General features: G+C 33.8%; 17 protein-coding genes and 2 non-coding genes across 37 annotated transcripts; 11 read left to right on the forward strand and 8 right to left on the reverse strand.

Moving 5' to 3' along the window:
* The first annotated feature begins 39,629 nt into the window (after window positions 1–39,629).
* Window positions 39,630–75,177, forward strand: LOC123710569 (runt-related transcription factor 3-like). The gene is made up of 6 exons (XM_045662553.1): window positions 39,630–40,502; window positions 45,352–45,591; window positions 51,011–51,124; window positions 55,660–55,827; window positions 72,980–73,111; window positions 74,522–75,177. The coding sequence occupies exons 1-6, from the start codon at window positions 40,391–40,393 to the stop codon at window positions 75,022–75,024; spliced, it is 1,269 nt and encodes a 422-aa protein (XP_045518509.1). The 5' UTR covers window positions 39,630–40,390; the 3' UTR covers window positions 75,025–75,177.
* A 910-nt stretch (window positions 75,178–76,087) lies between these two features.
* Window positions 76,088–80,701, forward strand: LOC123713872 (pre-mRNA-splicing regulator female-lethal(2)D). The gene is made up of 5 exons (XM_045667776.1): window positions 76,088–76,244; window positions 76,363–76,590; window positions 78,263–78,387; window positions 79,204–79,531; window positions 79,988–80,701. Exons 2-5 carry the CDS (start codon window positions 76,398–76,400, stop codon window positions 80,245–80,247), a joined length of 906 nt encoding a protein of 301 aa, XP_045523732.1. The 5' UTR covers window positions 76,088–76,244; window positions 76,363–76,397; the 3' UTR covers window positions 80,248–80,701.
* Window positions 80,702–81,166: 465 nt separating this feature from the next.
* On the reverse strand, window positions 81,167–92,151 carry LOC123711233 (centrosomal protein of 162 kDa). The gene is made up of 5 exons (XM_045663724.1): window positions 91,535–92,151; window positions 85,144–85,699; window positions 84,053–84,568; window positions 83,616–83,830; window positions 81,167–82,741 (listed from the first exon to the last, which is right to left on the reverse strand). The coding sequence occupies exons 1-5, from the start codon at window positions 91,901–91,903 to the stop codon at window positions 82,529–82,531; spliced, it is 1,869 nt and encodes a 622-aa protein (XP_045519680.1). The 5' UTR covers window positions 91,904–92,151; the 3' UTR covers window positions 81,167–82,528.
* Window positions 86,679–91,518, forward strand: LOC123711239 (carboxypeptidase B-like). The gene is made up of 9 exons (XM_045663734.1): window positions 86,679–86,878; window positions 87,903–88,319; window positions 88,631–88,822; window positions 89,556–89,689; window positions 89,764–89,924; window positions 90,142–90,270; window positions 90,438–90,534; window positions 90,927–91,073; window positions 91,198–91,518. Exons 1-9 carry the CDS (start codon window positions 86,788–86,790, stop codon window positions 91,435–91,437), a joined length of 1,608 nt encoding a protein of 535 aa, XP_045519690.1. The 5' UTR covers window positions 86,679–86,787; the 3' UTR covers window positions 91,438–91,518.
* A 981-nt stretch (window positions 92,152–93,132) lies between the features above and the next one.
* On the forward strand, window positions 93,133–106,735 carry LOC123711756 (pre-mRNA-processing factor 6). Its single transcript, XM_045664507.1, has 17 exons — window positions 93,133–93,370; window positions 93,571–93,630; window positions 93,896–94,019; window positions 94,352–94,482; window positions 94,966–95,225; window positions 95,843–96,103; window positions 96,467–96,660; window positions 97,520–97,790; window positions 99,379–99,515; window positions 99,686–99,763; window positions 100,115–100,331; window positions 100,784–100,947; window positions 101,749–101,925; window positions 103,917–104,050; window positions 105,166–105,316; window positions 105,849–105,959; window positions 106,478–106,735. Exons 1-17 carry the CDS (start codon window positions 93,276–93,278, stop codon window positions 106,700–106,702), a joined length of 2,790 nt encoding a protein of 929 aa, XP_045520463.1. The 5' UTR covers window positions 93,133–93,275; the 3' UTR covers window positions 106,703–106,735.
* Window positions 106,736–108,050: 1,315 nt separating this feature from the next.
* LOC123714868 lies at window positions 108,051–109,880 on the forward strand. The gene is made up of 2 exons (XM_045669493.1): window positions 108,051–109,380; window positions 109,587–109,880. The coding sequence occupies exons 1-2, from the start codon at window positions 108,152–108,154 to the stop codon at window positions 109,822–109,824; spliced, it is 1,467 nt and encodes a 488-aa protein (XP_045525449.1). The 5' UTR covers window positions 108,051–108,151; the 3' UTR covers window positions 109,825–109,880.
* Window positions 109,881–110,661: 781 nt separating this feature from the next.
* LOC123709599 (early boundary activity protein 2-like) lies at window positions 110,662–115,156 on the reverse strand. Of its 3 annotated transcripts, none has more exons than XM_045661050.1 (7): window positions 115,114–115,156; window positions 113,821–114,117; window positions 113,094–113,233; window positions 112,113–112,616; window positions 111,685–111,797; window positions 111,466–111,609; window positions 110,662–110,981 (listed from the first exon to the last, which is right to left on the reverse strand). In XM_045661050.1, the coding sequence occupies exons 2-7, from the start codon at window positions 113,966–113,968 to the stop codon at window positions 110,831–110,833; spliced, it is 1,200 nt and encodes a 399-aa protein (XP_045517006.1). In that variant the 5' UTR covers window positions 113,969–114,117; window positions 115,114–115,156; the 3' UTR covers window positions 110,662–110,830. The 3 variants fall into 3 exon arrangements, with proteins under 3 accessions (XP_045517006.1, XP_045516989.1, XP_045516998.1); XM_045661033.1 differs by lacking the exon at window positions 115,114–115,156 and adding an exon at window positions 114,665–114,725 and having other exon boundaries at window positions 113,821–114,114; XM_045661042.1 differs by lacking the exon at window positions 115,114–115,156 and adding an exon at window positions 114,665–114,719.
* A 9,482-nt stretch (window positions 115,157–124,638) lies between these two features.
* On the forward strand, window positions 124,639–126,694 carry LOC123713627. The gene is made up of 4 exons (XM_045667425.1): window positions 124,639–124,970; window positions 125,253–125,355; window positions 125,597–125,740; window positions 126,106–126,694. The coding sequence occupies exons 2-4, from the start codon at window positions 125,255–125,257 to the stop codon at window positions 126,692–126,694; spliced, it is 834 nt and encodes a 277-aa protein (XP_045523381.1). The 5' UTR covers window positions 124,639–124,970; window positions 125,253–125,254.
* Window positions 126,683–141,707, reverse strand: LOC123713341 (probable ribonuclease ZC3H12B). Of its 5 annotated transcripts, none has more exons than XM_045667065.1 (5): window positions 141,495–141,707; window positions 141,344–141,350; window positions 132,234–132,410; window positions 130,703–130,935; window positions 126,683–128,845 (listed from the first exon to the last, which is right to left on the reverse strand). In XM_045667065.1, the coding sequence occupies exons 1-5, from the start codon at window positions 141,566–141,568 to the stop codon at window positions 127,750–127,752; spliced, it is 1,587 nt and encodes a 528-aa protein (XP_045523021.1). In that variant the 5' UTR covers window positions 141,569–141,707; the 3' UTR covers window positions 126,683–127,749. The 5 variants fall into 5 exon arrangements, with proteins under 5 accessions (XP_045523021.1, XP_045523182.1, XP_045523258.1 ...); XM_045667226.1 differs by lacking the exon at window positions 141,495–141,707 and adding an exon at window positions 134,237–134,348 and having other exon boundaries at window positions 141,344–141,470; XM_045667302.1 differs by lacking the exons at window positions 141,344–141,350; window positions 141,495–141,707 and adding exons at window positions 134,237–134,348; window positions 140,185–140,444.
* Window positions 141,708–144,999: 3,292 nt separating this feature from the next.
* LOC123707310 (elongation factor 1-beta') lies at window positions 145,000–146,208 on the reverse strand. The gene is made up of 3 exons (XM_045657239.1): window positions 146,048–146,208; window positions 145,651–145,891; window positions 145,000–145,398 (listed from the first exon to the last, which is right to left on the reverse strand). Exons 1-3 carry the CDS (start codon window positions 146,125–146,127, stop codon window positions 145,054–145,056), a joined length of 666 nt encoding a protein of 221 aa, XP_045513195.1. The 5' UTR covers window positions 146,128–146,208; the 3' UTR covers window positions 145,000–145,053.
* LOC123707277 (NADH-ubiquinone oxidoreductase 75 kDa subunit, mitochondrial) lies at window positions 145,832–154,197 on the forward strand. Of its 6 annotated transcripts, none has more exons than XM_045657187.1 (14): window positions 145,832–145,912; window positions 146,853–147,023; window positions 147,150–147,481; window positions 147,899–148,040; window positions 148,199–148,324; window positions 148,572–148,667; window positions 148,899–149,072; window positions 149,301–149,466; window positions 149,645–149,796; window positions 150,491–150,697; window positions 151,252–151,426; window positions 152,058–152,220; window positions 152,523–152,670; window positions 153,507–154,197. In XM_045657187.1, exons 1-14 carry the CDS (start codon window positions 145,910–145,912, stop codon window positions 153,651–153,653), a joined length of 2,202 nt encoding a protein of 733 aa, XP_045513143.1. In that variant the 5' UTR covers window positions 145,832–145,909; the 3' UTR covers window positions 153,654–154,197. The 6 variants fall into 6 exon arrangements, with proteins under 6 accessions (XP_045513143.1, XP_045513151.1, XP_045513186.1 ...); XM_045657195.1 differs by lacking the exon at window positions 145,832–145,912 and adding an exon at window positions 146,453–146,534; XM_045657230.1 differs by lacking the exon at window positions 145,832–145,912 and adding an exon at window positions 146,479–146,496.
* Window positions 154,198–164,707: 10,510 nt separating this feature from the next.
* On the forward strand, window positions 164,708–199,066 carry LOC123710272 (reversion-inducing cysteine-rich protein with Kazal motifs). Of its 2 annotated transcripts, XM_045662073.1 has the most exons (18): window positions 164,708–164,856; window positions 166,469–166,567; window positions 169,990–170,045; window positions 186,935–187,018; window positions 187,633–187,669; window positions 188,296–188,478; window positions 189,349–189,528; window positions 189,930–190,156; window positions 191,061–191,193; window positions 192,076–192,217; window positions 192,383–192,494; window positions 192,941–193,100; window positions 193,631–193,783; window positions 194,362–194,541; window positions 195,659–195,833; window positions 196,539–196,684; window positions 196,878–197,017; window positions 197,890–199,066. In XM_045662073.1, exons 2-18 carry the CDS (start codon window positions 166,492–166,494, stop codon window positions 198,520–198,522), a joined length of 2,817 nt encoding a protein of 938 aa, XP_045518029.1. In that variant the 5' UTR covers window positions 164,708–164,856; window positions 166,469–166,491; the 3' UTR covers window positions 198,523–199,066. The 2 variants fall into 2 exon arrangements, with proteins under 2 accessions (XP_045518029.1, XP_045518038.1); XM_045662082.1 differs by lacking the exon at window positions 196,878–197,017 and having other exon boundaries at window positions 197,890–198,065.
* Window positions 199,067–199,841: 775 nt separating this feature from the next.
* LOC123707254 (brefeldin A-inhibited guanine nucleotide-exchange protein 3) lies at window positions 199,842–223,615 on the reverse strand. 4 transcript variants are annotated; one of them, XM_045657166.1, is made up of 25 exons: window positions 223,565–223,615; window positions 222,931–223,059; window positions 222,349–222,482; window positions 220,087–220,206; window positions 219,659–219,836; window positions 216,296–216,425; window positions 215,336–215,515; window positions 214,476–214,574; window positions 213,937–214,155; window positions 213,333–213,569; window positions 212,769–212,821; window positions 211,973–212,129; window positions 211,327–211,441; window positions 209,859–210,026; window positions 209,135–209,306; window positions 208,435–208,558; window positions 207,618–207,792; window positions 207,205–207,346; window positions 206,172–206,382; window positions 205,368–205,464; window positions 204,335–204,487; window positions 203,642–203,836; window positions 203,119–203,292; window positions 200,390–202,918; window positions 199,842–200,136 (listed from the first exon to the last, which is right to left on the reverse strand). In XM_045657166.1, the coding sequence occupies exons 2-25, from the start codon at window positions 223,013–223,015 to the stop codon at window positions 199,936–199,938; spliced, it is 6,048 nt and encodes a 2,015-aa protein (XP_045513122.1). In that variant the 5' UTR covers window positions 223,016–223,059; window positions 223,565–223,615; the 3' UTR covers window positions 199,842–199,935. The 4 variants fall into 4 exon arrangements, with proteins under 4 accessions (XP_045513122.1, XP_045513114.1, XP_045513105.1 ...); XM_045657158.1 differs by having other exon boundaries at window positions 223,504–223,603; XM_045657149.1 differs by having other exon boundaries at window positions 223,409–223,603.
* Window positions 223,616–224,779: 1,164 nt separating this feature from the next.
* On the forward strand, window positions 224,780–226,346 carry LOC123708074 (NADH dehydrogenase [ubiquinone] 1 beta subcomplex subunit 5, mitochondrial). Its single transcript, XM_045658567.1, has 3 exons — window positions 224,780–224,958; window positions 225,064–225,274; window positions 226,059–226,346. Exons 1-3 carry the CDS (start codon window positions 224,804–224,806, stop codon window positions 226,263–226,265), a joined length of 573 nt encoding a protein of 190 aa, XP_045514523.1. The 5' UTR covers window positions 224,780–224,803; the 3' UTR covers window positions 226,266–226,346.
* A 525-nt stretch (window positions 226,347–226,871) lies between these two features.
* LOC123708054 (ensconsin) lies at window positions 226,872–265,689 on the reverse strand. 2 transcript variants are annotated; one of them, XM_045658522.1, is made up of 8 exons: window positions 265,492–265,689; window positions 253,427–253,746; window positions 232,531–232,593; window positions 230,276–230,473; window positions 229,831–229,957; window positions 229,393–229,571; window positions 228,346–228,497; window positions 226,872–228,204 (listed from the first exon to the last, which is right to left on the reverse strand). In XM_045658522.1, the coding sequence occupies exons 2-8, from the start codon at window positions 253,592–253,594 to the stop codon at window positions 227,739–227,741; spliced, it is 1,353 nt and encodes a 450-aa protein (XP_045514478.1). In that variant the 5' UTR covers window positions 253,595–253,746; window positions 265,492–265,689; the 3' UTR covers window positions 226,872–227,738. The 2 variants fall into 2 exon arrangements, with proteins under 2 accessions (XP_045514478.1, XP_045514488.1); XM_045658532.1 differs by lacking the exons at window positions 232,531–232,593; window positions 253,427–253,746; window positions 265,492–265,689 and adding an exon at window positions 231,148–231,510.
* LOC123708062 (endothelial lipase) lies at window positions 234,019–242,614 on the forward strand. 2 transcript variants are annotated; one of them, XM_045658546.1, is made up of 8 exons: window positions 234,019–234,302; window positions 235,600–235,699; window positions 236,863–237,011; window positions 237,938–238,004; window positions 238,362–238,549; window positions 238,864–239,082; window positions 241,729–241,882; window positions 242,348–242,614. In XM_045658546.1, the coding sequence occupies exons 1-8, from the start codon at window positions 234,260–234,262 to the stop codon at window positions 242,409–242,411; spliced, it is 984 nt and encodes a 327-aa protein (XP_045514502.1). In that variant the 5' UTR covers window positions 234,019–234,259; the 3' UTR covers window positions 242,412–242,614. The 2 variants fall into 2 exon arrangements, with proteins under 2 accessions (XP_045514502.1, XP_045514512.1); XM_045658556.1 differs by having other exon boundaries at window positions 238,864–239,078.
* LOC123708042 (malate dehydrogenase-like) lies at window positions 242,681–250,559 on the reverse strand. 2 transcript variants are annotated; one of them, XM_045658502.1, is made up of 7 exons: window positions 250,249–250,559; window positions 249,229–249,430; window positions 247,876–248,020; window positions 244,722–244,907; window positions 244,096–244,296; window positions 243,666–243,877; window positions 242,681–243,011 (listed from the first exon to the last, which is right to left on the reverse strand). In XM_045658502.1, exons 1-7 carry the CDS (start codon window positions 250,490–250,492, stop codon window positions 242,750–242,752), a joined length of 1,452 nt encoding a protein of 483 aa, XP_045514458.1. In that variant the 5' UTR covers window positions 250,493–250,559; the 3' UTR covers window positions 242,681–242,749. The 2 variants fall into 2 exon arrangements, with proteins under 2 accessions (XP_045514458.1, XP_045514466.1); XM_045658510.1 differs by lacking the exon at window positions 242,681–243,011 and adding an exon at window positions 243,155–243,468.
* A 4,187-nt stretch (window positions 265,690–269,876) lies between the features above and the next one.
* Trnay-gua lies at window positions 269,877–269,965 on the forward strand. Its single transcript is given in 2 exon segments — window positions 269,877–269,913; window positions 269,930–269,965. It is a non-coding gene; the product is annotated as a tRNA-Tyr (tRNA).
* A 294-nt stretch (window positions 269,966–270,259) lies between these two features.
* Trnas-uga lies at window positions 270,260–270,341 on the reverse strand. The gene has a single exon. It is a non-coding gene; the product is annotated as a tRNA-Ser (tRNA).
* Window positions 270,342–288,358: the final 18,017 nt, after the last annotated feature.

A 288,358-nucleotide genomic window follows, 5' to 3' on the forward strand; every position in this document is an offset into this window, starting at 1 on the left:
TGTAGGTAGGTAATCCAGACACCACATTATAAGAGTCCCCAATGGGAAGTTACAACACCTCAAATACAAGGACTGTATAAGTCAATATTGATCAAGACTTTGAGACGTCACGACAGGCTGCAAACACTGGTAATCTGAGCTAATCGCCGTCAAACTGTAACTGTAATTAATGTCTTAATTGTTTATTTATAGCTTTATAGCATATATAGCAGAGATCGAATCACCAAAAATAATTAAATAAACTTTTTGCAGAGCACCTTTCAATCGTGATTTTATAAACACGAATGAATTACATTAGTCAACGAATGGCACAGGTTTTATTGGTTATGAATTCTTGTTGATTTAATAAACTTTGTTTTTTTAATAAATAAAATAAAGAGATAACTCTTCATCCGCCATAAAAGTTTATTACTTGAAAAAGCTTTATTTACTCTACACATTAACATACATAATTTATCAACCAACAACTAGCAGTCTCGATTATTTAGTTAGCAAACAAAATCAGTTAAGATAAAATCTAGAATTAGATAAGGTATGGCAAAGTCTATACGAAGCAGTACTTTTGTAAAACCCTTTCGAATGTCACGTGTACCGTTTGCCTGAGATTCGTCACGGGCAACAAGGAACAAGAGTACGGAGAAAGTATATTGTGCTTTCTTCTCAATGCCGACTAACGCTACCCTTTGTATAACTGTTACCAATACGGTGCTTTGTGTAATTACAGATTGAAAGGGTTGTACGAAAATGGTTCAGCCCGTTATATTTATTGGAATAACGGGTGACCAGTGACGTAGTTACCGTTAATTTATTTGTTTATAACTGTTTAACTTGAGCAATGAAAGTTGGCTTTTGTTTTGAACGCTGCGCGGTACAGTTATTTCGATTCTGTATTAGATATTTTTGTACGGGATTCTAGCTTTTAATTCAAGTTAATTTTTATTGAGATGGGTTTTGAGAAGGTAGTAAACAATTGTTCTAGAAAATTTTATCTCGCTTTTACACAATTAAAGAAAATCCTTTTTTCTGGAGATATTTAAAATAATGTAAATATAAGTTTATAATAATACATAGCTTCAATCCGGTAAAAAAGTGTTTTCTTTAAATTTTGTCTTGCTCAATAATTGCATAAAATTCTTGGGCTCGAATAGAGGCATCAGTCAATATATATTTAGCTACTTTAGAGAAGGAGAAGGAATATATCTTTATAATTCCTAGTATTGAAGCAGAGTCATAAATATTGAAACAGCTACTGGTGTTAGTCTTTTGTTTTATTAGTAATATTTTGCAACCATAAACCTTTATGTTCGTAGAATAGTGGTTTTTACTACAGAAAATGAAATTATTTTTAAAATAGGTAACCTTCAAGTTATATTTATACTTTGTTTGGCGACAAATTTCAGAGAGAAAGCTGCTATCACTGCGCTACTGCTGCGATCACCTACTTGTCTATGAAATAAAAATAATATATATGTAATCTGTAATACACAATCGGTAATCTGAGGCCAAGACCCTAACCTAACCCAACATATAGGGTTGTAGCGCCACTGGATTATCATTTATTTTTAGTTTTAATAAACTCAAGTTCAAAATTACTTTATTTGTATAGATAACCAAATACAGTGTACACTTATGAACCTCAACCAGTTTGCAAGGTAAGGGCGTAAGCAGGGCAAGAAAACCCACTTTTTAAAATTAAAATTTTAATAATATTCTGTAATAATAATTTTTAAGTTCTCTCGTCTTTCAGGTTACATAACTAATAGTGATACATAAAGTTTGGTATGCTTTAACAAAGTAATATGCATTATTACTTTTCTATCATGGTTATTATATCGTTAACTTGGAATATGAGCTTTCAAAGCACGTGTAATTAATACATTCATTATAGCTCGACACACCTCAGTCGTATTGACAGGTTCCTGCCGTTTCTAATAAACGAACCAATTCTATACAACGAAAACAAGCGTAGCAGCGTGAAATCGCACACAAAACGAACAAAAACGCATACAATAGAATTAACTACATTTAACTTCCTAACAATTATACAAAGAGACAAATAGTAAAAACAATAGCTCATTTCAAATGTGACAAAGAAACGATTCTTTGACCATTCTTAGTATGAGTGTTACAATGAGATTCCTGTGAGTGACGTGTTGGTGGCATTGTGGCACTATTGCACCCACGCGACATCAAAATGAAATTAGTTCCACTGTTTTGCGACTAGTTTTTTCAAATTACGGTTCTACGAAGTTGGTGAAAATTTAACAGATTGTAAGTGAAAAAAATGTGGACGCGTGCCTCGAATGGTTTGACTACTGAACGTGATTTTTTCAGGCTCACCCAAGCATTGAATATTCGTGTGACTCATTTAGTTTCCAAGTAAACAGAAATCTAATAATTTTGTATATAAATAACAGTGCAGTGTAAATACAGTAAGTATTTATTCCTAGCTATAAAATACAGTACTTATACAAAATACCTATTAAACTCTTTGAACACTTTTACAATTTTGTGCTGTAGAATGTTGACAGCAGTGTTGGCCTAGTGACTTCAACGGGTGATTTTAATCCTAGACAATAGATTCAATCCCAGATTGTGCACCGATGAACTAACGTACGGTGAAGGATAACATCGTAAGGTAACCAGCTTACCTTAGATGAAAAAAGTCAATGGTATTTGCTAGTCATACAAGGCTGATCGCCTACTTGCCTATTAAATAAAAACAAATGATAACATAGCTTGTATCGTCGTGGTATATTATACTAATATTAGTGAAGCCCTGTCATGTGTACTCTTTAAATTGGTCGGATTAAACTAAACCTGTTCACTTAAGTGGGTTTTTTTCACCTAAAAGAGGTCATTTCGCCTGCAAAGTGATAGATTTTGAGTACACTCGTAGTTAAAATATTACGTTTGTAAATCTCGCAACACTATCATTATTTATTTGCACAGCATCCTTCCTGACCATCGAGCCAAGCATATATGTATAACAGTACTGAATCACATTCGCGGCTAATAAAGTTTCATATCTATAATTTAAATAGGATACTTAGAAAAGTAGATCGAACATCGAACAGGAATTCGGTAGCGATTGCAATGTAAACCCCAGTGAATGTTTGGCGGGTGAGGACGACGCATGTCGAAAATACTTAGCGAGGGCGCGCCTCATTATAATCTACATCCCTCTCTGGCCTCTGCCGACCGATGTATTAACACGATATTCTATATTATATGGATATGATTTTAAACATAATCTTTATTAGTAATCATAACAATTACAAAAACAATATTTACAATTTTCTTAACCTACATAGTAATACTAAAAATAATTAAAAATTAATAGAAAGAAAATTAAAACAAATTAAAGTTTGGCCCTTGAGTAGTACCTTTAACGCTGGCAGCATTTCCTCGCTGTATTGCGATACTTATTCGTTGAGCTAGGAAAGCATCAGCTCTGGGGTCACAGCTACTATCTACCAGGTGCCAATACTTGATTTTAAACTAAATATGTATAAAAATTTGAAATAAGAATATTTAAACATTTTAAAAATTAACTAAGATTGTCTGTGGTACAAGACTACATGTTTTGGAGGGCAGCGTGCTTATCGCTAACAAAATCTCTTACAGGCCCAGTTGGGCGCAAGAAGTGCGAAAATTATGTAAACATTAAACAATATGATATGATAACTTATACAAGGAAATAAACTAATAACAATTTTGGTAAAAGAATTAACATGTGCCATAATATTTCATCTTTAACCACTTAATTAAAACGAAAATTATCACTAACATTTTAAAACTCACTTTACATGTATATATCTTGTCAACCTGTCCTATACTGATAATAAAAATATTCTTTCTGTACAAAAATAGCTTAATTATAAATATGTAGAATTCATAAAGTGAAATACAGTTTACCTACATGTCAAAAGGAAGAGACTCGCACACACACTTGGGGGGGGGGGCAGTGCACTTTATTTTACCTAAATATCCTGCTTTGGTGAATAATGAATTATTTTATTTATTTATTTCATTAAATATTGGAAACTTTTATATTTAAACAGACATGTGTAATACTTGATTCGCGCAACTCTCACCAGCAGCAAACTATAGAAAATTCATCGTGACGTATCCACAATGAATTTCCGAAATCAGTGAGTGTTAAGAGGGTTGCAGAGCGGTGTGCCATTGTTATAATTTTCAATAAGGGGCGCGATCGAGGGGCACTTATTGATCCGCGTTCTGAGATGCATCATCTCGATGCATCCAACATTGATCATAAGTCGAAAGATTACAAATAATATTAACTGTAATAAATGTAAAATGTCATTTATAAGAATCACACTAATTAATCGATGTTATAAACGACGATGATCGTAACTTTTTATTCCTTTGACATTTTTAAAACTTACATGTTCTGCTGTTACATAAAAACTTTACAGTAGTTTTAAATTAATATCGAGGATGTACTTTATACCAAAGCTTTCATTAATTCTATCTTTGATTTAAAACAAAACAAAATAACCAGAAGAGCTTTTCAGTATCTATTTTAAATCCTCACTATAGTGATTATAATCCGTCATTAAAAATTTATATTTTAATGTTCTCTCAAGTATTCGAAGCTCAGAAGCAATTCCAGGCACATGGTGTATCACATGCTCCCTACGGCGAGCAGGGCGCTCAATTCTATTAAACTCCAAACAATGCCAACCCCAACTAATATCTGGACTAAATCCCTAATAAGTATGCCATTGTGTGAGAGGGACGTGGCCAGCGACAAAGAACACGTTATACCGAACTGTTGGATTTATAAAAACGCTGCGCGAAAATGAGCTCAGTTTCAATAATATTAATACGCACAATTGCGTGTAACATTTGCGTATTTTAGGCCGTTAATTTGTTCGGTTTAAGGGCACCGTACACGAGTGTGGTGAGAGTCTGGCCATGGAGGCTCACCGAACTTGCCGCACTCCCCTTGCAAACTAGATTTGCAGCCCGGTTATTATACGGCGGCCATTCATTATGCTTCCGTTTGATAGTTTCAGCTTTAATTGTTTTTTACAGCTGCGTATGTATGACAACTTGACGTTTGAATTGTGGTGAACTATATAACCGGTTTGTTACTCAACTATTTGGCTGTTTATTGTGTTGCACTAACGTAGCTAACAAATGTCAAGAGACGCATTTGTCATACATTTACAGTAATGATATAGTATTGTTATAATTCCAGCTTCTGGTATATCACTCGTACAAAAGTGAACCTAATTTCCTTCTAAATCAAGCTCATTTGCATAACGTAATTAGTAATCAAGCATATTTATAACAAGTAGAAATAACCCAACACTTTTTGAAATAAGAACTCAAGCACCATTAAAAAGAGCGCCAAAAGTGACGTAATTACGCTAAATGCATAAATTGCAAGAGAAACAATTAAGAACGTCAATGATTGCTCGAAAGTGTCCCGTTCGGGTGAATCTGAAGTAGAATCAGCGGTAGAGTGTAGTGTCAACAGGGCTAAGTGTTTTCCGTGTTTCTCGTCTTTGTAGGGTTGGGGACACGCCCCTGTATATCGGTAGTTTTATTATTTCTGTCAAAATAACTTTGCATAAGAGATTCACTGTCATATTTTTGCTGACATATTAATGGTTATGTTTTATTTTATTACATGTTTGTATTAATACATAATGATTACAAAATAACTCGAAAAAAACGTTATTTGCGTTTGAAAAACTTTGTCATATATAATGACATTAAAGTACAGTTTTTACGCATATATGTTTGGCAGCCTCCCTGTGAATTGCGCGCAGGCAACACTCAAAAGTATCTTATATAGAAGGAACTGACAAGAAAAATGATATAAACACATACTACAGCTCCGTTGCCCCACAATAGACACTTGACTAATAAAATAATCTATACTTTCACAATAAATTATTTACTGTAAAATTCGAATAAAAAATTGGCCTCCAGACCTCTTTATTCTTGGATTTACCACTGTTTATTTACTAGAAAAATATGATTAATGCTAACAACATAAGTATGAAAGACAACATAAGTGAAAACGATGGTGACAATATATTTTATTAAAAATAATAAACGTACAGTGTTTTATCGGTTGTCTATCGTGCAGCGTGGGGCTGAGACAATAGCGGCTAACTACCCCTTTCTTGTACCCGGGAAGGGGTGCGGGCTTAACCAAGCATACACTGCGTTTTGGGTACCCACTGTGGGGACAATCGCGATCAAAAGTGCCTTTAAATTATAATCATTATTAATGCGTAGATAGAAATTGTAGATACCACGATTTTCTTATTAAATTGCGATGATTTTTAGAAACATAATTGATTCAATTTTCATAGATTGAATTTAGATTTGACACAATGCACGCTAAACGGGTATTAATAACAAATTTACCCCTGACATCGTAGGTTCGGCCCCCGGCTGTACAGCAATGGACTTTCCATCTTTGTGCAGATTTAACATTCGCTTGTACGATGAAGGAAACCATCACAAAATCATCACAAAAAAGGTAAAAACAAATAATCACGAAACTGATGCAGAAATCTGAGGCATAAAATAAATATATAATTTGTTGCCGACTGTACATCAAAACTACTAGGATTCGGGATCTGAGATCAACAAAGCGCATTGAAAAAGGGTCGTAACCGGATCGCCAAATTGAAATGTTTTATTTTGCCCCCTAACATTCACATAATACCGACTTTTAAATTGATAACCAACTCAAAGCATGCGCCTGACAAATCTTTTTTATCCTAATATTTGGTTAAAATTTAACCGGGCCTTTTAGGGCCTCATTTGCATAGTCTGGTTCATTTGCATGTATTCGGGTTGTTTGTTTGTGCTACCGACTTACTCAGAAAAGATTGATTGGAGCTTAAACGATACGCTTCACACTTATATTAAACCTGTATTTAAATTGTGTGAAAAATCTATTCTGAATCGTTGTCTGGTTTACGAAGACTTGGAGAATTGGTCAATACAATCCAATTGCTGTTGTTGCTAAAACTCAAGAACGGTTGGACCGATTTGGCTAATTATGATCATGAAGTATTTGTGGAAGTTCCGATAAGGTTTAAACAGTGAGAAACCTGAATAATAAGTAAAGAAAAATACTAAAACCCACATTTTTTTCCAATAAAAACTATTCCTATCTGGGAAATATTTAATGACTTTTGTCTTTTAAAAAAAAATCTTGGTTCTCATATTCAGAAATTTGTGTTTTGGTATGCTTTAAAAAAGGTTGTATATGTAGGTGATACGAAGTTCGCCGGGACTTCTAGTAAATAAATGTAACACAACCTGTATTAGACCGTTTTAAGATATGTTCTTTAAAACTCAAATTTTTATATCATATATACTAAATTATAAATTTCAAATTTTTATTTAAGGCATCGGATAAACAGACTGTTAAACTCAAGTTTTAGTTTAACAGTTATAGAAGAGCATTTTTAATTACTATAAAATAAAAATTCGTTACACTATTGACACCACAATGGACCACAGATTAAACAAAAATTTCTGTGTCATAATATGACACTATTTCATTTTTATATGGTTTCATATAGGTACCTATCAAAGAATAAATTTTATACGTGTATCTAAGAATATATTGGAAGAATCCTTAATAAAAAGAGCGCCACCTTGAATACATTTTATGTATGATTAAGGTTTTTTGTAATTTTTATGTATATTTGTGTGTTAATTCAATTGAACTGAAGTTCAGGATTCTGAGCTTCTTTGGATATATAGCACGCAGATGTCCCGATAACCTGGAGAAGTTTGTGGTTGTTGGTGGAGTGGAAGGAATCCCCGAGGCTGATCTTACACGTGCTGCAACGACCAAATTATGGTCTTTACACGCCTTGTAGGTTCCTGTATAGACGCTGAAGCTTGCCAAAGACAGGTAGGAATGGAGGTAGATATTCAACCTCAACTTGACCTTTAGTAATGAAAAACGCGAGTAAAGAAAAAAGAATTCAACTATATTTCTTTGTATATGGATGTTGTTGTTTTTTAAAGTTAGTAACTTATACAGTCTTTTCCAGGTTGACCGGTGTGTCGGCCATATTTCGCTTTTCGTCACGGAACCGCGCGTCGCGCTGCCCTATTATCGCAATGATATCGCGATCAATCGATTGGGGGGATAGTGGGGGGAGGGAGGCGCAAATAAATGTATCTGCCGGGCGGCGGGCGGATAAATACGCAAATAATACGAAACTACAAAAATCAAAACCCATCCGCCACTCGGGTGTAAAGCAGACGGTCTGAATGATGCTCTATCTAGAGCCAGGCTATTTCTTTCTGTGATGTTTCTGCAGAAATCACCAACATTTAATACAATATATGACTCATAGTATTATTATATGACCTTATTATTTATTTAATTCTCTGACATTTTTATTACGTTCAATGGTAGCTTAATGCTAAGAGACATTATGTTGTGGAAAATACCAAATGTTCCACTACTCTCCTATTCTGAGAATAAAATGGTAATAAATCAGCAAGGCAGCAAGGTATCACGTTATATAAAATTAATAATGTATTATATTGGAGTATGCAAAGTAGAGCATACTCCAATATCCAATCATGATCCGCGAGGCCATTATCAAGCCTATAGCTATTTGCCCCGAAAAACAAACTCTCGCGGGATGTGAGGGGCGGGGGGATCACAATGCAGCCAACTGCGCGTTCACCCCCCACATTTGCATTTGCGTTGGGCAGCTGCAAACGCTACCATTTTGATTTGACTACTGATGATAACATATTTTGTTTGGCCATAATTCGTACAAAACGAATCTACAATTGTATGAACTCCTATGCAACGGACACACGAGTTTCTGCAATATTTTCCCCAAAATACGTCATAATTAAGACGTGAAATTTTTGTACGTACGTAATTGCGTACATAGTACATTAATTTAAAGGCGTGCTTCCAAATATTCGTTAATTATTTATATTTTATTCTCCATAACATCTTTACGTAACTGAATTCATAGCAAATGAAATACGATTTTTTCGCAACAATATTGTAGCAATTTCAAGGCATACGAAAAAATAGTGTTATTCGATACAAATTATTGAAAACGCTTTCGCGTACAAACTCAATTGTCGCGTGTCAATTAATACCAGTTGGGCACTAGTCGTTTTATTTATTCACATCGATGCTTGCCTATTATTAGCATTGGTTTAAAAAAATTCAATGTTACTATTTAAGCCTCGATATTGCTTTTCATTACAAAATAAATCTCTACTGTAGTAGCATTACTGCAAATAAAAAAAATCATGATTCATATGTCCTTTAACCCATTGTTTTAACATCTTTATGTTTTAGTTAGCTTAGTGATGCGTGCGAGTCTCATACGAGGCCTTAGGCTTGATCTCCGGCTGTGCACCAATAGACTTGGACACTTGAATGTTAAAAGAAATGATCCAAAATGTCGACGGCGAATGGCAAGCACTGTTAATGCCGATCACCTACTTGCCTATAAAATTGACAAATGATCATGAAACAGATCCAGAAATCTGACCTAAAAGAGGTCGTAGCGCCATTGTTTTTTTTTTGCTTTTAGTTATTGTATATATTTTATGTTATTTAGTCTTGCACTTCTTGCGCTTAAGATTTTTTAATTATAATCTGTAAAGATTTTTTCAACGAAGTGTTAAAATTGTTATATTTACTTACATATATATGTATAAATATATAGTCTTAGGCGTGCAAGGGGGCACCCCTTAAAAGCGATTTGGCATAGCCAACTAGTTTTCTATAAGCTTTAAAAACTTCAGACGAATATTTTTGATAATATGTAATAATATTAGAATATTTTTAAATAATACACAGTTTTATATCACACAATAAAACGAGTGAAACGGACGGTATCTTACGAGACTAAAATTAAGTTTTTTGGTTGGGTAAGACATTCAAAAGATGTTACCAATTATTCATATTAAAAATTGTGTCAATATTATTGTAAACTATGATTAATTCATACGCATTTAAAATCACGTGAACATAAAATTATTAAGTTATTTATCTTTGATGATGTACTCTTATTATATATATATATATATATATATATATATATATATATATATATGTATAAATATATAGTCTTAGGCGTGCAAGGGGGCACCCCTTAAAAGCGATTTGGCATAGCCAACTAGTTTTCTATAAGCTTTAAAAACTTCAGACGAATATTTTTGATAATATGTAATAATATTAGAATATTTTTAAATAATACACAGTTTTATATCACACAATAAAACGAGTGAAACGGACGGTATCTTACGAGACTAAAATTAAGTTTTTTGGTTGGGTAAGACATTCAAAAGATGTTACCAATTATTCATATTAAAAATTGTGTCAATATTATTGTAAACTATGATTAATTCATACGCATTTAAAATCACGTGAACATAAAATTATTAAGTTATTTATCTTTGATGATGTACTCTTATTCGATTAAGGCTTTGACAAACGACTCAGGAAGTGTGACAGTTTTACATTATCTTAAAAATTGGAATACATGTTGATGGACAGCTATCAAAAACATTACCTTTGCATTAATAAAAAGATATTGCAATAAGTATATATTTCAATCACCAAAGTGGTTGTTCAATAATATCAAGTTAATTCTAACACAAATCTTTATGATAGTAATATAATCCACCTACAAAGATAGCATATTTTTTTTTAAACAGACAGAAACAGAGACAAAAACTTTATCTTGAAAACTTCTAATTGCAATAACTCCTGACAACATATACAGCAGTCTCATTTCGCATACAAATCTTAATAATCCAAAATTTACCTAAATTCATTATAAAAGTCCCGCATCAAAAAAACTACCAAATATATCAGCAATTTTTAATAACAAAGGATATTCACAGTACCGCGGCCATATAAAATGTCACGTTAAAAATTTATCTGTCACAAGTTTGGGCGGTCATAGGCGGTTCAGTTATGGGAATAAAAAATAAAAAAAGTTATTGCAGCGTAGCGATATCACGGATCAGGCCATATGCCATCGCGTCTCTTGTTTGAGCAAACAATGTTTTTGCATTTTCATTATTTGGCTATTTTTTATATTTTAAACAACAGATAGCATGTTGTATAGATATGAAAGTATTGGTTTTGGAACTAAGGCTACGTATTAGAGTATTTAAATGTCCGCAAAAGGCCAATTTGTATTATGAAAATATTACAAAATGTTATACTTATTACGATATAAAGATATTCCGCAGCTTTATAAGTACTTTTCGCTATAAAAAGTCACTTTTGATAAATTGCAAGATTGTAATTAGAGAACGTACTTAATAATAAACTTAATTTAATATTTCTTTCAATCACACATTTATTGTGTATGTATTTGACGCTTTTATTTCATAATGAATTCTATAAAGATTAAAATGTTTGATCAAATTATAATAATTCTGGGCCCTTTATGCATCTTGGGCTCTAATGCATCCATTCATTATTCATTTCATTGATAATTTCATAGACAAGTTGATCAGCCTACTGATACATGTCATCGATTTCTTCACTACACTCATAGTACCTGACACCAATACCAATGGACTGGCTGGCTGGCATGGCTGTACCAATGGACATATACACATGTCCATTGGTACCTTAAAGCATAAACACTGCTTCTTTCAAACTACAACTTATTGCAAATTTTGCATACAGCGTTTGCATGCTCTACGGTTTGCGGGTTTAATTTAAAAAGATATATAATACAGATAATGAAATACAAATCGTTATTGGCATATGTGATTTTTACGCTACATGTGAAAACAAAGAGACCGTAAACCCGTGTCCCTCTCCGCAGTATTCAATAAACCGATGTGCAAACAAACATAAATCTGGCGGGTTTATGTCGGGCCCAAATTATGCCATCAAATGACACCTTCGGGCCAAACACCCGTTGAGTGAAACGTTTATGAAATTTCCATACAAATCGCTTCGTCACGGTGTACGTAGTCACACTTCATAAATTTTCATTTTAATATTTGCGCACCCCTTGTTTGCACATCTTCCAATTTTGGGACATGTCTAAATTATATTAGAGAGATAGCTCCCACTTCAGGTTATAATAATTAAAATATCGCTCTTATTCTTAATATTATTAAGGAAAATTGGTTCCATTCCAATCATAAACATCAAATCTATCTTTATAGTATTATATACGATGATTTTTAGGGTGCTTATTGTAAAATAACTAGATTTTCACTCAAGATCAAGAGAGATACACAGAGAATGTTATGGCTTTATCCGCTTCTATTAAGATAAATCAAGCGAGACTGTTTAAGACACTTTATTTCCGTGACACCCCAGTTCATTTTCTTTCCGACCATAAGCCGCGTGCACACAGGCAATAACAGAGATAAGGTTCGAAGACGACGCTATCTCCGCCTTATTGCTATGTAAATAACCTCCATTGAGCCGCCAGATTGTGCCGATATGCCGCCACTGTGGCAGCGGCTTTATGGCATTCTCATTATTGTCAGCCTCTGCGTATACAACATCCATTTACATAGCAAACACGATGATTTTTATGCCCAGAGGATATCCTGATTACGAAGTAACTTACTTGATACTAAACTTGCAAAGTTCTTTTATTAATGTCTTCTTTTCGGGTGTTTTATTAATATGTTCGCTGAAAGGCTCATGCAAGTCCGAGATGGTAACAGATAAAACCGTATCATTAGTTTAAAGAGCCCCATGAGTTACAACAATAACCCGGAATAGTGCGGGAAAAAACTGTACAATACTCCCGTGTTTTTACCATCCGCATTATGGGATGATCCGTCATTGTGCCGACAGATGGCGCTGATAAGCCGGTTCATCGTTTTATTAAAATATTACAGCCAGCCTACGCTGAGCCCTTGATATAAAATAAACGTGAGGAGCTTAAACAAATGTATAGGGCAGGTGAGGTCTAAGTATTTTGGCGTGATCAAACATAACTATCAGACGTAGCAATCTGGAGTTCATTGAGATACGCTGGTGTGCACTGATTCGAGATATTTAATACCTTCCCACGAGGGTTTGGTGAGGAGCCACGCGCCGCACTGTACGTGGGAAACCTATTTTCAATCATTAACCCATATTAACCTAGGATCCGAATTGCATCCGTAATGAATATTTGCATATACGTTTTTAAACTCATTCAACGGCAATCACTTGATTATTTATTTTAATCGAAAAATCATTTAATTAAGCTGGTTTTACTGTAACTTTTTTGCGGCATTGTACAGAACATTCAGAGGACTACATCGAAAAAAACATACAAGAACATCGGGAACCTTTAGAGTAGAAACGCAGTTAATTAAAAACAATTTACGGATTTAGCCCTTAGAATGTTAATATTACAAGTGGTTTTAACCAGTCTTAGATCGTATAACTCTGTAACCAAATTCTAAAATTTAAATTAATCTTTACGTGAAATTAATCAGGGCCGAAAATAGACATTGACATAATCGCAAATTAATTATAATGACGAACTGAATTTCGTAAAATGACTTTTAATCCAGTCCCCATATAATGTATAAAATGTAAGCGCACTTCGAACATTTATTAAAAGTTACAGGGGTTGGGAAGCCGCATAAGCCCTAATTAAGCCTCTTTTTGCAAAAAGGCAGAGACTTTTTAACCCTTCCGACTCCTTAATGAGCTGTTGTCGGCCGTGTACCTAGTGTGAACCTCTAAGTCTACGTTATTGGAAAAAAAGATCGTGTCACAACGTTAATTATGTTAAACTGGCGCTTTTAAAGGATGCCAAAATGAGGAAGCATATAGAAAACGTTACCCTGAACTCTTTTGTTTTATGCTAAATTGTGCGCTGTACGAAACTTCATTACTTAGTTGATTTTTATAATAACTGAACATACCAAAAACAGAATAGATATTGAAATAAAACTACGCATCACAGTTATAATGAGAAACTAATTAAATAAAATTACGACAAGTAGGTAAGTTCAAGGTAGTTCTTATTAATTAAAGTAGACCAAATCATATAAACTGCTTTTTATACCGGATAAGTTACAATTTATCTATTCTAAAGTACATGACAATTACGGGCACAGAAATACACAAATACAGATTTATACATTTAAAAAAAATTACAGTTTCAACTGAAAATTTTAGTTTTTACTAGTAATTTCCTGCTTTAAAAATACATATTCATCTAATACTTAATCGCATAACAATAAACGATTTTATTATAATTGATCAGCCCACTACCATATATTAAGCTTTGAATAGGTAGCGTGATTGAAAAATATGTGAGTTGCCAATGAAGATAGTAAAATATGAACTTTTCTTATGTATAAGATTTGAATTGTTAGAAAATGTGCATTAGTTCCCATTTTCATATTAAAGCAGCAATGAAACACAATTCCACTATATAACAAATTTAAAATTCGAATTGTGGGTGTCGGAGAAATCAGGAGGTGGGGGCTGAAACGTCTTGCACCGTGAATGTGGCCAAATTGGAGAAACGGAAGCCGAGCGCCGCCCGCGACTTGACCGGAACTTTGAACCCGCCTACCGCTGGACGGTACTACTGTTTTCCATTGTCATACGATTCGAGATTTCATTTTTATTCGATGATTTTTGTACTGAAAATCTTGTTTGTGCATGTTTGTATTACCGTTTTAACGTTTAAACCATTTCTTTGACGGCGCTTTATAACATGTATAAAATAACAATGGTTCTATAACCTTTTAGGTCTGGAACTCATATTTCGGTAACTGTTTCGTGATCAATTGTTTTCCTCTAGTAGGTGAACAGCCTTTGGTTAGGTTTTTTAGATATATCATCCTCTCACGATGTTTTCCGTAACGGTAGGAGTGATTATAAAATGCGCTCATAGACATAGTCATTGGTGCACAGCTGGGATCGAACCTTTGACCTCAGGGATGAGAGTCACTTAAGTCAGTTGGCCAATTGCTTACACATATATTAAAATTAATATCAAATATAAATTACGTAGTGCAATAACACTAATTTTAAGAGGGCCCAATATGGGCCTTGTCGCTTGGAGTTTTTAAGTTGTAATAAAATCACAAGCCTTAATAAGAAAGAAAGTCGTACATATCTAAATGACATTATGATTTATAAATTATTTAAGATACTTATCACCTTATTAGATGCGTCAAAGCAAATATCGTGTACAGTGGAAATAGGCCCTGCACAATTTACATATCCTTTATTCAGTAAAATAGCCTAGTTTATATTTGATTTGGAATCTTATGCCCATTGAAGCATTTCTAGTAATATGATCAATATACGCTTTTGGCGACAGCGTAAATATTGAATGTATTCAAAAGTATTCGTGAAAATTATTATTAGAATAAGAACAAATGGCTTAAGTTTACAAATCACTCAAAACGTCACGATTAAGTGAAATTAATTAAAACGGTTTCATTGATTTTCCATATTTCCATTAAAATTTAAGAATATTCATAAGCCGAATATTTGAGCAGCTTCCGTGTGTTCTAATTCCATTTTCGAGTCATATAAAACCTAATTTTTATGATCCAATATACCTTCATAGACTATATTCAATAGACAATGCCAAACGACGTGATTTATATTCGAATATCGAACAAAAACACAGATCAAAGACAAAGGCGAGCCATAGATCGAGTTAAGAGCCGTCAAATCCTCGTATGCATTGCTTGGCGCACGATCCGAGGCAGATGTATGACCGCCGTGCTCCTAATGGCCAGTATTGTGCCCAAACCATATCTGTAGTGCTATTGACCGTTTGACGAGGGCTCTTAAATGAGTTTGGATTATGTATGAGGTCATTTGTGTTACATAGGTTGATGAAGCTAATAAAACAGAATATAAAAAATTGTATCAGCCAGTACATTTCTAATCATTAACTTATTTTAAATTTGCTTTAAATAATTGTTCTTATTCGATATTTAAAAACATACCTTTGGTGTACTATTAAAATAAATAGTAATAGTTACGTAAACAAAAGACAATTAGTTTAAGCGCAATTTAAACTTTTTTAAATATGGCAACATTTCCTCACCTACTACCCTTTATACAACAAATCCTATACGACGTACAATTCAGATTTCTCACAACATAGACAAGGAATTTAAAAAACAAATTCCAGAGGCGTAACGAAAACATAATTTAGTCGTCAATATCGTCTATAGGCGATAAAAATATGCAAAGCTGAATACGTTGCGCATCCGAAAACCCTTTTAACGGCAACGATGGACACAAAAGAGGCTCATCAAACGTCCATCTCCTCTGCGTCTTCGTTTTGTACGGACGCTAGTGGCAAAAAGAGCTAGACTATGTGCTGACCCGATCATTAAATAGATTGATGGCACCTGGGCGCAAGGCTGGAGCGATAAATAGTGGCGATTCGGGTAATCCGGGTAGCGGCCTGTGCCGGCCGATGGCTGGCATCCATTCTCTTTATTGCACCGTGCTTTATGCCCAGCCTCTCCTTGATGCCTACGACGCTACTGCCTAACGTATGGCTGCGTTACGATCGGGAATCACCATCTATTCTCTGTCTTACTGCAATCGTTTTGCGATAATTTATATACGTAATTTACAGACTGAGACAAATATTATTATAATTGTTAAGTAGACATTTTCGCTTCGTATTCGTTATGTAAAATTAATAATGTTTATTTAAAACTTCTGTAACGTTATAACATTATTAAATTAACCCTGCTAACCACTACTTATAGCAGTAGTAACAACAAAGTCAAGTAATAAAAATGCTTGAAATATAATATACTTAAATTATATACCTAAAGGATTACCAATAGACGGATCATATGACATATATATCACGGTAGAAAAGTCCGTCATGTGTGGGCCCATATCTGGGAGAATGTGGCTCTATTTAACCTAATATATTGTAATAAAATATTTTAAAAATGTATAACCCTATATTCTATGAATGTGCTGGAATATTTGTGTAATATATTTTGGGATATTATTAATTACACTACCAAAATTCACATGAACTGTAAGATTGTAAACGTTTTATAATCAATTAATGACATTCTAGCACAAAATCCTTATCTATTTTATGGTTTTTAGCAAAAAAAGGTGGCGTCAGCGGCCAAAACAATGGCAAATTAGCGATGACGGGTAAAAATGACGTTCGGATTGGTTGTGAAGGTAATAAATGTTGAAGGCTGTGTATGGCGACGCATTGGCGGCCCTTGTAACCTTTAATATACCGACACATTTTTATTTAATTTTAAAAAATTCCTGCCACCTATTAATATTGATTTGTAAAATTATTTACATTGTAATGTACGGAATTTCTTATTCAACGTGTAATATCTTATAAGTATGTATAATATAGAAGAAAGTGTTTTAGACTAGTATTTATATTTAAACATGTAAAAATAGTTGATCGAAAGTTTTACTTAATGTTAACTAACACGCACTACTAAAGCTTTTCAGCTACTAAGACTAGTGTAGTGAATATAAGTGCATGTGCTGTATCTCGGACATACGAACATAGTGTGAAAACATAGAACACTAATACTGTTAATGAACATTACCTTAGTTTTAGGTATTTACAAGTATTGTAGAAAGAGTCATTATATTAGAACATAGGTATTACTTTATTGTAATTCATGTAAAGTCGCTCTCTATTTAGTGACTTTATTGTAAGACTTTTTTTTAAAATTCGGCACAACAACGACTATCATTGCGTGCGTCGGTGAGCAAACAAACTCATTTTGTGAAATATGCTTGCGCAGTTTCGTGGTCTTCGAAGAGTAATTCAGAGTTCAATTTAGCAGATGCAACCTTTAAAGGCTAAATAAATAAATTATTAGTATTATTTTTACAAAAAAATAATTAAAAGTGACATCGATGGCGCTACTAAAACATCATATAAATACACTTTCAATGTATCCCTTTGTAACAAAAATCGGACGTAAGTGGCAAACTCAAAGATATCCCATTGTTTTTTACCTGAACTTGGTGACAATATGGTTGGTGTCAAGCTCCACATCCTGGTAACTTAATTAATGACCATGGATAATGGCATGTATTTTTTATTTTCTTCACAACCCACAGATAACGAAATGCAGACATCAAGATTGCACTATTTTTATGTGCACAATTTGACATCTGTCAGCTCCCGTGTCGTTCTTCCTTTGTTTTAATTTTAATCCCTTATTTATTATAGGTGCAGTGATAAATGATTATTAATAAATAAATAAATCAGTTTCACAACAACCTTTATAGGCCTGTGCCTCAGATTTCTGTATCTGTTTCCAGATCAGTCTCCTATGCCTGACACACGCCGTCGACATTTTGGATTACCGTTACAGCAAATGTTAAATGCGCACATATAATGAAAGTCCATTAGTGCACACCTAGGGATCGAACCTACGACCTCAGGGATGAGAGTAGCACACTAAAGCCACTAGAACAACACTGCACTGATATTTTTTTTATTACCAACGTTTATTTATTATTATAAAATAAACTATAACAGAACGACGTGACATATTGTTAGCTCAGAATAAGGAAGCTCATAGTGTCACATAAGTATACGTAATAATAAGAAAGTACAATTCTTATTTGTACTTTAATGTTTTTTATTAATATGTAAGTAAGTAATGAATAAAACATGATAAAGAGGGTAACAAGGTGGAAAGAGAAACCAGAGTAAAGAAAGAGAGGTCTCTTATAGTCTGGAGAAGATTGGGAGAAAAATACTTAAATTAGAGAGAGATGGAGCCAGTTGTGGGAGGCCTATACTCTACTCTAAAAGAGGTTCTTTAATTTTTGTTTAAAGTTTTAAGTGTGTGTATCTTTTGTAAAGATGGATGAAACATAATCGATGAAGCTTTCAACTTTCGTTAATAATATTCTTGGGCCGCGCTATCCAATCTCTGAAATACTCATTTCTATCTATTCGCAAATCACAAAATGAATTTTTAACTATACAATTCGGTGAAACAGGAATACGCGGCTAACAATAGTCCTATAAAACTTTTTTTCCTTTCATGTCTATGAAAAATCCCGATCGTGGTCAAAACAGTAGATAGTGCAGGTTTCGAAAGCCAGGAGATACATATTTAATAAGTTCGCTTCGATTGTTCGGACGCGGTTTTGGCTTTTTCGTCTATCGTCATACGAATCGGCACATGAATTTTTCCTTTTCCATTATATCGGTGTGTTTTATCGGCCAAACACGTATTGGATGTTAATAACGAAGTTGACATAGTCAAGACGATTAGATATTTCATGAAGAGGTCCCTCAACGCAATTTTATATACGCAGATTATCATGTTTGAGCTTTATAAACAGGATAAAGCGCGTGTAAATTATGTTGATCCCCGCCGGAGGTTAAAAAACCAAAACCTAAAAACCACATTAATGAAAATGAAACTGAAGATACTTACTTTAGTTGTATCTATATTATAAATAACTCATGCTAAAGTATCCCACGGTCTTCATCACGCCGAGTATGCACAATTTGACATCGTGGAACCACTAGTATTTAGTATTACTAGGGCAACACATAACTTGTGCATAAATATTCACGAACACCTCTAATGCAAAGACTAAATACAGTAAGGCTTTCCTTAAAGGTCTCCACGGAAAAGTATTTAGTCACCCAGAACACAAGAATGTCTCTAATGAGGCTAGCGTCTGTGAAAGTAACAACGTTATTACTCTTTTTTATAAATATACGGTATCTACAATATTCTTTACCTATGTAGTAATAAACTTTATAAATAATATTTTCAGAGTCCAGCTTTTTAGATTTTATTTTTTATAAGTGTTGAATTAAAAAATTAAGCAATTGATAAATGAACTCTTAAGGTGCTCATAGACTTATTCTCTAATAGCAACTTAATAAAAAACGGAATTTTACACGTCAATTTAAAATTTATCACCAACTCGAAAGTCATGAGAACGAATGATAGTACAAAGTACGTGGAATAAAAAATGGTATTGAATATCGATGGCAAGATATCGCCCGGGGCACCGATCCGGCATCACCGGAAGCTCTTCCTTCTCACGGAATGCATTCACAATGCACCTCAGTTTCATGACAAATTCGATCCGGGCCATTGTACCACGTATCAATAACCATTGTCCGCGCATCGTTTAATAAAATTTATTAACACATTTCTTATCGTCAGTTTTTACGAGTGTTTACTTTAGGTAGCGCAAGACTAAATCCAGCTTTTGTTCGTTGTAATATTAAAAGCACGTGTGGCCAAACAAAGGTTGCGTTATGCGGGGGATTATTTGCCAATTTATACCGCTTTTTGTGAATTCCGTTGAAAGCTCGCGCCGGAAATTTGGCTCCATTTCAACAAATGATCTTTTAACTATAAATATGGTTAATATATTCGCGTGACAAAAAGTACTCGTGGACACTACCGACTCGCTCGTGGGAGCGTTAAATGTACCTACACATAACAAAAACGAGGCGTTGCTACTCCACAGAGGCATTAGTGAGTGAACATTACTTAGCATTAGCATTATTAAAACCATTACTCATCAATGAATTGGTTAATGTACGTTAGCAACTGTCAATAAAATACATTACAATTGTGGAAAAAATATATAAAATAATAATATATATAATATATAATAACTTTATACATTGATATATAAAATAATAATATTAATGTTTATATCTAAGTAAACATATTTAATAAACGTACTTACGTACTATAGAGCGTACTCTGTAAAATAAATTCTATCCCGAATTTGTTCTAGCCATTAAGCCGCCCCCAATGGGTCAAACGATTGTCCAAAGGTGGTCTATGACTATTTGTAATTTCTATATTATAATCATTAGGTTAGGGGCCGGTGTCACACAAATCAGCGCGGGTGCCCATTATACGTGATAAAACTTTACGACTCTACGCCACTTCTAAATGCCGCGCGTATGTCATGCACCTAATTCTCTATTTTATGGGGCTACATGGCGCTGTTCTAGGCGTTGTACAAATTAATATAACTTGTATTTATGCGAATATAAGGCATAATAGAAAAAAATCAAATAAGACCTATTTACATTATTAAAATGTGGTAATAAGAAATATTGACTTCTAATATCATAAACGTCAATTTGATACAAAAACATACATAAATTATTAAACGTGGTGTACCGTTTTTCTTGGAGTAATTAAGATATTAATGTAAATTCTTATGAATTAGATAACTGTGTTCACAAAAATTTTGCTTTATTTTATAGAACAAACGGCTTATATGCCAGAGAGCTCGCAAATGCGTTGGCGGCCTTTTTAGAATTGGTGCGCTCTTTTCTTGAAGGACCCTAACTCGAATTGATTCGGAAATACTTCAGTGAGCAGCTGATATATAGTGGTGGGCGGCAGAAACAATGCTCAGTTGTGGAACGGCATACGTCGAGGTGATACGGATGAAATCTTGTATTCTGCCTCGACGTCCAATGATGAAACTCAGCTGCAGGTATTAATTCGAACTACTCCTCTGAACACTCTCCGTGGTAAATGCGGTAGAAGTTGCAGTCCCTACATTTCTACGCAACACCAACTTGCTTAGAAAAGGTATAGCAAACATGAATAATAATCGAACGTACAATAACATATACATTTATTGCATTATATCTTTATATTATATATGGTATTTATGATATTTTACACCACGTTATATAAAATAATAAATCTTTCTGTCATCATCATTAAAACGTTGCATCATGTAACCCACCCTTACATTTCGTCACACTAATTTTGGACTGCATTTAGCCGACTTTAGAAATGGTCTAAGCTATTCACTTAATTACCCTTCTTGTTTACTCCATACATTTAAAAGTATTGGTTCCAAAATAGATATTAAGGGAGTCTTTCGATACATATACAGGGTGAAACATATGAATAATACTGCAAATTTCGAACGGATTTTGTCTTCAACTCACTTCACACCGCTCTGGCACAAGCCGCGGACGTGTATTTAACCAATCGATAAGTTCCAGTAAAAACAATTTCAGTTTCTTACTGTTCCAAATCAAAAACTTCGTTCTGTTAAATATATTTGATAATCCAAAATGAATAGTATATTAGTTACTTTTAGTCAAATAAAATGATTTTTATTTATTTATTTAATCGAGAATTTTATTCAAAAATGCAGAAATTCATGTGACGGTGTAACACAAATTGTTTATTCTTCAGTCAGATATAAAAAATAGCTTAAACTTTAATAAGAATGAAAGCATTCTTCGTAGACATACGTAGTACCCGTAAATATTTGTTCCACTAGGAAACGAACTGATTAACTATGGAGATTTAACCTATTATATAATTTATAGGAACAATAACAAACCCTTCTAACGAATATTGTGAATTAAATAAACTATATATATAATGTATACTATGTTTGTTATGCCCGTTGCATCCCTTATGAATTATGTTTTTTTTTAATTTTTTTAGACAAGAAAATTTAGAAAAACTTATCTTAACTGGCAGTTGAGCGCCAGACATTGAGGCCGTTTCCCTACCAGCTGGTCCGATGAAGTAAAGCCCTTACAGGACCTACCCAGGCGCATGGGCTTGCCGAAGACGGGTTGGAGTGAAGACAGTTGTACGGTGCCACTATCACGACTTTCAGAAATGAAGAGCGCGGCTGAAGAAGAATGTATATAAACCTTCTTAACTGATAGATAACAGTTCGAGTTTTAATATTGTGTTTTTAATCATTTCCCTTAGAATTATCTCTAATATTCGAGTGTTTAAAACACCCGGTATACGGTCATTAGGACTTGCTAATTTGTGACCATTCAAATTTATTGTTATTACGTTTAATAAGACGATATAAAAATCAATGAGCTTTATAAATATTAAACGTTTTAAAGGAAGTGAGTTTGTAATTTTATCTAGAAATAAAATATGTCATACATGCATATGTCTACGTTTGGCTAAGAGATATATATAAGCGTGCATGAGCTGTCTGGCTTAGTTTTTGCAACATCCGAGTTATACTAAGACATGTAGTAAGACATCTGTAAGATAAATAGTTATATTGGGAATTGATCTGTTATTACGTTTGTTAATCTAATAGGATATAGTTTAGTGGTTGACAAGAAAAAAAAACATTTTGGAAGTAGCCAATTTTATTGTATTCTTATGTTTTATAATATGTATTTTATCATAGATTGTAAATAAGTAATAAAGTGCAATTTTAAAGCTTAATAACGAATTTTTAAATAAAATGGGGTATCCATCTGATAAAACAGAGACTTTTAAGTAAAATGTAAGTATAATTACACTTGTCACTTAACCATTGTTGCGTAACGACCGCAAAATCTAAAAAAAAGTCACCTACATAATTTTTATTTCGAGCTTGCAACTATTTGTGAAACGTTTCAATCGACAGCTTACTAGGAAAAAGAAAAAAAAACCCTTCAGTCGCACGAACCCCCGCTGAAAAGCCTTTGCGGTCGCAAAATGTATCAATCTATAAATGCCGTCAACAAAAAATTGTACCGAGTACCTGCTGGGACGATAAATTTATCGACACTAACTTTGACGACTCAATTAGATAAAGGAAATCTCTACAATCTAATATTGTATCTGTTATCGATTTATTGTGATATTGCCGAGCTACTTCCGCGTCTTTAACGGATATAAACTATACTGATATATAGCAGCATTTGGTCTAGTAGCTTGATCGTGTGACCATCAAACCTAAGATCGTAGGTTCGAACCCAGGATGAGCGCCAATTTAATTTTCACGAAATGGATACTTACAGACATATGGGGACAAGATCAAAGGTTGTTGGTTTTGTTTAACGGAGTTAAACCCTGATTGGTCGAAATATATTATTTAGTTAGTAATAACACATTCTTTATGGCATAAATAATTTTAAAAATTCATTTAATTTTTCAGACACGCGGTATCAATGTACCATTCTTATACGTAAATAGAGAAACATTTTTTTTTCTTTAACTCGTATGTAATAAAATTTGCTATGTTATTCGCTAAGTCTTAGCTTGAGTATACTGCAATTAGACAAAACAAATAGAGGTAATATTCTCAGAAATCAGAGAATTTGACAACCCGTTTGTATTGCGAAATTGAAAGAAACGCAAATAGCTTTTTTATAAAGACAAAACCTCATTTTGCGCAAGTTTTTATCGTTTCTTTAGACTATAATGTCGGGTGAAAGAAAGTTGGCAATAAAAGTAAACCTTTGGGCAAACGCGCCGCCACCGAAGGGTTACCATTTATTTCTATTATCCAACCTTTTATGTTACGACACATTTCATTTGGTCTCTCGTAAAATCTAGGACCTCTGAAATTGGTGGGGTTATTTGCAATTGTAGAGAAAAAATTGCAAACTTTTAAAAGGCCAATAAAGTAATTTGCAAAAATTTTGCAAAGGGGTGAAATATTGTTTGAAAAGTTTTATCACAAAGTATACCCGTTAACTTCATAAAACATTGCGTAGTTACCGTTACACGTATTGTTCGTAACTCTTTAATTTGCAAACTAAATGACTACTAAAAACGCCGTTTGGTGCAAAAAAGTTAACCATTGTAACTTGCTTGGAATTGTCTCTTTAAACGAATTGTTGAGGCACGTTTACAAATTCGGTTTATTTTGCACGATAGTATGTGTATCACTCCAAAAATATATAGTTAGCATAATACATTTTATCATATCTATGATATATATAATCGTCTTTTCAATACTTGTTAACTGTACTAACATATGGATATCAATCTTGGGCGTACACTAAAGCAGCATAATAAACTACAGGTGTATCAAACAACGAATACATTATTAGGAAGAATAAATAAGATAGTGAATCACAGTGAAAATTAATAAATGTAAGTGGAATAGAAGGTGAGAGTGGAACAGTTCAGACAGGAGTTGTGTGATATGAAGGAGACCTTTGCCAAAAAAGGGCTCACACATACCTAGGAATTATTGAGATGATAGAAATATTGTAATAAAAAAATCCTTTTAGGTTAGGTTGAGGTTAGGCTTTTATTTAAATACATTTCTATTATTTCTATCAATTATATATAAATATAATTATAAAAATAAAAGGCTTTTCTTATTATTATTCTATCATATATTAACTTAAATGTCTATAAACTTAAATTTAACTATATGCATTAACATTAATAATTGAAATTCCTAATAAGGCAAATCTAACATCAAAATCCGAGTGAAAATCGAAATATATGTCTGATTCAAATAAACATTTTAATCTCTGTGTAATTTTATTGTATCTATTATAGGTATGAATGGGTAATTAGAATTTAAGTCGACATAAGTAAACCGTTTTATAACTTTCTCAACCCCACGTAAATCCGACCATAAAACTCATAGAAAGATCGGATTGGCGATATGAGGCGGAAATAAATCGCCATTTAAAATCAATTTGTGTAAAGGCTGTTCCTGAAAGTAGCCGGTCAATCGGCCGTCCCTTGGCGGCGATTTTCCTAACTATTTTCTAAGTAAGATCGAAGCCTTTACGATAACCAGTCCATACTGGATCGAATCAGAAATCTAAATGTTATTTTAACCATTTGTGACTAAACTTCAAGTTAATTTATAAAATAAACTACATAATGTTAGACTTTAGTCTTCGCAGATGAAGGTTTCAGTTTCATAGAGAGGGTTTAAGCATATTTAAGCTTAGATAAGACGGGTAAAACTTGCTGAGTTTCGTAACCATTCTTCTCAGAACAAGGCCTCCTGGTAGTTTTCCGAACGGATGGTGTAGTCTTGCTCTTTCGCGAATTTTGTAAACGTTTTTGACATTCATAAGGATGCGCTAAGACGTATCTAAACTGGATAAACATATTGTTACGAGCTAGGGGATCGGATAGAAAATGCCGTGGATTTCTTCAAGGGTTTATTTATTGGTAAATCATCCTCATTTGATTTATGGGCACAAATTAATAGCAGAAATGCACTTATAGCACACAAAAACAATCACTTATTACTTCACTTATGCACACTTCACACAGTACTTTATCACTTATATTCACTTATATTCACTTTTATCGCTTCGGTGTTTCGCTCTTGTAATCGCATTCAAAACTAAGTGACTAGTCGCGTTTCGGCTCGCTTATATATCCCTGGGAATAATTCTAAACAATATTCGAGAACTTTCTAGGCGGGCTTGCTACTGAGTAGCGATTGCACAATTCTAGAACGTTCGCACTCTTTGTCTCTTTCGCACGTTGCTCCGTCCTTGTCGTACGGCGTTCTAGAGTGCTCGTCTAGTTTCGAGAAAGTTCTGATCTTCTCTCTCTCTCTCTCGTATCATTTCGTCCTTGTCTCACACCTAGAAAGTTCGGTCTAGAATATTCCTTCACCAAAGGGGTATAACTAGGCCTGAAAACGCCTGAAAACGGGTCTCCTGAAAACTGCACTACTCGACTACACATGTTCTGAAACCGACTGAAAAAAGGTTTCAGCTTCCTGAAAATTAGGGTAACATTATGAAAATTACAATTTTATAATATGTGATTGACCCTCTCCTGAAACGGTCAGAAATCATATTACAGCTTGCTGAAAAGTTCTCTAACTAGTGGAAAAATCTAGAAACATTGCAGTCGACCCGTCTTCGTAACACTACCCCTTCCTTAGACATGCTCGTCCCGAGCATCATTACATCCTTTATAGGGAGCCAATCGATTTATGTGAACGACTTTCGGTTTGCTCCTTAAACCACCCACTTTCTTTATGGGATAGGTAACGTCATTTATCTTCGTGACTATCGTGTATGGACCGCCCCAGTCAGCTTGAAGCTTTGGTGATTTGCCTTTTCGTTTTGTTGGGTTATGGAGCCATACTTGCGAGCCTTCTTTAAATTCTATATGATTCGTCTTTCTGTCATACCTAATCTTCGCAGTCTCACTTATTTTGCTTTGTGATGCTCGTACGTGTTCATGGATTTCATCCAGTTTATTACGCAGATCCGCAGCATATTCTGTAACACTCTCCGGTGTGTTAGGTGGTCGCCCAGTTACAATATCCGCTGGTAATCTAAGTTGTCTCCCAAACATGGCTAAAGCAGGAGTAACATTCGTGGTTTCATGAACCGCAGACCGGTATGACATTAAAAATAATGGAATATACTTGTCCCAGTCTTTTTGATGATTGTCCACCAGTTTTGCCAAGTGCCTTTCCAAAGTTTGATTGAAGCGTTCCACCATTCCATCTGACTGTGGGTGATATGGAGTAGTCCGCGTCTTATGAATTCCCATTAATCGGCACAATTCTTGAAATAGTAGAGACTCAAAATTTCTTCCCTGATCACTGTGCATTTCCAAGGGTACTCCAAATCTAGAGAATACGTCATTTACAAGTATCTCAGCTACTGTAACTGCCTCTTGATTGGGAATAGGGAATACTTCGGGCCACTTCGTAAAATAGTCCATAACAACCATGATGTACTTATTTCCTTTTTCTGTTAACGGAAATGGTCCAGCTATGTCAACTGCTATCCTCTCCCATGGAGCTCCGACATTGTATTTCTTCATACTCGCTCTAGTTCTCGACTGTGGGCCTTTAACAGCTGCACAAGCTTTACATTTTCGAATCCAGTCTTCTACATCTTCGCGGCAATGTATCCAATAAAATCTCTCTTTAATTTTCAAAAGAGTCCTTTTTACACCTAAGTGTCCGCCTGATGAGCCGTCATGAAACATTTGCAATATGTTGCGAATCTTGGATCTTGGCACAACTAACTGTAGATGAGATGCATCCCCACGAGCGTTTTCCCATTTGCGACATAACACCCCATTATGGAGAACTAAGCTATCCCATTGAGCCCAGTAACTCTTGGTCGTGGTGCTAGTAGATGCAACATCATCCCATCGCGGCTTTATAGCTGAAGATTTCATCCAGTCCAGAATTGGTTTAATGTCAGAGTCTTGTTGTTGCTCTTCCTGAATTAATTTACCACACCAATCTGGACTAATGGTATCCGTTCTGAGTATCCTCACATTGGCAACCTCTCTACCTTCGTGTCTTGTACAATGTTTACAGTCTTCCTCACATGGCCTACGAGACAATGCATCTGCGTTCCCGTGCGCTCTACCCTTGCGATGTTCAGTAGCAAAGTCATACTCTTGCAATTGTTCGATCCATCGAGCCACTTGTCCTTCTGGGTTCTTGAACTGAAGTAGCCATTTTAATGCAGCATGATCTGTTCTAAGACGGAACTTGCGACCTAGTAAGTATTTACTGAAATGCTGCAGCGTCTTCACAACAGCCAGTAGTTCCCTCCGAGTGACACAGTAGTTTCGTTCTGGTTTCGATAACGACTTGCTGAAGTAGGCTATTACTTCCTCGCGCTCACCTTTTACCTGTGATAGTACACCTCCGATGCCAATTCCACTGGCATCTGTATCTACCACATATTCGCCATCATGGTCCGGGTAGCCTAGTATCGGAGTCTCACATAGTCGGTTCTTGAGCTCATTAAATGCAACTTCACACTCTCCATCCCATGTGAATTTTCTCTTCTCTTCGGTGAGTCTGTGAAGAGGTTTTGCAATATCCGCGAAATTTTTCACGAATCTTCGGTAGTAAGAACATAAGCCTAAGAAAGCACGGACTTCAGTTTTATCTATAGGTACTGGCCATTCCTTCACCGCAACTATCTTCTCGGGATCTATTCGAACTCCGTCCTGCGATATAATGTGACCCAAGTAGCTCACTTCTCTTTTAAAAAATAAACATTTCTTTGGACTTAATTTCAGGTTGGCTTTATGGAGTCTGGTGAGCACCCGTTGCAGATTCCGTATATGATCTTCAAAATTTCTCCCAATGATGACTACATCATCCAAGTACACTAAGCAGGCTTGTCCTATCAGTCCTGACAGTACTTTCTCCATTAGTCTTTCAAAGGTAGCAGGCGCATTGAAAAGCCCAAACGGCATAACTTTAAACTGCCATAGTCCTTTTCCAGTTGAGAACGCTGTCTTCTCTTTATGACTTGGGTCTATCTCCACCTGCCAGTACCCACTTTTCAAGTCTAAAGTTGTAAACCATTTTGCCCCACTTAAGGTATCCAAGGTGTCATCTATTCTAGGTAAGGGATAACTGTCCTTCTTTGTGATATCGTTAAGACGACGGTAGTCGACGCAGAACCTTAAACTGTTATCCTTTTTCTTGACTAAAACTACTGGAGAGCACCAAGGGCTGGAAGATGATTCAATGACATTATGATTTGACATTTCCGCAATCATCTTGTCTATATTCTTTTCATATGCGACAGGTACTCGTCGCGGTCGCAAACGTATCGGTGCTTCGGTTCCAGTCTCAATTCGATGTTTAACTACACCTGTCCTGCCTAGATCTCCATCGTGTGTAGCAAACATGTCTGAAAATGACTTCAATAGTTCCTTTGCTTTCAACATTTCTTCTTTTGACAAGGTTACCTTACAGTCCTTTAATACTTCTTGAACTATATCTCGTTGTTTACTGACTGTACTATTTTCAGTGATGGATCTATAGACGTCATACCCACCCTTCAATGTATTACCTTTTAGAGAAACTACCTCATCTCTACACTTGAACGTGCCGTTCTTCAAGTCAATCTTACAGTTGTAATGCTTCATGAAGTCTAAACCGATAATACAGTCATCCACGATGTCAGCAATAACCACCTTATGTCTGTATGATCTTCCCCCAATCTTGAAGGTAGCGATACCTTCCCCTCGAACGGTTATGTGCTGACCAGTAGCTGTAAGGAGCTGTACATTTCCACCAGAAAGGCTTTTGTAAAATGACTTCAGAAGTTGGTATCTAATTACTGTCCGGGAAGCTCCAGTATCAAGGGTTAACTCACACCTACATCCGTTTACTTCTCCGTCGATAACAATGGTATTACCATCCTGAGTTTGAGTGATCATAACTTTTGGGGCCTTCCTTACAGAACCGGCCAGCACCCGCCCCGTGGTCCTGGCTTCTACTCGTTTCCCTGCCGCTGTTCAGCGGCAGTCATACCCGCTGCTTCCGGTTCCCCACGTCTAGTCTTTATTTCGCCTCTGAGATCTTTTTTAGGGCATGAAAACCTCATATGCCCTATTTCCCCACAGAGGTAACAGGTGGGTCCACGTTGGGAACTTGGTTTTTCCGTGACAGCCCTAATGCGGTTAGGTCGATGATCCTTGCAAAATGCTTCCACCTCCAACGCATGGGCAAGAGCATCCTTAAGGTCCTTATGGTGACCAAGGTTCACAGCCATTCGAATTTCACGGTCTCGAATACCGTCAACAAAAGCTTGAACCAACATCTGGTGAGGATGCGTAGGCCTTCCTTACCAGCTTCTCTATTTCAAGTCCCCATTTTTGCAAACTTTCATTTGTCTGCTGTATTCTATCCTTCAATTGAGCCCTGTAAACGTGCTCTAAATGTGCGTCTCCATACCGTGATTCCAGGGCATCTAGCAGTTGCTTCAACGTCACCTTACCTTTCTTGGTATCTAATATGGAGAGGGCTTCGTCTCGCAGTCCCAGAATAAGGGCGGTAACAGCTTGATCGTCAGTCCATCCGTTTGACTCTGCTACAGTCTCAAACTGCAGTTTGTACGCGCCCCAAGAAGATGTACCATCAAAGGGAGGCACTTTCAGATATCCAGGTGGTGCAACAGTCGTGACAACACCAGTGGTCTTCAGGCATTGGATTTCATTTTCTATTCCAAGGATACGTTTATCCTGTTTGGATAGCTTACAATCCATATCAGATTCCAAATTCTCGATTTTTTTATCTACCTGTACTTTCAGGTCACAAAGTTTTTCTCCGATACGGCGAGCCTGTTCCTCCATCATCTGATGAGCCTGCTCCTCTTGACGTCGTGCCTGCTCCTCTATCATGCGACGTGTCTGAGCCTGTTCTTCCATCACTTGGCGTGTATGTTCTTCTTGACGGCGTGCCTGGTCTTCCATTATTTGTCGTGCCTGTTCTTCTTGACGGCGTGCCTGTTCTTCTTGACGGCGTGCCTGTTCTTCTTGCCGGCGTGTCTGTCCTTCAATCATTTGGCGTGTCTGTTCTTCTTGACGGCGTGCCTGTTCTTCCATCTTTTGTCTTGTCTGTTCTTCCTGACGGCGTGCCTGTTCTTCCTGACGGCGTGCCTGTTCTTCCTGACGGCGTGCCTGTTTTTCCTGACGGCGTGCCTGTTCTTCCATCATTTGCTGCAGAGCAAGGAGGATGTTGCCATCGTTACTTTCACCCATCCCGCGGTTTGCATCCAAACTTTGTCGCCGGGCGGCGTCGCGTCCTGATTGCGCCCTTGTCTGCACTCCCTCCGCAGCTGGAGACTCTGCCACAGACTCCTCTTGATTCTCCCTTGGAGTAATTGGCATGCTTCTATCCCACTTCTGACACCAAAATATTACGAGCTAGGGGATCGGATAGAAAATGCCGTGGATTTCATCAAGGGTTTATTTATTGGTAAATCAAATGAGGAATTTATGGGCACAAATTAATAGCAGAAATGCACTTATAGCACACAAAAACAATCACTTATTACTTCACTTATGCACACTTCACACAGTACTTTATCACTTATATTCACTTATATTCACTTTTATCGCTTCGGTGTTTCGCTCTTGTAATCGCATTCAAAACTAAGTGACTAGTCGCGTTTCGGCTCGCTTATATATCCCTGGGAATAATTCTAAACAATATTCGAGAACTTTCTAGGCGGGCTTGCTACTGAGTAGCGATTGCACAATTCTAGAACGTTCGCACTCTTTGTCTCTTTCGCACGTTGCTCCGTCCTTGTCGTACGGCGTTCTAGAGTGCTCGTCTAGTTTCGAGAAAGTTCTGATCTTCTCTCTCTCTCTCTCGTATCATTTCGTCCTTGTCTCACACCTAGAAAGTTCGGTCTAGAATATTCCTTCACCAAAGGGGTATAACTAGGCCTGAAAACGCCTGAAAACGGGTCTCCTGAAAACTGCACTACTCGACTACACATGTTCTGAAACCGACTGAAAAAAGGTTTCAGCTTCCTGAAAACTAGGGTAACATTATGAAAATTACAATTTTATAATATGTGATTGACCCTCTCCTGAAACGGTCAGAAATCATATTACAGCTTGCTGAAAAGTTCTCTAACTAGTGGAAAAATCTAGAAACATTGCAGTCGACCCGTCTTCGTAACAATATTTTGATATAAAATAGGTATCCATTGTATCATGTATAAAATAATTTTATTACATTAATCACATATAATCAGTACACTTTATTACCATACCGTATTAATAGACTAATATTATTGGTTTGGTAACTAATTAACTTTAATGCTCACGTATAATTTACAAAATGTAAGTTTTTACTGAAAAATTCGAGCTTACTTGTACACACAAAATCAAATTTAAAATAATTTATTCATTTAGGTAACACAATGTACATTATAAACGTCAATAAAGAAATATTAAATGATTGTAATTGTACATTTACTGGTTCTCTTAACATTAGGGAAACCACTTACTTGTACTACAGGTACCGGAGACCATGTCACACTCTGTCACGGCCCATGAAATCCGATGTATATACAAAAATCCACGCTAATAAACGATATCAACGAAGAAAAAAGTGGAAACGTCGTTTATACGGCGTATCCCGTTCGGAAGGTGAACTTAAGGGGGTTAAGGGCTTAACCAAGCCAGCCAGCGTATTGGGGCTTACCGTGATTTACTCGTTACGTCGCCTCGCGGCCCGCGCAATCCTCTCCTTTTTTGTTTACTTAACGGATCAGGGGTTACCCTTTATTGGGTAAAGTCGGGAAACTGATATCACGCGGTATAAACTTGCACGCGGCTTTTGGATGTCACATTTGTACTGGGATGTCTGAGAAAGTTTCTCTTCGGACTCATTCCCTATCAGTAGTTTTATGTTATCTAATTGTAATACCCATTTTCTATGAGATCGAGTAGAGATTCTGTCTTATGTGTGATTCACGCAACAAAAAAGCTGTGTGTGTGAAATGTTTTTAGGTAATATTTGTCTGTATTATTGAGTTTATCAAGTCACCATTTCAAAAATTCATACATTACTTAGAAAGATGACTACACATTCACATACATTAATCACTATTCGACTACGAATGGCATAAATGGCCACAATTTACAATAAATCTTTGAAATTACTGTGAAATTATTTTCAAACATTTATATTATCACTTTATCGAGTACAATAAGCGAATTGGAACTTTATTTTTATTAAACTACAAGCGAAAGTTTCGAGAATGAAAACTGTTTCGCATAAATCAAATCTTAACAAGATATTTATGTCCGCGAAGGCGATAAAAGGCTTTTGTGGAGGTTTCTAAAGGCCTCAGTGTGGCCAAAGACCTTTAGCTGACATTCTATTCACAGTTTACACTAATGACTGCCTATATGGATTATAGGTTTGCTCTAAATAAATATGCTTGTGTGTGACTAAAATACTTTTAATTTCTTGCTATTTCAATTAGAGAGTTAAGTTTTTAATTGCGTTTAAAATGTTTGCTAAAAGTATGAAATTTAGTATTAATAGATGTGATTTAATTAAAAGAATCAAGTATTTTATTCTATAAATGCATTATACAGTTTGTACTAATTTACACATAAAGAATAAAATTATAAATAGTTATGTCAGTGGTTAAAACTAGCACTATCTATAGCAGAATGAATATTTAACTGACGGATTTAAACAGACACATTCATACACATTACACTTACTCATTCACTCACATTCACCTACTGTACGCGTGGGGTAATGCTGTAAAAAATAAAGATAATAAATGGTTGTAAAAAGTTTTAAACGATTTTAAATTGTATAAAAAATACTAAGTTATAGAATCAATCATTAAGTTTGTTATGGAATATCTGGCGGACACAAGTATTTTTAATAAATAAATACTTAAAAAAAAGCAAATGAAAGGTGTAGTTAATAAGAATTCCGGCTATAGGATTCGTTGTTTTGATAGCAAACGGACCGTGTCGCGTGTCTGTGATTGGTATTGCTGTCTACCAATGACAATAAAACGAAATATGCCTCGATATTGTCTTTTGTTTTTCTTCCCAAGCCTCAGCTTACTAAGACTGACGCTAACGCCATCTGTCGGGTACAACCTAAATCATATCCCCCTCAAATCACTGTTTGCACACGTAAAGTATCCCGCGGCGATATTTTTTTTAATTCAATGAACCATGCTCTGTATTTTGACAAAAAGCGACGACATGCCTCTAAGTGGATTATACTTCTACATTCAAGAGATTTCACGTCACATTTATCCCACCATTGTCTCATTTACAATACCTTGTTACGTAGGTGTTTGTTCAAAAACTTTTTATCTGTAAAGCTTAAAAAATAAGATAAAATTCCGGCATCTGTCGTATCTTTTTGAATCTGCGATCGAATGCGAATGAACCTGTGCTTTTTTTAGTATATTCTGAACTTTTTATATTTAATCTGATTAAGCAACATATTTATTCATTTTACCATAGGAAAAAAAGTTAAGCAAGAATAATATTCATTGTAAAATTATTATATAATAATTTTAATTGTTTTATCAATATTTGTATTATCTCTTCGTGTATGTCATGTTTGACATATGTTTGACAGATAAGTGTAGCCTATAAGTGTTTGTCACATTAAAAATTGTACATTGTTGTACTTTTTCATGATATACAGATTCTTAAGTTTGAAGTCAACATTTCGGCCAATCTTAAATTGCTGCGACGGTTATTTGAGGATCCCCAGGGTAGTCCTTTTTTTGGTCTATAACATGCGTTAGATGGCTCACAATAACTCATGGATTTCCAGGCGAAGAATTATCTTCGTATATATTATATATAAACGTACTTTACTGTTAAAATAAAATTTATTATTATTTATTTTAACGATAATATTTATTTTATTCTATTCAGAGTTCCTAACCATGGGAAAACTAAAGTAAGCTCAAACATTTTCTTAGATATCAATTGTTGATTTATATCATTGGGCCTACCTCAACAGGAGGCGTTGCTTTGAAAACACGTGCGAAATAAACACATTCGCGGCCAACTCACTATAAATCAAGCATTTTTATAAATAGGCATATTCGAGTACTGTATTGTCGCTTTATGGATGTTATGCCATTCATTACAGGCCATTAAACGTATTATAATAGGTTCACTAGTATAACATGAGCTCCCGCTCCCTACTCTTCATTCGAATGTTTAAGCACAAAAGTACATGGTGATGCGAAAGCATAGCTCGCGCTAAAATGGTTGAAGAACCTCAGGAAGCTTTGTTTGGACCCGATGCGACAAGCCATTCAGATATCAGATAATAAATGGTGAGTGTTGATAGAAAACCGAACAATACGGTTTTCTGAATGTAACGTCTACGCCGCCTATTGAAGAGTTAAATGATCTTGAGGTCTATCTGGGGCGAACGTTTTATAAGATATTGTTTTCAATGTTCTGTGCATTGCTGTACATATCTTATTGCTTATGTATCTATGCTTTGTATTTTCAAAATATTCTTATACGAACTATTTTCCATTTTCAAAGTAGTCTGTGCAACTCATTCCAAATATAAAGAGAGCCCTCTGGTTTTTGGTGATGTTGAGTCTGTATGTATGAAGAAATGTTGTGGGATTTGAAGACACTAAAGTGAGAAATTTGTTATGCTTACAACACTATCATTACGTTTGCCAGTAATACTTGATAATATGATAAAATTGAAGTAAAATATTATTTGTAAATACTTAGCTCGCATAACTACCACTACAGGTTTTTATTATTTGGTTAATCTGTGCGACATTTGATATAGTCATCAACCACTAAAATATACAAAGACATTAATATCGCGATATTATGAAAATCGAACTACATAATACATTTTTACAACCAGGCATCATTGTGATAAAAATTATAAAGTGTAAAGTAAGACATTCCACAATTCCACGAACATATGTCTATTCATTGATAAAGATTAATAGTTTTTATTCATTCATTTTTAGAAAAGTTTATGGCGCGGAATGAACAATTTGCTGAAGCAACCTCTTTATTGTGTCCTGCAAAGGGCGTGACCGCGCGGACACAGAATTGTGCTTAAAAATATTATGAGGTGCATATCCAAATATTTACTTGGAAGAAATCTTTTATTCAGTAGAATACAATAAATGTTTGTTTAAAATTTGTTTGCTGAGATGGTATTGTGTTACTTTTATATATTGTATCTAGGTATAAACTAAAGAAATTGCCATTAAATAAAAACTTATTTAAAAAACTATGAGATTACAAAAATAATAATCATTATCCTTTAAATGTATTATGCTATTGATTAGTGCTCATAGTGACAACTCATAACATATATTATTTTGTCATCTCTGTACAGTACAAGTCGACTTTTCTAATAAGTTTACATCGGTCCCGCTGTCAAAAAATTGCTACTCATAAACTAATGACGCCAGATATGTTAGATTAATAGAACAATCAGTCAAAACTTAGCGCGAACTATGACTCCAGACTATGTTAAATAACACATTTGTATGACATACCGATTACTCAAAATTACCCTAAAAACAGAAAGTTATATGGGAATAAAATTGGCCCTGCCATGAGTATGAACAAAGTATACATCTGCAGAAACAATTACTGTCTATCCATTATTTTTAGATATATGTATTTTACGCAACAGTATTTAATTCGCTTTCAAACTCATCGAACATATATACGAGTTATATATTCCGGTTTTCTCGATACCATTTATATTATATTAGAGAACATTAAAAAGATTACGCCCGCTAAGTTTTGACTGTTTCACAATGTATGGATAAAGTCTCAAATAGCTATGCAACACATACATTATTTGGAAGATAAAAGTTCCGAATAAGAAACTTCGTGTTTCACCGGACTCATAACTTATGATTGACTTTATGTGACGAGCAGCGCTATCTGACAGTCGTAAAACGCAAGAATAGTGTTTATCCTACCAATAAGTAACACATACTTGGAACAAATGTAGAACTTATCCGTACATTGTGAACCAGACCCTAAATATAAATATCTAGAATTATCAGGTAATCATACACAGAGGAATCAATGAGTCCTTTGTTGCATGAAGCGTAATATATTTTATACTAATTTAAGTAATGTTTTAACTCTTAAATGAATTCTGAACTATTATTTGAATGACTTAAGCATAAAACCTTCCACAGTATTATACTGGGTTTTATTTTATTAACTTTCTTAATAAAACTTTTAGCGACATCTATACATTGCAATAGTATTATATTATTTGTATCAGCGCCATCTATTGTCAAGATACACAGTCAGTTAAACTAGAATCTCGTACACAGTAAGTGTTCCTTTGTTTCACTTGTTACAAACAGTATTAACTAGGTGTCGCAGTTAACAACTTTATTTCTTAAATAATACGTATCATATTCATACATGTCATTAGTATCTACATCGGTCCATCTATTTTTTTTTTAATTGTAATACTGGAATAAATAATTTAAATCAAAATTTTGAAAAGTTTTTATTTTTTTTAGTTTAGGTCGAAGTAACTAAGAAACATCTTCCCATCAAGGCAACGCCATCTATCCATATCTCATAGTAACGCATATAGAACGAGGCGCGCTTTTTCAAAATCTGTTGCTTTGAATATATGTACTAGTAAGTTATATGTACCAACTGAGCACTTAAAAAATCTTACTTTCTTTATTAACTTAACATTCACAGGGTTTCAAGTGCTATTTTAAAATAAATGTTTTCATATGATTTTCATCTGTATATTTAAAACCAGAATTACGTATTGAAAAAATACAATCATACTTGATTTACATGATTGTTTGATGGTGTGAGCCTGGGCCTGTATCCCAAATTCACTCTTCCCTTGCTGGAATATTTTGCCATCACTGACAGCAGGGGGATTAAGAATGCCAAACGAAAGATGAGCCGTTGAGTCCGGGTGTGAGTGGCCAAAAGGAATAATATCACAGATATCTATGTAACTAAGTAAACTCGATCTGTTGTAACAAAAATGCGGTTATATTATAGCAAAAATAACTATGTGCGTGCGCTAAGTCTTACTGCCAATGCCAATATTGAGCGTAAGCCACCTAGATATAAAGTATGGTAATGAATGTTAATGTCCAACTGACAGTTGACATTAACAGCGATGTAGCGAGAGAGACAAGAAGAAAAGTTATAAATTATAATGTTTCATTTTTATCTATTATAAAGAAATTATGTCAAGTAGGTAATATTAAAAGCAGCGTTAACGACTAGGGGTCTAGTCGTGCGTTCAAAGTCCAGCTATACAATAATGGTTTTTTTTTCCATGTGCTCTACTACAATGAAACTCAACAACGTTAACTGGCGTACTCTAGGCCAATTTTCAGATATGACATTTAGCGCTAAGTGTGATTCATGACTAATTTTGACAAACAGGGGTCATAGTTCTGATTAGTCTTGTCTATATTTGTCTTTAAAAATTATCAAAGAAGCAGATAAAACAACTTGCCCGGCACTTTTTTATCGTATTTATTTTATTTGGTATTATTCTATTTGCCCTCATAAAAACAAATCGGCAAAATCTAGGTGAATTTTTAGTATGAATGATTAGTATTAATAAGTTGTAGTATTTTTCAGCTTCAACTTCAGAGTCCTGATGTAAATTACAATATAATTGTGGCAGACTCAATACAAATTTATCTGTATGGGTACTGTATAATGATTCAAGGTTCACGGTTTATATACATTATAGAAAATAATTTACATTTAATACAATTACAGGATAAGAAGAGACAAGTGGCTAGTAATACATTTTAAATGGAAGGCGTAGCGTAATGGAATATTTTATTTGACGGCTGCTATAGGACTATTATGTAATATTATATTAGTTACTGTAAAATATCGGTGTTCTTCTAATTATTGTCTGTGACACGTGTCCCGTAACCCGGCAACCGTAGAAGCAACAAGTTGCCCGTAGCAGCTCCACTCGTACTATCAATGATCGTAGCATTTTTCCCGCGCTCTGTCTTACGGAGGCGTGGCGCCCCGCCCAGCCAAGCACACGCCCCCACGTCTTGAGATCTTGTCTAACAAACCACATATTCACAAACATGTCAAAACAGACTAAAAATAATTATAACATGAAATATAATTTGCATCACAATAGTTATCTGTTTTAATTAACCGGTCGGTATTTTCCTTAATTTTGTGTTAATTACGTATTATCAAATGTCCCATTAGTGTTCATTCGCTAATTCGAAAAACCATTAATCATGAATGTGGTTAATATCTTTAGTATAATTAATAATGTGGTATTTCTTGCACAACTTAGTTAAAAACTATCGTATTAGATAGAAAGATAAATGTAGAAAGTCGCTCTTTGGTCGTAGATTCTCGCTATCAAAATGAAAAAGCTCATTATTTCAAGAATGAAACTAAAAAATTTAATGGTACAAAACTTTCACGCGTCCCTCTCGCACGTGTATTCATTGTATTTGGGTAAGCGAGAAGGCGAGTCATTTTGCCGGCAAATGAAGCGTGGCCAGACCACAGATTGACCGCAGAGAATGGAGGCAACGAGTGACAGAATGGCGTCGATTCAGTAGTATAGAGTCGCGCGGGCAGTGAACACGTGCAGCCTCCGAACACGCGCTGACTCATCAAACAACACGCGACGCGGTAAATACCTGTGGCACACTACGCAAGTCTACATTTTTTAGAACAGCTATAAGAATTATTATAAGCGGCGCTGACGCATGGGGAAATATCTGTCTCAATAATCAGCTGATATTGACAGAGCGCGAAAACACGTGAGATCCGCTTAGTATGATCAACTTTACTTACAAAAATTAAATTCGTGACTGATTATAAAATGACGAAAGTTAAACTAAAACAAGAGATATTCGTATTACGATAATAGACTTTTAAAAGTGATAAAATCCATTGTAAATTTATAGACTAGTAGGAAAATGTTACTATGATCTCTCGAAAAGTGATTCAAAAGTTTGTTGTTTAAGTGTAGAACAATATACAGGAAAAATTGTTGGATCAGAGCCAAACGTGAGGCTGGTTTTTGTATTGAAAACAATAAATTAGTCATCGGATAAAGGACATAGAAAGTAATCCTATATAAAAGTGAAAATACAATTCATTATTTAAAGACAAAAATTACTGAAGATAAAAAACAGGCGAAACATCAGACCATTTATTGTTCCGTTTGATGGTAGTATCGTATAATACCGTCCTGGTAATAAAAGAGGCCACCACAGAGTACCACATAAAATACCTTCCTACCTAGATCTGACATCAGACAATACTTCTGGAAAGTATAAGTGTCTGAAGGCAATAGATTACCACTAGCCAAATTGTGGAGGGCAAATGCGGGTGTAAGATGCACCTACCATACGAGTCGCGGGGTCGGCGCCGGCGCGAAATGGCTGAAAGTGAGCCCTGGTGGCTGCAGTCCATCATTGATGAGACCCTTGGAGAGCACCCTGATCTTGGTGAGCGCTGTGCTGTCTTTTTCGTTATGTCTAGTTTCTTGGTCTATTCTTTGAACCATAATAAATAATAACGAATGTTACTTAGCGATATTTGTAGGTTTAGAACCACCTCTTTGACAGTGTAGTGTAGACAATGACTGTTCAGACTTGAATGCATAGATGTCACATATATAGTACATAATGAAATAATGTTCCTACCGTGCATTCCAAAGGAGAAAACCTTTAACATCCAAACTTTATTGATTGTTACAAAAGTTGTTTTCCAAATACATCATACCTTTAATATGTATCTATACATAAAGTTAATGTTAGATAGGAACGAAACACTAACACAAATTATGAAGCTTTGGAATCTTTCTCAAACATTCAAGAAATTTGAGTAAAACGTTCCTGAAATTAATTGTAATAATATTAATTTGTTTTATTATGTTACTTAAAAATCGCGCAAATATAAAATATAGGTATATATTATTTATAACTAATTATAAATAATCTTATAAAATTATATTTTAAAATATATTTATTAAACTTAAACAAAAATTTAACTTATATTAGAAAAACAATAACGAAAATTGTTCTTATTTTTCCTGATTTACTTCTACGTAAGAGCAGTGATGGCGGAGTGGCTAGGCCCTCGTCTCTCAACCTTGAGGTTGTGTGTACAAACCTGTTGAACGGTTGGCCTGCATCAATGAGTTTTACTGTTTATGGGGTTAACTACACGTAACACTTGCCCGCACGTTAAAATTTAATTAGGTACCTACACCGATTTTTGGGTCTATTGGACCCAATATTGGGCGGTCTGTCCCTGTTCCATACAGGAATTTGAGACCATAACCAAGTATTAAGAACCATTCTTTTATTATCCTACAAAGACCCATATAGGGTCTTGGTACATCGCAACCATTTCTTCGAAAAAAAATATTTTATAGACAGGTTCAGTAGTGTTCAACTTTCTGTGTCACTTGTAAAATTTTGGTGTTAAGACATGCCGGTTTCCTCGTATTATTTGTCTTCACCGTAAGAGCAAGTGCTTATAGCGAATATAGTCAGAAAATTCCATGTACGTGATTCGAACGCAAGACTTCACTTGGCTGACACTGCTCTCACTAACAGTGTAGTACTTAATTGTTGTAAACTAGTTGTCTGTTTATTTCCATATGAGCAGTATAAATTTCTTCGATCTCTCTACCCATAAATCAATTGTAATTTAAAGACTCTGGTATGGTTCCGGCTTCATTAGTAAAAACATAATTATAAGTTGCCGATAACATGTTAACGAAATATCCGTGTTAATGAACTTATATATGTAATTATAGTTTTACAGTAACATATTATTTTGTTTACGATTTGATTAGAATACAAACCATACATGTTAGCTGTAATGTTTATACAACAGAGTATATACAAATTTGTATTCTCAGCAGTTATGTATTAAGACTAGTTTGCGTTTAATTGTCTATTCGAGTGTCCATTCTATTTGAATTTGAAATTGTCAGTGTTAAGCTGTATAATTCATTAGCGCGATCGTCAATTTTTTTCTTTTGCAAAACACGGATGTGCTATGTTGTTACCCGGATACAATTAACTCGTCACTTATTGGCACTGTCTCCACAGATAAACCAAAAGTTAATATGTTTTTTATTCATATTCACAAAAAGCACATCCTTATGTCATTCATTAATTTTTTTTGGTTGCCGACGCTTAGGCAAGTGTTGTTATCATTTCGGACTAACATTAGTAACAAATTAAGTAATATATTTTATACTTTTTTATGAGATCTCAGAAGTTATATTATGTAGGTACATACTAATCAGTTATATGTAACTTCTTTGTATGTAATGTTTAGTTAAACAGATAAACTATTACCTTGCTAGACTATAAAATAACACTATCTCTTTAAGATATCCTTTGTTCTGTGATGTGTTACATACGTAAAGTCGAATTTATGTACGAAAAATCTCTTACACTAATAGATTTTCACTTCACACTTCAAATTTACTGTATGTTAATTTAAATTAGACCCTCTTTGTAATCGTTACAGAAATTATATTATAATAAGCGTTTCCGAACATTATTAACCCAATCTGATGACACTTTCTCCTTTATCTCAAGTTAAAGAATGCGTATATAAAAGACATCAACGCATTCTTTATAAAGCTTGATTTTAAATGGTTTATAAACGTGGCTGGCTTGTTGACAAGGCCTATAACAATTAGCGCAACTGCGAGTAACCTGTGACTGAGGTGCACTTAGGGGAATGAGTATGTCCCGCCTAATGGTAAGCAAAATTTTCAGGACATTTCATTTACATTTAACTTCGTAGAGCCGTGCATACAACGAGAATTTGTAAACTTTCGTCTAGAGTAGTCAAAATTTTGATTATAGAACCATGGTATATGTAATAGCAGTTTATATTATTGTCTAGTTGTTGTATCTACATCAATTCCGTCGTAGCATGATCATATAGTCACTCCTTTATTAATGTAACCCCAATACAAAAATTTGGACAAAACATATTAGGACTTGTGTTCTTGTATATTATGAATTCTCTTACAAATTGTTATGCTGCTGAATTTGACGATAATTCAAATAGCTACTTACGATCTTTGATTTTCTTATTTAGTTATTACGTCAACAGTTATAATTTACTTTTTTACCCACACATTGTCTATGCTTGAAAACGAAATGCATTTTAGAGGATTCCTACAAAAAGCTTACTGGACAAGAGGAGGGGAGGAGGTATAAATTGTAGTAAATCTGATTACATAATACTTGAAAGGCTCCTAGGAGGCTGATCACTTACTTGCCTTTTAGATTGACGAATGATGTTGCGCCAATATTTAGTAACACAATAAATAAAAAATAATCTAAATTTGTATACGACTATATTTTTTCCAAGATTTTGATCCTGAATATTAATTAGCGTCATTATACTAGCAGCACAGTAGCTATTTTTTATAGGACAATACCATTTAGTTGTTTCATATGAAAAGTGCTTTTCTCTTTATTGAAATGCGAAATTTAATTTAATGAATAATAAGATGCAACTTTCAAGCAGACAATATAAATGAAATACCTGAAGCGTAACATTGGCTTTCTAATGAAATCTAATAAGGGCTCATCATACCGCACTTCTCACCTAAACGGTAATTTATACATGTTTCCGTTAATATAAATACCGCATAATATAAATTTTTCATTATTACATACCGTGATTTACATGAAAGCGTTAATCCGATACTTATGACCTTTTGATTTTCAATATAATGACACAATTACTTTGTTAAATTGACGTTTTACGTAAACATAGTTTAACGATGTAGCTGGTGTTGGTTCCGGGTTCTATACTCGAGGAAACAATATTTATTTTGGAAATAAAGACCAAGTAACTAAACTCTGTACTCCATGCTTCTGATAATTGAATAAATTCAGATATTTTTCATTTTAGGTGTTAATTATTATTTATATAATTTCAATCAAGAAGTATAATAGATTACTATACTAATACTATTATATAAACTATACCAAAAGAACCCAGTAGCGCCACAACCTTCTCAGGTCTTGGACTCAGATTTCTGTATCTGTTTTATGATCGCTAATCTAATGGGCAAGGAGGTGATCAGCCTCCTGTGCCTGACATACTTGTACATGTTTGAGTCTAGGGCTAGCCAGTATCCTCACGATGTTTTCCTTCACCGTACGAGCGATATGCCTACTTAGAATAAAAGTCCATTGCTGCCGGGGATAGAACCTACGACCTCAGTGATGTAAGCTCGATGAAGCCACTAGGCCAACACTACTCAACATATATTATATATTCAGAAACAACAAACAACACATTGTAATTCAAATTTTTAAATAAAAAGATTTTTAAAAAATATTCAATATCATAAAACACGTCCCTAAACCTAATTAAAATTTTCCTTATTGAATCCTGTTTATCAGCAATTAATTGCAGCTATGCATTTGATTATATAATTCATTCCTTATCCGCCTTATGTATTTAAATAGGACGCTGCGACCTATTTACTATCAAATACTATTAGATTGTTATGGATTTTCCTTAAACTAACAATTATTACAAACTAGCTGCTCTCCGCCGACACTTTGCTCGTGTAAAATTTAACACACGACAAGTACTTGGCAATTATTTTGTATAATGGAGCAGTGCTGGCCTTGCTTTAGTGTTTCTCATCCCTGAGGTCGTAGGTTCGAATCCCATACGCTTTTAACATACGAGTGAAAATAAACATAGTGAATATGGCATGCAGAATTAGATCCAAGAATTCGAAGGCTCAGGAGACTGACTGACTGTCTGTCTGTCTGCCTGTTATGGCAAATAAGTGATCACAAAACAGTAATTTAAGGCTGAGACCGAAAATAATTGTACCGTCATTAGTTTTTTTTACTAGCATCAAAAACATTAAGAACGGTGGCAGAGAGTCTATTGCCAGTTCTTCTTGTCCCTACTAATTGAATTGAGAACTGGCAATAAATGTAAACTAGGAGTAATTTTATTTAATAATGAATAATATTTTTACTATAACTATTACGTATTCAAAATTACGAAGGAAACATTCAGTTGGTAGAATTAGCAGTTCGAATCCTGCCTGTGCCCTATTGAATTTTTAATCAATCAATCTGAATAAATATCTTAGCCACAATATTGTATACAAATATTTGAAGTCGTTGCTCTCATCATTCAACGAAGCGTATTTTTATTAATCCACTAACTGTGGTATTTAAAAACTTTTAAGTTGTACAATTCTATGAATGTGTTGTATTATCTGTGACCACAAATATATGCGAAATATTTTTTTATTCAAATAAGACATCTTGTCAACAGTACGTACCGGCAGTCCGGACTACATGTGTTCCATGTTACCCCAGCATTGGCGCTCCAACAAGACCTTGCCTGGAGGCTTCAAGGTCGTCGCTCTTGGGGATATCTTGGATGGCACCCAAGTCACAGTCAGAGCTGGCAACGATGAAAACTGTTCTGCAGAGTTGAGAAATAACACGGCGGTCATGAAGAATAGAGTTGCAAAGTTCAATGACCTAAGGTTCGTCGGGAGGAGTGGAAGAGGTAAATTTTCTCTTGTTTAATAATAAACTTCCCATTTCAAAATGCGTTAAATTAATTAAAAAAAATAATTAATATATATAACCTTTTTTATTTTACAAAAACTGCCTGTGTTCTAATTTTAAAAATACCGCTTTTAAGACGCATCTTATATCTATTACGACTGGCCTCTGTATTTATGATGGCCATTGGAATTATTCTGATGTCATTACGTATTTTAAAAAAAATAGGACTAATCACCTATTTTTATATATAGAAATGGAGGTCACAAAAGCTTACAATTGTAAACAGTATATACATTACATATTTTTAACTTAAAATCCCACTCAACGTTACTACGAAACAAACATAAGCTCTCATAGTTCAGTTGCGTAGTATCGTACGTCTAAATTCAATTACCATGTAGGCATAGTGGGTAAGTTAGAATCGGATAATAATTGGTTAATCTGGCGTGGACAGCAGTGGATTGCAACCAACGCGTAATAACTGTTATGATTTTAGTTCTAAACTCATATCAGATTAGTGATTAAATTAATATAAGGTATATTTCAAGGAATAATTGTTAATACATATTAAGTGATTTTATTATAGTGTTAAGAATAAGGATTATAGGGTGATATACGGAAACGAGCAGTGTTGGTCTGGTGACTAATACTCCCATCTCTGAGGTCCGAGGTTCAAATCTCGGCTGTGCACCAATGGACTTGCTGTCTATATGCGCGTTAAACATTCGTACGAAGGAGAACAGCGTAAGGAAAACGACATGCCTGAAGGCATGTGTCAGGCTCAGAGAAGGCTCACCTACTTGCTGATTAATAAAAACAAATGATCCCGAAATAGAAATAGAAATCTGAGGCCTAGATCGAAAAGCTTGTAGCGCCTCTGATATATTTTAAACAAAAACGAGACTTTAAGCGTAAAAGTGTTTATTTATTTCAGTAATTTATCAATTTAGTCATTTAATTTAGGTCAATCGTCATTACGTTTTCGTTACCTTCGAAAGTTGATCTATAAACTTGGCATTATATATAATATTAAAATAAATCATATTCTTAAAATCGAACCCTATCAACTTTCTCTTCAAAGATCAAGGCGAGACGGATTTTAATTTCCAAACCACAGACAGTAAACGACGTTCGCACTTTACTGTTCCATTGTATGCGCTGACGCAGTCACCGCCATTATCGACCCCTATGTACTCTCGAGGCAGTAAAATCTCGTATTGCGCCTGCGACTGGCTATCTGCATATTACAAAGGCCGGTAAATAATCTCCTATTGCATACCTATACAATTTTAATGTTAACCTACTAGAAGATAATGTAAGTAGAAAATTCAATGGGTTTGTGTCGGCATAATTTTATTATAATTAAGTAGTTATTTTTTTATTAAAATATTTTTTTAAAAGAATTTGAAAGTATTATCATATTGTAGTAATAAAAGCGTAAGATTTAATGTAATCTTAAATAAATGCATCTCATAAATTTACATAATCTATATCCATTGAAGCAATCTTCGTTACCGACTCAAAGAATTAATCAAAACTTATTTTAGTAAATATTTTTTATTCGAACAGTAAATATTATTATAACGAAATAATTTTAAGTTTAACACAAAAGATTTAACAAGTTAAAATGTTTTGCACAATTTCGAATATCAAATTAATTTGTCATTATGATTTCATCAATGTCACTTAGATGGCTTCAATGTAATTAATACGGGCAGGCTTGACGGCATTATTCTTACAAATTGAGTAATAATAATAACTAGGTGTTGTGTTACTCAAAAACCTGTTAAACTGATTTAAGTGCACTTAATAATGTTTAAATTGCCGTACTCAGAGTCAATCATTAAAAGTGAACTGCTACTAAGTCATTTAGTGAAGATTTTAATTTATTATAATAAGTTCACAATAGTATTGTCTTTTGTGAACATAGCTTGTACATATTTAAAGAAAACACTTTTTTACCGGATTGAAGCTATGTATTATTGGCATCTTTTAGTCGATATCAACTCCGGGGAAATAAATACAGATATATATACAACTTTTTACAGCTGTGATATTTTTTGACATTCAACACCTTTTATCTTCAGTCACCGTTACCCCACGCACGCTGTAAAGCACGCGAAACGTCGGGAAAAAAATTAGGTAAAATAATTTTAAGTTTATAATAATACATAGCATCAATCCGGTAAAAAAGTGTTTTCTTTAATAGTTCACAATAGATCCAATAGAAAGTTTTTTTTATGGAAATTAAATTCGTTAATAAGTGAAAATTTATTACGTTCTTAACGTAACATTGCATTACACGTTTTGCTTTCCAGCAAACGTGGTCTCTCTCTCTCTTATAAATTCGTATTTATTTCTAGATCATATTAATATGTGTTAGACTGGATGTAGAACATAGACTACACACTAAACATGACATTATTTAGGGAAGATTACAGTTTACATCATAAAAACTCATGTATAAAAAACAGTAGTTGATACAGCCGAGTTGTGACGTGACTACTCACACCAACGAATCTAATTCAAATTGTATTTGACAAGTGGAAGGGTTCAGTCCGGGAATCGGTATTAAAATAAAACGATTCTAAAAGGATGTTATGATATTAATTTAGATAGACATTCAAAATTTCGGGATCAGGTGTGGCTTATTTTGAATTCGGTTGAGTAATTATGAGAGCAGTGTTGGCCTAGTGGCTTCAGCATGTGACTCTCATCCCTGAGGTCGTAGTTTCGATCCCCGGCTATGCACCAATGGACATTCTTTCATTATGCGCGTTTAACATCCGCTCGAACGGTGAAGGAAAACATCGTGAGGAAACCGGCTTGCTAGTCCCAAAATGTCGACAGCGTGTATCAGGCACAAGAGGCTGATCACCTTCTTATATTGACAAATAAGCTTGAAACAGATGCAGGAATCTGAGGCCCAGACCTAAAAAGGGTGTAGCGCCACTAATTTCGTTTTTTATGAGTAAATTAATATTTTTGAACTGTTACATATGAATTTTGTGTTTTCGTGGGAGGAACAAAAAGTATTTTTTTTAATAGAATATTTATTAATCAAAGTAGCTATGTACAATTGCTATACGAGTATGTGCACTTTTTCCATCTCATCGGTAGTTTTTTGAACCCTTTACTAAAAAAAATATTCGGACGGGAGTCAATAAAATCTTTGAAGGCGGTTTCGACTGCCTCATCAGAGTTGAATTGCAATCTTGCAAGAAGTTAACCCAATTTCGAAAAAAAAACGGTTATCTGTTGGAGCAAGGTCCGAGGAGTACGGTGGATGTCTTAGACATTCCAATTGAAGCTCTTCTAATTTGGTATCAGTCTGTTGTGCAGTAGCATTGTCGTGAAGCAGCAGTGGCCTAGAGCGATTGACCAACCAGATTGGTTGTTTAGCAGCTAAGTTTTTATCATAGTTTGCAGTTCCTGACAATAGACATCTGCCGTAATCGTCTAACCAGATTTAAAAATTATAGTGTCCGCCAAACGCCCACAAGTAACTTTTTCGGAGTAAATTTTAGCTTGCAAAATTAAATGATTCGTCTATCGAAAACAGCGCATTGATCATGCAACGCCAATACTCGAACATTTCCACCGCAAACGCACTGAAAAACGTGTAATAGCGATGTAATTCACAAATGTCACTTAGGATTTACGTTCGCTCATAAATCAAGATGGCGGCCGTGCCCTCTGCCCACCTGCGCCCGCGTCATAATTGAATATTTCACGCGCCCATCTCAACACCTCCAAAGCTATTTGGATACAATGTTATTTTACAACTTTACGCATTGTGTTAGCTCCTAAACTTGATGAGTGATCATGTAAAATGCATTAAGTTTAATAGCGATTTTAAATGCAATATTTCACATCGTTCACGACACGCCTTTGAGTTTAGCGACCAATGTTTTATGATGATTTGTTTCCGTATTGAAATGTATACGATAGTCATTCGGTCTAATGCCGCTTTGTGACGAGCGACAACAATATTGAGACCTCACGGTGTAACACTATTATATTATTTTATAGCTGAAATCGTGTATACACTTGATAAGAACATGACTCGGGTTTATATTTGAGTCGAGGTATGAGGGCTTATTCAAGCAGTCTAGTTAGAATGCGCAAATAACAAAAGCCAGACACGAATTAGGAAGACGAATTATTTATTCATTATTAAGACATAACAAGACCTTACGAGTACGTAAAGATACTGCACTGAATTCTGACCTTTAGAAAAGACGGCTTTTAGATGTTCTTCATAGAGTCATAATATTAACTACTAAAACATTATCGAATTTCTCTATATATTGTTATTCTAAAAATTAATTAAACAAAAAAACTTAACAACTACAAATTAATTTATCCTCCAGATAAATAGTTTATTTATAATATTGACAAGTCTTAACACGTTTCAGGAAACGAGTATCACTATCAATGTGAACCACAGACATTTCACAGCTTCGCTTAACTGCGCCCACGCATCACAAGTAAAAACTGAAACTAGAAAAACCCAGTTGTAAAAATATTATCACGTATTGAATATAAATTTTCCTGTAATCAAATATTCACATTAATCTGCCATCCCCAATGAACAATGATTTTTGTACAGTCACGTTAGTTTCACGGAGCCAATATACGTAGGTACATACAACAAATATTTTCTGATTCTTTTTAATACTTGCTAAATATTGATATTGCTTAAATAGGATCTGATAAGGCATTAAAAAAAATCTTAATTTTAAATACGAATTTTCATTTACTCAAAACAGCAGAATCGCCCCGTACTCCGCTAACAAAACTAATTCGAAATAGACAGAAATCAATCATTTATTGCCACTAAATCGAGTGCGCACTACACACGAATTATCTGCATTAGACATGTTAATCCACTCATTTTAACTGTAATTTTATTCCGTATTTATCGGTGCATTCATTACTGTCGACCGCAAATCGGCTTCCAAAAAGCTCGCTTATTTCCATACGCGGCTATGTATGGGAATTTTGCGCGGAAACGTCATTCAACAATATTCAACATTAACGTGACCGAGGTCTCTAATGTATTTTACAATCGGGATAATTTATGACTAGACTAACAATATAAAATTTGTAATTTTATATAAAACTTACGCTTAAGAAAGTAGATGGCAAACAAAAAGTACAACTTCGTTTTTCAGCAAACTAAAATCAAAATCAAGATACATGATAATATTGTGTTAATATACGAATCAAAATTCGATTTAAAGTATACATACCATAGAAAATAACAATCATCAACTTATATCAAGAACTTCTCGAAAACAAAAGAATCATAAGGAGAGAAACTAGGATTAAAAGATGTTTTTGTATATTTGGTTGTATTAATTTATAAACCTCATGTAATTGTTACGGTATAGATTATTTTATCATGATTCCAGGGAAAAGCTTCTCCTTAACAATTATGGTGTCAACATCGCCACCACAAGTAGCAACATACCAAAAAGCCATCAAAGTTACAGTGGATGGACCTCGGGAACCCCGCTCTAAAACTAGTAAGTAAAATAGTAACTAGTAACATTTCATTTATCTAATTTTTATATGTGACATATTTCAACATCTAATGTTAAGATGCAGTGGCGTCATTACATATCAAATGTAATTAATATTTGTATCAAAAAGAATACCCTATTTCGTATAAGTAAATCTTAAACGCATTAAACAAACAAATATGCGAGCTGGATCCAAATTATATTACTAATTTTCTAATTATATTACTCCAACGAATACATAAAACTAAATTAAACAAAATTGATTGAACAGATCAATGGTCTGGGGACAATTTGTTATTATTCCATGCTCTGTTCAAAAACCGCACGAGCGACGTAAACAATTAAAATATCAATTCTATAAATGTAAAATTTTCATACGTAATACTTTATCTACATACAAATGTTAGAACATTAAAAATATTTAACGTGCGTGGATTACAATCAAAAACAACGTCGACGAGTAAAAGAGTAATGGAGGCACAGCTAACCTACTGCAAGTACGATATATATAGATAATGACGGGCCCTTTTCAAGATTATTCCTATTCACGGCTGCTGTTTGCAAAACACGTAAGTTTCATAATTCAGTATCCAAAATTTCATAAGTACCAAAGCTACGCAGACAATGTAAGTTTTAAATTAAAGACAAAGTTTTAAATGATGGACAGAAAATATATAATTTCTACTAATCTATTTTGTGAAATTCTAGAATTTTATGGGATATACGAAGACATATAAATATCTTATCGTGGAAAATATCTTTATTCGCCTTCGACACAACGCATAATAAACTTACTGACTATAACACGCTATTTGTGGCATTTAACATCGCTCTAGAAGTCTGAAAGTCCGAGTTCGAAATGTTCTTAAAGATCGTCAAAGGGTTTGAGTCAATAATTTTTAACTTACTATATAGAATCCAAGTAATATAATAAAAGTAACACAAATCGCGCTATTTATAACCAAACTACTGTTTGAAACAATCTATCTATGTGCGTATGTAGCGCGGTTACTATCATAAATGATAACGTTTTCTTCCCACGGGACTTCGTTGATATGATGGCCAAGCAGCGAAGGCCGGTACAGCGATAGTGATAAATTAATAATATTGGAAAATGGGCAAAGTAGATAATTTATATTAGGTCAAATTAAAATTTTAATTAGACAATTAAAAATGTCGTTAACTAAATTTTTTATTAAGTTTGAAAAATTATATATTTTATTTTTTCTATAATCTCACTGCCGTAGGTACTGTAACAGTATATAATATCTATATATTAGCAATTCTCTTTTCCTTGGCTTACTTACCAAGTTATACACTATTTTTTCTATAACCGTTAACACTAATAATTTATTTTTGTTGCAAAATAAACCTTATCACAAGGCATTAAAATACTATACACGAGTCTTCAAAGTTATATATTATAATGTCTAACGGGGCTGGCACTTCAAAAACACTTGTCTCTGAGTAAACCGATTAGAATGAGCAAACTACTCTTAATTAATTTATTTTCTATCGTGACATAACTTTAATACAATTTATTCTAGAACTCTGTGTACTAAACTAAATGAACTGACTTCAACCAGCAAACAAGCTTTATAATTTATCCTTATAATTTAAGATTTTCTTTTAGTAATTCATAATACCTTATTAAAATTTCTTAATATTGCCTTTACATCCGGAGAACCTTCAAAAGATATCGAAATTGCTTGAAACGTTACGCCATATGGAGTGAAGCCGGCGGCAAACAATAGCGGAATTATATCTGTAATAAGTTGAACTCACGCACTCCGCAACTGCCGTATCAGCTTTGAGCTGAATGACACTTACAGACCTTAAGTATGGACAGTTTTAGGGGGCAAAGGGACAGCTCACCTGCCATTGAATCAAGAAATAACGTATGTTATATATTACGTAGAAATAATGTGTGAAATGTTTAGGTACCAAATACAGTACAATGTTAAATAACTATTTTTTTAATGACTTACGTTATCGACAAATTAAAAATGGTTTTAAAACGATATGTTTGACCAGTCAGCTAGTTTGAATGAGTTTCCGTAATGAGGAATGGGACAGACATTTCTGCGTAACTTTTGACTGTCTGAAACTAATATAAGTTATGGTTATAAAAACGTACGTACGTATAAGTTATTGATTTGGTGTATAAATTTTGATCAAAATATGATTTTCGCATAATAAATGATGATTTAGTAGCCTAAAACCTTTTAGGTCTGCACCTCAGAGTTCTGTGATTATTTGTTTTTTTTTAAATAGGAAAGTAGGTGATCAGCCTTCTGAGCCTGGCATCACATATTTTTCTTTTCTTTCTTTCATACGAGTGATCGTTAAATTCACACATAGAACGAGCCGAGACCCGCTACTATATCCATACTAGTTCTAGTTCTTGTCAATTATAACGCACGTAATTATTAGTATTCGTTTTCTTATAGTATTTTAAAATCTAGCATTAATTGTGAAGATTAAGAAACTTTTAGTATTTATTTTATATTTTCGTTTAGTAATTTTATAATGCCCGTTGCCTCGTCTGTTTTATTTGTACCCTTAATGCAAATTGTTTATAAATTTGACGAATATTCAATTGATCCTAATCCTTGGGATTGATTTGCTCCAGTTTAAGCAATTTGTATGACTCAAAACTTAGCGATTAAAAAATACGGAAAGTTTCTGGCCAGTTCTTCTCGCCCGCTCTACGCCCTTGACATGCGAACTGGTAGTAAATATAAATTTAGAATTAATTTAACTTATTTTCTGACGTTCATAAGTGTACTTGTTTGACTATATGAATAAAGTTATTTTTAGTTTGAGTTAATAATTAAATATAAGTTACAAAGTGTCTGCAATATTTTACCCTTTTAATTATCTGATATACTTAAGATTTGAGGGCCATTATCAAAATTATTACGTAAATGAGAGTAGTATTTATATCCACAAACAAACGCGTGACGCGTGCCAGCACGACTAATCAGAATAAACAAAAGCGAATCCCGCTTACATAGATATCCCAAAACAAAGAGTGTAGGGGACAAAAAGCGTACTTAAATCATAAGCTTCAAACTCCAGAGGACAAGAAAGGAATCGCGTGCACAAGGGACTTAAAAGTTTGACTTAATAGACTTAATTTGTAGGTGCCCCAGTGTAAGCCGCTTCACAGCGACCCTTGTTAGTGAGGTACCTACTCATCAATATCGATAAAGTAATATGTTAAATGAAGCTTCTTTATTCTATTAGTTACACATAAGGATAATAACAATAATGTGTTTAAGTAACTAAAATACGTAGGATTTCCGGTTAAATCCCACGATAAAAGGTTACTCATCTTAATAATTAGACAACGGAAATAATAACATGAATCACTCCAACATATTCCTTAAAAATGTAGTTTTTTATAATTAAGTATAGTATACATATAAACAGTGGCTACAGTGCCCGACTCTCATGCCTGAGGTCGTAGGTTCGATCCCCGGCTGTGCTTCAATGGACATTCTTTCTACGTGCGTATGTAATATTCGCTCGAAAGGCGAAGTAAAACGTCAGTGAAAATGGCTTGCCTTAGACCCAAAAAGACGACGGCGTCTGTTAAACAAAGTATCACCTACTTGACTATGAGATTGACAAATGATCATGAAACAGATACAGCAATCTGAGGCCCAGACCTATAAAAAGGTAGCACGTACTTTTAATTATTTATATTCATAACTTTAATCATTTTCTGAAAACTGTATGCGTTAAACTGCCTCGTATACGTAACATATCCAATCCCAAAGAAATTATCGATAATAATACCCTTCCCTAATCCACGACATAACAACGATTATCTGCATTTGTTTGTGTCGATTTCACAAGATAATTGCATCGATACATTTTGTATTATATAAACTCATAAACTAATTATCTGCATTTTTTTTCGCAAAGAAATTATGTCGGCGTGTCTCAAACAGGCGGCTCGCCCTATTATTTCTAACCAAAAAAATATTACCTCTAATAAGGTGATTGACACAGGGCTATTTATTTTGGATCAGGAAATGCAATTTGGACTATTCTTCCTTTAGTCACGGAAGTCCACACGCAATGGGTTTCTATTTTCAAAAAAATATTTTGTTTTAAAAACTACTATGTTTCAAGAAGGCACCTACTTTAATGTTAGAAAAAAACGATCACGAAAATCAGAGGCGAATACCTAAAAGGTTGTAGTGCCGCTGGTAATTATTATCTACTGTCTAAAAACTCATTTTTTATAGATAATTCTGACGCGAAAATATCTCTGCATTTTAAATGTTTAATAATTTTTAGATAGTTAGCAGACGAGAGGTCGATCTGGCACATGTAATTTTTTGATTTGATACACGCCGGTTTCCTCGCCATGATTTCCTTCACCTTATGCCAATGTTAGATGCGCATAGACAGGAAGTTCATTGGTGCACGACGGGATCGAACCTACGACCTCAACGATGATAGTAGCCACTCGGCCGACATTACTATTATACTAAAATATTCTTTCATAACTCTATTTGTTTTAGGTACAAATGCATCACCTCACCAAATAAGAGCGATAGGGTTCCAACGGCCGTTCATAGCAAGCACATCAATGTCACTACGAGATATAGATTACAAGACATCACCACGGCTGCGGTCCCTGTCGCATGAGGAAAGAGAATATAAGACTAACGCCAATTTACCACCTGAAGGTATGTTATTGACTGAATTTTAAACACGCGATACAAAATCCTAAAGCCCAATTCAACTGTGAACTGTATACTCAAACCAACTCATTCTTCGAATGATATATTTGCGTGATTTATTTATTTCGTACTCCTGGTAACTTAAATAACAATAACAATTTTACTACAGACAGAATTCATAATATATATATATACAAAGAATATTAAAAATATTAAATACTCTTAACTAAATAATAGCTAATTCGGCTGTGTGTCTTGAGGGATGGTGTGAAAGTGAGAGCGTTTTTAAGACAGTTTTTGCACCACTTTGTGGAACCAGCTGCCCACTGAAGTATTGCCGAACCAATTTGACTTAGGTTCCTACAATTAAAGATCGTTTTCCCAATTATTAAAGGGCTGGCAAAGCCCTTGCGATCCCTCTAACATTGAGAGTGTCCATGAGCGGCGGTATCACTTAAAATGGTGAGCCTCCTTCCCGTTTTCCGGCTATAAAAATGTACGTGCGGGTATTGATGTGGGGTGTGCTTATGGTGTAGCTGCATATTAAGCTTATTCCACGACAGCCTAGTCGATTCCACGATAGAAACAAGTCGAGTCTTAAATAGTGGTCGTTGTAGGTCCGGGCTGCTCAATAGAAAACCGATTTTTTTGCTGAGATATTTATCGTAATAGAATGTTTGCCAAATTTCAAAGATATGTGTACTTAAATCTGTAAATAAACATTGACCCTACGATATTATTTAATCATTTCAATTATACAAAAGTTAATACAAAAAATTCACGAGAAATTTCGGGGCACATGGAGTACCATTCACACAGTCATTTCGTTTCCTATTCTTTTACATAGGAATGTTAATATAAATATTATCGTTTAGTTTCAATTTCTACTGCATATAAAAAATTATTTATTTGACAACAATTCATTATAATGTGGATGATTTGCAAACCCTTTTACGTAAAAAAATACCTGTATCAGCTCTTCCCTAACAAACTTAATTGTGAATTACATAATTTAACTACATATTTTTTTAATTATTTTGTTTGTTTTTTTTTAATTATTTTCAACACACCTCAGTGCATGAGTGAGTGTGTGGGCTTTTACTGTCCGCTCCCCATATGTATACGAGTATATACAATATGTTAGTAAGAACTGAGCGTGTGATTACATTTGATGTAACGTGTCGTAAAATTATAAAAATGTGGGTTCATTTCCTAATCTACCAGTCATGGACACTATGGGGATAGTCGCTTGTCTATATGAATTCCTAAATATTTATTTTATAATCATTTAATTATGCTACATACGTAAGTACGTATAATTTTCATAACCTACAAAGTAATAATAAAAATTATTGAAACGAAAATTAAAACAATTTTAAAAGGTTTGGTCCCTGTGATCGTGTCCCTTTAATGCTGGCAGTATTTCACTGTATTGTAATACTTGAGCCAGGAAAGCGCCAACTCTTGTGCCACCAGTACTATATCTACCAGCCAACTTAAATCTTTGACATGTGCACTTGAATCCCACTGCGCAAGAGTCTTTACTTCCAAGGGAACAAAATCGAAGTTGGATGTATAATAATAATAATAAATAAATAAAAATTACTTTATTTGACTCAAAAAACATTAAATTTTGTACTTACATTCTAAAGGTTGTAAACATACAATAGGCAACGAAACGTTGAGATCAATATTTATTTTGGTTAACCTTATACATAAATATACTTCTATGAGCACTAGCGTTTAAACTAGGCCTAGCCTGTATCTTAAACACTAGATAAGTGTAGTGATCTTCCAGTGTCAATAAGAAATTGGTTAAGTTGTTTGTCATTAGATGTTTATTAATTTTATTGTTTATTAAACTAAATGAGGGTAGAATCGATTTAAGTTGTTGCAATGGGTTAGACCATAGTAAGTGTGAACTTCGATAAAGATTTTTAAGTCTTGTGGATGAGAAATTTGAATACGAGATTAGTGTTTATTTAGGTAAGTATGGAAACTAATATTTATTGTAAAGTTTTTTTATTTAAATTAAATATTAAACAATAGACTGAAGTTAGAAATGTTCAATTTTATTATTTTATATTACCAAACAAGGTTTCAATTTCATTATATTTTTGAGTTTAATAATATATATAATAATTTGTTATATTTGTACCTTAACATTGATTTTAACCTTCACAATCATTACTAATGAGCTTCTGTCGGGACTAATGATAATGCACTGTTACACTCTTGTGTAGTATTAACGACATATAATAGTATACTTTTTTGTAAATATTATAAACCGCGACGATACCTTTTTAACGCCATCTAGTAACGTTATGCCGTAACATATTTCCTAATAAGCTATGCAATTAGATCTAAAATTGTGAATGCTCTAACAAGTAAGCTAAATGCATTAGTGTTCACACTCATTATCATTACTTCATTCACAATCACGATCTAACCGACTACGTACCATCTTATTTGTGAACTTACCGTAGTATTAATAAACTATAGAGAGGTTGATTTCTATCATTTAAATTCATTTGTGCCAAATAATTTATTTTAGTTCAAGAATATTTATATTGTTAATTTTCAAGAGTATGAATGTTTATAAAACGAATAGTATAGGCCTGTACAGATTCATCATTGCGTGAATACAATTTGTGTTGGACAAATGAAGAGATAAAATATCGTAATTAGAGTAATTTAAAAGCATTTTGTAGCCACAATTTTACATTCCTTAACATTGTCTCGACGCTTGTTCTACAATTGTTTTTTTTTTTTTGTTAATGTTTATTTAATATTATCATAATGTCTAAATTTAAACAGTTTTCAAAATTCCAAATAATTAAAAAAAACTAAATTCCTGAGTAAATTTTTGTGCCTTCTCTATTTATTCGTAAGGCTAAAGTTCATAAGCTTTGGGGCGTTTAAAGCAATCCCGGCAGCGACTTTCATCAGCACGACGCGGCAATCTGCGCGCGCGCCTAATGACGCACATTACTTGTGTTATTAGGCCTCCTGAGTTATGACAACTCTGATTACCAAATCATTTTTTTTACATGTTATAGGTAACGTTTTATCTTAACTAATCTATGACATAACTAGTGAGCAGTGTTGGCCTAGTAGCTTCAGCGTGCGAATCTCATGCTAGAGGTCGTAGGTTCGATGCCCGACTCTGCACCAATGGACTTTATTTCTATGAGCGCATTTACCATTCGCTCCAACGGTGTAGAAAAACCGGCTACCTTATTTATTAATCTATGACATATACCGTTTCTTTCAAATTTGTATCTATATAACGTATAATCTATATAACAACCCTCCAATACATTCCCATACTGCGTCATTAAACAACCAACAACAATGCTACAAATTTTTGTTAGTAGTCAATCATTCGAAATATTTACATACATATTACCCTACTAAGTTTGAAAATTGCATGCTAGTGTATATATTTACATTCGATTTACGTATTATCCTATATGTATACAGGAAAGTCAGTCGCATTACAAACACAAGATTGTACAATGCCTACAGAATTGCCTACTCAAATACGTGTAAACGGGGATGCCGTGGGCGCAATCGGAACAAGTCCATTATAGATGAATGATGAACACCTTGCACCCCAACAATCATCGTACGATATAATAGGCATTCTGATTATTTGTATCGATTTGTTTGAAAACTGAACTGATTTGTCTCTTATATTGCATTGAGTAATTATAATTGTCTCTAACGCGCGTCGGAAACGTAAATCAAACAATTAATTAAAAACATAAGCAAGGTACTTTTGTTTTAAATTGAAGACTACAGTTTCTAAACGTAATATTACTTTGTTGCGTATTTTCTGCTCTTTTTATGTTACTGTTATTTTAATGTTATGGTATTTTAATGTTACCCTTTTCTACCTATATCCATGGGCGGTACATGGGAGTCCTTATATTCTGTCTATAATGCTCTTAAAATTAACCTATATTATAACCTAATACAGTTGTGTAATTAGGTTTGCGGAAAAGCCCTCTTAGGAAAATAATCGACAATGGTATTCCTAATTTATTTGGAATAAGGAAAATTTCAATTCGTAATTTGAATATTTCCACCATACAACATGATTTCTGTTCATAACGACTAGTCAACGACCTCAAGTCTACGAGAAAATAACAATAACATCAAACACGATCACGAGAAAAAACCGACGACTGCGCAGCCGACAGTGTCATTACGACGGACGGTTATGAGTTACAAATATTTATATTTCGTTTCTTGATCATTTATTATTATTTAGGATCAGAAAAGTCTTGGACTCGATATCTGATGGTACAATATAATAGAGAAAATTATAAATCAAACAAACGCGTTCATAAATTTTACGTTAAAATAATAGTGTAAAATCTATGCAATGAATATCAAATTAAAACAAATACCTACTTATTAATATTTATCTCAATAATTATTTATTTACACAGTTTCAGTTACGTCTCTCTGTATTTTATATAATATATTTACAGAATTTTGTAACTAATATTTACTGCCATTAATTCTAAAACTCAAATTAAACAGGAATATTGCTAACACTAATGACACGTCATTATGAAACAGTTGATTACTAAGCGAATGATTGAATTTACGAATTTCACACCTATTAAAACTCGTTGAATGAACTAAACCGAAAGAGTCGAATTGAATGAACCCAATATTACATAGCACCTTATTTCCGGCGTATTTTCGATTTGATTGATCAATTTCGATGATCAACTCGGGGGCCGTGATTGGCTACCGAGGGAATATTATCTCTAGATAAAAATAAAGCATTATAAAGTAGAGCAGGTTCGGTTTGTGGTTACACTTATTCAAATAAAGTCAATCTTGGTGCCGGCCGTGTGAAAATTTGATAACGAAACTATAGATCGATGGGGCTGCAGAAATCGAGGGGTTATGGCTGCGGTTACAATACGCTTCTGTGGGAAGCAATAACGTGTATGGATTAGCAGACTAAGCCGTGATCTCTCGCCAAATCATTTGACTGATAAATGCTGGTGACTACACTTGCTCTTTGGCTTTTAATTGTAAACAAAAGACTGCTATGTACGTGTCTTCAGAGACTATTCTGTTTCGCTGTAAGTAAGCTATGCATTATCTTATTTAATTCGTGTTTAATTTTGTATACCTAAACTGGATCTGGTAAGCGCTGCGCTTTCTTAATAAACAATTTATTGTCCTCATTTTAACATGTGTGATGTTTAGGAGCGTAAATAAAATAAATGGGTCGAGAAATCTTTATTCAATCGAAATATTTATTCAACTCCATAAATAAACTATGTTTTTCTGTTACTAATGGCTTGTATTTGATGTTTTTACTTAATGTTTGTAGACTTCTCTCCACCTGTCGCGCACGTGCAATCGCGCAGACTTACAAACGTTAATAATTCAATCAAAAACAGGTGAAAAATAACATTAAAGTGTTAAATTTATCCATCAAATGTCTTCATCCCAAAACTACTATTAAACTGTAATAAAGGATATAAAAAGATTTTCAAGGGCACTAAAACTATTAAAACGTATGGTAGGCGGGACCGTGTGGGCTGCAATAAGCTTCCTAGCCGCAAACCACAGCTCCTGGTTCATCGGGACAGTTATCTTCGGCTTATTTTCTATTATCATTCACATTTAATAGATAACCTTTTACTGTCAACAAATATTAATTAGCTCGAAATTGTAGGTGTCATACTTTGCAATGTCTGCTTTATTTTTCTTAGTAGTATTATTTCAGTAATTAATAAACTGTTAATAGCTTTATATTTCTTTGTTTTATACGGTGTATGAAGCGAATCATAAAATGCGCAATTGTTTTCAAACTGAAGAGTGATTAATAATAACAACTTTGTTATAAATATTATGTTAAAGTTTGAAGTTTCTTATAATACTCGTTAATATATTATACCTTTATACAACTAAAGAACATTAAAAATACATTTCAGTATCCTCTTAAACCAAAACTTTACGTAAATATAATTTTATTAGTCAATGGTACTTTAGGAGCATTCTTCATACAATATAATATTCAAGCGTCTATTAAGACATTCCTCTATATAAAAAATTGTTACCATGGTAACAAACCGTCTTAAGTCCACATTTCATAAAAAAGTAAAATAAAATATGTTTATTATGGAATATAAGATACAGGTATCATTTATTCCACGTCATTAAATTTGAATAGCTGAAAAGCCTGGCGTAAGAAAACTACTTTTGTTTTCAGTAATTACTGCAATCGGACTGCAGTGTAATTAGTAAAGCCATCTTTTATTCATCTAATCCCGACCTCCCCCTATCGCGAGGACTATTTTCTATTCGCGTTTTATCGCAAATGCAATTTTGTTAGCGCGGTCAATCACTGACCACAGAGAAAAGATCACGGTCGTTGGACACTTCTAATACGGTGAAATAAAATCAATGACGGTACGCGGTAAAGCTTTAGCAGATAATTTTGGAAAACCTTTAACTTAATCTGTGACATATTTGCAAAAATTCATAATATTAGCACGTTTAAACGTTTTTCTTTCTTTTTTCAAAAGAGCATTAAATATACATATATCAGAATGAGCCTAGACTGAAGTTGGGACGGCTAATGCCGACGTGTATCTCGTTCGTAAATTTCTCATGTAAATAAAAATATATTGAGAAATAAAGTTCTTTAAAAATTATATTTAAGCATTTTTGTGTTACAGTTTTAATAGCTTTATATCGAGCAAGAGATCCTTAATTTACCCAAGGAACCTCATTCATGTACAACATGTATTATTCTATATACATTTATTACATTTCCAAGTAAATTGTGATATTCACTTGAAGCTTCTCCACAAAAGGTGTTTTCCGGTTTTGGCATAGACAACAATGTTTATTTTGCATTGTACTTGGACCATCGTTTATGATCAAACTGTAATTTCCATATCGATTTTGCACAATGCGAGCACGTTTCTTAAATGGTTGTATTCTTCTTGACTTCAGGTGGCCTAATGTCCCGTATTTGTGGTCGGCGGCAGGATACGCTTGTACCGTAATGAGCAGCACATAACGAAACCTTACAAATAATTCAACCCATTAAAAAACAACCGAATCACGTACTATCCTCCAGAGGAAAACGAGTATCGGATAGCACAAACTCCTTTCTCTTTCGATAACCCTACGTGCGAAGGAGAAGCAATATTAATATTCGATGTTTTCTGATACAATTCGAAGTGTGCATCGGGCTCAATACAATCAATTATTTTACTACGTGCAGCACGGCTACCTTCTGTCGGTAATGTGCTTATGAAAAAAGTTTGAATTACACAGCGTAATTCAAGTTTCGTATCAAATCATGCTTGTAGAACAAAAGCAATTTACGAGAGGTATAATTTGTGAGACAAAAAGACACTTGAAGTTAAGTCCACCATAGGTTCGCTGTGTTTTGTGATGCGCGACTAATTTAATTATCCCTGTGAAAGAACATGAACGCTGCTCTTACAAACGAAGTAGCTTGTTTGGTTACCTCAAAGCGAGGAAAACTCTCAAAATTAACGAACTATTTAGCCTAAAAGAGGCTGTATGACACTTCAATGGCTTCCTTTTTTTCAAATATCATATTTGGTAGATAACTACATTTAGGTATAGGAATTATTTTTACATTATCCCATATAGAAAACATATTTACAAGATATTACGCTTGCTTCTTCTCGTACATGTACTACAAATAATTTGCATTAAATAACTTAGTACTTACATTATTAATTCAAGTATAAGCAAGTATCCATAGCCAATGATACAGTATCCCCGTAGAGCAGTAGGTATGCCGAGATGTGATAGGTAACACTAGCCTGCATATCGCGTGTTCGACGTATAAAATTACGCGAGCGGCCGGCTGTATCAACGATCGTCAATCGGTCGGATTCATTCCGTGTAACAATACCTCTGTAGGGCCATTCAAGAAGCGTTTGAGAGCTAAGCGATTTGGAGCGATCAGCGATTGAAAAATTCTACGGTTGCGTTCTAGAAACTTCTTTTGTACAACGGAACAGAGACGGAATGCATCTTTTCTAATACAAATTAGTACTATACTTAAATTTCAAAATATAAGAGCTGAAAAAAGTAGATTAATCTGTTTACTAAAGCACTGATCTGTTTCCTTCGTCATTACGATTTGACATTAAGAGATGAATAAGACCGATATTCAACCATGTAGGTATCAGCACTTGTTGATAAACAAATTTTATTTAATTATAATTTAATATATTTTGTCACGAGACTATAAAATAAACAAAATATATCAAATTTTCACGAAGGGACTTTATCATATGTTCAAAACCATATTGATATGGTTTTAAATGTAAACAGACCACAGTTCCTTCCGATAAAATTTGTGGTTGCTTCTGATAAAGTGTTGTGGTTTTTGATTGTCACAAACCTCAGAATTGGCTTATGAATAGAAATTAAGTTGAATAGAACCACCGTATGTATGACCGCTTTTACATAATAATAACGACTTAATCACTTAATTAATTAAATCGCGGATAATAGATCTATCAAATACCTGTGTTAGATGAAATCGCACGTGTTATGGCCTACTTCTAATCTCCACAACTTACATTATCCACAGTGGACGTGTCTTAAGAGTCAGGCGCACTCAACCGAACCAATTTACCCTCACCACTTCGTACAAATATTGATTTGTTTTCTATCATTCATATTTACTGCAAAGCTGTCTTGATTCATCATAGTATATGTTTCGTTTGATTGTCATATGCATATGAATTTAAGAATTACGAATATGTAAAATGTATGACCGACTATTATGTCCAAAGGAACTTCTGCAAGACTTAGGATATACGGGAAGGGTCAATGCTAGAATAAATATTAATATATATATTTTTTAATTTTATAGCCATTCACTGATAAAATTTTAGTATAAAAACTCATTTATAACCTAGTAATCTGTGACATAGTGAATGTTCACGTAAAACAACCCACACCTTGTCTGCACTTTTGAGAATTCTATCAGGGTCAGAAACATGACTGCCTTGAACTCAAAATCTCAGATGATTAATTATTACTTAGAATACTTTGTAACTAACAAAATGTTACGTTTTATATACTTTTCAATTCAAATTTAATAACGAACTGGTGTGCTAACATAGAAATATAATTTATCTTATTTTTTGCCCGTAAATTCCAAAACTTTATACTATCTGCTATAGCGTGTAATAATGGGTAAGCAATTTGCTTTAAGTTGTATTTAGATGGAGAGTCTTTGATTATTCTAGGATTCCACCACAATGTGGAACCACCTGCCTACCGATGTATTTCCGAACTGATTCGACTTGTCCTTCAAGAAAAGAGCGTACCAATTCTTAAAAGGCCGACAACGCACTTGCGTAAGTAACTTTGTCGACTGACGATGTCTATGGGCGGTGTCACTTAACATCAGGTGAGCCTTCTTTCCGTGTGCCCCTGTTAAAAAATCGACCTTAATAAACATTAGCAGGACTTGGCAAGCTTAGTTGCTCAAGGAACCACGCCAAAATCTTGAAAAGTTATGTATTCCTAGACGGTATTGTATAGTAGATGAATGCGTTTTTTTTTGGTTAAACAATATTTTTTTATATTAAAAATGTTTTAGGTCTTATCAATCTTAAACAGAAATAGTTCTGATTATAACTTCATTTATAACATCGCCCGGAGTTTGTTGGCCAATATTTAGTATCCAATTAAATGCTTACAATATTTAAGGCTTTTTACACTGCCACTGTCCAGCCTTGGTAAACTTAAGTAGGTTTTAGTGCACTCGATAGCGACTACAAGCTTCCAAAACTTTAGTGAAATGAAAATTATAAAATATTGGAAAGCTGTACGTCCCCTCGTCCAGGCTTCGGCCGTCAAGCGCAGGATGTATCAAATTACGCCGAGTTACAGTGTAAGTGATCAGCAACAAAAACCGTACAAAACAACGATCTTGAAGGGTGAGAATATTATGGGAGCTGAGATTTATACAGCTTCGGGAAAATATGCAGCGGGAGAAATTGACCTGCTTTTATTTCATATTTATATCGATGGTATAATCGTAACGTTTTGATGTCTATACAGATATATGTAGACATCCTTCAATAGCAAACTCGACAAACTGTAAGTCAAACAGTGAAACTAAACATAAGATAAAAGCTAGTGGTCAATGCAGGAATCTCCCAAATTCTTAATCCAAAATGTATATTTCAATGAGAGTTTATATAATCAACCGACTTCTTTATTAGCGGTCTCTAGTATGCAACTCAACTAAAAATCGACGCTTTATTAGATAAACTAAAACAAGCCAAAGGGTTTCTATGCGAAATATCTGAAATAAGTTGGTTCACAATTTCAATGTCCAGTGCAGGAATCTTCCAAATTCTCAAACAAAAATGTATATTACATAGGTATTTATAATCTCCGTACAACCTACTTCTTTATAAGTGGTCCCTTGTAGATGACTCATATCCACAAAAAATCTGAAATTTTGCGAAAGTTTACATTTTAGTTTTCAAAATGCTTGATGAACGTGTGCATTGTAACAGCCGCCTATCTCTTATCAGTAAACCACTAATGTTGGCACCGCAAAGTTTGCGCCAACGTGTGAACAAGACCGAGCGTGATCAAAGGAAGCTAATTACCTCCCCTAATCAACGCCCTTGATTGGTGGCGCCGTATTTGTATTCGACATTCGCTTGACGAGCTATTGTGCATGCATGCCGGAAAAACTATCATTACTTAATTAAAATGTATATTGATTTCAAGGGTTATTCGAAATATTTGAATGTGATCCAATGATTTGTGGAAGTTGAAATGTATCCGTATGAATTTACTCAACATCGTACTTTTTTGTAGTGCAGTGTAATACTTGTAAAAGCCGGTCCAATACGGCTCTCAAATGTACGTATCTGTTTCGGGATCATATATTTTTTTCTCATAGGCATGTATGATAGCCTTCTATGCTTGTCATATGCCATCTCCTTAAGGGTTCCTCATGATGTTTTCTCGTACGAGTTAAAAGCGCTCCTTTGGTAGGGCGTGAGTCGCGCTTACGTTCTTAAGAATGACAGTCGCAAGATAGTGCCACTAGGCCGGCACTGTTCCTGACTATACTTAACATTCCACTAGAAACAGGATTATGATAATGTCACGAATTTAAATGAGATTTTCAAATTAGCTAGTTACCCCATAGTTCAAGCATTAAATATTCTAAAGTCATACAAAATTGTTCTGTTGTTTTACAACTGATTTTTCACTTTTCATTTGTTTTCATCTCAGGATGTTTTGACAGTTGTTTACGCGGGTCGAGGGTGTTAATGTGACATTACCTCTAGGCGGGAGGCTGCGCGGGGAGGGGGGTGGTAATTATCCCACGTCAGCAGCAGGCCTAGGCTTGTCCGTGTCTATGACTGCGTACTACGATGAGTTGAGCGAACCATAATAAATTTATTTTTACCTCAATCCTCTTTAGTAGGAAAATGGTGGCAATTTTAACTATTTTCTTTAATCAACATTTGCATGATGATTTTTGAGCCTTTGTGCAACTAAACTGTTTTCTTGACATTTAAAAAAAAATATATAGTTTTCGTCGTAACAAATAACTGAACTATATTATAAAAATATTACATTTTTTATATGGGATAACGAATGATGTTTTTAATTTCATTAATAATTTAAAAATATTAATGAAATAAAATCAAAATAAATCAGTGGCGCTACTACCTTGTTAGGTGTAGACCTCAAATTTCTGTATCGGTTTAATGATCATTTGTCAATCTAATAGTCAAGAAGTTGTGTTAAGCATAGGAGGCTGATCATCTGACCACCTTGACAAGGTGCCGGAGAGTTTTTGGTCTAAGGTTTTCCGGACACCGTTCGAGCGAATGTTAAGTATGCACATAGAAAGAAAGTCCATTGTTGGACAACCGGGGATCGAACTTCCGATCTCAGGGATGAAGGTCGCACGCTGACCAACATAGCGCTTATAAGTAATAATAATAAAACCTATACATGTTCGCAATTATCATTTGTTTGTTGAGTGAATCCATCCGTACAGAAGGAAACCAAACGTCTTGGACACTAAAATCACCGAATATCAGAATATAATAGATGTATAATTAAAAATTAATTGTAGCTCTCACTAGATATTAGAAAAAACCCTCCGTGATATTCCAATTACGAGTTAAACATAATGTTTCATTATAATATAATACCTATATAATGTTAATATTTACAACAAACATGGTCAATAATATTCGTTGTTATTAGATAACATCGCATGAAGCCGCGGTTTTTCCGCCATTCTATCGTGAGCATTATTTTACATTACATTTTGTCAGGAACCGCAACCCCAATGCACCAAGCGCTTTTATTTAGACACCTAATTAAATATTTATTAAGTGCATATCTCATTTATACATTAACCCGATTTTAATTTCATGTACCAGCGCACAAAATTAGGAACAGTAATGGTCGGACCGCAAAATGAAGTGGGCTCGTGTTCTGCTACTAGTTGAGTACTCGATGCACTTCACCAAATTATTATCGAAATGAAGTTTTCAATGCGACTAATGCGAATCGATTTCTCGCTTCTAAATGTTGCCAGTTTCTAATTATTATCGAATTGCAAAAAATTAGGAAATAATGAGTCCATAAAACCCTGAGATGATCGATATTCATTTAGTTATTTACCGATTATATTATAAACACAGATTAAATTTTTAAATGTTGCCAGTAGCTAATTATTTTCTAGTGGTAACTTTTAGGAAATCCTAAGGAAATCTCTTATATTTGCTAAATTATTTCCAGACATTTAATTTTTAGACAAGTGTTCCAAAATTTTTCGTGTAATATTAGTTCTGTGGTCCTAATCTGAACCTTGAATTCTGTAACCTAAATATATATAGTTTAGTTACTTTATCTACTTCTAAGGGATCTTAACTAGTTGTTACGATTACTATTTCGTATAGTCAGAAATATTACAAGTAAAATTATGATATTGATTTAAGACCTACTTAATAAAAAACAGCGGAATGCTGTAGAGCGGAAATAAAAAGTCGATTAAAGGTTGTGATACATTTGACTAGCAACGCGTCATGCTTAATTTACACGATATAAAATAAATTAATAATCATTAAAACAATATTTGAATGTCAGCTTTATACATTAATCGCTTAATTCACTGAAAACTGTATTTATTATAAATAAAAGATAGCCATAATTTTCTTTATACATTAATAGTGATATATTCTAACACTCATTACTGCGTTCCCCATATAATAATAAATTATCATTAAAAGAGAGTGTTTGGTCTTATATATTTATTTACAAATGATAGGGACAAAACATTGACTTTTAGCGTTTAAATCAGACTATATTTAGGTATTTGAACCATATGTCAAAATGACCTTATAATCAATTTAAAATAGTCGTTCGAAGGCATTTTGATACATACTCCCAGTATTTAAATTATGCATAAGATTTCTCGTGTTTTAAGCTTTTAAATCGAATAATGATGACTGATTTACAAATAATAGCATGAGTGAATTCATAGTAAATAAACGTTAAACATGACGCATTCCGCGTTCAAGACGTATCTATACTCGTACCAAATAGTGTTTACGCCATCACATATCTGAAACGATATTATTAACAGAGTCGAGCCTTGCGCACTGTGACCCGTCTAATTCCTGTAAATTTGTGTTGTACGGGCGTCAAAGAACTCCAGTAACATATCCTATTGTAGTTTTACTCGTCATAACTAAATGTTATAGAGACCGTGTAGACCTAGTACATTTATTTAAATTTATATTGATTTAAAAAAGAACAATGAAAACTTACATCTTAAAATCTAATTGTACAGCCTTTAACAGGCAAACACAGCATGCTTTATACTTAATAAATATTTCTATTACAATTCTTACAAACCATATTTATATCATCTAAAAGCGAAATATATAAATGATAAGTTATTGCAAAATTTTGAAAATAAAGCGAAGCTGTGAGTGAAAGACGCGATTATATTATGCGATGATATCTGTTAATTAAAGAAAAACATCCACAAAATAATAAATAACGAGGTACTAATTACCGTCGAATAACAAGAATCATATCGATAACTTCGATATGATTCTTGTTATCCAAATAAAGATATTAGATTATAAGAGATAAATCAAAATCTACTTGGGATATAATATAGTAAAAACTGTACAAAAGGGATTCTCCACCAATAGTTTACTAGTTTTATAATTTTAAAAATACCAGTCTTATTACATTATTTTTATGTATATGTTATAATTGTAATACTAAACAATTTTAATTGAGATGACCGAGTGGCGCAATGTTATAAAGTAAAAAGTAAGTAATGTAAGTAAAAAAGATTGTAACCATGGTAACAAAAACTTTATAATAATGCGGTGTTTACATAATTGCTATATTTTCGGCGTTTGTAACGTTGACATCACTTCCGGGCAGAGGTGAAGGCCTTTTTCCCGAAGCAATAAGTAAGATCTCAATCTATTTATGGATTTTTCCTCGCGTACTGTATTAATATATATATAAATCGTAATCAGCACGACGCGTTTAATTTTACTAGAATAAAGGAATTTAATGTGGGAATTACCAGTGCGTCACAATAAAACAGGTAAATTATAATTTCAAAATTATTAATTTACAATTCCAATTATAATTGTATAGACTATATAAGTACCAATTGTAAAATGTAAATACATTTATTATAATCTAACATGTGTAACACACAAACTTAAATTCAATATTAGTTTTGAAATAAAATAGTATGAAATGTGCGCATTAAAAAAGGGAAAATTATAATTTCAAGAACGTCACGTCGGGCGGAGATATTTCTAGAACCTACTTACGAGAGTAATTCGTTCAAATACGGAAACTTGTGTTTCTATGCTCGATCAAAATTTTATTAGATGTATATATACATCGATACATGCCGTATTTTGTTTGATTTTGGTTCACTTTGTTTTCCTTTACCGTATGAGCGATTATATTTATGCACGCACAGTTCACTGCCGAGCTTAAATCCAAAATCTTAGTTGAAGGTTAGTGCCCCTAACTAGGCTAACACTTCTTATATAATATATAATATTGAGAGTTAAAGAGCCTATTTTTTCTTTTAAGCATTTAAATGACAAAGTTTTGAATAATTTTAATACCAAAACCCTACGTGTCAAAAGGCTCGTATACACGACAAATACGAAGACAAAGAGGCCCAATACGTACACTACATTTACATAATGTTTTATCGCCTAACCCCTGACTCAGTTGTCCGTTTGTATAAACTACGGAGTGACGACTTTAAAAAAACTTGTTTATTACGAAATTATCGTCAGTGAATTATTGGAATCGGTTAGTCAGACAGGTTATAAACGACGAAGGACATAGGCCTATGTATGAACGTAATCTAAGTTTTGGAAATAAAATATAAGGCAGAAATTGCCATACTTGAAACGGTTATTAAACTTTGAATTGAAAATAACATAGTGAGATGTCGAGTTCTTTTAGGTGTCGTACCTCTTTGCTATATGAAACATTAAGAATAAAATATATATATATATATATATATATATATATATATAAGAATAAAACATTAAGAATAAAAAATATATATTTATATATATATATATATATATATATATATAATTTCATACTATGAGAGTGTGTATGTATAGTGGTGGGTGAAACAATGAATATATTGACGTTCACCTGAGCCACGCTATTAGTTTGCAAACAGTAATTTTTATGTATTTATGGTTACGGGAATTAATCGTATTGTAACTATGAATTGGAGTGACTTACTTTGATATAAATGCTTTAAATTATACGTTCTTTATTCAATAATATTGACAAAACCTACTGCTAATTTACGCACCAAATTACACAAGCTAAGACAGCATACAAATCGTCCAATGGTCACCTAAACCTATAAAGGATTATCCATTTGGAAAACAATACAAAATAAACTGTCAAAATATCGATTGTATTCAAAGGTTTGACCTACCTTTCGTTAGCATTGAAGTGTGAATCAGCGGCAATCCCGGCGCGTACGCTGTTCCGTACACGTGACCTCCATATTTAGCACCTGTTCATAATTCATAAGTCAAATACTTACAAAGGTACTACTTCGTGTTATTACCCATAACATGACAAAGATTTTTAATTTTTTAATGTTCTATATTTAACAAAGCAAGTGTGCCGTTTGTTAGTTGAGCAAGTCTATGTTTTTTATAATATTGATATAAAATACGTATGTTAAAATTCGTAGTAACCTTATAGAAGTTCTGTTCTCTAAATCTACAGAAAAAAAATCTAATAATGTTTATTTATTTGTGTGTATGTTGTGTAAAAACTGTATAGGTTATATTATTACAACTCATATATATGATAAAATAATGGTGGAGATTACTATTACTATAACTTTGATAAAACGTTATATAACATCTATTATTAAACTGATATTATGGTTGTTATGGTAAACCTAGTTTTAAACAAGGCTTAAAAACGTTATATTGGAAATGATACGTAATATAATATAGTATCTGTATGTATAAGATATTTAACCGTCAAATTACTTATATAATTTAATTTTACGTAATAGACAAAGAAAGTAGCATATTTGTAAGGTTCTGTTTTTCTTGCAGCTGTAAGCTTAAATAGTGTTAAAATTATAAATAAATAAAATCACGTTATTTACAAGCTTTCCATCGCTAATCGGTTGTTGCATTGTATCTGGATTTGTATGGGAATTTACCCCATACCCCACGTAATATATTGATATTCGATTAATAGGTTGAAATGTTTACCCCGATGATATCACTATATTTAAAAAAATTGTTAGAAAGTAAATTGAGAAAGTTTGAAAAGCGATTATTGAGTCACATTAGAAAAACAGTACTGTTAGTAAATCAAACTTCTTAATTCCCGAGGCTATTTATTTTGTAAATTGTTCTTGTCTGCATTGAGTTACGCGGTTCACAAGTTTCTATAAATACACACGAGGAATTGCTAGCTAATCTGACCTTAAAACCATTTATACATATATCGGTTTTTCCTCACCTGTGCAACCGAACTGTACCGTGTAATAAATTAAATTTTTATCTTTCAGAAAACGCTGGCAACATTCTAGGCGCAAGTGAGTGGAATACTGGCTACTCCTCCACAGCGTCAGTGTATCCAAGTTATGCACCCCTGCAACCTCCTTATTATAAACCAGACGCTGCCATTCACATACCTACTGGTAATCAATTGATTATTAATAAAAAATATACGCACTCATTATTCCGGTAAAGCTTTTAAGGGTAAAATTGAAAGTCAAAAGTTAGCGCGTATAACGTTAAAACCCAATGCTTTTTTGTCATATGGAATCTGTACTTAGCGCCAAAATTCGACTATAAGATTCAGAGTACAATCACTCACGTCATATGAACTGGATGGTTCGTACCCAAATAAACTATAATTGTTATGGTAGGCATATAGATTATAGATATTATATAGGCATATAGATATAGATATTAGAAACAGCTAGGATCCTGGCCCCAGGCCTGTTAGTCTATTGTTTGTTTATATTCTGTCTCATACGAGTCATATAAATACTTTTTTACCCTATGCATAAAATAAATAATATATAGATAGTAGCATGTTATAAATACAGTGGAATCTCTATAACTCGAATGTCAAGGGAAATGCAAAAAAAATCGAGTTAACGAGTTTTCGGCTTAACAAGAACTTCGAGACACATATCATTTAACTGCTGAAATATCGACTTACAGCGGCGCGATTTCTGAGTGTATTTTTCGATTTATAGACTCGAATTTGAATTCAATGCAACTTAAGTTTTGAAGTATATATATATTTTATAAATTATTTTTAGACGCTCAAACAATGAACCGAATACATGATATCAGTGATGATATCGAGGATCGTGTATTCGGTTCATATTTCGAGCTTCTAAAAATAATGATAAAATATATATAATGTCATGTATTCGAAGATAAGTTCGTAGAGTGTTGATTGCAACTCTGGCTTCTTTATTTATTATTGGTGGTTCAAAACTTGCTGGATCAGTATGTTCAACGTCATTTCAAAAAAAACAATTGAATAGGAACCCAGAACCCGAACATTAATTTTGGATTTTACTGCTATTTTTTAGGACTCTTCCAAGTAAGACGTCATTATATTTTACTAACTACGACTTACGGAGTTTTTGAAATTCAAGTTATCGAGTATAAATATGTATTATAAAATACTTCGTAGGGAAATAACATTTTGTTCGTCTTAGAAAGTCTAAATAATTTGAGATACCGGGTATTCAGGGATTCAGCGCAAGGAAATGGCAATTTTTATCGACTTACTGAGGATTTCGACTTCCCGTGGTTCGAGTTATAGAGATCCCACTGTACAAGTATAACTGTCATGCTTAATGTTTAGGGTGCAATAAACTACAAAATGTATTTTTCTGTCTGTAACGTCTGAAAATGCATAAGTGTAATTAAAAGCAATTTTTCGCTTATGAGAAAATTAACAACTCCTCCTGACAACTCCTTAGAGCTAGAAATACTTGCAAACGTTTTTAGATTGTTTGCTACTAGTACAAGCCCGAATTTTGTCAATAAAATACCCTTAATTAATCCGCATTATCTATTTTCAGTTTTACCAGAAATTCCTTTGAGTCACACTGACTACACTGGTTTTCAAGGCGGTAATAGTTATGTCAAAGGCAGTCCGAGCGGCACCGGGGGCAGTCTCACAGATCTCAACAACATGTCAACTCAACGCTACGACCCAAACTATTACAACTCGTGGCCAAGCAACAGTTACAACTATCAATACAATAACATAAACAACAACCCGGCATGCATACAATCCCATACACCTTACATCAACCCCAACTCTCAAATGATCCTTCCCAACCTTTATTCCACAGTTAATCAAAACCAAATTCACGTACATTTACATAGCTCTACTGATAAATACAATCTAGAACAATACATACCGAGTGAAATAAAAATAAGTGATATAGACGGTGGTATTTCCATTACAACTGAACTCCCTGGTAGTGGGGAAGCCAGTGGCCTTGTGCAAACTTGCGAGAACGATGACGTCAAACATCAGCTTTATGGCACTAATCAAGAAGTGTGGCGACCATATTGACAGTACGCTTATTATGATGAGAACAATCAACAATCTATTGTACATATTGTGATATAAGTGTATATATATATAGACTAAATCAATTAATGTTAAACATTAATTAGATTGTATGTGTTATGTATTCTAATTGTATTAAATTAACATATCACGTTTTGCTGAGTTTTTCATCAAAAATAAAAATAAAGTCCCTTTAGTTTAATTATTTATCCTAACTACGTTTAGTATACTTTATATCTAAAATTCCTGTCCTAATGAGTCGATAAAACCACGCAGGTGACCTGAAGACCTACTTTATATCTAAAATTCTACTACTGAATTAAGATAACCACGCAGTGTTCTAAAGACCGTATAGCATATATACCTATATATAATTATCGTTATAGAACTTTGTTAATTGTTTTATAGATATTTACTTAACTTTACAACAAATGAACTGAAAGAATATCTAAGATTTGCCGTAATTTGTAAGTACATATAATACTCTAATGATTATTATACAATATAAGCTCTTTTATTTTATCTCATATTCAAATTTAGTGCATATTGTCCTATTGCATGGCTGAATTACAATTTCCGAATAAGATTAATTTAAATTTACCGCCTAGAGTGTTACATAGATTGAAATTTAGCGCCAAACAGAATTTTGCATTATCTGTCATTTTAAAACCTCCCGTTTTTATGGGACATTAATTCACTTTTATCACTGAACATTTTTTTCGTTAAAATAATACAGGACTAACTAACTAGGAGTAAATAAGTCAGGATTTAAAAACGTCACAGATAGCTGTAGAAAATCCTGGCTTAAAGCCGAATTTTCTATTGTTTGGCTTTATCTAGTCTTTTAATTCAACATACCGTCAAACACTTCGACATAATGGTTGCTAAAGCTATAGGCCCTAGTAGTTATTAATATCGGCGAGAACACCTGTCCTATTTTTAATATATAATACTTAACATATCAACTCATATCACTCAAGTTTTTAAAGTTATAAATTAATCTGTAATCGACATTATAGTTAAAAATTGAGATTGAACACTGGCAACACTTTAGTAAGGTTTTAAAATGGCGGCGACGAACTCGAGTTAGAATAGTTATGAGTTATCAATTACAATTAATTTACTAAGTAATTGAAGTTCGTGCTAAATATAGTGATAAAGTTTTTTCAAATAAATATATTTATGTTTAATCAGATTAACCATAATCAGTTTATATTCAAACTGTAAGTATTTCGCATCTGCAGGTGTACCTGTTTATCTACGTCATTCTTGCAGGATTTCGATAGACGCCGATCGCAAATTATTGGTGTTTTAGCATTAATTTGGCTTATTTACTTGCAGTCCAGAGAGCCTCTTAACTCGTTAGTGAGAGTGCGATGTCAGAGGAGTTAGAGAGACATGTCGAGACGGCGAGCGACGCTGCCGCTGGCAGCGGCGTCACAAACGTGGCGCGAGTGTTATTGACCCCTCAGCAGCTCGAGACAGCGACCGCGGAGTCTCTCCGTACCTCGTGGAAAAACCAGGACTCGTATATTGAGCACCTCGAGACATTGAACAAACAGTTGGAAGGTACCTATTTACGAAACGATTACAGTGGCTTGGTAGTGTTAATCGGCAATGCCGTAATGTGAGTTTACGTGCGAAAGTTGTTAGTTCTGTATCGACAATGCTTTAACTAAAATATTAATAGTGATATGACAAAATAATTGTGACTTGGAATGTTACCAAAATATGTATTGTTTGTGGTTACGGGTGTATCTAGGTGTTGTAAGATAACAAGAAAAGACGGTGTAATCCTGTGTTCCAAGTGAAGTGCTGTGGAAGTGACACCATGTGGGGTATTACGATAGCTAGTGAAAAGCCTAAGGCCATTGTGATAAATGTTATGAAACAGTCAAAAGTTTCCAAAGAGCAGTGCCTGATTTCAACAACTATGTATCTACCGGAAAAAGTAAATATATTTTTTCTTTAATTTTACCTAGATATAAGTAAAGTTTTATATATTAATTTAAAAGAATTGTATGTAATATTTTCCTGTATAATAATTATTTATGTGTTAAAATGACTGTTTACTACTTACTCCAAACAAATATAACATTTTATTATAATGATGAATAGATTTCAGTCCAGAAGTTAATTTATTTCAAATTCAAAATGAAAACCTAATCTCATAATTAAAGAAAAATTTTAGATATTTACTTCACCGTTGTATTACAAACAATATATTTAATGCATTACTACTAAGTTTTCAGTACCTATTGTTTGATTTTTTCTTTCATAATAAACATATTCTTCTATCTTCATTTATGTAAAACCTGACAAAAGCATTAACTTATTCTGTTTGGATTTTTAAATAGATTTATGTAAAGTTGACAGAATAAACTAATCTGTACCAACTATTTCAAAAAAATTGTTATAAATTCTTATTTATTGATGTATCATAAAAACTTAAATAAGCATGTTGAAAAAAATAATGGGATCAGAATTTTGAAAATTATTTTTTTTTACTTGCTCATTTCTATTACTTAATAATTAATTAGTTTCTTTTTACTTGTACTCAAAATAAATGATAATGTAAGATAATTTATTATCAGATCATATCACACTCTTTTCTATATTGATGTTAATAAAAGTTGATATTTGAATAATCCATGCAATAGAAGTTAAATGAGGGTAATAAAATAAATTCCTCTAAAAGAGGTATAAAGTAAAACAGGGATATGTATATGATTCATGAATGAATTTGAATTTTAAGCTTTGGTGTTTTTTTGAAAATGTAAATTAATATTGCAAATTTTAATTGTTTATTCTATTATTGAATCTGGTCATTATGTGTTTGACTTTTACTTGTGTATACTAATTAATAACAGTATGTCAGATATTAATCCTCAAGCAATAGTTTTTATTGTTATGTTTGCAATTGTCTTATTTGTAGTTTAAATTGTTTGCACTATATAGTTTATATATTCAAGAAAATGTCCCTAAAGAATTGTGAATCTTTTAATATTTTTATGTAAAGTAGTATAATAAGCTTTTATAATTGCAGTTGTTATGTTATAATGTATTTATACTATAGACTAAATTTTATATGGTACATAATTTAGTTAAGGTGTTGTCGATCACAACATTGTGACAAGTTGTAAAGCAAAGAAAATTTGGCATATGTAAAGCTGTTATATTTAATTGTATAAAAAATCGTATCACTTAATATTTTATATTAATAAAATGTTTAATTTTTCAGGCAGCTTGGAAAAGGCGAAAGGTGTAGAAGAAAGAATAAGGCAACAATATGCAGAGTCACAACATCGCGAAAAGGTTCTTGTTAGGAGATTAGCTGCTAAAGAACAAGAAATACAAGACTATGTTGTAAGTATATTAATTACTGTGTTCAAATTAATGTTTTAGAACTTCAAGGTGAATTTAAAGTATGAGTAGCATCTTGCACCATATTTAATACTTATATGACTATGCATATTATGGAATGAAGATAATATAAGAAGCCCCAATGGAGCATGATACATTTCTGTATATAGAAACAGTCGAAATGTGGATTTTTGATTTTGATTAAATTACATATACATGCGTATTTTGTATTATAATAGAGTGGATTGATATCATTGTATGTTTTCTTATTACTCATAGTTTGAGTCGAAGTCATAGTTGGAGTTTGAAATCATCTGGCTATGGTGTTTACGGCTGCTTAACTAAAATTTATTAATATTAATTAGAGCAGTGTTGGGCTAGTGGCTTCAGCGTGCGACTCTCATCCATGAGGTCGTAGGTTCTATTTCGGGCTGTGTACCAATGGATTTTCTTTCTATGTGCGCATTTAACATTAGCTCGAACGGTAAAGGAAAACATCGCGACGAAACCGACTTGCCTTAGACCCAAAAAGTCAACGGCGTGCTTCAGGCACAAAAGGCTGATCACCTACTTGCCTATTCAATTCACAAACGATGATGAAACAGATACAGAAATCTGAGGACCAGACCCAAAAAGTTGTAGCGCCATTGATTTATTTTTATTAACTAAAATTATTTTAATAACTAATTCTTAAATTGAATGAATGATGTTTCTGAATTCAGCTATTAATTATTTTTCCTAAAAGGTATATACAAGCAAATATTATTCCTGTTACTTTCTCATAACAGTGCTTTTATTGGTATTGTATTTAAATTCCAGAGTCAAATCACAGAACTCAAATCATCACACGCAAGTTTAAATGGGCGACCGTCGTTACTGGATCCAGCCGTTAACATGCTTATATTAAGGCTTAAGCAGGAGCTAACATCAACTAAAGCTAAGCTAGAGGAGACTCAAAATGAATTATCGGCCTGGAAATTTACACCAGACTCAAATACTGGGAAAAAGCTAATGGCAAAATGTCGTCTGTTGCATCAAGAGAATGAAGATCTCGGCCGAATGACTTCTAGTGGCCGGATAGCTAAGTTAGAAGGTGATTTGGCATTGCAGAAAAGTTTTAGTGAAGAAGTTAAAAAGTCACAATCCGGTATGTAAATAGGAATAGTTTTCCCTTTATGATATTAATATCATTTATTTAAATAAAAGAGGGCTTCTTAACTGAAATGTTAGACAAAAAATTATTTTATACAAACCACTTAATTAGTTATGAAATCTATTGATAGATTTCGCTCGAATCGATTCGATCGATCTACACTAGCATCTTACACTGTTTCCTACATTTATGTCTCCAGGCAATATACCAAAAAAAAATGGGTAGATTTAACAAGAAAACATGAATTTGTATACTATCCTAGGCTGTGAATTTGTTAAAAATTAACGAAGCCCATAACACCAGTGGAGCACAACTTGCCTCTATTCAGGTGCCTATGGCCTACCTACTGACTACAGTTAACAAGGCCACATTAGTGATGTGTATATTTCAAAAAAATTATGCAAATATTGAATGACACCTAATTCTAATGAATTAAAATCACATTTTCAGAAATGGATGAGTTCCTACAAGAATTAGATGAAGATGTGGAAGGGATGCAGAGCACAGTGCTATTCTTGCAACAAGAGTTGCGAGCGACACATGCTACAGTTAATGGAAACCGGCCAAACACACCCGCTGACAAACGAACTTACTCGGGTAGTGAGTGCAGTGACACACCAGTCGGAAAACGGCGCCGCGCCTCTGTGCTTTCTCTAGACTATAATGAAGAAGAAGAACCACTGACAGTGACTAACGGTGAAGCGGACTAGTGATCAAACATTTATCTATGAATTCTCTGAGCGGTCTTTCTTCAAGTGTTATAGACGAAATTCAATTGCATTGCAATTAATGCATCACGTTTTGAGTAAGTGATGTGTAATGTGGAAAGTATTAGTGGACCATTCTGAACAAGATGTGAATTTGACATTGATTTTTATTATTGGAACAAACAGATGACAATTTTGTAATTTATTTATGTAAAGTGCATTAATGTGATAATTTGACTTATATGAGCAATAATAGTTTTTGTTGCCAATGTTACTATGGACGCCTCCATTGGTGAATATTCCTCGTGTTGCAATAACAATGACACTAAGCCTAAGATAAATGATTGCCGAGTTTTTATTGAATTTATGTGATTTTCTAAATGAAATGTTTCTATTTTGAAATTAGGATTGAATGTATATATAGAGTTATGTTAATAAACATATGTCATCAGTTAAAGGTTGTTTTATTTTTAATGCTCAATATAATGCAACCTTTTTGCATATTATTAATTACACAATGATGCCAACATAATATTTATTTCAAAAGTAACCTTAAGTTTAGGCTTTATTTCATTAAAATGATATATTATGAAAAATACAAATTTTAATTAAAATTTTGTACAAATTCCTTATAATATGAATAGGTGACTTTTTGCCACAAGATAGCATGATATGGAATGCCATGACAGGCGTAAAGAATTTTTTTATTAATGCTAATCATCAATCGTTAATAAATCAGTTTTAATGCACCTTAAAACTTTTTTCAAAATTTACTTATATGTAAATTTATATTATTTGTGTAATATTAAGGCACTAAGAGATTGACATATGAAAAAACACGAGCGGGTACAAGAAATCACTCGGGTAACCATCAATAAAATTCAGATATACACAAATAATTTATTAAAATTGCAAGGCACCTTATTACCAACACATAGGTGGGATTTATCACACATTATTTTTGACTAGCAAGTAAAAGCTTACATTATAATTATTTATTATAGTGTGCGTAGTATAACAACGATCACAGATTGAAAATACCAATCTTTTATTATTCTAACAATTTAATAAATTAAAACATTACTAGCCTTACACACACATGAGAACACATGCTTCGATATAATTTTAAATTCCTCTTTTACGGCTTATGAACTAGCATAAAAAATATTAGATTTTTTTACTAAATAAATTGCGCAAAAACCGTAAACTATTTCATCCAAGATTGCACAACACGGTGATAAAAATATAATAGTTATATTGGCAAATTAAATCAAAAACAAAAATATTAAGCCTAGTTGAACAGAGCATAAGTGACAGCGCACGATATTGCTGGTATAGAAAATAAACAGAATACAAACAATTTACATTCAATTCACAAATTAGCGTTAAGTAGAAAAGCGAAATTTCTATTCCATTGTTAATGCTGCTTAGTTCTTTGAACTTGAAGTGTCATCACTATATATATATTCTTGTTCTTATCTTAACATCATCTTATTCTTATACGTGAAAAAACAGAGAAAATATTGTTCAGAGATTAATATTTTACGTTCTTTTTTTGGAACATTGAGAGACCGTGGTCTACAAGTAAAAGCGTGGACAAAGGTAGAATATGGTAACAAACTCGTTTAGGTAGTTAAAAGTTATACATTAAAACTAATCTTATGAAACCCATTGCTCTACATAGTTAAAAAAAAAACTCTTCAAACATAAAAATATTTTCTTAACAGAAAAAAAAAATATTATAGTTTATGTAAACGTGATATTAATCTTCAATTAGGCACATAGTGATCAGGTACCATAGAGTGGCCGAAGTATTTAAAACACAATAATTTTTTTGTGTTCTGTAGAATCTAGAGGCTCAGTTCAATAATAAATTAATAAAATCAATAATATCTAGCATAACAGTCAGGAGGGTGTCCCGGCAAATAATGTTACCAGAATCATTAAATGAGCAAAAGTAGATTATTTCTAACGCATATATACGTGCAGCCTTTTCCCCAGGACCAAAGTTCTCGTCAAATTACGTGCCGAGACTAATTCATCTTATATAGCGACTATTTTCATTAATATTTTTTTTTATAACTTTCTTTCGAAAGACACGGAGCAAATAGAAAAATAATATAAATCTAATTCCTATTCTTTAGATTGTCCCATAACATTATTCGTGACAAACGCACTAAATAATATTAATATAATATTCTAGGCATAATTATCTAATAGGCATAATTTTCTTAAGCTATGGATAACCAGCAAAAAATATAATGTGACCAAGTTAAAAAAACGATCATTTACGGCTATTCCCCTTGGACCCAAAATTATCCCCACCCGCATGCATTTCAGTCGCTTGGTACTTTATCAACTTGTCATCCGCTGTTCTTACCCGTTCCTGAAGAATTTCAACAGTGCGATTTAGCAGTTTAATTTCTTCTTGTAGAGGGTACAGTTGCATGTTCATCTGCATTAGCTCTTTTTCATGAGCCAATTGTAGTGTATGAAGCTGTTGATAAAAATAAATTGTGACGAATGGTTAATACGCAACAAGGTTCAGGCATTCAATCTAATGTATCTTATCCAATCTTATCAAAATCAATCTAACTATTATAGCCATAAAATGTTACATAAAAAACTTTTCTTTTTTTCAACTTTTTAATTGAAAGAAAATAGGATTGAAGTGATGGCCTTCTCACTTCAAAAAGCTTGGTATCAGCCGTATGTACTTATATCGTACTATCAACACGATACAACAACGAAAACGAACGGCTTCATCGAAAGCCAGAAAAAAATCGGGGCGGCTACGTTCTGTTAGAACTACAAAGGCTGTTATGCTGTTAAAGCCAGAATTCGTCGAAAACCATTAGGAAATAAATTCCTTTCGCGAGAAATGGAGATGCCCGCTAAGACTGTCGCGTTTTATAAAATAAGACCTGGAGCCCGATGCTTATTGTCGATATACATCATATGCATAGAAATATGCTCTTTACCGATGAAAAAAATTCATGATTGAAGAGCACTACACTGAGTAAAATAATAAAGTGTATGCTCAGAGTACTAGTATCAAGGACACAGTCTTGGTTCATGTTGTGAAACTCTCAGCAACACATCTTTTAAAAATATACCGTGGACTCTCCAGCAAGATTCCTGGCAGACAAATCGCGGATATGAGAAAATCTCAAGATGAGTGATACCTATTTATTATGAGTAAAATACAAAAATTCGATGATTACACTTTTTTAAATTAGTTAAATTATTTTTATTTTTTTTAGTATTATTACTTGATTGTAATATATCAGAGATTGCTTACACGTTCGTTAAAGATTTATTTTCCAAAACATATAAAAGGCATAACATAACAGATAACAAATAATACTTACATCTTGAATACGTTTCTTTTTCAACATAATTAGATCTTCATTAGACCTTTTTAAAGACGCGAGAAGACCCACCCTTTCTTCCATGAGGAGCTCCTTCTGCTTCCTTACATCTGATATTTCAGCTTCCATCTCATGAGTCACTTTAAGCATCACACTCTCAGCTGACTTAGCTGGTCTACATGTACTTTTCTTTTGCGGGTTTAAATTCATTAAAACTGAAACAAATCAAAATTCAAGACAACGTCGTCGCTTCGCAATTAGATTCTAATAGAACTTAAAAAAATAAAAGCCACGGTGTGTGTCAAACATTTCAAGTGTCAAGCAGAAAATTTCGATAAGGTATTTTTTTGCCATTTTTCCGTATGGAAAAAATAAAAAATTCTATTCTAAAAGATATTATTATTTTTAGTAATAATGTTTATCTACGTTCCACCTACTTTCTTTTTCCTTTTGCAAGTTTCTCAAATTCTTTCTTAACTCCTCCGTTTCCCGGTTAATTTTAGAAATTGTTCGTTGTTTCGCTGTAAGTTCAGTCTGTAATCCTTTTATTGTAGCAATGAGGTAGCTGTCTTCTTTCAGTCTGTTGAAAATTAAGGCTGAATTCTGGGTTAGTCTACTAACGGCTGATGATGCTCTGTCAGCCTTTAAAAAAGTCTGTGTCCCAACCGTATGTTGACTTTTTTGGACTGTTTGGACGGCAATGTCTTGTAAATTAACTTTATTAATTTTATTTTTTAAGTCGTTATTGGTTTTTTTGTCATCCATTAGCTGTCTCTCTACGTCGACTATATGATTCTCGTATTTCTGTTTCATATCGGTAAACTTTTCTTGAAGGCTTATTAAAACTTGGTGAAAATGCGTTTCTTTGTCTTTCAATTCCTTTTCTAATCTCAATATACGATCTTCTAACAATTTCTTTTTGTTGTCATCGACTGTGGATGATTTTGATGCAACTGTAAAATCATAACCGTCATCAATGAAATAATGTGTACCTACCGATATACATAAAATGGTTGTTAAATACATATTTTAAATATTCGGTTTACATTTAACACCTGAGAATTTTAAGAACGTATATATATATAGTATGGATTTTTTTAAGTCACCTGGAGGATAAGTAGCCTAACTGTAGATTACTTATTTTATTTAAAAGGGCCATTATTTTTAAAAGAATGGGAACCACACAATTTATTGAAGAAATATACTTTACACACGGAAAACGAGCCGGTTAAAATACGAAAACATTTACTTTAATCTAACAAATCAAAGTTAAATCAATCAAAATCAAATCTAGAAAGATGTAGAAGGTAAATTAAAAAAACATGTGTTGACCTAATTTAATTGGAATAAAAATAGGAAATAATTTGCTGTCCAATATTTTCATCTCTACTTTTCATATGTATAATTCGATTACAGTAAATATTAGATATATATGCATATCTGGTGGAAGAATACTAGTCAAAAAGTTTAAAAATAGTACACGCAACTACGTGTATTGTGCTAGTAAAATATTACAAATTGTTATTACCAATTAACGCCGAAACAGAGTCCGGATGTTTCCTCCTCAATATCAACTCCATTTCCTTAACCTGCCTTTGCAAGTCCTGTATAATCATAGCATCTTTCTCACGTTGGATACTAAAGTTCTTTCTTTCATTCTTCTCCTTGTTTAACTCAATCAATGCACTTTGCTCATTTTGCTTATAATTTTTAAGTTCAGTTTCTCTATTATTATATTCCTTTGCAAGCCGATTAACGAATTTCTCGCATTCAACTAATTTAAATTCAGCCACTTGTTTATCCTCTTCTAATTCATTTACTTTTTTCTTTAACGCCTTACAATCGTCTACAAGTTGTACGTTTAATAATTCAAGACTTTTTACTCTTTCATTTGTATCCTTTAGCTCTTCCAACTGCTGATCGTGTTTACAATTAAGTTTTTTCGGCGTACCAGACGTCAGCCGAGCTACTTTCGCGGCTTCTTTTTTCTTAGAATCTACTACTCCTGCGGAGAAAGGTCTTGTTTTCGACTTACGTCGACTATCAATATTGTCTTTCCCATTTCGCCTTACTCCTGGGCTGACCTACAATGTAATAGAACATACAAATTGAATGTTTTTATAAAATTATGCTTTAAAATGTAGGCCATTGACTCGGTCGAGCGGTAACTGTAAAAATAAAAGCCTATCGCGATTGGTGCTGGATAATCGGAGAAAATCGTGTTTACAGTAAACAGTGTCGTTATTAAATAACTGCAACTCGATGGCAATGACCGGTAAAAGCGGACGAAGCTGCAAATCTGGTTCCTAAATAAATATAACTGTTAGACAATTCCTCCAATCGTATTATATATATATCGATAATGATTGCTTTGTCTTTACGATAGAGGATTGTAAAGAATATCTTTGTTTAATAAAAATACAAAAATGTGTTCGAAAAAGTTTCTGGAAAAACTTAATAAAAAAGCCTTCGTGAACACCAAACTTCGGTGGTAACTATTATTCTACAACATATCATCCATCAATTAATTTTTTCACGAGCCTATATTACAAAAATCTAGAACGTGTTCCAACAGGAAACTATTGCATTTTATTATTTTTGTCTGTAGGTATTATTTTTGCATAATCATAAACCGGCAAATTTCCCTTGTATCATCATCACTATAAAAGTTGTCCTTATACCGAGTCATTAATACAAAATTAAGCAGTGACTAACTTAAATCAAGTCTTCATGAAATGATCCAAGGATTTTTCTATGTACAAAAAATTCAAAATCGTAATTCTGAATTTCTCTATACAAGATAGAAAGAGTTGAAGTAGGTATATATATTTCTGCATGTACTTAGTATTAAGGGATTTCACACATAAGTATGTATCAATAAATTGAAGAAATTTCTATTCACTATGTTTACTATTACATTTCTCTCTGTTTTATTACGTAAAATTTATTATAAAGATACTTTATACACATCCCATATGTTTCATACTTTTTAAATTACATTATTTACAAATAGGAATGTGGCTCTAATACAGCCGCTTTCATAGTTTTACGCGATATCAAGTTCATGAACAGTAAATTCAAAACACGCATTTGATTGCACAATGTATCAAAGCTTTAAAAGGGTGTTGCATAGCTGGGACTTCCTTGGCAGGTAAGTCAGTACTCAGTAGCCATGGAGTTGCTGTACAGATCGGTCGCGTTTCTAGCGGTCACCACTGCGGTATTTGCTACACCTCTCCTCAACGAACTTCCACCAGGAAAGGGTATGTGTTTTTAATTTAATACGTAATCGTTTTAAGATAATTTTAAGACGTATTACATATTTTTATATTATCTCGGTGCATTTAGCAGCAAACAAAAGGATCAAATTAGGTGTATGTTTAATTATAATAAGTAAAGGAAAATTCTTTGAGTAACAAAGTGGTTATCGAAATAACCAATATAAAAGCATAATTTTGCTTGTGTACCTAATACATAAAAATAATACACAACCATATTATCTCGGTTGTAATAAAAAATAATAATATCATAAATGAAAAACACATCACAAATCAATAAAATCACGTTTTTCCTATTCACCATTATTTACTGATCTATCTACAAATGAAGACCGGAACTTGGAAACGTATGCATTTTCCTCATAAGTAAAAACGTGAGTAAAATCTAATAATGAAAATTGCGGAAATCATACAGTACTGTTTTGATTCACACTTGGAATACTAAATAAAAAAATATAATTTAATAAAATATTAATTTATCTTCACGGTAGAAAGAACTCTTGAAGGATTAAGCTTACATTCTCTACAACTTATAAACAACTAAAACTCCATGTGTAATCTTGGTCACAATTTATAAAGGCGGCTTTTAACGAATGACGGCATCACTTAGAAACAATTCTACTAACGATATCAAGTATAAGCCAACCTGTCCAACATAACTGTTAAACCGGACAAGATCGAGTTAAGCACAAATGAAAACAGAACCTTGGCCAGAGAAAGTCATTAACATGTCACAAGGAACGAGCCCCGCATTCTAATTAACAATCCCATTATCGATTCACACAACATACCGTAAAGCAAAAAGCATGCTGGTTAATACACGCAATAAATCAATCGAAAGTAAAACTTTCTTGTTACTTAAATTATTCATTTTAACCAAATTAATTTACAATAACTTTCACAAATAATAGGCCGAAAAAACGTGTGTAAATACTTAATAAAAAATTACTTGAAACAAAGTATATTAAAAATTGTTATGTATAATTAACGTTTCAAATAAATATTCTAGAATGGCCAGAACGTTTGTCTGTCAAGCAACCTTACGAGCCCGAGGAAACAACACAAAGCCCAGAATATTATTCAACTTTTTCATCAGATCTATCATTCAATGAAAAACCTTCAGAACATATAAATGAAGTATTACCAGCGTTGAACGAAAAAGTAGAAAATATAGACGCAGCTGACAGGAGTACTTCACCTGGTACTAATGTTGAAAAATCAGAAACCATAAATGAAAACTTGCCACAAGTAAACGAGAAAGCCGATCAAAAGAGAGAAACAAATGAATCCCTAAAAGACGTTTTAGGCGTTGCTAAGGATGCTGAGAAAGAAAATAAGGTAAATTACTCAGGGGCTCAGGTGTGGAAGGTCTCAACTGAGAAGAGTGGAGTTCGGACAGTCCTTGGGCGCCTACGAAGAAGAAACTGTAAGTATATACAAAAAGCAAAAATCAATCATAATTACTCCAATATGAAACTGTGACTGAATAAAAATTTAATTGCGTGTTAATTTTCACTTCTATGCATGTTATCTGCAAAAGAAATATTTGCTGTATTTAAACAAAATACAAACTGAATGGACTGGACAATGAAATTAGTTATGGTCTTGAAAGCATACTAATTTGTTTTTCTAGAGTTACTGTATTCCTTAAGGTTGTATATATGTTTAGTTTATGCATGTGCAAGTTTAAAATTAGTATGTAAAACAACACATTCAAGGGTATTATTATTATTTCAGTAATCGCCACATGGTCCGGAAACCACTCTTATGTAGACGTTTTTGTCAAGCCCCATGCTGTGGAGAACGTAACAAGAGCTTTCAAAAGAGAAAATATAGAATATGATGTCATTATCGATGATCTACAAAAGCGAATCGACGAAGAGAACCCTCCACTAGATCAAAACGAAATCGAATTGCAGGATAGAAGAGGTTAATAAATTTCATAATAATTATTATTGGTAGCTCGTGTTCATAATTTATTTGCGTCTTTAAGGTTTCTAGCCGCACATTTCATACAAACCAGCTGCCGAGAAGATTGTCAACCCGCTAAGATCGTCTATAAGATCTTTAATTTATAGGCCAACACAAATAAGCATCCCGCCCGCTTGTTTTGTATGATTAAATTACATAAAAAACCTAGTTTTCCATAGTTATGTGGTCTTGTTACAGCGAAATCTTACAAATTTTGGCGTTACAGGGCCAATCGCCGGAACTTAGGGTACTTAGGTGTCTACATGGGCTATAATGCAATAGAGATGCCAAAGGAATACTGGCCATATGCCAACTGGGGTTCGTTATTGAATAAAAAAGCAACGCAATATTTGTACTAACGTCTAATTGTTCGTTATTAATATAGACGTTTGTCTTGATGTGTGTCGTAGTGTTAGTAAATAACGTGAAAGGTGGATGTGCAAATACGTTTTCAAATTATATTTTAACACAGAAATATTTAAGAAAGGTCAAGGGCGATATGGTAACAAGGATTAAACTGCCTACACAAATTCGTATTAAACTATATGCTAACATTCTTATAAAAATTACTATAGGGTAGTTATTTTATACAATTTAACACTAGCCCAATAAATATATATAGAGATAAGTAATGATATTGGTACCTAATACCAACACATTTCAATTACTATTTAACACAATTATTTTTTAGGACATCGAATGACGTGGAAGCAATATCATAGACTTGAGGATATCCACGGATTTTTAGACTACTTAGCCAAAACATATTCCGCTATAATAAGCGTTCGGTCTATAGGAAAATCATTTGAAGGAAGAGATCTTAAGGTATTATTTTAATATCGTTTTCTAAGTTTTTCTAAATAAGAAATTGTTTATCTTAGTAATTGTTTTCATTGCAGGTATTGCGTATTTCAAATGGTAGACCTTCAAATAAGGCAGTGTTCATAGATGGTGGGATACATGCGCGGGAGTGGATAAGTCCAGCAACAGTCACGTATTTTATCAACCAATTCGCTGAAAACTTTGACGAGGAGGAAGACGACATCAGAAATATAGACTGGTAAGATGTGAAAACGACAAGCTTTATTAAGGTCAAAATTATGACTAAATAAAACGAGTTAATAGTTGCCGACATTGTTCAAGTTGAAAATAACACAATCACACATAAAATACTGGGTTTAGATGCTGTTTTACGTATTTCTATTAAATTGTGATAAAATGTTTTTACGCATTGAAAATACATTGACGGGAATTAAACGACACCTTTTTAATTTAAGGTACTTCCTACCCGTGGTGAACCCTGATGGTTACGAATACACCCACACCGCTGATCGTTTATGGAGAAAAAACAGAAAACCAGCTGTTGGCAGGCAATGCGCTGGTACCGATCTCAATAGGAATTTCGGGTATAAATAAAGTTGTATATTGATTATAAATTGATATTGATAATTTTTATTTTCTTGTTGTTATTTATAAAAACATGGCATCCTCTATTTACAATTGTATGTAGGATAAACAGTATTATTAAAAACGAGTTAGTTGAGTGCGGTTGATTTAATGTGTATTTTTATAGATACCGTTGGGGCGGCAAGGGTGCTTCAGCTAATCCCTGCAGCGACATATTCAGAGGAAACCGAATGTTCTCAGAGCCAGAATCGAAAGCTTTGTCAGTAAGTGGTATCAAATTTAATGTAAATATGTGCTTCAACTGATGAAGTGTCAGTCATAGATAAATAGAATGCAGTTTCAGAGACACTTAAGTTAATTGATAAAATATAAGTGGTAATTTATCTATGCTGATTAGAATAAGAGGTGCTTCAAACCTTAAGGGTACTAATTAAGCTAAGGAAAAGACATGTGCTTCTATATATATGTGTGTTGCCATTTAATGCCTCAAAGTCATACAATACACAATATTGCTTGAAATAAGATACCCTATGATGAATACTCTGGTAATCAACTAGCATTCTTATCTCATTTTTTTCTGGCAGGATCGCCTATCCCATGAAAATATATTTTTCAAATATAAAATATTATAACTCAATGATGCAATTACTTCCAGGATTTTATCAAGAATACAGCAGCTAACTTTACAGCATACCTAACATACCACAGTTATGGCCAGTACATTTTGTACCCATGGGGATATGATAATGTGGTGCCCCCAGATCACCAAAGCTTAGATGAGGTTGGAAAGAGCATGGCAGATGTAAGTAATACATTTTAATAAAAGAATAAAGGCCCACATTTTTAAGTTTGAATAACATGTTACAAATAAAATTAAGTAAGTTTAGTAATCTGATGATAAAGTTAATTATTTTGAAAATTTATAGGCAATAAAAGAAACAGGTGGGTCAAAATACACAGTGGGATCATCAAGTGGAGTATTGTATCCTGCTTCAGGAGGATCAGATGACTGGGCAAAAGGGCAAGGAATCAAGTACTCATTTACAATAGAACTGAGTGACAAAGGCCGATATGGTTTCATATTGCCTACTTCACACATTGAACCTGTTGCTAAAGAATCCCTGGCAGGATTAAGAGTATTGGCACGTTATGTAAACAAATATTAAATTTGTATAAACTATTTATTTTATTTCTAAGGTTGTGATTTAAACTTAATATTAAAGAATTTTAATAAATTATTAATCTAGGACAGACTCTTATTACCTTAAAGGATTTGTTGCCTTCCTTGGGAGCTTCTAAGCTTTTTGACTTATCAACTTTTACTTCGGAAATAGCTGATGTATCACCTAGATAAGAGGTAGCCTTATTAGTAACCACTGGACTGCTTTTCAGTAAGTTTTCTGTTTCATTTGCTATGTTTTCGGCTTTTCTCAATATCAACTCCACGTCGTCTTCGTCGGTTATTTCAACATGATTATTGTGAGACAGTTTTTTGATTTCATTGAAGATCATTTTAATTTCTTCATCGCTGTCTTTGAGGGCTTCGCAAGTTTTTTCTAAGAGTAGGAACTCCTTATTACTGCTATCACAGGACATTTCCTTCATTTCCTTCGAACTAGATATGGATGACATATTAGCAATATTGTTAAGACACTATCATAGATATTTTCTAATGTTTTACTTTGTTATACCACATATTTTAAGAAAACGTTTACATCTAACAAACGTGATAATTTTGTTGTTGGCATTCTATAAATTCTTTGAGGTTGCTAGGCAACTGCACAGATTACTGATTACTAGTAGCAACCTACCACTGAGAAGTGTGCTGGATACACTTATATAGGAGTGGTTCATAACATATTATTTAATAAATAACAGATCATAATGTAGACACCGCCCTAAAATAGCAAACGACAACGATCTTTTATTTTTTCACTCCTGCCTAATGATACTAAGAAGATAAGATAATCTTTATCGTCTCAAATTATATGAGTTATATATACTTTAAACAATATATTTATTTATTTATTATGTAAAAAGCAATGAAACAATTAATAATTATATTAGAATATAAAAACGAACGATTTTAACTGAACTTAAACGAACATCGTAGCTTCTTTGAGTCAAAACTCAAAAGTTATAATAATTGCAAAACTCGATACGCAGCAAAATATTCAATAACCACAAAGTAGCGGTGATTCCTCCTTCACCTTGCGCGATAGCTCACTGTTCTCTCGATTGTTGTAATAAATTCTTTGACCCTTTAGTTATCCAGTGGTATCATTTAATTTTAGGTATAGATGATAGATTCGAAGTTACTACTGCACACTTTATTGTTGATGTATGATTTTGTTATAAATAGTTTTTTGGAGACGCCCCGCGTCGCGTCTTTCAGCGAGCGAGGAATCTTTCAGGGGCACCGTATGATCTAAAACGTATTCATGTCAAAAATACAACGTTGGCAATATTGTATTGTAATGCTACTATTCTTACTAATATGCATCTTTAGAAAAGAACAATTATTATTCAATCAAAGTAGCTAGATTTCAAAAATATCGTTACACGGATCACCGTATAAAGACACAGATAGTAGACAGAGAGTTGATACTCTCTGTCTACTATCTGTGTCTTTATAATAACATTTTACATTTTTGAAAATAAACTGACGTTCTGGAATTTTTAAGTATTTTTTTAGTTTTTAGAACACCTGAATACATAGAAATTAGTTGAAAATTTCCTGACAGCATTTTTGTTGCAGACTGTGTTATTGTACTATTATATTATTAATTAATAGTACAATTATCTTCGGTTGATAATTGACAGCTGACAGCAGTACTTATCTTTGAATTTGTAAATTTGTAATCAAAAATGCTGTATTTTATTTAGGCAATAAGCCAGAATTTTTATTCTATTTAACTTAATAAATGTATCTCTGAAATTAACAGTTTAAAGTAACACGTATCGTAATAATTCATAGTGGAGAGATTCTAAAAGTTTATTCATTATGTCGGTGCCTCCACAAGCATTTGTAAATAAGAATAAAAAACACTTTCTCGGTATTCCAGCACCTCTTGGATATGTAGCTGGTGTTGGTAGAGGGTAAGTTGCGATATAAAACTTTATTGATATAAATATTAGTTAAAATAATTAATTTGCAAGTAATCATAGTTCTGTTTATATTAATGGGGCTGTGCGAGACCTACGCCATTTACAATAAAAGGATAAAGTTCTAAAGGGTCTACTGTAAATATCTATATTATTTTTAAGCCCTATATTTATATATATTTTTTAAATTTCAGTGCCACCGGATTTACTACTCGATCTGATATTGGGCCAGCCAGGGATGCCAATGATGTCTCGTTAGTAAATTTAAAACCATTTTATTCTACAAGTTCTAATAAAATAGTCCTTAAGATAAAATGCAATAACATTACCCAATACTTCCACATTTATAAGTTTTCTTAATTGCTGTGCTTTGTGTCACTTTTTACTATTACAGCATTTCTTAATTTTATAGCATATACATTATACACTGCAACAAGTAAAAGTTAATACTTTTACATAATATGTAAAGCTAAAACTATATTTCACAACTATTAAACTTATTATTTAACTTAATTACAGTGATGATCGCCATGCTCCCCCAGCAGCAAAGAGAAAAAAAACTGATGAAGAAGATGACGATGAAGACTTGAATGATTCTAATTATGATGAGTTTTCTGGATACAGTGGATCTTTATTTTCCAAGGTAACAAATCAAACTAGTCACTGTATAAAATAAACACTTTAATTTAGAATCTTTTATGTATAATATTTTATATACACATATATTCCCAGCATATTAAAAATGTTTAAACACATATTGTGTATTTTGTGTAATATTTGGAATCATATTAGTTTGTATTATTCTCCTAGTTTCTATCATTGACTGGGTTTTAACTGACTGTACATAAACAATAAATCTAGTTTATGCACAATGTCTAGTGATTAAATCTTGTATAAAGAATTTACATCACTACTTAATATGCACATTTATCCATTTGTATTGGAAAAGTATAATGAATATAAAGTTGTTTTAAGGATCCCTATGACAAAGATGATGCTGAAGCTGATGCTATTTATGAATCAATTGATAAACGAATGGACGAGAAAAGAAAAGAATACAGAGAAAAACGTCTTAAAGAGGACTTGGAAAGATATCGTCAAGAGAGGTAAATTCTCTGTAATGCTAAATTTTGTATCTATTAATCAAAAAGGTACTGATGTATGTATATATTTAATTAATAAAACAGTGTGACATAGGCTCTATTTTAATAATATAATTAAGTGTAATATGTAGAATTTGTCATTTTGATTTAGTGAACTGAACAACAATTTTGACACTTATTTTACAAATCATATTTGTCTTCATTCACAAAATGTTTTATCAATTTCATGCAGCAATGTACAAATGGAATGATTAGTAAACTTCATTTTACATACCAATAGTTGGAGGATCATATTATATTATTGGCTAATACACAAAATAAACTTTGCCTATAAAATCATTAATTGAGAAAAAATAATAGTATGAGTACATTATGATTACATAATTATATTATTGGATAATACACAAAATAAACTTTGCCTATATAATCACTAATTGAGAAAAAATAACAGTATGACTGTCTCTTAGAAATCAAAATATTTTTCAGGCCAAAAATACAGCAGCAGTTTTCGGATCTTAAAAGAGAATTGAAGATGGTATCTGAAGATGAGTGGTCAGCTATACCAGAAGTGGGTGATGCACGAAACAGAAAGCAAAGAAATCCGAGAGCTGAAAAGTTTACGCCATTGCCAGATAGTGTACTGTCACGGAATCTTGGTGGAGAGTCATCATCATCTATTGATCCAACATCTGGATTGGCGTCCATGATGCCTGGACTGGCAACACCTGGAATGTTAACACCTTCTGGTAAGCATAATTGTCAGTACTATACTCTTATCTGACCTATCAAATCAAAATATGTTACAACATAAGCTGTTTTTTATATTACATTTGAAATTGATGCATCATAGATTACATGAGTTTATATATGTATTTTTATAATTAATTCCAAAGTATTAATTGACTTGATATTTCAATTATTAATATAATAATAAATACACCACGATGTATGAAAATATATTATTTGTTTTTATTTCATTATTAAATAATGTATAGTCTGAACTTAATTAACCTGAATTACTAAAATTTGCTGACTGACAGCTGTTTTCCAGTTATGCAAAAGGACATTTGCAGTACATATTCAATACTTATTTTAAAAAGTAGATAATTAAAAGGTGTTGGCAAGGGTCATTGTATTATTTTTTTTATTTTCCTACAATAGCACAAACACCAATAGTTTGCTAATTTACTTACCAATGTTTGGATAAAACATTGTTATAAAATAATAATATCTTTAGCTATGAAACCATGAAATAGCTTGATAAATATAAAGGTGTATACAATTTTTATGTATTTAAATTAACATAAAGTTACACACTAATGTAAAATTCTATTTAATTTATTATTATTTATCTATTTTCAAGGTGACCTGGATCTTAGAAAAATAGGTCAAGCCCGAAACACCCTCATGACAGTGAAGCTATCACAAGCATCGGATTCTGTTACTGGACAGACTGTAGTTGATCCAAAAGGCTATTTGACCGACTTACAATCCATGATACCGACATATGGAGGAGATATTAATGATATAAAGAAAGCCAGGCTCTTGTTGAAATCAGTTAGAGAAACAAATCCCAATCACCCACCGGCTTGGGTTGCTAGTGCTAGATTGGAGGAAGTTACAGGTAAGTGATTTACAATGCTAGATACTAATTATATAGACCCGTTAACTCATACAAAATAAACACACAAACAAAGTAATATCTTTAACCTAAGTTTGTTAATGTGAATAAATCTGCGCTGAAGCCTCGTGGGAGTTTACTGCTAAATTATATTTTTGTGATAGACAACACTGATACGGCTTTTTAGAGTGCCAGTAATCATGATATATAAAAAAGTATATAATTTTTGTGAATAAATAAAATAACTCATTGCAAATGGGAATTATATTAGTTTGTGTAGCTGGCACGTCGGGTCTATTTGCGTAAAATGTATTTTATTACGTTTTCGTAAAATAAATTTTAAATTTATTGAACGAAATATTTCAGGAAAGATCCAAGCGGCTCGTAACCTTATAATGAAGGGTTGCGAAGTTAACCCCAGTAGTGAGGAGTTGTGGTTGGAAGCCGCCCGTTTACAACCCCGGGACACAGCCCGGGCAGTTATTGCGCATGCGGCGCGTAATTTACCACACAGTGTTAGAGTTTGGGTCAAAGCTGCCGATTTGGAACAGGAGCCTAAGGTAGGGATTTTGTGACGGTAGATATTTTTGTGTAATAATCTGGAAAGAGTGTTTATGTACATGCATTAACACTCGCTCCTAAGATGAAGATCATCATTGTGAGAAAACCAGAATGTCTTTAAACTTTCTCTTTCTTGTGTAAATCTAAGTTAACATATAAAGTTGTAGCGCATTATTTTATATTATTAATAAAGAAATAGCTAAAAACTTCATGCTCTTCAATACTCATGCTCCTCAATACTCATGCCCTTCTCAATTGTGTGTGAGAGTGGTGGAGAGTTTATTGCAAGTTCTTCTCTTCCGTTCTACGCCCTTGATTTGAGAACTGGCAGTAAATGTAAAATGTATATTTCTTTTTTTGACGTTAATTAGTGTACATTGTGTTACCTATATGAATAAATGATTTTTGACTTTGACTTTGTTACCTTGCATGGGCTTAAACCAGTGACGTACAATTTTTTTGTATAAATATCGCCATAGTGAGAAATAGTACAGAATTCGTAAGTGTATTGGCTCATTGCTTATTGCTCCATGCTCATTACTTTTTAAATTTTATCATTTTCAATGTTAAATAAGATAAGTTATAAATTATACAATTGTCTATTTTACTGTATACATGCTTATTGGTAATTCGATTACGAATATGAATTATACAAAAGTGACCTAAAAACATGATAACTCGAAATTGGTTCAGTGGGGGTTGAAATTATCGCAAATAGTGTATCACATCGTCGAAATACGGCGGTATTTATTTGATGTCACAAACATTTGCTTGCCTTATACTTACATAAAAAATATAAATTTTTGACATCCCTTCCGTCAAAACATACATATTAAAAAAACGCGTTATGCATCACAGGCAAAACGTCGTGTATTCCGCAAAGCATTGGAACACATACCAAACTCCGTACGTCTTTGGAAAGCGGCTGTTGAATTGGAGAATCCAGAAGACGCTCGCATTTTACTATCAAGAGCAGTGGAATGTTGTCCCACAAGTGTCGAGTTATGGCTGGCATTGGCTAGATTGGAAACATATGAAAATGCAAGGAAAGTACTCAATAAGGCCCGTGAAAATATACCAACGGATAGACAGATTTGGGTCACCGCTGCTAAGCTGGAAGAAGCGCATGGTAAGTTATTAAATTTATACCGCCTAACAATACTCAATGCTATTTTTTGATAAACTACGGTATATGGAAGCAATAAGTTGTAAATAGCACCGTAAAAAAAACAGCGGCGCTACAACCTTCAATGAGTGTCATATTTCGGTATCTGTTTCGTGATTGTACAAGCCAAGGCATTTGCTCACTCAGGCTTTCGTAGTATAGGTGCGCGTGAGGCGAGCACCATATAATAATAGTTCCTAGGCTAGGCAATAGGGAAACAAAGGAAACTTCTTCGAGTCTTTAGTATGTATATTAAGTTAAAAGTTTACACAGAAGAAAACAGATTAAATAAAGAAAATAATTGATAACACAGTAAGAGAAAGGAAAGCGTTTAAACGAGAATAAATTAATTATAAGTTACAAAGGGAAATTCGTAATTCGCGCGCACAGGTTTCGCGTTAGATTGTTCGAATCGCACTGTACGCTAGTCGCGCTGCCACTGGCTGCAGGCTCCAAACACGTAGACGGTAAAATCGCCGACGCGGTGGTAAAAAGGAGTAGTATTATTTGGTCGCCACATTAGAATCATAAGCGTGATGATCCCTATGTACGTGCCAAGTCTCGCACATTTTGCTCACTTATAAGCGTGACGATTTCCCAAATCGTTGTAGTTATGCACCGACAGTTTATCCAGACGCAGGCACTCTTCTACATTACAGTTATTCATTTTATAGCAATTAGCATGTCATTATTTCGCTCATATTCTATTGTAATACGCTAGTGGTTAATATAGAGTAAAACAAGATCCTCTATTATTTAAAGCACCCCGATGACCAAGGAACCGTACATATTGGTCCTTCGAGCCATCCAGAATCGTTAATTCGAAAATCTATTGGTGCACAGCCGAACATTGAACCTACAAATTTACGACACTAGGCCAACACTACTACCAAAATACAGTACTCTGTTACTAAATAGCGATTTTAATGATGAACTTAATAATTAGCGAAATTCGATAGCGCCAATATCGGGTTTTTGAAAATATTACAAACTGATTACGATACGTTTAAAGTTAGCAAATTCTAAACATAGACGGCGTTGCGCCACGCTAATAGTTTTTGGTCATAAAATAAAAAGTATTTTGCTCTTAAATCTAACACTTATATTTTTATCACGCCATAACGTTATTTTATGACACTTATTACAACTTAATTATTTAATATGCAAATTGCGCCATCTCTGCATAGAATTGGCTAACTTGACACATTTCGGCGTCATCTGATTACAAACGTTGTAATAACCCTAGACCATATAAGCGCAATATTGAATTTTGCCAAAAAATATCTCGTTTAATCAAATTAATTTTTGGGGCTTCTATAATTAGAGAGAGTTCTTAATTATAAGATTTGACATACTAACCTAGAATATGACAAAAAATTGACTTTTGCACAATTGTGCTGTTTTGCTAGTTCATCCATCATAATCTATACCTAGTGGTATCAAGGCAAAGGATTTATGATTATTATTATAAGTTACAAAGACCGTACTCTATGCTCTGTGCCCGTGCACAGGTTTTATTTAAGAAGTTGATGTATTAAATATTTTGTATCAGGTAACACACATATGGTAGAGAAAATCATAGATCGTGCGATTACGTCCCTAAGCGCTAACGGAGTTGAGATCAATCGCGAACACTGGTTCAAGGAGGCCATGGAAGCCGAAAAATCTGGCGCAGTTAACACTTGTCAGGTATATTAATTTTGCTTATAACTGTTTGTAACTATTACAAGCCTGGCTTATTACCATTCATAACTTTAAGGACACGTTATAATATCAAAACAATAACAAATTATAATCAGAATTTGTTTATTAAATGCAGGACAGAGTTTTAAAAAATAATTTCAAATACTCAATTACAGGCAATAATTCGAGCGGTAATCGGACATGGGATTGACCCAGAAGATCAAAAGCACACATGGATGGAGGACGCTGAAGCGGTAAATAGTTTTTAATGTTGCCATTATTGCAGATATTTTCTTCTTCTAGCGCTCCCTGTCTTGTGCCACCTCATAGATTTCAGCTACAGCAGATCCGCCTCCATTCTGCGGACCTACTAGCGCATATAAGGCCCGTCAAATACGTTGACTCCTTGAGCATATGGGCCAAGATCGGGCGGTGTATAAGTATAGCCGGCCCATTAGACCAGTAAAATATAGTAACCAAATTTGAAATAAGATTGATTAAAATAAGATTAAATTTTGTTTATAAAGTTTTACTAAATACACTTTTAACAGTGCGAACCTGAATACAGACAATATATGTTATATGTTTAATATTTATAATTTCAGTGCGCAAACGAAAGTGCGTATGAGTGCGCACGAGCTGTATACGGGTACGCGTTATCGGTATTCCCGTCTAAGAAGTCAATATGGCTTCGAGCTGCGTACTTAGAAAAGCAGCATGGAAGCCGATCAAGCCTCGAGGCTTTGCTGCAGAGAGCCGTGGCTCATTGCCCCAAGTCTGAAGTGCTTTGGCTCATGGGGGCCAAGTCTAAGTGGCTGGCTGGTAAGAGATTTGTTGACAGGTTTTAAAATATTTTAGCGGATTTAAACGTGTATTATTTATCTTTACCGCAAACAAGTCGTAATTGCGCGAAGAGTAAAGATTTAGAAATCCGTCGCCCGAATGTGATGACACTGATTATGTAGGTGTCTCTTACGTAATTCTAAACCTAACTCGCGCGAAGTATGTTCGATGATTTTTCACATTATATTTCATATTTGACATTCGTTTAATACCTTGAAATTATAAGGTATTAAGGACAATACGTCCGTCTCTTTCCTTCATAGGGTAACCGCATTGACAGAAAGAGACTTCCGATAAAACAGTTTTATTATGTTTTCATAAATAAGGGGGTAAAGTGGATAATTTTAGTGAGAGTTGTGTTGTGTTCAGAATTGTATTGTTCTAAAATGTATAAATTGTATATTCTTTAATGTTCATGTTTAATATTCCAGGTGACGTTCCAGCAGCAAGAGGTATTCTATCTTTAGCTTTCCAAGCCAATCCTAATTCAGAAGAGATCTGGTTGGCCGCGGTGAAGTTGGAGAGTGAGAACAAAGAGTACGATAGAGCGAGACGGCTGCTTGCTAAGGCTAGGGCTTCTGCACCTACACCTCGGGTGAGATTTTTTCTTAATAATACAAACTTTATTTATTAATATGATAGAAGGTATTTTTTAATGAATTAGAGGTTTACAAAATAATCATATTTTAATTTGTACATTAAGATTTTTTGAAGGGTAAATCTAATTTCCAGCTTTAATGGCTCAGTGATGCACGTGTCGGTTGTAAGTTTAAAACCCGGCGAAAATTAAAATCTATTTCCGTAATATAATTTAATAAAATTCTCTCTAATTTATTTAATTAGATATAAAATTAATTAGATTGAGATATAAACTTTATTAACTTGAGCAATAACCTTCTAGTTACGCCACTGCATTAAAAATAAAATATGTGTTTATTCATTTTAAGTACATATGCATGTAAATATGTGTAAGATTTGGGAACCGTTTTAAGTAAAAAATACCTGTGTCAGGGTTTCCAGCTCTTTCATAACAAACTTAATTATACATTCCTTAAAATATTTAATTTATATATAATCAGTGAGTGAATGAATAAAGTCTGTAACTACATACTAGGCCTCAGAAAAAGCTCTAACTCTGCGTAGGGTATGTTCATGAGCCAGTCCTCTAGTCGTATTTTTAAATTGTGAGCGGGTAGATGTATGTATGTAGATGAATCGCATTGGTATAAACTTTAATGGGTCTCGTCTATTGAATCAATAAAACAAATCAAGAGAGGAATCATAGACTCAATTCTCATCAGCCTTTAATGCCTGATCACTATCGATTTTGATCAATGAAAATCAACCAACTGTTAATTAGTTAAATGATTAGTGCAGTTCTAACGCCAATTTCCAGGTCATGATAAAATCAGCGAAACTGGAATGGGCTCTTAACAATTGCGATGAGGCTTTAAAGCTATTGGATGATGCCATAAAGGTGTTCACTGATTACGCCAAGTTGCACATGATGAAGGGGCAGATTGAGGAGCAGCTCGGACGCGATGACGACGCCCATAACACTTATACGCAGGGGGTAAGGTTTTTATTTTAATATAATACCACTTATTAACACTATCTACATCATAAGGTATTACCGCTAAAAGATTTCCTCCAGACGGCTAAACGTGCGACTCTCCCGGCTGTGCGCCAATAGGTTTTAATATGCGTTTAATTCTCGCTCGTACGGTAAAGAAAAACATCGTGAGGAAGCCGGCCATAGACTCATATGTCAACCTGTCCAGCGCACTAGGATGACCGCCTACTAGTCACTAAATATAGAAGTCTGGTCCAAACCAAAATGTTTGCAGCGTTTGCGTTTCTTAAACACTTTTGTGTTTATCATTACTTAATATATGCACAGGTTTAAATGTTTAAGTCAACTCTTTAAGTTGATAAAGTCCCTTTTTACTCTCGGTCACATGCCTGCCTGATTACGTGCCTGATAGGGGTCAGGGGTGCTGATAGGGGTCCCTAACAAAAAAAAGTTTTTTAATTAAATTCCTACTTATTTTGTTCTACACAGCTACAAAAAGTGAATTGCAGTGATATTTTAAAAGATTTAAATAGAAGACAACTATATAAACTAACTACACAAATGATATTTGTTAATGTATATTGTTATTAAATAGATAAATCGCATCCATGACGTTGGCCCAAGTTAGGTCACGTGACCGATCTCATATAATTCGTTTGGCGTTGTTTACATTTGATTAATAGCTTTACAAAATTCAATAATATTTATTAAGTTTTAGTAATAATGATTTTCTCCCTTTTGGCTGAAGCTTTTTGTATGTCGCAGCCAACTTGCTTAATAAGCCGTTTAATAATTACACCTTAAAAGAGTACCCTATAAAGAGCGCCGTTTAACGGCCTATAACATATTGAGCCGTAGCATTTGTAACAACATTTAATAAACTGGCTAATGCTGCCATTCGTACGGTAGAGTCATTATTTGGCAGAAATAAAAAAACTGAAACATATGACATAAAAAATATATATTGTCAAATTTATATTATTATTGTTACTACACTCTTCCATTGAACTTGTTGTTTTTCATGAAACTTTTGACAACACCAAAGTTGTGGTTTGCCGACGCCATATTGACGGTTTGAAGGGTTTCGTTTCTATCTTGAGAGTGGCAGAAAAAAAAGGGAACTAAATTTGATCAACTGGCTGAATATTTTCAGGCCACTAGTTAAACGGCGTTGTTCTGTTAAGAGGATGTTGTTTAGTTAAGAGATGTTGTGGCTTGTTGAACGGATTATTAATGATTACTGGTTGGCTGCGACATGTATATTATATATTTCACCTTTGGATATATCTTTATTATAATTGATTTTTGTTATTTACAATTAATGTAGCTGATTGTAGTACAAATAAATAAATTACAGTAAAGAATGAAAAAAAAATAACTAAACAAAGTTTCAAAGCGTTTGAAAGATAAAAAATCGCTCGAAAGCGACAAGGCCGCCAGTTGTCCTCCTTTTGATTTAATTATGTTAATTTTTTTTATTTTCTGTAGTGTAACGAAGTGTTAATAAAATAAAAAGATCATAAATTCATGATTAAATCTGTAGTGCCCTATGCTAAATTTAATACTAAATTTTTAATTTGAGTGAGCGGACGGACGTGGACGTTTATATAGTTAATTCTGTTGAGTCGTTCGCCGGCTCAGGTAGTGCGCAAGCGAGATCGCATGTTATTGCCTTTATATTCGCACGCGACTACCTGAGCCGGCCCGCGGCGACCAGGCCGCTTTCGCACTCCGTAATTGACAGTTATAAATTTTAATAATTTTTTTACTTGCGTTGTGAAAATACTACTCTGCCTCATTTTATTTCTGTTGTATGTGCTATTTCTTCTACTAAATTTTTTGACTCCTTCTGCTTGTACTTCTGTAACGTGTACTCTGTACAATAAACTTTCTATATTGTGCACTCGGATTTTTTAATTATATCCAACTTACATCGTTTCAATCCCCACTATAAATCAATTAAAAGGGTTACAATGTGTTATTCTTTATAGTTGAAGAAGTGTGCGACGTCCGTTCCTATGTGGATTTTATTATCAAGACTTGAAGAGAAACTCAAACACGTCACCAAAGCGAGATCTGTACTCGAAAAGGCGAGATTAAGGAATCCAAAGAATGCGGAATTATGGTATGTAGTAGAGTATAGTATTGTCTTTTGTTAACATAGCTTTTAAACATTAAGAAAACACTTTTTAAACGGATTGAAGCTATGTATTATTATTATATACTTATAATTATTTAACGTGACCACGCACGCTGTAAAGCACTCGAAACGTCGGAAAAAAATTAAAATTATTTAAATAATTATAAGTTTTCAATAATAATAATAGTAGCTTCAATCCGTTTAAAAAGTGTTTTCTTAATTAAGTAGAGTATTTCTCTATATTATAACTATATGAACTGTTTTTTAAAGGTTGTTTCTGAATTAATTGCTTAAGGTTTCAACAATATTTGTCGTTTCGCAAATTATGTTCGGTAGCGGTTGTTGTACGTAGATATATAACTATGTTATGTGAAATTCTTTGTTTAAAGCTGGCTGTCAACTGGCTTTAACAGTTTAAATAAGCTTATAACTAACACAAAATTAGTTGTAGTGGAGTTGTGACACTAGATTAACAAAACACTAACTTATTTAAGGGTTAGTATTGTCTTTTGTTAACATAGCTTTTACACATTGAAAGAAAACACTTTGTTAACGATTAAAGCTATTTTTATTATTATAAACTTATAATTATTTTACATAATTTTCATGGTCACGGTCAGTCACGGTGTATCAAAAGTATCAAAGCTGTAGAGAAAGTTAGTTAGTTGTGTTATCTGTATTTATTTCCCCGCAGTTGATATGGATTTCTGCAAAAACCCGGGGTTTTCGACGGGTTAAATCCGGTTAAAAAAGTCTTTTCTTTCAATATTTAAGGGTTATTAAATTTATGCGATACTTATGTTACCTATAAGTAATATAAATGTAGGCGATCTTTTGGACACGCAAGGGATCTATATTACAATCTATGAGTCTGGGAAAAACTAAAATGCTCATTTTGACTTCAAGCGTGCGATAATTGCTAATTAGTTTTCGCTTCTAACTATTAACTAAAATATACATATAATAAGTAGTAATTTTAATTTTTGGTTCATTAAATAAAGCTTAATTAATATAAATATTTTTTGAATTAATTTCATGAAAAAAACTATGCCTCCGATGGCTAAGCGTTTAATATTTTAATGTCGTTTATATTTTCGCAGGTTAGAAAGTGTAAGGCTAGAACGTCGCAATGGAAGTGCGGAGATAGGGAATGCCGTGATGGCGAAAGCCTTGCAGGAGTGCGGAAATGCTGGACGCCTTTGGGCTGAAGCGATATTCATGGAGTCAAGACCGCAGCGGAAAACCAAAAGTGTGAGTACTTCTGTCTAAAATCAATGTTTTACCTAATGAAGCAGACACCAGGTGTTCAGAGGTCTTGCGTTCGCGTTCGATACAATTGCCGTTGTAAATACTTGACTATAAGGAAAAATAATAGTTTGTCTACTTTTGCGTAGTGGTTAATATACATGATCTATAATCGTGGGTTCACAAAAACAACGGTTTTAAGTAGGCATAGAAAATCATTCCAGATATTGGTCAAAACCGCTATGAATCTCGTGTAGTCCTGAGGTTATCGCGAACAGACAAATAAATTCTACGGAGGATTAGTTTTAATATAATATAAAAGTTAGACACTTGCTTTCGCAAAATTTATGGCGTATTCGCGTTCCTAGAAGAATTTCTCTGTACAACCTCACAAACTTCATAACATTAGGATAAACAAAAACTTATTAATTTAAGATTGATAAGTTTTTCATATAAAGAGATTGAAACTAGCTTTTGTTTGATCTAAAGCGTGTGAATATTAAAATGTGTACGTTAATAAGATTTTTTTTGTGAACAGGTGGACGCATTAAAGAAATGCGAACACGACGCGCACGTACTACTCGCCGTGTCGCAACTCTTTTGGACGGAACGAAAACTTAACAAGTGTCGAGAGTGGTTTAATAGAACGGTGGGGGAATTTACTTTTTTGTCAACCATTTTTTACTAAAAAATATTATTTTAAGTAAATAATAATTATTAAAAAAAACTAAAGTTATTAAGGTTATAGAATTCAATGTTTTTCTTTCATATTACACGAGAATTAAATAATATTAATAACAACGAACGGGTCTTATCGCTGTTAAGCGATCTCTTCCAGGCAATCCTAGTAATAGTACAGTTGTCATAAAGGTTTTTATGAGACTCCCATGTAAATAATCCTTTTTCTGCCTCTTCAACCTTTCTGTCTCTTTCTATCGCATAGTAAAATTCGATTTGGTAGAAAGGGATGAATGACTTGAAAATGTAGATGTAAAAACAGTATATTGTTCGATCATTTAAAGACATTCTAATACCTGAAACCAAACAGTTGAAGGTACACCATAACAATATATTTTATACAGAATGACGAATAATATAGTGTTATTCTAAAACAGATGTTTGAACCGTTTGTTTTAATTTTTTTGTAATGAAACATGAATTTTACAGGTAAAAATTGACCCGGATTTGGGTGACGCATGGGCTTATTATTACAAATTCGAACTCCTTCATGGTAATGAACAGCAACAGGAAGATGTCAAAAATCGATGTAAGACAGCTGAGCCTCACCACGGTGAATATTGGTGTCAAGTGTCAAAAGAGATAGCCAATTGGTGCTTTAGTACCGAACAAATATTATTATTAGTCGCTAAGAATTTACCTGTACCAACGTAAGGATGAAATAAATTATGATTTCTAAATAGTGAATTTTATTATATGTTTATTAATCCCAATCTTTTTAATACTTTAAGAAACAGTCTTAATATTTTTTAAGAGGACAGATTAACATAAACTTTTGTCTTTTGAAAACTATCGTCTTTTGTTTTGAGTTTCTTTTAAATAAATAATGCTCCATCAATGGCCGGTAACGCGCCCATTAAAATAAGTGTCTATGGGCTGCAATGACTGCCCTTTATGTGCTACTCGCAGGCTGGTTAGGAATTTGAGAAAAAATTAAATAAAGTAAGACTTTTTTCACAATGCTTGATTATTATAGTATGTTTATGAATACTATGATGTTAGTCAAAGTCAAAATAACTTTATTCATATGGTAAACAAGTAAACTTTTTAATCGCTAAGTTTTGAGTCATACAAATTGTTTGAACTGGAGCAAATCGATCCCAAGGATTAGGATCATTTAAGTATTCGTCAAATGTATTAAAAGCTTTATTAATTAATTAACTTTTGACGAGAGCTTTGAATCTATTTAGTTATAATTCTCTAATTTGTTGTATGTATGGGAGTTTGTTGTACAATCGAATACAATTTCTATATAAGAAGTGCTTTATCTTCTGGAGCCTGCTACGCTTTCAAATTAATTCTGTTTTGAGTATTATACCGATGAAAGTCACTATTTGTTTTGAAATCGTTTATATTTTTTGTACATAAAACAAGGCTTCAAGAATATATTGAAACCCGGAGAGGTGACTCCATTGACATGCACTCTTTGGATCCTTCGCTTTAATATTCGCCATCAACGCCATAGTGTTGAAACTTTCCAACAGGATGAACACAGTCAAAGGCCCTTGACAGAACACAAAAGAAGAAATAACAGTTAATGACTTGACTTGAATATTGAAATAAATGTTAAGGTTGTTCTACTTTCGGATTTTTTGGGATCCAATTTGATTTCGAAGCTATTTGTAGTGTTTGATCAGTGTCAGTTCATTAAATAGATCCCGAGAAGAGTCAGTTACTCACGAAAGAAATGAAATTCCTATTTTTTGGGTCCTATTTAGTGAAACAATAATTATTGGGTCAGGTTACCAACCTGTACAAACATCTCAACACAAATAAAACAGACAGAGAAATGTGTCTTCTTCACGGACGGACTTTCTTCTACCCATTTAATTGACTTTTATCTTAATATAATCGTATTAGCTCAACTATGATATCAAATTATCTGTTTGTAAGGTGTAAACACATTTAAGAAATAAAACTTCTATAAATAATTTTCGGGTTTGTGTGTTTGAATTATATTCGAGATCTGGCGCTTAGCCAAAATAGAATGCGAGTGAGTGCGCTAAATATCTAAGAGGCGCACGCATTCTCAAATTCTTTCATATATTATGTTCAAAGAATTTTATTACTAGAAGGAAAGTGTAAGTGTGTAACAGTGTTAAAATGTCTCCAAAGTGTCCCGTACCTCCGTTACAAGATATCACATTATCTTTAACAGCAAGACAGCTGATACACACAATAACGAAAATATCGACTGAAGAAGATGTGGCTCTACCTTTTACAATGGTATCCTCATACTACGAGAGTATGGGAGTGACGAGTGATATATTTCAAGACCTACTTAATCTTATACTTACCTCGGATTATCTTGACCCGTCAGTGAGATATTTTACAATGAAGCTGCTTCTTAAGGAGAACGTAAAGAGCTTAGCTACAGGCATGTTCCCATGTCCATACTATAGGAGAATCCTTGAACTGATTCTTGAACAAGGCCGCCATTTGACATCTTTAAATATGAAAGGTGTGTGGGTGAAAGACGAACACCTTCATTTAATGTACGAAATAATCAAGAATCTACCTAATCTAACTACGCTTAGTATACCATACATAGCTAACGATGAAATACTGAAGTATATTGGAGAAAATAACAAAGTATTGAAACTGCTTGATGTCTCTGGTGAAACAGATATAACAGAGATTGGAATAGATGCCATGTTGACGGGTAATCCACAACTCGCCCAGAGTATTGCTGTTGTTAATATTGGAATGTATGGTGAAGAAAATGTAGATCACACCGATGTAGCACTTCTAATCCGAAGACTTCCGAATTTAACTAATCTAGGTAGTTATTCATTTGTTGGTAAAGCAGTAAATTACGTGTACAACCACGACTGTCCATCTGGTTTTAAAACGAAATTACAATATATACATGATGTACAAACAAACCAAAGAACTATGAAAGCCATAACAGCAATATGTCCTTTGGTAGAAACAATTTACTTAGAAGAGCCTGACCAGGGTGTACTTCAGCAGTTAAAGGATCTAAGTTATGTAAACAAGATAAAATTAAATAAATTTCAGTGCCACGAACTACATCAACTATTAGATAAAATAGGATACAAGATATTAACGTTAATGTTATCAGGATCGATAGGTTCTTTCAACTTTACTAGAATAGCAGAAACGTGCCCTAATTTGGAGAGTCTTGAGTTTTACCAATGCCAAACAGCAACTCATGAAGAAGAAGTGCCTTTTAATAAATTGGATCACATCGAAATAATTCAAGGCAACTTGTCGGGACCGTGCCTCAAGTACCTAATGACATGTACTCCAAAGTTGAAAAAACTGATCATTGGGGATGAAATAAAACTAGACGATAATGACTTTGCTCGGTAAGTTCTTAGATATGTATTTATAACAAAAGAAAAGCAAAAATTTCATTGTATCTTCGTATGTATTTTGAGCTTTACTTCTTCCTTCATATTTTCAGGTTATGAAAAATGTGTTTGTATTATACAACAGTTTGTGTGATAAAAGATCTTATGAAACAGAATTCTGTAATGTAATTAAAATTAATAAATGCAATTACTTTTTTCAGGATATTACGCCGTTATAAATTTCCCAATTTAGAAGCGATTTGGTTTCCAAATGCGCCACGATTGACGAGAGATACCGTAGACATGTTAATGGAGAATTGCCCTAAACTCCAAAGCCTGGGTCAGTTGAGTGGATGGAATTATACTCCGGATGACATGATGCTTATGAGAGCGATTATCGCAAGTACTAATACGGACCTAATTCTCTCTCCTTTGGGTATATTTCAACAGGGAACGTAACGAATACATTAAATAACATTATTTATTTATTAAAATTTGGGCTTAATAAAACTTCAAAAAACTATTTGTTTTCATTACTATGTAATATTAAACAAAATAAGCTTGGCTTCAAATTTCTGTCTGTTTCGTTATATTTTTATTTTACAAATAGGCAAGTAGGTAAGCCTGTATTGCCTAACACACGACGTAAATTTTTGGTTACACCATGCGAGCGAGTGTTAAATGCGCACTTCGAAAAGTCGTTAGTACACATCTAGGGCTCGAAACTATAACCGTGAGGATATTAATAAGTATGAATAAAACTGATGAGGTTTTTTTAAAATATTTTATTTAAAATTAAAAACACATTACATTATTGACTATTAACAATACACATCCAGTATTTAAGGTACTATTTAACTTTGGTTTAAAATTAATTGGCCCCAAGACTACCTTTAAAATTGGTTCTACAATAAAATGTAGGTATATTTGACACTTTTATGACAATAGTACAATTAATGAGTCGTAAATATTAATAATCAAAATACAAAAAAAATATACTTTATTATCAATATAATTAATGCATCAGTAAAAAATTTATGTAAATAAATAAAGACGTTTTGCGATTCAATTCGTAAATTATAAATGATGACAGAATTCAAAGTTTAAATAATAATTAGTTTATAGATCTTATTCTAAAAGGTGAAAGAGCGTTTATGTAAATTTATATTTTTTTAAGTTACCTTTATATAACACGTGTTAATTGTCGCAGTTTCTTTCATTTATTTTGAATTAAAATTATAAGACTGCACAAACATTATCAAATTTTTATAAGTAATTATAAAATTTATTGCTGAGCAAATATTGTTTACATAGGAGTTTAGATACGTTTAAAATGAAATAATCGCAAATTCACATAATAGAAAGTGATTTTGGATTCAGTCATCATTCACAATAAATAACATCTCAGGGCCACCTAAGTAAAAATTATCCTTAAAATCTACTTATAATGAAGATACACCAATAACTACTTACTATTTTTGTCTTTTTTCAGACATTGTAATGGTACATCCTCATGATCGCTGGAAGACTGTCTTGCTTTTGAATTTTTTTTCTTACCTTCTGATCTCATTTTGTACATTTTCGCTTCATCAGCGCATTTTGTTGTTATTATACTCCTAAAATTTTATTTATAAAGTCAGCTTTTCAGATATATACAAGCGATGGACCAACGCGGGAAAAATTATAGGGCATGAGTGTGCGACACAGTTTCTTTAGGAAAAACAATAGTAATATATAATCAATAATAGTAACATTTATGTATTGGAAACTTTACGAAAATACATGGAAAGCGAGCTGTCAAAAACTGAAATAACATATTATAGTCCTATACTTGAAAGAACGATCGTAAACTATCTTCCTAAAACTCAAAGTTGTCGATTAAGATATCTCAGTACGATGAACCTACAAATTCTATGCCCGATTAACACAACGCCTGTTTTATTTCTATAAAAATAAGCACATTAGACATGTTAGTCTTCTTGGTATTATTAATATACTAAGAAAAATTGTTTGTAAAACGGATACAAACATTTCTTCTATATACATGAAATAATTTGTAAAATTTTACGATAAAAATAAGTAAATCGTTGTTGTACTTACCTAACTAAGTTTTCCTTAACTTTGAATTTTGACGTTATTTCTATAAGTACATCCGACACGATCTTTGGATCTAAACACATTTTTGCTGGTTTATTTTGAAAAGCCGGCGATCGTTTTCCGGTTAAAGAATGCGTTGCCAGTATCCTAAGAAAATTAAAACAATTAACATTCTAGCAAGATTTAATCATTCAATCAACAAAAAAGTATTAAATTAAATACCTTCGAGGAAATGCTGCCAGTAACAAAGTTCTCGTCGCAATAGTATAAGATTTCCAATTTACTTTTCTGTATTTGTCTTTGTGTATGAGAGTTTTACCGCTTCCAATGGGAACCTTAGAAAACATCACACTAGAACTTAAGTATTGTATAATTTACAAAGAATCTTTAAGTCAAGTTATTTGACAACTTTTATAAATATAAAACTAAATTTTAAGAGAGAGAAAACGTTAAACTTTTAAATCTTTTTATATAAGTAAGCTTGATCTTTTTCCATATTTTAAATTTATATATTTATATTTCCATATTTATAATTTATTAGCTTTTAATCGATACTTTATTTCTTTTTATTCCTATGTTTTCAATAACCCCCGTTAACTGATTAGTCAATAAATAAATAGACAAGAATTAATATATATATATGTACTTACCCATTCATCTTGCAATTTATCGCGATTAATTTCGTTGCTTGAAACAGAACCAACTGTGCTGTATTTATTAGTTATCAATACATTATCATCAGAACGATTGGATTCTTCACTCCTCGGGCTGAGTATATCATCAAAACTTTTTTCTTTTGTATTTTCACTATTATTTAAAGTTTCATGTATTATGCTTCCCATAGTTTTAATCTTTAACTCGTTTATCATTCCGAACAACTGCTGGAAAGTGTCTCTGATTTCCAAAACGTTTTTTAAATGTATATTCATTGTATTTTTAGGTTGGGTTTTTTTCGTTGAATCGGTTACGAAACTTTTGGTAAGATGCTGTATTGCATTGTGTTTTCTTTTACGACTCTGGTTAGCGTTCAGTTTTTGTTCCTGCAATACTTTTACAACGGCATTAGGTCTGTGTACCGGAGTCATGTTCTTTTTGTTAAGCCTTTTTATTGATATTTGCCGAAGGTATTGTCGTAGATTGTTTTCTTTATCTACCTGGAATTGTTTTGAGTGATTAATCGATTTCGTGTTATGGTTTAACACAATTTAAAACAATTGTTTGTAATATTTTATATTTCAATTACTTAAAAAGTATATTATCTTTTCTTTACACCTAAATATTTACAGCTTTTTTTTAAATTAGAATGGTAAAATAAATTTAATAGTAAAAAAATATAAGTATCCTAAACTTTTTTAATTACCTAAACAATCTTTACAAAAATCACTTTTTCGGATTAAATCACGATTCACTTCAATCACACTTTTTTTAAATTTCATTTTATAAGTGTCCCGTATTGCGTGGCTTACGGCCTTTATGATCAGCTGTCCCTAAACTCAGTCGACCCGCAATGGTCTGCGACTGCCACTTAATTTTTTCAATACTACCGACTTATTGCATAAACGAATATAAAAAAATATGCAAGAGTTAATTTTTTAAATTAATGAATGTTATTAAGTTATATAGTTACTCACTTCTTCGTCAGAGTCATCAGAATGACCATTAGATGGTTCCCATGACGAAGTACTCGGTGAGTAGTCCTGGTCCTCATTAGGCAGACTTCCACCGGCTCCTGAATCATTGCCATAGCTTGCTGTGGATTTCTTCGGTTGGCCTTGAACATTAACTGAATAATATTAATATCTACTTTTTGATCGAATTGTTGAACTACAAATATGCCAAAATAAAAATTAGCCAAATTTTAACTAAATTCTTAAAGTTGTTAAATTGGAGATTAATGAGCACACTATACATACATACTACACGATACACACTGTATGGTTTTGCCAATATTGATTTATAAATGAATATTTATAATAACAGAAGAACAATTTTTAACAATTCTTTATTATAAAAAACAAGGCAACAACATTTTTAATATTCACAAAATACCGTATTATATTATAAATTCGCTTGTTTTAAATTCTTTAGGGATTTAATTTTAAGATTACAACCATATAGTTAGGTAATCTTTGGGTAGCAAACAGGACAAGAGCAAACATTAAAATTTTTAATAAGAGAATGAATTAACGGTTTAGACTAAATATAATTCGCTTCACATATTATTTGGCGCCATTATTATTTAACATTTACGATGGTGTTACGGGTCATGGCTCAAATACTAACAGTATTGTTAGGAAAACATAGGTACTAAGGAAAATTTAATGAAGCAAAAGTAAGACTAGCATATAAATCACTTACATTCCTTCCGGTCTATTTCATTTCCGCTTTCATTTCGATCCGTGGATATTGGAAGGCTCTTTGCTTCTTCACTGAATTTAGATCCTGTGCTGCGACTTGTGCTCCAATCAGCTAGCAACCACTTTTCTATTTTACTCTTAGACGACATTTTAACAACTAATCACGCTGAGAATCGGTAAGTGACTAAGACAACCCTTGGTGGGTTCAATGCATTTTCGCAGGTAAAAGTTTCATTGCACCCTTACTGCAGTCATTGTACGCCCTTCTTAAGCCGGAACAATACCGTTTCGCCAACTGCTAACAAAAAAACGGCCTTTTTGCGATCTCAGTTTCTAAATAGATACCCATTTCTACGAATACAATTACTTATCTTCTCTTTCTAATAATAATTAGTGTGTTGGTATTTGTTTGTTGAAACAAATTAATGGTAATGTTAAAATAAGATATGTGAATCTTAATTAAGGTTTTCTTGAGTGTCATGTTAGATTATATTTATTTATTTCTTAAATTAGAAAAGTATAATATTATATGTGAAGAATAATAATGTATTGCTATTGGTGTGTAAGTAGTGGCCATGTAAGTTGGATAACATTTTTAAAATAGATAATAATTGGGCGTACCCACACATATTTAATAATAAAGTTTTCCAATTCTTTGGATGTTATAAGTGTAAGTTTCAATGATGTTTTTAAGGTAAATAGTAACTCGTTACAAGCTCGTTAAGTGCTCATTACGAAAGCACCTATAAACAAAGTCAATCATTAATTAAAATTTTACTGCATTGTTGTCTAATTTTGATTCGTAAATAAGGTAGACGCAATTTAGGATCAATTATTTTACAGACCCATCACCCGGGCTCAGAGGCTTGCCGAAGACAGGAGAGTGGAGGAGGTTGTGCGGCGCCACTAAACGACCTTAATTAAGAGTACGACTGATGAAGATTTTACAGACACCTCTGTACCACCTCCTTAATAAGAGAAACATTTAATGAGTATAACCTTATTTGTTCAAATTGTATAATGCAAAAAGTGTAAATATATAATAAAAAAAGAAAACCCCTTGTCATTAGTCATCTGCTTTAATTAATATATCTTAACAATAAAAATTATTTCAATAAGCAGTGAAACTCTGTTTAGCTTTTGTGTCATTTGTTTTATTATATTTTATCCCTTATTAAGCTATTACCCTCGCAAGATCAGCGCAATCTCTAACACTAATTAACCCGAAATATATATCAATTCCAATGTTTATTAATATAACACGAGAAATGAAGTAAAAAAACTAGGACCATACCTGTTGCTGTAGCGCGCACATGACAAGAATTCACAATTACAACATGAGTGCTACTAATAAAGAGGATTATAATAATAATAGTAAGGTAGATACAATGCAATGAAAATATCTAGTTATAGATATCGTCTTGCCAGTCTAAAAAATACATTAGGATATTTACAAAGAATCTAATAAAGTTCTGGAAGAACTGAAATGTTATTTTATATTTTCACCGTTATGAATTAGTAATCATACTAAATTGTCTTATCATCTTATACGCAGGTAGTTTCTACGTATTTTATTTCAGTTAGCCGCCGTCAAAGGAACACCAACATTTATTAATACCTTTAAAATTACATCCACATACTACGCAAAACCGAATCTAAATATTTTAAGACCGATAAAAGTACAGAGTCAATTTGAATTTATAGGTTTTCAAAAACCTTCACATTTGTAACTCATGTTTAGCACTGGGTTGAGACTTGAGGGTAATGATAACCAAGGATTTCTTTGAAGGCTCGGTCAGAGTTTATGAATTGTATCATCTCAATTCACTATATGACTTAAAAATTGATTAAAAAAATAGCATGTAATTACAACATTAGGATCAATATTTGAAATTTATTTCAACCCTAGTTGGGATGGATGATTATATTAACATCTACAAACGTACCATAAATTAATTTTGAGCTAGGGCATTTCATTTCAGATGCAACGTCATCATTTGAAGTTGAGGAGCAAATGCGCCTCACAGCTCAGTGTAATAGGTTTTAACTTTAAATTTTAATATTATAATATATAGGTCCTGGTTCTGATTCTAGAATCTCCCTCTATTCTGTAAAATATGAAGACGTTACTGTAGGAACGCCAGCCCACGTTATAATCATTTTTGAAAGATTTAATCTTGTTTATTTCCTAATAATTTATCTTGTTCGATGTGAACCTTATAATTTTAGTTTTGTCTTGAGAATAATTTTAAATCTCAAAAATGTCGAAATCAAGTAAAAAAAAGCAAAATATGGATACATTTCTTTATTCCTCTCCTCCTCCTCCTCCTTTATTAATAAAAATAAAAAAGTTAACTGTTTATATTGTAATCAAAGACTATCAGTGGCCAACAAATCTACTTGTGCTCTTATAAGACATATTAGTAAAAAACATCAAACTGTGGAGTTTTATTGATGGAAGCACATACACAATCTAGATAATAGACATATTCAATTAAATAATTACAATTATTACCAGCTATGTACGATTAAAAAAAAAGTAAAAGAAAAGACAATCTTATTTACACCAATATAATTGACATGAAAAGACAGGAAGAAATAGATAGACAGCGAGTAAAACTGATTACTAAAGAATATCACCCCTTGAGTGTCGTAGAAGAAAAGGAATTTGTTAAACTTAAAAGTCTTCTAAATCCCACATACCAATTACAAACAAGAGAAACTATATCCAATTCATTAATAACAGCTATATATGACGAAACTGTTGATAAATGTTTAGCTCTTGCTTTTGCACGTCTGTCGTCTGTCGTGTGTCTCACAGCTCACAGCTAATGGATGGACATCAAAAACAGAATGTTCTTATGCCTTTACTGCGTATTATATTGTTGACAATAATCATGGAATGGTTTTGGATAGTGACTTATACACCCTGTATTGCATTTACTTGTCAGCAATCTGCTGCAATCTGCTGCAATATGCAAATAAAATAAAAAATCTCACAGCTAAATGGGACATTGTTAATAAAGTTACAGTTGTTGTTAGTGATGATATACCCAAAATTAAGGCAGCAGCGTATTTAGGTGTATGGCGCCACTGGGATTATTTGCTCATTCCTTAAACCTTGTAAATTAATTGTGACTTATTTTAAAGAATTCTCATGCCCAATTAAATTTAACTAAAGAAATTATGAATCCCGATCATATTGAAATCTCTTATGTTGAAAACTGATGTTCCTAGTAGATGGAATACCACATACAATATGATGGAAAGAATCTTGTCAACTTGTTGATCGACCATTCATGATGAGTAAGTTCGACAACTTTTTCAAAGTCTGGATATTCAGGAGATTATTTTAAATCAAGTCGAACTTACTCATCATAGAACAAGCTGTGTGTGTTGGAAGTATTTAATACTTTCACCACTAATATTGTCTTTTGTTAACATAGCTTTTACACCTTAAGAAAACACTTTTTAAATGGATTGAAGCTATGTATTATTATTAAAAACTCTCACCACTGTTATTAGCTCACAAAATGAAGTTACCATGTCCTGTATCATAATTTTTATAAAGCAACTAAAATACATTTAGACAAATTTAAAAATAATAAATTACATCTGATGCCAGCAATAAACACCATGGTTCCACAACTATTAATAGAAATAAATTTATCATTCTTTAGTAAAATTGATCACATTGAGGGAAATGATTCAGTAGGGGTGAATACAATTCTGGATCCTAGATATAAATAATTTGGGTTTATTGATGAAACAAAATACAAACAAATAGCTATAAGAAGTTTAATAGTAACCTCTGAAAATGAATCCCAGAATAACAACATAAAATCTGATGAAAACTTGGCTAAGGCAAATAAATTAGAGGACATGCTTTTCAACATTGAAGTTCAGAAATATATAAGGCCTGCAAATGCCACAACTTCTGCAGTTGTATAATGTGATAATTATTTAAAAGAAACACTATTACTAAGGAAAGACGAAAATGGAGTAAACACTGATCCTTTATTACAGTGGTTTCAAAGAAAACATATATATCCCCGACTATATCAACTTGTTAAAACCAGATTTAGTGTGATAGCCACATCAGTCCCATATGAAAGAATATTTTCACATGCTGGTCAAATTATATATATATGAAAAAAGAACAAGTCTCAAATCAAATGAGATATTCAATGTAGTATTCTTAAACTATACTTAAAGGGAACTTTTATTATTTCAAATTTAACTTTTGAAACTTCTGTTAAACTTTGACCATTCTTGAGTTCTTTATGTATGTATCATATAATGCTACAAAATAAGACCTACAAGAGCAATAACTAATGACAATGATAGTGAATATTTTGCTGATGAATATTTGTTTCTGATATAGAAATGTACATTATTATTGTAAGTATATGTCTATATAAATTACATAATAAGAATAGTATATTACATATTTACTAGCACAAATAGTTGTGTAAACAGAGTTTGAATTATATACCTTATGGTAGGTAATTTATAAATAATTTATATATTCACAATATAGCAAAATAAAATTAGGTTATAGTGATTGTGGTCATTTTTATTTTGAGTAAGCATTGTGTGTTAGCTAATAATTGTTTAGTATAGTAGCATTGCAGTAAATATATTTCTTTTAGGTTTAATTCTTCTTAAAAACTACATTGCCGAAAGTAATGTTTCGTAGATAGAACCCAATATTCCTTTTGATAGGAGTGATTCTAAAAAAGTCATTTTATTTAGTCGTAATTAGTGAGTAGTAGTTACCGTAGTTTATTTGAATAGATACAAGGATTAGGTGTTCAGTATACGAGATTAGGTAGAACCTATGCCAGATTTGCCACAAACATGTCCACCTGTCCTAGCACACGTCCAATCTATAAATTGCTCTCTCTCTAATCTTTCTCTCGCTACATAGGTCACAAATTCTGCTAAATTCGCGTAGTTATTGTTACACCCTCCCTCGCGAGGGGGGTGTTTTGTCTTGTTCGGGGCGTATGCCCCCTTCAAGTGGTGTTTCTGTTCGCGCCCTGCTGATACAGGGCGGTACGGGGGCGGGCATATAGCCCTTGGTGGGGGCTGCAGGCGCGCGGGGAGACTCAGTCTCTACCCGCTGCGCGCAGCCGATGGGGTCGTGTCCGGAGTGTCAAGTCCGGGTGATGAGGAGGGGGCCAAGGAGTAGTCTCGACTTGGCCCTGGTGTCATGATCGGTGGTATCGGGCAGCTAGCGCGGCTCGCGGTCAAGCACCGCCGGGTGAGACCCCCGGTTGACCCGGGGGAGGCCCAGCGAGGCGACCAGCGGTCGAAGCCGCGTTTGTTGCCCTGGTGTCGTCGGAGCCCGCGGAGAAGAGCTCACGCGGGTACTTGTATTGGTCGGGCGGCCTGGAGTGCCACGGCGCGATGTTGTGGAGGTGAGGATGTTGAGAGGCGTCTGCTCGATCAAACATCCTCATCGCGAGCCGTGCGACGAACTCGTCGATCGACTCCATCCGCAAGTCTCGCGCTATGGTGGCGTTCCTCACGTAGCGTGGTGCATGTACAGCGCACCGTAAGACGGTGTTTTGTACGGTGCGCAGTCTTCGGCGGTTGGTCTCCTTGGCATAGGAGAACCACGCCGGTGCCGCGTACGTGAGGTGAGGGCGCACATACAATTTATGTAGCGCGAGCTTGGTGCGGAGAGGTAGGTTGCCTGTGATCAGTGGGCGGAGCGTATGCGCTGCCCACTTGGCTCTCCCTACAGCCCTGGAGATGTGGGGCGTCATGGTCAGACCCCGGTCTATGGTGACCCCTAGATAGGTGACCGGCGTCTTCCACGGCACGTCTCGATCCAGGAAGCGTAGGGGTGGTGGCAACCTACCCCGGCCGAAGACAATGGCCTGAGTCTTGTCCGGGTTGGCGGCGAGTCTCCACTTGTCCAGCCACTCTGGCAGGAGGTCCAGAGCGCGTTGGAGTTTTTGGGCAGCGTGCGAGGCCCTCAGCGATGACGCCACGTACGCCGTGTCGTCGGCGTAGAGGGCGAGTGTGCACCCCTCGGGGCACGGAACGTCGTCGGTGTACGTGGTGTAGAGCAAGGGCGATAACACGCTACCTTGCGGGACGCCCGCCGTGATGGGTCGCGGTCTCGACGCGGCCTCTCCCGTCGCAACGAAGAACGTGCGCTCGGTGAGAAAGGCGCGGAGCACGGCGACCATTCGGCGGGGCAGTGGAGACTCGATGAGCTTCAGCACGAGGCCGTCGTGCCAGACACGGTCAAAGGCCTTCGCCATGTCCAGCATAACGGCGGCGGCCCCCTCCTTTTTGTTGAGGGCCGAGGCTGCAGTGAAAAGCACCCTCGTCAGCTGCAGCGTCGTGCTGTGCTCGCCGCGGAAGCCGAACTGTTCGGGCCTCGGCTGCAGGTATTGTTCGATCCTCTGCAGCAACAGCCACTCGAACAGTTTCGACTGCGTCGAGAGCAGGGTGATGGGTCGATAGCTCTCGGGTCGGGAAGAGTCCTTCCCGGGCTTCGATATTAGGATCACCTTGCCCTCTTTCCAAGATCTAGGGAAGTGCGTGTACCGGAGGATACCCGTGAAGAGGCGCGACAGCGCAACTATCCACCTCATGGGCAGATGGCGCAGCGCCTCGTGGGTGATGCCATCCGGTCCCGGCGCCTTCCTGGGTCGCAGTCTTGAGATCCTCTTCCGCACTTGTGACGGCGAGAAGAAGATCTGGGCTTCGTCGGTAGAGATCGGGCACGTCAACCACGCCTCGACAGCGTTCACCACCTCTGCCACGCGCGTAGGGGACGTCGCGGGGTTCGGCGAGAACTGACGCTGGAGGTGTTCGGCGAATATTTCGGCCCGATCTGTGTCATCGTAAGTGATGGCGCCGTTGCTGTCGCGAAGGGGACGCTTCGGCTCTGGAGTCCTGTAGAGACGGCGGCAAAGTTGGTAGAGGCGGGTAGGCTCTGTGGTGGCCTCTCCCAGTGTGCGCTCCCATGTGCGCCGTTCGTGTGAGACCAGCTCGGCCTTGACACGTTCGGCGAGGCGATTCAGCTGCGTTTTGAGCGCGGGGCAGCGGTTGCGCTGCCATTGCCTCCTGAGCGCGCGCTTGCGCTGAATCAGCCTTTGCACATAGGGTGCAAGGTCCTGGCAGGTGATCTCCGGCGTGCGCGTTGAGGTCGCTGCCGCCAGAGCTGCCTGGAGTTGCCGCGTCATGGACTCCGCCATGTCGTCAACGGCGCCTGTCGAATCCGGTGGGCCGGGCGCAGGGGTGTCTTCCATGATGGACTCAAAGGTGTTCCAGTCGGTGACCTTCCGGGTGCGTGCGGGCGGGGATGGAGCCCCCGCGATGGGGCACAGCACCGGCTGGTGGTCCGACTGGTATTCGTCCATCAGGACCTCCTGCGCTAGGTGGAGGTCAGGCCGGTTGTGCACCACCAGATCGATGGTGTCCGGCCTGTGGGCGGCTATCCTAGGAAAGTGGGTGGCGGAGTCAGGTCCGCACACCAGGTAGCCGCGCTCTTCGGCGTGGTGCAAGAGGCGACGACCTCGCGCGTTCGTGACTTGGGAATGCCAGTTGATGTGTTTGGCATTCCAGTCACCCGCGATGATCGTCGGCTTCGCGCTGAGAGCTGCCTCCAGCTCGGCTTCAATGAAATTTGCGCCGGGGGGAGCGTAGGCGGCCAACACGTCTGTGGGCTGACCGCCCAGTTCCAGCTCTACCCCCAGCGTCAGGATGCCAGTCAGGTTGACGGCCTGGATAGCGCGGTGAGGAATGCTCCTTCTAACCAGCACTGCCAGGCCGCGCATGGGCGCCCCGTTGATCGCCTGATGCTCTTCGCGGTAAACGAAGTAGCCCGCAGCACTCAGGCGGTCGGTGGGGCGCAGGTGTGTCTCTGAAATGAGCGCAACATCTACGTTGTGTGTACGTAGGATGTTGCGCAGGTAGGGACCTTTCCCCCTAAGGCCCTCGGCGTTCCAGTGTAGGAGGCGTAAGATCATTGTTGTTGGTGTGTGTGTCTTACGCCTCGACTGCGCGGCCGGCGTCCTCCATGGGTCGGGGCAGGCGGAGTCGGGTAGAGGGCGCTCAACAATGAGTTGACCGCCCTGTCGACCGCCTCAGCAATCGCCGCCTCGCTGAGGAACATCTGGCCCCTCAGAGGGCCCCCGCTGCGGGGGCGTGCGGCGCGCTGTCCGGCGGTCCTGGAGGCTCCAGCGGCTGGAGCGGAGTCAGGAGCGGCCCTACTGGGGCCCTCCGCGAAGTGCGCGGAATTTTCCGCGCGCGGGGGGGCGGGGGGTTGTAACCCCCCCCGGCCTCTTCTACCTCGGGGGCGCCTGCGTTGACCTCTGGGAGGCTCCGCAGGGTACGAAATTAATTCCGCATCCTGCGGGTGTGCGGCGCGCTGCTCATGGGCGCGCCGTTCAGCCTGCGCATGCATGCGCGGCTCTCCTCCCTTTGAACGCGGCGCCGCGGGTCCCGCAGCGCGAGCGCCACGCGTACCGCGCGCACCGCGCGCATCATGCGCACCGCGCGCGTCCGCGGCACCCTTGCCCCCTGTGGTGTGCGCCACCGTGCCTGCGCGCTTATTGCGCGCCTCCTCCTTCAGCACCGGACACGTGCTGTGGTTAGCCGTATGCGCCCCCTTGCAGTTGGCGCATTTCGGCGTGGCCCCCTTTGGTAGGGGGCAGTCGGCGGAGTGGTGTTCCTCCCCGCACCGCACACAGGCTAAGGCCCGGTGGCATTGGTGCGAGGAGTGCCTAAATCCTTGGCAGCGGTGGCACTGAGCGGGGCCCCTTTTGCCCCGCCAAGATTCAATGGTGACCCCCGGTATACACAACAGCTCCTTTATGTTGTATATAGCGGGGGTGAGGTCGGGGGTGCGGCGCAGGATAATTAAAAATATGCACCCCGGCCTGCCCCTTCTGGCACGTATGGGCTGAGCGTGCTCCGGCTCGAACCCTAAGTCGCGCAGCTCCGACAAGATGGCCTCGGGCTCCGTGTCCGCCGGAATGCCTCGTAGCGCCACCTTCAGCTGCCGCTCCGCTGGTAGGGAGTATGAGAAGTAGACGACTTTTACGCCGCTACTCTCTAACTCCCCTAGGTACCGCTGCACCAAACGGTACTCCTCCTCGTCTTGGGGCAGGATTTTTAACCCCTGCCCGAATGCGCGCGCATTAATTGTGCGCCCAAGCCGCCGCTTCATCTCCCTGACGTGCGTTGTCCAGTCAGGGAGAGACTCGATGACAAACGGCGGATACTTGGGCTTTGGAGGCGCGGGGGGCAGGGGTGCAAGGGGGGGCCGGCGGGCTACTGCCGGCGAGGCGGTCGTTGCGGCGTAAGAGGCCGCTGCGTTATTGCTAATATTGTTCGCCGCATCCTGCGGCGTCGGAAGAGCCGTCGCAAGGGCCGCGCGGGGCGCGGGGGGTGCGGGGGGCGCCGCGGTAGGCGCCGTGTCCGTGGGCATGTCCGTTAGGCGCCGGCGGCGCGGGTCTCGCTGCGAGAGCGGCGCCGGTTGTACTTGTGTTATAGGTGTCATAAATTTGACACCAGGTGGCGTCGTCTGCGCACAGACACGCTTGGGTGCCGACCCGGCGGCGTCCTCATCAGAGTCGCGCGGCGGCGGGCGGCGTAATTGTACGCGTCTTGCCTCGGCAAGCGCGTCATGTTCGTCACTTGAGAGTGGCGAAGTCATTAGGCCTTCACTTAGAAGGCGCCTGCGGGTCTGCGCCAGGTACTCGCACATAGCGCGTGCGAGCCCGTCTGTAGCGAACCGGCCTATGATTGTTTGCGCAACAAAAAGCGCATCCAACTCATAGCCGGCGCGAGGTGAGACGGGCTGCGATGGCCGCAGGTCGCCTTCCAAATAGGCCAACAGCTCTTCAGGGTCATGCCCATGAGCGTGGCTGTGCTCCTCGCCATGATGAAAAATAACACCGGTACTCACATTTGTTGTTAGGTGCATTCCTGAGTCCGGTGGCGCCATCGATGTCGAGGGGTGAGGTCGGTGCGGGGTAGCCGTATAGGTACTCTCGTCGTCCGTATACCGCGACGAGAGCTGCGACTGTTCACCACCACTTTGTTCGATGAAAACTGCACTTTCACTGCCACTTTCACTATGTACCGCGAGGGGGGCTCGAGCGCCAGCCGGGCGCGAGTCACCTGTGACCTCGGGGTCTGCGTGAGTTAGTGTGGAACTGTCTAAAAGGCCCGCTGTAGTAAACACTGCGGGGGAGGGGTTGTGGGGGGCCGGTTCGACAGGGTGTCGAACGGCAGTATACCGCGACGAGAGCTGTTCACTAAGAACGACTTTTTCGCCCGGTTTTTCGTCTCCGGGTCCCGGGGCTCGATCGCTACGCGAGCGAGAGCCACTCAAGGACCGGTTGCGCGACGAACTTGATTTCGGCGGCGACGACGACGGCGGCGGCGGTAACGCGGCTCGACCGCGAGAGCGGGAGCGTACGTTGGCACGCGGGCCGGACGCATCGCGACGCGGTTTTCGCTCCATAGCTGGAGCCGGAGTCTGCCAGGCACAGCCTGAACACCTCAGCTCGGTCCGCACATGCGCATCCTCCGGTGAGACCCGCTGGTGGGAGGCCGGACTAGGCGCAGCGCTTTCTCTGCTTCGGCGTCGGCGTAAGTGGGTGCAAGGCGGATCCTCAACGGCGATTGCTTGTGTTTTTAATAGTAAAAACTACGGCAATACAGTACTTGGAGAGGCTCGTGTGCACTGTAAAGGCAGAAGACCGTACACAAATTCTGCTAACTTCTAACAATCTGTTTATATACGGTTGAACACCAAATTTATCTATCTCAAGTATCGAGTCATCTACCATTGTGTGGCTTTAAGTACTACTACTGAGCACGCAAAACCATTTTCGATAAGGAATTATGAGAAAGTGGAATATAAATTTTAAAAAAAGTTTAAATACTAGAAATAAGTATACTAAGCCTAAAGTAGCCCCAAAGTTTTGTTTTGTTTACAGTTTTGATTCTGTATCGTATGTACTATAAATAATAAATGTCACGGTCGTTACTTCAAATGTCAATTATCTTTACAAAAAATGGTTTTGTTTCTAAAGTTTACTCAGAAACCCATAGAATTAATCGAAAATTATAATTAAATACTTCATAACTCCAAGGTGCCGAATATCTCGCAAAGTAGGTGTACGCTTGAGTTTTAACGAGCCTAATTTAAAATAAAATTGTAATATCTATATAAAAATATATACATCCAAAACATTTTGTTGATTTAGCCTAAATTTTTATTAGAGATAAAAATTTCACAAGTATTGTATATTTGAATTTGAAAAAGGTTTACCTGATTTGTAATAATAACCTCTTAATGTTTAACTACGTTGAGTACCTATTAGATGTTTTAAATAATTATTTCCTTGCTAACTTTTATTGAGTTAATCATTAATATTATTTATTTATTTTCAGATATGGAAGCAGCCCAAAAATTAAAACACAAAAAACCAATCAGCAAGACAAAGCTTAAGAAAACAATAAAGAATATTGTATGCCGTCCTGACCCTATAAACTGGTATGTTTACTTTAACTTTATGAAGACATGTTCAACAAAAACAGATCTAAATATTTTTAGTGGTCAATTTTGCCAGACTCTTTGATTGTACTATAATTTTTTATCTTAGATTTTTACATTTAATTATCTCTATATTAAAAGTGAGAACCTTAGACTTATCATTAATTGTTATGAAAGTACAAATATATGCAAACTTCACTTATAGTCTACATGTGATGGACTATCCTTTGTTTATTTTTAGGCTGCTAGCTTCAACAGAAGAACATTTAAGACTAGAAACAACTCTTCAGAAATATAGAGTGACTTTACCCGAGTTTAAAAAACCTCACTGGAATGATATTAAGGATTTACCCAAGGAAAAAAGACCTAGACCACCTCCATGCAAGTAAGTGTTTCAATTATGTAGATGTTCATTTGAAGTATTTTCAAGGTATCCCTCTTCATAAAGCATGATATAACCTCATATTTAATGATAGTTACTTGGTTTCTACACTACAGTCTGATTTAGCACATCTTGGTCTTGATTTAGTGTAGGTGTCAGTGTTTAAGTGTAGTAGGCACTGAGAGTTAATTATCTATTTACTATTAATGAAATATAAATGTTTAGTATTGCCATCGCAAGGGATCTGAATTTATATATAAATAATTTGTAATTTGGCCTATCCAAATTACAAATTATTTACATATTTGAAATGGTTGAGTTCAGTTGTAGTACAACATTCTAATTTATGTATTTTTTTCTTTTTATAGAAGAGTGGAAGGTCTAATATTTGGCTTATCAGAATGTCGAGAATCTCTTAAAAACGGACTTTGTTCAGGTATCCTAATAGATGCAGATGTGAATCCAAAAATGTTAGTGGAGCCAATAATTGAAGATTGTTGTTCCAATTTAATACCATTTCTTTGTTTAAATGGCCTCAGAAAAACAAGTGCAGTGAATTTTGGTATTTCTACTTGTTGTCTGGGTATCCAAAAAGGGTGCTTGTTGGACATACAAAATGATGTCCAAATCATTTTCAATCAGAAATATAAACCAGAAGTAAAAAATATAGTTGACAATGAAAAAGAAATTACTGAAACACCAATGATTGTTGATAGTGAAAAAGAAATAAAAATATATCCATATTTATATAGGAAAAGCAAGAAGGAAAGAGTTTTCAAACCTTCAGAGTACACAGCAGCGCAAACTGTCACTGAAAAGTTTACTGGGCAAAACTTTATAGGGATTTCAGAAAATAAGAAAAATGATAGTAAATCTTATATGAATATGATTCTAAAAAGAATGTCTAATAATCCTAACAGAGTAAAACTAAAAAAAAAATATATATTTGACACATAATTCTTTATTTATAATTCTAATCTATGTCAAAAAAGACATCATATTACTCACTTCACTATGAAATGTTAACACAGTACCAACATGAACGAGTCAATCTACATTGCCCCATATTAGTTTGAGTACTGAAGTTAATTTACCCAACATGTGGATGTTGGCAAAACTTATTAAACTAAAGCCAATACTCACAGTCATTTCAAAGACGGTTTACTTTACGGTTAATATAAGAGCAGAGAACACAGTCTTTAAAATGCCGGTAAAGTTTGGACCGAGTGCTATACTCCATAAACATTATATATATGAATATAACAATAGAAATATATGTAGTACAACACTCTTGTAGATAACATAATATATCTTACATTTCCATGCATTGCATTCAACGTTTTTTTAAGTTCAATTTAATACAAATTAAACATGTTACAAAATTATTTCTAAAATAAATGACTATTATTTTATAACCTGGCCTTATTGTTTAGAATAATATAAATATATAACAAATTTTAACTATTTCAAATAATAAAAAGTTTGATTGTAAATAAACTATGCAACATAAACAGTTCCTATATTCTTATTAGATAATTGATTAAATTTGGTACATAGTACCAATAATGATTTATACCATCACAATAATCATTATTGCAACATAACCTAAGATTAGCTTATTAAAATATACAGAAGGCAGATGTTATGGAGCACTTTGAAATAGAAAATTAATAGCAATAGAATAAAGCAATAATTGTTAGGATGTAAGATACTGAAAGAAACATATAATTATTGTGATTTGTACATTATTTGTGTCTAAACTTAATGAATACCGCGATATGCTTCTTAGAAGCATATCTTGTCGTGTCAACTCAAATAAATGCCTATGAGACATATTGGCAGACCCAGTTGATGCATTTGAGTTAAAAAAAATCTTTAACCAAATATTCAATAATGCTATAATTGAGTCAGTCGATATTAAAACCGCCGACTACAATGTTGAATCCGTTTTTTGACCATTGAAATAAGGCTCGATTTACATTCGAAATTGAGATTAATTCAAGGTCAATGTCTCAATGCAACGGATAAGGAAGAGTCGCCTCGCTCGGTCTGTACCGGGCGAGGATTATAGCGCACATTTTCTGGGCATCTGTTTCCTCAGGGTACGCATTCATGGCTTCAACTACCTGCACTTCTGGGAATATGTTAGCCAAGTGGTAGTGCATCCGTCTACGCGCTTCCCACTGTTGGAGGGCGCCTTCCGAGGCACACGGAGATAGGGACGCTCCGGCCATGTACAAAGGCGTTGCACCCATCGCCCCGACTGGTGCCGAACAAACTCTAGAGGCGGTCGCGTGCAATCTGGGATCACAGGCTGGGTTCAAAGTCAGCTGTCTGGCGAGTTTTCTATGGGAATTTTCAGGCTGGTGACTCGGCTGCGAGGGTCCCGGCTGTTGCGCTATATCGAAGTGCGTGGCGAGGGTGAGATCTGCTAGTCTTGGCGTAGCCGAATGCGCTCTTGCTAACGGTTTCTTCATGTCTGACGGGTGTCCACCGGGAGGGAGGCTCAACGTCTGCAAAGCGTGACGCGCCGCTCGCTCCGAGAGCGTTTCGGCAATGGATTTGTGCGGTCTGCCGGCGCGTTCGGGGTGATGAAACTTGCATTTGTTCCCGTAGGTACACTTGCGTCCGTAGGGACAAGGCGGAGGGGGGTCCGTGCGGGAGGGTGGAACTCTGAGGAACGCATCCAAAGTGGGGCCGGATCTGCCGAGCGGATCGTCGGGCGGCATGAATCTGTCGTTCACGAAGGTGTACATTAGGAGTCTATCCTCGATGACTCTTCTGAATTCCGGGCTTTCGATGGCCAGATCTCTATAGTTGTCGTTGGAGACGACGACTCCGTCGGTTTCAGCAGCAAGTTTGAGGATATATCTATCGTCGTAGCAGACGAGTCGTTTTCCTCCGAGATGTCTGCTAGGGGTGTAGTGTAGGATTCTGTCGCGTTCGAGACGTTCTAAGCAATCCCTGTCCAAGACAGGGTTATCTAGTCTTGTGGCCTCTTTGCGCCATTTGGGTACAAACACGGATATGTCTCTGTGGCCTCGAGCTCGAAACCAATCCACGCAGATCTCGATGCCTCGGCACGAGAATATCTCCATGTTGCCATGGCTGAAAATAAAAGTAAAATTAGTAAGTAATTAATGTACCAAACAAGAACATTTTGTGACCGGACAATTATTTGATTAAATTTCGAAAATTATAAATCAAATTCTACGTGTGATTTTTGCCGCAGTAAAATACTAAAGATTACTATCGGAAACAATGGCGCTAAAACCTTTTAGATTTGAGCCTAAAACCTATATCTGTGCCATGATCAATTGATTCTTAATAGATAAGTAGGTGATCAGCCTTCTGTGCCGCATCGGACTTCACGATATTTTCATAAAACTAAAGGACCACAGTGTCCTTAGTAGTATTATTATTACATTCATATATAGTATTCGGTATTCTATTGTGGGGTGCTGCTGCAGTTTCAATTCATATTTGTGTTGCAGAAGCGGGCTGTTCCAGGTATTTGTTGTTTACTCAAGGGAGTCGTTACGGAATAAGTTTAACGAACTAAATATTATGACACTATATCTCAATATATTCTGGAAGCCTTGATGTATGTACAAAAAAATATAACCAATTTTAAAACAAATGGTGACATTCACCAATATAATACTCGAAACAGAACTAATTTAAGCGTACGACCAACCAGGCTCCAGAAGATAAACCACTTCTTGTATGGAAATTGTATTCTTTTTTACAGCAAACTCCTAAGCGAAATGAGATAATTATCACTATATAAATTCAAAGCTCTCGTCAAACGTAAATTAATCGATAAAGATTTTTATAAATTTGACGAATATTTAAATGATCCTATTCCTATATAATTTGCTCCAGTTCAAACAATTTGTATGACTTCAAACTTAGCGATTAAAAAGAGTGGCGGAGAGTTAGAGAGTAGATCCCGCTTTACGCCCTTAACTTACGAACTGGTAGTATATGTAAAGTTAGAATTAATTTAACTTCTTTTCTGACGTTCATAAGTATACTTGTTTACCTATATAAATAAAGTAATTTTGAGTTTGAGTATTATAAATAAAAAATATATTTTTTAAATTAATTATTTACTACTAACTTCACGTGCAACAGTTAGACGTAATCAATTAATTGATAGTTAGTATAACGATTAGCTGACTTTTCGATAAGACTTTATTGGTTAAATTCTTCCGTATTTTTATCTTATTATACGAGCCGTGTAAGTTACAAGGCCATTATTTACGATTTGATAAAGGAACTGATCATGTCTTATATTTATGGCCAGATTCGGGGATAACATTATCTTTAATGTACAATAAAACATAATGGTTTCGTGTGAATGTTATGCCAAATATAACACAACTATAAACCTATTTGAATATTTTTTTTATGAAAACTCTATGTTTCTCCCTCTGTACAGTCTATAAAAATGTATAGGTTATCTAATCCTATCAATCTCATTGGAATACTCATTTCAGTTCTAAAAAATCTAAGTTCGGAAAGAGAATATCATAATTAATACACGACATACATTGCATTAACTATATTACCAAAATATAACATATCATATGATAGATATGTATGTACATGTGTATAAATTAGTAGGTAATGTACACTCAGATTGATTGATTAATGATAAAAAATATACTTCTAAATTTACATTTACTGCCAGTTATCAAATTAATGACGTAAAGAACTGACAATAAGCCCTCTGTCACACTTTTAAATTGCTATTAAGTTTTTAACAATATGTTAATAAGCCTGCAACTATTATATCATGCTATGCCATGTTAATTATTATTTAAACAGGTATTTATATGAAAAAGAAAACCACCTAACACTGAAGAATAATAGGAGGCACTTAGATTACGGTAGAAACAACATGCAAACATTTTCGGGTGAATCAAGGTAGAAATTATTCATAAAAAATTTTTTAATTACCTCATAGCCACATTGCTGCCATCAATGACTATATGCCTCAATGGCGATCGGTCTGACTGTGGTTCACGATCTATCGTCTGTGGTGGCGAAGCTGGGCGAATTGGCCGCTTAGAAGCCAGCTTAATCAGCTCAGCTAGCAGCTCGTTGCGGGGCGGATCGGGACCCAAACGCATCAGCGCTGTGCGAGCTAGATGTTCTGAATAACCCAGCTTCAATGCGAAGTCTATTTTCGCCTGGAATACGATAAAGAGAGGTGTTATTTAACGTTGAAAGGCTGTTAAATCTATGGTGTTGGAACCTTTGAATGTCTTCTTCGAAGTTTCTGTGTATATCTCATTTATATGTATTAAGGAAAGTAGCCTTCTGTGAAGACAGACCTAAAATATATTTTATTGGTATATAATCAGATATATGACAGATATATAATCCATATGCTTAAGCCATCGGAAATCCAAACCAATAAATGTTTTTCATATTTGGAATGACGATTTTAGTACATTAAATTAACGGACTTACTTAATACTTTCCACATACTACGCTCGTGACATTTAGGCCGTTACAATAAATTTAAAATTTAATGTAAAATAATGATTATATTTCAGTGTCATAGTGATACCGTGTTGCGGCACTAGGCGTCTGTACACATTATTACAAAATTGACCTTGATTTATAACTTATTACATATGCGTGATTTGTACAGAGTAAAACGAATATAGATATGGAATAATGTAGGCCCATGAAAAAAATTATGTAATACGCGTTAGATGATGCAAGTGGCACAGTAAAGGAAATTACATCACGACAAGCCTCAAGCCAAGATATACGCTTTCCCAAGCGCTGCTACAACCCAGTTTCGTACAATTTAAAGCGAATGAAGTATTTAACAAGCTCACAATTCAGATTTCGTAACTCAAGTATTGAACTTGAATAAATTTTTTGTTTTTATAATGGGACTTTGAAAATGTTTCGTCAAATTCGTAAAGCTATCAAACTCATTTGCGCTTTATTTGCACATAAAATTCAATTGTAACAATTTGAAAAAATCAAAATAAGTTTTTTGTTTCGTAAAACAAAAATTATAAAATTTTGTGTAGTTCTAAATAATATAACGGCTTCGCAACATAAACTAAGTTTAACTATCGCCCAAACTGAAACATTGACCACCACAAGGTACTATGAGATAAGATGGACATAGTTCAAATGTACCGCAAAAATCAGGCATCAGTCCTTATACTCTGCTTACTTATACTGAACCAAATGAATTTACTATTTATGTATTTTCAATAATAATACTATTATTGATTTATATGAATGTACACTATGATAGGAGACGCGCTGGATCGAAACACGACGCTCAGATATGCTTATTAAAGAGAGAGAGAGATGTTTGTCGGCTTCAAATGTCGGACTATCCAGAGACAGTAGACTAGACTAGTAGAAAGTGTTTGCTGTCTATAGATTTATGTGTTGGATTCGAAATAGTGGTTCATGTAATTCGTAACAATTGTCAGGTTAGGTTAATGTGTTCTACCTGGTTATGCGGTGGTAAGACCGGGGCGAGAGTGACGTACTCCGCAAACTCGGCTGCGAGCGTGTCCGACGGCGTCCTAGAGGCAGTGCGGTGACCGACATCCTCTTCACATTCGGAGTCGTAGCTCGAGTCCTCGCCCCGTTCCCCGGCCCAGCCCAGCGATGACTCCACATATTTCTGTAACAAGCCAACACAAATTGAAAAAGGAAGAAAGTTCAGTATCGATGATCATTGACCAAACGCAATCTATTCTAATATTATCTAGGTTTGACCAGTTTGACGTCATGCTCTGTGGAAGTAGATAACGCAATGACGTAAATTAAAGGCTATTTAAGTTCACGGATCTAGTGCTATTATTCTCAACATTAATTTGAGTTATAATACGAGTTTATCACTAAATTATCACATTATAAACTAATGCATATCAATAAGCATATTTTAATTCAGCGCCGCCGCAAGCGCAAGACAGGGTCAGGGGGGCACCAAAGCGGATCTACAGATGATCAATGACCTTTAACGTGAGCATGGTACCGGTTATAATTCATTATTTACCAAAATTTACGAAATATCCTCTCAAATCAAATCTTATTAAACCCGTTATCGATGTAGAACGAAACAAATACGCCTTAGTCACAGCTACATCCGTGTTGGGACGTTTAGATTGGGTTGGCAGCAGACATTTTAACACGCTCTTGCCAAGTAAAAGTGTCTTTAGACCCGAATATCCGGCTTTAGCGCACGAAATTTTTTAAGAAAAGTTAACCACATCTAGCGATACCCAATATATAAAAAGATATCTAAAGAAACAAAAGGTACCTTTTTTATCTACACTGGTCAAGACAGCGTGTGATAAGTTTATTTATATTTTATTATAAACATTAGAAGGTCTATATTTATTCTCGAGGCTGTTAAAAATCAATTAAATTAAATAAATTGCAACACGCAATAAACTTGATTTGATCAACTCTCGAATCTTTTAAATTTGATAACAGAATTGCATTTTAGCTGTGATACACTTTGCCTTATAAATATCTTCCAATTCAATTAACACTTTCTGATTTACCTTTTAAGTTCGCAATGCATAGTACCCGCATAAACTCACAATGTATAAGTACTTAAAGCGTAACAGACTAACATCCTTTTAAGGTTAAGAATCTCTGTTTAGTACTGACTATTATAAATTTAAAAGTAAAGTACCTAGGCAAATCAACATGATGCATTGGCTATATATAGCTGGTATTTCAATGTCTGCAAAGTATGGAAGTACACTTGTTGCACCGCGACACACCGCAACCGGATGCGACTTTCTAAAAAACATTGTGCTCACAAAACAACGCAAGCGCAGAAGTATTGAGTATGATTAAATAATATGGAACTTTAGCTGTGACCCGCGTTAATTCGATCGTAATATGATGTTCTAGAATTACAAAAAAAATCGGCTAAGGGGATTCTAATCAGCGGTTTAAAATGTACATTTCTCTAATTCTGAAGCCTTCCAAAAAATATGTATTCATAAGTGCGTGCGAATACTGTCAAACAAGATTTTTAGATATATAGATGAAAATGCGAAATTCATTTATAAGAGCAGACCTGGGTACTAGCTACATTTTTAATTTTTAATTAAACCTCTTGCCCAGAACGATTATGCAGGTTTTGAATATTTTAAATTTGTATTCCATAGAATACAATCTAAAGTTGAATTATATTAGGCAAGTGATCTTATTACCTATTTCAGCCATATGTTCTGATACAAATGATTTTTTTTAATGAAGTAATGAAATATTATTTAAATGTATACCTACACATTTATTAAAGTCTCAGCAAAAAAAAAATCAATATTCTATACGAAATCGCCACCTTTGGCTTTTATACAGGCCTTTAATCTGTTTGGCCACAAGTCTATGCACTTAAGGGAATTTTCGCCACTGCTTGCTCCAAAGATTTTTTAATAGACTCAATGCCGCCGTGTAGTTTCAGAGCAGGCCATGTCCTCTAAAACTGACCATAATTTGAAGTTTAAGGGCTAGATGTGGACCAGTCTTCAGCTCGTATAAAGTCCGTGGTTTCAAGCCAGGCTTGGGTAGTTCGTGCCTTGTGACCAGGTGCAGAATCCTGCTGGAAAGTCCACGGTATGTTTTAAAAAACTAGAGTTTAGTATTGCTGAGAGGTTTCACAACATGATCCAAGACTGTATCTTGATTTCACAAAAATGTAGTTTTTTTTTACTCCTAGATAAGACACACCCCACGAAACCATGACTGACGCAGGATGCTAACGAATTCTAGCTTTAACAGCATAACAACACGCAGCTTCGATTCTTTCGGGTCTACAGACGAAGTGTTGTTGTATCTGTTGATAGTACGATATACGAACACACGACTGATATCAAGCTTTTGAAGGTTCTGGAATATGGCCGACGACACCATACCCACTTTGTGCAAGGCCATCACTGCAATCCTATTTTCTTTAACACCCCATTCCATATTGTAATTTTATAAGTGAAATTGCGCAAAATCGATTTTTTTTTAAATAATATACGTGTTGCAAATTCAAAATAATTGAAAAGTTGAAAAAAAAAGCATTTTCATTTGTAACAGAACTTATAGCCAGACTATTAATTATTTACGTTTAATCATGTTTTGCAATAAATAGAGCAAATATAATAAAATGTCCTTTTTACCTTCCTTCAGACGAATGCAGGACAAAATCTATGACTAATTTGTTTTTGCACACATCTCTTGTGTATAAAAAACTTCTACGTTATTCATTATTTACTAATTACAAAGAGCGTTAGGATAAAACTATAAAAACCCATTGGAAATCCCACATTTAGTTACGCAAGTATTCGGTATAGTGGTTTGTTTACGTTTTTTTCTGGGACGTTCCCAATAAATCCAAACAAATTCCATGTGGTCGTAGTAAACGACGGCATAAGTTGAAGATGCCGAGTGTTTTTGTCTTGTATGAATGATCAAATGAAGTAAGTATAAGATACGCATAGTTTTATCTGTATTGATACTATATATTTAGTTTCAAAAATACAATATATTTATTATTTTTAATATTTTTATTGAACTGCCTCTATAACAATCAAGTTAGGTACTAAATTTATAAGACCAATGACCAAGACCAAGACCATGTATTACTACGTCTTATTTTGAAGGTGTTATGCCACAACAATGATTTATTATCAACTACCCTCAAGTACACATAAATATTATCATACGAGGTCAGCTCAGCTCAGAAAGTAGGTTTCAATAAGAAGAAATACCCTTTTTATTGATTGAGAATTTAAAGAAGTTACAGTAAAACATTTTCTAGTTTTTTTAGGCACAATGGTGTCTGCCCAAAGTCGAAGCCTGGCTGGTTATTCAGTAAATACACATCTAACTGATATTAAATATTCATAACCTATTAAGTATAATTTGTCTTAATTTTTCATAGTTTATGCTGTGACAACGCTCATAAATTAGAAGGTTAATTATTGCATGAGCTGTTTCTGCGTAGCACTCTGTAGTTCCGCTATTCGTAAGATCATATCATTTGAACGAGGCTCGACTTAATCAATTGTTTTAGGTGGTTAAAGGTTACACATATAAGCCTTATAGGACACTGTGGATTAAAGCAGAACAGTGCATTATTTATTGATTACAAGAACTAGACTAGGCTTCAACAAGCAACCAATTTCGACCGGCATTTCTATCGATATAAATATTGAGCAAATATACAAAACAAACGGGTGAACTATATCGACTACTACCTCGGGTACAGATACCAGCAAGGACACATTGAATAAATGTCCTTGCCTGCGCAGAAGCTATTTGTAGGTATCACTGGGATGGGGTGGGAGGGGGGCTCGGCGGGCGGTGGTGCGGAGGCGGCGAGAGAGTGACGTGTCGATCGCGTAAAATAAATATGTTGCAAGTACCAGCTTTCCCCCACTCCCTTGTTTAATGCTGAAGAAGTTTGCCGGTATCTGTAGTTCCAACGCGATCAAAGAAGCCCCCAGGATCGCTTTCGCATTCCAACTCAGTCTTATAGCCATAACACGGCATCGTCTTAATGTGGAATCACCCCTTCATAACAAATAAACGAAATCCAATGTTTTCTCTTAAATAAGAAATAAGATAATTGGTTTACCTTGAATAAATACATAATATAAATTAACTTAATTATTTATCTACAACTTTATAAGTAATGATTTCAAGAAATACTGGAAATTCTTCTTAGTAATTAGTAAACGCGAACTATTTACGATATGTTATGGTTAATCGAGGACTAGGACATAGTATGTACTCGCTTTGATCCTTCGTACCCATTAATTATACCGAATAAATGATTTTAATAATGAATAAAATATTATATAAACAAAATATGTAACATTATTTAATGCTTACATTCATTACAATTACTCTGTAACTTCCTTGTAGGCGTTCGGGCCTAATAATGTTTTTTGTCGGGAATAATGAGCTTTTTTAGCGCGCGTTCCCAAGGTTGCGAAAGCACTGATATAAAGAGAACTACATCGAACTTACAACATCGTCGGGATAGGTATCGCTGGCACTATTGGTAGTAACAAAATACGGCATCTTCCCGCTGTCGTGAAGCCAATATTTTATAGTTTTCCAATGGAAGATATACCTTTTTAAAGACTTCATAACACCCGATTGAGCTTTGTATAGTTTTCTATTTTTTATAGAACCTTCCCGTTTGCCCCCTGCAAACGGGAAGGTGCTCACCTGATGATACCACCGCCCATAAACACTCCCAATGCCAAAGGGCACGCGAGTGCCGCATTTTAAAAATTGGTACAGTAATATTTGTTATCCATTCAAACCTGTCCATTTTTCGTCAATTGTTTTTTTTATGTTCCTTAAATAGAAGTGTGTAAGAATGATTCCGTTAGTATCCCCTTAATTAATCTAAGGTAAACATTTGATTGTCCTTATATCGAATTCGCAGAAACAACGTACAACGCTGGAAGTGAACAGGTATGACGTATTCTTGTGTGTAAAAATTGCATCGTTTATAACTCTTGTTTACTTTTGTAATAACTTATCGATATATACTCAACATGCCAGAGCCTCATAAACAAACTCTGACAATCAAAGTCTTGCGATTGACAATTTGTCTGATCTTTAAAAAAATCGAATACTACTCCATCTCCTACGTGTGTTCGTGGATTTCTAAATATTAGTATTTCCTCAAGAGCAATATCTTAGATATGAAAATGATCTAAACCGTTATCACACGTAAAGTAGGTATTATTTAAGAGAAACGAGTAACAACTTATTCATTGTTTACTTTTCAACATAATCTTTTGCGATATAGGTATACTAACCTTGAAATGCCTGATAGGTTTCGTCGGAGTTAAAACAACTATTATTATGCACAACTGACGCGCCCGAACGCATGTCTAGTAACGATAAAAATGTTATTGTTATAATATGTAGATTATAATTAAAAGCAATTTTTTTTAGATATTTAGTATGCCTAATTGGACAATTAAGATGCGTAAGACAAAACAAAACGATTTCAAGAAAATATTGCCTGGAAAATAAAGATAAGAAGCTAAGGTTACCGGCATAAAAGAGCAATATCTATCTAAGCAGTAGTATGCTGTAGCAAAGCATTTTCAAGTCTAAATACTTTAAGCATATTTCTAATTAAATATTTTTGAAGAAAACACAATGTTTGTCCAAACCCACCGTAAAATCCAATAACAATTCCTTAGGTTGAGGTTACTCTCAAATGATTTAGTAACACCGATCATTACACTATCATATCAAAACTAATAAAAATCTTGTATTGAAAGGGTAATGTATTTGTATTGTTCATATCGATGTATTTACTATTGGAGAAATTGTATCGCACGTTTTATAGATAAAGTCTAACCAATGATATAGGAGCATTCGGGTATCATCGTGTCGTGCGATGTTTCGTCATAACAGGATGCGGTGCGCACGCGACATACTTACACACACATCCTACACTTATTTTAATTTCGCTGCTAACAATGAAAAAAACTAAAAATAATATTTAATGACAATATATTTATTCATTGTGTTATTCTGGTCACGAACGCTTTTTTGGACATCTGTAAGAATAGCCAAAATGCTAGTCCCTAATCACTTGATTAAAAAGAAATATTTAACCTTATATTCAGCCTCGTCTTTCAGAACAAAAGTTTCTTTTGACATAATGGTAAATTTTTATTGTTCTCACTGTATAAGTGTCAACAGGTAATTTAGTTTAGTTACGTATTAGATTTTCCTTGTTTACTTCCCATCACTTACGTAGACTAGTTTACGATTAATTATCATAGATGTTTAGTTTTTACGATACAAATGATGAAATTATTCAAGGTACCTTTAATAATGTAGTATTCGAAACCATAATATGATTTTAAATATAAAAATGATCGATTATCCTATTGATATTCCATAACAATAGTACATTCATCATCGCGTAATCATCAAGTATTTAAAATTTTCAACATCCATATGATTGATTAAAAATGAAATTTAACACAATTATGTTGACAGTTAATAACCTTATATAACAATATGAAAATCGTTGTGATTTGTTAACTTTAAAAACGTTTCACAGACCTAATTAAAAATCCTCATTATTTAATTAGTCAGATAATTTAACGGAACTAAGATTAGACATTTGATAGATTTTAATAAATAGATAATAGACAAATTTAAATAGTAAATATAGTATTATCTAATATATACTGCACCATGTCGGCTTTAGCAAAGGCTCTTTACTATAATCATAGTTATGGAGACCTACTTTAGGAACTACGATATCCGCGAAGAAATTTTCGAAAATTATGCCAAGCGGAGCTATTAGATTCAAATCCGTGATCGGACATAGTGGATAACGGGTGAATATAAATTACTGGAGCTCGCCGTAGACTTTCACTCACCGTTTATATCCGTACAAGCTACCTCTACCTCTGACACTGTTGAATGAATTATCACTCTATGGGTACCCAAGCAAAAAGACAGATACATACGTTGTCTTATATTTGTTTACATTATAATTAGTGTTGCACCAAAATGTTATATGATCTGACATTAACTAAAGTTAATATTTACGTAAATATATTATTATTTACCCATGTGGAAGTACATAGGGTGTGTACCTTATATTATTAAATAAATCTCTGGTTGTAGCTAAGTATTAATAAAAAGTTGGCAACTTTTATTACTCATTAGTTCTCTCTTTATAGAAATATATAAAAGAAAATTAGAATGTTTTTTGAAAAATAATTTAAAAGGGAGGAAGGAAGTAGAACTATAAACATTTAACTGCTGAACCAGATAATTACGGAACTTCAACAAATTACTTTTGTCGATTTATACCTAATATTAATATACATATTAAATTAATAATATAAATTGTATATCATTATTTCTAACAATTTATTTAACAAAATCAAATAAAAAAATAATGATTAAATTGGTCAATTGCCTTCGTTACATGTTCCCGTCAACATAGGAGACCCAATGGGAATAACTGAAAATTTTTAAGTTATGAGGAGAACATTAAATAAGATACTTTAAGATAACTTTCAAGATAATAGTAGTATAACTATTTAAATATGAAATACGGAAATACTCTAAGAAAAATGAAGAAAGAACAATTGCACTTTCATAAGAATTAAAAAGGACTCATAGCATCACATATAACGTTAACGACTGTAACACTTAAAACTTTAACCAAAATCACTGATCTATTTGGTACACAGAACAATTAATTCATCATCAATATTAACAATCTATTGATGTTTGAGCACTTCGCAATAATTAGCATAGTTTATGACGTTGAAACTAGCTATGCTTCCGGGTTCGTATAGCATTGAACGGACATTATTCCCGACTTAAAATTCTTGCAATACTGTGTGACGTACAAATTGCATTAGTCTAAACGCACTGCTCACCTGGGAGTTGTCAATCGCGTACATAATAATTGCGTGCTACTGTGCGCTTTTGACGCACGACATGGCTCGTTTGTACGCGGCCTCTATCGCGGCAAGACTAGTTTGAAGAGCGATCGCACGCGGCGAATACGCACACCTCCACGCACGAGTGAAGGGGAAGCGGGGCAGTCGAGATCCGGGTTTCGCGCCCACTGCACCAGGCGGCCCCCAAATAATGCCTGACCTCTGTCACCCAGCCGAAGCGCGCATACGTCTGTGAGAATCCTCAACGCAGAAAGCTTAGGATTATAGATTGAAGCCAAGGCAATTTGGGCTTGGAAGCAGCGTTTAAAAAAAGGATTGTATGATTTAGTCGGCATTGAGTAAATCTTAAATTTTATATTATATTACTTAGGAGTGTTATACAATTATTTATCTTTCTTTTATATTAATATTTAAATTAAAATGTATATATTTTAAAACAGATTTATATTTTTGCTTGAGTTAATTATTGTTATCATCTTCATATAGAATGTAACAGAGGTATATACCTTCTCAGTTGATACTTTAATTTGTAGATGCTTTGCAAGTACTGTTTTAATAAGTGTATGTGTTAGTAAGTGTATGTAACTGCTGTTTAATGATTTACAGTTAAGAGTTATGAGTAAAATTGTAGTAATTATAATGTTTTTTTTTAATAAAATATAATAGATGTTTATGTTTACTTTAATGTTTAATCTAAGTTCCATTGAAGAAATTTTATTAAAAAATATAGGATTTATTTACTTAGTGCTAAAGTTAAACTCATAGGACCAATTTACAAAATCTAGTTTTTCAAATAGGATATGGTTTGTTTATCACTTTGTGTAATATAAAATTGACCTTCCCTCTAGTAAAAAAAGATTTAGAGAACATTCTCTCAAATCGCTTCTATTTGTTTACTCTTGCGTATGGAAAAATATCATTATCTTCAGGAGGTGAAAGATCTTAATTACAAATTTTACAGTTTTAAATCATGTTATAAATCTAAGGAGTATAAGTATAAAGTATAGTTTATATTATTATTCTTCTTTGATACAAGTAGAACAAAAATCACACACTAAACAGATTTCTTATATTACTAATGAAAATTCTATACATAAAATTTATAACCAAAATAATAATTTATTACTAGTCTTACCTGGATTCTGTCAATTAACTCTTCATTCTTGAAATTCTCGTTACCGGTATTTAAAATAAAAGTGACTTTAAAATTAACAAAATTGTTTTTAGGACTAGGAAAACCCGATTTAATTTCAGAAAGCGTAACGTAGTAAAAATTTTCTACTAACTTGAGATATTTGTTATAGAATTCCGGTAAAGAAGATCGAGGAACTGATATAAACAAATCGGAATCGTTTGACATAATTCAAATTACACCGCCACAAGATATCTAATCAATAATTTAATTGCATAATGTTTATCTGGACACCAAATAATCCTAGATTTTTTTATTGCTTTTTCTACCGATATGAAAATAAATATTAGTATTTGGCCGTCCACACTTCATAGAACAAATGTCATAAGTCAAAACTAGACAGTTCAAAAGATTTGACGTCAAGCACTGTCATTTTCATAAGCAGTATAGTATACGTGAAGATAATTTTTATACAATACAAAAATATGATGAAATGAAAATGAAAAAAAAACATAAATAATAAATAAATAAATTTATGTTTGAATAGTGTATATTTCCATTGCTTCAATTGTTATATCTTGTGATATGCCTCAAATACTTTTTAACGCCATTTAATACATGAGCAGTAAAAAGGTTTGCCGTTTCTTAATTTAGGTAGATTGGTAGTAGATTTAATTTCTGTTCCGAGCTAGTGTCGTCCTTTGTTGACATTTATTAAAGATAAAAATTGCTTTGCCATATAACCAAATATAGCGACGTCCTAAGGTCATCGCTGTGCCGTAAAATGTGGATGTCGCTACAGTATTGTTTTAATATTAGTTTTTTTTCCAAAAATAGATTTAGAAAAATAGATTTAATAAAGATCGATTTTACAATTAATTTAGATTTTATAATTAATGTCTTAGAAAAGAAATCCACCGCTAAGTCTTGATTGTTTTCGAGCATCGACCATTTATTATTACAGGAAACTATACTGCTAGTAGTTTTTAACTATACTACTATATTAAGAAAAACACTTTTTGAACGAATTAAAGCTAAGTATTATTATTTACATAATTTAAAAAAAAACCGACGTGCGTCACCGTGATCACGCACGCTGAAAAGCACGCGAAATGTCGGAATTTAAAAGAAATAAAATTTAGAATTCTGTAAAGAATTATAAGTTTTTAATAATAATACATAGCTTTAATCCGTTCAAAAAGTATTTTTCTTAATGTGTAAAGGCTATTTTAACAAAAGACAATAAACTACTATATTGCAATCCTGGTATAGTTTCCTTACAAATAAATTATTTAGTTCCGTATAAGAGAAATATGTATATATTAGAATTATAGATCTTGTAAGGCGCCACTCATTATTTAAGCCAACATTTTCACTATGACAATCGTAACAATATGACGTTATTTTGCTTTTACTTTCACTATTATCGATTAAAAAATACCTTAATCTATAGTGCTGTTCTTTAATGGATGATGTAAAATTTGCAATAAATTTACAAGAAACAAAATATGTATAATGTGTAAGTTACAGGAGCTAACTTATATTTGCATTACCATCAACAAATTATAAATTACCAATGACACATAATTGTTTTTTATATTCTCATTTCGTCGTTTTATGGGATTTTCACACCAAACAATACATGAACCATAACATTTGGTAGTGAGCAAAAAAGCCCAAATTAATGAGGTGTCTCCTGATATGTAACGTTTAACGCTTTATTCTATTAAATTATTGTATCAACGCTGTATTCTTTTGTTCTTATTCTATGTTGATATTATAATGAGACCAAACAGGTTGTCACTTTACCTGACTTGAACAAATGTAAACCAACTTCATTTCTATAATGGTTTATTTATAAGACTTAAAAACTGATTTAATAAGTGAGATAATGACTATTATATCAAGCGAAGAAGTATGACGTGGAATTTCGATCAGTTACTTTTAAATATAAGGACCGTGCAAAATTGTAATCAAGTGAATTTTATCGAAGTCACTAGTTTGAGTAGTTTGATTTGGTGGTCGTATTTGCATTTTGCAGTCTCAGTAAACGTTTTTTGTTCTTCAAGTCAACGCCACACTTCTTTGAAATAACATAAAAAAGTCAAATCTTTAGCATTAATCTCATTTTAAGCTTCAGTTCAGCCAGTTTACTTCTTTTATTTGAGGGGCTTTAATAAATTTGTTTGAATAATGTACATCCATTGTTCCAATTGTTATATCTTGTGCTATGCCTCAAATGCAGATAAAAAAATATGTTTGAGATTCTGCTTCTATATATCTGAACTGCTGCTGGGTATGACAATAAAATTTAAATATTTACTTACGTCAGAATAAGTCCTGTTAAGAGTTTAGTTTAAAGTGTGTGTTGGTGTAGCTTTACAATATAGCTTTTCAATCAAAATGTTGCCATCTTGATTACTGAGTGTAAAAGGTACACTGCCACAGGGACCACACTTTTTAAATTATTTAAAGAAATAGGAATGGGAAGAGAACGCGGCGTAGACAAGGATTATGTTTAGCATTTTAATTTATTTCAGAATTTTCAACTATTCACAGATGAAAATGTCAAAATTTCAACTGTAATCGACAACTCCCTGTGAGAGGAGAGGAGGAGGAGAGGCAAAGCTTCTCTCTCAATGGTTATTGGTTGCACAGTCTTCTAGGGTTAAAAAGCAAAAATTTGGGTTAAAAATTTGATTTAATTGGTTAAGGGCGGAACAATCAAGGGTTCCGTCCAACCAAGGTCCAAGGTTCGGGTGGCTCTTCTTTTTTTTGGAACGATTACAGATTACAAAAACAACAAAAAAATATTAAGTATAAATTAGTGTGCACATATAGAACAGTTACCAAACCTAATGTTCTCTTCTTTAAAACGATATACACTGTATTACTGCCTCGAAGAAGTCTAACATTTTGTAAATACATTCCAACGTACTATCTACCTGGATGGGGAGGAACGACTGAATCTTCTGACTGATCAATTTGAAACGTGCATAAAGAGCAATTCTTAGTTTCATATCGCAGACCGTTTAGATACCCGAAAGTCAATCTCCACCTAAAAACAAAAAACCTATTCAGTAAGAAAGCGAATACTACTTAGCGATCTGTTTAAGATATCATTTACTCTAATAAATCTGGACACAATACGAACAGACATTTTTTTATTCTCGACGCCAAAACGAGTGACAGTTTTTGAGTAGCGCATTTAGGGGGCCCTGCCTTTACAATAAAACTTCCAAACTATATATAAAACTTGCAAAACGCATAAAAAATTATGCTAGCTGATATTGGAATTCGATTCTGCAGAGGCCTTACCACATATTAAGGTTTCTTGAAATATATTGACCATATTTCTGTCTTAACTGAAATTTTATTATTATTGAATAATGAGATTTTCCTTAGATTAAATGATATCATGCGTTTCTGTTTATCAGTTGCGCGATTTTTTTTATCTTAACGTTGCTGGTCCATTACTTTGCCTTTGTAAAATTTCAATGGAAAAAAGGATTTGTTTAATTTTACCCAAGTGCTACATCCCAAGCCATTATAACTAAGTTCGACTTCTCCATTGCAAACTATTGACTTTAAATGTTTTTGTTTTTACATAGGTCAGAAAAATAGTTTTCTTCAAATTCATGACATAATAAAAAAAAATACACATTTGTACAGGTAGCTTTTATTAAAAAGGTGCCAAGTTATGTTAAAGACATTTAGATTTTGTTGAAGGCAGCAATATCAACAGATTGGACAAAGTCTTCAAAGTCTTGAATCTTTTCAGTTAATAAATCAACTGATACTTTGTCATCCTCTATAACACTCATAATCTGTAGCTTGTTGATACCATAACCAACTGGGACTAGTTTAGAAGCACCCCAGAGAAGACCATCCATTTCAATTGTTCGTACAAGTTTTTCCATTTCTTTCATGTCTGTTTCATCATCCCAAGGCTTTACATCCAGAATGACAGAGGATTTGGCAATAAGAACAGGTTTTTTTGATTTCTTGTCAGCATAGGCCTTCAAACGCTCTTCTCGGATTTTGGCAGCCTCAGCATCCTACAACAAAATGATATTTACATTTCAGGACAGGAATGGAATTTCTATTTAGGAACAAGTTTCACCTATAATTCCATAGTATTATTCAAATAATCTATGTGAAATATTAATTATTGGATGTTGTAAGTAATAAATACATAAAATTAAAATTCTTTTGTATGTATAGAATAGTCAATAATTTTAATGTTTATTTAAAATAATAAGTACTGTTTTTTTCTCTAGCATTATTGTTTATAAAACTGGAGAATTTACCTCTTCTTCATCTCCAGACCCAAATAAGTCAACATCATCATCATCATCGTCTTTAGCAGCTGGAGCAGTTGTGGGCTTACCACCAGCTTTTAATGGGCTTACTCCTTCGGCCCACGCCTTTCGCTCCGCTGGAGTGTATGAGGCAATGTGGTTGTACCATCGGAGAGCGTGTGGCAGGCTGGCGGCCGGCGCTTTGCCTGCTTCATTGAACACTTGAACATCAGCTTGAGATGGAACATATCTGTAAAGCAGTTTAACTATGGTAAGTATCTCTTGTTACAACGATATCTAAATGTTCGTTTTATTAAATCGTCTTTTTAAGTCTATATGATATGATTTGGCGTTGACGTGGAGAAGTAACCTTAAAAGGTTAGAATCTCATTCCATCCACACTTACCCAGATATGTAACTCCTTTCAGCCAAATATTTGTTTAGTTCAGTTAATCCTTGTGCGGATTTAACGTCTCCGAAAGCCATTTTTAAGTTAGTATGTTTCTAAAATTCAATGCACCACACCACACCACACGACCCAACTTGAGTGAAGAAAAAGTTGAAAGAACACAGACTAGAACTAGAGTTGCCATCTTATACTTATTACATACTGACAAATGTTTTTACTCAAGATATTTGAAGATTTATTTAGTCAGGTGTGTTAAATAACACATTATTTGTCTTTTATCTTAATTAATAAGTCAATTATTATATTTAGATAATTAATAATCATCTGTGTTGTGCTTAATTTTAATATAGATTGGAATTTGGAAGTCTTGTCATAGATCTTGTTGATAAATGACAATGCAAAGTGAGAGGTTGTGACAGCTGTTCATAATACAAAATACAACAGTGGTCTGTCATTTTGTTCATAAAATTTGGCAAATTTTATAGTAGGTTTACATTTATTAAATAGGAAATGTTAAATTATTTTTTTTAATATATTGTATTATTCTAGGACAAAAGTATATTTGTGGTTTTGCAAATAAATAAATTGTTTAGGTTAGAAGCTCGTACTTATGTAACCATAACACAGCTGAAAGATTCAATACTTTTGGCTAACTAGATTAATGCGCAATATTTTAGTTTTCATCGTCTTTAAGCACTTAAATTATACAATAATTAGTTGATATATGTTTTATATTTTGTCAAATTATTATACTAAATGTGGTTGTGAAGTGTCATTACTTTAGTAAAGTATATTTCTACAGCAGAAAATGCTGCGCCAACCGCTGACTAGGGCGCTTGCATTGAGCTCCTCAAGCCGCATTGCACCCCTGGGAGTTCGAAGATATGCAGAGGCACTGGCTCAACCTGAAAAGGTTGAAGTATTCATTGATGATAAACCTGTTTATGTTCCACCAGGTACCACAGTGTTACAAGTAAGTAAAATTTTCAGTTGTAAATTTATAATAATATTTTTTTTGTTTATTTAAAATCATATTAATATTATTACACTAAAGAAATTTATGGTCTAATTTCAATTAATTTAACTAACTTTTCTTTAGGCTGCTGCAATGGTTGGTGTAGAAATTCCTCGTTTTTGCTATCATGAGAGATTGGCAGTTGCTGGTAACTGTCGTATGTGTTTGGTTGAAGTGGAAAAATCTCCCAAGCCTGTAGCAGCTTGTGCAATGCCTGTCATGAAGGGAATGAGGGTTAAGACTACATCTGATCTGACCAAGAAAGCTAGGGAGGGTGTGATGGAATTTCTTCTAGTTAATCACCCATTAGATTGTCCTATTTGTGATCAAGGAGGCGAATGTGATCTTCAGGATCAGTCTATGGCTTTTGGGTCTGATAAGAGTCGTTTCACTGACATACATTTTTCAGGGAAGAGGTACCTAATTTTTTTTATTTTAATACACTTGTAAATTGTTGTCAAAACTAACAGAGTATGAACGTAGAATGAAAGAGAAAACTAAGTTTTTTACATAAATTATTATTTATTGAACTTGGTAGTTAAGATACTCTAGGCCGATCCATTAGTCTTTCTTTTTATATAATTTTCTATTTTCTGCCTCCTAGTTCTGTATGTTTCAACTAACATGGTTTTAAAATTGTACTAACTGTTACTAAATTTTTTATAGTCCTTTTGGTATTTAGAAAATTTATTAATTTTAAAACTAAAATATTTTGCTCAAGCCTATCAAATTGAGTATTTAATCTGAAACAACTGTTACTAAATTTGAAATTACATGTTTAAATCATATAATTTCAAATTTAAACTTTTATTATAAAAATCCATATGAATCAGGGCTGTTGAAGATAAAGATGTTGGTCCCTTAATTAAAACAATCATGACACGTTGCATACACTGCACACGGTGTATCCGTTTTGCCTCAGAAGTGGCTGGTGTGGATGACTTTGGGACAACAGGGCGTGGTACAGACATGCAGGTAACTTTAAGCGTATAGATATGTGTGTTTCTTAATTACACATTGTTTAATGTACTTTTAGGCCCCTACTTTCCTTATTACATAGTTGACTTTTATAGTAAACTAAGGATTTGTGTTTTAAGGTGATTCTTAATGTTAAACACTGACTTTTTTACCAGGTTGGCACATATGTAGAGAAAATGTTCTTGTCAGAGCTTTCAGGCAATATTATAGACCTATGTCCGGTTGGTGCTTTGACATCAAAACCATACAGTTTTGCAGCTAGACCTTGGGAAACTAGAAGAGTGAGTATTATGATGAAAAACCTTAAGAAAACTTTTTTATGGACATCTATTTTAAGTTTTAGAACTTTTTCATTCAATTCATAAATATTTTCCTATAAACCTAACAACATAGCTTATGTTGAATGAATTACATAGTAGAAACATGTATATATGTTCATATTTATTGAAATTTAAACTTTACTTAACTACTACTACTAAACATAATGTAGTAGTCACAATTCACCAATGATTTGATTATGTATTTTAGATTGATTCAGTGGATGTTCTAGACCCACTGGGTAGTAACATCGTAGTTGCGACACGAACAAACGAAGTATTACGTATTTTACCAAGGACCAATGAGGTGAGTTTATAAAAATAAATTTTTACAGAAGTAAAATCATACCGACAATATGGTTAAAAACTTTTTAAAAGCAACACATCTGTTCCACAATAATTTAAAAAAATTATTATTGCAGACCAACTAAACAAAGCTTAATTTAGACCTTGTAGTAAATTGCAGTTTAATAAAATTTATATGAGAAAACATTTTTGTAGAGTTGATAGTTTTGTAATATTATATTTTGTTACAAAGGAAATTAATGAGGAGTGGCTGTCTGACAAGTCAAGATTTGCCTGTGATGGCTTAAAGAGGCAAAGGCTGGTAACCCCAATGGTAGCTGACAGCCGTGGTAATTTGACCCCTGTTGAATGGGAAGATGCTATTGTAGCAGCTGCCCATGCTATTAGAGACTGCCCACCTAATAAGGTATTTTCTGTCAAGAATTTCATAATTATTATTAGCTATTAGAATTTGTTTAGTTCAACAAATCCATTTGGTTTGTACCAATTGTTATTGGATATCATATCATATAATTTGTTAAAATTTCTATATTTTGTTTGGTTGTGGTTAAATATTAAAAATTAAGTGAATTTATGGTTAAATATAAAAAATAGTAAACAACTTTTTTATTTATTTAAAAGTATTTTTTTCTAGTTGGTAGCGATAGCTGGTGAATTGGCAGATGCAGAATCACTAGTGGCCCTGAAAGACTTGGTGAACAGATTGGGCGGAGAGAATGTTTGTACGGAACAATACTTCCCCATGGGAGGGTCTGGTACCGACTTGCGCTCGTCCTACCTTCTAAACACTAAGATAGCCAGTGAGTTATCATTACCTTTAATTAAGTCACATTAATGTTAGTTAAATTATCGAGATTTTTCGTCTAAAACTAAAATAGTTGCGATATTTGCAAACAATTTGATTTGGTTTCATTTCCAGATGTAATAGGGCTTATAATATAAAAACTGTATTCAATACTAACAAAAATTCACTTACAGACGTGGAAGACGCAGACTTTGTGCTACTTATTGGAACAAACGTACGGTTCGAAGCACCGCTCCTGAACGCACGTATACGTAAGGCGTTTATACACAAGGAGACCGATGTCGCATACATTGGCCCCAAAGTTGACCTCACTTATGAATACACGGTAAGGTGTTTTAAATGTATGTATAAGTTGTATGTTCGTAAAAAGGTGTATACTGGTCAGCTTGACGTAAAAAGTTAGTTTAAATATCATGTCTGTGTTCTCGTGTAGAGTCCTCCACAACCATATCCATACTAACATAATTATACTAAAAATAATTTGCGTATAATTCATACAAATTACGTCAAGAGTAAGCTGACGATAGGAACGCCTATTTAATAGCCTGCCTGCTATTACTAGTGCCAACACAGTTGGCCCCTTTAAATGACGTTTGGCGTGCTTGACATTGTTGCTATTTCTTCGTATTCTTTCTTGTTTTTTTTGTGTTGTGTAACTGGTAATAGATTAATTATAAGCCTGGAAGAAATCGCTTTTTAGCGATAAGGCCGCCCCTGCATCCCTTATATACCGAAATATAAATTTATAAAATAAGCCGACACAGATACAAATAAACAATTGTCGTATCAGTAACAGTTTGCGTGCATTTGTTTGTCTATAATAGAATTAAGCTTTATCCTTTTCTTTCCATAAATTCTTCAAATGTTTTGTGGATTTCAGCGAGATGAAAAACTTTACAGATGTAGTACATTAGTCTTTGTTTGTGTGATATAAATAATCTAAAAATATATATTAATATAAATAACACAACAATACAACAAATACTTCTTTGAATCCTATATTATATCTATGTTTTCAGCATGTCGGCGACTCAGCATCTATTGTTAAAGAATTGGCGACTGGTTCTTCAAATCATGAGGTACTTAAACGGCTGCAATCCGCTAAAAGACCCGTGGTAATTCTTGGAGCCGATCAGCTGAAGACTTCTGAAGGATCAGCGCTTCTGGCCTTCACACAGGAACTTGCTTTGCGGTTGCAAGATAAGCTTGAAGATAAGGAATGGAAGGTAATTGCATCTAAATAAGCAATTTCTTATATCAATATTTCGAAAAGTGACAACACTATGGGAAAGTCATATTTATGTTAAAAAATCGTGTGATTGGTAAATCAGTTGACGTTTGTGTCCCTCGCTGTGTATCTCGCAAAATTTCCCCCCAGTCCCATGTTCAATGCTCAAGAAGTTTGCCGGTATCTGTACTTAAGCAATAAAGATTTTTTGTATGATCTCAGTTGTGTGGTACATGAATATTTAGTATGTTGATGTGTTGGTGTTTTGGGTATGTCCTAAATGAGTCTATTAAAGTAAGTTTATATCAAATATTTTTTTTATTAATATATCAACTATCATAAATTTACAATCGGGTCCCATTTGATCTCTCAACAGCCATAGTCCAAGCGTTGTACAGAGATGTGATCTTTGCCTGCCCTTGGTCCAACTGGTAAATAATTTAGCCTATCTTTACAATAAATATAAACCAGGATAAAACGACAACATTTAATATATTCTGCTAGCGGCTTTTAATTTACTTTATAGTATATCATTTTTCTGAAAATTTTCAGGTCCTAAACGTCCTTCAAAGAACCGCATCACAAGTAGCAGCTTTGGACGTTGGTTACAAACCAGGTGTTGGGGCGATTCTGCAAGATGGACCAAAGGTTGTCTACCTACTGGGAGCAGATGCAGGAGTAGTCACTCGGGAGTCTTTGCCTAAAGACTGTGTTGTTATTTATCAAGGTGGGGTTTTTTGAGGTATAAAGAGACATATCTTCAAGCAAAGCGTTACATATCATTTGTTAATGCATGAAATGATAAATAAAATATCAATGTAAGCGATAAGATTATCTTAATTAGTTCAGCTCATACTTAATGAGAGGTTATCGGTCATACTGAAATATCGTACATCGCCTGAACGTCCGGTTAAAGTAAGGTAATAAACCAAATATTAAACTAATAAATAGTGTATTTGCGTTTATTGTCGTCAAAACTATTCAATAGAAACAGTATCGGCACATAGAACTCATCGTTCCACATTGAGTATCCTGATGTGAGACAGTGTTTCAACAATATCTTCATAATTTGGTGACATGTTCTGTTCCCTAAGTCTTTTTGCAATTATGTCTAGGAAGTCATTTAGTGTTTGTAAATTGTGACTCAATGTCAAAACTCACCATGGTTTCATTGTGGAGTAATTTGAGATCTCTCAATGTTTCCACAAAGTGGTAAGTGTCCTTAACATAAGCACTAGTGTGCCCCCTGAGAGGGGATAATTGATACCAAGTGTTTGGCTAATTTGTATGTGGGTGAGTCGATATGACTGACTATGGGTCTTAAAGTATTGTTGTGTCAGTGTTATTTTTTTCTTTAGGTCATCACGGTGACGTGGGTGCGTCCATTGCGGACGTGGTACTCCCGGGTGCAGCGTACACTGAGAAGCGGGGAACGTACGTGAACGCCGAAGGACGGGCGCAGCAGACCCTGCCCGCTGTTACTCCGCCGGGCAAGGCTCGGGAGGACTGGAAGATTTTACGGTACCACGTTCCACGCAAAATTAGTTTGAGACTTTCAGAAAATTATAATTGTTAGTTCTATGCCTACATATCATAGATTTTTCAATATTTAACATTTACCAAACTAATCGTTTGTCTGGATTTTTTAAACTAAATATAAAAAACAGCTTTCATAATACATAACTCAAACTAGAAAAAAAAAACTACTCGATTAAATAGTTATTAATTGTTTTATCCAGTATGCGTTTTACTTTCAAAACGAACGATTTGATACGATTTTCACGCTGTTTTCGACTTTCCTTTAAGATAGTCTTTTATTTTAGGGCGCTTTCGGAAGTATTGGGAGCGCGTCTGCCTTACGATACCTTGGACGAGGTGCGTCATAGAATGGCTGAGATAAGTCCGTCACTGGTCGCGTATGGAGATGTCCAGAATAACAATTACTTTGCCCAGGCTAGAGTGTTGGCACAGGTTCGTTTTTTTCATCAGTTTATTACACGACATTCTACACTTTATTTTATTAAAAGAAAAGCAAGCATTGAGCGTCAAGAAATTTTTTGCCGCGCACCACCGCTATGTGGAACCAGCTGCCCACTATTTTCTAACCAATTCGACTTAGGGTCTTCAAGAAAAGAGCGTACCAATTCTTAAAAAGCCGGCAACGCACTCGCGAGCCGCTGTTCTATAAAAAATAAACAAAAAGAAAATCATACTTGTTATAGAAGTTTCCTTCAATAGAAAACATCGTATATCAAATTGTAGTAGGGAGCGTTCAAGTATTACGTCACGCAATTTTTGGAGATTATTGACCCCCCGCCCATGAAACGCACCGTAACGTTTTCTGTATCCAATAGTAAAACGTTTCGTGACCACCCCCAGTGACTCTTTATACCTAAAGTTAAAGTTCAGTACTGTAAAGTACTGAAAAGTGAAAAATAATATTAACAATAACGCGTAATTCAATCCCCGCCCCGCATCGTAACGTTTTACAATAGGAAACCAAACCCCCCCCCCCCCCCAAATTACGTAACGTGACGTCGTTACGTAATACTTGAACGCTCCCGTATATGTATATAGATTTTCCTAGGATCACTGATTATTCATATCATTTTTATACGTTAAGAGCCTCTTTATACCTTATACTATTAATAATTTAACATTTAATAAAGCGACTTTGCGTGCGTGTCTTCATTGAATAAATCTTGTACAGATGATAGAACATTATATCTTAAGATAAATATATTAATAAGAACACTTACCAGTTATGTTAGTTCTATGCATTATTTTGATACACGATTTTCTTACAGAGTTTACAGAAACCTGTGTCTGGAAAACTGGACGTGCAGTTAAAGCAATTAGAAGATTTCTTCATGACAGACGCAATTAGTCGTGCCTCACCCACTATGGCCAAGTGCGTTCAGGCCGTACTTAAACAGAAACAATCTCCATATTAAATCCCAACATAGTAGACATTTATTCATTCTACCATACTTACGGATACAAAGTCGCTAGTTATGATATCACGTTATTATATTACTATAGCTAGTATTTTACTACTTATATATATATTTAAAGAACTTTAGTAAAACAATGGGTGACGTAAATGTATATTAAAGCTTTTCTATAAACTTACAGATCATAATTGTATCACATTGTATTTCTATTATATAGTAGAATGAATAAAGGCAATCAACCAAAATATTGCTTGAAAATAATTCAAATATTAATTTATATATTAAATCTATAATCAAGCGAATTTTTATATTAGAATTTTCGCCTTTCTGCAATCATTTTAACGAAGGAATACTTCACAAAGAAATAGCAAATGAACATTCCTTTAGCATCGTTTGGCAGTTTCATTTGTTACATAATTGTAAGCATACAGTTTCAATTTATCGTATTAAACGTAGATGGGAATGTGAGACAAGACGGAATAAATGTATGTAAAGAAGTGTAAATATTTATTAGTTAAATAAATCGTAGAATAATGATTGTCGACTTTGTATTTTTATTTTCAAAACCAAAGCCTTCAAAATATAGAGAAATAAAGAATTCTCTTTAATATTAAGGTACTGGAAGGGTCTTGACATCTAAGCAGTTTGTACGCCGATAGTCCTGAAAACAAAATCATATAACCAAAAAAAACCACTGCGAAAAATATACTAAACTCAAAAAAATACATAAAATAAGTTTCGTAAGTATTCAGACAAGTAAATAAAAATACTGATTAGCGATGAAAATGAAGTAATTACTTTCTTGGTTATCATCAAGAAATATTTAAAATCGGATTATCGTCTGTCAAGCATAAATAGGCTGTTTGAAAGAATAAAAATAAAGTGTTATTGAAAGTAATGTTAATAAAACATCGCTTTAAAAGCATTGAAGAGAAAAATAATTATTTTTTCAACGATACCATAAATAGAAGTATTAATTAAAGATTAGTCGAATCCACGATGACGTTTGTACATAGTACATCCAGTAAATGTATTCGATACTTAGAGTTTAATTGCGTCAAAAATGTGTAATTTTAGAAATGATATTATATGTATTAATAATAGATAAAAAATGAAGTATACGTGTTTAGTGGCACGGTACATAATACTCCTGCGGCGCCATCACATAACAGAATTAAAAAATATATAATTATATAGGTTCGATAGAAGCCAATGTATAATCTGAAATGGTTTTTAAATGCTAAAAAAAGCAATCGCTCTGATCCAACGAACATACAAAGCCACAACCTGCCATTTTTCAAAATCTACAATAGACGGAGGCAATTGAGTGCAAGGAGAAGGCGATAGCGGTTAGTTTAGATATAGCGAATGCTATCTTCTTTCAGGTGTAGCATAAAGCGTATCTAGCGTAGAAGTTTCCGGGGCTTCCGAGAAATTATGCAACTTTATCTCTAGCTTCCTGACCATCAAGGTCGTCATTGACGGAGCATGTTCCGACTTCAAACCCGTGAACAATAAAGTTGTGTCCTATCCCCAACCCCATTTCTTCTGGATATCAATGGAATGTTGTAAGTTCGCATTCATTACTATCCGGATGATAGATCTGGGGATACGGGACCGTATTCAATGAAGATCGCTTTTTATCATATATATCAATATATAGAGTCACTTTCCGAGCCGCGTGTTTATCATGTAGCGTGTTCATATGTGTTGTTCGGATTAATACATGCAGCTGAGCTTCATCATCGAATGATAAAAAGGCAGTTTTGCCGTGCACCACCACTATGTGGAATCGCACCGCTGCCCACTTTAGTATTTTCGAACCAATTCGACATGGAGTAGGCAACGCACTAACGAGCCCTCAGTGTCCATGGGTGAACATCAGATGAGCTGCTGGATAAGCTCGTGCGTTTACAAAACTTCTGTATAATAGAAACCCATTACACAAACTTTGTAAGCAAATTTTACACTGTGTTGGCTATAAAGATTAAAAATTCCCTTCTGATTCTTCATACCTATCGTCCTTCTACATTCTTCTATATACGCACATCCGGTCAGTATCGTCACTACTTTTCATGTTTTCATCTTAAAATTTGTTTTTTTATATCTGTATTAGTAAGTTTATAAGTCTTTATTAACATTAAAATTTGAGTGATATTTTTTTTCATTGAATAAATAATAATATAATTTTAGGTTTCGCACTCCTGCACTTCTTTACAATTCTTTTCTTGACTGTTTACTTTAATTATGGTTGTCTGGCAGAGTTTTTTTTATGTTTGTTGTTATTATTATTATTTAACTATGCATAAAAGTGTAAATAAATAAAAAGTCTAAAACTATGTCCGGCTTTTACTGGACGTCTGGCAACGCTACACTCGAGTTACATAGTTAACGCAATAAATTTTGAAGTTATGGATATCGTATTTAGTGAAAATCTAATCCTTTTGTAAAACTGACAAGACAATTATCAGGAGCCAAGCGAGGCATTTCAGTAATGAATTAAAAATACATCAACAACTTTCCTAGCCGTGTGCTTGTACTGGCATTCCTTGAATAAGGTGTGTTGCAAACTGTGCATGTGCTGTGTTGAGTCCACTCCAATCAGATGGCTGCTTTTGACGTTTTTTATATTCTTCCACTAGTTTATTTTGAACTAGTAATTTCGGATCTAAAAAGGTTTTTTTAATAATGAAAACATTTACAGATTGCAGATTTACAACTTGTCCTTGTTAATTAATATATAAGATTCTTTAAAACATTTAATAAGAAATAAAACCCATTTAATATCACGAATATATGTTCATATTTCTCGTCTTCATGGACAAAGGAATTGAGATCTAGATGAGTACCAAGTTATTTAGAGGTGAATAAATTAAAAGTGGAATTAATTTATATGGCGTGATACGTTACTGTCGTGTCTAGATATTGGTTGTCGCGAATTTGGACACACTGTTATTTGTGGTAGGAAAAATTATGATGATGTAATAATAGTATACCTAGGTAACACTAAAAATGTTTAGAAAATGAAAAACGGCTTAATGTAGAAAGTTGCCAATACTTTTATTGTTTTTCGAAGCAATCTCCGTTCCTCTCTACACATCGTCGCATTCGATGGAACCACTGAGAAAAGCAGTGGGCCATTCTTCCTCTTCTATGGCATTTTTGTACGCTTTCACCGCATCTTCAGGGCTCGTAAAGCGAATACCTCGAATTTTATCTTTAGTTCTTGGGTATAAATGAAAGTCACATTGCGCAAGGTCAGGACTGTACGGCGGATGACTCATAATCTCGACACCTGCCATAGCCAAATATTCACCAGTCCATGTGAAGGTGTTTCTGGTCGTCGGTTAAAGTATGGGGAATCCATCTGGTACAAAGCTTCCTGACGCCTTAATGTTCGTGTAATATTTTTTGAACTTGACTTATACCAATGCCTAGGCTTGCCCGTATCTGCTGATAGGTCATTCTCTTATCTTCCTATATCATGCGTCGCACAGCACTGATGTTATCTTCAGTAGTCGCTGTTAAAGGATGTCCCTCATGCGGAACATCATTGAGATTGCAACGTCCACGCTTAAACTCGTTAAACCAATTGTAAATAGTGGCAGGAGATTGGGCTTCATTAAGAAATGTTAATCGCAACCTAGCTTTGTTGTTGAGTAAAGCCCACAATAAAAGTCATAATAAATCATTGACCGAAAATTTTCTCGAGTTACGTTCATTTTCATAAAATTAAATTGAAATTTAAAAAAGTTTTCATTACCAATGTTTCTAACTGGCCAGTTCTAAGCATTTTCAGTGTTACCCACGTATATATTGTTACCTATTCTTGGCATGTCATTCTTTGTAGAACGTCTATCTTTGCATGATTTGGAAAGTATGCATTGACGATCGCATTTGTCGTGTTTTTTAACCAAACCACATCTTACTGACGTGGTTCCTTTATTTTCAATCAATTTTGGTTTTGATTTTGGCTCGCTATAACTGCAAAGTAAACACATTTTTCAATAATATTATAAAACTGCTCTAGATAAAACGTCACTGCAGAAGTATCTTAGTTGAGATCCCGAATTCGATCATTAGGCAAAATGCCGACAGAAGAGCGGTAAGTGTTAAAATTGCAGTAGTTAAACTTGTTTAATAAAACCAAGAACCATAACTAACTAGATACTCGCTAACTAAAATAAATATGTTTCAGAAAAGGAAATAACTTACGCTTCTAACGAATGTCTTAGACCCGTTTCAATGAATGAATCGTAGCGCGATTGTTGTTCTTCTTTGAGCAATTTGAGTTGATTGTACACACTTGCAGTTCGATTGATGTTTCTCTCTTTCATAATCTATAAGTTTACTGTTTGCTTAATAAATAAGTATAACAATTTCTTCATATAAATATCATAACTGCTATTATTTTTTCTAATTTTCACTGTATCACATCATCCAGTTTTTGTTTCTCGAGAGACATCACCAGTAAGATGAAACAAAGCGTTAAAAATGTGTTTTAAGCTTTCGCTCTTGATAATACAATTTTATTAGGCCAGATTAGGTTAGTTAGATACCTTATTATTGATAGCTTTTATCTTGTAGTTGATGCGCTCTTGTTGTTCGCGTATGTCCTCAATAGCTTTTAATGATTCCATTTCTTCTTGCTTCCGTTTTGCTTTTATCATTTCTCTTTCTTCCAGGTCATTTTTAATATTGTTTTTGATATTTTCCTTATAGTAGTATAAGAAGTTATACCCCTTTTTGTGGCTTATTTATTAATAACTTTCGCAATGAAAGCATGATAACCATATGAAATATTAAATTCTAAATCGCCGAATTGAATTGAATACCTTGTCTATCTCTTCTAAAGTTTTTATCTTTTCAATATACGTTAAATCTGCTTGAATGTTTTCAAACTGTTCTCTCTTCTGATTATTCTGGTTTTTAATTCTAATAACAAATAAATTTATGAATTATCTGTCTTCTTAACTAAGTAAGTATCTGTATTATACGGTTCAAATTTACGGAAAAATTTGGCAATCGATAAATTGAAATGTGATTAGACAATTTATTGACTGACACGTGAGTATACCAAAATTAAAATATATATAAAATTTGCGGGCTTCTTATAATCAATATATTTTAGTGAACTACTTCTTCTCCGTTCATACTCAAAGTACTCTGATTCTCAAAGTTGTTGAAATAGTATATATATACTATAATAACTAACATAACTTTGTTGATTTCCACCGTTTGTAAATAATCTTCCCTCTGCTTCAACTTTATCTTTCTCTCTTTCTGTTCCATTTCTTCTGCACTTTCAATAGAGTTACATAAAGGTACCACTTGTTGTTGATGCATTGCATCCTCTTTCATTTTCTTCTTGAATTCAATTTGAGCATTCCTTTCTTCTATGGTTTTCGACTCCAAAAGCGCACTGAAGACAAGAAATCTTTATTCCTAGGTAACGAACGAAGAATAATGTTAATTAAATTGGCAGGTACAGAAGCGAAAGCGTTTAAACTTGTATTCTTTTTTTCAACAACAACTACCTTTTTACAACGATTACATTCTTAGCTCTTTAAATGTTAGGCAAGAAGGTGATCAGCGTTCAGCGTCCATTTACCCGAATTTCTTATGCCTAAAATTAAACTTAAGAGCACCAGGTCTGTAACGACTAAGCTGCTTGAAACTGGAACAGAGTAAGTGGTAAGTCAATTATTAGCACAAACCTCAACAATTGTCTTCCATAACAGCTATCTTCAAAAATGAGTTCCCTTGCTTGTTTGATAGATTTCCTATGGTTAACTTTATTCATATTAGTCTTAGGCAAATATTCCGTTATGAACGCAATATTCTTTGCTTGTTGAATTTGTTTTTGTTTCTCTATAAGACATACACGTCCCTTAAATAAGAAAAACACCAATATAATGTAACCTTATATATATTGAATATGAACTCAATATTTACAGTACTTCGCAGTACAGAAGGGTCATGAGGTCTAGGCTACTTCGAAATGAAAGTATATTCCAATTCCTAAAACCTATTATTCCATCTTGGTATTTATTATACCTAGTCTGGCCATAATTACTGCTACTATTGAAAATTAACAAAATATTACATTTGAATTTGTAGAAAATAACAATATGATTGTGCATTGAGTTTTCTCATTTTGGCGGCAATAAATTGTACAATATTTTGCGATATTAAAATGGAGTGGGGTGATATAGAGAACCGAATCGCTGTAATCGCATTACACAAAGTAGGTATAGAGCCAAATGCCATTTTTAAAACTCTGCATACGTTTGGTAGTAGTAAAATGTTTGTGTACCGGGCTATTAATAGGTACAATGAGACCTTCTCTTTTTGTGACAGAAAATGATCTGGCCGTCCACGTAGTGTTCGTACGAAAAAGGTGGTCAAAGCAGTGAGGAAAAGAATTCGAAGAAATGCTGTCCGAAAGCAAAAAAAAATTACGCCGGGAGATGAAGATAGCACCTAGAACCATGTCGCGGATTTTAAAAAATTACTTAGGACTTGTAGCCTATAAGAGACGTACTGGTAATTTCTTAACTGATAATTTAAAAAAAGAATAGGATGGTAAACTCGCACAACTACTGAAGCGGCACGCAAAGGCAGGTCACAAAAAAAATGTTTACGGATGAGCAAATTTTTACAACTTTTACAACATTTTAACAAACAAAATGACCGTATTTATGCTCAAAGCTTAGGCTCGGCAGTATCCGACTTCAGTCATGGTTTGGTGGGGTAGTAGCTACTACCTTCATAGCTATGAAGGAGAAAAAGGTATCAAATCTGCGGCACAAGTGTATCAAGATACCATTCTTAAGAAGGTAGTGAAGCCCCTTAACAACACCATGTTCAATAACCAAGAATGGTCCTTCCGAACAGACTCAGCGCCGGGTCACAAAGCTAGGTCTACGCAGTCTTGATTGTAAGCGAACCCTTTGGACTTCATCACAACTGAAGTCTAGCCGTCGTCTAGACCCGATCTTAATCCGCTGATTATAATTTTTGGTCAGCTTTAGAGAGTACTGCTTGCTCTAAACCTCATGATAGTTTAGAGTCCCTAACACATCCGTAGTATTGGCAGTGAAGAATTTTTGGAAAGAGTGCGTTCTTCTATTGATATCTGGCCTCAATGTTTAAAAGGACTGTAATGCAGCCAATGGAGACCACTATAAGCTTTTTATATTTTAAATTGTTTTATATTTATGTATTAAACTAATACACTGTAAAATAATTATTCTACATATAATTTTTTAATCGTCTAGTAGTTTTGGAGCCTATTGAACGAAAAATAAATAATCAATAAAATCTTTACTCTTTATTATTTTCTTTTATATTTTCTATATATTTTATTGTGGACATAAACAAGAACAAAACAGTGGCGCTACAACCTCTTAGGAAATATCAATTGGTGCACAGCCGTGATTTAATCACACGACCACGGCTGAAAGGCGAACTCAAGCCACTAAGCCAGCATATACACTGCTTAGTATATACATACGGTATTCTTGTCTAGAAATACCTGTACTGTATTAGACCAAGACTTGATCCACTTCTGTGATTGCTCATTTAGAGATTTAATATATTCTTTGGTATGTATCAAATTAGTCTGCTCTTTTCTATTTATCTTTTCCCATTCGCTTTTATGGAGTAATAAGACCCTACGTGACGCCATGATAAATAAAATTTTCGACAAATCTAAGTGATTTTACATTCACTATATCCAAAATGCCAGTCGTAATTGCTGGGACTTTTAAATTAGCTTTGCAGTGAAAAACACAAACATAAATTATAAGTTTATGAATTCATTCATTCAAATCGCCTCCAGCCCCTTTAGTAATTTTCATTCTAAAGATCTAGTTCATTAAACAGGTATAATTTTTTTTATAGAGCAGGAAGCTTGTTTGATTAAGTGATGGACCCATGGACACTATCATTGCCAGAAGGCTCGCAAGTGCCTTTTAAGAATACGCTCTTTTTATTATAAATATTATTTATAAGTTCATTATTTTCTGGTAGAGTATTAGATTTGTAATAGCAGTATTAATGTTAACACTTCATAATTTTTAATTAAAATATTCACGATTTATTAAACGTAGTGATGTTCAATTTTGGGATACGAAGCTGCTAAAGTTAACACAGAAAACTGTTATTTAATGGCCGTTGACCATTAAATAAACTTTTATCGCGTGATCAATCAACGTCTCTTTTAATAATTCATAGTTCAACTTCGCAATAACTATCCGATAACGTCGAAGAAATGGTATCTTCCATGTTTTGAATTCTTGAATATAATTTGAGAAAATTGGCTCTTATGGGGCAAGAACCCCAGTTTTTACCGTACAACAAACAGTATTTATTGTTTGGTGCCATCCACAAAAATAAATTTCTTTAAGAGTAGTGAGTAGGTTGAAGTTAGAACAATGTTATTATGGTATTGTCTTTGGTTAACATAGCTTTTACACATTAAGAAAACACTTTTAAACGTGCTTTACAGCGTGCGTGGTCACGGTGACGCACGCCGTAAAGCACGCGAAACGTCGGAAAAATTTAATTTAAAATTATGTAAATAATTATAAGTTTAAAATAATAATACATAGCTTCAATCCGTTTAAAAAGTGTTTTCTTAATGTTATTATGCTTCTCATATGAAGAACACACACATTGATTGCACATTTTGCATTCACCATCGATTCAAAAAATTTATACATTCAGTAACAATCTTAAGGAACATCTTCATAACCTGTCCTATGACGAAACCGAAAGTATTCTACTCGTGCAACAGTAGATTAATTATATATAATTCTAAGTGTTATGTAGAATTTATTACGTGAAGTACCTAAAATCATTAATATGTCAAATAGAAGAGACTAGTGCAGGAGTGCACTGGGAATCCTAGTGCAGGAGACAAGTGCACTTTCTCTTTCAACTATACATCCTTTTTTATTGTGTAATAAAGTTTTTTCTTTCTTTTCTTTATTTATTACTATGTGCAATATTCTGAAGAATTTTTTTTACGGAGTCGCTTTCAAATTAAATAGGATATGAAAAGAGATTTTGACAAAGACTATATTATGTTAATTCCACGCTGTATGTATAGTAATAACTACAAGTCGCTTATTTGTAACCATTCATTACAATAATCCCTTGAGAACCATCAATTTTATGCACTCAGCTCAAACAGGAGCTTTCCTAGTACTTTATTGATGATAGAGAATTATCCCCGAGGGTGTCTGTCGAGACTGTGATACCTAACTAATATCTAAGTCTAAGACATATTAAAGTCTGTGCGATGTAATAACGTTTATACTTTGCATTAAAATACAGTTTCTAACTGGAAGATCTACTTTGACCAAACAAACATTATCGAATACTGTAGTAGTACTGTGTAGTACCTACTATAATAATAAACTTTCTGTATATCTAGCCTATAAGAAGCTATATAGAGAAACCATAATAAATTTAGCATAAATGTTTTATAATTATTGTAAGTTATGCCTTTTCAGAAGTAAAAAAATATTTAATATGGAATAATATATTCTTGAACTTTGGATATTTACGACAAAAGCCACAGTCAACATCAAGTATGCAAAGCATTTACTGGCGCCAATTTTTTTAAGTTATTGTCCACGGGATGTCACTTGACTTCTCTCCATTTGCAAATCATTACTGTTGAGGACGGAACCACTTGGCGTTGCAGGTAGACGAGTACTTCTGGGCTTTTAATTAGTATAAGCTGCTTTTAGTACTAATTATTTAAAAATAGTTTGATGTTATAAGTAATTAGTTATGATGAGTGATAATATAATTGCAAAGTTACTAATAATAAAACTTGCTTAGTAGTTTTAGCGAAACCTACGCAAATATTACATAATATATTGTACTATTTCAAAGTAAAATTGCCGTAATGCTGTTAAGTAAAAAGTGACACGAACCAGAGTTGTACGAAATGAGAGACGTTTTTCTTTGTTTAACTCATTTGTAATGAAGAAAGACGAAGCGAAACGGCTGCGAAAATATCGTTCTTGAAAAACTATAAATTCAACTTTACGTACAAAGTTTGTCGTCCAGAAGGTAATAAAAATTGTTACTGTTTATTACTGATTTTATACAGTTTAGGAAAATTATGCTAATTAAAAGTATTGCGTTTGTTTCACTAAAATATAAATTTCATAAAATATACAGAAAATACCAGTTGTGAAACAGCCTTTTAGGTCTGGGCCAGATTACTGTGTCTGTATCGTGATCATTTGTTTTTTCTAATATAAGGTAAGTTTTTCTAATATAAGTCGATCAGTCTTCTATAACACACGCCATAGTTTTGGGTCTAAGGCATGCCGGTTACCTCACGATGCTTTCCTTCACCCTGCGAATAATATCCACATTTACAGAAAGTACATTGGTGCACAGCTCGGGACCGAACCTACGATCTCAGCTATGACAGTCGCACGTTAAAGCCACTAGGCCAACACGCATAACCATATATCGCCGTACAATAGATACAATATAATATAAACAATAGGTTATAGCGCATAGATCAATTTACTACAAATCTTCTAAAAAGTATCTACTGTAATAATGATTACTATTCTAGAAAAAACATTGATACTATACCTAAAATCTGCGATAAATTAGCCAGCAAATATTTATGGGTCTAATACAAATAAAAATGTTTATCTACATACATGCCACGCGTAAAATAATTGTCTTTTAGTATTCTATACACACCTAACTTAATAATTTCTCCATTAACTACAGTGTATGTTACACTTTATATTTAGACCACACAAGTGCGTTGAATATTTATTGGCCGGCAAGTTTTTTAACACATACAGAATCATCAGCGTCACATCTGTGTTTCAGTTAAATTAAAAGTAATTTTCTTATGCAGAATTAATTAATGACTAACGAGCTCAATAGGATTCATCAAGCGGACGCGATATGAGATAGCACTATACGGAAAGACCAAAGAGAAAAGAAGATAGACTATGGGCTAGAGTTGAATGAATGTATATGGTTCAGTAACGCGTGAATTTGGCGCGAGAAAGGTTGTCAGTGTAGTTAGGCTGCACCTATAAAAGCGCGGGAATAGCAGTAGCTCACGTGTTTTGATTGTCTGTGGGTAAAGAGTGTATTGAAGTTATGTGATATTTTTTTAGTGAAAATTAAATATTTGTTTTTATACAAGGTAAGATGGAAAGTAATGTACACAATGAAACAATTAAGATAAGACGTTAGGGAGTAATTACATTAATACTGAACTAATAAGTGATAAGAAAGCGCGTGATAACCATTAAAAAAATGTATAAACAATTTTTAAGATCACTTAATTTTCATATAATTAGTGAGCAATATTCATTAATATTGTATGAGAGAATATTCTTAACAGCATATTGGGAAAATTCTAAACGATATGAACTACTTACAGATTTATTTACTTATGTATTTATCCGGAATATAGTTGATTCCGACTAAATGATTTCTGTGATACAAACAAAGTAAAATATCCCAGGCATTGATTTCCAAGGTTTTTAGTATTATATTTCGTACTTGAAAAGCAATTTCAAGTTAAAACTTACTCACAAATCTTTCATTGTCGAACTTCGGTTTGGACTAAAGTTTCTCGTGTCTTATTTATGTGAAAAGTTTTTTAGGATAAGGACAACAATAATATATTCAAGAAATCTTTATTTAATTGATTATTTGTATCTAGCGTAGAAAATAAAACAATAAATAATTCCATTTAGCATTCGACGTGACAAATCTTTAAGAAGTTAGTAAGCAAAATTAAATATATATAAAAATGTACAAGAAAAGGCTTAAAAGTTGAACGTTTGTGTCTTTAATATGATTTTAATGCTGCCAACGATTTGTTGTGCACTTATAGGATAACAATATGTACCTATGTGCTGGGTTTTACCTACTGGTAATCACCACGCAATATAAATTTTAATGTTAATTAAATGGTGGTGATTTTTTAACATCTAAAATCATAAATATTTTAATTTTAATAAAATTGCCAATAAAACAAATGCTGTTATACAGTAATTTATCATTTAGTTACATTCGGAACAGATGCCCGGGTACAAGCCCCTTTTCAACGAGATTTATTGCCGGCTTACGAATTTTCCGATAAAACAGCCTTTCCTACTTTACTTCGAGATTACAAAAACAACCGCACCTAAAAATTAAATTAAGGGCAACATTGTGTAATGATTTTCGTAGATTTTTAAATAATACTTCCATCTCGATTCCTACTCGTAAATTATTGATTGATATCAGTACAATTCCTACTTCATTTTATATTGTTTTAATAATTTAAAACTACGTTATAATAATATTTATTCGAAACCTATTAGGAGCAGCCATTTCATTGAAGTAGTGTAAATCAGCATGACAAAGGCGAAATGAAAAATTTATACGTTTGAGGAATGGGGGAAATGTTCAATGTTTGATGTTTCTCAATTATTTTGACAAGAAATTATTGTACGATAACAATAAACTTCTGCCGATGACATGTGTCATTTCCTTCGTTTCTTTTCAGCTTTCATTAATTACCACGAGCAATGCTTTAATTTTATAAACGAAATGTCACACAATGATACTATTCCAAACAAGTTTCACTGAAAATTGGAATGGAACGGGATTTTTTCTTTAAAAGCTAATCTTAATTTTTTTAATTTGAAACCATTCAAATCTTTGGCCATTTATGGATATTGTTCTTATTAAATTCTTGTTTTAGAAAAGATGTAAAGATAATACGAAATATTAAAAGCTTATAAATGATTCGTTTTTGGCAGATATGTTGACGTCATAAGAAATAATGGAGGTGCGGGGTACCCATTGGAGATGGAGGCTGATTTTTTCAGCACTTTCCTTGGCGTTCGCGAACTCACAAGGTAAGGCTTAAGTTGCCTCTTTACTCTTCTCTATGTAAATATATCTTCCTCAAAGCTTTACGTTAGTTAAAGACTAAACGACTTATATTGCATAACTAATATCTTAAAATCGCTCGTTACCGGAATATGAAACTTATGGCATATAAACTATAAAGCTAACAAAGTAATATGCATACAAAATCGTTATTTGTTATACAAGTTGTATGTTTGTGGATACTTAAAATAACTCTATAAAGTCGAGTACATACAAACTTAAGAGTTAGGGTTTTTCTTTCCAGTGGTATTTTTCTACAATAGTACTTACTGTACCTGAAAATATGTTTACACAAACCAACCATTTAAAAACGTGAACAAAGTTTAACGCTCATGAATAAAACAAATCCAAGATATTGTGAAATGTGTAGCGGTCTTCATTTCCCCTGAGCTACCAAAGTTTCCCTTCACAGCTTCCTTGCAAACTTTGTACATAAGGACTATGAAGTTCCTGTTTAGTTATAAACATCGGTCCTTGTATTTTATATATATGTGATCTTTTATTTGTTACACAAGATAAAGTATATAATAAGCATCAAGTATTAATATCAAACCATTGTATAAGTTAAGATTTTATTTTCCTAAATAACGTGTTATTTTAAATATTACAATCGCATTAAGGTTACGCTTTTATTGAATATCTACATGTAATTTAAAGTTAACTCTTGGGAACGGGAAAATGAACATATATGTACAGATATACTGTATATATTATGTAGAGTTTATGATAATAATAAATTCCTAAACGACCACAGAAGCAAACGCGACGGTATTGACTATTATCTACAGTAATTAAGTACATAGTATTCATTATACATTACATATAAAAACACACTAGCCAGATTCCAAACGAGATACGACTTCAAAATGGCGGAGATATAATTGAAATTCAATAAAATGTACAGATACGGAATATTCATAGATTTGCCTCATAAATCAATAATGAGAAACGACCAATCGGCTAATTTATTTATCCGACGCGCACGTCCTGCTAATTAAGTCTTCACCCGCAGTTAACAAATTGAATTTGTTGTACATCTGAATAATTTAATAGAATCTTTGCGATACTAATTGTATTACATGTAATCAGGCTATCACAATAAAAGCCCGAACGAGTCCTGTAAAACCACTATTTTAAGTTATAAATACTATTATTAGTGGAGTAACATAATAATTTAACAGAATATTATTGAGTCAAATTCAACGTTTTTGTGTATACTTTATATAAATATTACACACATGGGGTTTGTGTACATATATTATATATATTTTTATCCCGTAGTCATAACCGTAATAACACCGTCTCACTACCTATGGTTACAAATACGGTAAGTCCAATTCGTATTCACCTCTTTGAAGCATAAATTTTAAAAAATCGTTTATGGATTCGATTTACAATCATATGCCTCGGTATTACTTAGCTATTTAATCTAGTAAAGTTATGCCTCTTACTTCCACAGTGCTTTGCGTAGGAGCAAAATACTACTTAAATAAAAACATTTAACAAACAGTTATTTACCATTCAAAAGGTGGTGTAACAACTAAAAGCTATTTGCACAAAGCTTAGATATTTATATAACATAAGCTATTGAATGTCTGGGAACATTGAAAGGAATCACGACTCAACCCGCTTTTGAAAAAAGTTTCCATTTTACTCGAACAAAAACGAGAACTGAAACACTGAAATGCATTATTTAAATGAGTAAAAGGACATTGATCAGATTGAGAAAAAGTTTCCTAATGGGGCAAGTTTATTTTCTGGCAACTAATAGAATTGAATATACATATATATATATATATAATGAATGTATATAATGAAAGTTTCATTTTTAATTATTATCTGTTTACTTATATTATTCGTGAAAATAGTTTGTAAAAAGAGTATTGAACGATACTGATCAAAAGTTGCGGGCAATGATCGGTGACCTTAATACATTAAAAAGATTATCCTGCATAAAAGTAATAATCATACCGTCCTAGTCTTGGAGGTGTAATTTGGTTTTAACTAGATGCAAACTCGTTGCTATATTAAACTTTCTCTAAATTATTGATGATAATATCCATAGGAACGGTAATTGGTACTTTGATATAAGGTGTAGCAAAATTGCAATGGTAATTTATTTGTAATAATTTGCGTAGTTTTAAATAGTTCTAATTGAATATATACACGCTATTCCTTACGAATATTAACAATTCTTAAAGACACATAAATTTGAAATTATATAATTAAAAAAGCCTTCTACAAAGTCAATGTTTATATCATTATATTAACTCTTATCCGGTCATCTCTGGCTGTGTACCAATTGACTTTCTGTCTATGAGTAAATTTAACACACGCTCTTACGGTAAAACATATGTGAGGAGACGTTCCTCAGACCCTGCCTACTTGCCTATTAGAAAGAGAATCACAATTACAAAGCCCAGACCTGAAAGATTGTAACGCCACCAGTTTTTTAATTGTTTCGTAATAACATTGTGCTACTAGTACGGAGATACTTAAGTATTAATTAATCACAATTATATTTTTAGGTTAGAATTACAAAACTGTTCCGTCATTTCACGTAAATTTACAGTACTTAATTTATACTTTTTTTATAAGTAACATTTATATCATTACTGAAGGTTCTAAGTATGAACATTCATAACGAATAAATATACTTCTAAATTCACTAACACAAATATAAAATGCTTAAGTTTGTAGGAACCCCGGTTAAGGTACTACTGTTGCATTGTTCCGGAGTGACATTGTGACATTTGATTGTTATTAATAACTTCCGTTTCCTCGCGAATAAGTTTGTGCAATAGTATAGGTAAGTATATATGTGGACGAGGGTAGGTATGTTGAGATGAACAGAAATATGATGTAAGTTTATACTAATCACCGTCACTAAATGCTGACGGCAAAACTTAATATACGGAGGAAAAAGTTGGAGGAGGCTCTCCTCCCGAATGGGGACCGGGGATCCTTCAACGGGGACTTAAAATATTACAATTGTATAAATCGTTCATTTTGAATATTATATGTGGATAAGTACGCTTTATTATTGATATAAACTTATACTGAATTTAGTTGTACTAAATAAAATATAGTCCGACCACTTAGTTATTGCTTGGCTTTAGAATTCAACATCTAATTTATTGATCAGTTTTCTAGACTTGCTCGTAAATATCGATCTAACCTCACCTTTACTCTTAGTTACGTAGACACAGATAGCTGAAAAATTTATTAATGCACTCGGGATTTGAACTCAGTGTTCAGTATTATATATTTATTTTTGTACATACATAGATTATTTTTAAATAACTTCTTATAGAATGCCCGGCTGGCGTTTGCAATAACAACACAATCTAAACACAACACAACAATAATCTAAACCGTTTTTTTCCAGATATATCAGCGTGCTGTGATAAAGCTACGGGAACATGTCGGAGCGTTTGCGAAAAGGTGGGATTTTATTTATTCAAATATTATATTGTACAACTGGAACTACTTTTGTTAACTTTGAGCCGAAATAGAGATAATTTTTTTGGTGTAGATTGTATTTTAATGATAATAAAAAAAAACAACGGCGCTTAAACCTTTTTAGGTCAGCGCCTCAGATTTCTGTATCTGTTTCATGATCATTTGTTTATGGAATAGGTAAGAAGGTGATAAGCCTTCTGTGCCTGACGCGCTTCGACTTTTTGGGTCTAAGACCAGCCGGTTTCTTCGCGATATTATCCTTCACCGTTCATGCTAATGTTAAATGCGCACAAAGAAAGAAAATTCATTGGTGCCCCACCGGGGATCGAACCTACGACCTCTGTGATGAGAGTCGCACGCTGTAGCCACTAGGCCAACACTGCACTTTATTTCTTTATTTTAATGATAATACTACAGCAAAAACGATTCTATACATGCTAACAATTCTCATAAATATTGAATAGGCGTTAAGGATGTGATTAGCAGAAGATAAAATTCCCCCATGTCCTTACCTCAGCAAACATTCTCACGTACTAAGTTGACCAACGCCCAACCCTTAATCTAAAGATTTCTACACTGACGTAATCTAAAAATCTTAAATTAAAAATAATGACAACAATTTATCTGCTCCGCCAAAGTTGAATCTTTCTCAATTTTTATACCTATATATTCTTTAGATACATTTCAAAGTTTTCATTCGGAAGCTTAATTGACTAATTAAGTGGATTTATTACTTCCGAAACTTCTTTAGGAGTTATTTTTAACAGTAGCGTAAGGTCATTCAATATTTACAATACGATCTTTGCTTTTATTGAATCTTTGATCTATCAAAGATACGAATATTGGTGATATTTTCCTGTGATAGAATACTAGTTTAAGAGTTCAGTTGGATGGTATAAATAATACTTCGTAGCCGCTCTACGAAGTCTAAAGTTTACTACGACTCTACAATTTGCAAAGGATAAATATCACAAATATAATAACAGACAAAATGAAAGCAAATCTGAAACAGGATCCTTCCATTTCTCGTTATTTACGTCATACTAAGGTCCATTTTCCAATGCACAATTTAGCATCTTGTCTTAAGTACTGTAATGTATGTTACATTCATAAAATAAATAGTTTAACAGCTCTCAGACTAGATATCAATTTGATAGGTTCTGCAGGAGCCTGCATTTGTGTAAAAAGTAATTGAAAAACAGGGCATGAAACCTCTCAATATTAAACTATGCTTTCTAAAATGATGTTCGGATCTCGGGCTATAGGGGTAAAGCCCGTCAAATCGTGGTTAATCAAGACTCCTGTCACACGCCATAGTATTCTGAGAAGGCTCGTCGACTGAATAAAGGAAAATTATTAAATCATGTAAGCGGACCCAGGACTTGTGCTTATATTTAATTCTCTCTCGTTAGCATGACGTTGGCTTCCTGTCTGAACCGTTGTTTGAATTTCAAAGCTTTTCAATTGTCCTTGGTGTACGATGATTAAATTCGTTTAATTGGCCGTTAAACGCACTATTTGCAGGTTATTAAACAGAAACCAACCTAGGAGTCCAAGCACCTCTCTTTCGTATTTTTCGCGATTTAACGGATTCAATAGTGCTTATCCGGAGCTGGATAAATTCGGTAGTGGGCTGATCGGTTTTAGAGAAAGCATTGTTATCGCCTATCTCGAACCTAATTCGCTGTTTTGCTGATGATTTTTGTTTGTATTATATGTTTTAATTGTATGTATAATTTTTAATTTATATATGAAACACTAATGTTTACTTCAATTGTCATACATTTTAGATGAAAGATTTTATAAAATATGCAGTAGATTAAGTACAATGTATGATTTGGTAAGCTTTAATAAATAAATAGATTTTTACTTTCGGTTGTTTAATCTATATATGTCTTTTTGAATATACAACAATACCATTTGCTTTTTTTTATTATTAGGGCACCTATATACCGTTAAAATATGTCGTTTTCAAGTAAGATTTTCGACTAGTGTTACGATACGACTACTAAATATGATTAATTCAATATATTCTAATAATATACCTCACGAAAAAGTCAGCCCATTCCGAATTCGTTCGGGTCGCAGTAGTTCATTCATTTACCATCTCGTTGAACATAATCTGTGGATATGACAGGCATTTATGGCTTATGTCCCAATAGGGTTAAATGGTTTAATGAAGAGAAACAAGCGGTCATTTGTTAAAGGACGGTTTAAATTGTTTTGATTAAGCGCGGTCTAAAAATTGTTGGTTTTACAAGACAATCGTCGAATTTATAAACAAAATGTGGTAATCACGTCATATGTACGATAAGAAATGGCTGCCAATATTTACAATTTCAAAGCTACTCATTTGCACTGGAAACTGTACATTTTAGTTTGACGCGCTTATGTCAATGTAGAAAATAATAATATTATATGTTTCTATTTACATTTCGATTAGAATGTAAAATGTACCTTACAAAATATTGTCAAGTTCATTCATACACATGATGTGTAAAGTCAGAATGTAGTCTTGAATACCGTCAAACATTTAGAAAACCCACGACGGGACATAAACCACACACATATATATATATATATATTTCTTTTCAATTTTCGTTCGTAAATTTTGTATAAACGAGAACAATCTTTGTAAATATTGCCCGTAGCAATTATTTTTATATAGCATAGATTATCGGGGCTTTGTTGAAAAATATTCTAGAATTTCTAATAAAGACAGGTTACTATGATAACCATACACTATGTTGATAGTTGGACTATGTATATTCACTATACACACTCTATTTAAATTCTAATAGCTTCTTCAACTGTTCACAAGATATTTATCAGACGCACTATGTCTCCATAAAGGGTCCGCGATGGTGAATATTTATTATGTGTTCTTTCTTTCTAACTAATAATTTTAGTATATTTTATAGAAATACAGTATTGGTATCTTATATAACTCTAAGCCCTTAAATTTAACTTTATATATATATTAAATTGTTTGTGGTCAAACATCAAACAAGCGCTTACTCTATGTTACGGTTGTAAGAAATATATAATGTATATACAACCTATATCCAGTACTTCCAAAAGGAGAAATGGGCGCCCTAGGAAAGGTGGATAGAAGATCGCTATTGTGGCCAAGTAGAGAAAGAACCCATAGATAGAGAGGTGGAAAAAGTTACAAGAGGCATTATTTTTATTTTATCTTTATTAATTAATAAGAGAAAAACAGGCTGTATTATTATTATATTAATCAACCTGTAACTTTGTAGTTACAAACCGAAGCCTTAGAGCAATGAAACTACGAATTACCTGGTGCAGGACTTAAAGCATGGTATTTAATTTAAGTTTTAATTAAAAATGTTACAGCTGAGCATTGTTTCGTACACGCTTACTTCACTAATGAAGCCTTTTCTAAATTAAGGAAAGAGCGTGTGAATGAAATACAGACAAATTCTTCTATAATGCTCGTAACTCGTGCTAGGATTTATGTAGTGGAAGCGGGCTGAAACATTATGGCTGATTGTACACAACGCGTCTTTTAAATGCTTAGATTTAAGATGTTAACAGTTAAAATCTGATTTTGTTTCAATTAAACTGTACCCGGGCTGGATCTGTTCGTAAAGTAAATTATTAAAAAATAAAATTTGCTATAAATTTAATTAATGGTTTATGATTGTATTTATTATTAGTATACACATCAAACATCTAATATAAAAGATTTATAGCAAATATATAATATTGTGATTAGCTAGAAATATCTATATCCATCTTATTATAGTATTTTATTATATTGAATTGATATACAAAGAGCAGTGTTGGTCTAGGGGCTTTGGCCCTGCCCTGTCTTCCTCGAGGTAGTAGGTACAAATCCCACCAACATCAACTGCCTGAAAAGCTAATCACCTCCGAAAACAGGTTCAGATCTTTTTTAAAGACTAAACGTGTGTTACACCACCTATTACCCTGGAAATGGCATTTAGGTATAACACGAAACTAATGTCAAAAAGCTCACAAACTTACATAAAATAAAAACAACTCTTATACAAACTAAAACATCAGTATATGACAACACCACTTATTAATTATTTCTATGACATGAAATCGTGTATAACAAACTTTCCAAGATGTGCTGCGAAAAACATATTGCCCATAACTGCTTGTATCTAGTGCACAGTAGCTTGAAAACATTGAGATAATGTGTTTGTTAACACATGTTCATTGCAAACACGATATACTCGTTCGTTATACGTCTTATTTATTTGATAAAAGGTTTGAATGCTCCAACTTCTGCTTAGACATTATTATATCAAATAGAATACAAAAATAACATACTTTCTACTAACTTTCATCACATCGAAGCGCTCAAGTATTACGTAACAAATTTGGGCGAAGACCCCCTCCGTTGTAAAACGTTACAAGACGTTACATATGTGGAAAGGGGGTTTAAACAACGCGTTTCACACACTGCTTTAAATAATATTAACGCGATTAAAACTATAACCACGGTATTTTAGCAACTTTTCGGTACTTTACGCCACATAGGTATTTGCGACTTCTAGGTAAAAATAGACATTTTGTGGTCACGCACGTTTGAGTTTTTTTATACTATGGCAATAGTTTTGACTTTATGCCAGTTTCAAGTAAAATACGTTTTAGTTGGGGGTGCCAAAAAACGTTACGGCGCATTACATGGGGGTGGGGCTAACTGGTGTTAGTACTTCCATATTTAAAATACAAACGAAATATTAAACTATTAATATTTACGAAATCGATCATCGATTTGTTATCGTGTGAGGTCTTAAAAATATAATTTTAAAAAACTTACATATAATAAAATTTAATAACTATCATACCTTTATAATATCCTGAATACCAAGTAGGTGCTATTCGTATACGTGACTGAGATTTTAAATAGCCATTTCCGATGTTTTATCATACATGGAGGGGTATGAATCATGATTACCTATTTTTAAATTGATTGAATAATTTATTATTTAATATGCAATCAAATAAAATTTTACTATACTTAAACTGTACTATACATATAACAAGCAATTATGGTGTGATACAGAAACGAAGTGCGAACTATGACACTCCATTATTCATCTCTGTATGTAAAAATCCAATACATTTTTGATTACAGCTTGCTTGCGTTCTGTTCATGTGAATTATTAATTGTCATTTGTGTATTACGCCTATGAATTATTTGTGTTGTTCCTTCTCGTACTTATTAGTTAAAAATCGGTACTACCTATCGGTCGAAACTCTATCTACATCAGAATTTGTATTAATTTCATTTTGTTATTTCATTTGAGTAAAGTTGGCACACTCACGGTATTTGTTGTAAAAATAATTCATACCATTTATAATGTAGGTGTTTCAGCGGCTAGTTCAAAGTGTGCGGTCCCGTTTGATGTTTGGCCATACGTGCGACATTGACGTGATGTCCAAAATTAGTTTGCATATTGGTTAACTTGTAATATTTATTGCATAACTTCCTAATAAATGTTACGTGAAGCTATATTTTATAGATATAAAGGATGAAGCGATATACCGAAAATGTACCTATACTTATAGAAGATGTTATAATTTGAATGGGTTTAACATTTGTGATAATGTTCTTAATCTATTCAAATTTATGTAGATATTTTCCTTGAAAACTTATAATTACTAACTTCTGTTATATACTTACAATATCTGATCTAATTAAAATAAATTATAATAAACTTTATACATAAGTGTGCCTAAGTACTAAGGCCTGTGTTCTGGCTTGTCGCTGAGATACTTGCGTGGTAGATACATGGTCCATGTTTGAATTAAAGTGATATATATAATACGCACAAAAATAAAATGTATGTACGTAGGTCATGTTTGAATAGCTTAGTTGTCCATGTATGTCTAATATCAGTTAAATCTTTAAAATATCATTCTATGAATACTAGTCCAGGAAGCTAACAATTCTCAAAATTACATTAAAAATCAAATCTCATTCCGATAACAAGCCACGATGACTATATCCGAGAATTTCGGTCAATTGTTTATTCGGTTTTACGACGTGACAATGACAAAGTACGTGAAACTCCATGATGGGATTCGAGAATGATTTGAAATCCGGGGTGGGAGAATGATTTGGAATCGTTCATCGCTCATTCAGATCACGTAGCCTCTGCTTTAGGCGGTTTACCCCAACTTGACGTTTTCGCTCTCTCATTTTGGTACATCAATCGGTATTTGTGCACGTTCAGCCAAAATTATTATTCCGGAGTGGTTCCCAATCTTTTATTAGATTTCCTCATGTGTTGAATTGAAAATGTAGGTGGAAAAAGAATAATAACAATATGTAACTAGTATGGCGTAAGGAGTACTTAGCTTACTATACTATACTATGTCTATATACCTTTATACCTAATATACTTAAAAGCTGGTCTCACATGCTATTAACTATTATCGTTACTATGAATTAATGTTTGGTACCTATATATAAAATTCCTCTCTTTGAATAGTAAAATCTAGGAAACATTTTCACAACATTTAACATTTTCAAAAATAGTCGTTAATATATTATGCGACCCGTTCCAGACCGTATAAATGCTATATTTTGACCGCAGTATTCCCCTTTTAAGTTGCGAAAACAAACTCATGCGCCGGAGACTCAAAGTGAGTTAAAATAGACATTTGAAGCCCTTTCATGTCACGTCCGTCTGACCGGCGACTTATTTCTGTCGTATTAAGATTCTTTTAACACCTCACCTAACGACTATTATGGATTTTAAGTTTAACTCTTGCACGCAGGATGCATCTAATAGTTAATGGTTAGGTAACATAAACAATGAAAATATAAACTTTTTCAAGCTGTACACGAAAGTGTTTTGGAAAATGTTTACAATACTTAAAATATTGTGAATAAAAATAGGAAATTAAACCGGGTAATAAAATTTTAACTGAGCAATATAAATAACCTTTTGAATTATTATGACTAAATTTTTGTAAAAAATATTTTATAAGTACTGAAAAAATGGATTGGATTTCTCGCCAATAACGGCAAAAAGGACTTGTTTTGAGCTTTTGATTAGAATGCTAAAAATAACATTTGGCAAGTTGTTCACAAAAAGATGTCGGAAACGCATTATCGTCCTTATCGCTTCTTAGAAATGTTAGTGAGAAGAGAATGACGAAAACTCGGTCAAAGGGTATCCTAGACGCCACTTACTAAACTGTGAGATAAGGATATTATGTGTTTGGAACAACTATTTCTGTTATCATTGACAAACACAAAAAATACATACTTAAGACAGTAAAAGCTGCTCCCTAAAAACACATACTACGCCTGATTTTTATCTCTAATTACGACAGCTCGGTAAATAATTTTAGAACATTCGAATACGGAATTTTGGATACGTAAATTTAACTGTTTTAATTTTTGCTTGTTTGTAAAAACCTTTTAGTATTTTTTTTTAAATAAACAATATTATATGAATATTATTCGTATTTACGGTATCGGTATCGCAATACAGAAGAAATTCCAAGAGGTAAATTAAAAAAATATATATACTATAGTATTGTCTTTTGTTAAAATAGCTTTTACACCTTAAGAAAAACACTTTTTGAACGGATTAAAGCAATGTATTAAAACTTATAATTATTTACATAATTCTAAATTATTATTTTTTCCGACGTTTCGCGTGCTTTTCAGCGTGCGTGGTCACGGTGTGTATGTTATAAGTTTTAATAATAATACATTGCTTTAATCCGTTCAAAATGTATTTTTCTTAATATATACTATAGTGTTTTTTGTTTATATGTACAACTTAGTAGAAAAATAAAAGTAATCAATTCTAAAGCCGGTTGCTTACAAACTTAATATAATTTCATAAATTCTTCAATTATTCACCAATATTGCTGCCATGATATATTTTTTGCTATTGTTTTCATCGATCTAGATGGCAGGAGTAAATAAAGAAACAATGGAGTGAAACAAAATATTGTTGTGATGTGTTTAAAAGATATTCCATGTCAACACGGACTCAGCTCATTAATCACTTCTTGTCACTTTGAAGGGTGACGTTTGGAGATAAACTTCATACGACTAAGCGACTATATTTCGGGTTAAGTAAATAAAAGTCCGGTATCTGGGGAAAAGAGATGGTTCACTAATAAATAGATTATAGCCACAAAGGGTTTGCTGTGATTTTAAAAGCAAAGTACTCAAAACTTGATCGTGACTTATGATTCACGTCAGAAATATCAAATTTCGAAAATGTTTCCTTTCAGTTCTTCTATTTGGTTTCTTTGGTTCCACTAAATGAAGATATGCAGTCTCGTAAAAGTCTACCCCAGTCATAAATTAGCACTGTACTGAGAGTACTCGTGAATCTCTTTAATTGTTTTCACTTGTATATTTAGTACCATTTAGATGTTATATGGTGTGTCACGTGTATTAGATAAAATACTATTCTTTTGTATCTGTAATAAAACATAACTGGCATTAGACAAGACATAATTGCAGGAAGCAAAAACTTTACTTTATGGAGTTACGTTATCGAGTTTTGCTTAGACTATTTAAGGTTAATTGCGTATAGTGTCGATTGGTGCACAGCTACAGCCAGGAGTCGAAGGTACGACCTCAGTTTGGATTGAATTACGGCAGGTTTAAATTATGACTAAGAGGCAAATCCTATTGCTTATAGGGTGTTTATGGTAAAGTGGTCCGGGACGGATTAAAATAGTTATACCCTAAACAAGCTTTTACCATAATTTTATCAAAGCTATAAATACTCAAACACAAATTTGTATGAATAATTCTAAGCACTACACAAATAGTTTATTTTGGGATCGCAAAGTTGCGATAGAAAAACAGATTTCTGAATTTTTCTTTGATCTCCGATTTTTTGTAAATGTAGATTTTATTAAACGTTGAAATACCGAAACGCTTGACCTCGTACAAACGAAATAGTTCATCGTCTAATTATACAGCAAGAATAATTTACAAAGCGACATCAAAGCAATGGCAGCGCCATTTGATTCTGTCCTTTGATTATACAGCTAACATTTGCTTCGACCGATAGAGCAAAATGACAAATGAATAGGGTTGTGTAATTATGATATTAATTTTAATGAGCACTTGGTCATAGAGTGCAAGCAAAATTGCCAACTATTAATGTGTTCTTAATTGTTTTGACTATGTTCGTACCCATAGCATTTTATTACTGTTATTTTCCAATGATTAAAATGGCTGCATCTACTGCGGATATATGCTTTTATGAGACTACCCACGTAACCAACAAAACGTTTTTACCCACTCAAGCTTTTATTGCGTTTTCAGTTCAAAATTTACGTATCTATCGTATGATATTAAATTTTTGTTTGTTGTTGTTTTGTACAACGGACAGTTGTGTAAAGAACTCTAGAGCAACAGAAAGTCACATTTCTGTGTATATTGGAAAAATGCCTGCTCTAAAATATATATTTTTAGCCAAGTGAACAGCCCTGTGCGTACCGACATCAATTATTGTTTACCTGGGAATCGAATCTAGGTCCTATATTATACGACATGTTCCTATAGCACACCACTTAGGTTGTAGACTCTAAGTGGATAATTAATAGTTAAATATGCATAATACACAGTCTATATGATACTCTAATTAATTATTATCACTGGGGACATTTATATTTTTAACATTCCCACGCCGTGATATCATAGTATCGATATTTGAAGTATATTGCTTGGTAATGTAAATATTCTAAAGACCATTCATGCATCACTTGTAAGTTGTAATACTCGACTAGAGCTTTCAGACCGTGTTCAAAGTTCCATAGATTGTAGATAACAACAAATGTAAGATAACGTGAAACGAAAGGCATTGTATAACGATGAGTATATCGAAGCTTCTAAACTATCGAGCAGTGTTGGCTTAGTGGCTTGAATGTGCGACTTTCATCCCTAAGGTCGTAAGTTCGATCCCCGGCTGTGCACCAATGGATTTTCTTTCTATGTCAGGCACAAAAGACTGATCACCTACTTGCCTATTACGTTAACAAATGATCATTTATTTTTAAATTTATTTCATATACATGACAATTAATTATATTACTAGCCCTAACCGTTCTATCTGTAGGTAGCAATGATTACAGCCGGCAGTCACTAAACTATTTACAGCTACATACACTTCGAAGCTTTTTATTGTGTCAAGTGAAACTCCTTTGTGTTTAAATTAATTATTAACTGATAATGGAAGATTTTTCCTTTGCAGCTTTTATGAAGTCAATTTTATTACTATATTTTTTAATTAAAGGCTTTCTCGTATAAAACAGACAATATGCAATATGCAGAATTGCATAGTTCAATCTGAACGAAATATGAAACGCTTTTTTATGGCTTTTGATAAAAAAAGTTGTTTACAGTGTTATCAATCAAATTGATTTGTTTTTACTTCTGTTAGTAACAGTGTTTCGTAACAGATATTTTTGTAGTATGTATTAAGATTTACTTCGGGATTCACTCGCAAAATATATATATCAGAAATATTGTTTTGAAATAGACAGAAATCACTCAAATTCTTCTAGGCTGGTGCAGAGGCCAGAGAGCAAGTGGTCTGCGCCCGGAACCGTAATAGATCCATTGTATTGCTTATGTGTCACAGATACGGGTCATTGGCCTTTATCTTGGATTTGATATCCCAATGTATTACATTAAATTAGAAAAGTTATGATCGGGTTCTTTTTCCTGTTTAATTACTGACATTGAAACTGGAGTCATGATTTTTATTTAATAACAATTATAGTTTATTAAGATGGATACGAATAGGCACAAAATATAATATAAAATAAATAATTATTTAAATCAACTCCTAGTTTACAAAAAATCCAGTTACAATTGGTCCGATAGATTCGTTTATTTTCTTAAGAATATTTTACAATTCAGCATAAGTACTCTGGATATAAAAATCTTCGGCAGTGTACACATCTATACATAGAATTAAACGAATAAAACTTTTAAAAGACAATACAAAGGTATGCTTTTGTAATTCAACAGGATGTCAATCGAATCTATTCAAAACCGCATCCGTTAGGATTTGTTGTGTAAATAGTTCCTGGAATAAGAGACAGATGCTAGCCACGTCCACGGGACGTGTTGATGTCAATTGTCAACCCCCGATTGTTTCAATAATCTATAGTCAATCGATAAGTCTTTACATTTATGCGTCTAAACAGCTTTTCAATATATAATTTTTGTAACTTACAACAAGTTCGACAATAACATTATTTTAGTTCAATGCAATGACGACGCTTAAAGCCATTTTATTTAAGTAGAGTATTAGTTTGTATAGTTATAGGACGACCTCATACCAAAGAGATACGACAGAACACTTTTTATTCTGTCACCATTGACAAATGGTTGGCGCGGATTGAATAATAAAATTTCGAATACATTTAAAAAGCAGTAATAAAAATTCAGATTTTTACAAAGTATAGGGGTGCCTTTTGTAGATAACCCATCATTGAATACAATAAACACATGATAGATTCTGTGTATTTCGTAAGTTGTATATGAAAAAAATAGGTATGGACTTAGTTTTATAAAGTTCGCACGTATTAATTGTAAGATAAAAACTGTTTAAAATCTATGCTTTAAGTATTTCTAAACAAAAGCCAGCTTGGGAGCACGATTGGAAATTTTGCAATTATAATATCAATGACGGATCAGAAAAGCATATTTGGCTAATGTATGGCAGTCAGAATGGTACATTATCGATTTATATTAGATTAATAGTACATAATTTGGCATACAAAAAAAATATATATTTTAGTTCAATGCAATGAGAAATTAAGCCAATTTTAATGTTGACGTCTAAAAATAGTTTAAGGTTAACGATAATAAAAGTACTTTTTTAAATTATAATTTAAATTGCAAACCTGATAACCTCATTTGAACGGCAACCTTTGATCGTTATTGTAAATAAAACCGAGACATATGGTTTAATTTAGTTCACACGCCTTTAGAATAGTTTATAGGGTAATTATGTGATATTAATGTTTATAATAATATTTAGATACGTTCAAATAGCATGCATAAACTGTTAATGTATTACTAGTAAGTCCATGCCTTCGTAGCTCAAAATACCTATGGTTTAGTTTCACGTAGGCACTTGGTTTGTTTAACTTAGAGAACTTATTTATCCGAAAGCAGTAGCCTGAATATAAATAAAAAATTTACTGCGTATGAACATTTTTACTTTTAAAATTGTTGTGTAAATGCGGTATAACAATAACCACGGGTTTTTTTACCTATTTTTAAACCAGGATAGGTCATACATATGTTATAAACTTTCGTCAACACAAGTATAACAGATAGCATAAAAGATAGGGACAGTTAATAAAAATGTGTTAATAATATTATAAAGCTAAACTCAACTGATAATTTAAAGATATAATTCAGTGTAATAATTTCTACTACGTATTATGCATCAATTTGCAAGTACTGTGATTGGTGATGATGGTGTGGGTTGATTTGGACCAAACTGATTTGTATACAATGATCATTGTTCGAGCCGCGAACACAATTATTCCTTATCACTCAATATATTCATGTGATCTTCTAAGTATTGTTTAATGGGTGATGACAACATTATTTTGCAAATGATTCAAGTTGATTATTCTCGGTCTTATTTATGATGATATATTTCAATGAAATTTTATAATTTTTATACCAATGTAGTAATTGCGCTATATATAGTGCATAGTTAATTGAATTCATAATTATTCCAATTATTTATATTCTTTTTGGTTTTAATTGCTAATCATTTCAGTTTAGAAGGCAAAGCAGGTTGACCACCAACATACAATAATAAAGATGGTCTTAATGGTGTGGCTTCAAGATGCGACTTATATTACTAAGATCGTAGATTCGGATTCGGATACCTGAATGTACATTGTACATCAATGGATTTTCGCATTTAAAACTCGCACGTACTGTGCAGGAAAACATCGTCAGAAAACAAGACAGTCGACTGCGTGCGTCAGGCACGTGATCACCTACTTCAGAAATCTGAGGCCTGGACCTTAAAGGTCGCAATCCCACAGGAAAGAGATGCTAAATTACGAATGTTTTATTAAGGATATAATAACTCAGTAAAATATTAAGCCAATACTTTTCCGAATTCTACACAAAGTCGTGAGCATTAGCCCGTATTTAAATAAATATTAGTGTCTTAGCTTATTACAATTTGTCATCTCAGACATTAATCTGACAAATATTTTGAGATCAGACAAATACCCGAGCTAAAAGTGTTGTCAAAACATATAAATCACACAAAACGCGACGAAAGCTATGTAGGAAGTTGAAACAATTCGGGAACTTCAAAGTGCATTTGATAACCTTACCGTCTATTTATACCTGAAAATAGCTGCTGACCGTGACGTGGTCTGCCTGGAATTAGGGTAGTCTTTTCTATACTTTTATTAGTTTGTTTTTTATTTTATTTACAAAAGGTTTCCAATGCTTGGCAGACTGAAACATTAGTGCATTAAGAAAATTTAAATATAAGGAACACGAAGAGAAAAATACATACAATTCTTAAATCATAAAAAACTAAATAAAAAATTTATTTAAAAACTGTGAGGGGAGCTACAAGGGGGATATATTCAGACCTAGCTCGTTAATCAGAATACTCAATCTGGATATCTCCGATGTTGTGAAAGGAGGCACAAATGGGGTGTGGGGATGTCTGCTATGTAGCAAAATGTGTAAGTAAAATGTGTAATGTGTAAGTATCAATCACAATTAACACGATCGATAATAAAGCTTGATTGAAGATGAAAAACAATACATGTGTGTATTGTAAGAGATGACTCGTGAAGCAGGTGAATGAACTCATTTTAGTCTAGAGTTCCTATATTAGGGTCACCCTAAATACAATTAAAGTTCGTCGTAGGCAGTTAAAAAAACACTTTGACGCGCATCGTTTGTGATAACCTTTATTAGATAAGATGCAACGCCTGTGCATCGTTAAATCATTGTCACGTTGAATACTGATGCATTTATAGGGAAATGTTTTATATGCTGCGAATAATAAGTTTTGCATCTAATATGTGACGCACGCGCATGAGTTATGTCGTGGCTATTGTGTAGGGAACGCTTGTTTAAAACTTAGTTCAATCTACTCTTAGACAAAACTTAATGAAATACTATTCGAAATCTCTTAAAGAAAACCTTGTTCATCAGCCCGCGGATCACCATCACGGATACTTATATTTTTAAAGAATGATAAAAAATAAAAAAAGATATTTAATTACATGCAAATAAAGTTTCGAGCTAGATAGCTGTAAATAAACCTTATAAAATAGCTTTACATATCTACTATGTGATTTTCATGGTTTTGTCGGAAGTCGAACCTTAGATCTCCAGGATACGTCCAAAGCATTAACTTACCATAGTGGTGGTAAATAAAACTTGTAAATTTACATTTTACACATCCATGGCTTGCTAAAGAGTTTTACAGAAAATGGAAAGTATATAAGCGATGTGTACAAAAATATATTAGAATTGGCACGGCAAACCCGTTTTTCGCATTTACATCATAAGGATTAAGATTGCCGACACTAATTACTAACACATGCATCAACACCAAATTACATACAACGCGACACGTGTGTTACTAATTAAAATTAAAATACGAACGTTTTATTGTAATTAGATATTTTAAAAGGGACAAGCGGTTTACGACCTTACATCCGATGTTAAATTAATAAGAGTTTATTAGTTTAATTGTTATGACCGTGTTTAACGTTTGTAGCGGCGTAAATTTTTTATATAATTATTATTATTTTAGTATAGTGTGAAACATAAATGTATTGGCTATTCAATTGTTTTATACATTCTTAAAATGCTTGAAGTCCCGAAATTAAAAAAATATTTAGTTCTTTTTTATTCAATATTTATACATATAATTATTACGAAAGGTAGATTGAACAACATTTGATGGTCTAATGGATCGTGTTGTGTACCTGTGATAGTCTAGGACTCTGTTGTTCCAATAACAATTAAGCCAAAGACTTCGTAATTAATATCGGTATCTTACATCAGAGTTATATGATATAAACAGATTCCATGGAGGGTGTTCAGTTCCACCCGTTTCACCTCAACGTCCGTAGATCCACAATTGAGCGTTTTCTAAGGCAGTCTTTGCCGCGCACCACCACTATGTGGAACCAGTCGCCCACTGAAGTATTTCCAAACCAATTAGACTTAGGTTCCTTCAAGAGCGTACCAATTCTTCAAAGGCCGGCAACGCACTCGCGAGCCCTCTGGCATTGAGAGTGTTCATGGGCGGTATCACTTAACATCAGATGAACCTCCCGCCCGTTTGCCCACTATTTTATATAAAAAAATATATAACAAAGTTCTAGAAACCTCTTTCCCATTAGACTGATTTCCAAAATATTCCCGTCAATGTGAATTAGTACGTCTTCTTTTGATTACTATAACGTGTCGATAACATTCTAGCATGTGTTTATATCGCCCTAAACACATAACGTTCGTTTTATTACAGTTTCTAAGTATCTTGCGTGATTTATTACGCAAGAGTTATATTTTATATAGATTACTTATTGCTAAATGTAGCATGAGTTAAGATGAAGCTTTTAGAATTAATAATACTATTGGTTAGAATACATAGAGCACACAAATATATTCTAAACGAGTTATTGCCAATTAATCGCGATTTTTTTATTCCGAACCAATTCGATTTAGGGTCCTGCAAGATAAGAGCGTTACAATTCCTAAAAAGTAAGGAGTATCACCTAGCGTCAATGCGGTAGAAGATGCAGAGTGACCCCACATCTCTACGCAACGCCAAGGGATTGGTCGTCCACGATTCGAACCGTTCTTTGTTCAATGTACGGTCAAGGAGAGGAAGCTTGTAGTGAGAACAGTACTCCAAGTGACACACCAAGCTTCTTGGAGGCTTTCCCTTCAAATGACAGCGAAACTGAACGTCGTTGTCAACGTCACGTATTCCGATGCTGGCTTGGCTTTTAGATGAGTAGCTTATGATTAAAACGTAACGTATCTGAAATCGAGTTAATCGGATTATCGGAACGAATCGAAAAAAATAATTTGTTTACCTTGTGCCCTTCAAACTCCCAACCGATTTCGATAGATATTGGTATAAATAGAAAAAAAGGATATTTCAAACTAAACTAACCTAACTAGCTCTACATAAACCGTGTACACTAAGCTTTACAATATCTATATGATTTAGATTTCTGATCTCAGATTCATATCCTCCATTAACCTACTTACATGTATGAGTGTTGTTACAACTAAATCAACAAACTATTTCAAAGTGCTAATACGCTTAGTATAATCATATAGAGTATATGATATATTCAAGATTTGATGATTTGATGTTTTGGAGATTTGGCAGAAAATTAAAAATATACGCTGACCTGTAAATTCCTATGGCCGGTAAAAGACTTTGAGCGAAGATAAAGTTGCAGCCCCTTATCTACAGTCTATTATTATAGTAATTCTCGGGGGGCGCTATTAAAGATAGCACAGAAGAGTGTGATGGTGATGGGCGACCTACATAAAATACAAAATACAAATAAAAACCTTTCATAAAATTTGTGTTTATATATGTAGGATCCGTCTTTAGTAAATTTTTGAAAATGCTACAACTTCTATCCCGAACAGTTAATTACAAGGCGATGCGCGGCAGGCATTTCTTTTAACAGATAATGTGATTATTGCAATGATAGTCTTTGCATTTGCTCATTCGTAACTGCAAATAACATGCCATATATAGACTACTATATAAGTTTTCTTTTATATTAGTGTTTCTGGATAACATGAGTACCATCTCTATCTTATTTTCCAGATGTCGCTGGTGGAAATTGCATCGGACTCCGCTATGAGGGAAGAAAGAATCCAGAATATTTATAAATTTTGTACGCCGCAACTGGTATGTTGTTTTTAATTTTATTACAACTAATATAAAAAGGACTTTTAAATCTTTAAATGATGATATTCTGAGTAGAATTGGCTTACTGGCTTAAGCGTGACTCTCATCCCTGCGGTCGTGGGTTCGATCCCTGGCTGTGCACCAATGGACTATTATATAGATTTATTTAACATTCGCTCGAACGGTAAAGGAAAATATACTTAGACTAAAAAGTCGACACAGTTTGGCACAGGAGGCTGAACGGAGCTATTAGACAAATGATCCTGAAAAAGATACAGACATCTGAATCCCAGACCTAAAAAGTAAGACCTAGCGCCACTGCATTATTTATCCATTTTTTTAAATCTTTAAACCCAAATTATTATAAAGTTTATCATTTCTCCTATTATACCGTCGAGGTACATCGGCAAGTTCTATAAAAGAATAATTTCCTTACAATGTAATGTGAGATAACTCATTCCGAATGCGGTATAATATGTCTTAGCATATTGTCTTCAAACCTCCTTTATCGTCAATAAACCGCCTATGCTCATTGTATTGTAATTGGGGAGGCTTACACATGTCTTAGAATACGCCTATATCGAGTTACATCTGATAAAAGCCTTTTTTTACAGATAGACTTCTGGATATGCATGAACCAAACAATACAAGGTGAGTTTTTAATACCTAAGGATAATTACAATGTATATGTTATATTATAATCTACCTATTTATAATTTCAAACGCTTGTAAAGTCAAACATGTGGGTGCATTCTTTTAGCACTTCTTCGACTGTTTTTATATTATTAACATATTCTTTTAACAGTTACCTAACTTCTAAATTAAGTTTCGTTAGGGTATATCTTAAACATTGCAAAGTATACCAATTTTTATCTTAACAAAAAACAGTGTTAGCATAGTGGCTTAAGCGTGCAGTCCTCTTGCCTGAGATCGTGCGTTCGAATCACGGCTGTGATGGAATGAAATTGTCTTACTATGAGCGCAATTACCACTTGCTAATATGAAGGCAAACATCGAGAGGTAACCCGAAGTCACAGAAGGCTGGTCGTACTTAACTTTAAAAATTTAAAATAAAGAGTGTTGAAGAAATGAATTCTATCTAAGCCCAAGACTCATTTAGGGTTGTAGCGCCACGGGATTATTATTATCGTTCATCTTAAGGAAGCTGTTGCCTTATCTTTTAGTTTGTTTCTGTGTGAACTTAGCTAGAAGCCTTACAGGATTTTGTTGTATTTTTTGTAACGTTTCTTTTTGACACTATAATGCAATTCTTTCAGAGGTGGTATCAGGGTCTGGATGGTGGGGCCGTGCATGCTGTTCATTAGGCCACTCGCCCTGGTGCCGTCGCGCTTGCGCCACAGCTTCTGATGCCAGTGCTCTGTCCACTGCCTGTCGCCGCTCAGATGAAATTGCGTTTTTCGATTGTGTCCAGAAACAACAAGAGGCTCAGTGGTGTTGTTGTAAGTCTATTTATAGTGCTTATTCGTAGATTTCGGCATTAACAATATAATACAACCTAGATAAAGAAATACAAATGTGCAAATTTAATATATTACAAGTTTGTAATTGTTACTATTGGTGACGATCGACGACGACGGTGATCAATACTGGCTGCAGCATCTTACGCCTGAAGACATGAAGACTGTTAAATAGATCTGCTTATATTTAATGCATATAGAGGGGCATTACAATTTACAACCAATGTTGGTCGCCCAAACTTAAAAAAGTACTGATATGTTTCTTGTGTTCCTCTCTAAGAGGAAGTTCACTAGACCTTAACATTTTATTATTTGCATATTTATTTTATCATATAGGTTTATATATAAAATGTTTGAAGATTTGTACCGAGTCATTGGTAGAAATGTTTATAAGGTTTAGTGTCCGGTGCATGGTTCTGAATATGACATGGCTACTGTCTGCCTTGGTATCTATCTGCTGTAACTGCATAACGATTTTAAACAATGCATGTTTTAGATTTTCGTAATTACAAAAAAAATATTGTAATTGCAGTTGTTCTCGCAGTAAATCTAAAAAAAAAAAAACAGTTAGGTATAGGGAAAAAGCTTACCAAAGTTTTATTTTACTAGGCCCTGTTTATTTTAATTGCGAGTAGTACAGTACGGTATACTCTCTCGTGTAGCAATTTATTTGAATGTTTATATTTACTAAATATTAGTTAAAATAAACTTTAGTTTCCTCTTCACAATATTGCATTTCACATAATAAATTGACACAATTGACAATCTTTGTGATAGCCTATAATAGGACTATAGATGTCAGGATAACAGGTCAGCAGACAACAAAAAATAAACACGTTATATCTTTAACAGCTCAAACCCAATCGCTAAGCTGTCATGAAGCCTGCTCACGTGCTTTATGGCGTGTGGGTCAGACACGGGCCAACATTTCTGACCGTGACCGCGCTGTTGAAGCTTGTGATCAATCGCCACCACTGTTACGATGCCTCTCAGAATTAACAGCATCAACTGTACATACTGACACGTCTAAATGTAAGTACTTTGCGCTTATAATAAGGTTAAATATTACCTTTTGGTAATATTATTATCACAGATTATATTGATTCCCGTCCGACTGTTTTTTTTAGTAAAGGGGTCAATGAACTACCTATGAGATGGCAAAAGTGCATAGAAAACCATGGTTCATACTTTGATTAATTAAATGTATTATATTTAAAAATATTCGATTTTTTGTTTCTCCCATACAAAACGCCAATTTCATATGTAAGGACCGATAAGGAAGGAAGAATATATATGACACCTAGCCGAATTATAGTACCGCGATAACCAAAATTAATACCGTTTGACTCAATATTATTTATCGTGTCGACATAATAATTATTACTTTCAGCTACTTTTGCTATATTAATAAAGGTATAACATAAATATTCCAGATCTGCCATGCTGCCACGAGTCTCCTAGTACAGAATGCAGAAGTACTTGCGAATCCGTGCTGCGGAGAACCGGGGAGTCCCAGGAAATAGCCGAGGCCCTATCACAAGAATGTGGGGCACCCGCCATTCACGACAACATGTGGCAATGCTTTTTAAGAAAGGACGCACCACCAGATACTAAAGATGTTATTCCACACGATGTTGCCAAGTTGCATTGCTGTCAAAAAGTAATTGTTCCTAAAGTTATCGTCATTTAATAAATAAAGAAGATATGTGATCGCTGAATGGCAATAGGCATTCTCTACCTGACAATGCGTACTTGAAAAGTTCAATAACACAGAAAAATACTTAATAAATAATAATTAATAAATTAATAATAAATGAATCAATACAAAATGATTGTCATCTATAAAAATGAATTTCCCTTGGTCACGGCTGTTAGTAACGGCAACGATTTCGCTAAATCTTTTTATGTTGTGTTTTTTATTGCCAGGAGATGGTTCTTATGAAAGAAAAAATTAAGAAAATTGCGCGGAAAAATTAGAAAAGTTCAGAATAAATTTTGTTAGTATAGCAAATTTTTGTCGCCTGTTCTCATGTGGGAATACCAACAAAACTATTTATGTGCGCGCCAGACAAAACAAACAAAGAATAATCATAAAGCATTAGAATAATAAACACTTTATTTCTGAAATATTTTTGTTTAATTACACCAATTTGAAATTAACATTCATAGTTAAGACAGGACAACGTCGGTCGGATCCGCAAGTAACTTATAATTTCAACAAACATGTATTCATGCCATCAATCGACGAATTAGACAAGCATAAAAATTTGTATGTCTGATTGCTCATTACATCGCCTTGTACCGTGGGCGTCTCTTATTTTCCGTATTTTATTATACATTTATTATGTAGATTTTCTTTAAACGCTCTGATATAAGGATGATTATTCACGCTCTTCAATTTAAAAAACCAAATCTATGTTTACTTGAATTATTTATATTTCTTGAAGAAATTGCAATATACTTTTCAGAACGCCTTAAAATTTATAAATATCACTAATTGTCAGTTAACAAAATTATACCGAAATCACTATAAAAATAACTTAATACAAGTTATTACATTTCAGGGAGCAACAATAAATTGCAGAAGACTTTGTTTCAATACATTCAACTCGGGGTGGCAAAACAATTGGCAGAAATTTTATACGGAATGTTTGGGTGATCCTCAAGAGACAGAATTGGCTGAGTGTATCGAAGAGGGTGAGTTATATATAGAGGATATATACGTAGTTAGATAATTAATATTGTGACCATTTCCATAAAATCGATTTGAATGATAGTGTACGCCCGTCGCAAATTATTTTTGTCTAAGCCTCACGGTATCGTTACGAAAGCAATGTGATGCCGCTTAAAGATATCTTCCCTTCTTCCCTTTACAGATGTCTCTCTAGTGAACATGTCAGCAGTAAATTTCTTTTTCCATCTGTAGGTCATTATAGCTTCACAACATTAGGTATGGAAACCTTCCTACGAATATTCATGTTCTCCATCTCCTATATTCCATCCTGTTCAACCCTAAAACTCCTTCCTATCACAAAAATGATTTCAAATTTTTGGGAGCCCATAACTATAGCTTACGCTCTTCCAAAAACTATTCCCTTGAAATTCCATCTTATCCCCAACTATCGCCTTTCTTTGCCATTCCTTTAAGGAAGATTTCCTTCCTCTGCAGTTAGACTATGGAATTCACTTCCCGTCCCTATTCGCTTAGCTCCTTCTCTATCTTCTTACTAACTACTAACTGAAGTGAGACTTATCTTAAATTATCGTGATTCATCTGCACTTTTTAATTTTTATTTTTCCTGTCATCCAGTATCAGTTTAGTTTATTTTTGTTCCTGTTTAGTTTCTTCTTTATAACTATATGTAATATGTATTTTTGCACTTCTTGCCTACCTTATGTAATTGATTTTTTTTTTCTTTACTCACAGTGGTTGCTTGGAAGAGATCGCTCGTAAGCGATAAGGCCGCCAGTTGCTCTTCTTTTCATTTAATTATGTTCAATTTTTACATTGTAGTGTAACGAAGTGTTAATAAATAAGTATTAAGCCTCCTTTTTAAAGTCGTTTTTTTTAATTTATAGTTGAGGCCCCATGCTCGCTGGGTTGTGCGGGTCTGACATACTGCAGTCAGCTGAACAACCGACCAGCTACTTTGTTCCGGTCTTGTTCCGCTCAGGCAGACCTTGATGCGCACTTGGCCGTGGCTGAACAGAAGGGGTCTGGGTAAGAGTTATCATTCAGTTCAGTAGAGTATGAAATTTACTTTGAATCCTTCAATCACATGATCGTGGGACAGTTTTTAATAAATTAAAAATTTAGAACATGATAAATTTACGTTTTATATTGTAGGATACATATGCACATATATATACGAATATTTTATTTCAGCTATGTAACAGTAGCGGGAGTCCAGTTGCCCTTAAAGAATTCGTCTCAGTGTACGGCGGACGTTTGGAAGAGCGTCGCCTGCGCACTGCACGTAAAACCGTGTACGGCCAAGGTATTAAATGAAATTCAGGTTTACTGGGACATATTTAGTTAGAAATAATTAATATTCACTGGCAACAAAGCTGCTGTCAAAGCTGTCTAATGAAATCTAGTCTCAAGAGCTGTTAAATCAAATGTAGAAATTCTGTCTATGGGCATTTTTTTGTACGGGTCAGGAGGCTCCCCTGATGTTAAGTTATACAGCCGCCCATGGACACTCAATGCTCGCGAGTGGCTTGCCGGCCTTTAATCACGATCGATATCCATCGATTTATAGTAGAATTGCTATCTAATTCCACTCTACCTAAAGTACTCTTTTATCTCTTTCTATTCAATTGTATTCACGCTGTGATGAAAAGAGACAAACGAATTCTTTATCTTAGACGTGGCGACATGTTTTTTTATTATTAGTTGATTTTTTAGTTTTAGGTATTTAATTATATCATTGTCAATATCCAGGGTCATAGCAGCCTCCTATGTATGGACGACTGCCTGAAGTTAGTCTCGTCGTGCGTTGAATGGTCTCGCGCGCCCTTGTCTGCGCCCGCCCTTTGCGCGAGACTCGCTCCGAGACACGAGAACGCACCTTGTGTTTCTCTCACGGACTTCATGGCGCCTAGTAATTATTTTATTTTTACTCAGCAGTGATAATATTTTATTTATCAAGGACCATATAACGAGTTTCATCTATGTCATCATTTCTCTTTAAATTAATACATAATTTTCTTTACTCACAGTGGTTGCCTGGAAGAGATCGTTCGAAAGCGATAAGGCAGCCAGTTGCCCTCCTTTTGAATTAATTATGTTCAATTTTTTTATATTGTAGTGTAACGAAGTGTTAATAAATAAAATAATATAGCATACGCGCATAGAACCTTATAATACTCTCAGCAAAATACTTACAGGAAAAAAATAAAATATCCTTTTTTGAAATTGGTTAAAAATAGACAGCAACATGAATTACGGAATACTTTCCTGGTTTTTTTTTATGAAGATCCGTAGCCAAGAGTAACATTGCTGCGTTTGTTTCACATTGCGTGTGTCTATTCGAAAGTGCTTTGACTGGCAATCGAACCCGGAAATTCGAATATTATATATAAAGAGTCGCCAACAAAACCGTATGCGTAGGATAATAGTCAATCATTTCAGGTCAAGAACCTCCCTTACTATCAGCGGGTGAAGCAGTGCGATCTCCGTGCGCAGGCGCACCTTGCAATTCCTCGCAAGTGTGTGCGCTAAACAGAAGTTGTGTCTCGAGCGACTCCTGCGCACGATTCACCTGTCTTGAAGGATGTCCTTTAGGTTTGTTTGATTTAAAAAAAAAATATTTTAACATTACAAATAAACACTTTTAGTTTAAATTATAACGTGCAGCGGGTTCAAGGGTTAATATCACTTTTAATCACAATCTACTTAACCACAAATCACATAGACCGAATTCGGTGCAATTCACCACAATGTTCCACTGAAAACCCAATCAAAATTGTTCAAAATCAAAATGGCGCCTCGACCCCACTCGAGGCATATTCTCGGCTCTGAGAGGTCATGATTCTAAATTATGAAATGTTATAATAACAAAAGTCGCATCAAATTAAATCATGATTCGTAAAATAATTAGAAGGAATCTCAATTATTAACCAAAGTAACAATAATAAACGGTCAATTGACTCGATCAGAACATTTTCTTATAATCCGAGCATTCCCTGACATATATTATAAGCCTCCCTCAATTACCTATATGCGGGTGTCTATAGCCGGCGATACCTGCCCTTTTTTGTCCCGTCCCCCCTCTTCTTTGCTCCCCCTGTGCCTTAAAAGGAGATAGTAACAGTACCTTTGTTTAAATCGATTTTTTGGATAAGGATTTCGTCATATTACAGGTGACGGAAGCCCGTACGTAGTGCCTATAGGGTCGTGGGTTCGAGTCCCGATGCCGTGCGCAGCTCAGAAAGTATGCATCAAAGTCTGCCGTTGCTCCAGCCGAGGTCTCACCAACTGCCAACCGCTGCCCAGCGTTGCTTTGGATAATTGCCGGCTACACGATAAAATTGTTAAGCATGGTAAATATTGTAACACTATTTACAGACATATTGGATGTCTGTAAATTAAAATAAAAATATTAAATATTATATTCCAGAGCTAAACTCTTATAACAAAGGAATATCGTAAAATCTCATCTGATCTCATCCATCATCCAAATTCGAACATTTTAAGGTCTATCTTATATATATATATATATATATATATATATATATATAATCGTGCGCAGGAGTCGCTCGAGACACAACTTCTGTTTAGCGCACACACTTGCGAGGAATTGCAAGGTGCGCCTGCGCACGGAGATCGCACTGCTTCACCCGCTGATAGTAAGGGAGGTTCTTGACCTGAAATGATTGACTATTATCCTACGCATACGATTTTGTTGGCGACTCTTTATATATAATTTATGTGTTTCGACATCCAAGCTGCGTTTCATCGGAAGTCGAGGCAGAATACGAAATTTCACCCGTATCAGGTCGTTCCACAACAGCGGTTTTTAACCAGCTGAAGTATTTCCGAACCAATTCGACTTGGGGTCCTTCAAGAGAAGGCAAGGGGCTGCGGTATCACTTAACATTAGGTGAGCCTTTTGCTCGTTTACCTCCAGCTATATAAAAAATAGAAGATGCGAAGAAATGGCAATTGATGAAGTATCTGGAAATCTCATTTAAGATTTATCTCTGAACTTTGCTTGTTTTATATTTCGGTTTTAAATTTATACTTCTGATCTAAGTATAAATTTAATAATTTAAATCTTTGAACCATATTTTAATTCGTATCTGAAGACAAAAGCTCGTCTTGAGCGTTCTTTGACAGGAAATTGTTTGACAGCTCTTAAGAGTTAAGTTTGATTGACGTTCTAGAATACGTGTAATTTTTAGCCTCGTATATATGCCGTTATATATATTATGGTATATAATAATTAATATATATAAGGGCTTTCAAATCTCTCCAAAATGTTGACAAATTATCATAATATATAGATAATTATAAAAGGGGAATTTTCCCCTTCACGTAAAGATAATTCTCTTGGACATTTGTATCTTACCTATGTGCCAAACGTGGACATCCAACATAAAAATAAATTTTAACTAAGAAGCGTACTAAAAATAAGAGAATTATAAAACTATTTTCAAGGTGAGAAATACTACATGGAGTGCAATCCTTGTCGCTGCGCTTGCGGCGAGCGCGTGTGCGGCCGACGCGCGTGTGGACGAGCGGCTCTACTCACGGGACTGCCTTGCAATTGCCCGCCGCATCATTTGCCCGTCACCACCCCGGGACGACTCTACCCCAACGCTTGTCTTGCTAAGTAATAATCTGTATTGTTGGAATTAGATAACATTTGAATATATTTGACTTTCTTTTGTGTGTCGGCTTAAAATCGGTTTAATTATTCATATTATTATGCTTGTGTTCAAGGTGTTTGACACGAAAACCAACTAAAAATCGATTATATTTTGTTTGTCCAAACATATTTTGATATTTGTAAATATCTTGCATATTTCTATTAGAGCATTAGGCAAGGCTGGTGGCAGTGAAGTCTAATGAGAGTTTATTGCTTAATGCCAAACACATGCACGTTTAAGGACTGAATCACTTGGAATTGCCTTCGCTTAGGAGTGCCCATAAGTACTTCTTATAAGTGGCCTTGTGGCATTGGAGTAAATAGCCTTGTACACCTAGGAGTCCATTGCCAAAATGAGTGCCGTCTTTCTCTAGCCACAGCACACTCAACGACTTTATGTCACTCACTTGCCTCCGTCAATATTTCAGCCATTTTGGAGCGAACAGGCATCGCTAGGGACGATGTGCTTGTTTCATAGGAGAATTTGACTGGTTGGTCTCGGATGCTAATTGTGTGAATACGTTATCACCGCCCGGAACTTACAAAATATTTATTTTTCATACTGTCAAATACAACCCTCATTCAGTAACACTGTTAATGCCTGAATTCATGTATTTCAATCAAAGTCATCAAATTTTGTATTCATTATTGAGTTTTAAACAATGACAGATGCGCAGGCGCAACGGACGGTGAGATAGAGTTCGGTGCGCGGGCGCCGTGCGCAAACGCGGCTTGTCCACGAAGACACGTGTGCCTTCCCGCCACTTCTGTTTGTCTCTCACGCTTGCAACTCGATTGTCCTCAATATACTTGTGGTATGTAGTGTTAACATTTATAGTTTAATTATAAGATTATATCTTTATCTTAATTTAAGAGAATGAAATGTCTTCCTCACAACGGGCTTGAGATTAATTCAAAAATAATATTACTCAAATAAAAATTCGTCTGTATTGAACACAGTGCCTATTTATATACAAAACACACAATAATAAATCGCAAATTTTTCAGTGAACATAACCCATTGCCATAGTCAGCCATCATCGCCCGTCTGTGACACAGACGGACATACACACACGAATCCGTGTCATCTCGTCATGAGTGGGAGGAAATTGGCCTATTGGGGACATTGTCTGCAAGGATGTTCCGCGGTAAATATATATTTTCTAAACTTAACCTTTATTAAACCATATAGACTTATATGTCCCCAACAGCTTTTTCTATAATTTATGGATACATTTTTAATTTACTCTATTAAAAATATACTAAATTAAACTCTTTAAGTTATATTTTTTTAAGATCTGTCAATCTATAATGACGTAACAGAATTCTTAATACAACCAAAAAAGACAGCTGGTTTATTCCACGCTTACCGAATAAGTATCGCAATATAGCGAGGAAATGTTGCCAGCGTTAACGGTACACTGCCACAGGCACCAAATTTTTTAAAATTATTTTTATCAATTTTTAATTATTTTTATAATTACTATGTAAGTTAAGAAAATTGTATATACTGTATCTTTGATTGTTATATAACAAAATAGGTAAATCAGTTTTCTTCCCGCACAATAGTTTGTGTAGAGATGGAGTCAGAATCTTAATGTTGAAGAGATTTATTATTAACACGCATTAGGTATTTGGTAAATATACGTCCAGATTACGTATGTGAAGGCGATCTCTTACAGGCAACTCCAGTAAGGAGATAAGTACTAAAGTGTAAAAAGTTCATATTACATATTTACAGATAAGAATATAGATTTATACAAGCACAAATCCAAAATATAAAAATAAAAAATTTATTCTAATCTTAAGAGTCATGAGTTACAATCACAAAAAAAGTCGGCTAAAAGCTGTTGCAGAAAAGTCGTTAGAGGTAGCTTGGTACCAGGGACCGTATTCCATAACCGATTTACATTTCTGTTTATTTAAAAAAAACCAAAAGTTTTCACTGCAGACTCAAAACATACCGAACTCACATGAAATGTACCCCTGACAAAACATTAAATAAATTATCCGTTTGCAGAGTGGCACAGTGTGTGGAGTTAACGGAGTCACCTACACATCAGAATGTGCGGCTTGGGCTGAACACGTGAGCGTTGACTACTTCGGCCCTTGCTTCGCGGTCGGACCCATCTCCGATACAATGGAACCCAAGTGCCAATTAGACAGAATCCTTTGTCCGCCCTTAAAAAAGCAGTTCTGCCTCGGCTTCACGGCGCCCGGGGCTTGCTGCCCAAAATGCGGTGGCGCCCTCCGAATACTATATTCAAAGAAACAGATCGATAGAGCGCTCTACGGCACGAACATCTCGGCCTCGGTCATTAATCTGAAGAATGTCCTCTCGTCCTTGGAGCGACACGTCAAAGTTTCAGAATGCGCGTTAAGAGGGTACTTAACGATAGAGATGGAAATATTTGTGACGGTAGAATCGATTTTAAAACGCCCGACGGATTTGCAGTTGAAAGTTTGCGTTTTGGAAGCTGAGAAAATCGCCGATCTCATTAACCGGGACAGTGCGTTGATAACGAGTGATTTAGGGTTAAGTGCATTATCGTATGCTTTAACTGTTCACACTGTTCCCACTCAAGGAGTTGGAAGATTATCCATATCTCTTGTTACCTTAGCAATTTCGTTTATAAGTGTTGTATTGAGATAAATCTCGCTTTGTAAATGTAATGTATAATATGTAAATATAGATTGTGTAATTAAAAAACATGCTTTGGTTTGCTTTACGAAAGGCGCTTGAGAGTGCTAAGTACGAAGTGCCATCTTAGTTATAACTGTAACTTCATATATTTACTTGTTAAATGTTTTTTTTTCTATTCAATAGTGCGGGTACTTCTACAGCGCGCATTTTTATATAGGAGGGTACCTACTAAATCGCCTTCATTTTTGCCCCCATTTCAACTGAAACGGTGAAAAAAATTACATTTTTGCCAACCTACAAAAATCGGCCCGGCAAAATATTTCGAGAATTAAATAAAAACCCTCACATACGGATTTTTTATCAGCTATGTTTAATACATATTAATATAGACAATATAGTGTAACTTATAAGTATTGCTATCAGACTGATATAAGCATTTGTAACCATTTACAAAAGACAAAGTAGTCCTTATACCAAATATGTTTATAATTTGTTATTTTGTTAAAGCGAATGTTTATAAAATTGTGTATTTTAAAAGATATTTATAGTGCCGATAAATAAACAAATTTGAGTATCACTTGTTTTATTTTATCTTTGTGACTTCTGATTTGTCTTAAACTTTGCGTTGCTTGTGGATGTAGCGTTGACTTATAATCTAGTAATTGGATTCTAAGCACTCCCAAAGGAGAATTTTGCCAACAACTTGACAAAGTAGGTACATATGTGCACGTTCAGACACGTAATACACAACTGAAATAACTTGCTCATATCATATCAAACTTATCTTAATTTAAAGGTAAAAACGAAAATATCTTGAAGTGTCGTGGCTACTTCGACTTAAATATCGTAGGCCATATCATACCAGTTCAAACTATTAAACAGTTTTTTTTAAGAAATCAACTTGTATCTTACACACTGTTTAACTGTATGTTAATATTTTTTATATAAAGAATAATGTAAAATCTATTATTTGTAAATATGTATCTACATAATAATCTGTTGCATTATTATTTATAACACCATGCGCCTAATGTATTTTAGTACAATAGTTTTTTTGTATATGGTGTATATATATATAGGTTTCTTGCCCCTTTAGTAATTTTTAAATATTTATTTTTATTATCAAAAGTGCCTTCTTAATAGGCGTAATTGTATTAAATGATAAAAAATATATAGAACTACTAGCAAATGAATAACATAAACGCGACAAGTTTGAGTTAATTCAATTAAAATTACTAACTACGACTAATAATTGCGAGATAGTCCATATTATTATAGTAGATACTGGGTTTCCAAAGGTTCTATATATCGCAGAAATAAAACGCAACTGGAATATTATAGTTTATTAAGCTATAGCGCTGAGATCAAGGAATATACAATTAGTGATTACAGTATCACGATAAATAGTTTTTCACTTATAACTTATCCGACCAAATCTTTTTTATCAAAAAATACATTAATTCTATCGAGTAGTTGAGGATCGTTGACAGTTCTCGCGAGCTGCACGAAGCCCGTTTGAAGAACTGGATAAATAAGGTGAAACCTCTCCAAGGGGAAACTCAGGACAAGTTCCAAATACGCCATCAAAACGTTAAGGAAACAATTCCTTTGTACCTCCATGTCCTGAAAAAGAAACTTTAGTAGTAGTTGAAAGATCCATGAAATCTCCCAATTCATTAAAATATAGATAATTTCATTTAGAAGAACAAAATAAATAAATATTTTATGAACAAAATGCTCCCATACCATAGAATATGTTTTTTACGAAATTCAGTTAACAGTGGTTCCTAAATTTGAATGATTATACCTATAGATTACTTCCCCTAAATATATAAAATATAATTACAAATGATATAAAATTCATTAAATATAGTACCTTACTAATGCTTATAGCTCTTTGTTGTTCTATTTCCGGTGGAACAGGCTGTGGAGGAAGAATTACTTCAATGTTTTTGTTCTTCTCCAATATGGGGGCATCGTTTATTGTTATATTTACTGTTCTCCCTTTATCAACTTCTACATCAGAATTAGTCTTAGCTTTCTCTGGACTAACATCAGTATAGCGAATAACTTTTTTAGGATCATCTTTGGTAGGACTGTCATCATAATTGACATCATCGTTTTCAATATTATCATTCTTCTGAAAGTTTGATACTTTATCAGTATCACTTTCAATGTTGGCCTCTTTAAAGTCAGCAAAAGTAAACGGTTTGAGCTTTTCAATATCATCTTGAACATCTAGATCTTCTTTATTATTTGGTTCTTGTTTTTCAGAATTTTGATAATAGAACTCCTCATAATGATTCGAAGAATCAGAATCTACGGAACTAACCGAAATCCGTTCTTTGATATTATCTTCCTCCTCTTCAAAATCTGACACATTAATCAGGTGTTTTAAATAACTGCTACATAGAAGTTCCCAAGTCGACTTCAAATCAAAGATCTTCATAACAAATTGATCGTATTCCAGCGTCATGTTTAAGGAGGATGTGTAGTTCTTCAAAATAATTGACAAGTCGTTAGATTTAAGTTTAAATCTAGCAACACCATTGAAAAATATATCAGTCAAAGCGATGATTTTAATAAGCCAAGAGGAAGATGTCTGCTTGTACAAATTTGCGGCGTAGTCTAAATTTGAAACTTTTTGAACCAGAAATTTTAAACCCGGTCTAGAATCAAACTGCATAGCTCTGGTATATGACAACTCCAAGCTTTTCAGAAGTAAATCGGTATTGTTCTTTGTTAAAAAGAATTGGTAATTACAAATGTTGGTTCCACTTTTGAGGCTCTCGAGTAAGATCCCATTAATTCCTTGAAACACATCAGAAGACGCCTGGATCAAAACCGTAGCTATTATTTGTATTAGTATTTGATGAGCCAAGAGACCCACTACTAGACCTCTGTTAGGTATTCTCACCGTATATAAATCTGGATTGAGACAATTCATAGCTTCTTGAAGGTAAATCAAAAATATATAACTTCTATCATCTATCAGGATTTGGTTGGAATTTTTCGACGGTTGCTTCAAATTACTTTCGCCTCTCAACTGTTCCGTGAGGAACACTTGTTGAGCCATCGCATGCAGTCTTACGTTATCGTTCACGGAACAATCCCTTCGAGCGGCAACTTTGACTATGGCCAAATCTCCGTAAAAACTATTAGAGTTTTCTTTAAAGGCATAAGTCAGCTGTTTTAATGGACTTAAGCTAACATTACACGCCCTGTGTAAGCTAGTGCAGATAACCTCCCATTGGTTGTCCGTCAGTAGATGGCCAGATGTCAATATGATATGTCTTATGCAGGAAGCGCCGAGTCTCGCTATCGGCTCTTGTGCTTGGGCGATACATTCGACTAGGATCAGCATTATTTGCTTTAGAGCAAACGTGATTTCAGGGCTTTCGAAGGTTTCGTGTTTTTTGTCGTTTTTCCCATCCGGTCGTTCAATATTAATTTGTTGTAAATTATGGAGATAAAACACGACTGTGTCGGTGGTCATGCCACAGCACTGTTTGAAGTTAGGCATAATACTGTCCCAGTGAGTGTTCACGTTCGCTATCTGCCGAAGCCAGTTCTGCACTGTCGGTAATAATAGGTGGTTTATGCAATGGAGTCCGAAATGCGTTCCGGGAACGTCAGCTATATTTCTCAGTAATTTGAACAAAGATTCCATTGCGGCCGGTTGATTTTTTTTTGAACATACAACGGTGGCTGATATCAAGCCCTCGATCAGAACATACCAAACTTTGAGGATATTACTGGGTTTGTCCAGTTTTAATAAGCAGTTATTAGTGGTGTTAGAAGGCGGAAGAGTGGTTGACAGCTTCCTGTAGGAAATAAGTTCTTCGTTACAATTGTCATTGCTGATATACTTAGTGACATCTAGCGACCCGCTTGGTATTATGGGATCCACTACTGACAGAGGAAGGTCTCCTTTGATCCTGTTGCCCGTATTGAAGATGGGACATTTGGGCATATTGTACATCATTGTTAAAATATCAGCGCAATTCTCTAAGTGATAAAGCGCCTCTTTACACATATCGACAATCACTTTTTCAGTTTTCTCCTCGCTTAAGGGTATAAATTTGCTGTTCTTTGAGAACTTCAGGCTTAGACTCGGCTTCGGCTGAGTTGGTGTCATTGGTTTCTTTGGTTTAACTTCAGTCTGTGGATCTTCATAATGTAATCCTTTAATGTGACTCAGGAGGCAGAGAATGCAGTCCAGCGCTGCATTGGCGAATACTAAAGTGTTGTCGGTGTTTAGGAACACTTTGAATATTTCCAAAATCGCTGAATATTGGTTGGAATTATTCGCCGCTCTCAATGTGTTGAACAGTGGTCTCCATCCAGATCTAATTTCCATTCTGTTTGTTTCAACGAATTCACAGATGCAAGAGATTATCTGTTCCTGAAACATAATCGATTTTATTACCCTGTAACTGAAAATAAAGTTCATTTTGATTATTGCGTAGTTTTTTACAAAAATAGTAAGATTGAAAAAAAAATAGTCAACGTTAGAATTTATTTAGAAAAGTCGGCACCGCATAATTTATCCCAATTAAATAAAGGAATTTGAATTATCATTTTATATCTGATTAGGAAACATACCTGTATATCATCATCGCACAGTTCCAGACACAGTAGATTTTCAAATGGCTTCAGAAGGGCCTCGTTGAAGTGGAAATGAGGTAATTCCACTTGTTGATTGAGTAAAGTCGTTGCACAATCGTGAAGGCATTGGATCGCTAGACTTGATATTTGGATGTCTTTGTGGCAAGCGGCCTAAAGCGATATTTTACATTTAATTCTTAATACATTATTCGATAGTAATATGTAGAGTGGAATATATATGAAATAGATTTATATAGATTATGAGAAGGTTTTTTTTTCTATATGTATATATAAATAGATGGCATTAAGCTTAATTGAAAACTGATATTAGGAATAAAGTTATCGGATTATTGCGTTTTAATCCGGTTTTAAGCGGTCATCAGTTTTGTCGGTAGTAGCTGAATTAAGCTTATTTTTAATTAATTGGTATTATTATACATTATTAACAAATTCCAATATTTTGTGGCTTAAGCCATGGTATCTAAATGCTTACTCATTGTACTATATGAGTCGTACTAACTTGCATAAAATGCGGCCCAACAACCGTCCATATGGCCATGCGATGGGCCAAGGGCCGTGCCGCCCTCAGACAGCGTAGAGCAACGTCCCCAGCTCTGCATAAGGCACGCGCGGCCTCCCCTGCCCCGTGCCCCACTCGGGTACCGCGACGCCACCAGTTGTTGTTCACTACGTCTTGATCCCATGAACAAAATAGCTGAAAATATTTTAACACAATAGTAATATGAATTACATGTGATCTTCATAACAAGAATTCGTATAATCTTTTTACGACCAGGCCTTGACATGAACATTTGAATGGTATGTGGCGTCCTTAAAATTATTTTACCACTCCTAATGGCACATGCCATCTATGGCTAATGCCATTATATGCTATAGCATAATTATGAAAAATCTTCACTTTTACACTTTTTCTTATAATAATAAGAAATATGTCGCAGCAAAAAAGTGGATTTAAATTAACAGTCAACAGGCTAGGCAAGTAATGAAACGTCATTGATCCAAGTCATTTGCCTAGCTGTTTGACCAACTGGCTGAACTTTTAGTTTAGTTAAAAGGCTAGGCTGAACGGCTACTTAAGCTAGTTGGCTGCGACATATAGATAACTATCATTATTTTCTCTAGTTTTTTTTTAAAAGTAAGATTGGTTAAGAGAGCCTAATAAGTTTAGCAAGTTTATTTTATAATTTATTACCAGTCGATGATGGTGCGAAACAAGCCTTTGCAGCGCAGACCGTAGTGTCGGTAGAGTTGTCGTCGCAGCAAGACGCGTGTAGAGTGTGTCTGCGGCCGCCGTCAACGCACAACAGACGCGTGCAGCGTTCGAACCGGATATTACATTTCCACCCTAAAAATATAATTAAAACAAAGATACAATTGTATTACTAATAACTAAATACAATTCCTGTGATAACAATTGTACCTATTTAAAGCTTAAATCTATTTATATATTTAACACATATTTATATATTTAACAAAATAAAAACATAACGGCTTACATATCGTATATACGAAGAATGACTACTAAAACATTTTTTACTAATCAAGACAATTTACTAATAATTTATTGGTTGAGGTGTTTTATTTATGTGATAATAAAACTATTCTTTAACTTTGATATTAAAAAATTCTTTTAAGGTAATCTATTACATTTAAAAGAGTGACAAAGAGTTTAGGGAGCCAGTTCTTCTAGATCGTTCTACGTTCCCTTCCTGAGAACTAAGAATGTAAAAGCATTGATTTTTTTCTGAAGTTCTGAAGCCCTAATTATTAGTACGATTTTTTAACTAATAGTTTCAGTGTTGATATTATAAAGCGTCTAAATCAATTGGCTTTGGTTGGTTTAGCTTGTCTTCCATAGCATTGAGAGTGGGTGTACCCACAACGACAACAATCGACTAATAAAGTACTTTTTAAGTTCCTAAAATTAATAAAAACTGCGCAGCTGTGTACGTATACGTACGTACGTACGCGCCCGCAATAAAATCGCGACTGTCGGCTTCATGCATACGAACTTTCTAAGAAATTCATTCTTTTGTATACAAATTTGGATTGCTTGCACATGTAGACTGTTGACCATGACTAATAAGTAGGAATCAACACTATAACACCATAAAATGTAAAGTCCCTTAGTGTCGTTACATAGAGTTAACATTGTAAATGGTAATAAATTATAATTATAAGTGTATATATAGTGCATCCATATTATAAATATACACAAAACTTACCTCTTGACGACAGTTCTCAACAATTTTGGCAACGGACATTTCATTGTTCGCATTATTCGTATCAAATATGGGTTGCAAGAAGTTGAATACGTCCACACTGAAACGAACAAAAACATACTTTTAAGATTTATATAATAGCAAATAGAAAGAAAAAATGGAACAGAGTCGTAACGGGGCGGTCACCACAAAGTGGTAACGAAAGAGAGGCAGGCAGATAAGAAGATGATATATAAAAGTTTGCAGGTAGCGGATACAATGTGTAGCAATTGTTAGCTTGTAATATTTATTTAATTAAATTCTAAACATTTTATGAAACATATTCTTAAGAATCTTGCTACAAGTGTGCAATAGTTATTCATTTGACTCGTTCGGTTGTTTAAGAATTGTTACGAATTGACTCGACCATCTCCCCGAAGTGGGATGGCCGAGTCGGAGGAGGGAGTTATGATTATAAAGAGGCTGAAGGTTGAAGTTATACAGTTCACGTAAAATCAGTGAAGTAAATTATAGTGAATTAAGTCATCATTGAAGTGTTTAATTTCCTACCCTAAGAACTAGATTAACTACCGCTAACACAATGGACTCAAACCGGTAGAGAACCAAGATACAAAGCATTTATAAGGGGGACTTTGACAAAGGACAAATAAATAACCAATTGCCTATAGATAGGGACTAAATATAATTTAGCTTTAGGGAAATTTTCTTTATATATAGCATGCTAGCTAAACAACAGTAAAGCCTTTTTTTCATGGTTAATTAAGGATTCTAATTTTAAAATGAAACGAAAGAAACTCAAAATCTCACCAAGTCTCATCATCTCTTCCATCTAAACCCAATTTGGCATCAGCTTGTAGTATGGACACAGTTTTATTTCTACCAGTTTGCATTGCAATTATCGGTGTCGCGTTATTCCCCTGTTGACCGAACAAGGAGTGTTCAAAACTTGATACATATTGACAAGCGGCGAAAATGTGCTCCCAACACTCGGGGGCTTTGGATCCTAGTTCGAGACCCCCTGAAACAGAAAAACATATAATTAATTTCTTTGTACGGTTTGCTTAAAAATTCTTATCTACTTATGTCTTGATTATTGCTCGTGTGTACCAGGGATGTAAAATTCTGACCTTAGACTCGTTAATGGATCAATATAATAGGAGCAATATCCTACATACATATATGTATGTATGTATATGTATATATATATATATATATATATATATATATGGGTGTATACTCGACCGATGCTTATGATGCTTTTTTAATGCATATTCTGTAATTCTGAGAATCGGCTACTATCTATCTTTCAAACTCCTAAGTAAGTAATAAGGGTAGTCCACCCCAAAATGTATTTTATATTATTTTTTGTTTTTATTTCTTTATGATACAGCATACAGTAGATAGGTTATTTTTATTGAACTAAAAAAATGTTTCCTGTAAATAATATATACATGGCAAAACGACGTTCGCCGAGTCAGCTAGTACAAATATATAAATTAAATGACTGTATGGCAGAAATTAAACCGAAATCACATAGTAGATGGTTTATATAATACTTCAAACTAATAAATAATAGAGTGACGTCACATTAAGTAGACATAATTTCAATTGAACTATTATTTCTTTTTCGAAAATACCTCGAATAACTTACAACTACAAGTAAAATTTATAGTAATATTAAATACTTCCATCAAAAGCGTACTAATTCTCAAAAAGCCGGCCACACACACACTTGCGAGCCTTCTAGTATAGTGAATGACCATGGGCGGTATCATTTATAATCCGTTTAGCTTCCTGCTTGTTTACCACCACTTCTATAAAAAAAACTCATACTATGTACCTGATATTAATATATCCAGTGATAAAGCGTGTGTAGAGAGGATCTTGCCATTAGCGGGCTGAGAAGTGGCAGAGCTGGCCAGGAGCGCGAGGATACTGTTGCATCTATTCTGTAGACTTAAAGTCGTACTGATACGAGCTGCCTGAATTAATGAAAATTTTTGTTTAGTAAAAAAATATAACTCTTTTAACCGTAGGTAAAGAAAAGGCGATAGCAGATACGAAGATTTAATATTTGCCTGAAAAAAAAGACTTTCATGTAGGACCCAATTCGATTTAGGCTCCTTCCAGAAAAGAGATGAAAAATAGTACATTCTCCTTTAACATTTATGAGTTTTTATCATAATCTATGGATTATACTAGTAATAAAGACTGCTTTAAGCAGTATATAAAAAAAATGTAATTAAAACAGACCTTGTGAAGTCCTTCCAAACACTGTATAGTGAGACCCTCCCACGCGATTCTCTTTCTCTTCCCGAACGTGTTGATTTTCTTTGTAATAATTCCGTGTAATTTGTGTTTCTTGTTACATCCAATTAATGGGACACTTAGTACTGTCACCATTGACTCCCAGATACATGTTAAAACCCTGAAGATATATTACAATTTTAAACATTATTAATGGTCTATTGTCTATGGACAGGTAAACTAAATGTTAAACATAACTAATTCACATCAAGTTTCTTAACCCCGTTAAATAGGTGCCTGTTAATAAACAATTTTTTTTTAACCGACTTCAAATAAACTGGAGGACGTTGTATATTCGGCATGTAATAAATTTATGATAGTGGTTATTATTTTCAGGATTAGACCGTCATCATTTTTTAGATAATAAATTACTTTATATTTGTATCCAGAAAATGGCTGTGCCAAAAATCAATCTGGAACTGTTTACGAAAAACACCTTTTGTATGGCAATTGAGGTTAACAATAATTTAACAAAAGAATTAAAAGATCTTCCGACTAGAGTTTAAAAATAAACTTTGGATAAAATGTATTTTTCAATAAATGATTATTTGTGTGTAGTAGTACAGTGTAGTCGATATAAATTTAATAGCTTTTTTTACTAATTTGATATGATAGGTACGATACAAATAGTATAAGAATTGACCAATTCATTTGAAAAATGAATTTGCGCGCCATTGTGTGTGGCAGAATATGTGAACTTACTATTGTACCACCTTACACATTTATAAGTCTAAATATTATTAATCATAAATAACAAACATACCTTCTGGCCCACCGCAAACTAGCCTGGAGTTGTGGAGAGTCGTTGGAGCTATGATACACCATTGAAACCTCTTTCAGCCTTTGCCAGTCTGACATCACGGGGTTCGAATCCAGTCCACCCAGATCTAAATTTATGTTTATTAATACAGGTTTTTTTATAGCGGCAAACGATCCAACGGGACGCCCAAAAGGATAGTCATGGACCATGGACCCATTTTCAACGAGATTTTACTCCAAGATAAGTATGATTAGAAAGGCGAAGACAGATATTAATGAGAAAACGGGAACAACCATGCTGGCACCATCGGTTGGACTACTCTATGACCTCTATACCTATACACTTTGCATTGCAATTTATATAGGTATACTAGCTGCTCTCGCGAACTTCGTTTCTCCTTAATGAGGTTTTAGTTAACCTTAATACCGTGACACGAAATAATAATTTCACAGTATTATCGTCACTATAATTTGAATTTTATATGTACGTTTTTCTTAGAAATAAATTGTTTTTAATATAGTTTCAGTTTATCCTGAATTTAACAACATTATTTTTCATACGATCGAATTTTACTCAAATTTATTTTATTAAAAATCGTGTAAAGAATGTACAAAATGTATGCGATATACATTTGGCACATTGGCACAAAAAATAAATAAATAATAAGTCAAAATTTACTTATTTATAATAAATAACAACATACCAGATAACAAATGTATTAGAGGATGATCCGAAGTCTGCACATCCTTCAAAAGATCCGTAGCCACAACTTGCTGGTAAAGCTCCCTAAGCCAAGTAGCAGATAGGTATACCAACAATCCACTACCCTGAACATCTTCCACAAATTCATCTTCAGTTAGCGGCAGTGGAATTTTCTGTAAACAAAATAATGATTATTTAAAGCATTGTTAAGTTGTTTAATGTATCAATATAAAAAATATATTTTATAAAAATGCTACTAAGATTAGTTTATTAACTAATTAATTAATAATTATCTATATCTTAATTGATTATTTATTTATTTATTTCGTAAACTTCAAGCTAACAGCTAAACAATTATACTAAATATATGTATAGCCAAAAATGGAATACATAATATATACAAAAAAAATCAAATACGTAATACCTGATATATAGTGTGTGATGGTGAGAAAGTGATGGTTTGTACGTGAGGCCTGATAGTGTGTGTGTGGAATGTGCTCTTTATACAGATGATTTAGCGCTATGAATATTCCTAATACCTCTTTTATTCCACGATAGCTTGAACAAGTCAAGGCTTATATAGTGTTCGTTATAGGTTCGTTACAGTGCGCGATACTACTTTATTCTAATATAATATTTATTAATTAATCAATAATAGATTTGTTGTTTATTTATCTCTGTTTAAAAAAAATAGATTGGAATCAAATGTATAAAAAAACGCTTACACTGATATCAGCATAGTACTTGCTCCTTTTCTGCTTGAGGGTAAGGAGTAAAGCTGCATACGTGGCAAGGTAGACGCCATCAGCATTCATAATACAGGCCGTGGCGGGAGGTTGGGCGGCGTTATGTTGGCAACACTTTGATGCGAACTCTTGCATTGCTTCGTCTACCTGATTTATAGAAAAGTCCCACAATTTTATAATAAGTTACAATAAATAATAAATTATTGCAAGAATATGGTACAAAAATGTGTAAGGTGGTACAATAGTAAGTTCGCATATTCTGCCACACACGAAATATATGGCGCGCAAATTTGTCTTTAAAGGAGTTTTACATTATATGAATTGGTCAATTCTTATACTATTTGTATCGTACCTATCATATCAAATTAGTAAAAAAAGCTATTAAATTTATATCGACTACACTGTACTACTACACACAAATAATCATTTATTGAAAAATACATTTTTAAACTCTAGTCGGAAGATCTTTTAATTCTTTTGTTAAATTATTGTTAACCTTAATTGCCATACAAAAGGTGTTCCAGCAGTTTCAGATAGATTTTTGCACAGCCAATTTCTCCCCATGTATAATATTAATTATTGTAATTCGGAGTTGGATGCAAATATAAAGGAATTTATTAACTAACAACGATGACGGTCTAATCCTAAAAATAATAACCACTATAATTAATTTATATATTTTTGTTCATTATAATTATTAATAATTATTTTTTTACAAAACCTAGAATTGTTAACACAACAAAAGGGGGCAATATGTTATAGTCTGAGCTATAGAATACAATTGGACCAAAAGTAATCATAATACAACAATAGAACAGAAGTAATCATAATTTTTGTAACTTCGATAATGAGGCGCTATCAAACTCATAAAATCAATCATCAAAATAACTTTATTCATATAAGCAAACAAGTATACTTATGAACGTCAGAAAGTTAAATTAATTATAACTTTACATTTACTACCAGTTCGTAAGTTAAGGGCGTAGAGCAGGATCTACTCTCTAACTCTCCGCCACTCTTTTTAATCGCTCAGTTTGGAGTCATACAAATTGTTTGAACTGGAGCAATACTAAGGATTAGTTCATTGAAATATTGATTAATTAACGTTTAAAGACAGCTTTGAATTTATTTAGTTACAATTCTCTAATTTCCCTTGGGAGTTTGTTGTAAAAACAAATACAGTTTCCATATAAGGAGTGGTTTATCTTCTGGAGCCTAGTTGGTCGTACACTCAAATTAGTTCTGTTTCGAGAATTATACTGGTGAAAGTCACCATTTGTTTTAAAATACATACAATACGTACGTACGTACTTTTTTACGTACATACAACAAGGAATATATTGACCAGATAGTGTCATATTTCATTCCGTACCTACTCCCTTGTGGAAACAACAAATATCGCTTTCATATAGCTCGAGTTAATTTTTTTGTAATAAATTATTCTTACTTCAATACACGTCCTAAGAGTGACCAGTTTAGGGAGAAGGGAATTCTGCAGCGTTTTCACGAATTGCCTAGCGTTGTGGCGCTCTAAGTCGACGTTGCATTCCGTTATGGTGCATCTGGAAATTTCACAATTCATAAATTCTTCAAAATAAAACAAATTAAATAAAAAACACACATGGTACAAAAAATCATTTGGTATGTTCAAATTATTTTTTTAATGTTTTATTGTATGTTTTAGTACGAGACAAAATTAATTTCTCAATGCCTCAGTAATAGACTTATTCGTGAACTTTTTACACGTAGACAAATATAACACAAAAAATTAATATCAGAATTTAACATTTCACATCGGAATTTCTACTCATTTCGGGATCATGACAAGGTCTGGAAAAATCGTTTTTAAATTGAGAAAAACACTTTTTGAACAGATTAAAGCTATGTATTATTTTTAAAACTTATAGTTATATATATACATAAAATAATACATAGCTTTAATCCGTTCAAAAAGTGTTTTTCTTAATGTGTAAAAGCTATTTTAACAAAAGACAATACGTTTTTAGATTTGTTCTTACCAAAAGGAAACACGCACGAACTATATCTCCACATCTGGAGTTACGTGTCGACAGATAAATATAAAAAAAACTTACCGCCCAAGGTTTAAAGTCTTCGGCACAGCTTTAGTTTCGCTAAAGTTATCCTCTTTATAAGTTGGATTACTGGCTCTACTCGGTAGAAACACGTTATCGGCATCCGAGTCCACTTCGGCCTCACTTCCCGAACTTAAGTTTTCTGGACCTGACGTGTCTAAAATTATATATAAAAAATATATGATTCATGGCGGCTAATCTCTATTACTTTTAAGCGGAAACTGTTTAAAGTGTATGCGCAGACGCATCTACTATTATATAGCTCTCAATGGGTATTCCAGTGATGAAGCCACGAAGAAAATAGAATTCAACATCACCTTGGATTAGTCTTTTTTTATATTTTATTTTTGCTGTCAGACATCACACATGTTACAAGAAGGATAATCACATACTTGTGAAAATAATATGAACCTAAGAAGGCGCAGCGCTAACCCGATCCATGCTACTTCCTCACAATCGAGTAGCCCGCGATATCGAAGTATACAACTCATGAGGGGACTTTTTGTATTGGAGAAGTCGCATGGGTTCGCCAAGCTCTACACATAATTATGTAGGTATTAAGAAAACAATAATAAAAGGAAATAATTAGCACATCAGGGTTTCTAAAACGACTCGACGAAAGGTCTCCCTCTCAAAGGACGAAGGAATCTATGACGTCACGTCGCGATTCAAGTAAAACAAGGTCAAATCTTTGGATATCACATATTAATCAATTCACGTTTATATTTTCGCTATTTTTTATTAGTCTAAGGAGATTTACATAAATATTTATTTTTAAACATAAAATACAATGTACCTGAGGAATCATTGTCCTTTGCTTCTTTGCTTTGTAGGTCAGCTACTACGTCTCTGAAATTTAATGAATATAACTCTTTACAAATCATTACAATCCAAAACTGAAAGCGTTTAAAATTTAACTCCAATGTTCTGATACAACTAAATAATAAATAAATAAAGCCCAAACCAATGTAAGAATCGAGGATAGCACTTGACCTGCTTACAGCTTTAATATAAAACGTAGACTAAAAATACTACTTCGGTTACCATGGTTACCAAAATTTTCTATTGTGATGTTTATAGGTATTGTTTTGAAACTTTTTTTCATTAAGTTTTAACTTTATACCAGTTTCAAGTAAAAGGTTAGGAAACTACACGCGAAAAAAAAATAAAGACATCAAAAGAAAACAAATGGACAAGCGTTTTGAAACTAATAAAGACAAATCAAGCCCGGAAGTCCGGAATTTGTGACAGACAAGATTTTACCTTGAACAAGTGGCGAAAAAATTATGAATAACCAAAATATGCCCCTTTCCCCATGATTGGAGGTTAAGAAACCAAGGAATGGGCCAAATACACATACCTATACGGGCTCGGTAGTCTCGCCAACGTCTGATAGGTGAGTGGTCCTGTATAATCAGCTTCGTGTAACTTGGGCCAGTGATCCAATATCAAACTGGCCGTTTCTGGTGTTATGTAATCCGTTGGTGTGGTACACAATTTTTCCAAAGCATCCAACAGAGATACCACGCATTCGACCGCCGCCGCTACTACTTCCGGATTACCACTGCGACCGCATTCTTCTATGCCATCCATTATTCTTTAAAATAAATTTGCTAAATAATAGGGGTTTCTTGTCCAATGACTAAATGCGAAATAAGTTTTTTCAAGCAAGTTACAAACATATGAGTGATGAAATTAATTATTCGATTTTTAAAATGTTATCTCTTTTACTCTGTGTGTAATGAAGACATGACCATAGTGTTTTGTAAAATTCGTATTGTCTATGGTTTTATTGCACATTGCTTATGTCAAACAGACTTGACATTTCTCAATTACCACGATACGTAACGTAAATTATTATTTATTAATTTAAAAATGTTACTGATGCCAATTTGTAACTTTTTTAATTGTTTTTTTATTAGACATATTTAATTATATATGAAAATATTTAGAATTCAACTTACAATCTTACAATAGCCATATCATCACTATGTCTATCATCCCTCTTTATTAAAACCAGCTGAGTCAATCTCTTGGGATGCTGCAACAGTTCACGAACGCTCCGCAGTGGTTCAACGCGATGTTGTATTGGAGGATAAAGCAGCATTCTGTGGTAAAGTGCTTCGAGAACTGGCCGTAAATTTGACGTGGAGCCGACAAGTCGTACCAGCTGGTTTGCTATACTGTAATAATATATTTATTTTAAATTTTAAACCTATTTAAAAAACCGTGATTATAAATAATATACAGAGTTGTCTTGAAACAAGCAACTTATTTGGACCCTACAACTGGATCTAAATGGGTGTCAATAACTACGATTTAAAGAAAATATGGTTTTATTGTTTCACATACAATGTTGGCTTGTTATTACATACAAAATTCATACAATTAATTTTGTAAAAATATATTGTTTGAGTGGTTTGAGTGGCATACAAACGTCTTCTCACCCTCCAAACCTGAGCAGAAAAAATGTAATAAATATCCTTTGGAACAGGGATTTTACCTGTAAATAGCTTTCGCCTGTTTGCTGTTGAAGCTAGGAGCGCAAACCAAAGCGCCAGAGCCTCGTCCTGAGTCATCTACTAAGGATCCTTCGTGCTCTCTAAAAATGTTATTTTCTTTTTTTTATATCATTTATAACGTAAGTATAAACTTTAACATTCAAATTGCAGATTTCCGTACAACATACAAAATTTTAAATATAAATTATTTTATTTATATCTTCGCGCCTGATTCCCGAAGAGGCAGAGACCACGGTTCTCCACTTGCTACGGTCCTGACATACATCTCTCGCTTAATCCATTTCATCACATTCACCATATGCTCGTCGGTTATGGGTACTTTTAACTGTCTTAACAGGCCTGCATCCAGGTATGTATGCCAAGGCCTATAAAACCTGACTTCACCATCCACGACTGCCTTGTGTATCCCATTTGTTAACCGCTTTTTATTCATCCATTGCATCCATGGCTAAAACACCTAAGCATTCCTTTTCGTACCATTATCGACGACCTCAATACCACCATTGACTTATCCTATCACGCAATGTTACACCGCACATACTTCTCATCGCTCTCATTTTTGCTTCACGGAATTTATTCTAATCTCATTCGTCTGCTACACCCAATTTTCACTACCGTATGTTAACGTCGGGATAAGTACTTCCCTATGTACGGCCAATCGAACCTTGTTTGAGATGTATTTGCTACACATAAAGGAATGCAACGCTCAATTTACACTATTCCAAGCATTCACTCGTCTTTCATGTAGAAATAGCCTCCTAGTTTCGAAGGAAACATACATTACACTTATCCGCTTGCTCCACATTTTCTCCATCTATTATTATCAATGCGAAATTGTTACCTGGATTTAATATTTTTGTCCACCCGTGGAGTTCCCAAGAAAGAGATGAGTGACGGACAAAACTTTTGCCAAAGAAATGTCGTGAAATGGGAGTTGCCGCTCACACGCTCTGATAAGCTGGACATTAATGTGAGAAGGCAGTCCAGGAAGAACAGCGCAAGTGGATTCTGTTTCGGTATCCTGGAAATATTTTTTTTAAATGACAATATTTAAAATCTGATGAGGAGCATGATGTAATGATTGCAGGTGCCTATAAAAAGTTGGCGATTTAATAATTGCATTATTGTCAGTTCTCATTCGTCCTAAGCCATTGATTTCAGAACTAGCAGTAAATGTAAATTTAGAAGTATTATTTTTTTTTCTTCTCCAGTCAGCACATCCTGCCTGTCTTTACTTATAGAGCAGAAGCCATGACGCTCACGCAAAGCAAGCGGCGGAAATGCTGATGCCTTTCGCGATCACGTACGAAGATGAAGGAGGCGTACGTCCAGAAATGGACAAAAAAAGAGGCTCATGATAATGATGAGATTTTTTTAGAAGTTATGTAATATGAATAAATATTAATTTAAGTTTTATTTTCCTATCATTGGTTAATTAACAAGCGTTGAATTCCATTCCAAGCTTTAATTCCCCCCAAATCACTACGGTTGATTATTAATTTTGTAAGATAAATGTATGTTTGACATATGCAGTTTACCTTTATATTTGAGATTCGAATTAGAAATAAAATAATTATTATTACAGAGATACAATCATTTGACTGGTTGTAATAATGAATTAATAATTTATGATAGTTTAAACCATATTTATATACGAGTTGCTGTTGAATTTTTATATAGACTTCTTTTTTGTTACATATGTTTATTATAACTTGTTTCTTGTATATTTCTTGATAACATTATCGTGGAAGCTTCTGTATTTACTTAATGTTTTAAGAAATTTCTAGAATCTTTGACTTACATTTGAGTTTCAGTAAGTCTGCTGCACAAGTACTGTATGACAGGTATGACCTCGCTGTAGCAGCCCACAGCTACTAAGTGATTCTGGCCCACTGGAGACCCTTCCGATAGAAGCTCTTGGCATTCTTCATCTAAGGAAAAAGCCACACCGTGTATTAATAAACAATAATAATAAAAAATCTTATTTATTTCTTGCAAAGAACAAAGTAAACTTAATACTATTTATTACATATATATTTTTAAAGAAAAGTAAATTATACTAATTATTTTTCCTATTTTTTTAAACATCTATTTCTCAATTATTTTGCAAGAAACCTCCCACAGGTGAAGGCCTCCGCCAAGGAACTCTAGGTATCTCAGTTTTGGGCGAGTTGCATCCAGCTCGAGCCAGCCGTTTTTGCAATGTCGTCCGCCCATCTCGTGAACGTCTTCCTCTGTTTCGTTTCCCAATAGGGCCACCCCACCGGGTCACCCTTATGGTACATCGATCATCAGAGAGTCTTTTCACCTCCATTTAAGCTTTAGGGCGTAGTCTAGCGCATCAGTAGATTTAGGAACGCTTCTTATTTTTGAGTGTTTTATTATTTTTTCTAATTTTAAGCATGCTCCGTTCTAGGCCCCTTTGACAAGTTTCGATTTTTCTTTTCTTTTCCTCTTCTCTGTATATTTCCAAGTCTGGCAAGCATATGTTAGACATGGCAAGAGACAGCTTGACATGGCTTGGGTTTTAAGAGTTGACGACCTGGCTACGCGTCAAGCTGGTGCATTGACAGTCGGAGCTATTTGCCCAGTCTTGAAAGACTGGGTGATTGACGGTGGGATGCTGTCGCAGGTACTGTCTGGGCATGGATGCTTTGGGAGATGCATCCGTTGTGCCACCACTGTGGCGCTCCAAATGACACGGCGGAGCATACTGTGACTCGAGTGTGTCATCTAGATAAGGGAGGTAAGGTGTCGGTAATAGCGGCGGACCTCACTTTACCTGGTATTATATTAGCTATGCTAGGAGCATAATATAATACCAGGTGAGGAGGCCTGAAGTGCAATGGTCTGTGAGCATGTTATGCTGCAGAAGGAGGCTGCTGAGCGATTGAGGGAGAGGTCTGGGGATGACCGTAGACTGATCGGTGGTTCAAGGCTGGGATCTCGACCTCGAGTGGCCCGGATCCGCAGGTCTTGAATGAGCTCGGATCGGATATAATATATAAGGGACCCCCTTAGGTAGAATGCCAGGCGAACCCCGAGGGCCCATCTTAAGGGCGTGTGCAGGGCTGAGGTGTTTTTAGTGGGTGGGATCTCGCTACCCCTCTGAATAGCAGAGGGACTTGAGTGTAGACCCAGCCATACAGTCCCCGCGTCAAGCTCGACATCCATGGCGCGGGCCTGCGTAAGCGCATTTTCACCTCATAAAAAAATGTGTTTTAAGAGTTACTGGCATATTGCTTTTAAAAATTTCCTTTAGACTCCAGTACTTGTTCCAAGTATGTTGAATTCGTCTTTCAATTTTTAAATAGTTTTTCAATTTCAAAGCTGATTTGTTTTCCTAGGTAAACATACTTTTTTGCATATTTTAGAATTTCTCTATCGATCGATAGTTTTCTCTATACCGTTTGTCATTAGCATTGTCTTTATGAGGTTCATCTCTATATCTACCTTCTTGCTAGCCGCATTTAATGATTGAATCATGACTTGTTATTGTGAGTTTAATTCGGATAAAAGCACTAGGTCGTCAGCAAAGCGCAAGTGACTCAGGTATTAACAGTTAATATTAAGGCCGCTTGTGCCCCAGTCTGATTCTCTTATTATCGACTCTAAGACGGCAATAGACAGCATAGGTGATGTCGGGTCGCCTTGTCTCACACCTCTTGTTATAGGAAAGCTTGTGCCGACTTTCTCTAGTTTGACTCTGCCCGTGTTGTTACTGTATATACTCTTTAATATTTGTATATACTCCTTCGCTACCCCTTGCTCTGTTAGTACTTTCCAGATGCTTGCATGTGAAACGGTATCGAATTGTTTTTTTGTAGTCGATATAAGGAGCTCGCTGTCTTTCTTGGTATTTCTCAATGAGAAGTTCCACAGTGTGAATGTGGTCTATAGTTGAGAAAGTCTTCCTGAATCCCGCTTGCTCAATTGGTTGTTCTGCATCTAGTATGATACTTGTTCTATGGTTTATAAGAGATGAGAATAGCTTGAATAAGCACGGTAGTAAGCTTATTGGTTAGCAACATCACATGGGTCGCCTTTTTTATAAATTAGTATTATATCTCTGACCATTGTATCGGTGTTTAAGCATTTTCCAAAATATGGTTGAACAGTTGAGCGGTACTGCAAGTAATGACTGCACTGGCTTAATAGACTCGTTTGTAATGTTGTCTTAACCAGGACTTTTGTTTGTTTTTAGTCTATTAACTGCTTGCATAACATCTGGTACGGTGGATTCTATACATCGAGTTGAGATTACGTCGGTCTGCTGGATATTATGGTCTATGGTGTTTTCGCACAAATCTGTGCTGTAGAGAGTTTTATAGAAGTTTGTTGCTATTCCTATGATATCGTTGCGATTGCTTAGTATTGTTCCTTTAATTTTTGTGTCCTTAAATGTCCTTAACTGTTTGAATGCTTTTTGTGAACTTCCTGACTGCTTTAGATGTTTTTCCAGGGCTACCGATCTGTGGTTTGTATAACGCTGATAGTTCGTTTTTAATAGACCTAGGCTTCTAGTATATTTGGTAGCTGTGATGCATTCCTTATATTTGTTTATTCTTGTTCGCTTTTCAGGGTGGCATTAGGAGTGCTATTAAATATAGTATGGTTCTTTCTTATTTTTGACAATGTTATGCTCTTACTGGTCTATGGTCTGACGAAAAATTGAGATTCAAAACATCGATGTTGTGTGTACACAATTTACAACAACAGCATTGTAATGCTAGGTCTGGTTGATAGAATATAATCAATTTCGTTTTTGTACTCTCATGTCCATCAACGTTCCGGTTTTTTATTGAAGAACGTATTTAGGATTGCAAGTTTATTTTCGATGGCGAAGTTGATAAGTCTCTGTCCTAAGTTCTTTTTGCCATAACCATTTGATTTCATTATCATATACTCTGCCCTATGTTGGCTTATTTTTGCATTAAGATCGCCCATAACTATATATGTATTATGGGCAGGATCCAAGACTCGTGTTTGAGGCATCGTGTATTAACATTAATAATAATGTAATGTTGTTATTAAAAACTACTCATTTTTTCTTTATGTACCCACTAATATATAAGTCAGGGATTGAAAAACTTTATTAAAAAAATATTTTAAAATATGTATTTTTAGTTTATTAATTTTAAGTAAAAACGAATACATATATTACCAAGTTGAGCACAATAGGCTCTTAGAACTTGAGCGGCAGCGGCACGTGCAGCGGCCGCGACGTGTGGCGCTGAACTAGCTGCTTCTGCGCATCGGCCACATGCCCATACGCTCAAACGTCCGTTTAGCGTACGCCGGGGTGATAACGCCAGTGATAGGTACATGCGGAATATTTGTACCTAGAAATAAATATTAAAATATTACATTCGAAAGAAGAATAAGCATATGATTATTGTGGTATTAGGGCAGGAATCAATAATTAATGACAGGAACATTCAGTTGTCCAGAATCCTTTGGCGGTTTTTTAATATAAAAACTAATATTCTTTATTTTTTCATTATAAAATTACTAAAATTATTTTTCATTAGATAAATCAAATAATTAAAATATTTTAAATAATTAATTAGAAATAAAAAAAATATACAAAACCTGTGTATCTGGTAATTGGTACATGACCGAGGAGGTGGCACAGAGCAATTGCGACGGCGTCCATAGCGAATCGTCCTCAGGTTCAATGCCACGGTGAAAACGATCATCACGTAGTATTTTCTGTAAGTTATGATATTGATATAAGCACGAAGATCATTTTCAGCCCGTATAGCGTACTAGGGCTGGGCCAAACACAGTGAGAAAAACTAGTACGACGGCCCGTATTCCAAAATGTAAATCAATCTTTAATGTAATTTCAAGAGCTGCCCAACCAATTTTTTCTGTATAACGACATATTTGACAGCACTCAAGACGGGATTATAACTGGAAAGACGAGATTATGTATGTACGTACTGGAGATTATGGACCTAAGACTCAATGATAAGCCACGTGTGTCAGGCACAGATGTTAGACATTGTTCTGGCCACTATGTTCACGTAAAGAACAACATATACCTTTTCAACGTGGAACAGTAACAAAAATCCATAATAGATAAATGGGATATGACGCACATCAATGCTAATATTTTATGTTATCATTATCTACGTCGGAAGCATATAGAACGCCCATGGCTCACTTGAATTATTCATTTTTAACGTTTATTTTAGATAAGCAGATTCCATATAGCTATTGGCTCTGCAATCCTTCATCAATTTATTCTATAACATCACAAATACAATTGAATTTTAACTAGTTAGATTCCCAATTATTTTTTATGCAATTCCATGTTTAATGATTTTTCTCAATATGTAAAAAGAGCATTTTTAATATACTTGATCTAAAAAAAAATATTACTATTAATTAGTCACACAATGCCTGTTATAGTAAGCTCAATGTGATCTACTTATAGTGACTAATATTTTTGTAATATATAGATTATTTTCTAATAATTTGATACCTTAAATTTAAGTTTTCTCACTAAGTGAATGTAATTCTTTGATAAATAAAGTATCTTTCAAGAGAATCTAGCCTAAAGTATGACTTATTGTTAAATCCTAATTACTAATAGAGTAGTCGAGTAATAGAATAATGTCTAATTACAGTTCTTAGTCTCTCAGTCTTGTCAGTAAGGGGAAAATAATTTGTTTATTACATTAAAATTGTTGAAGCACATTGTACTAACTAACTCAACTAATACTGAAGGAATGTTCCATTGACAAAAAAAATTATTTACATTTAAAAATTCAAAATCAAATATTCATACAGGGAACACAATGTACACTTATGAATGTCAAAAAATTAATGTATACTTCTAATTTTATATTTACTCCCAGATCTCAAGTCAAGGGTGTAGAACGGAAGAGAAGAACTGGCAATCTTTTAAATCATCAAGTTTTTTGTTATACACAATGTTTGTATGCAGCTGCATATCTGCATCCATTATATCATGTTCCTCGTGACACCTTAAGTAATTTATAATAATAATTTAAATTAAAAACGATTTGTCTTTTATCAGCAGGAGGCGTGGTGAAATATGAGCACGCACTTACATTCTCGTGGGAACAATAGGCAAATACGAAGTCGAAATAACTATCTTTACCACATACACGAATTCAAGTAAGAACAGTCACCACAAGTAGCACCCGTTCACGAGTATCACGCGTGGCCAGCCATCGGCCACCTCGCCATATTTTAGGGAGAGAGACAACCCGACGCATGGATGACATTTGCTATGATTAATAAGAAATATCACAACTCTGTAAGAGCCTCCTAGCCATAAATGGATTTGCAAGTTATGTTTGTATTTGTGATTTGTTTATACATAGAATATGGAGGTAAGCACCACTTCACATAATTTAATAAGGTAGTTAGTAAATGTAAAATAAGGAGCATTTAGCATTTAATATTTATTTCTTTTTGACATTCATAAGTGTACATTGTGTTACCTAAATTAATAAATAATTTTGATTTGATTTGTGTAAACCCTGGGGTTAAAAGTAACCATTCTACCGTTTGATTTTCTCCAAGTACATTAAAGTATTTTATTACTATGAAACTAACTTTAATTAAACATAATACAGGTTCTTCAAGATGTTACGGATAAAATTGTTTTATATCATCTAAAGTTTAATGTACCTTCCCTTTCCAGCCCTACCCTGAACTTAATAACAGTATAGAATAACAAAAAAGACCATTGATACTTTATTTTGTATTAAATAAAGTTTATAATTATTACTTGTTTATATATAAAAAAGCATTCAAAAATACAGTACTACAGTATTTTGTCTCATACCATACCAGAAGATACACAAATTTACATACATGAAAACCCTGGAGAGCGAATGCTACTAGCCGGGGGCGCTTGGTCTCTAGCGCGAGCTGCAATGGCTGCAAGCACGCGCGCCTGCACTCGTATGAGGGCCGTCGGCCGCTCACGTCTTGTGCACAAATTAACTCTATGAAAAAAAAACCATTTAATTACCACCTACTTTTAAATTAGTCTGAAATAGAGACTTTAGAAACCCCACCCCTTATTTATTATATGTTGCGGTCTAAAGCTTCACTCATTCATCTGCTACACAATATAAATGATCAATGAGTGTTAATTATTAAGCACCTGGGTATTCTCAATCAATATACATTTACATATAAATTTCTCTGGCTAGTGTGTGGTGGACCTCAGAACTGGAGCTGATCAAAATACAAAAACAAAAAATATTTCAGTTAGTGTTTTTTATTAGGAACATAATATTAGGGCCAACATATTTTTTATTATTTATATATTGTTAAGAAATACCACAAGTTATACATATTCTCTATTATTGATTAAAGGCCTACCTGCAATGTATAGCTTTTTTTTAATAGAAGATTAATATAGACGAATAATAATAGAGGGTCTCTTACCTAAGGCTTCCTGACATGATTTTTTAAGAGAATTTAACTTTGGTCCACTAGCTTCTTTAAGAATATCTTGGAGCAGCTCTTCCATTTCAAACCAAGACTAACATGTTGCTTGCTTTCCGCGGGTCACCACTAAAACAGCTTACATTTAAAAAATATTTTTTTCTAATAAGCATATGACGATTACTGCGTGAGTATTGTGCTATCAGAATATTTTATCGAGTGGGTTGAATACCGCCTATCAGCAAACACGTATTATGGAGCATGCTCAGAGAGAAAAATCAATAAATTGACATCATGTTCGCCAGTACTACGTCCAAGACATTTCTGTTTGTTTTATGCTTATCAACAGGTGCCTTCCAATTAAATAGTTTTAGGAATTTAAAAAATGATTTTAATAGATTTCGAAGAATATTATTTTAATAACGAATAATTATTTTTTAAAAATTAAAATATAAGTAGAAAGGCGATGGGTACTTACAACTGAAGCATTAAATTAATATCGTACACTGCATAGAAAGACTTTATTTTTTTTAGGAAGTGATAAAATTGGGCACCTTTATTGTTTTATCCTACCTCCTATATATTATTGACTACCAGCATCAGAATCTCATAACATATTAAGAAAAGGAATTACAATTTTCGCGCGATAGAGTTCGTCTCGTTGATTTTAACAGTGAAAAGTCAGCACTCAGCAGATCCGATACAGTTGACACTTGACAGCGGTCAGCACAGGCCACAGATGACTAATTGTTTGAGCTGACACTATAATATGACAACATAATTTAGCTCAAAGCAAATGGAGTCGGAAAGAAAAAGGCAATTAAAATGATACCGAAAATAAAGAAAACGGTACAAAATCTTCAGATTGAAACAAACCGTATAATTATTTTTTTACAATTTATATTGGTTTTGAGTGAAACGTGTGGTTTAAATCTATTCTAATTTTACCTGTTTTCTTAAACGAATACTTTATTATGATAATCTTATATTCAGACAAAATTCATAACCATGATTAAAAAATGTTTGCAAGTTGTAGTTTTAGTATATTTATTTATTGTAATTGCTAAATAAAATTACAAATGAAAGTACATTGTTTCTTAATTTGGTCATTTCGGAATATTCGTATGGGATTTCCATCATACAATTACACATTCATCATAGTACAAAGTACATACAGTGAATATCTTTTATATATTTTTCGATGTTGTCTCAAAAATCCAATCACTTAATTTAAAGGTAATTCTATCTCACTATTGTTTTCAATACGTTGCCCGTTTTGCATACCTACATGTCGAACTCGATGGAAAGTGGTAAATCTCGCATGTTTATAATGATCGTTTATTCTTTTCTTTAAAACTTAAATTCCGTAAAGGTATTAATAATATCAAGTTCTTTTATTGCTAAAGTATTTGATCGCTAGTGGCATTCTACTTATGTTTAAATATTACTGTTTCATACAACAAAATATACTGATAGGTTTTAATTTGTAAATATTTTCCTATAACAAATAAAAATGTTAAACTTACAAGATATATATGTAACACATTCAAGAAGAATTATATTCAAGTCGTAAATTTAAACATACGCGTTACGTAGTTAGTTTAATTTCAATCTTTGTCTTGAACTGTGAAGACATTAAATGAGAAAGTGTCGTAAATATATTTTTTCTGTAAATAATAATTATGTTACATGCATTGTGTCAATAATAAATCTAATGCCTACTAACTTTTCAGAAGACGATAACGGTATCTATAGGCAATTAACCTAAGAGTATACATATTATATCGGAAAACTTTAGCTTGTCCATACTGTGAATAAAAAAATGCTCTGTTTATGTTGTCAATGTCAACTGTCAATTCACACATTCACAAAGATGGTCTCTTGGAGCGCATTAGGCCGATCTCTTGGCGTTAATTTAATAAAAACCAACTCAAAAATCCCTTTAGTTGGTCAAAATGTGAAGTTCTCAGTGGGAAAAAGCCTTTTTGGTGATCATGGACACAAAACTATGGCCATGCAGCCATCCAGGTAAAGTTCTGATATTGTGTGATAAGTGATTATCTAACCAATGTTATTGACAGATTTTATGAACTATAAAAATATGAAGTCTTAATATACTTTAATTTATTTCAGGTGGCAATGGCACAAATTCAAGGACATGTTACACCTTTATTTTATGGTTGGGCTTATTCCGGTTGGGGCAATTATCTTTTATAGCAATGTATTTATTGGTCCTGCTCAGCTGACACCAATACCTAGTGATTACACACCTAAACATTGGGAATATCACCGACACCCTATTACTAGATTTATAGCACGTTACATACACAATAGCCCTCAGCAAGTAAGTTTAACATCACATGCATCTTAAATTTCATACTAATAACTACAACAAGATTGTATATATTTTCATTTGTGTGGTTTGGGTTTAGAAATCCGTCACTCGAATTCGATGATACTGATTATATAGGTGTCTTGGGGAACCTTGATTGGAACACCTCCAAGTGATTTTTGCTGCCGAAGTTGTGTCTAAGTATTAATTTTTTTTGTGAAATGTATCGAAATTCAGAAACAAACCGTTTTCTACTTTTCTATTGGTTATTAGAGATGTGACATTCTACATAAAAAATCTTTAAAAAAACTTGCTATCATCAAATTCAGGCAACGTAATTCCAAACCCAACCCTTTAACCAACCCATTTGTGTGCTTGAAGCACACAAATGGGTTGGTTAAAAATGGGCCAATTTCTAATTCTTACACATACTTTTAAAACATGACAATGATTTGGTAGTAGGTCTTTACTTATCAGTCTGTTTTACTTTGTTGGGCTTGACACTTATTTAAATATTTTTTAAAAAATAAATATAATGTATGTTACTTAATGATAATGTAACATTGTAAAGAATTTATTATAACACAAAAATACAAATCTTTCCTCATTCCTCCTCTTCCTTAAGAAGCAAGCTTCTTAGGCAAATATGAAAACAAATTCTGGAATGTGTGATGTAGTTATACTTTTAGTGTCTTAATTGTGTAGGTATAATATATAATTTTAAGAGTATTTTTGTAAAAAAAATTCTCTAGTTTTCAATGAATTATACATAATTTAAAATCTTTGTTAATTATAGGAATATGAAAAATTCTTGCACTTTATTGATGAAGAAGCTCAGAAAATGAAACTGAGACAACTGGAAAAGGATGTGGTTAGTAAAATGGCAGAGAGACATGACTACCAAGCATATTATTACAGACCAATGATAAATAAATATCTTCGTGTTAACAAACAAACCGGTGATGAAATGTTGAATCGCTTGGGAGATGATTACGAAGAATAAATTTTTGAAGTTTCTGTTAGTATATTTAGTAATCAAGTGTGTTATAACATCTTATGTAGATAAATAAAAAGTATGATTGTGTACCATTATTTTACTTAAGAGTGGATGAAATAATTGATAAACAAGTTAAAAACTAGTTTACTGCCTACTTTTACAATGCACAGTACATACAATAATTTAGTGCTATAAAATTAAAAAGTAGGTATATTTCGAGAAGATGGATAAATATTACAAGAATTATAGGAAATATTATGATAGCATTGCACGATTTTTGTGACCTCTATCAATAATTGTTATGATTTAGCTAATTTATATAAAACCCTTATGATTAATCCTCTGGTATCACGCTATATTCGTGAACATGATACTGTACATAAATCTGTAGTTATTAGCTAAATGGTGTACACGCAGACAGACAGATGCATGCGTAATAATAAAAAAAGGTCCTGGGTGTAGTGCCAGATTGCTGACAACACAATTATTGTGTTGGATTTATTGGGAAAGAATGCTGCTCGCCTTAAAAATTATCAATGTAACAGACATACTTTGCTAGTCACTTCCTTTTATTGGAAGGTGACAAACGTAACAATAAAAAGCAAATTGGTAACATGTTTATTTATTTTACAGGAAACTTCTAACAAATGACCATAGAACGTCATTTATGGAATCTTACAAAATAAAAATCAACGCTTTATTATAATAATTACACTTAGCTTGATATGATCTAAACCTTTGTAGGTAGCTACTTATTTGTATTCATTTGAATTAAATAAAAAAAACTAGATAACTTACATTAAAATCACAGATAAAATTAACAAAGATCAATTTTGCATGAATGTTTAGTAAATGGATAGTGTTTTCATCCTTTACTTGTTAGTACAATTCATATATTTTATTTTAAAGCTTAAAATCCAAGACATGATATTTAAAAATTGATTGCAATAAATTATTAAACAATATAATATTTTGACTTGTTTGTTCAGTCTTAACAGTGTTTTAACACCTGAACTATTAAAAACATGATTTTATATGATCTATTATATTTATAACTTAAATGTAATCAAATTTTGTCAAAACATGCAGTTTATATAAAACTTCTTAAGTAGATTAACATATTCATTATTGACTGTAAATTATTTAACATTAGGTTGCTATATCTTTTCAGCGCTGAATGCTGCTTATCCACATAGGTCACATCTTAAAGCTTGAGTTCAACTCGTGCAATTTAGTTCAATTCGTAGTATTTGTCAAAATTTGATTTCATTCACCAATGTTGGATTTAGAACTATATATTATCGTGTAAAAATATGGCCTAACAAAACAAAAAAATACTAGTTAAATATTACAGTATTTAGATTTTTAAAGTCCATTGAAATCTATTAAAATTTAATTAATTGGTTTCATCCCTGGGTAACGTTATTTAAATCTATATTCTAAAGACGGCTACGAGTTTCTACTTGTAAAAACAATATATTATTTACTTTTCTCTTTTTCAACCTGTGCTGCAAGTTTAGCTTCTTTTTTGGCTTTCTTTTTTTCTTCTTTCGCCAAAAGCTTGGCTTGTCTTTCTTCTTCTTTGGCAAATAATTTCGCCTGTCTCTCTTCTTCTTTAGCTTGTAGCTTAGCTTCCTTTTTCGCTTCTTTTTCAGCTTTCATACGCAACTTTTCCTCTTTCTTTCTTTCAGCTGTTTCGTTCTTTTTGTTATCATGGCTTTCATTTTTAACTTTTTCGGTTTTGGCATTTTCCTCAGATTCTTTCTTCTTCTTTTCTTCTTTTTTGGGTTTTGCTTTGGGGTTATCTTTTATTCGTTCAGTCTCTTTACTGTGATCTCTTGATTTTGGTGGGTCTTCTTTATTCGATGGATTTGAAGTACGGAAGAAGTTTGGCTTTTCTTGTTGTGGTGAAGTTTCTAGTTGTGTTACTATTTTCTGAGCACATCTGAAAAAGGACTAGTATTATTTTCATATCACTATGTAATTAGTATTACAGTCTTAATACATTTGATTATATAATGGAGTACAGCGATATGTTTTACGCAACCAGAATATATATTATTATAATATATGTTAAAGGGTACACCTTATCCTAGTTGATGCAGAAGCAGAATTAGCGCTCTCTCGCCGCCCCTCACGGAATTCTCTTTGAAATTCCCGAATAGGGGGAAGTCTACCGGAGGCCTCAGGCGCAGGCCCTCCTGTGTAGCTGTGTACTTGATATTCTTGTAATCGAGCCTGTAATATTAGCGCTACATTAGTATTATCATAAATAATCTAGTGTAATTTTTAATATTATTGGTGTCCTGTATAAAGGACATGAAATAATGATTTTTTTGTAATATGTTACTATTTAAAAACAATTTTGTGTCGATTGTACTAATGTGCAAAAACGAAACTAGACTAAATTTTGTTTCTTCCTGTCAAACACGCATAACCTATTATAAAAATCTCTAAATAGACAGACTTGACTAATCCAAATTTTTTTTTGCCTTAAAAATGGTATAACATCAGAGTCGAAACGACGCCATCATAAAAATTACTTAAATAAAATCATAAATTAATAAGTAAATCTTTTTATATGTGTTGCTTTGTAACCTTTTAATTTATTTATAAATGTTACACATTTTGGATCATGATAGAGCTATCAGGGCCATGATCTTTGTACATACGGTAGTAAATATATTTAACTCGACCATGCATTGTTATAATTTGGCACAAGCCACAAAATATCATAAGTAGCATTAATCAAATAAAATAATTCGTTATTATCCTTTAATACCATCTTTATATTTATGTATTATTGTCTTTGTAGATCAGGAAGTCGACAAATATCATCAAAACGCGGTAGTGGTTTTTAAAACTTGCTATTAAAACTTCAGGCGTGAACTATTCACATGTACCATGTAGTCTGGGCTGTGAAGTGCGGCGACTTGTAATATTTTATTTAAAGCGAATATATTTTATATCATACGTAGTTCAGAACGATATTTATGTTTGTTTACGTCATCAACTTTATTAGTTTTGTCTGTTTTAAAAACTAAAGAATTCAAATATATATTTAAAAAAATATTTATAATAGTTGGTTGTCGAGAAAGGTTTAGATCAATATGGGAGTAAATAATAAAAAAACCTTCATGCTATGATGCTGTGAGCGTCGTAGGGAGTTGGAGCCAGGCTGGCGAGGTTTGGGTGGCGCTGAAGGGACCCGGGGTATCGCGCCAAGGCAGGCTCCCCCACATTTGGACCCTCCACATAACTTCGCTGAACACGTGCCAGTACCCCCGCTATTTGATGATGCAGAAGACACACCTGGAATAGGAGAGCTAATCTATACTATGCTATTTATAAAATGATAATTCTTCTGATAGAAATTGATTTACAAGCAATTTTATATAGATACATTCAAGGCGATATTTAAATCTTACTAGAAAATTAAGCGTGCCAACGTAGGATCACGCAATAAAACCTAATATGTACCCGAGCGACTATTGAGTACGTTTTTAGATGTACCTTACAATTAATTATAAAGTTAAGAAAGGTACTAATACACTTTAGATATATTGCTCACCCGAAATTGAGGACTCCCCGCTAGTAACAGAGTACAGGGAAGCTGATGCCGGCACTGAGCGGGCCCCCACAGAATACGATGAAACAGATCCAGGTACGCCCCACGGCTTACTGTTATTGCTTGTGATCTGAAAAATGTTTGGTTTGTTTATAGTATCATAAGTTCTATTAATTTACGAGTATGTATGTTAATACGCGATGTTAGGTAAACTCAATAATTTAAAAATTATTTAGTGCATTGGCTCTTTTAATGGAAATATTGCCTGGTTTTGTTTTAAAACGCGAAATAATATCGAAGTTTGTGAGCTAGGATTATAGATTTAAAAAGTGTTTATATATCGTATATTAATGCTCTCAATCAATCTTACAGCATTTTCAAAGACAAATTAATTAGCTGGCCTAAATTGCTTTAAGTACCTATAAATGTTATTTGTCTATGTCTTTACCTGCCAACTTTTGCTAGTGACCAGCCTGGGCGCTTGCCGCAGCCGCAGTATCTTTGCCCTGCAGATGACACAGCGTAACGGAAGCAGGCGTTGGCTTACTGCCATCTGGATGGTCTTGACAAAACACCGCCGACACACCACACGGTGACCGCACGGTGATGTTTGCATCGTCGCTTTTGCATTCACACATATTACACACTGAAATTTAATGAAATACCATATTCGTATTAAAGGAAAAGAAGAAGAGTGATCTGGAAATTTCTGTCTTTGGTATTGAACTAGTTAAACTACCTATTGTGAATTTAATATTAAAGCATCGGTTTATTATTATAGGTACTCTGTTACATTTAAATATACAAGATACCTTAAATAAAGTATCTGAAATACAATAAGTGATACCAAATGAAAATAACTTTAAGATTGTATCTGAAATAACAAACATAAAATACTTTAGTAAAACATTTTTTTTTTTCAATAAAAGTTTATTTTCTTATATGTAAATCGCGCTGATTGCGCAAACATGGCACAAAAAATATAAAAAGTATATGTTTATTTGATGTATTGCAATGTTTCTAAGTCAGCGGTGCTTTTGGTACCCATTTCATTTTAAAGAACGGATGTAACATTAAAGCCAATATTGAATTTGCTACAGGCTCTAGCAGAAAAAATCTTTTAAAATGTTTACGTAAGTTTTCTTCATTCACATCCAGCAGACATCTTAAACATCTCGGATAACAATGAACCATAGTATGTGTTTCTTGTGGGCTTTTAATAGCTTTTGGTATTGGGAAGTCTGTATGGATTTCATTTAAGAAGTGAATTTCATTTTCCTTCAACGGAGTTAATTTTAACATTATTATGTTTTCACTAACCGTTCTGTACGACTAAAAGATTTTATTAAGAATTGTAATAAGACGTCCATCGAGTTAAAGTAAAATAGATACGAATCACGGAGCATAGCCGATGGAATTTCGTAGGAATAAAGAATTGTCATCGTCATCCGCCACGAACAAAGACTCCATGGTGCGTTCAGTTTTATATACGAAGACATTGACATTTAACATTAATGTCACCATTGAATCCGCTATCTATTACCAAAAGTATTTTACCTAACATAGCATCTACGAAGTATGAACGCTTAAAGAAACACGAAAAAGAGGAACTTTAATCATACAGAATTCCGTTTGGTTATTATGATCATATATATGTTCAAGATATTGAGAATATATTTACTTTAAACCCAAATAAGCATCTTCGAAGTCTTGCCCTGAAATCAAACACGGTACAAAGTAATGGGATTGCCTTGCAAAATTTCTTCCCACACAGGGAGGTGCCTCTACGGAATAAACTTCCTTCGAATGTTGCCCTGCCCTCTCCACTAAATCCTTTTAAAAACAATTAAGATTGTTTCTCCGTTTCCTAAATACAAAAGAAAAAATATAATACAAAAAAAAAACAAAAGGTATTTAAATACAAGATAAAAATTACTCGTATCTTAGATAAGTTACATCTCTGGTAATATCTGTATAAAATTACAGTTTGCCTTTTTTTAATTTAAGAATTCTACATACACTATACTCTGTGCGCTATATTCTGTGCCCTTAATTCCTGTCACTTTACCATGAGTTTATAAATGCTATTGAGAAATGCGAGAAATACTTGTTACGATTCATTCTTGAATTATGATTTGTTATACAAATATTTGAAAGATTTTACGTTACATACTTTACCAAATACCTTATAGAGTACGGTGTAGCTGATACAACTTATAAGCTAAAAACAAAATACTATAATCTAATTTGATCTATTTAGAAGAACCAATATTTTTATATTATCTTTTATTTCGTATACAAACTACAAAAGTTATATTAGACTACACCGAATAAGCAGCAAATTTAAAGCCAAAAGCAGCCGTAAAGCTCCCATGTATACATCGCAAATACTTGCGAAGCCTTCAAATCTCTTGGCGGTAATTGAAATCTTAGTTTATTTTTAAATTTACGAAAATATCAATAATAATTTTCGATCAATCTTTATATATCGTTCAATATTTTCCCCTTATTAAAAAAACCGGTCAAAAGCTTATCTTAGGACTAGAAAATTCCTGACCATTTATTGAATCTAATTATAGAGCAGCCATTGTGTATTTTAAACAACAGATTTACGTAATCGTAAGTATTACTTAATAAGTCTAAAGTTTTTGTAGTTATTAAAATATGATATTTCATATAACTAGTTAAAATAGTTATACTAACTTCTTCCTCGGGTGAAGTTGCGAGTTCTGGTTCATTTTCTTCAAGCTTGTTGAGAAGCTTGTCCTGTAACAAAAGAATATCCATTGAATAGAACTCCTTTGCAGGCATGATATAATACTTAAAATTTGTCAGTAAAAATTGTGATACAGAATTAAAATATGTTTTTTTATGCTTTGTTTTGGTCTGTCCTTTATATTTAACACATACACCCAACAAAAATGTATTTATGTTAAAATTTTGCGAATGCCAGTGAATATTTAATTACATGCTTCGCTTAGCCCTGGCTTTGAACACGACGTAATCAGCTTAGTGCTTTGGTTACTCCTTGGGTCTTATTAACGAAATAATGAGGTCAACCAAAATTAAACATGGTGCTTATATGAAACTATTGTTATTATTTAAGATAATATATAATCCAATTTTCATTATATTAATCAACAACAAAGCTAATTAGTGGTGATGAACTTATTGAACTTTGTTAAATTGTCTAAGGCAAGTGATGTCAAGACTTTTTTTATTTTTCAGCAACAAATTTGCAGGACATAACAAAGTATATTGTTCCCTCTATATATATATATACATACACTTTCTTTGTATAATCAAATAAATCATTATTATTAATTTGTTTCCGGTGGTTCACTACTAATTGAAATATATTTCTAACTTTGTCTTTGGCCAAGTCTTTTATAATTTGTTTGTATTGAAAATTGCACCTTAACGCTTAGATTGGAACAATATTTTGCCATTTCATTGAAATCGTTTCTGTTTTATTACAGTTATTTCAAGTACTGGCCTAGGCCACAGATCATAAAATAAGTGGAAAATATTCCTACGATTCATAAATTACGTTACACTTAGTAATTTCAATTCGACTGTTATGTAATTTTAAGTTTGTTAATATTTTAACTGTGGTATATAATTTCAGATTGTTTTTTATATAAAACTCTTAGTACACTTAATATATTATATTTCGTTAGATGTAAAAACATAGAAAGTACAAAGGATAACCCCCTCTAATAAGTTAACCGTTTAGGTAGCCAATACGTTTTCCGTCTGTTGCAAGATAGATCAGCCTTCTGCGCCATTCCGAAACAATAGTGGTGTATAAATCAATTTGTAAAGTACGGATATTTGTCACATTTATTTATTTGCAAAATACCTAGGGAGTGATAAAGATAGCTATTTGCTATTTTAGCGCGCTCGGCGTGTATAGTTTTTGTTTCGTCGGGATGGATCTCGGATCTATTAAGTCCAAGTAATATTGCACCTCTTTTCTTAAAATTATAGGCACTTGTGAGATAGTCTCAGTATTAGATTGTGAAATGATTGCCGTTATTTCCCCTACTTAGTCTAATGGTTGCAATCAATTCGATAAAGCACAATTTTAACCAACCTTTATCGTAGATTAGGTGAAAACAATTGCATAATTTATAGTGACGTCAAGAAATCATAGTAGTCGTTGTTTTAATATTAAAATAGCCAGTCGTGTGCTAAGATTGTTGGACCAGAACAAAAAAATACGGTATTTTGTACGGTTAAGTAAAAAAGTTATCTTACGTATATCTTTGTAAAGTCACTCAAGTGACAGAATATTTAAAACGGTTAAATTTTTAAGGAGTTTCCACGGTGGGTAATGCGAAACTTCTGCGAGTTCGCGAAAATGAGAGAGTGGTTTGAGTTTTACCGCTTTTTCTTAAGTTAAAACTCCTTAAAAGTAGTAATTTAAAAAATGCTTGTTGGACCTACTTGTCAGTTGATGTCGATATTTATCGGTAAGTTTTTGAATTGGTTACTTATATAATGTTTGACAGGTCTTAGAAAAGACAGTTTAAACGAGAGAATGTATTTTTTTTATATAACAGGAGGCAAATAGGCAGTAGGCTCGCGTGATGTTAAATGATACCACCCGCCGCCCATAGACACTCACATTGCCAGAAAGCTCGCAAGCGCCATGCCGGCCTTTTAAGAAATGGTACACACTTTTCAAATTGGTTCGTTAGTGCGGGCAGCTGATTCCACATAATGGTGGTGTACGGCAAACACTGACTGAAAAATACTCAGTTATGGATCAACAAACATTGAGGTGATACAGATGATATTTCGTATACCGATTAGGTACATCGTCGCAGTTGTACAACACCATTAAACTCATTGACGAAGTTGATTTGTTTGGAAATAAATTAAGCTATTCGATACTTTTATCGCCATCAGCAATTTGAATGGGTTATAAAATAAGGTATACAATACGGCTCTTCATTATAAGGATTATTATATATTGTATACTCTCAACTCAAACTAATCATATACCGTCAATATACATTTCTCTTTATTTTAAATATGTACTATGTGTGTAACAAAGAGGATATAATTATCAATTAGATAATAAACGTACAACTAAGACGTAATAAACAAAACTGTTGGAATGGGACGTCCTTGTCAATTGTATATTTTTATTTGTAATAAAAAAAAACTACTCAATGTCAACAATACATATAAGAATACAAAGATTACTATATTATAAGAAGATTATTATAGGTATCTGACTTATGGTTATATTATTGTAACAATAATGTAGATAGCTGTGATATAGCTTTTCATTAGACAGAATTAAAATTGCAAATTCTATAATGCCCGTTCAATAAAAGCTTTTATAACGGGCTTAATTAAAATCTGGAAATATTTAGACTAGTTCCATGTGTCGTAATTTCGATTTGAAAATGAGAGATAAGGACAAAACTTTAAGTATATGAAATAACCATTAGGCATGCATGTACCCAATTATTGCAATTTTATCTATGAAAAATAGCAATCCATAGTATTGTCTTTTGTTAACATAGCTTTTACACATTAAGAAAACACTTTTTAAACGGATTGAAGCTATGTATTATGTAACGGTAATAATACATAGCTTCAATCCGTTTAAAAAGTGTTTTCTTAATAGCAATCCATTTTTATTATATGAAGCAATACATAACTTCATAACTTGTATGTCTATAAAATTAAACGTCATAAAAAACCTCTGAACTATTTATTATACAAGCTTCGGTATTATATTTCATATGTTTTCAGGCGCAGTGCAGGTAAGTTTCATGCCAGCGCCCGTGGGGCAGTGTCAAGACTGTTGTCCGAGAAATGACCGCATTGACATCATATATAAGCTTTTTACAAGGTACGATGTTATTTTAAACGTAAGTTTTTGAAAATCATACATCGAATAAAGTCACTATTTTGCAACAGACTTGTTTAATTTGTTAACTTGATGTACTATTATTATTTTAAATCGAAATCCAGTTACATGTCATTATAAAATTGAACCATAAACAAATTTAATTCAAAAGCGTGTTGTCAACAAGCAAAGAGCAAATGTGAAATATCTAATACCACCAAGTTAAATAAATTATTAGGTCAACAAGGGAAAATCGTACTCCATTGTCACTTATGTGAAGTCACGTAGAGGTACACCATTCATCATAAGTTATAGAACAGCTGACGGGAAGTAGCCTTCACGGCATAATATGCATCGTTTGTGCTCAATTTGTACGGCAGAAAACTTTGTTGCTCTGTTTTATAAATTATGCTGAAATATATTTCAAAATTGTAATTGGACGTTTGTGCATTTTTTGTTTAAGAATTCCTATTCCGGAACTAATCAAAAAATATACGACACGCTGTTTTTGTTACCTATTTATGTAAATTTTAAATTTATAATTTACATTGTTATTTAATCATTCAAACAAAGATTATAAAACTTCACTCTTAGAAGGAAAGCTTTAATTAAGTTCTAATTTTTGTCCTTCTATTGGTGCTTTGATAAAAAGTGTCAGTGCTTTAGTTAAACCACTATTATACGGCTAATTTTTTTTTATGAAAAGGGTGAGCAGAGTATTGCTACTTCTTATATTTTTTTGTTTTTATAAATAACTCGGGATCGGGTAGGATAAAAACAACGATTTACTTTATGATAACTAGACTCGTCTAATGTAACAATATTTTTCTAATTCGTGTTTTATGTCAATTAAAATCTTTACTAATGAATACCAATTTAGTACAAATAAGTCAAGTTTTGCGTAATTCAATTGTATTCAAATGCGACTGTGCGGGTTTGACACTAAAATGTATATATTATTAAAATGTGTAGTTATACCTCTGCAACTTGTTCACTTTATACTGATGCTTTTAGTACGTCAGTAAATGCGGTACTACGATTCCTTCAAACTACATTATCGGATTCAATCGAATTGGAGGCAGTTTATTATAATCTGCATAGTACCATATATATATTTAATGACTGTTAGTTACTACAGAAATCAATTTTAATTTGAAATATTACAGACCATTTCTGGGTACATTCGAAATCATCAGAAATAATGATTTGAGGTCATTGACTCGAACCAGGTTTAATACCTCTCATCCAACTATAATTTATCTATTTGGTTTTTCCGAAGCCTCTACGGGCATCAGCACGTTAACTTTGAAGAATGGTGAGTTGAAATGTTTACAAAAAAGCCTAATACTTATTCCTGACGAAAGTATAATGGTTTCAGTTTGGAAATTACTAGGCTAATCCTTACTAAGAAAATAATGAGTGCACAGAAATGTGTCTGCTTCAAAACGTCTTATAAGTGGTTTTTGAGGCATATTTGTACTATGGCTGTACTTTATATTAAGAATACTGTTTCTATTAAGAAAATATTAGTTTATAGCAATATTTATGACTAACTTGTTTAATGTAATGTTGTGAAAGAGGGCCTATACATATATATTATACGAATATATAATTTATATTTGTTTGTAATAGATTGGATAGTTGTAGTGGACCAAAGATAAACTAATAAAATACAATAAAAATACGGCGCAAAAGTAAAATCTATATTTAGAAAAATACAGTAAGAATTATGAAGAATATATGCACGAACTACTAAAATACGTCAAATATGACGCCACAGAATATAACGCCTCCGTCACTCTAATAACCTCATCATTTCCGTCATCGTTATATCGTAAATATTTTTATGAATTTTAATGTAGTATTTTCCATAAATTATGACGGGTTTTAAAAGAATATAGATTTATAATGGCCATCAAATCTATAATATACATATATCACGAATAAAAGTGAAATTAAATAAAGTTATATTACTATCAAATGTCCTGTATGATGTTATTTACGTTAGGTAGGACGACATAAGTATTTTTGTTGCTGCGCCACCACACCTTAAATCTTGCGTCATTTAATTAAGGGAATCACTCGTCACATCCAAAAATTCCAACCAGTCATTTTTAAAATTATTTGATTTCAGCTTTTAAATTATATTTTTATAATTAACTTAAGTATTTAAGCTTAGATATTTATTAAGTGAAATACATTTTGAGCATATGTATCTATTTTATTCTTAAATTTTTTCAGCTTATTTGAGTACAGGAGAATACAACTTTGTAAGCGTTGACTGGTCGAGGCTTGTTGCATTTCCTTGGTAAGATGTGTATTTCTTATTGTATATTAAAAACTGACATCTCCAAAGGTTCATAAACACTCGGAACATGTGTAACGACCCCTCAGGGGATAAGAATCACGAACTGACTACCGCATGATAAAATTCAATACGTATTTGACATAGGTACGAGAGTCATAATTAGCGCCAAGTATCGACTCTGAATCTTAGCAATAAAGTCCTTTTAGAATGCTTATGAGTTTCGTAGTTACTTAGATCAATATTCAGAAGAGAAAAGTTTAGATAACTAACTTTGTTGTCAAAATATTTTAACGTGTGGGCATCTAACTACTATCTTCTAATAACGATATTATTAAATAATGTACCAGCTTTTTTCAGGTACGTATCAGCCGTGCAAAATACTCGTTACATGGGTAAACGACTGGCTGATTTTATACAATTCCTGAATTCAGCGGGTGTGCCCGCAGGCTCTTTGCATGTTATTGGATTTTCGTTGGGTGCTGAAGCGGCTGGCTTCACAGGCAAGGAACTTAAGAGAAGAGGTTTACTTTTAGGAAGGATAACAGGTACTACTAAGAAATTTGTGATTCCAAATGTTATGTTATTATATTGCGCGATCTACGTTGTAATTTTATCATTACGCGTATTAAGAGAACTACGTCAAAATTGCAAATAAAAACGTTCGGATTGATCGACTATACAAAATATCAGCGCTAGCCCGTTCTCGAACATTATTAACCAAATACAAATATCTCAAAATTAAGTTACGACTCGCTAATTTTATATCAATTAGTTAACATTTATTAAGTAGTATAAACATTTTACGGTTAGATATTACAGTAAATTAATAGTTAAAAAGCGTAGCTTAATCTTCTTTCAGGTCTAGATCCAGCATATCCGGGATACAGTTTATACGACAGTGGAGGTCACCTTAGTAATGGTGACGCTGCATTTGTAGACGTCATACATACAAACCCTGGCGTATTTGGCTTCCCGCAGCCAATTGGTGACGTAGACTTTTACCCTAATCACGGGGAATGGATTCAACCTGGATGCTGGATTGATCAGCTGCTTAGGAATCGACAAACGAATTTTGTATGTAAGTTAATTGTTATAGTGCTACTTAAGAATTCGATAATTTTCTACAATGTTCAGGACTTCTTGATATAAATAAATAATCATCCAGAAGAATTAAAAAAAATATATAATAAATTTTTTACAACAACATTCACTAATCTAAGGTCACGAACTCCTGACCTGTGTACTACGCACCTATAAGTTGTTTTAGAATAATAAGTCCGACTTTAGTAGTAATATAAACTTGAAAGAAACGAATGAGTAGTTTAAAACTATGTAATAGGTGCAATTGGTAATGTGTAATTGATTTTATAAGATAATATCATTTTATTACTCATGGCTTATGAATATGGCTCCTTATCTTATGGCCATCACCCAAAATGAAATACTTTATCAAAGCTTTGGCTTATCAAAAGTCGTAAAAAATGTAAAAAATGTTGGCCTTCGTTGGAATGGAACAATGAATTTGCGACCCTTTCGGCGGGAAGAACGATCGATGCTCTGACGTCATACGGATGCTGCAGAGGCGGGAGGGGGAGGTAATAATTACAAACGGGGTTATATTCCCCAAAAGGTTTATGACTAAGTACGCCTTTGTTGGTACGCTATTTACTAGGTGCTACGCGTGATTTCGTGACGTAGAAGAAAGTTCTTTATGTTCTACTAACATGTGTATTGTGTACCTATTGAAATTATAACTTCTATAGTTAATCCTGTAATATCTTTACTATATAACCAATAAATATGGACATTTAATAGTTTACTACGAAGAACATATTTCATTAAGATTTCATTTCCTTATCAGACGTACCACGTAAGTACCATGTACCACTACGCCTATTATACCTCAATAATTACTTCGATGTAATTGTAACTAATTACTATTTTAAATCTATTTCTATGTGTATACTTAGGATATAGAATGTACAGAATCTCCAACGGAAGCTGAAAATATATAATTTTTTCACATTATATGCCGCTTATCTAACCTAATTAGGCATCATTTTAGCTACGTAAATCGTTAAAACCAGCCACAAGGCGTGGAGCAAACAATTGGATTATCACGAACCCAATTTCCAAAGGTGAAGGCTTGAACGTGAAATTGGTTTATTAGCCTAGACTGGAGGTTAGGTGCTTGAATTATTAGGTTAAATTTCTCCAAATATTAAACAAGATCTTAGATTATACTAAAATATAACATTATTTGAGTGAGACTAAGGCTAACGTTGTGACCGCAACATAATGTAGAAACAACGAAAACGTGCTATTAAAAATCTTAGCAATTAAGTAATAAAAGCGCGAAAACGGCAAATGAATTTGACAGCTAATTGGTGCCTTTCTGCATACTTAAACGGTCTCAACTCAACCAGGTTCAACGGGAAATTATTTTAATATATAACAACCTTAGAACTGAACTTTGAAGTAAATACTCTTCTAATTTTCCAACTTCTTGATACAATATTAGTAGTTTTAAAAAGATTGTTTATAAATCGACATTTGTCGTTGTTGCGTATAATAGATAGCTCAATATGTTTTCCTTTTTTTCTTTACATATCTTTAGTAATATTATAAGCATTACTATGTGTGTCCATAAAATCCATCTTTAAAGAAACTATATTAATAGTGGCAAATTAAATCGATTTTTAATTATAACAATAACATTGTTTATTATTACAAGTTTTATTTTAGCTTTGCCAAACAAAGAGTTATGTTACTTAATTTATCTGTCAAAAACAGTTTCTACGAAATCAGCTGTTTCTAGTAAGTTTCTATTGAAACAAGGTACTATTACATGACATTCGTTTGCTTTGTGCAGTTCAATGTTTGGCGGGACTCCAATCATTGAAGACAATAGCGCAGTGATTACTGCTGAGATCTTAGTTAATTATTTATCATTAGCTAATTATAGACAGTTGGCAATCTGACTTCATTTATCCCTTGGCGTTTCGTAGAGATCTCTGTGCATCGTCTACCGCATTTACCACGTGTGTTGAGAGGATTTGTTCGGATTAATATCTACAGTTGAGTTTCATCATCGGACATCGAGGCCAAATACGAAATTCCCGTAACACCTTGACGACTTTCGTTCCATGACTGCACGGTTTTAAGACAGTTTTTGTCGCGCACCGACTGTCCACTGAAGTATAATCTAACCAATTTGAATCAGGGTCCTTCAAGAAAAGAGCGTATCAATTCTTAACCGCTTTTGCGCGCCCTTAGGCATTGTAATGTCCATATCACTTAATATCAGGACAGCCTTCTGCCCGTTTGCCTTGTTCCGTAAAAAAAAAAAACAATTAAATGCCAATTGGCACAATCGATACCATATCAAATATTAATAAAAACAAATTTATGAATAGCTGATATATATATTCTTTTATAATTTCCTAATAAGTTTATAAAAGTATTTGAAGTTTACAGTATTTTTCACAAACAAATGAACTATTTGAGTGGATGTAAATCTTTTTTAAGAGGTTTTATAAAGATCAATAGCATTCTATTAATAGTCTACTACATGTAAAGCTGTGTACATGGGTGTGTATGTGTCTGTCTATGTTGTGTCATATTAATTATAATCATAATTAATTGTTTGTTTAAGAAATACATAGTAAACTTTATAGAGTTCCGAGTTATAATTAAATGCACTCAATTACTTATTAAATTTCAGATGGTTGTAGTCACAATCGAGCATGGAGACTGTATGCCGAATCAGTACAAAACCCGACTGGATTTCCAAGTACGGCGTGTCGAGATTGGAGGAGCACCTCATCACCTTGTGTCTTCAGTGTTGACGGATACATGGGATTAGGCGCACAACCATCGTAAGTCGAGATGATCCTCTATATACCGTCTGCCTATTCACAATCGTGACTGACTTAGGAATCGTTTTATTTGCGTTCTTCTTACACCGTACGAGTAGGTGTGTGCTCAACTGTTTAGGATATCCTTATTTCATTTGCAGATATCATGTTACTCTCTATACGAGTACAATGTTAGAGCTGTGATTGTTGCTATTGAATACAAATTGTGTAGAGAACTTATAGTCGTGGTTTTATGACCGGTACAAAAGACTCAGCATTTCGTTTTTTCAATTGTAAAATTTACATTGTTTTAACACATTCATATTTTAAAAGGAGACTGCTCTTGTTGTTTAAAATTCCCTAGTAATTGAGAAAATTTATAAATAATTGGTTAAACCTATGTCCACAAACACACTGGCTTCAAGTTAACCATTCCACAGTCTGTTAATACGAATGATGAGTAAGCCGACTTATTTTTTATTGCAGTTCCAATGGGAAACTATACTTGGCAACGAATGATCGACCTCCTTTTGCGAGAAATGGCCAATAGCAGAGGACATTGAGATATATTTTTAAAATATTGTGTGTTTTATTTATTTATTTATACTTGATTGATTTCAAAGTACATTAAGGACTTCCAAAGATGGTACTTACCAATTATATACATTTATAGTTGGAGCATCCCTTATTTCAACACAATCTGTTTAGATCAGTTTCGGGTTTACCTTAATAAATAAATATCATAATATTGTATAATCATTTTCGTTTGGATTTGGCAATATAGAGAAGAAATATTAAAATTATTATTTATTACGCAACTTTTTCTATTCATTTACATTTTACATTTTTTTTCACAGCGTACATAACCAACAAATATGTCTGTTTAGATTAAGTTGCTACATGGCACAGACAATCTTCTACGTGAGTGAATTTCTTGGCATAATGGAAGTCTGTCTTTGCAATAACTTCTCCACTAATGAGCTTCATATCACGATCGTGAGCATACCATTCCAATGCGTAATTAACATTTTTCGTCAATACAGAGAATCCCTCATCTAATAGCTCCAGTTCCGCATCACTCATCTTGCCAGGAATATCGAATTTATCAATGATACCCTCCTGATTGAGATGTACATCAATCGATAGGTATCTGAATCGAAAATCAACCAGTTATTTGCGATTTATTTTAAATATGTGTTAAATAAAATTAGTTAATTTAGAATCTACTGTATTTACACGGACGTTAAATTCAATTAAGTAAAAATATGTTGATGGAGCAATAAAACGGATTCAGACTAAAACAATAATTTAATAACGAACGCAACGAACAACAATGCTACGACGACGAAAACAAATATCAAATGTTTGCATAAGCACAATCATCAAAACGGTGAAACTCCTTGGGAGCGTAAAACTGTGTTTGGCAAGTGTCCAGCCTGCAGGTTGAACTGCAATACTTTGCGTACCAATCCTGTATCATTTCTTGCCGGTAACGTAATTCATTTAATGCTAGATTAAGCAGAGTAACCTCGGTATCTGTCATTTGGGGTAGACCAAGACTCTTCAAGATCCCCACGTCAATTATATCAACTGTGTTAGCGATAAATCTGAAGATAAACCTACTGATATAGTCGCAATTATGGACACAAATATACTGGAGTAATATTATTTAGTTTCGAAATAAGCCACTTTTGGTACGATTAAAGAGTTTAATAAATAATATTTAATTAGACCTCAAAATGAGCGTTCAAATATTATGACCCAATTTTTGTTTGGCCCAATTATTTATACTAATTAAGGTTACCTTGCTGGGGAAATAACTTGTCTAGCATCCGTTTCGACGAATCCACTGACCCGTGGTACGTCTTTACATAGTAATGCCCAGGCTACTTTAGTTACTAGATTTGCTAAGGCATGGGCTTCACTCAATTCAGCGGCTTTTTTACATTCTCCATCAGAACGAGCAATTGCACTAGGTGCATCACGCACTGTTTGGGTCATCATCAATGTATTGCTCTAAAAAAATAATTTTATATGAAGGACGGGTTTTTACAGCAATTAACAGAAAATTGATATGTGTTAATAACGTAGCATTTATAACCTACATTGTATGTTTATTTACAAATGTGTGTATTAATATAATAGGTACAGATTGAATTTTTCTTAATAAGTAAGCTTATTGAGTCAACCTGGAGGTCTACTTGAAAACACTTTGTGAATATAATTTCAACTACCTCACTAAAGTTAAAATATTGCACTGCTTTAGAAAACAAAGGCACTAAGGCGTTTCCTTCGGTTCCGCCGACGCAAGGCACTCTCACGTAATTTGGTTCTAGGCTTAAGGCGCGGGCGGCGAGAGTGGTAGCACGCATTTCCGGTACGGCCACAGAACCCAACACTTTCCTTGGATCATACCACCCCGTTTCCTTTAATGTCTGAAAATTGTACGTTTACTTCAAGATCGAACGATTGCACGAACCATAAGATCACTGTAAGCCGCTATAGATGAACCACGGCATAAATAGGTACTTGATAAGAATAAAAATAATATTTTAAAACTAATAACTATGAAGCTTTTCATTAGCTGGATAAAACAAGATGATAATATCGCTATATCTAGAAGAGGCGATCCGATTACGATAACATCGACAAAATGGCATACTTTACACAACTTTGTTATCGGAACAGATTGATCGCTCTAAGGCCCAAGTGATCTGTTTGTATAGATATCTCTAAGAAGTGGGTAAAAACAAATAACGTACGAAACAACAGAATAACGTAAGCTTATAGCTTTAAAGATCTTTCATATATGTTCTTACAAACTTTATGTAAATGGTTAAAAATTGTATCATTTAAATACCTCGGAAACTAATGGTACCATGCAATCAACAGGCGTAGCACACACAATTATAAATGCTTTAGGACATTCATTTGCAATAATGTCAGTGTATCGTTTGACAAGTGGGGCACTGTATGCAAATCTTGTTTCCATAGGCATATCTTGACTTAAGTAACCGTTTTCCAACATGAGGACGATATCGGAATTCTAGAAATAAAATCAAATGGAATGAAACTAAACGTTTTGTATGCCATTTTATTAAATAATTAATATGTATGTGTTTCGCTTCACAAAAAAAACTTTTAGTTTTATTTATGCAATTTTTTATCTTCTTGGCAGTCGTCGATATGTACGTAACCATCAAATAATTAAAAAAAAATAATAATTGTCCAGATCGACACCGTAGTAGCTAAATAACAATAACATATATAAATTGTATTGCAATTTAGATTTTACTTGTTTTGTCCTTAAGCCGAGGTTTAATGGAAGCAATCACATGGTCAAGAGATTTAAAATCACAATGTCGATGTCATATGCGAAAAGTTCAGGGCGTATGTTTTGTTTAAATGATATTTACACGTGAAAACATTAGCACCATTAAGGGTCAATAACACTTAGCAAGTGGCAAGGGTGCGCCATCGCGTGGGAGCCACTGAAAGCCTTTTTAATCACTTCTAAGCACAAGCTAAATAATTTTACAACTCGAGATCTTTGCAAAACTCATCCAAAAAATATGAAGTGTTTTCCTAAAGTAAAAATATAACGTTGGCAAAAATAATAAATGTAACATGCATGTAAAATAAAATCGAATACATCAATCAACTTAATTTTGATTTCACTGTAGTAATGAAATACTAACAAAAGCTGTGCAAACTAAATCTTTAAAGTAGCTTACACTTTGTTTCATCGAATTTCAGGCTATGGGTTTTGGTGTTTGACTGGCAATAGACTTTAGTGACAAGGTGCATCGTCTTCGTTAATTGGAATTTGATCGAATGCATATTAACTGCTGGATTGACAAAATAGACGACATACTGAAATTCAACTCCTAAGACTTTATTTAGAAAACCTATTTTTTATTAGATTGTGTTTAGGTTTAGTACTAATATCTTCATTCATCACAAAATAATTTAATATTTTTTTTAATAACCATTTTATTATAAGGGTATAAATATAATATACCAGTACGAAGTGTATATAAGCTGTGGCGAAGACAATGTACGTAAATAATTTAAGTCAATAAAATAAAATATTATTAAATGGCCTAAAGAAATATGGGTTATGTTTACCAGCGAGAAAACCATATTAGCTATATTTTGGATGAAAAGGGGAAACTCGATCCGCCTTATGGGAATTTCAACAAGCCAGACGGATTGGCGTCACTGACGCTCTGTTTTACGCAAGTCGAATATGGACTAATATTGGTCATTTGACTAGGAACTATTGCTTCGAAATGAATAAAACCTCTTTTAGGTCTCATGCTACGAAAGTTGTAACGTTGCTGACACCGTGGGAAAATTGTTAAAGTATCAAACGTATCGCACACGTTTTAGCATATAAATAAATAATTTACGTAAAATAAAATGTACTTTACCAGAATCAAATGAGTTTGTCGTAAATCGTAAAAATATTTTATATTTCAAATGTAACTTTCCCGATGAGTTGAATGTTTTAGAGCATGAATGATAGCATGGTTATTGCGTTGTATAATAGTCGCCAAAATAAAATAAAAACAATATTATAGAACATTCTTGAAATCATTATATAATTGGTACTACTAAAATAATATTATGTTCACCCATCAGGACAAAGCAAGAAAGGTACATAAAAGGAATAATATAAGCCATAAAATTTAAATTAGCAAGAAGCGGCTACATTTATTGATTAATAACAGAGGTTAATGACCGCTTGTACAATCCGAACATTATTCAAACATGCATTTTTTGTAGGATGCAACATTACAACAATAAAATGCGAATTTCGAGATGCTTTATCTGTTGTAGTTGTATATTTAGAAATAGTTTAAAAATATAAACTCGAGTATATAGTAGATAATAAAAAGCTTCTCTTTTATACTACATGTGTATAAAGGGTATTTATATACTACAAAGTTTTGAGTGACAAATGAAATGGTACATATTAAACTTATGTATATGAAAACCTTCCCTACCATATACTTTACACATGCAACGTGTTTGAATTTTATATTATACATAGCAGTAGTCTAAAATACACAATAACAAGGAAAATTTGTTTGAGGTTACTTCGAATTCTGAAATTTTATTGCAGCTCTTCTCGGAATTTTTCAATTATTTATTGGTGGTGAACATAACCACTATTCCGATAAAGGTTAACTGTTACAAATATTAAAAATCGCTGACACCGCATTTTATTGTCACAGTTACTACTTACACATTATATAATACACGTTAAAACGCTTAAAAAAAGATAGAATAAAACTTGTGATATTTTCGTATATCAAATAGTGCGAACGTCATTTGTTTTTTTGCAACCTTTCCTTTAAATCCTCGATATAGCTTTTAACTTTCGTGCAGCAAACATTTAATCGGCAAGTTAATTGGCAGTTGAACTTAAATAGGGCAAGTTTGTAGCCTAGAGCGTGGTGGAGTGCTCTCATGGAGATATGTAAATTTGGTGTAAACACGTGCAATAGCAACGTAATATAGAGTAGAGTACGTAGAGTAAAATTTATGTGATGTTGTCGTGTTAATTACATAATCTTATATGTAGTTCTACAACCCTTTTTTATGTGCATCACCATTCGATTCCTTTATATTGACTTCCTACTAGCAAATCTTCCTCAATAAATACATTTACCAACGAATGTTACGCAGAATCGCAGTTTAAACAAATAATATTAAGTATCTTGTCATACGTTTACTTGAAGTATGACGTACATCAATCCTCTTAGAATAAAAGCAGTAAGCAAGTTCATCTTCTCATGAAATACTAAGTTTATTGATATGTCGTGAGAGTTAAAAACTTTGTAAAGTACTTATTCAAAAGTTCAGTAAGTAGTACCTTACAATATTTCAATAACAGACAATGTTTTTTATCCTCATTAATCGATCCGGCGAATAAACATGGCATGGCTATGTTTAAAGAAAATTCACTCTATACGGACGATCCATATTATGAAACTACATTTTAGTACCTGTAAACATCGCTCTAGTTCATTGCAAGTGCAGCTAAAAGCTTCAACAAAGCAATTCGTATTGATATGCCTCAGATCCTCTACCACTTGAAAAATATTGCGGTTGCATGATTCGTTCGGTTCATTTGCTTCGTATAAACGTAATCTGTAAACGTATCGTGAACTTGAAAATTAATGATCTGAATAAATACAAGTAATTGTCAAGTTAGTGTAAAGAATTGGTATTTTCTATTTGTCTCAATACAGTCCTAATATTGATTAAATCGTAACACGGAGTTCTTATTTACTGAATTGTTGTTGATCGAACAGCAAACGCTTGTTAGAGACATAATAAGTCAAATTCATAAGTTATACGGTCATCAGGTACTGAGAAAAAATGTATCTTCTCTGAGAAGGCAAAAGTGAAAGAACTAAGATGTAATAAAGGTGATATATGAGATAATAAAATGATTAACTACGGAATCAATACTGCGTCGTAATGGACTGCGTAGTGGGCATCAAATCTGGCTATAAAGAGGACTACTAGTCCGGGTGGAATCGTAAAATATTTTATTACGTTCTTGTGAATGGTTGGAATTATGGCATGTCTCTTGTTTAAGTAAATATTTGATGCTATTATGAGGTTCGTGCATTGTTATGAAGTAGGATTTATGAGGATATTGTGTGATGCGTAAAGATATTTGGATGAAATGAACACGAGTTGAAGTTCCGTGGTTTGATAAGTTCAAATTGTAGGCAAATATTAAGATTTTCTATAGCCTTAAAAAAATATTCGTTTTTTACATAAATTTACATTTCAACTTAGGGTCCTTGAAAAAGAGTGTACCAATTCTTAAATGGTTGGCAACGCGGCGGTATCACTTAACATCAGATGAGATGATTATATAAAATAAGGCCAATTTATAAAAGTGGTAAAAATAAATATCCGTAAATATTTGTGTTCAACTTTTCGAAGACGAATATCCCCAATGGGGAATGAATGTGATATTTTCATGATGCGTATAATTGGGAACGAGGGTTGCTGAGACTTTCCTAAACTTTCTTTCCTAAAAGGATACTTGAGGTAAACGAAATGACATAATATGTTTTTCTAAATTTCATTTTTCGTTCAGTTGCCAGGACAATCGTGCTTAATTTACTTTCCGTCGAAATTTGTTTTTAGACTAATTAATGGTGTGGTCGTCTATCATATTTATAAAAATACAATCAAAATGTGATCCTATACATTAATAATCATTAAAATTTAAAGTTTAATTGTACTAATAAAATACATATCTTATATGATTTTAATTTATTATGACGATATATTTTATAAGGGTATATATTGTACACTATTAATTTGTATGAACTTACTTTTTTATACACGAGCACTGCTTTAGCAACAGTGCAATATACTGTCCTAGTGACGTATCCGCCCCAAGAATCGATACCTGGACGCCAGGCCGAGGTGGTGGCATCGGTGGGATCGGTTTGACAGGGGCAGGTAGCGCCTTGGGTTCAGGGACGACTACCTCCTTGCACACTTTCTCCTCACATTTAATATTACGAAATGGAGCTGTGAACGATTGCTAAGATGCACTTAATGTAAGGTGATGCAGAACATTTCGAAACCATTAATTATAATATTTTCCTAATTCGTAAAAATAAATAATTTCCCATAATTTAATAAGATGAAAGTGATTCCCTATGAATTTTACGTCACCTAAAGCAATGCATCCAATTGCTTTATATAAAAGTAAAAATTTATCTTTTCATGTACACGGATCGGCCATTTAATTGGCCGGTCAAGTTGTTTCCTCATCGGAATAAAAAGACAAGTAAGCTTGTGTAAAGAGACGCCCGTTCCAAATAAAAAAAAATCTAGCTGCCCATAAATAACGGGTTATCTTTAAAAATTTAAAGCGATGCTTTCAAACTAAGCTGCTAACCGACAAATCAGTTCGTTCTTAACCTAAAATTACTTAGAGCATTAGAAGGCATTTTTCTATGGAAAAGCTAATGGCATTTTCCTTTTGTTCGTTTTAAATGGAAACATGTTTCATGTCATAAGCATTTTCATCGTTGATGCGGTATGAGTGCAATTTCAGCATGCATATTTCAGATTTATGAAAATGGGTCAAGATTTTGCATCAAACCGGGTTTAGCAGGATTTGTAATGTTACATTCTAATTAGAATACTTGTTATTAGGTTAAGTAGCCTAGAGGTCTATACGATGATTAATTTTAGCATTAAATATTTTAAAAGGTAAACGTATAGGTAAAATGCGACTTGCCCCAACTTATAAAACTTTGGGGTGGGCATGAACGGCTACATCACTCCTAGATAAGATTTCTGGCCGTTGCTGTCTATTCATAATTCCAATACCGACTTACTGCCAAAGTTAGTGCCACCCTCGATAATTTTCAACTTAATTCTATGCAAAATTCCTGGCTTCTTTTTCTTTCTGCGTTCACATGGATAGGGTTCCTCTGGTATATCGGCATGAGCTCTTCTACAACCATCATTCTTTTTCGCATACCTCCTTTGTATTGCCACACCATTAAACAGAAGTTTCGAAGAAGTTACAACTTCAGACCATAATTCCTTGGCTCCAGAATTGACTACTGAAGAAAACATGACTGAAATTTAGTACTGCTGTATTTTCTTAATAAATTTTATTGAATTAAAACATGGTGTATTGAAAATTTTGTATGGAATGACGTGACAGTGTAACGTTTAAACAAGAAGATTTTTTGAGGATTTTGTTTCTTCTCGGAAAGTTTTTATATGTTGATTATTTTTTATACTCATATTAAGTAGAAACAGAATGATTATTTATAATACAGGTCGACAGCAAGCAAGATAACAATTAAACTAACTTTTACCTAGTACCTAGACAACAGGTATAAAGTTGGAAAAGGGCTCAAAATAGGCGTCCAAGTCAAGGAGCACAAGAAAATAGAGCCTTAGATATACAGATATATACTCGGATCATAAAACATGGGTAAACCTCTGTGGGTGTATTATATATAATGCTTTTAGTACTACCGGTACACTTCCAATCACCTACATATCTTTGTGTTACATATTTTTAAACCTCATACTACAGCTATGAAACACAAATTTCTGAAGGCATCTATAAATATTAAACAACCGATTGACAATTTTATATCTAAAAAGACAATAGACATCAAATATTTTTAATACATTATTTATTTGTTTCCCGTTTAAATCTACCTTGAACTTCCACAAATATTTTAAGATCTTAATTAACCAAATCGGTCCAGCGAATCGCGTGTTTAAGCGAGACAAACGAAAGCATTTAATTTTAACATATATAGTATAACTATTATGTCTATTTATTCCTCTAAATATTACTAAGAGATATAATTTGATAATTAGAACAACACTTTAGGTTCGGTCTCTAGAGAGATGTTCAAGCCAAGTATCATTTAAGCCACTTTATATAAGACGTTATAATGATACTCTAAAACAAACAAAAGAATATCTATTAATAAAGCAGCTAACACAAAAGAACGAGTTTAATTGACTCTTGAACTTCCACTAATTAACATCGTATCTTGCTGTATCTGTTCCTATCGGCTGGAGAGAATTTGCACTTTAAAATAAAAGAGTATTGAAATTAATAATAAATTAATCCATGACCTCACATTGTTTTCTATAACTAGATATAACAGAGAATGTAATATGAAATATTTAACTGCTCAAGCCTCACCCATGGGGAAATTATATGCTATTAATTTACCCTATAGATGTTTTGAAACAATTATTGTTTGCTGGACATTGAACTTAGGACTTCAGAATACCACGGAGCGTTTAAAAGGTCTAATATGGCAAAGCTGTTTTGTTTATTTATAAAATAGTCTAATCAGTATACCTATTATGTATATAGGTTATACAAGATGAAAGTGAAAGTTGGTCATTGATCTACCTTGGCACTGGTATAATTTTAGTACTTCTATTGTTAACGCGAGGGTTCAGTATTTTCAATATTAGTTTCTCTACGACAATGTTTTTTTATTCAAAATAAGTTTTTAATACACAAGGTTACCGCTGCTATTTCGCCTTTTATGTGACCCTGACGGCTCATGTTCGATTTATAGCAAACTTAATATTCTGATGGTACATATGTTAACATATTTCAGAAAATTTTCGACGCTATTATATTTGTGTATTTTCATAGTAGCCGTTGCTTGGAAGTTAACTTGAAAATTCTTAAATATAATTCCAATATACCTACGGCTATGTTTGAACGGTTGATGGTATCGTTATGGCATTTGATTACGTAAATCTATTGAAAATAAAAAACCCAGACATTTGTGTAAAACAAAATAATTCATTAATTCAATCGTGTGTTACAGAATAACGTACAAAAAACATCTTGTTGCAGATACTAAAACTGCTTAAATCAAGTAAAAAAGACAAGAAGACGAAGTTTAGTGTCTAGACAGGTTATAATGTACGGTACAACTTGGGATTTGTACATATTTTATGAGCAGAGGAAACGTATTCGTCGCACGAATTTAACTATAGTAATTTGTCAATGTCCGAGCCAAGTGTCTGCTTCCTCTTTTTTCTATTTATTGTGGAATTACGCCCCTATTCAGACGTGATTAGGCTTACTTTGTACTAAGTACTTAAGAATATCTATGATAATTGTATGTACACATTGTTTTTTATTTATTCAATCGTATAATTACTATAGGTATGCCGCAAGGCTTAAACGCAGACTAAGACGTAGTGTCAAGAACATTATGAGAGTTTCAGCATAAAATATTCACTATTTTAACACTTAATTCACAATTATAAGTTACGATTAAAAACACCAAGATCACTCTGTACCTTATTCGAAGATGAAGAATAAAAAATAAGCGAAACGAAGTTAAATTATCATCCGTTTGGCAAATTATTACGTTAACAAATCGCCAGTCTAGGCCAGATTGCAGTCGTCACATATTAACAAGTACAATGCTAATCCACCTGACGTATGAATACTTCATACTACGTTGCTGTATAAGCTTTTTAATAAAATAAATATAAAGTTTTTTACGAAGGCCTTGCACGTAGAAGTCTAATCAATATGGATGGATTTGTTTCTCATATTTGTAGCGACCGCCAATACGTTATTGTATAATAACAACTATTTTAAATAAATATTTCTTTTTAGTAAAGTTCACGTGTAAACTCGACTTTTGTTATGTTTAAGAAGGATCTTAAAACGAGAATTAACATTTATCATTTATTAAAGATATCATAGTTCCTGTTCATAATTACGTCAGGGGTTTTTATGGCACAAACGATTCACCTGATGTTAAGTGATACTGCCGTTCATGGCACCATCAATGCCAGAAGGCCCGCGAGTTCATTGCTCGCATTTTAAGAATTGGTACGTTCTTTTCTGGAAGGAGTCCCTGAATCGAATTGCTTCACTACCAAAAAGGCGTAAAAGACCAAATTACAACCGCAACATTTCACCGACCACGGAAATCTAAATAGCCGTTAATTGCTAAGTTCCGGGGCGAGACTAATATTATTCTTGAAAATACTTACAATTTTGGTATTGAGATGCATAAGCTCCCGTTCAGTAACGCGGCGCCTGGCAGTCTCCATTTGCTGTTGACGATATTGGTTGTACTTGTACAGCAGATACATCCCGGGCAGGGCTAACACCACCAAAGGGCGCATCAAAGTTGACGTGGTCGGCGCTCGCTGCGGCATCTTCGCATCATTCTTTACACACACTTCGCACACGAATCTATCATTTTGTCCATGGAAGAACTACAAACGACTTAATCACTATCAATGGGGTTAATTTATTGCTTTTGTAATAGACCTTAGATTATATACCACATTCATTTTCACGTTAGTACCTGGAACAAGAGATAATTTTCATTAGATAAACAATATAAGACCATATAGGAAGGTAAAATCAAAAAGTTTATCTATATTCAAAACACATTGAAGTAAAGAGGAAAAATAAAATTTGAAATCCTGTCAGAAAGGCACTGTCTTTTTTTTATAGGACAGGGGGCAAACGGACAAGAGGCTCATCTGATGTTAAGTGTTACCGCCGCCCATGAACAAACTCAATGCCAGAGGGCTCGCGAGTGCGTTGCCGGCCATTTAAGAATTGGTACGCTCTTTTCTTTTAGGACCCTGAGTTAAATTGGTTCGGAAATAATTCATAGTGGATTTTCGTATTCTGCCTCGACGCCCGATAATGAAACTCAGCTGCATTTTTTAGTGAAGTTGTAAAGACTGAAATCCTCATGCAAAATATATTCCACAGCAATCTCCTCAATTATGATATAGGTTAAAGTGACGTAGTAGAAGTGAGTAGAAGAAGACCTAGTAGACGCACGTCACGTTAAATCATCTTCGGCAATGGTTTTTTTCAAATCAAAGAGCCATTATGATAGCCAACCTTCGAAGGACTATAATAAGAATAATACTGGGACTTAACGAGGCGACGCCGGTGTCTCATATAAAACGTGTAGTTGGAGCCACAAATATTGTGTATTTTTTGTTATTTTAGGAATTAAATTGTATACGTATATATATATATATATATATATATATATATATATATATATACGTATACATATATATATATATATATACGTATACATATATATATATATATATACGTATACAATATGTATGTATATATATATATATATATATATATATATATATTTATATGAATTAATATATATACGACTGCTTAATTCATTTACAAAATAGTAAATGAAATAAGCAGTCTATGGAGGTGGTGTTTTTTCACACGAACAAACATTTTAATTTTGCAGTGTTATACAAGTTTCAACAGTTGTATATAATTTGTTACTGTACTATCGTATTTATGTCTAAAAATAGTCTTGAATAAGATGATTGTTTGCATCCTTCTGGCAATATTTCTATTAGTGACCACTTAGCTGTTTCAATGGTAAATGAGTAATTGACTATTTTCAAATAGTGTATTAATAACATTGATTCAACACTAAATACAATGCTAATGTATAAAGACAAGATATCTATACATATGTATCTTTATAATTTATAAACAAGTTTAATCGAACAGCATAGGAGGGGAAAAAATATATAATATTTATTAAAAAATAGGTAAAAGCTTGTGCTACTAAACTGAATCATCAATAAAATTTCAAGTGCAGTTGAACCCAAGATCTCCGGCTAATTTATAATTCAGTTATTAAAAATGAATATTTAATGTGTACCAGTTTCAGACACTTCGGAGCATAGTAACTGTTTGACGACGACAAAGGCTGTTAATTCCCGCGCACAAAATCCTCAAGACGGTGAAACCTCGTACCACTTCCCATGTCACAGATACGAATCAGCTATTGAGGTTTGATCGAAAACCTATGAAAGGGCTCGAATAGACCCGAAATTGAAGTTCAAAGGTTAACGATTAATAATTTCATTGTTTTTGAAGGGCAAATAGATTTTCGTACAGTTAATAGGAAATAGTAAATATGTAACGATCCCGTCTTCTATATGATTTAATTACATACGAGCACACATAAAAGGTATTTTATTAATATTAATTATAGTACCAATAACTCAAGTGAAATATTTTTCTGTCAGATAATAAAATTCTATCTTCTCAATTTGATAGAGATTTAAATATAATAAGCGATTTTAGTTTTATTTTTACACCTGTGATATATTGGTTGTTTTATTATTGATCGACGAATTCCTTCACTTGACTATTAACAACAATATTGATTGGTATAAAAAATACATGTTCTTATTTAACTTTTCCGGGGTGACAAATTTGATAATTACCAGCATAAATCTCACATACGGAAGTGATATTATCGTGTTAACTCAAAAAATACAAAAGAGGAGAATTCATCGAAGCTGGATGTTCGCTCCATGTTCAAATCTCAGATAACTAACATACTTCCAGATATTGTCTTTTCAAGATCGAGAACCCAGTATCTTCTTATACAATAAAATAAAATAAATTAATCAATGGCGTTACAACCTCTTTAGGTCTGGGCCTCAGATTTCTGTATGTGTTTCATGATCATTTATTTTATATATGATATGTTAATCTAATAAGTAAGTAGGTGATCAGCCTATTGTGCCTGACGCACTCCGTCAACTTTTTGGGTAGCCGTTTTGGGTAGCCGGTTTCCTCACGATGTTTTCCTTCACCGTTCGAGCAAATGTTTAATGCGCACACGTTTAGTCCGTTGGTTCACAGCCAGGGATCGATCCTAAGACCTCAGGGATGAGAGTCGCACGCTGAAAGCACTAGGCAACACTGCTCTATTATACAATATAGATATAATATAAAATATATGATTTTCTTCGCCAGTTTAGTAGCGAATTGAGTCGACGGTTGGTTCGTTGACTAATAAGCTTAGCCTGAAGCAAATCGTCGACTTCATTAACTCTAAGCGGAAGAAGATTGAATTTTAGCTGGTGTTATAATCTAAACTACAATATTATTGATGGATTTTTACTATGTAGGTTCAATGATATAAAAATTTAACCCAAATAAAAAAAAATATCTTTATAAGCTTATTTGCTCATAAAATTAAAATTTCTTTGTTTGTTTAGCTATTGTACATAGAATTCAAATTGAGACCTCCTAAGTAAGTAGACCTGTGACAGGGAAGCTTCGCTGTTCTTTAATTATCAATGTTTTAACAAAATAACAAATATCAGTGATTTTAAAACGAGGGTACTGAAATGATGATGATAATATGATGATGACTGCGTGATTGTTTGTGTGTGTAAGAAAAACGAAACAAAACTAAGTGAAAGTTTGCATGAAACAGATGGATTAAGGAAAAATGTATAATAGAGGATTTAGTTATGCTTCTGTTTTGTTGTAGTTGAGTGTATCGAGGGTTAAACTCGTTTTAAATTTGTTGTATGTAGGATTATTCAAGTGAGGGTTTTATTTAAACTATTGTAGAGATAGGCGATAGTCTTGCAATTTACGTAGTTTGAGCGCTTCTTTTGGCGTGTGGTTGAGTGCCTTTTTTGGCGTGTGGTTGCGTGCCTACTAAGGACAGAACGGAGAATAAAAGGCGTATAGTTAGTAATTTGCAAGACTTGTACAACTCTTCAGTGGGTTTTTTTTTAAATAACACCATTTTATACCTGCTCTCTGAGCTCTTTATAGTGCTAGAAATTTCGTTTTCGATGTAAATTATAAAAAAAAAAGTTTTCTTTTAAAGCTGCCAAGGCCCGAACCCAAACAGTTGCCATAGAGAATCAACATCCCTATTTTTATTGCCTACTATAACTTATTAGTTTCTATGTTAACCAGTTTCATTTATTATATAGTCAAGACCACGTTGAATTTCCCCTATATCTTCTTCAAGTGGCCTGCGGATACCTGCCTTCCCTATGACAATGATGACCTTGCACTGAAATCTTTCTGAAGAGGGAAATACATCATCAATTCCAAAGGATTGTAAGCGATTACGAGTGCTCTAAAGGCGGTGCTATAAACATCCTAGGTGAATTTAAAGTAAGTTAAAGTAAAGCACTGCCACAGAGATGTGCAAACGCATTCCCCCCTTTAAAAATGAAAGTGCGAGCATCTTGTAATATTTGGTATAAATTTATATTTACTTACTTACCCATTTTGAACTTAAAGAAAGGTAACTGATTGAAATATCCGCTATATTTACGAGTGTAATATTATGATAAATTGTCCGAGAAAAACCTTACCAATGATACCCTTAAGATAAATTAGTACGTGAAGCTAGAGCCTTGGTCAGCGTTTGCAATTTACTGCAGTATTTTTCAACATATTAGAAAAATATCTGCGCTCGTAGATCGATAGGGCCAATCAGTTAAAAGCCCCCTTTGAGAGAAGGCAGTAATACGAAGTACTTTCTCGAACGAGTACACAATTTATTACCAGTAAAGGGCATTAAAATATCAGAATGTTTTAGGGTGCTATAGAGCAACATTATAAATACCAAGTGAAAGTTTGATGAAAAATAGGTCGAAATATTTGTAAGATACTATATCACTATGAAATTGGTAAAGGCTTTATTAAGACGTATCGTCTCCTGTATACAGTACTTCAGTTTTAAGTGTTCATAAACAATCTATTTTATCTGTAAAGTTTACTCAGGTTCCTATTTACGTAGTTACATACAATTTAGGTATCTGTGAACACCGTATAATCTTATGTAAGAAAAGCCGGATATCAGAATATAACAGTAATATAAACTAGAGCACGTAGTAAAAGCAAATACGTTTAAAATTCAAAATTGATTTCCAAATGCTTTTGTTTTAGTCGCAAACGGGGTCATGTTTGAAGAACAAAGGTGCTTTCAGAGAACCGAAATTAAAAGTGTAGGGCGGTATCTCCAATCTGTCTGATGGAGAGATATAAACGTTTCTTTATCTGTGGTAGCCTTTGTCCCCTCTCTTGCTTCTGTTCCATTAATTTCACTTTCAGTGTGCGACTCTCATCCTTGAGGTTGTAGGTTTGCATTTAACACTGTGGAATATGTGCGCATTTAACACTCGCTCGTACCGTGAAGGAGACATCGTGAGGTAACTCGTATGCCTCGCCCAAAGAGTCGACAGCACAACTCGGCCGCCTATTTACCTATTAAATAAAACATATACAGAAGCTAGAGACTCAGATCTTAGGGGGGCTTTAGCGCCACTAGTTATTGTTCTATTAATTCCTTTAGACAAATAGGTAAACAGCCTTCTGAGCCTAGGAACCTGAAGTAATTATTCACGTCGTTAAACGCTAAACGTTAAACATTAACTGAGTTTAAAGTTTTAAATTTGAATATTGTTTAGTTGGGTTTTGTAAAGATAATGTTTTGTTCTTGATATAGTTTACATTCGTGGTTTTGTACTTAAAAAAGAACAAATTAAGCGGGAAATGATACATTGCTTTCGTAGGTATATAATTATTTCCAAATTTAGATTTATCCTATTTTTTCTTTAACATATGCTGTAGAAGATTTGTTACTTTGCCGAAAACTGAAATGTTCTTAGTTCTTCGGATCTGAATGAATAGACTGAATAAACTGGATTTATAAAAGTAACGTAGTAGTTAAGAAAATATCATAAAAACAATAAATAATTAGTCGATATGAAATCTTTTCGGTTCAATTTTGTCAATTGACCTCATGACGTCATCTAGCTGGCCACGTCGCAACGCGCCATAGCCAACTTGATTACACGCTGTCCGATTATGTAAAATTTTGCGGACCGAATTGTTGGTAAGGTCAATAGTAACCAAAGTAACTAAATTGAAAACCAAATTAACTTTTATACTTTGTAAGAATTCCCGCGCAATAATACTACGTCAACTGTCATCTGGACCACGTGATTGCAAGAGATTAACAACAACCCAGTATGGGTAAAAATAGCGACGTTTTAATGAGTACAGCAATATTAATGTCACGTTACTCTTAAGTTGAGATGTAGGACAGTTACACACTGTGCACCAAATATGGGAGAAATCTATTTTTAAACGCCTTTTGATGCATAGAATTGGGTATTAAGAAAATAAAACAAACTTGGCTGAGATTCAGAAATGCCACTGTAAGGGTGATATTCAGAAACGAGACTAAGCGCGAACTGTGTCTATTACAATATTTAATACATTTTTGACGTCTTATTTCTGTATTTTACCATTAATCGGTCGAAGTCTGGGCTTAGCGAAGTTGCGGCCATGCCAAGTTTAGTATTCAGAAACATTGTTCTTGTTCTGGCTTCTTTGTATGATGTTCTTGCCTCTTAGTATAATTACAGATAAAGCTTTTTTGGTAATCTAAATATAAAAATGTAACTAAATATTCAATCCAAAAACATAAATCTGAATGTGCAAAATATAATTTGAGAGTATAAAACTGTAAGGAGAAAATATTTTCAAGTTCAAAAGTTGTTAAAAATAATATAAATAGCGAAGAAAGCAAGATCAAAGTTTCTGAATACGATTATCTAAATTTGGCTTGGCTGCGAGTTTTACAACGTCTCTGATTCTAAGTTTAAGCCTAGGTTAGACTTTGAGCGTCTCTGAAAACACACCGTAAGTTGAAATCTCACCCTAACGATAGCGTTGTTAACTGTTATTGGTCTATGAATGGTTTTGATCAATTACGGTGACATTCCAACCCCCGTGTATTCACGTCTTGAATTTATTCATTGTTTTCCAATGACACGCTTAAGCACAAAAACCATAAACAGATTTTAAGCACTGGAAAGTTTATTTAAGGATCAAAAATCTATTTATATACAATTGAAACACTGTGGTCTAGTTCTATTACAAAAACCACAGATACAATCTCTTATAAAAACCGTATTTGTCAAAATGTTAACATATGGCTAATCTGTGATTCAACATACTCATCAAGGATAAATTATCATTAAAAAAAATCAAAAATAGAATGCTAGACAAAAACAGACCAATGTAATAACAAGCTAAAGATACATTTATTAAGCAAACGAAAACATTTGACGTCTATATCTTTATAAAGAAGATTTTTGCTAGTTTTGCGATATTAATGACGTGCTCTCACTTCATTTCAAAAATTTTATTTCTTAAAGCGTTTAATATTGCACTTGAATATAAAAGAGGTAACTAATGCGCTCTCAATATTCAATGAAATGAGTTTATCGATCGCATAGTTTAGCAGAAGTGGTAATTTTATATCCAGACACGCTAATCTTGAACATTGTAAAAAAATACTAGGATTAATTACTACAGACATACTGTTGGTCTGTTAAGTTAACGTAATTTTATTAAATAAAGTTCATATAATATTGGTTGAAATAGTGGCTTTAGCGACCCTCATCCGTGAGATCGTACAATCGAATCACGGCACCAATGGAAATTTATTTTTATATGCGTAATTACGAATTGCTCTTATAGTGAAGCCAAACATCGTAAAGGATCGATGATGTGTCGTCTACTGTTGTCCATAAAATAAAAATAATTTCTTTATTTTCTCCCATATAACATTTGCAACAAACAATAAGATTTCATTGAAGAAGGTATTGGGAGACTGGTTTCCAAACTAGGTAGGAACCTGTTATATGGATAACCAGGCTTCCATGTATTAGGCACACGCCTGAGAATATAATATGTGAAAATTATTTTAATACATAGACAATTAAAGAAACGGGCGCAATCTGAGGCCAACCTGTTTGACTGTTTGACTGTTATATTACGTTTTACAAATGTAAAATTAATGCTCAGATATAGGTTTATACGGTCTTTAAACTAGAAATATATGACAAAAATAGATCTGCACATGGCTCTAATGAGGGTTGCTTTTTAGGTCTTTTCCGTTGACACATTTGCATCGCTTTGTGATCTCGCTGTTGTGAACTTTGATATGACCTTTACAATTTCCCTCTCAGCGGTTTTATGTTTTGTTATCTATATATATTTATTACATCAGCCTGTAATTAATAATATTAACCGCCATTGTAGCTTAGTAGTTAACGACACGGCTTGATAGGTGAGTTCGAATAATGCAAAATTATAATTAATCCGTTAAAAGACCTGCCTCATGCTCCATACCGCGTGTTATGCGACTATAAAGTAGCAAAGCCACTTTGTATATGTAGTATTGTAGATGGCTTTCAATGATAAAATATATCATTTCTAGATATTGATTAGTTACGACAAATAATAGAATATTCTTTATAAATGCATATTGTATTTTTTTAATATTGAAAATTGATAATTTACGTCATTATTTACTAACAATCGAGAAGACCTTTTAACGCTACGGATTCTATATCAATACACTACAATAAACTACGTTATTGCTACGAAGCATAGATTTATCTAAGAATGGATTTTGACAGCAATTTATTTATTTGGCAACATTTCCAGAAGGATTGCAACTATGAATTGTACGTACGCAATCCGGACGGACGTTAATAACCTCTTACCTCAGCTATAAAATCAACTACTATTGAAGTACAAAAAGGTATGAGTGTGTGATAGACTTATTACTTACATTTTAATACACTAAAATAACCTAATACTGCTAACATAAATTAATATAACAAAATACAACCTTGGTAAACCAATCTGACATTACCAAGGGCAACTTTGACCTATTACTCACCTCATCAAAACAACGCTAATCACACAAAGGAAGGAATCTTTCCTAAACGGACTCCTTTTAATAATATATTTTCGTTATTATATTTTAAGGTTAGTTATTATATGTAAGATCATGTAATTTAAGTTGACATTTTATTACACACTAAATGATCCGATGAACTACGTATCACCTTATTGTGACAATTTCTTATTTCTAAAAAGACAAATGACATCAAACATTTCCCACCTAGGAACAGTTATTATTGGAAATTTAAATTGTTTAGCCTTTCCTGTACTTCCACAAATATTTCGAGATCATAATAAGCCAAGTTCGTCCAGCCATTCTTGACTTTTAGCGAGACAAACGAACATCAATTAATGTATATATATATTAAGTACAACTATTCAGATGCGATGTTTGCCTTGAACATGATTTTTTTTTTGTAAATTAAAAAATCTATATCATAAATAAATTAAAAACCCTTTATCACCATTTTATAATATAACAGGTGGCTGATCCGAGACATTATTAAAGTTGTGAAGCTGTCAACCTAATATCCTTCGAAAGTTTGACAAAGAAGCTTGTAATAATAGCTTGGGATGTGCTTAAGACTTGAAATTGTCTTGTAAATTATTGTGACAAGGCTCAACCCAAGGTTCGGGATATAAATTGTCCTTTGTTTTGTTTGATGGATTTAGTTACACGCTAAGGTAACCGAGTTAATTTTAACAAAAGTATGTCTGTCTTAAAAGTAAGACTGTCAAATATGTCATACCAAATAATACAGTATTTCTTCTGTGTATATGAAGCTATGATGTGACTGCCTAAGGTTTCCTGACTTCACTATCTAGTTCGATTTCCGTCAATTATTATTAAAAATTGTAATTTGTTCTTCATCCGAGTTAGGTAACTTAACATTAGTTAGTTTAGTTAATATTTAAACGCGTAAATAAAATGTAAACAATTATCGCACACTTGAAGCCAATATGAAGTCCTTTAGTTTTTAGCACAATCAGAAATTGTAATTTAACATTCTCGTATCCTATAATGTCCAAATAACATAGGTGAATTAGATTTACGAACTCTTCAAAAAGTCAAGCTAGTTTTCTCGTTAATCCAGGATCATTTCAACCTCACTACCAATGTTATCTCAGGTGTAAGGTTATGTTTTAAACAATTAACGTCAATTGGTACTCAGCTTTAAATAAAGTGTTTTATTTGAACATATCCATACAAAAACAGCCACCGGTTTTAAAAATTTGGGCGTGATATGCCTAAGTGAGACATTGTGGAAATAGTATTTCAATGGAAATTGTACTGCCGTAGAAAGGATATAATGTATCTATATAAGGATATATGTATATAAGGTCGTAGATATATCAAAAAACAAACTGCGCTCAGCAAATCTAGTTATAATAATTTGTATAAGAATTAGGGCGAGCATAAAGATGGAATGTATATAATGCAGTAGCTAATTGAACGAGCCATGTAAATGTGGAAGTGAGTGTGTTACTGCATAAAATTAAAAATTAAATTATTTGCAAATATGCGAAGTATTTGAATAACTAGAGCAAACTTACGCTACAGTCTTTTAAAGTTGAAAATTTATGTACAAAATTAAGTTTAAATCTTAGTAGAAACCTAAATTAAAAAACTCACACATATATATCCTATATATGTGTGTCCTATATAGCTATATATATATAGGATACCACGATACTTTCTGTGGATTATTATCTCTCTGCAAAATTTCCCATTATTTCGAAGGTCTGCGGTCATTTGGATGGTTCACCTTTTTTAAATCCTTTTAGATCTTACAGAATATTTATAAATTGTATATTAAATCAACAAGTGGATATTAGGTCTCGTATTTTATAGATATCCACTGAAAAAACAAACGCAGATTACATATTGTATATTAAGGTTTCCCGCGTAATAATTATGACACGATTGCATTTATACTTAATTTGATTTGTGGATTACAATCGGACAATATGTCTATTGTTGAGACTAACATGACGGAGTTAAAAAAATTATATCTTATCTATTAAGTAGAAGTACCTAATTGAGAAGTTTAAAAGAGGAAGCTTAATGTTATGTCGATCAGGAATGGAGGAAAAGACCTTAATTTTGTCAAGGTTCACAGAAGGTTTACCACCTTAATCGATAAAAAAAGATCAATAAAACGGATCTATAATTGCATAGACCTATTGGAATATTGAACTCCATTTAATCTATAACAATCTAAATATTTAATGATGTTTGGTCTTTCCGTGAGATAGCTTGGGATTCTTTCTTCTAGGTATCCGAAGAACCGTTACAAAAGAATTGTGTACGGCTTAACCACGACAGAAGATGTAAATTAGATTAGAAGTGCCAGCTTATGAAGGGGCGCAGGCCACGATCGCAACAGAACTATAAAAATCTGCTAACAAAAAAAAAATTGTATCGTTAAAACCTTATCGGTCTGGGCTCAGATTTCCATCGTGGTCATTTGCTATTTCTAATAAGCCAGTAGGTCATCATCCTTCTGTGCTAGACACACTCCGTTGACATCAACGTCGGAATGCAGGCTTTCTTGGATGATTCCATTCGCCGTACGAGCGTGAGCCCTAATTGTGACTTGAAAGCATGCATTTTCAAATTTCTCTATTTATATTTTAAGAATCAGTGGCACCAATTACGTATAACCAGGCTCTTGGATTCTATTCTCGGGTGAGAGTATAGTTGTTTCAGCTGGGTAAGCGGATAAGCCTTATTAAAATAACAATGATTGAGGTATTGCTCATTCCTATGCGTTAAATTTGACTATGACACTTTTAGGGTTACGCATATTTTACAGTGTATGTAATTATTAGGCGAAAATGTCTCCTAATAGAAGGAGATGAATCAATGAAAAAAAAACCTACCTGCTTATATATATGTCGTCGTGAGTTTTTTTAAATAAAACATATGTGCATCGTGCACCTTATTATGCCTTGACAATGTAATCTTCCTAGGAACAGATAGCAACTTATATTGTTTATTTATTAACGGAAAGTTTACCTACAGTGAATGGCGTATCGTACGCTACCTGACCGATTTTTTAGGTTCCTTACACATTTTTCCAATTAGGTATGTGTGTCGTGAGTGTCTATTGTGTGTAAAGATACTCTAAAAGGTTATCAAATCATATTTCGTTCGGTAACCCTAATTGTTTAGAACATGAAAACTTTGAAGAAAATCATTATAATATTTGGAAACCATTAACATTTTGTTCAAAGATTCCTCCAAATCTTTTCAAAAATTTCAATACAGATGGAGATCGGAAAATTTTGCCAACGCTAGTAGTTCATACATATCAGGATCACAAGTCGTTTGGATTCTGTTTCCGTGTCTATGAAAATTATACAAAGGTCGCCGTGGTTACCTTAGCCGGGTCATAATGACAGAGTGGAATGATTTCGCGGCAACACGCAAACTTAATTTGCCACATGAGGGACCACACATGCAATCTGACATTACCAAGGGCAACTTTGACCTATTACTCACCTCATCAAAACAACGTCAATCACACAAAGGAAGACACTACGGGAGCATAAACACGACCGATCTGAATGAATACTAATAAATTGACATGGTCTACGTACACATACAAATAACGGACACAATTGGTATCTTTTTTTATTGATGAAAAGGTAAAAGGGAGGTGGGAGCCACGAGGGCTAAGGGCGAGCGCGCAAGCCGGCGCGCCGCCTCACTCTGAGTGATACGCGTCCAAGAATTTCGCGCACGCGTTCTCTCTACCAGGATCGGCCGAAATTCACCCACAAAATAGCACACCACAAACGTCATAACCACACCTACATTCAGAGCAATAACACCTTTATGCACATATTATATGAACTCATTTTGAATGAGGTATAACAGGTGGTTCTGTTAGGTCTGATAATGAAATGGTTGCCGCACTGCACACTTTGATAATAATTAAATAATATCTGTTTGACAATACGGAGGCTGTACTGATGACGTCAAGATACGAACGCTGCACCCGAGATATATCAGTCACTAATTTAAACAGTCTACTTTATTGCTATTTATCTATTTACATTGTATATTCGCGGATGACTGGCGGACCTATGCGACTTCTTCGATACAAAAAGTCCCCATGTTAGCGTGCTGCGAAGCACTCAATGTGCTTCTCGATTCTGAGGAAGTTTCATGGATTGAGTTAGCGCTGCGCCTTCTTAAGTTGTCATGTCAGTTTCACTTGAGCACATGCTTTTTCTAAAATATTTGTTACGTGTTTAATTGTCCTCGTTTTAACACGTGTCAAAAAATTATTATTTATACATTTTCGAAGTAAATACAATCGTTCTATTGAATATTTGTCGAGTTCCAGGTAATGCATAAAAATACCATTCACTACACAATTCATAAAATATACCTATAAGTATATTAAGAGACTAACCTAGTTATTAAGGCTTTAATTTGTTCCAGTAATTTGTTTACTGAAGCGAAACACAAACGTGATAAGCAACGAAAAGTTTCGTGAATCAGTGAACTGCAAGACCTCAAAATGTTACCATGTGGGTGTACAGTGTTTGTGTAACTCTTCGGTATTTAAATTTATGTTTATTTTAAATACTATTGTCGTACCTAACAGCCTTTTTTTTCAGGAGGCCAACGGGCAGGAGGAACTTCTGATGTTTTGTGATAAAGCCAGGACGCTCGCAAGTGCGATGCCGGCATTTTAACAATTGGCATGCTCTTTTCTTGAAGCACAGGCAGTTGGAAGTTTTATCCACATAAAACTTTTATATAACATTTTTATATTTTAGACCACAAAAGCCAAACCCATAACTTAACGCTATCTGTTTCCTGAGTATTAAGTGTAACTTAAATATAACATAAAGTTTATATAGCATATACTATACGTTATATAACATATACTATACGTTATATTGATTTGTAAAAATCATAATTTTTTAAGTAGCGGTTAATTCACTATAGTTCTGTTGATTGTTTTTATCATTGTTACCAATTCAAGTTCGATAAACTTGCTAATAGTTAAAAATATTTCAATTTGTACTACAACGGCCCGAAGAGCTGTTATTTTTAGCATGGTTTGCCAAGCGCTCTTGAACTATCGCTGCCACTATTTTCAGTTAAACTTTTCGCTCTAATTTTCTCGTAGTTTTTATCAAGTATGGCATTTTAATCATAACGAATTTTCATTACTCTATAATTTAAGGTAATTGAGCGGCTACGACAGCGTTTTTATACATAAATATGACAGTTATATCAAGATGAGCTTTTAGTTGGCTACGCCAGTAATTTCGCCTAGAAATGGACAGACCTATATTCTTCACATGGTTGCGTTTTTTAGAATTCTCTTCGAAGTAATAATAAATCTTCTGTTGTTTTACACAATTAAACAACTTTCAATAATTTTAAACAACAATTTCGACGTCCCAGAGATGCTACGTACAGTAATAATTTATATCCTAGTCAGACAAAGACTCTTTTTCCTGAAGAACGTAGTCATCTACGGTACCTACTGTATTCTAATGTTTTAATATACTAATATTTTTTTATATATTTACTATGTTTGACCAGCGGTTCCAAAACAAAGTGCTCAGAAGAACAGCAATGCTCCCTGGTACATTCGCCGAACTCCACACGACCTTTACCTTAATGTCCATAATCACAATAATAAAAAAGACTGCTGGAGCCCACAAACATAGGCTCCACCATCACGTGATGTTTTTAAGTTAATTTGTCTTAAGTTGGGCTAGATCGTAATATTCCATGATGATGTGAAAGACACACTGTAAATAAATATAAAAAATATATTTACTATTTTTATGTGACTACAAAAGCACCGGTTAGTATTGATAAGGAACAAGGAAGCAACAAAGCTTTTCTGTCCGGTTTATTTGTTATCTGAAATTACACAAACTTCCGTATCAGACAACTTTTAAATAAAAATACAATTAACCATAGGATTTAAAAAAAGTATTTTTGTATTTTAATGTATCAAAACAATTCACCTATACGTAATATAAATATTATGTGAATGACCTTGTCTTCTTTTTAAAAATAATATTTTTTAATAGATCATCAACTCAGAGGATCTCTGGCCTCCGAAAATAGAGAACACCGCCTTTGCTTTGATCACTTTCTACCGCTTGCCAATCGACCACCTTGAGCTTCCGTAGATTCTTTACCTCGGCCGCTTTGCAGCGATATTCAGACCGGCTGACGGATCGGCAGCGTCCTGATAGAGAAAACAAACATGATTAATCCAAATCTAAGCTCTCTAAGACTCCGTTATACTGGTCAACTAGATTTTCGAACGCTTCACGGATAACGGCTGTTTTTATTGTGTATCATAGCTACTTTGACAGCGTTATGTCGTACGGTATTCTGCTGCAGAGGTTGAATCCATATTTGCTGCAGAAGCGGGCTGTTCGGGGTATTTGTTGTGATTCTCCGAGGGAGTCGGTACGGAATAACTTTAAGGAATTAAATATTATGACACTATCTGGTCAATGTATTCTTGAATGTACAAAAAATATAAACGATTTTAAAACAAATGATGACTTTCACCAGTATAATACGCGAAATAGAACTAATTTGGGTGTACGACCAACCAGGCTCCAGAAGATAAACCACTCCTTATATGGAAATTGTATTCGTTTTCCAACAAACACCCAAGGGAAATTAGAGAATTATCACTAAATAAATTCAAAGCCCTCGTTTAACGTAAATTAATCAATAAAGCTTTTTATAAATTTGACGAATACTTAAATGATCCTAATCCTTGGGATTGATTTGCTCCAGTTCAAACAATTTGTATGACTCAATACTTGGCGATTAAAAAGAGTGGCGGAAAGTGTCTTGCCAGTTCTTATTACCCGCTCTACGCCCTTGACTTGCGAACTGGTAGTTAATGTAAATTTACAATTAATTTAACTTCCTTTTGACCTTTAGTGTACTTGTTTACCTATATGAATAAAGATATTTTGAGTTTGAGTTTCAATATCATGTTTTAACGGTTATAATTTTAGAAATCTAAATATAAAATTCCCTCCTAATGTTACTGTCTAACCTTAATGTTAAAAAGAAAGAACTATTTAAGTCTTAATTAAAATGTTCCGAGATTTTACGACTCTGTCAGTAAATCACTTAATAACTTTTAACACCCCACAATAATGAGTTATCCGATTCTTATATAAAAATAGTCTCTTTTGCATTTGCACAGTGCACAGTAAACTCCATGTTGCGTCCCTCGATTCAATGACGAACTCCCTAAAGTGTCGAAATCAATGGCTTTGGTTCGTTTAGCTTGTCTTCCATACAATGATACACTCTAAATAGCATTACACCTACTCTCAATAACGACAACAATTGAGTAATAAAGTACATAATGTTCTATTTAATTATTTTTATTATTACTTTGTAGGTTAAGAAAATTGTAAATACAAATTATACGCATAAAGCATGATTAAATGATTTTCAATATTGCAATTTGGTTATATTTAATAGTAATCGTCAAAATTCAATGACTATTTAAGCAGGTGTTATTGTATTTGTATTCTAAAATCTTATTTAAACAATATATAATTCAGAATATTTACTATCTTTAATAAGATTACTTGTATTTACATTTAGTTTGTGGTAAGTAAATTTTAAATTTGATATTAAGAATTATTTACAAGTTTCCAATAAATTGCCTAAATATTTATGGGGAATATATTGAAAGCAGAAATGCTATAAACGGATTTATCCGTTTAAGAATCAAACCGGTTTAATTCTAATTACATACTCAATGCGGTAGCGTTGCTTATATTTCGTACTTCCTATAGAAAGTTATTACATATTTGTACAAAACAGTTTTAAACAAGTTTCATAATTTTAATAAAAGTTTACAACCTTCGATAGCTCAGTTGGTAGAGCGGTGGACTGTAGAGTTATAACAATGGATATCCATAGGTCGCTGGTTCAAATCCGGCTCGAAGGAAACTAAGTGGTATTTTTTGTTAAACATAATAATGTACATGACTTTAATTTTATTTTATGATAAAGAAATTACGAAAATTGTGTTTATCGCAATGTTTATAAACGATATCGTTAATTAACTAACTGCAATAGTAAAATAGTAGTAGAATATTAAAACATTGGTGAGACACGATAAAATTAAACATTTTCCAAAGAGAAGTACAAAATACGTCGCCTAATTCGTTTTTTAATAAATACATTTCATTTTTATATCATAAAGCCAAAATAGTTATATTTCGGAAACTTCAAAAATTTTCGCTGCGGACAGGATTCGAACCTGTGCGGGTAGAACCCAATGGATTTCAAGTCCATCTCCTTAACCACTCGGACACCGCAGCTGTATTAAGAAGAACAAAATTATCCAATCATATAGATGGCGAAAATTACATAGTGTACTATTACTTATTGGGCTTATATGTCATATAAATGGAGCTTAGATATCCTTCAGTTACAACCTTATATTTAAATATGTCTAGAAATCTATTTCTGTTTTAAACCATCTCGTTTTGTTTATTGTTTTACTTGCATTAATTATTTACAAATAGTTTTTTTATACTTCTTCTAGTTCTAGTTGTACTTCTTTTTATTTCTTGTTATAAAGGTAATTAATTAATGGTAACTATTGTTTGGGAGTGCCAATAAATATTTTCAGTAAACACGCCACCTAATGTAGATCTCACGCTTGATTTTGTTTATCTACTCTCCGCTAGATGGCAATATCACAAATATATTACGGCTGTTACAGTTAGTATCTTTTCGACGCTAGATGTTACTTTAATTGAATTAACGTATTTATTATACGTTATATATTAATTGTAAATACGTTCGTGTATCATTTAACTCGAAAATTTAAAGTTAAAACACAATTTTAATTTCACATGTATGTGTAAAAATAAACTCGTTGGACGACTGTTCAGGGACGGCGACTACAAATTAACAAAATACTTATTAATAATTATTGAACCGTTTCTTACTATTATTATAATAAAAGTCTATTGATTGTTCAGAGATATATGCATTAAATATATAATTGTACTACTATAATTTATATGTTTCAAAAATACATACATATTTTATTATTATTGGATGATGTGTCTATACACATCATCCAATAATTTGATATAACAAATACCCTCCTATTATTTGATTTAATTAATTTTCAGATAATCGACGGATAGCACGGCTTACATTGATTTCCTAGTATCAAAGTAATTAAAATACCCACGTCATACGAAGCAGTGTAGCATATCGAAGCAATTTCCTTCATCGAAGAATCTTCGCGGAAACTTGCTAATCTGAAATCTATTGAATTCAGGACAATAGATTTCAAGATAATTAAACCACCGACCGTGAAAGGAGGTAGAAGAACTAAATAGTTGCAACTAAAAGTTTAATTAATTTACCATCAATATCCGCTTTTAAAGTCTTTGTTGTGTATGTTGAATTTTACGCGAATTCACATTCTTTATATTTGTACAGTCGAAAAATTTATAATTTTATTCAGAATTTTTTCTTTATTTGAAATTTGGTAACGTTATATCTCAATTATCATTTAACGGTATAATCTTGATAGCTGCAGTGAATTTAAATCAAATTCGTAATACGCCAATATTAACTTTTTTTTAATGGAGAGTTACTGTGATACTTAGGAGTAACGTATTTATATTGAAAGGCAAATAAATGCTGGTCCAATCTTATCCAAAACGGTTATAATAACAAGTAATTTATTTATAAATGCTTTGTATTTTCTAAATATATTTTTAACTTCAAATACTAAAGTTATAAAGCTTGAAACTGTTAAAAGGTGTGAGTAGATTGTAGTATTGGTTGCTTGAACGTAAAACATTTTAACCGAATACTCGTAAAAGTTGCATTAGACACCTCTTAGAGATGTTGACAATGTACTGTCACGAAGAAAGTGCAATTACGCATGTTTGATTTCATACACTTATATTTACAATGGCTGAAGAATTGACTAAAACGGTAATAATATAATAACCGTAAGCTACTATTGAAACATTATTATTATTACTATGTACGTTAAGAATATCGTAAATACTCTATATTTGTGTGCTATTAATTAAATAATAATATAAATTAATTTTTTCGAGCTTTTCCTTAAAAATAAACAATTTGACAAATGGCTTACAACAAATAAGTAATAGCTCACTATTATACAATATTCCGTTATGTAATTATAAATAGACATAGCTAATGTATTCCACTTTATGTCCTGACTGTACGAATACAAACAGAAAATTAAATCTTGGAGTACTGTAAATAAAACACAGTTTATAGTTATTCAAAACCTTCAGATAAGTTGTTAAGTTTAAACAATTTCCTTGTCCAATGTCCTTTTAAAAAGATATACTATAATATTATATTTGTCTGTGATGGGATGAAAAATTTATTTGTCAAAATATTCTTAAAAACTATAGATTATCTGTATACCGATGATATCAGACAGAAATCCATTCCATTAGAAATAAACGCAATTTATTCAGAGTAGCTCTATATTGTATCAAAAGTGCATCATGTACAGTTATGTAACGCGTTAGTTTGTATGCGCAGCAAAATCTCTTGTTTAGATATAAAATAATGAGACACCGGCTTTTAAGAATTATATAGTTTTTTATTGTATGTGATGGTCTGATATATCATACAGTCAATTCCACGATGTTTGTAAATATAAAATACTTTCATTATATTTAGTTTGGTAAAAAAGCGATATTCTATAATTTAAAATAACAGTTGCGCTAGTTAAGCTATAAATGTGTGTAGGTATAGATTTGATGATCGTTTTCTTTTTATAATAGGCAGCTGATTAGCTTTCTGTACCCGACATACACCGTCAACTTTTTGATTCATAGATATGCCAGTTTCCTCTCGATGTTTTCTTGGGAATGCGGATATTAAAATATACAGAAGATGATACAGCAAAGTTGGCACAGCTTGGGATCGAACCTACGAACTCCGGGATGAGAGCCGCACGCTAATGCCACAAGTCCAACATCGCTCATTTAGTCTAAGCAATTAAGAATTCACTAAAATGGGGATAATAAGTTTAACTTGTATTAATAAATAATATTATTATTACCTACATATGTTCTTAGTAAATAGGTTACCATAGTTGATCTCACGATTTCCAAAGAACAGTAATAAGTAACATTTAAAACTCCAACTCAAAATAACTTTATTCATGTAGGTAAAAGTACAATTATGAACGTCAGAAAAGTAAAGTTAAACTAATTGTAAATGTACATTTACTACCAGTTCGCAAGTCAAGGGCATAGAGCGGACAAGAAGGACTGGCAAGAAACATTCCGGCACTCTTTTTAATCGCTAAATTTTGAGTCTGAATACATATTGTTTGAACCGAAGCAAATCAATCCCAAGGATTAGGATTATTGAAATATTCGTCAATTTTATAAAAAAGCTTTATTTATTAACTTACGTTTAACGATATAGTTTTGAATTTATTTAGTAAGAATTCTCTAATTTTGCTTGGTTACACAATTTCTATATAAGGAATGGTTTATCTTCTGGAACCTGGTTGGTCGTACACTCGAGTGTTTCGAGTATTGTACAGGTGAATTGTTTTGTTTTTAAATCGTTTAATATTTTTTTGTACATACAACAAGGCTTCAAAAATAGATAGTGTCGTAATATTTAATTCCTTAAACTTATTCCGATCCAACTCCCTTGGGGAAATACCCCGAACAGCTTCTAAGGCACAAATATGGATTTAACCTCTGTAGCAGCACCCCACAACATATTAAATAAATATTTTTTTATGTCAATGTTTACATTTTTTTATTTCTGTCAAATGGTCACGCTATCATACGAATGGCCTAAGCATTAGCCAGCCATATCATTACATGTTGTAACATACGCTACGGCTGTCTTTCAGGCCGCTAGTTAACCAGGGCTGTTTAGTTAAGAGGCTAGGCTGTTGATAACTGTAGGTACTAGTTGTTTGTACTATTACATAAAATTATTATATAAAATTTGTGTTCCACGTATTATAATGCAAGCTTGACGTCATTCAGCATTTGATAATTTTGATGGTTTTCCCTTTATTCGCTATGTTGGCGCGTGCGACAATCAAACAATCACGTACGCACTATAGTTCCCAGAAAATTTCTTTGTTGATATTCAAGTATCATTCGATGATGAAAGATATACACCTGACGTCTACAGATAAGAGTAAATTTACTGACTTTCACCTCAATGTTAAAATATCTACATATTATATGGCTGCAAAAGGGGACCCGCTTTACGTGGGTAACACTGCAAATGTTTAGATCTGGCTGGATCCTCAGTTAAAAACATTGCTATTGATAACTTTTTTGAATTTCAATTTTAGAACTCTTTGGTAACCTAATGTAGTATTGTATTCTATTCATTTGTTTTAGTGAACTGACGGCAAATCTAAAATCTATTACGCGTGAAAATGAACCTAACACGAGAAAATTTTCGGTCAGTGATTTATTATGACTTTAGTCTTGCTTTTTGAATTTGAATTTTTGAATTAACAAAACGATTGCCTTAAACTACAAACAAATTTTATTTCTACTTAAAAAAAATTACATTCACCGTCTTCCCGAACCTGGCACAAACATGAGATCCAGTTCTGGTGCAAAACTAAGCGCGGAACTGGTGTCTGGTATTAATGTTCTAGTATTCTTATGTTTAATTATAGAACGTTATAATTGAATGTTAACATAATGAGATACTAATTAACATTTTATAAAGGTGTTGCTATTATACAGTATTCGCGTAGTCACAGAATTGATAAATAAATGGGTAATGCAGTCGGTAGTATAGTAGCTACCAAACCATGCCTATGGCGTACCTATATGTAGTAAAAAAGATCTGCATACCAGGCTTAACTGCGGTGTTAAAGCCGCAGATATATTTTATTTCCACGCAATTATGTAATGTTTATCTGTAATTAGCTATGATCAAGTGTCGCTTTGAATTACTTACTTACCAAAGATAGAAGTTTTTGTAAAAAACTGTTGTTGTTTTTGCATTGAATTTGTTTCTCGCATGGCGCAATACTGCGCTTTTAAAATTAAAATTAGTGAACATTTTACGTGAAAAAAGTGATATTCAAGTACAATAAAAATGAACATAGCCTTTGTTTTTTTAATGAAATATCGCTGTTGGCCTGGCGCTAGGCGCAAGGGCGTCTCCTGCGAGTCTCGGACCTCGGCTTGGGCCGTCGTGGGGTGGTCAATCACCTGAAGGGAAAGACGGAACCTCACTGGAGTGAGCGAAGTACGAAGTCCACGCCTTCCCCGGTGAAGGTTCACTCTAATCTGATTTTAATATTAATTGCCGCGCGGGCAGCTTTTAACGTGTCATTGGCTATCGTGATTGGATCATCCGGATCCGTTAAGACATATAACTAACTATAAGGAACTCCTTCTTGCCCTTTTGTCGGAAAGAGATAATAATTGATGCTTTTACGCACCAACGGGTTCGTATCTCAAGTCACAATGTCGTCTTCGGCATTGACATACAACCTTATTAACTAAGTTGCTCTTTTCTCTCTTTCTGTCAAATTGTGTTCACGATGTGTTGTATAGATACAGATGAGTACTAGGCTAACTGGTACAATAAGACTTCTTTATTTTGGATGAATATGTGGCTTCATCTTTATCTGTGTAAATAAATATCAATCGCAAAATATGTCACTTAGCGCAATACTCGAAACCGTCTGGACAAAATCGAGGTTTTTATAGAGAAAAAAATTGAAATTTTGCACGGAAAAACCAGTTTTCTTTTTCTGTAATTGTGAAAGCAACTTTAAGGCAACGAATGTTCCATATATGTTGGTATGTAGCTACTAAACAGGTAGGCTAAGTAATAAAATATAAGACGAAGACGACGAAGACGAACAAAAATAAATACACAAATGGTTTGATAGTTCTTGAATTTAACATTAGGTATAACATACTAGATGACCTTAATTGTTTTTCAAAATGGTATCTTATTGATAACTAGCTAGCGTTGTAGAACGATACTAAAGATATATTTGACATCAAAGCGCATATTGGAACATTGTTGAGTCAACATTAATAATACGATAACATTCAATATTAGGGCCATTGATAAGCAAGATTAGATAAATGTGTCCACTGGAGAAAGTCAATATGTTTAAGAAGGAAACAATGGTTTGCTTTCACTGGTTTTCAAAACAATTAGTAATAGTGCTTTCGACGCTGACAGCATTTTCGTTTTTACGTTTCATATAAATGTCATGGTAAGGCGTGAGTCTCAACCAATTGATATTAATATATTAATACTGTATGTACGCAATAACAGTCTCTCGTATGGTATACCATCGTTCCCACAGATCGCCTACTTATTGAAAGAAACAGATGGAATCTGTGGCCAAGATCCTTACAGGAATATTATTTGTACCTCGCCTGCATTCATCTACCAGAAGGAGAGATCAGGACCAGCACGAAGAGGCCGTTTTTCATGTTCGGCCGCACCCTGGAAATGACTGAACTACGTAAATAAAAAAATGGAAGAATTTCAATTGTTTTACTAATTTAAATGCTCCCATTCGGAATCCATTCTCCTGGATAAAACTAAATATTAAAACATGACTAATGGAAAATACATACTTTTGAGTAGTTGGAAACTAGACAGTAGGGGAGGGAAGACCCAAGGAGGAATAAAAATAACTAGAAGCACTAATTAGGAACGACTAATTAAGACATTAGAATTTGAACTCTTTGCGCAGGCTTTAAAGTTTGTTTTGATTTCTCAAAGTTTTTTAATTACTAAAACGAAACGATAGCCGTCTGAGCACCAGCTTCAATGACGGATGAGGTTTTATATGCGTTTCAAAAGTACTATAATTTACTTAATTAAAAAGGGATTGACTTATACAAGTTAATCCCTTTTTAATTAAGTATGTAAGTATAATTAAGTAAACATACTATATACATATATATTTTTATACCCTATACAGAGCCTTTCGATAGAAGTTTGTTTCTCTGCAGCTGTGATACTTTTGACATTTAACACCTTTCGTCTTCAGTCACCGTGACCACGAACGCTGAAAAGTACGCGAAACGTCGGAATAAAATTTAAAATGTAGAATTATGATAATAACTATATGTTTTAATAATAATACATATCTTTAATCCGTTCAAAAAGTGTTTTTCTTATTAGTTTGTTAAAAAAGCACAAATATTACTTCAATTAAACTTAAACTTGATTATTTTACAATCTGTGTTACGAGTAAAATGTAGGCTATCAGAAATCTGGCAACGAGCCAGTACAGCCAATTGTAACATACATTTGTATGCCAAGATCCAAACATTGGTAGTGCTTTGTGATGATAGCCAAGTCTAGATAGTTTGCCAAAGAAGTTTATTGACCTGCATACTAGTACGCGTAATTCATTGAACAAAAAATATAATAGCACTGATAATCTATTTGTTATTATTACTATGCTTGATAACTTTCAAAAATCATTATGTTTCCCTAAAACTATTTTCCGATTTCAGATAATGCTCCACATCGAATGTAACTTTTTATGAGTTTGTAAAGAAAATTTGTGGGTAGCAAAGCCTTCGAATAACATCCACAGATTAAACAATGAAAGGTCTCTGACATTCGTGGGACGAAACACGTTAATTGTTTATTCTCAAGTGTAGGATGAATTCTTAATGATTATTTATTTTATTAGCAGGTACATCGCTTCCCGAGTTCTAAAACGGAAGTATTTTTATCCGTGACACCTGATAGCTGTGACGTCATCTACTCAGATTTTTAGTAAAAAAAAAGTACAGTGGAATCTCGATAACTCGAACCTCGTTAAGTCCAAATCCGTAGTAAGTCGAAAAAAATTGCTATTTCCTTCCGCTGACCCAATTAATACGCGGTATCTCGAATTATTTAGAAATAACAGCAATAAAATCCAAAATGAATGTTCGGGTTCAGGGCTTCTACAATATTGTTTTTGCAATCAATTAATACATTCATTAAAAAAAACATATAATATGTTACAAAACTTAAGTTGAATTATTATTAAAATTCGGCACACTCAAATCGAAAAATACACTTAGAAATCGCGCTTTTGTATGTCGAAATTTTAGAAGTTAAATCCTATGTATCTCGAATTTCCTGTTAAGTCGATAACTCGATCCCTCGATATTCGAGTTATCGAAATTCCACTGTACTTTGTTTGCTTAGTTCTAATTATTTTCTAAATTAATTAAATTACACATCAAAAGCAGAATTATATTTTATTTGTGTATTGTACAGTATTCTATATATATTACTAGTCTATTAATCGCGCGAACATGCAGATATTACGTATCTAAGCAGCGGGACACTCCGTCCCTTTCATAAAAAGGACTTTATTTACTTGAACTAGGATTAGAGGGTTTGGCGTCAAACCGCTAGGCCCGGGCGACGACTACTCTGAAAATATCCTCATGACATTTATTTGGGCTAGTTGGAGCCCGCTTTACATCCTGTGCCACTTTACTGACATATTTGACGATTCTGTAGTAGATTTGTTCCAGCTGCAATGTCTGTTCAAGCAATAAGCATTTCGGGATACGCTCATGCGTGTGCGTATGCGTCGTCATGCGATATGGAACTCTAGACTGGCGTCCAGTCCATGGAGAGAGTTCCATATCGCCCCTGGTTCTTTCGTCGAAAGGCGGGCAGTCAATCAATAAATGGTAGTGCCTTTCAGTCGGTTCTTTTGTCGCACACAGGGCTTTGTTTGTCTGCAGTTTGAAACTGTTTAAAAAGAGTCCAAAAGCCCTGTCGCCACTTAGGATCTGCGCCATGTGGGGAGCGAAATGCTTTGTTTGTACGCCGCTATATATATATGACATGATGTGTATATACACAAAACATAGCGTGTTTCAGGTGTCTAACGTCTTGAGTCTATTGTATAGTATTTTAATTGTAACGCTTAGAAAACATACATGAAAACATAATTACATGTTTCAAGTACTACTAAAGCTAACAATCGAAATATTTGTAAATTAAGATATAGTTATCGCAACTCTCTCTGGTAGATTTAATAAGCCGTTATTAATTAGGAGCTGTTTACTAACTACAGTTTGACCGACAATAGAGCGGCCGGCGACCGACAACAAAGGATGTAACAGTACACGTCATGTTTATTATTGTACCATGCGAACTTGGATATTACCAAAATAAAAATAAAATATTTTTTTAACAAGCACTTTAATTATTATTAATGTTTTAAAGATAGTGCGAATAGTAGACTCAACTCGGCCTTATGAAACCCGGGAAAGAATAGTTTGTTACCATGGCAGTCACTTTTTACATAAAAAAAATATGTTTATTATGGAACATAAGATACAATCACTTATTCCACGTCATTAAATTTAAATAAGTAGACATCCCTACTGTGAAAGAAGACTGAGGATGTAGGCCGAGAGAAAAAGCCAGCGTTAAAAACTCTCGGTACTCTTTTAAAATAGCAAATCATCAAACAACACTTATTTTAAAACAAACAGCGCAAAAGAAGTCGCCTGTCTAGCACTAGTCCCAGGCCCTTTTATCAACTAGATAATCGTTAACTTTGTAGTAATCCCTTTTACACAGATCTTCTTTAATACATTTCTTAAAAGGCAGAGATAAAAGAGCCTCTGAGATTTTGTTAAAGAAGAGTATCCCTTTTTCCAAAAAAAAAAATACTAACTTTAGATACTCTAGTACGGGGAAATTGCAGCCTGCGTTTGTTCCGAGTATTAATATTGTGCGTATGTTCTTTTCTAGTAAACTTATCACTATTTTTGTATACATACATAATATTTTTATAAATATATTGCGAGGGAAAGGTCTATTAATTTCCTTGAATTTATCTCTCAGAGATTCCCTACATTTTAAATTAAAGATTGCATAGTCTTCTGCAGGATGAAAATAATTTCGGTATCAGCAGCATGACCCCACAATAATAAGCCATAAGTCATTAAGCTGTGAAAGGAACTAAAATAAACAAGTCTAGCTGTATCGACATTAGTGAGCGAATTTTTTTAACCGAGTAAGCAGCAAAACTAAGATTCTTCGCCAATCCGTTAATATGAGGGGACCACTGAAGTTTTGAATCCATGGTGATTCCAAGAAAATACAGTTGTATCATCCAGATTTAATTTATCATCATTTATAATTGGTCTGGTATCCATAACCCTTGCATTTTTTGCACAAAATTTAATGCATTAGTCTTTTTTGCATTAAGTAGAAGGTTATTCATAGTAAATCAATGGACGATCAAGGTGAGAGCCTTGTTCACATAGTCAAAATTTGTTATTTGTCGTTTGATTTGAAAAATCAGGGTCGTATCATCAGCGAACAAAATTATCTGATGTTTTCTCTCTACCATGAAAGGTACAAAGAAAGAAGAAAGGGCCAAGAATTGAGCCCTGTGGTACCTACTGCAGACCCAGAGGACCTCTTCAACCTTCTGAGTTCTATTGTGTAAATAGGAAGTCAGAAGTTTCAGTGCAGTATTCTTGATGCCATTGTGGCGGAGTTTCCCGATTAAGGAATCTTATCATAAAAAGGTTTCGTAACAATAATAATAGTACGAGGCCACGTTTGCCGAAGCCTATCTTTTGCTGTTCTTCAAAAACATTGACAAGTGACGTTCCTATGCAAATTATATTATTATTCTTGTGAATAAAAATTATGAATTTAATTAGAATAAATACAACTTAACTGTAATTTCGTATAAAGTGTTATATTTTTAAGCTTGATAGGAATATTCTGATTCTTACATAATCTTTACATTGATTTACGTCAATAATTCAGGTAATTCAACCTTATTATGAATACCTATAAGCGCGAGGAAAATTCAATCAGCGAACAAAATTATCTGATGTTTTCTCTCTACCATGAAAGGTACAAAGAAAGAAGAAAGGGCCAAGAATTGAGCCCTGTGGTACCTACTGCAGACCCAGAGGACCTCTTCAACCTTCTGAGTTCTATTGTGTAAATAGGAAGTCAGAAGTTTCAGTGCAGTATTCTTGATGCCATTGTGGCGGAGTTTCCCGATTAAGGAATCTTATCATAAAAAGGTTTCGTAACAATAATAATAGTACGAAGCCACGTTTGCCGAAGCCTATCTTTTGCTGTTCTTCAAAAACATTGACAAGTGACGTTCCTATGCAAATTATATTATTATTCTTGTGAATAAAAATTATGAATTTAATTAGAATAAATACAACTTAACTGTAATTTCGTATAAAGTGTTATATTTTTAAGCTTGATAGGAATATTCTGATTCTTACATAATCTTTACATTGATTTACGTCAATAATTCAGGTAATTCAACCTTATTATGAATACCTATAAGCGCGAGGAAAATTCAATGTTCATACAAAGCCTTACAACTGTAGATACAACAGTTTTAAATATAAATAACTGATTTTAGCAAGTGTCGTCTCAATTAGATGCGCGATGCACCGGAAGAGTCCAATGGATATTCCGCCGCCCAGCTCCATGAGTAGGGGAGGGAATGTATTGTCAAATACTTTGTAAATCAAACAATATAATATAGTATAATAATAATAATTCAGCGGTACTACAACCATAATATGGCCTCAGATAGAATCCGTTTCTTAGAGCACTTTCTGTTTGACATGGTAGATTTCTGGATTTCAGACATGATTCCTTACGATGTTTTCCTTCGTCGTACAAGCGACGATGGTGCAAAGCCGGGGATCGAATCTAGGACCTCTTGGATGAGAATCGCACACTGAAGCCACTGTTAAACGAATAATGTAGGGTTTGATTTTCCTCGGAAAACATTATTTCATGTAGTTATAGATATACTTTTGGGGGGTTTTGTTAGTCATGTATGTGTGAGCTATTCAATAGGGTTATGTGTTGATCAAAAGAATCGTATCACCATACGTATTCTGTTTAAATAAATTGGTTACATAATTATAAAAATGTTAAATTAATCCGAGGGCAATATTTTTTACCATTCGTAGTTAATTATGTACGGTGTTCATGATTGTACCTTGAGAGATGTGTAATAAATTAACAGTTGCCTAATTTTTCCTCGGTTTAACTTTGTTATTATGCAAAATTTGAACCTCAATAAATTTCTACGTATCTTAAGTCGAAGTGTCGAAACTAACTGATTTCGTTGACGAATATTACGAAATTGTCAATGTCACGTTTATCCAAATATTATGGTGAAATAAACATAAATCATCTGTAATACGATACTTAATACAGATCGTTAACATTAACTTCTAAACATTGGGAAGACAAATGACGAGTCGACTTGCGATTCCCAGAATACAACATGTGCTGGGTCATTTTTGGGCCATGTTTTACTCACACCAAAATATACTATAAAACAATTGTATTAAAACGTCAATTCGCATGTTATGACACAGTCATAGAGTAACGACTTAAATCATAGAGTCGGCGACTTACTGAAACATGATAGCGTAAAATATGGTGCACAGCGAAAATAAATATTCCTGTGTGGTCAAAGATTCCCGCTGTTTCAGTGTTTTGTTACGTCGCGTTCTTAAACGCCCAATTATGTCTGTTATTGCACACATTCCAAAATTAACAATAATTAGAAATGGGACCCGCAAATATAACATCCGTAATACAAAGCTGGATTATTATAGGTCTTCATAATTTGTCTTACACTAAACTAATATGTATATTTTTTTACACTGACAATTACAATTGATCTGTGGTACCTTCATTCATTTGTTTCATTAGCTAGAATAAAATGTTGACTCAATTTATTATACTTATAGATACAGAATACAGATTATTAATGAAATACTATCAATAAGACAGATGCAATAAGATCAGGACTCATTGAGCGCATATTATAGACATACCCTAAATAGGGCTTGATATTTTTGCAAATATTTATGTATTAGATAAAAAAATCTACGAATAGTGGCGAGTATCAGCCAGTAATAAAGGGTTCATTGATTCATATGAGAGCGCGATCGATCCCACGCGTGCCCACGTGGTAACAATTTAGGAAGCGTCCTTCACGGCGTCTGCGCACTTATCTTTTACCACTTCCTGGTAATTGCTGGAAATCTGTTTACTGCATTTTCTACGGCACCATATATTGAAAGAATACATATTGTGATTTCCTTGTTGTATTTGGCCGTAAAAGATATTAAGATTATATTGTCCTCTGTTGTATCATGATAGGATTCATTTGTAGATTATAGATATAATAGATTTATTCCGAAATATGTTACGTGATAATGTGTAATAGATATTACAACAGCTTTCATTTATACGGGTGCTGACATTGATGTTCTCGTTTTCTCTGTTCTAATTTAGTTTTGACAATTAGTAGTTTGCAATAAGTTAGGAGTGTTATATACAATTTATGGAGATCTCTTTTTTATAATAATGAAAGCTTTAACTAAAAGAACAGCCCTTTAATCAATTTGATATATCTAAATAAAAGTAGAGGTATATATAGTATGTTCCATATGAATGCACTTAATTTTTATAGCTTATTTGTGTATATTTATCATTTTATAAAAAAACTAAACATAAAAACAAATACATAATACAGTATTTACAATTTTCTAAATCGTCATAATAATTAAAAATTAATAAAAATGATATTAATACAAATTTAAAATGTTTGGTAGTTGTTTTTAGAAACTTTACACAACGCCGTTTTAAAACAAAGACAATATTCAGAATTGGACTTTTTGTTATAATACCTAAATATAAATAGTAATGGAGTAGTAAAAAGCGACCGTAGTCTTTTCTTTTTAAGAATATTTGCCTATTATGTTTTTGCTCTTTACCTAATATTAAACGCTTAAACGTGCAAAAATTACACGTAATTTTACAAAATTGTCTTATTCCTCTGGCAAAAACGGGTACACGAAAAAATGTTTCCGGTAATCTTCCATGCTAGCAGACTTTTTGATATAAATACCTTTAAAATGAGATTTTTTAAACTGGTAAAGATATTACACATAGTTTCACGTCTTAGTGGGAAACTAGAAAATTCCTTTTACGGGTGCTTGAAAGGTTTCTCTTAAGTTATCGCGTTGAGATCGAACTTCTATAAGATACCCTTGGTAATCTACGTGAGAAAAGGACATGAATATCCATGTATTATTTTAATGCAGTACTTAGAAATTTAACGGCTTTAAGACCTGCAACAATTGTATAGTTTTTCTTTTATCAAATGTTAGCACGCCACGCATGTTTGATTATTTGTAATGATTTTTATAGAAAAGGTTTTTAAAAAAAATATTTTATATCATTTTTTTCCAGCTCACAATCCACTGCATTTACAATATTCTTAACCTACATAGTAATAATAATAATGATTAAAATATATTAAATACACAATATAAAAAGATACAAATTTAAAAAGTTTAGTCTCTGTGCATGTGTACATTACCTTACCTTATAGAAAATAGGTTTTTTTAAATAATACATAGATTTTTGGGTCTAAAATAAGTTAAAAGTAAGTTACGCGTTAAAAATGAACATTCATTCATTCTTTGCGCCGACCAATTTTTATAGTACCCTTAGTTAATAATGGTGTAGCATTTTTACGCCATTACGGAAGCTTGTTTACTATTCTTAATATGATCAAAGTATCTAAGTCAGTTTCATTGCCCTAGATTTCTTTCCTCGTTAAAATACGAATGAAATTCTTAATCATTACAAATAGCATGGACTTATATTTCTTTAAGACCGGCTAATATAAAAAAAATATTGAAACACCAGTTTTATATCTATATAAGTTTTCTACTATAACATTGCAATAAGGACGTAATGTCCTTAATTCACTTATTATTACTTAGTACTACTACGGGATGTTATTTGATCATTATACAATTAACACACACATTTCATTTAAATAATGTTATGTCACAGATCACATAACATTATTTAAACATTATGTTGTCAATAAAAATAATATATATTCTGTGGAAATTAAAACGATATTTATATATTCCATAGCCCATATTCTGAAAAAAAATAAACATTTTTAATAAGTTATTCTCGTTCGTTCTAGAATCATAATTTTTTATACCGTGGTTCATAAAGTTAGTCGTAGGAATAAATGATATTTTGGTTTAGATTGATAGAGTGAAATGTAAACTGTAATTAGTAGTTCTGCCATTAGTTCGATATAATAGATACTTACCACTAATATTTAATAATCTTGCCATTGGAGGCCACAATATAAAGATGCTATAGACCAATCACAATCAAACGAACGCGTCTTTCGTAACGTACATTCTCACTCACCTAGTCGTTAGTTGTTAAGCATCACAACAATTTAGCATTACTTTGTCAATAAAACTATTAAGAAATATTTATTACAGACTGAGTTCAATGTGAAGCTGAATAATGTATTAGTTTAACATTAAGCTAAGCTAAGGATTCTGATTTAAACAAAAAAATATTTATGTGTCCATATAGAAGAAGGGATAGGCAGTAAAAACTTATGACTGTATTAAAGTGGGACATGCAGCTAGTATTATACCTATTGAAGTGACTAATGATAACTTCAAAATTCAAACTAGTTTTTCATACATTTTTTGTTACATACTGACACTCTTGTAATGGTACTTGTTGACTGTTAAGTAACTAGTTAAGTTTATTAATGATATTATATTCATTACGACGAGGCCCCTGTCGGGAGTTAAACTTAAAACAAAGGAATATTATAACATTCTATAGTTTTATTTACGTTTAGTTTAAATATTGCGTTGTGCAACGATATTTCTCTTATTAATATTTTTTTTGTAATTTGGTAATTTATATGTTCTAATATAATTTGTGTGTGTCTAAAATTTGTAGTAATTTCTCGCATTTTTAATAATTCAAGTTGTTTTAGGAAATATAAAAAATAGCTATATATAGATATAATGCAAACGAGTACACTACGACATCCTAAAACCAAAGGTCCTTTACATTCAGTCGACGACTTTCATAATTCATAACCACTATACCATTCTAGATACACTCAACCTTAGGAAGTTTTTAAAACTCGGTATTTTCCTATAAGCAGAAAACCAAGATGGGCATGACCCCTAACTAATATCTTATTAAAATAATATTTCGTGAATTTTGTTTTATTAATAAAATTCAATACCGGTGACGAGGACGCATCCCATTAATCAAATAATTGACGATCAACGACCGTAAGTTTAAGAGCTTATCATACTTTATAATCAAAACCAAATCGCAAACAGTTACCGTTTATATATCATTCAAGTTTCGCGAACCAGTTATAAGACAGATTTATAACTTCATCGCCACAAAGTGCTTTCAATAAATTATTCAATGCAAGCGAAAGCATTGGATTAACAATGTGGTGCAAACCGGCCCCATCTTAAAGGTTCAAGCCCAAGTTGTCTTCAAGCTCACAACTGTTTTATGAGTAAAAATTGTATAAGTTTGTTACTTATTCATATAGCTTAACGATCTATATATGAAGCAATTTTCCTGTCTAGCTTCCAATTTATTTTCTAATATGATAAATTAATATCACACATAAGGAAACACTACCCAGTAGTAAAGGGGTGTCATTCGCTGACCATTCGAAAACTGGTGTTCATTCAAATCATCCCTTAGCTATAAGTGGCCACGTGACTCTGATGGACGACCAAGGACGTTTAAGAATGATTTCTTAAAGAAAATGCACAGGATATTTCTTTAAGCTCTTGCGCACTTTGTTCATTTATTCTAGATGTCTTTGTAAAAACTTGTAAGGGTAGTCCAGAAGTCACATTGAAAGACGTGTATAAGACAATTAGTTTTTTTTCTTTTCTTACCACAGTTTATGTCTTTTACTTCTCTATTTTTTATCGTTTATAAATATGATACATTCAGATTAACTTATTTTAATGCGTTATAAAATTGGTTGATAAATCGATTATATTGTATATATACTGCTAAACGAATTAATAATGGATAAATACCTACATATTTGAAGGACTTGTAACGGGTTACGTAACAATAGGTAAATTATTAATCAAGTTACTTAGCCAACGTGGAATGCATGAATAATGACGAGCCGTGCAAGATAGACAATCTTAAAATATGTATTGCCTGATTTTAAATAGCAACTGCATTCCTTGCGATCAAAATATTCGATAATATGACAACTCAAGATAGCTATAATAAGGATTATGCTTGTTAAAATTAATTACTAAGCTAATTTTGTCTAGGTATTTAGGACTCTTGATTTAAATTTGATTAAGATTTAAATTAAAGGTTTTTAATGTAAAATTATATATTTCATGATGATATCTTTATGAAATTTAATGTCTATAGCCAAGGGAATCCCGTGGTTATCGCATCAGGCGTGACCGTTTGGAACGATTTCGCTAATTATTGTGTTTATTATTGTAAGGAGATGGTTCTTATGAATGAAAAGGTAACAAAACTTAACGAAATTAATAATTTTACATAAATGTCAGTTGTTTTGAATAATCGTCAGCGATTGACAGAATGACCGCTGTATATAACGTTTACCACAGATCGTAGAGCACTACAATAGTAGATAATTATTCCATATAAGACAGAACAACGTAGTTCTGGCCTGTGTGAATATTTTTAAAATTTGTTTAAATAATTGACGACTATCAAAGTGTATTTTTGTTTTGTACGAAATCTAAGACTTGCAATGTATTCATAAAACTCAAGTTTTTACCACTTACAAGAACACGATTTATGTCGTTTCTCCATCTACACAATATATATTTTATAAGTAAAAGTGAAATGTGCCATTCGTACAATTTGGGAAAAGTGAAAATGATTTTTAAATAATTCGGTTGCAGTTTTTGTAATTATCACACTTTTGTGTTTGTTTTTTTTTATGGTAGAAATAAAACATTTCTGGTTTCACCCGCGTACATATATATATATATATGTACGCGGGTGAAACGTACGTACATACGTACACCACGAAAATATATTTCCAATTCGAAGGACTTGCTCTTCAGCGTGTAATGCTAATTGTTGTGTGCGTGTAATGTTATTTTTTTTTAAATTTATTTACAGTATATTAGCCAAAATTTACTTACATTTACAAATTCTAACAAGTTTTATTGTACAATTATCTAAACCTTACAGTACCGTGATTACGTTTTTATCTAGTATACTAAACGAGAAAACTATTAAACTGCGAGTGTGAGCGTGGAATGGCTTCCTAATGCCTGTAAGAGTAGAATACAAAGCAAAAAGGGTTTTATTTCCGGCAGCGGTGATAATTGTCCAAATAGTCTTATCTCTTCTAGCATGTGCTTTCCATCTCGTTCTTTAAAGCAATAATGGGTGTTAATCCTGTGTCCAT

The sequence above is a fragment of the Pieris brassicae genome, chromosome 1 (genome assembly GCF_905147105.1).
Source record: "Pieris brassicae chromosome 1, ilPieBrab1.1, whole genome shotgun sequence".
Classification (NCBI taxonomy): domain Eukaryota; kingdom Metazoa; phylum Arthropoda; class Insecta; order Lepidoptera; family Pieridae; genus Pieris; species Pieris brassicae.

Excerpts from the sequence above, each read along its gene's own strand:
- LOC123710569 (XM_045662553.1), top strand. The coding sequence starts at position 40,391 with ATGCACCTACCATACGAGTCGCGGGGTCGGCGCCGGCGCGAAATGGCT. Across the intron at positions 40,503-45,351 it reads TGGAGAGCACCCTGATCTTG|TACGTACCGGCAGTCCGGAC; the intron begins GTGAGCGCTGTG and ends TCTTGTCAACAG. Across the intron at positions 45,592-51,010 it reads CGTCGGGAGGAGTGGAAGAG|GGAAAAGCTTCTCCTTAACA; the intron begins GTAAATTTTCTC and ends TCATGATTCCAG.
- LOC123713627 (XM_045667425.1), top strand. The coding sequence starts at position 125,255 with ATGGAAGCAGCCCAAAAATTAAAACACAAAAAACCAATCAGCAAGACA. Across the intron at positions 125,356-125,596 it reads CGTCCTGACCCTATAAACTG|GCTGCTAGCTTCAACAGAAG; the intron begins GTATGTTTACTT and ends GTTTATTTTTAG. Across the intron at positions 125,741-126,105 it reads CCTAGACCACCTCCATGCAA|AAGAGTGGAAGGTCTAATAT; the intron begins GTAAGTGTTTCA and ends TTCTTTTTATAG.
- LOC123708062 (XM_045658546.1), top strand. The coding sequence starts at position 234,260 with ATGCTTGTTGGACCTACTTGTCAGTTGATGTCGATATTTATCG. Across the intron at positions 238,005-238,361 it reads AGGCTTGTTGCATTTCCTTG|GTACGTATCAGCCGTGCAAA; the intron begins GTAAGATGTGTA and ends AGCTTTTTTCAG. Across the intron at positions 239,083-241,728 it reads TCGACAAACGAATTTTGTAT|ATGGTTGTAGTCACAATCGA; the intron begins GTAAGTTAATTG and ends ATTAAATTTCAG.
- LOC123713872 (XM_045667776.1), top strand. The coding sequence starts at position 76,398 with ATGTCAGAGGAGTTAGAGAGACATGTCGAGACGGCGAGCGACGCTGCC. Across the intron at positions 78,388-79,203 it reads AAGAAATACAAGACTATGTT|AGTCAAATCACAGAACTCAA; the intron begins GTAAGTATATTA and ends TTTAAATTCCAG. Across the intron at positions 79,532-79,987 it reads AGTTAAAAAGTCACAATCCG|AAATGGATGAGTTCCTACAA; the intron begins GTATGTAAATAG and ends TCACATTTTCAG.
- LOC123708074 (XM_045658567.1), top strand. The coding sequence starts at position 224,804 with ATGGTCTCTTGGAGCGCATTAGGCCGATCTCTTGGCGTTAATTTAATA. Across the intron at positions 224,959-225,063 it reads ATGGCCATGCAGCCATCCAG|GTGGCAATGGCACAAATTCA; the intron begins GTAAAGTTCTGA and ends AATTTATTTCAG. Across the intron at positions 225,275-226,058 it reads TACACAATAGCCCTCAGCAA|GAATATGAAAAATTCTTGCA; the intron begins GTAAGTTTAACA and ends TGTTAATTATAG.
- LOC123708042 (XM_045658502.1), bottom strand. The coding sequence starts at position 250,492 with ATGTTTTCTTCAGTAGTCAATTCTGGAGCCAAGGAATTATGGTCTGAA. Across the intron at positions 249,431-250,248 it reads GGGTGGCACTAACTTTGGCA|CTCCATTTCGTAATATTAAA; the intron begins GTAAGTCGGTAT and ends AATCGTTCACAG. Across the intron at positions 243,012-243,665 it reads CAAGTTATTTCCCCAGCAAG|ATACCTATCGATTGATGTAC; the intron begins GTAACCTTAATT and ends TTTTCGATTCAG.
- LOC123707254 (XM_045657166.1), bottom strand. The coding sequence starts at position 223,015 with ATGGAAGAGCTGCTCCAAGATATTCTTAAAGAAGCTAGTGGACCAAAG. Across the intron at positions 213,570-213,936 it reads GATATGGCTATTGTAAGATT|AATAATGGATGGCATAGAAG; the intron begins GTAAGTTGAATT and ends TTTATTTTAAAG. Across the intron at positions 200,137-200,389 it reads GAGCTATAAGCATTAGTAAG|GACATGGAGGTACAAAGGAA; the intron begins GTACTATATTTA and ends TTTCTTTTTCAG.
- LOC123709599 (XM_045661050.1), bottom strand. The coding sequence starts at position 113,968 with ATGTCGTCTAAGAGTAAAATAGAAAAGTGGTTGCTAGCTGATTGGAGC. Across the intron at positions 112,617-113,093 it reads CTGATGACTCTGACGAAGAA|GTAGATAAAGAAAACAATCT; the intron begins GTGAGTAACTAT and ends AAACAATTCCAG. Across the intron at positions 111,610-111,684 it reads CTGGCAGCATTTCCTCGAAG|GATACTGGCAACGCATTCTT; the intron begins GTATTTAATTTA and ends TAATTTTCTTAG.
- LOC123710272 (XM_045662073.1), top strand. The coding sequence starts at position 166,492 with ATGGAGGTGCGGGGTACCCATTGGAGATGGAGGCTGATTTTTTCAGCA. Across the intron at positions 170,046-186,934 it reads GTCGGAGCGTTTGCGAAAAG|ATGTCGCTGGTGGAAATTGC; the intron begins GTGGGATTTTAT and ends CTTATTTTCCAG. Across the intron at positions 190,157-191,060 it reads AGTTGCATTGCTGTCAAAAA|GGAGCAACAATAAATTGCAG; the intron begins GTAATTGTTCCT and ends ATTACATTTCAG.
- LOC123714868 (XM_045669493.1), top strand. The coding sequence starts at position 108,152 with ATGTCTCCAAAGTGTCCCGTACCTCCGTTACAAGATATCACATTATCT. Across the intron at positions 109,381-109,586 it reads GACGATAATGACTTTGCTCG|GATATTACGCCGTTATAAAT; the intron begins GTAAGTTCTTAG and ends TACTTTTTTCAG.
- LOC123708054 (XM_045658522.1), bottom strand. The coding sequence starts at position 253,594 with ATGCCGCAGCGAGCGCCGACCACGTCAACTTTGATGCGCCCTTTGGTG. Across the intron at positions 230,474-232,530 it reads CAACTTCACCCGAGGAAGAA|TGTGTAATATGTGTGAATGC; the intron begins GTTAGTATAACT and ends ATTAAATTTCAG. Across the intron at positions 229,958-230,275 it reads TCACTAGCAAAAGTTGGCAG|ATCACAAGCAATAACAGTAA; the intron begins GTAAAGACATAG and ends AACATTTTTCAG.
- LOC123707277 (XM_045657187.1), top strand. Across the intron at positions 149,073-149,300 it reads GAGACTGCCCACCTAATAAG|TTGGTAGCGATAGCTGGTGA; the intron begins GTATTTTCTGTC and ends ATTTTTTTCTAG. Across the intron at positions 152,221-152,522 it reads GAGGACTGGAAGATTTTACG|GGCGCTTTCGGAAGTATTGG; the intron begins GTACCACGTTCC and ends CTTTTATTTTAG.
- LOC123711756 (XM_045664507.1), top strand. The coding sequence starts at position 93,276 with ATGTCGGTGCCTCCACAAGCATTTGTAAATAAGAATAAAAAACACTTT. Across the intron at positions 93,371-93,570 it reads GTAGCTGGTGTTGGTAGAGG|TGCCACCGGATTTACTACTC; the intron begins GTAAGTTGCGAT and ends TTTAAATTTCAG. Across the intron at positions 96,661-97,519 it reads ATTTGGAACAGGAGCCTAAG|GCAAAACGTCGTGTATTCCG; the intron begins GTAGGGATTTTG and ends TATGCATCACAG.
- LOC123711239 (XM_045663734.1), top strand. The coding sequence starts at position 86,788 with ATGGAGTTGCTGTACAGATCGGTCGCGTTTCTAGCGGTCACCACTGCG. Across the intron at positions 89,925-90,141 it reads GACATCAGAAATATAGACTG|GTACTTCCTACCCGTGGTGA; the intron begins GTAAGATGTGAA and ends TTTTAATTTAAG. Across the intron at positions 90,271-90,437 it reads GATCTCAATAGGAATTTCGG|ATACCGTTGGGGCGGCAAGG; the intron begins GTATAAATAAAG and ends GTATTTTTATAG.
- LOC123713341 (XM_045666985.1), bottom strand. The coding sequence starts at position 141,568 with ATGTCAAACGATTCCGATTTGTTTATATCAGTTCCTCGATCTTCTTTA. Across the intron at positions 132,411-141,343 it reads AGTTAATTGACAGAATCCAG|AAATATGTGGAGTCATCGCT; the intron begins GTAAGACTAGTA and ends GGCTTGTTACAG. Across the intron at positions 130,936-132,233 it reads TCTTACCACCGCATAACCAG|GCGAAAATAGACTTCGCATT; the intron begins GTAGAACACATT and ends ATCGTATTCCAG.
- LOC123711233 (XM_045663724.1), bottom strand. The coding sequence starts at position 91,903 with ATGTCATCCATATCTAGTTCGAAGGAAATGAAGGAAATGTCCTGTGAT. Across the intron at positions 85,700-91,534 it reads AAGGCAACAAATCCTTTAAG|GTCAGCCCAGGAGTAAGGCG; the intron begins GTAATAAGAGTC and ends ATTACATTGTAG. Across the intron at positions 84,569-85,143 it reads CTCTGTTTCGGCGTTAATTG|TTGCATCAAAATCATCCACA; the intron begins GTAATAACAATT and ends ATGATTTTACAG.
- LOC123707310 (XM_045657239.1), bottom strand. The coding sequence starts at position 146,127 with ATGGCTTTCGGAGACGTTAAATCCGCACAAGGATTAACTGAACTAAAC. Across the intron at positions 145,892-146,047 it reads GAAAGGAGTTACATATCTGG|ATATGTTCCATCTCAAGCTG; the intron begins GTAAGTGTGGAT and ends ACTGCTTTACAG. Across the intron at positions 145,399-145,650 it reads GGTCTGGAGATGAAGAAGAG|GATGCTGAGGCTGCCAAAAT; the intron begins GTAAATTCTCCA and ends ATTTTGTTGTAG.